This window comes from Peromyscus eremicus, chromosome 22 (genome assembly GCF_949786415.1).
Source record: "Peromyscus eremicus chromosome 22, PerEre_H2_v1, whole genome shotgun sequence".
Classification (NCBI taxonomy): Eukaryota; Metazoa; Chordata; class Mammalia; order Rodentia; family Cricetidae; genus Peromyscus; species Peromyscus eremicus.
The window spans coordinates 20,086,117-20,374,474 of record NC_081437.1 but is presented as its reverse complement, the minus strand read 5'-3'; the positions used below and the strand labels follow the sequence as shown (position 1 = coordinate 20,374,474).

Here is a 288,358-nt window from a genome sequence, read left to right as displayed (position 1 = left end):
TTAACCTTCTGGTAGACTAATGATCAATTGTTTCAGCTTTATGTGTCTGAAAAATATTTACTTCTCCTTCGCTTTTCACACACACACACACACACACACACACACACACACACACACACTTTGGAACCTGTCAGCTGATCAGTTATTTTTCTATTATGGGCTCTGTCTCTCCTTGACAAAGGAAGCAACTGGACATGACCAGCATATTTCTCATTCGTATTTTTTCTGTTTTGTTTTCATTTCTCCAGCCCTCCTCTGCTCTAAAACCCTCTTCTGCTTAGTTCATTGGCATTCTTATCCTATTTTATGGCCTGAGATGTGTGATTCTAGAATTGAAAATAAAGCTGATTAAGATCTTTAAACTAAATTGTGATCCTTGTCCTTTGATGGCCTCCAATTTTAAGGCCCCGAGCATACACCATGATTTTTCCTGCCCGTGACATCACAGACTTTTGTCTGTTGAAAGAGGAATTTCCTCCATGTAAGTGTACCATCTGGTGTCTCTAAGAGCTTGGCAAATTAGAGTCTTCATGGCACTGTGTTTTTATAATGCGACACAAGCTTCAAACCCGCATCCATAGCTCCAGTTGGTGCAATTATATTAGTCTAGGATCAAGTCCGGCTCTTCCTAATGAAAAATGTGAGCAAAGAATTTCATTCATAAAATGTAGAAATGACGTCCTCAGTCCTCCCTGAGCTTCTCAGAGAAATGTCCTCAAGGCACAGACAGGGTCTGTTTAGTCCTGGTCTGTAGCCATCCTGTACCTCCATTTTCAAAGATGGCCGTCCCCAAACCACATACTATATAATTTACCCCTTTACCCACTACAACAACATGTTTTCTGGCGGGAGACATGAGTCAAGTATTCAGTGGGAGCTGTGGTTAAAATGCACGTTGTCCACACCACTGTGGAAAAAAGGGTTAAAATTTTAAAAGTAGAACGTTCAGCATCTGTGATTCACTTCCCTCTTATTTCCCTTAGCTATGAATTTAACAGAGATAATTAAATGTTTCTAATTAGCTTGAACAAATTTCAAAAAAAAGAAAAAAAAGTCCCTATCCCAGGGACTCGGGAAAGTCATGAACATGGGCAGCCTGTAGGAACAGTGGCTTCCCTGGGACGTCTGGAGCTGAGATGTGACAGCTGATCAAAGGGAATGATTCGAGGAAGTATCACAATTCAAACACTTTGCAAACTGGTGGGGCCTTCTCTCTCGTTTCCTCTATTTTCTGTATGTGTTTCACACATACGTGCACACCCAAATAAGCCAGCCTAAATATATTGACAAAGTCACACTTGGGGCTGTTGTAGTTCTTCATTTAAAAAAAAAAAAAGTTAAAAACAAAAGCATTAACTGATGGCAACAGACCTCCACTTTAACCTGAAATTCTATTTTAAAATGAAAAAAAAAAGTGCTAAATTATCCACATGATTAACATCATACCAAGTATCTGAAAAGATGCAGGTCCCCAGACTGCCTTCCAAAGCTAGGAAAATGCCAACTCTGGTCTCTGTCTCCTGGCACTGACTAGGCAGCCCTTAAGTGATCTTAAATACCAAAGCATGCCCGGGCTGTATTTCTTAAGTACCGGAGCTGAAATTTCCAACATAACAAACCTCAAAACATTTGGTTTCCAGCAGGGCCTGGATATGTTGGAGCCTGATTTTGCCCAAGTCTGGGGTAAAAGAACATAAGAATCTAAGAGGTACTTTAATAGGAGGGAGGTGAGGGCTAAGATCAGAGCCAATGATGTACAACAAAACTCAGGGGGTGGCCTGAAAATAGAAACAATCTTCTGAAAGGTTTGGAGGAGAGACTATGCTATTAAGGATAATTTTCAGAAAGAGATAAAAATCACAGCTCGTCTACAAAAATAAAGATACCCACATTAAAGAACTTATTTACTACCAGGAAGCCAGGCAGATGTTCAAACGAGAAGTCGACACACACATATTTCTGTAGGGTGAAGGAATGTTGAGATGTATTGCAAATGGAAACAAAACTGGTTTTTCCCCAAAGGAGTAGGAAGTTAATTATATCAGACAGAACATAATTTATGTATCTATTACTTATAGTTTATGGAACGTTGCAAAACAGCTCAAAGACAATGAACAGTAGAATCTGATCCTCTGGAAAGCTGGGCCAGAGAGGGTGCATAGTTTTCTGCTGAGACACCCTTTTTTCCTAGAATATGCATAAAAGTTATCAAGGGGGTGTAGGAGTCTTTGGAAGGACTGCCCCTTCCTAGAAAAGACAATGTCTTTTTTTAAGTTTAAGTCCTGAAGAGGCAGAGGAGGGACATTGTTGGAATTTCTGTGCCAAGGGTTGGGAGACAAACGGTGGGCAAAGCTCAATGATTGTATTATTTATTAAATTATGTCACGTGCATAGAAGAGCTGACATAAAATTAGAATGTGAAAGCCAGGGGATATGGTCTTGATGGATCCTCTAGTGGAAGATTTCCATTCCACAGAGAAACCTGAAGACTCTGGCCTTGTATCTGATCAAGGTCACACAGCCGTGATCAAAGTTTTGGATCCTGGGGGGGCGTCATTAGATAGACTTAAGAGGACCGAAGACTTGCCCCTAGTCATGGATGGAAAATATGCATACCTGATCAAGATGCATTGCTTGGGAGCTGGGTCTAGAATGTTCATCACACAGATGACCTGCCTCTGCATTATATCTCACAGCATACAAAATGCACCTCAATTTAGTTATAAGAAACCTAACAAAAATGGCTACCTCCTTAGAATTCTTAACGCCCCCTCTTTGTGGGAAAACATTTTAATAGCCCACAACACTCAAAAGGGGAAAAGGAGTCTAAAATATATTTGAACAATGCATTCCTTTTCCCTGAATGAATTTATCCTGCAACATGTGGAGGCATTCCAGGTCATTCCATTGTTGCTTCTGTAGTTAACTGTTTCAGCATCTATGAATTGAAAGGCTAACAGAAGTATTTGGTTTTGTAAATGTGAAGAGTAGGCACACAGTTTCATGCCCCAGGATAGAGCTCTCTTTCTCTCTTGTCTTCTTCCTTCCCTTTATCCACTCCCATGGCTAGGATACAGACTGTTCCAAGACCTCTGAAAGGGGGAGGAAACGAGGAAACAAACTAGCAGAGGTTGTCAGTGAGACGATGTGGAGGTCAGAAGAAAAGGAAGATGTCCCAAGTCACTGCCTCCCCACCTAGGACTGGTGGTGGAGACCCTGCCTTAGAAACCAGGTCTATAGATGGGTTCAACTGACCAGCACAGAGCCTTGAGTATAAGTTGCAGATACTGTGATCAAGAGGATGGACTTCTAGTGCAGGTAGCACATGTATTCTACAGCAAAGATCACTAGATCATCTGGAGGCAGTTCCATGAGCTGTCACCTAAAACAAGAGTTAGTTGCTGGGTGGTGGTGGCCCACACCTTTAATCCCAGAGACAGGTAGATCTCTGTGTTCAAGGCCAGCCTGGTCTACAGAGCAAGTTCTAAGACAAAGAAACCTTGTGTCAAAAAGCCAAATAAATTAATAAAAAGAAAGGTAAGAGTTCATCTAAAAACCCCAGGCTCTCCCATCTGACTGAGGCAGGTCAGGGCCAGCAACGACCAGAAACCAGCTAAGACTGGGCATTCCTGAGGTAGAACGGCAAGGACTCCAAGGTGCTACCAGTCACATCCTGATGCTCTTCTTAGGAGGGGTTCTCTATGTGGACCTCACTCCCAAACCACTATCTGCTTAAGAATTGAGCTTTCTATTATAATGTGTGTCTTGCTGTCACAGTCCCCTATTAGAATAAGAATACCATACACAAACCCATTGTTAAAACTTACAAAATATTTAACACAGAGAGTAAGGCTTTCTGTTAACTCGGACTTCAGTAAATGATGTATCAGTATCGGTTCATCCATCTAACAAATTTCAGTGCACCATCTCATGGAAGATATTAGTTTTAGGAAGAACTATTAGGAAAGGGGAAATCTGGCAACTATTTTTTCTTTCTTCTCTTTAAAAAAATAAAATCAATTAATTAAACATTTAAAAACATATGTTGGGTCTACTCTGGACCTCTGGCTTGGCTGTTTAGTAATGTTACCACCCACTGAGACAGTGGGGGATAGAAGAAAGGGAAAAGTCTGAGAGTAAGGGGTACAGAATAGGTATGGACATAGTGAAGCCAGGGAGTGTGAGGGATACCAGGTAGCTCTACTTCTTCCAGACCAGGGGAAATTCAGACTGAAATTCAGGCTACCAAAACCGCAATGGCAGTTGTCAGTTTACAAAGCCTCCAGATGCTAAATATGGATGAGAGTTTTCTGTCTAGCAGCTGTAAGAAATCGGGATGACCAAACACATGGTCTCCACCCTCGTTCATGAGCGTGTAATGCAGGGCAAGTAACTGCAGTTAGGACATAGACTACAAAGACTCCCCTCCTACTGCACATGGGCTTTCTACAATGGAATCCTTCCTGCTGCTGGGACATTGTGGTCCGCGTGGGAGAGTGGGCTTCTCTGATTCATCACCCACAAGTTGCGGTGTCTGTTCATGCTGGAGCACAATGGCTAGATTTGGTGTCCATATTAGGGAGAAGGGAGGGGTGTCCTTCAGGGCTGTGTAATCCATCAGTGGGTGAGCTGTTTGCACCTGCCACATCACCACTGATGACTTCAATCAGCCAAGACAGCCAAGAGAAAAGTGGGAATGTGTGGGCAAAACACATGAGTCATTGTGCATATCTGTTCTCTGAACACACAAAAATGCCCACCGTGTGAGTCCTGGGCAACTTCTGAGCCCAGTTCCCACACAAACATCCTCTCCCACTCCATCCTCCTCCTTGCTACTCCTGTTCTCTGAGCTCCCAGCATTCTTGAAAGCCTAAGGCTTTATTCATCCTCGAGGGACCACCCATTTTCTGGGTTTAGAGTTTAAAGCAAGAGGGTCGAGAAGGAAGCAGTGAAACCCAACTTGAAACAGCCCCAGTTATGGAACCCGAAGCCCCAGGGTTGGTCAACCTCATCTTTCATTTCCCGATGAAATGATGATAATAGTCATTTTGAATGGCCCCTTGTCGACCCAGACGACATGTTTTAGAAAGAACCCATAGTATGTACTAAGAGCTAGCATTTTAGTGTGTATGAGTTGTAATAACATCAGATGCTCTTTGAAGGCTTTCCCACAGTTAATCCTTACAATGACCCCACGGAACCACTGCCTTTATTTTAGAGGTGAAGAAACTAAGACGCAATAAAGAAAGTTGTTCAGGTCCCACCCAGAGCTAAAGAGCAGTGGAAACAGAATCTTCCCCCCATTCCAAAGGACTGGCTAGAAAACACATATTCCAGTACTTCTCAAGGGTGGGGGGTCTTTCGGCCAGCAGAAGGAGCATGCAAGAAGATACAGAAAACACACGGTCTGAACCCAACAAAGAGCTACAGGCTCAGAAACACCCTCTGAGGATGAGCAGAAGCACAATGGTTTGATGAGACCCTTTGGGATGCTCAGATAAGCCTGAGATGTACCTTGGCGGATGATGCTCAGATGTATTAGATCCCTTATGTTCACTTATCTGCTACATATCAGGCACTCTGTGTATTGCTTACACTTAAGTCTGGTTTTCCTAGCTCACTCTAAGAGAAATGTGGTCCCTTGCACAGTTAGTGAGGTCATGCTTCCCACTGTACCCACAAGTGGCTTTGTCATGGCAGACCATGACATGCACCCCAATTCTCTCACCCCATCCATCATCCAGCCCCCCATCAGGGCTTTTGATCTCAAGCTGGTAGGCCCAATAACATTGACCTTGTATGTGATGACAGTCCTGGTTCTAGTCTCCATGTTAGCCTCTGCTTGGAAGCCAGACCCAAGTCAACCTATTCAAAGTTGCTTTTGATCCCCCTTTTTAGGGCAAGTATGAGAGATGCTCCCCAAGTCCCATGGATGAGTCCTGGCCTCATACCACACTCTTAATACTGAGCACCCCATCTAGTGTCCCGATGGTTTAGATCATTTAATGGGCTCCCAACCTCCATTGTCTGAGCTTCTCTTTTGGGGTAAGTTTCTTCTAGTTATAAATAACTGTCCTTGAACTCCAGATCCTGACAGAGTATCCAGACCACCTTCTGGAACTCACATTCCCTGCCAGGCTCAGACTGCTGGGTCACCAGGCTCTATCACTTTTCATGGTAAACACACAAAGTCTACCCCCGATTCTGACTCTCCATCACTTTTTGTGCCTCTTAGTGTCTGGTATAGCCATGTTAATCCCAAACCCTATTCTTTTTCCTCTGGGCCCAGAATAGGCTGCTTCCCTGTCTTAGTTAGGGTTTCTATTGCTGTGAAGAGACACCATGACCACAGCAACTCTTATAAAGAAAAGCATTTAATTGGGGCTGGCTTACAGTTTCAGAGGCTTAGTCTATTATCATCATGGCAGGAAACATGGCAGCATGCAGGCAGACATGGTGCTGGAGAGGAAGCTGAGAGTTTTACATGTGGATTAGCAGGCAGCAGGAAGAGAGAGAGAGAGAGTTTGGGCTTGGCTTGAGCATTTGAAACCTCAAAACCTGCCCACAGTGACACAATCCCTCCAACAAAGCCATACCTACTCATCTCTCTCAAGTAGAGCTACTCCCTAAATGACCACACATTCAAATAGATGAGCCTATGGGAGCTATTCATATTCAAACCACTACATGCACCGTAACAAGTTTCGTAGACTAGAAACAGAAGGCCCTCCTACTCCTGCACCTCCCATCCCACCCTGCAGAGTCTAGAGGAATCTTAGACCCAGGCCCTTCCCCTTTATCTACCACATGACTGGCCCTGACCCTCCTTCACAGGTAGCTCACCTGCAGCTACTCTCTTAGGAGCCCATGACATGATTCACACACTTGCACGGACCCAGAGTCAAGGCTGAGTCAGCCTGCATGGAAGTCAAGACGATGTGTGCCGAGCAGCTCAGCCAGGTGGCCTGATAGCCAACTCTAAATGGAATGTATTGGGTTCATTTTGCAGTTTGTAGCAGATATTTCGATCATTGCATATTACCTGATGGAAGACACTCTTAAATGTTCCCTTGATATATTCTTGGACTCCAAGTCAGGGAAGCAATGAGCTCTTTGCCTGAACCAAGCCAAGTTAGAACTGAGAATAAGGGTGGGACTCTTCTGCTTGGTCTCAATGGCCCAGGTGAGGCAAGGGCACTGCTTTGGAAAGAACTTAGCTATTTGTCAATGGAACCAGCTGTAAGCCTGAGACAGAGTGGGTGGGGAAGGGCGTGGGTTCCTGAATCCAAAGGAACTTGAGTTAAAGGTGGGATCTTGTCCTTTCCTATCTACAGGAATTAGGCAAGTCACCTAAACAGCTGTCATCAAGACTCAAACTGTATTGTCTCTTTACTGGGAGAAACTTGTTTTATTAGATTGTTAGGGGCATTCACTAATCCTATGTGTCTGGTGACGAGGGTGGCACCTGGCATAAATGACTGATGCTACCCACTCATCCCTCTTTTCTATTCTACTGTACATTTGGGTTGATGTTAATCCCTAGAGGAAAAAGGGGAACTCACAGAAGAGATGGTCTGAAATCCAGGAAGAGAACTGGAGCTATACCATAGTGACCCCTTTTGCTTGTCAATAATGTCAGACCAAACACTACTGTAAGGAGGCTGAGCTGGGCAGACTGGGCACCGGATGCCTGGAAAAGCTGCTGTGGCCAGACTCATCTGCTTGGCACAGCACTGAAGAGCCCAAGGAAGGACTTTCATAGAAACTGTAGCTTAGTTTCTTGGATGAACAGAAGCTGTGGGACAGGTTGAAAAGCAAGTTACGAGCTCACATAGAGCACGGCTTAGCCTTCAGGATTAGAGCTCTCTTAGGTCAAGACTTTGCCTTCCCTGGTTGGTTCCTGTACCAGCACTTGTGGTAAAGATCCACACACATTTCTAAAATTTATAAATGAAGGAGCAATCAGTTCCTGCTTCCAAGTACCCAATGGACTCTGTAGTGGGTAGTCAGGAAACTCAAAGTGTTTAACAATCCAAAACTGTACCAACAATTTGTGTTTTAAACTATATCTAATAGAAGTCATCTTTTTACATGTACAGTCCTGAGTTTTATTTAATACAAAACAGGTTCTTAAAGTACTACTACTAGCAAAGCAATGAAGAATGGCAACACCACCGAGATGTCTTTCTACTACTCCTTGGCATTCAGACCGCCCCTTCATTCCCAACCTCTGGCAACCAAGGATCTGTTCTGTGTCCTCTAATCTATTAAGGACTATAAGTAGAATTACATAGCATTACCTCATGGCTTATTTCACCTAAAATCATGCTTTTGAGATTCATTCACTCACAGAGATTTAGTCACTCATCAAGATCCACTTTATGCGAAATAACCAAGCTAGTTTTCATAATTGCCATACTACTTTTCACTCCCATCGTTGAAGTATAAGAGTTCCAGTGTATATCAAAAGTTTGTTACTCTTTATTAAAAATGAGTATCCCACAGAAAGAACGTGTCAGGGAATATTTATGAAGGGACATTTGGCTTGCATCCAGATTTTGGCTATCACTAATAATATTGCTATACACATTACTCTATGGGTTATGTGAATATACGTTTTTATTTCTTTGGCATGAATGTTTTGAAATGAGACTGGTTGTACTGTGCAGCCAGTATACATTGAACTTTGTGAAAATGACTAATCTGTTTTCTATAATAGATATGCTATTTTGTTTTCCCACTGTTCGTATGTGAGCATTCCTGTTGCTTTACATCCTTGCCAGCACTTTGGAGTCAGTGCGTTTAGCCCTCTGAGGAGTTATGTGATGGTATCTCCTTCCAGTTTTAATAGGCATTTCCTTAGTGACTTATAATGCTGAGCTTCTCTGCTGTTTTGTTTGGTAATGCATGTTTTCAACGCTTTTACCAGTTTAAAAACTGTGGTCACTTCTGCACTCCATGTTTTTTTTTTTTAAACAAATATTTACTCTCTGAAATATAAGTCTATTATCTGATGTGATCTGAAAACATTTCCCCAAGTCTGTGGGGCTTCCCCCTCATTATCTCTGACACTTCTGTAACAGAAATAAAAGTGTCTAGGTTGGATAGAATCCAATTTTTTTTCCATATGGAGCATGAATTGGTCGCCATGTTTAAGAACTTGTTCACTAACTTAGGATCACAAAGATCTTCTCCTCTGATATTTTTGGAAAGTTTTATAGTTCCAAATTCCACATTTAGTCTACGATTGACTATTGGTTCACTTTTGAATAGAGTATAGGGCATATGTCATATAGGGTATACGTTTTGATGTATATGTATCCCATATATTATAATCATATAATATATATTATATGGAATATGAATACCCTATATATTATATGGGATATATATTTTATGGTATATATACTATATATAATGCATTTATATATTTATATATAATAGGGGTATATTATATAGAGTATTATATATATGTAGAATAGGGTATAGGGTGTATATTAAGGTAATATATAATTGTTCTGCATAGGATGCCTAGTTGTTAAACCATTTATTGAAAGGACTACTACTTCATCATGAAGTCACCACTGGATATGTCAAAAATGACTGACAATATCTATGGAATTCTACTTCTTTACATGTATACATTACATACATCTCTTTCATCAATACCCCTCCGTCTTGATTGCTGCAGCTTTTACCGTGAATAGTGAGTCTCCAAGGCCCTCTACATATATGTGACAGTTGTGTAGCTTGGTCTATTTATGGGACTCCTGGCAGTGGGATCAGGGCCTGTCCCTAACGCTTGAGCTGGCTTTTGAGAATCTAGTCCCCATTTTGGGTTGCCTTGCCCAGCCCTAACACAAAGGGAGGCGCTTAGTCCTGCCTCAACTCGATATGCCATGCTTTGTTGACACCCATGGGAGGCCTGTCCCTTTCTGAACAAAAACAAGAGGAGTGGATGAGGGGGCCAGAGGGAGGGAACAGGAGGAGAGGAGGGAGGCGAAACTGCAGTCGGGATGTAAAATTAATGAAAAAATTTAATTAATAGAAAAAAATAGTTTTGCTTCAAAGTTAGTCCAGCCCTGCATTCCCACACAATGTAGTATATCTGCGCATATCTGCCAAGAACCCTTCTGTGATTTTGATTGGAACTGTGTTAAATTGTGTCAATTAATAGAGAATTGGCCTCTTGTCTGGGGTGAATATTCTAACTTGCAAACATCATGTTCCCTTGGGGAGGTAGGAAACCTAGCCTGGCCCAGAGAGATCATCATGCCCCCTGTCCCAGATCTGCCGCTAACAGGCTAAGTGGTCTTAGGAAAGCTACTTCGACTCTCTGGTGTAAATGGAAACGTTGGGGGTTCAACCGAAACCTCCCCTTTCCGCTCAGATGGTCTGTTTCCCAGTGTAACCTTGAAATGACCTGCCAGGAACAAGAAGCCGTGTTATCCAGTCCACCTCAGGGCCCATCTGATGAAATGTTCCAACAGAAAAGCCATGCTTCAGAAGCCAGATTGAGAGACAACAGCTAAAAGAGTCCTGGCAGGTCTGGATTTAGAGGCTTCAGCCAGCCAGGGCCCCCTCCCGCTTTGCTGGGTCTCTAAGAGCTTGATAAGAAGCCCCTGAACAACAGTATGAGATACTGGCCTGCCTCTGACAGGGTAGCAGGCATTAGCCTCTGCTACCTCCAGTCGAGGGAAGCTTGTATGAATAGACATTTCCAGGTGAAGGGGAGAAAAGCCAGGTGGCCCCACGGTGATATTTATAGTGCTCAAATACTGGAGGCAACCCAAATAACCCAACAATCAGGGAATGCTTAAACAAAGCATGGGACATTGGAACCCTGGAATGCAGTGTAGCTATTATTAATAACGATGACAAGTATGTAGACTATGCGTTATAGTGTGTAATAGATAAAATAATGTCAAATGAAGAATTTAGAGAATCATTTGCATACCATTACAGTGAGCTAACATCTTGAGAAGCCACACTGACGGGGTTTGCAAAGAAAACAGAGGCCGTGCAAACAGTCTGTAATTGATAATGTGGGCTTGATCAAGCAGTTGCTCTTAGGAGGTCCTACGATAAGGGACTTGGGGGTTCAGAGGTGACTAGGACTTTAGGCTTGCCCTGAGAGGACATCACAGCAGAGTGGGCGGGTCTATCCCTACATAAGCAACTATGAGGCCAAGTCTGATGAAGGCTGCTTCCACAACTGTTCTGCCTCCGGATTCCAAGGCAGGGTACCAAACGTCTAGAGTAGATGAGCTCTGACACAGTCTCCCTGCCAGACATCTCTGAACATGGGACACAGCTCCTAAGGCACATGTTAAACCAAAACAGGAGCCAGCTGGCACCCCTTGGCTGTGGCTGCCCAGGTCACAGTCCAGGATGAATGTCCTTGGGCCTCTAAGGCTCAGCGTAGGGGCTCATAGACTGAGCATCCCCCAGTCCCGCCTTTAGAAACTTTCCAACCTCTATGTCTCTCCTCCCTGCAGTTCTTAGGCCTCCACCTACAGAAGCCAGGACAGATGGAGTAGAGACTCACTGGGTCGTCTGTCTGGAGAAGCACCAGCAGAAACAGGGTACCACATCCTTAGCGAACTGTGGAGGACAAGGTTGTCTGGGCTTCGATGTGCTAGATGCTGACCCCAGCTCCAGGGACCTGCTGGTCGTTCCAATCAAATGCCATAACACCCTTAGCCTCAGTTTATACACATGGACATGAAAGGGGTGTCCGAACTTCACAGAGGATTCTGCAGTCACCGATAGAACAGCACTGGAGAAATCTGTTTACTGACGAGCAAACAGAGGTTCCAAGAGCCCTCAAGATTGAGCCCAATCCTCAACCACAGCACTAGTCCCATGGTTAGGTCACAGAATAGTCAGCCACTAAGTAGGTTTCTTGCAGAGCCTAGAGTTCACATTCAGAACCAACTGGGTCCCAGATTGGCCTCTGGGACATAGGAAGGGTGTGGGACAAAGGCCTGAAATCATTGAATGACCATCTTGATTCCCAGGGAATCTTGTTTGACACAGGCTGGACTCTCCCTATTCTAAGAACTCAGGGGGTTCCTTGGTGGGAGGATAAGGAGCCTGGCTTGCTATATCATAATTGCATCATTCCTTCGTTGGTAGTTAATTAGTTAATTACCGTGGGAGAGGCGGAATCGAGCAGAAATGCCAACTCCAGGCTGGAAACAGCATTTAAACTATGAGTAACTCTCATTAACTCTGATAACAGGCCTCCTCTGCTGGGAGCAGGGTTCAGGAAGCTGAACCCTCCCAGAACACCCTAATTCCCAGAGTAGGCCCTGTTCCACAAGAGTCAGTGTGGGGAAGAGATTGAGAGCCCCTAACGAAGTGAGTTTAGTCACCCACCCATGCATGACCTGAGCTAAAGGAAGATCAGCTTGCTTCGGGCTTGTGTGAAAAGCAGGTGTCTTTCGACTTCTGCCCTGGGTCATTTATAACTGGCCCTGAAACATCTAGTAGGTTCCATCTGAGGTATTCAACCCTGAATAGTCAGTCTATTTTAAACTTCTTCAGGTGACTGGCAGAGAAGCTACTGGTCATAAGGAATCTGTGAGGCCATGAAGGGAACCATTTCTTTTGGCTTTGAAGTCATAGTTACTGTGAAGGCAGTTCATATCTTGAAACGTCTGTTCACATGCACCCACATCCTCCAATGGGGCTGGAGTTCTCCCCTCACACCTTCACAGCCCCTGCCTTGCTCAGCTGCCTCGCCCAGAAGCCTTAATGATCAGTGACCAAATAATTTATCATCCAACCCAGGAGGCTTTGAAGGGTGAAAGGAGACAGAGCTATTAATCATGATACTGAGGCAAGAGACACAAACCATGACTCTCCTTGGCAAACTGGGTTGTGGGGTCACCTTTCTAAAGAGAAAGTCCAAACCACTCAAGGGTCCTTTCTGCCTGGATATTGCAGATGCTGAAGTCTCAGTTCTGGAGAGATTACCTCTGCCCTCTGCTTTCCAGGCCTCAGATTTCCTTCACGTTCGGCCCATCACTCACCTCAGCACTTTTCTGTATACTGTTCCCTCTGACTGGAACCTCTGCTGACCGCTTGTCCACCCCAACTCTACAACTAACTTCAAGCTACCTCACTTCAGCTTCCAACTTCTTCCAGCACTTCTTCCTGGAGGCATTTCCCAACCCCCACTCCTGCTCCCAAATCTGAGTGGGGTGCCCCTCTTACTGCATCCATGCTCCATCACCAGTCCTTACCTTGGCACATACTCCCCCTTTGGGGGTTGCCAGCTTGAGGGTTCCGTGAGCACAGCCACTGTGTTGGCCTTGACCACCTCGTCTTCCCAGAGTCTGGAGCCAGGCAGATGCATGCCAAATGAATGAGTCACCTGTTCAGACTTGCGCTCAACTCCATCCGCTCATTCTCATTGGCTGTATTTTCCTTGCACAGGTGGTGAGCTTCGTATAACTTAAGAACTCATCCCATTCTCATTACAGATTTCAACATCAGGAACCAGCTGGGATATCAGCATCCACTCCAGGTAAGTAATGGTAAATTCCACTTAAATTGATCCAGGTCTGAATGAAGATTATGGTAGGAAAACTGGCCCGGTAACTTTGATACAGAAACACTTAACTATGCTTGTCACTGAATGAATTCTTTAATTGCTTGAGAATGCAAAGAGAACGATCATGACACTCAAAACACTTCATGTTTTGAAATACCTTTGTCTTAAGAACAGTAGCAACATCTTGGTGATATTCGTAGTTTGGCGGCTGATTTCATGTATATTAACGTATCTACTCTCACACTGGATGAAGGAAGTAAGGCAGACCCTCTTGCAAATGAAGAATAGAGAAGGTTAGGTAAGGGACTTTGCTGTGGGATGGTCTGTATGTCAACTGTGTTGCTGATTGGTCAATAAATAAATCACTGATTGGCCAGTGGCCAGGCAGGAAGTATAGGCGGGACAAGGAGGAGAATAAAGCTGGGAAGTGGAAGGCTGAGTCAGAGAGACACTGCCAGCTGCCACCATGACAAACAGCATGTGAAGATGCCGGTAAGCCACGAGCCACGTGGCAAGGTATAGATTTATAGAAATGGATTAATTTAAGCTGTAAGAACAGTTAGCAAGAAGCCTGCCACGGCCATACAGTTTGTAAGCAATATAAGTCTCTGTGTTTACTTGGTTGGGTCTGAGAGGCTGTGGGACTAGCAGGTGAGAGAGATTTGTCCTGACTGTGGGCCAGGCAGGAAAACTCTAGCTACAGGACTTGCTCAAGCCTTAGGCCAGCATCTAGCAGAGCCTAAAATTACATATACAAGGTGCGACTGAGGTCTCTGGTGCCAAGGCCTTCTCTACAACAACCTTTATCTACACAGAAGAGGGAACCAGTAGAGGGCTGGCTGCCTGAAATCATTGGCCATGGATTTCAAATGAAATATTGTTCATCACTCAGATGACTAATTTTCACTGGGTTAAGGGATAAGACCATATGTTAAAACAGTGTTTCTGGGTGTGTCCATGAAGGTGTTTCTAGAAAAGATCAGCATTTGAATCAGTAGATTGAGTGAAGAAGCCCTCACCAGTGTGGATGGGCATCATCCAAGCCATTGGAGGTGTGACTATAATCATCCAAGCCACTGGAGGTGTGACTACAATCACCCAAGACACTGGAGGTGTGACTACAATCACCCAAGACACTGGAGGTGTGACTACAATCACCCAAGATACTGGAGGTGTGACTACAATCATCTAAGTCATTGGAGGTGTGACTACACTCATCCAAACCACTGGAGGTGTAACTAGAACAAGAAGGCAGAACAAAGGAGACTTCTCTTTGCTTCAGTTGAGATGCTATCATCTCCTCCCTTCAGGCTTAAAGCTCCTCAAACAGAATCACAGCACTAGCATCTCTGGATCTGCATCTCACACTCGGTAAGCAATGACTCAGCTTCCACACTCCCATAAGACACCCCCCCTACCTCCATCTCAGCTGGGGTGTAAGATTGTAAGAGCCAGAGAACCAGAGAGTATGCTGCGAGACTGTCTGAGGCATATCAGAAGCTACATCCATGAAGTCTCACCTACGTGACTTTCTAAACATGAGCTGAACAATAGACATGCCAAAATGGATGAAGGGTTGGGGGTTCAACCCTACACAAAGCGCTACAGGTAACTAAGGAATGCAAAGAGTGGAGAAGCACCCAGGGAGGAGCACAGCAATTGTTCATCCAATACCAAATGGTCAGCCCTGAAAATCTACGTCTAATAACACAGTACAGAGTGAGCTGGTTATATTTATGTATTTAGGAATATACATATATTCCCACGTACATAATATATATTTAGAAATATACATATACTCCTAAATATATGTATTCCAATATATATTTATAAGTGTATATATAGTATATATATATATATAGGATATATATTTTAGGAGTATATCTCTATATATTTCTAAATACACACATTGTGCATAAATTAATTAATTAATGAAAAAAGACATGATAAATTTGAAAGAGGGCAAGGAGGGGTATATGGGCAGAAGGAAAGGGAAAGGGAAAATGATGCAATTATACTATAATCTCAAAAAGTCAAATAATTAAAAAAGAACCTCCCTTTTCCCTCTCTCATATGTGTTCATGTGGGTAAGTGAATTTATGAAAGTGGGTGCATGTGCGTGAGTTTGCACGCACACGGGGAGGCTGGTGGACGATGTTGCGTGCCCTCCCCAATTGCCCTCCAATTTTATTTTTGGAGACAGGGTCTCTCCCTGAACCCAGAGTTCTTTGATTTGGTCAAGATGGCTGATTAATGAGCTCCAGGGATCTTTCAGCCTCTTCTTAGCCCAGCCCCAATGCTGGGGTTATAGATGCACACCACGTTTCCTGGCTTTTTATGTAGGAGCTGGGAATCTAAACCCAAGGCCTCATGCTTGCATGGCAAGTGTTTTTACCAAGCAAGCTATCTTCTCAATACTCCCATTTCTTTACATATATAATGTAAATACTACATATATAAAGTAGTTCTGACATATATGTATGCATATGCACACACAACATCATATATGTGCACATATACATTATATCGGTGCTATCTCTTGGGAGAGACAGTAGGCTTCTTTACTTTGCCTCCTTGATTGTAACTCCTTCAGGATTAGGAGTTTAGGACTTTCATGCATGCATATTCTCTCTCCCTTATCATTCCTTACACACTGTGTTGGAACATAAGCTCTCAGAGGCCAGGGACTTGCTTTTCACAACCACATTCCCAGCATGCTATAAGTACATTGTGAGTACTGAGAGAAATTGTTTTTATGTTTCTGGGGCCATTACCAAGCTGTGGACACAGTCAACACATAGTAAATGCCTAAGATTCAGTCAGAGGCCAGCATTGGTTCCTTCTCCTGGGAAGAAGGTTGCCCATAGGATTGCCGGGGGGCGGGGGGGGGGGGGGTGAGTATCTGGCAGACAGCTTTGCTTGATACCTATGCTCCCCTTCCATGGAGAGAAACAGCAACAACAAACGAAAACAGAATGAGATCAAAGCCTAGGGCCCGAGCAGAAAGCACTTAGGACACCATCTTTCAGAGTATGGCAAGTGGTGTCACCCTGAGATCTCAGCTCCAGCCCCTCTCTGCTGTGGGGTCTTCTAGGGAGGGGAAGGCAGTGCTCTATGGGTGCTCTTTATGTTAGGTGTGGGGGGACACTCGGAAGCTGTGACTTGAGTCTACAGGAATGTCAACTGTCTCAGATTGTGGGGGTCTAAATGGCACCAGACCTGCTGATAGCTCAGCTACCTAAGACATGTCCCTTCCCCCTCATCAGTTCTGTGTGCTGAGGTCCCATGATCTTGGCTCCCTCGGGTGAAGGTGTTGGGCTGGCAGCACACAAACCAGCTCTGGTTTGCAACCTGAGGTTGATTTGGAAAAAGAGAAAAGCATGTCACCAACCTGAGCCGTGAACATACCTGAGCGTCCACTGCCCTTATTTTTTCAATGCTGGGACTCACGAAGGGTAAACCTGCATCTGGCAGGCAGCCACGTCCAGCAACAAGACAAAGCCATTAGAAGGGGACCACAGGAAATCAGCATGCAGATGTCAATAGCTTAGAGGATGGCAAAGGATTGTGGGATAAGGCAGATGGAACACAGAAGGGTGGACTCACGGAGCTGACAGATCAAGGGCTATGTGGATAACTTGTTGGGGTGACTGCTGTTGAGGTACTAACGCTGATAGAGCAGGGCTCTCTGCTTATATAGTGTTTCTCTCACTAGCCTGTGAGTCTTTGGGGGCAGCTTCTATGAGTACTCATCTTTAGATCTATGTCTTGATCCCCGAGCTGGTAAGTGCCCGGTAAAGAAATGAATGAGTGAATCAATCAATAAATCAATGAACAAATGAATGTCAGAAGTGCCCATGGGACAGCAGCTCTAGAGCTCCATAGAGCCCCTTACCAGCTAGGAACTCAGGGCAAGGAGCTGAAATCTGGGGGTAATGACAGTACTTACTTCATAAAGCCTTGTCAGAGTTAAACAAGATCAGGCATCTAAAGTGTGCAATAAATACTCGCTATTTCTAGGACGGCTATTTTAACAATGCAGAACCAAGGGGGAGTTCAATTAGATGAACCTGAAGAATGGCTCACAGTGTAGCGCAGCGTTTAGGCTGTGGTACATTGTATCTATGTCCTTTTTCACCCGGCTTTCTTCTCCCTTCCTGACATAATGTCTTCAATGCACCAATCCTCTTCATTCAAGGCCCATCTCTAGACTCTCCTATCCTGTAAATCCTGATTTAGAGATCACTTAGGCAGTACACATGCCTATCTATTCTTTTCCCTTCTGTTGATAGGTGTAGTTCAGACTTCATGGCGTCTAGGGTGAGCAGATCACCTGGAGCCGTACAGGGATAGTGGCAGCTTGGACAAGGCAAGAGGAGGAGGCATCAAAGCAGGTAGGCAGGCAGTGAATGCCTGATTCATAGCTGGTGTCAGGCTTCCCAAGAAAGGTGAGCTCTACATGGGGAAGGCTGGATATTTACTAGACACCTATCACACATGCCATGTGACAAGGACTAACTAGCTTGACATTTGGGGTAAAGCGGGGCTAAGAAGTGACCCGATGTTTGTGGCCCTCCTTTGACATTTTCCCTGCCCTGTCCTTCCACTTACTTGGAAAGCTACGATTCTTCCCAGATTGTCCTTCCCTCCTTATAGGAGCCAAGTTGTTGGGTCAGTGGCGGCCTCAGGGGACCTGGGCACATGTGGTCCAGGCAGTGTCCCTCAGGACTATTTTTCTCACGTGACATGGAAGAGCATCCATGACCTCCCGAAGCCCTTACAACACACAGTGTACCTGTGGCTATGGTCACTCTCCTACCTTCTCTGTTTAGTCACTGCCTGGTTGTTGGTTTTTGTTTTTTTCTTTTTTCTTCAGGTTTCCCTGGTTCTCAGACCTATGGCTGGTTGAGGACCCAGCCTTGACCTGTACCCTCAGACTTCCTGGTCTCAGGAGGACAACACCAGGACTCTAAGTCCTTGCTTGCTGGAGTTTCCTTACTAAACATTTTCTCTTCTACCTCCTGATCCTCTAAGGGTGATTTCAGCTCCCCCGCAGGGGACCCCATCTCCATGTCAAGCTCTTATCCCTACCTGATTCCTGGGAGAGCCAACTACAATCTGAAAATGCTACCTCAGCATATCTGATGGCCGTATATCTTCCCTGATGACCTGGAGATGTCATGTTAAAAGAAGCCCTGGGCTGTGTGAATCAGTACAGAGACTATATGGCAAAGTTTTGTGGTGATTTGAAAGATCTCCATGGGCCATGGCTTATACTCAAATTCATATCCTTGTGGAACAGCTCAAGGTTGCCTGTGGTTGTCTGTGATGCTGGCCTGCAGGGCATCTCAGCTCTGTGTCCTCTGTATCACTTTGCTCATTATTATATGATAAAGTAACCGGACAACTTAAGGAAATAAGGATTTATTTTGGCTCCCAGTGTGAGAGTACAGTCCATCATGGCTGGGCAGGTACCATAGTAAACTTGGCTCTAGCTCTGGCAGCAGGAGTGTAAGATGGGTGATCACATTGCATCCACAGTCAGGGAGCAGAGAAACGCGCAACAGTGCTTAGCTGACTTTCTCCATTGTATTCACACTAGGACCCCATCCCATAGGTTGGTGCTACCCACGTTCAGGATGGGCCTCCTCTCCTCAGGAACACCCTCACAGACATACCCAGAGCTGTGTCTCCTAGGTTTCTAAATCCTGTCAAGTTAGTAAGGAAGATTAGCCATCATGTCCGATAAGCAATGAGTGAGAACTTGTGTTCAGAGAATCAAATGGGCCCTTCAGGAAAACAACAGTACCATAAGACATAGACATCTACAGGCTTTGCAACGGTTCTCAACCTGTAGGTTGTGATCCCTTTGGGGGGGGGGGTCACATGTCAGATATTTACATTGTGATTCATAATAGTAGCAAAATTACAATTATGCAATAGTAACAAGGTAATTGTATGGTTGGGGGTCATCACAACATGAAGAACTGTATTAAAGGGTCACAGCATTAGGAAGGGTGGGAACCACTGGGCTAGGACTGAAGTACATATGAATTTGAATACATGATCACATAGAAAATGCCTAAGCAGACAGACCTTAACAATGAGGCAAGGCCAAAGTGAGAGGGGAGCTGTTGCTCCTAGGAGTTAGACAAAAATGAAGCAAGAGAGAGCCTGAGCATTTGCTAGGACTGTTGAGGATGATGATAGGTATGGATATTCTTATTTGAAGACAGAGGATCTTCCAATATTATGCTCATCTTCAAGGTTTAAAAATATTTGGGGAGCAGAGGTTGGGCAGATGGTTCAGTGGGTAAGAGCATTTGTTCTGCAAGGAGGAGAACCTGAGTTTGAAGCCTTGGCACCATGTAAAAGGCCAGGCATGGCTAACTCCAGCACTGTGGGGTGGAGACAGGTGGATCCTGAGAGCTCATTGGACAATCAGTCTAGCCAAACATTGACAAGTGTGTGGTTCAGTGAGAGACCTTGACTCAAGGCAATTAGACATAGAGTAAGAAAGGAAGATGCCCAATGTCCTGTTCTGTCCTCCTCATGGGTGTTTATGCATGTATGCATGCACAATAGCACCACCATACACACACACACACACACACACACACACACACACACACACACACACACATGATTTTCTATCAACTACACTTTTAAGGAAGGTCAGGAAAATTAATCCTGTTTTCGAACATGAAACTAAAAGAAGTTAAAAAATAATATCCTTTATAAATAGTATGTTCATGGCTGAATGAGTCCATGTAACTATATACATACACACACACACACACACACACACACACACACACACACACACACACACATATATATATATATATATATATATATATATATATATATAAATTAATGAAACACTTAAATAGATACACGGTTTAAAATATAAGTTAAGTTCTGGCTGGGGTTATGGCTCAGTTGGTAGAATGCTTTCCTAACATGCGCAGAGCGCTAGATTCAACCCAAAAACCACATAAAACTGGGTGTGGTAGGGCACATCTATAGTCTTGGCACTCAGGAGAAAGATCAGAAGTTCAAGGTCATCCTCATCTACTTGGGTAGTTTGAGGTCAGCCTGGGTTCATAAGACTTCTGTTTTTTTGTTTTGTTTTGTTTTGTTTTTATAGAAAATTCTGTCACAACAAAATTGGTTTAAGAGGGAAAGGAAATGTATATTGTTGTAGAATTTTATTTTAAGATGTGTCACATTTGTTTATGCCATGGAACATTTGTTTAATGATGTAAAGATGTTTAATGATGCAAATATGTGTTGCATTCTTTTATGTTGCACTTGTTTAACTCTGTGAAGCTGTGTTACTGTGCCTGTCTAAAACACCTGATGGTCTAATAAAGAGCTGAATGGCCAGTAGCGAGGCAGGAGAAAGGATAGGCAGGGCTGGCAGGCAGAGAGAATAAATAGAAGGAGAAATCTGGGAGGAAAAGAAGAAAGAGCAAGAGAACAAGGAGAGGAAGATGTCAGGGGCCAGCCACCCAGCCAGTCACAGAGTAAGAGTGAAAGTAAGATTACAGAAGTAAGCAAAGGAAAAAGCCCTGGGGATCCCCATCTGGGGATAATTTAAGAAAAGCTGGCAAGAAACAAGCCAAGCTAAGGTCGGGATTTATAATTAAGAATAAGCCTCCATTTGTGAGTTATTTGGGAGCTGAGTGGCGGGGCCCCCTAAAGAGCAAAAACAACAGCAGTATGTGACTTACAGTTACCCATCTAGTGAGTGAAGGAGCCATGACTAGACTCCTATCTGATGATGCTCTGAGTTGGAGCTCTGAAGTGAGGCCCATGAGGAAGCAGAAGCCAATACTCATGCACTTTGGTAGCCTGGCAAGAGTGAGCAAAGGGGGAGATGGAGCCAGTAGGAGCAAGGACCTCAAGGGAGCAAAATTCCAATCTGCTGCATGCCAGATGGCCTTGGGCTGAGGGAGGAGGAAGGGTACTGCCAGGGCTGGGGTATGTAGCCTCCGGGTGAGGGGCTCCTTAGAGGGAACTGGACTTCACAAGTCACCACGAACACAGACAGGAGCTTCTCCTTCAGGATGCTGCATCTATGCTGCTGTCTGGTTTCCTTTCGGGGGGGATCAACAAGGTGTCTGAGCAGATTAGGGCGAAAAGGACAGAGACCGTGGGAAACGTGGGCTGTTTCCTCAAGGGAGATGAGGCAACCATGCAGACTTGCTTTCTTTCTTTGGGTTCCTGGAAGCCATTACCGAGCCAAGAGTCAAGGATAGCCCGGGAATGGTAGGATGCTTTGTGAGAGCAGACGGCATTGGGGTGTCTTCATTTGTCTCTCCATCACAAAAGATGCCAGGCGTCATCCAATAGCTAAGGTAGTCAGTTCACCTTTTCAAAGCAGAACCAGGGCAGTGGTACACTCCTTTGTGTTGCGTGGCTCCCTAATTGATATAGAGGGATACGTGTGCCCTTCTGTAGTTAGTGTAGACATCGATTTTCTTTTGCAGTGGAGTTTAATAATCCCAGCCTTATTAACATTGGTGCCAGGGGTCTGCTTCTCCAGGGTAAAGTGAACTGCCAGTAGCAGCCTCGTGACACAATTACTTCAAATTCCTTCCTTCGCTTATACTTGGTGGCAAGTTACTTCCCTGAATCTCCGTTTCTTTTCTTCCTTTTTTTTTTTTTAAATATCTATTTCTATAATAAGAGGGCACTGGGTTAAATCAAATCCCAGATGCTCTGCCTACAATCTCTATTCCCGTTTTTGACATTCAGTGCGATAAACACAGTATCAAAAGGCTGGTGACCCAGTGATCTTACTAGATGGTGGCCATAAACTCATTGGGCACAAATAGTGTATACTCCAGCATATTAAAGACTTTTTTATTTTATTTTTTATGAATGTGCTCATGGAGGCCAGAGGATGACCTCAATTATAATTCTTCCATCTATCTTGCTGGTGGCTTGTTTTTGTTTTTTAGACAAGGTCTTTCACTGTTCTGGAATTCGCCAAGTAGGTTAGGCTGGCCAACTAGCAGGCCTCAGGAATCTGCCTGTCCCTGGTTTCCTCAGCCCAGGGGTTACAAGTGTGTACCACCTCACCCAGCTTTTAAAATGTGTGTTCTGGGGATCAAACTCAGGTCCTCAGGCTTGCAAAGCATTGTCCAGCCCCATATTTTACAGACCTTTTGAATACATCAAAAGTATAGTCCCCTCCCTGGGGCTTTTATGGTCTATTTAAGAAAGGGCATTGTTGTACAAATACTTGAGGATAGTTTTAAATGAGAAAAATGTGGATTAATCAATATATTTTGGAGCTCTTTGGCAACAAAGGTCTTTGCTACCTTACATGAATACAAGGGATAAAGTTATTAGTAAATAGATGTGAATGGTGACATTAGACAACTATGTAATTAACTATAGATGGATTTCAGCACTTAAGTATATTAGTTTACTTTGCACATAATATAGAAACTCTGGGCCCAGAGGGTGCTTAGCACTCTTAGTGCTTAGCAAGAAACATTATTTTTCTATCTTTAAAGCAAATTTTAGGCAACTTCTTTATTAACACATTGCCTATGGTAACATTAAAAGCCACGATTTAGGGACTCAGTGGGGAAAGTGCTTATACCAGCATGGGGACCTGAGTTCAGATCCCGTGTAATAGCTGAGCACAGCCACACTTGTCTAAAATCAAACCCAACACTGAGATAAGTAGGGAGAGACAAATGGATTCCAGAAATCTGCCAGCCAGCCAGACTAACTGATGTGGTGAGGTCCAGATTCAGTGAGAGACTGTCTCAAAAAAAATAAAATGAATAGTGACAGAGGAGGAATTATGATGTTAGTCTCTGGCTCCCACATGCACACATGGATGCATGCGTCTGTGCAAGCATATGCATGTGAGCACACACACACACACACACACACACACACACAGAGACAGAGACAGAGACAGAGACAGAGAGACAGAGAGACAGAGAGAGAGAGAGAGATCTTGATTTAGAGAAATAAGTAGCAGCTAAAGCTGTCATGGTCACCAACACATAGATGTCATGAATCTGACCAAAGGCTAAAAGCTCAGTTACAGCTGCCCCTGGGAATAAATCACCCACTTCTCTCAGAAGCCTCAGGCTCAGGACTTTGCCAATGCTGCCTGGAGTCAGCACCTCAGGGTCTGTCTGCCTCTGCATCCTGGAACTGCCAGCCCTCAGCCAAGAAAGCCATTTCTGAGCCCACCCTCGGTGAATGGGCAGAAGAACGCCTTTGGCTAACTCTTGCCAATGGCCTGGTCTCAGCAGCTGCTCCACGGACAGGGAAGGGGCCGCAGGAGCAGGACTCCCTGGAAGTGTGTTTTCAGACTTGCTTCTTTACCCCTTTATGCTTCTATATTCGTCCCTGGGCAACCTCAGTCGAGGCACCTACTACTTTTACAACCACATCTGGTACAAAACATGCAGTTATGAAATCTCAGCTTCCACCAGAAGCAGCTATCATCTGGGGCGGTGCAGAAATAACACACCTATTTAAAGATGGGCACATGGCAAGGATACATGCTGAGGCTCCCCAGAAACTATGTTCAGCTGGCATGCCACTCACTTCAAATGTCTTTTCCATACTTTCTTCCTCATTTAAATAAGTGAAATATAAATTATGTCTATTTCAAGTTATCTTACTAACATTCTAAAAGGTTTCTTTCTTGGTCTCCCATTGGGTTTAAGACTAAAAATGTGAGCTTTCTCCATATATACAAGTTCACATTTAATTTTTTTAAAAAAAGATCTTTTTTTAATAGAAAGAATCAAGTGAAAATGGACTTTGCTTCTTTCCAAAATGAGTACTACTTTATTTTCTTTTGATGTTTTCAAAACAAAGTGTATGCTTGGTGGAGGAAATATATACACGTACACAGAACACACACATTTGTTTCTCAGTTTTAGTGTCACATTAGAACCAATTGGGAATTTGGTTTTTGAAACCTAAAACCTGAGTTCCAGCTGGAGAGGTTGACTTGAGCTGGGACCTAGGAAGCAATCCTGACTTAAAAACTCCCAGAGTAGCCTACAGCTAGTCTCAGGAAGCATTGACTTATAGAAAGGCATGAGAAGGGTCTGAACGTCACCCACACACTGTTCCTCGGATATAACTCCTCTTAGTTTTTAGTGACACTAATATGAGAAGTCATCAGTGTGAGTCATGGGAACCTGGTAAAAGAGAGGAGACCATGGAACCCACATGTGTCAAGAAGCACCAGTTTAGATCGTCCAGGTTCTAGTTGTCTGAGTTAGGGTTTCTATTGCTGTGAAGAGACACCATGACCATGGCAACTCTTAAAAAGGAAACATGTAATTGGGGCTGGCTTACAGTTCAGAGGTTCAGGCCATTATCATCATGGCAGGACATGGCAGCCTGAAGGTGGACATGGTGTTGGAGAAGGAGCTGAGACTCCTACATCTTTGATCTGCAGGCAACAGGAAGGGAACTGAGACACTGGGTGTGGCTTGAGCACCACATGAGATCCCAAAGCTTGCCTCCACAGTGACACATTTCCTCCAAGGCCATACCTACTCCAACAAAGCCACACCTCCTAATAGTGCCACTCCCTGTGAGCTTATGGGGGCCAATTACATTCAAACTACCTTATCAGTCCCAGAAGAGAACACCATCTCACTGTCCTCTTTCAGGAACAAGGAACAATGATAGTGTGGTACTACCTGTCGCTGCTTCCTATAGCCCCAGAGAGGCCATGAAAGCAAACATCCAGGCAGCAGGTAGACTCTGTAAGTCAAGATTCCAGAGTAACCAAAATGGAGTGTGTGGTGATGGATACAGAAATGTGGGAAATTCTGAGGATGCTACAGACCACCTGTTCATCTTCCTCAGCTCTCCCACACACCAAACCTAGATTCTCTTCTGCTGTGAGAATACTGACCATCTCAAGGCAAGGACAGTGATTGGAAGGTCCAGAAAAGCATAGACAAGAGCTTAAGCATCAGAGGGTAAGGGAGGGGATTGAAAATGAGCTGGGAAAAGGAATAAGGCAAATTATTCCTCTTACCTTTATATTCCCCAGGCTGCCAGGAGCCGGCCACCTGCCTATCAAGATTAATCCCTTCAGCTTTTTCACCATTCAGTGGTCTATGTTCACTGGAGTAGAGTGCTAATGGCCGAGACCCACAGGCTTCATCTCATTGGAGTGCCACACAAGAGGGGGGATATGTATTAAGTCATTTAACATAGTCACTCACTACATAGCCTGACTTGTTAAAAAATATCCTTTAAATGTCTCTTTACTAATCCCAGATCCTTTGCTAATTTCTGTTTTTGTCCGCAGAAACTCAGTTCTGGCTGTCAACTTAAACACTCAGTTCTGCCATGTAGTTACCGGCCATGGCCACCTTTGAAAGCAGGTCAGTGGTCCTGCACACTTTTGAAGTCACAGACAGACACTGTTTTCATCCTGCAGAGCATGGTTATTCCCAGGTAGGGTGTGGCAGACAAAGTTAGTCCTTATTTGTCCATCATTCTCTTGCCTGCCAGACCAAAAGAAATGTCCCCAGGAAGCAGCAAGGAATCATGACTGGGGTAAGGTCCTTCACCTGAAGGAGCCTTTTAGACATTTTGTTTCTAATTTTCATAAAAGTATAACACTTCCAGTGCATTTGTGTGTGTGTGTGTGTGTGTGTGTGTGTGTGTGTGTGTGTCTTTCTATGCCCACCCCCCAAGAACCAATTTCCACCTCTGTAGAATATCACTCCCAATGAGGATGAATGTTTTAAATTATCAAAGAGATGTTTGACTTTGCTAGTGATTGGCCTGCAGTTGACATCTGATCCTGCTCTGGCCTATGAAACATGAAGAAATCCTGTTTGAAAAAAGACTTTCTTAATAAGACATAGCAATGAAAACTACAGCGAGGGATAGCATTAATTGCCAAACTGACAGTATCTAGAATCACCTAGCAGACATATCTGGAGAGAATCCTCTAGAGTAGATGAACAGAGGTGAGAAGACCCACTTTAAGGCTGGACTGCATTGTTCCATGTCCCGAGACTCGTGAAAAAGGAGATGGGTTCCAGCATCTGCCACTCTCTGTTCCTTGAATGTAGATACAGGTTGACCAGATGCCTCAAGCTCTTTCCATTATGGCTTTCCCACCACAATGCACTATACACTCAATGAGCCAACATCAGCATACCATTCTTCAATGTCAGTCACTTATAACAGCAATGAGACAAGTAACGAATATAATGACCTTTGGCACTTACCCATTTCCACTTTGGGGTTCTTCTGTGAGGACTTGCTTCTCGGAATTATGGTGGCCGTCTGTGACCATGCAATGACCAACAGGATGAACAGGGGACGCCTGTGCCCGGCTGAAATCATTGAGTCACTAAACAATTGTAACTACTGTCTGCTTCCACTAAGCATGAGAGTATTTATTTGTGCTTTAATTCATTCCTGATAGGGTATTTTCGGACTTACAACCCAAAAGCCTCCTCACTGGTAAATGGGGTTTCTGTTGCTAAGAAAGGATCTTTCTCCTTCAGTAGAGCATTTATGGAGGCAGGCTTGAGCCTGAAGGGCAACGGGATGGCTGGCTTGGTAGGGTTGCCAGCATTCGGGTATTAATAGGAGAGGGTGGTTCAGGAACCTCAAGAGAGCAGCAGCCAGGGAGGCTGTGTGCAAGTCGCCACCACTGCTGTATACAGGCTCTCCTTTATGTCAGGGCTCCACGGTAAAGTGCAAGAATTTGTTTGAGCCCTTGTATCGTACAAAATAAATGAGCAAGGATGACAGGAATTTTCGAGCTCAGAGTATTTTTCTGGGAACGCTTCCCTCCAGATAAAAGTGCTCTTGTTCTCATGCCTGACCCAGTGGATCAGGGACTTGGGCTGTGCACTCTCTCAGCAAAGAGTGTGTCCTAATCACTCCTCCCACCTCCACTGCGCCACAGGCACACTCCATTGTCCTCTCCCAGCACCCTTTATTTTCTCTACCCTCACTGTGAAAGCCTTCACCATGGGGAGGGTAAGACCCCAGGCCCAGCCACATTGAGTGTTCCCCTTCCAATCTGTAGTCAGGTCTTTCACGAGAAACCTGGTCCTAGCTGTCACCTTGAGTGTGGTTGAACAAAGACATGGGACATGGAAGTTGAAGCAGATCTTTTGGGTAAGGGGTTCACAGAGGTAAACATGGGCTGACTAGTCACTTCACAGAGATTGGCCAAGGACCTCCCGGATAACAGGGAGATATGGGTGATCCTGGGACCCCCCAGCTCAGTGACCCTGTCACTGCAGCCTAGGCTACAATTCATACGTGTTCTGCTGGGATGTCCTGAGCTATCACTTATAGCTGCTGCCATTTGCATGTTCAGCTAAATTTCAAGCCTCTCAAAAGCTGAGATCTTGACACAACCGTCAGGAATGCCTTGTGGCACACATAACCTCCTCAGCACCAACAATTAGTCAGCTGATTTCTAAATAGCTGATGCGATGAAAAGCCCAGAGGCAATGTCATGGGTCACTGAGATATTTGGGGAACATTCTGGACCTCAGTTTTGTAAAAGATGACTCCTGAACTGCTCCAGCTCAACTGTTCACAGCATCCTCAGAACTTGGGTCCCTGCTTATATATATGTAAATCAGAGTCATATGAACCCAAGGCTAGAAAAATGCTCTATATTTCAGACTTATCTTCAATTACTTGTAAGTGTTTCTTTCATTATTGTTGTTTGTTTGTTTGTTGTTTTAAGACAGGGTCTTCCTATGACTCCCTATGTATGTAGCCCAGGCTGGCCTCTAACTCCAGACCCTTCTGCCTCATTCTCCAGAGTGCTAGGATGACAAACATTTGCCACCCACCAGGCCTAACTACTTCCTTTGAAACAATTCCTTCATTTAGCCAAGGGAGAAGTTGATAAATGAGGAGACTCTGCCTTAAATCAGAGGTGAAGGTCTTGCCTCGCTGCCTTTGCCTGTCCTGTGCTGTCTCAGCTTCAGGACCTCTCCTCTAGACAGCTCTCCAGGCTTCTGCCTGCTGTGCCGCACAACGGGGAAGACGATTTACTTGTGTGTTTTTGATTCTCTAGACATTAGCAGGGGAGAAGTGGCTATGATGATGGTAGGACATCGAGGGACACAATTTCTTCAGCAAAACAATATTAAATACTAAATACTTCAATATAAGCATTTGGTAGACTGTGAAGAGAGGAGAGAGCTAAGAGGTACTCCCATGGCCACCAGGTTGACTCTGCCCACTACCCTACCTGGTCAGTTTTAGAAGAGTCTCTTCCATTTTATTTTTTTCACTTGTTATATCAAATTATTATACGATTACATTAATTACAGGATTGAATGAGGGAGTCTAAAGGTCTATCTTCTAGTTCTCTGTTAAAACTCTAAATGTGGCGAACAGAATGGAGGGCAGTAAGACCCTAGCATATCGTAGAAGCTGGGTTTTTTTGTTTTTGTTGTTTGTTTGTTTGTTTTGTTTTGTTTTTTTGAGACAAGGTTTCTTTGTGTAACAGCTCTGATTGTCCTGGAACTGGCTTTGTAGACCAGGGTGGCCTTAAACTCACAGAGATCTGCCTTTCTCCAGAGTGCTGGGATTAAAGGCATTCCCTACCATCACCCAGCACAGAAATAGTTTCAATGGCAAACATGAGTCCACGCTCTGCTGGTGCCTGACACACTCTGTTTATTTCCATTCACGGAGCCAGGAAGATGCAGGGGATGCCAGTTCTCACTCTACACAAGAAGAAGCTGGGATCCAGAGCAATAAAACACTCAGAGTGATACACCTAGAAAATGATGCAGCCAGGATTTGAGCTGCTTAGGCAGTCTAAACACACCACAGAGCATGCAGTAGACATCCCAGCCTCCAGGCAGATAGGGCTGCTGTTCCCTTTAGCAACCTCTCCTGGGAGTGGAAATCATGCTACTGGGTCCCTGAGGCTGGGGAATAGATTAAGTATAAGCAACAGAAGAAGGGAGGGTGGGGGTGAGGGCGGGGCTGGAGGATGAAGAAGAGGAAGAGCAAAGGAGGACTACTCTTCTGTTTGGGGCACATACAACTTGCCGATTAGCAACGGTGGGAAAGGAAACACACAGTGTGGGCCCTTGACAGCTTAATGGGGTTTTAGAAAAATACACATCTATATTTTTAAACTTTTTTTTCCATTTGAACATTTTTAACTTCAAGTTCTGGACTGAAATAGCAACGGTTTTTAGATAACTCTCCATCCTTAGGCTCCCACGTCTGGAAAAGGTCTCAGCTGGGTCTGGGGAAAAGAGAGAGAGAGAAACAAGCCTAGCACATGAGTAATACAGCGGGCACATGGGTTCTTAACTGTTTACTGAGCAGCTGATTCGACAGATGCATGATGAACAGATTGAAGGATGATGAACAGATGGGCAGATGGATGGGTAGATGCATAGACAGACTGACAGATGGATAGGTAAGTGGATAGCTAGATGGATGGTGGGTGAATGTGAGGCAGGTGGATATACAGACACACCATTGGGTGGATGGATGGATGGATGGATGGATGGATGGATGGATGGATGAGTGTGAGTAGTGGGTGGGTGGGTAGATGGGATGAATGGATGGGTGAATGTTGGTAATGGGTGGGTGGATGGATGGGTGAGTGTTAGTAGTGGGTGTGTGGGTGGGTGTATGAATAGATGGATGAATGAAGGATGGGTAAGTATGGATAGTGGGTGAGTGGGTGGGTGTGGGGATGGATGGATGGATGGATGGGTGAGTGTGGGTAGTGACTGGGTGGGTGGATGAACAGATAGATGGATAAATAAGCAATTAAATAGAAAGAAAGGCTAAAAGAAATCAAGAAAACATGTTTACTCATACTATCCTCCTGAAATGTAAGAGTAGCTCCTTCTGGAGAAATACAATCAACCTTTTTTGCCAGTGACCACACTCAGGGTTGCTGAAAGGACAAACAGCTTTCCATGGCTACCATGATTTGGCTTCATGAAATTAGTTTATGCCAACCCTACACGTAAAATGCCACAGGCAGTTCAGTTCTCATCAAGTCCCATCTACTAATGCCTTACAACAAAATAGACCACTCACACCTTTTGTAGACACACTATAAACAGTAATAAACAAACTATAACAACTTGTTTGATAAGCATTAATTTCAATTCACTTATGTCTTTCCTGCCGCTACTACAGAAAAGGAAAAGAAAAAGACTCAAGTGTTCATCCTCCCGTAGGTAAGGAACCAGGAGACACCCTCCTGGCTGTTTCAAAGCAGACTGAATCCGAAGGGAAACTTTGCCACCAAAATAAACGGGCAACACTTTGCTCATCATTTCCTCCTTTCTGCTTGGAGCTCTGAGGCAGTGGTTGGAGGTAGAGCAAGCAACTTACGACAAAGAAGACAAACGCCCCGATGTAAGGATGCTAGAGAAAGGAGATATAAAGACGGGTCCCCGATGGCGTCATTAAACTGCCATGTTAGCCCTCTCATTCTCTGAGAGAGATGAGCTAGAGAGACACATTAGAGCCCTCTGTTACCCTCTGCCGAACACAACCCTGAGATCCGATGTACACAGTTTCACATTTTAGACTTCCAAACCCTTGTGCGCACGACCCCTCTGCCTACAGTGGTCACCTGTTTTCCCCCTTAACAGACAGGTACTACATAAATATTTTAAATGTAGACCTAAATGGGAGTTCCTGTAAGGTCGGACCCATTCTCTAAAATGCCACTTCCTGTCTCTATCCTAGCTAATTTTTTTTTCTTTCCTTCTTGAGGTTCCATCTGCTTTTTGCAATGAAATGCTGAGGTTAAGCTCTGGTGTGCGTTACTTCCCCCTTCAGCCACCACGGACTATCTGTGTCTTTGGGCATCCCACTCTGAACTGCTGGGCTTGCGTCTACGACACAAGAATGGTCACCTTCACATCCAGACTTTGGAGGGGGACATTCGGATGTGGAGGCATCAAGTGTGTCTATTCTTTAGCTTTTGTCCTCCTCTTCCTGATGGCCCTTTGTCCCTTTCCTCCCCAGCCTTTGTGAAGCACATCCTGGGCACTGAGCTAGCTTTACACCGGCTTCCAAGATACAAACTTCAGAAGACTCTTACTCCTCTCCTCTCATCCTTACCGACTTTTTCCTCTTCGTTTCTCAAGCCTCTCACATACATTCACCGGGTCAACGCATCGTGTCTCTGTCACCACCACGCCCCTTTCCAAATCTAAGGCTGAACTTTCTCCTAAATGCCACATTGGGTTCCAACTCTCCAGGACCCCGCCCGCTCTGAGGTCCGGCAGCCAGCCACACTCCTCTACCTTCCACAGCAAGAAGACATTTGGTGGAGTTTTCTCTGCCTCCTGGCCCTGAAGAGGATCGTTGCTCTCCTTACATCACCGCGGCTAGGAAGCGGCAGGATGCTACCAGATTGTTCAGGGGTAGGGGTGATGCAGCCAGTGCGGTGGCATCACCTTTCAGGACTGCACCCCTCTGTCCCAGCAAGAACGAGGTGAGAAGCTAGACAGAGCTAAGCCCGCGTTTATAGCCTGAGCAGTTCACTTGGGGGAATTCTGGGTTGCCGCTTCGGCGCGAGCCTTCCCCGTGCACAGAGGGAATCCATTAGTCCTTTGGTGGGCAGCTGTCTCTCAGGGCACCTCCCCCACATCCCGACTTGTAGGCTTCCTGGATACCTGGTTTGTTGCAATCAGCCCTCCCACCCCCCAACCCCCACCCCAACCCCCACCCCCACCCCGCTCTTGATGGAGCTCTTTCTCTGGAGCGCAACATGGAGGCCGAGGAAGGCCCTGCCCACGCTCAGAAAGAACCCTTCCCGATTCTGTGACCACTAAGCATGCCATCAGGCCGTCCCCACCCCCCACCCAGCTGACCTACCGCAAAGGGAATGAGGGCAGAGGGCAGAAATAACTCATGAGAACCAGAAACAAAGCTCGGATGGAGCCTCACATGGAAACAGCTCAGGGAAAAAGGGTCCCAGGGAGTTTGGTCTATTAATAACACCATGTGTGCTTTAGCCCTTGCTTCTCCCAGGAGCAACCGAGGCCTGCTCCTGGTCAGGCATGTTGACTCTTGGGAAGGCCCAGATGGCCAGGTAAAATGTGCCTCTTACCCTAGTCATTAGGTAAACACATCATATCTCCCTTCCTCCCTATTCCCCTGTCCATCAAACCTTCCAGGTCCTGCCTGCCTTTAACCCCTTGCTGGCCCCTGCAAGGAGAGAACACACTGCCCAAACAGGAGGAATGTGAGGCCTACAAGTTACTGCCTTTAAGGGTTTGGAAACCTAAGGACTGAGTCTTGGCCTCAATTGGTTGGCGGTACTATATGTACCTTGGTATTTACCATCGTGGACTCTGGGAACGTGGAACTACTGACATTGGTCCTATAAACTGATAAGAGACAGTCAGACAGACAGACAGAAAGACAGACAGAGACAGAGACACAGAGACAGAGAGAGACAGAGACAGAGAGAAGCAGAGACAGAGAGAAACAGGCCTAGGGTGGTCCAAGTTATTTCGGACCTTGATACCAAGCTGTTTTCTGTAGCTGCAAAGGGGCTCACAGGTTCACACTTTGCAGCCGTTCTCCTGCCCTTTGCAGGGTGGCCCAAGTTGCTCTCATTCTGGCCAAGAGATACCTTCTATACCTCTCAAGGAACAGCAACCCCAGTTGGGCTCAGGTAACCTGGAACTTTCAGGCCCAAGTCGTCTTGACCAGAGGGTGGAGCAAGCAGCGTTTGGATTATCTGCTAAATGAAGCAGCCCATGCTGGAGAAATCTTTTGAGCAAGGAGTTATTCTAGAAAATGCAGTCTAGAAAGTCGGCCTCCTGCTTTGAAAGCATTAAGTGGGCACCAGGGGAGGTGAGTAGAGTTTGGCCGCCCTTGCTCACATTACTTTATGGCTCAGACCTGGCTTTTTGAATTACACATGTGCGATGGTGTTGGAGGGGCTATAAATCCCTCAGTATCTAAGAAAAAATATCCAGTAGTTAACAGCCCAATCTGTGGAACCAGATGGGCTGCCTCTCACTGATGACCTTGGAGCAAGTTACCACTTGTTTATGATTCAGTTTTCCCGTCTGTAAAATGGGCTGATAACTCCAGTACTTACTTCATAAGATCCTTAAAGAGATTAAGGAGTTCATATACAGAAGTCATATGAGCAGTGACAAGCATTTCTGAGTGCTTAGCACATAGTTTCTTTTGTTATTAGTTTGGGTATCATTGTTATTGTTGAGAAAGTTCTTGTTCAGATGCTAGACCTGCCTGGGAGACAATTGGCTCCAGAACCGTCAATTTTGTTAGAAGTGGGAGAAGAGAAAATGAGAATCTTCTAGTGAGTAGTTTAAGAACACTGGTTTATACCATTGCTTCTCCTCCTCCAAGGCTCTGATTTTAGACTCCAAGCATATAGGATGGGTTTGTAGACCAAGAATCATGAGTACAGGCATCGTACTCCTGGGATAGGTCAGATGTGGCTAGAGGTCATTGTACATGCACATGCTGCTAGATACTATGTTGAGCTGCTGGAGGCAGGCATCTTGTCTGTGTGTGTCTGTGTGTCCATGTGATTGTGCATGCATATATGTACCTATGCATGTGTATATGTGTGTGCCTGTATGGGCTTGTGAAAGGGTCTGGAGTGATACATCCTAGCAAGAGGGCTACCAAACACTCTAACATTTGTTTTTGAGGAAGGTGGAAGGAAGGAACCAACTCCCATGAGGGCTTTGCTCTTCCCACGTCCCGGACCCGAGTCAGGAATTTCCTGGAGGATTACTTGTTTTCTATTACTTACGTAGCAAGTCAGGAGTAGTAAACACGGTGCAGCCGCCATCCAGGAGAACCAAGATAGCCATGTTTACTGAGATTACACTCTGTGCTATGTCCCATTCTGAGCACACTCTAACTCATTTAATCATTGCAGTTGATGGCATGATAGTACACCACACCTCTAATCCCAGCCACTCAAGAAGCCGGTATAAGAAGATTGCAAGTTCAAGACATGGCTGGGCTTTAGAATGAGTTCACGGTCAGCCCATACCACTTAGACCCTGCCTCAAAATCAAATTTCAAAAAATAGGGCAAGGAATACTTTTGGTCATCCACTAGAACTGGATGATAAGACCTTATGGACATAAGCACCACACAATTGGATTGCAGGATGCAGATAAATTCAGCTTGAACGGAGATGAAAGCTTTGTGCTTGCTGACTAGCTTTCATCGTTCCAGGAGGTGCTATGGAGGCTGATGGGGAGAAGTCAACTCCTAATCTTGCCTTGTGGGGAGTGCTCTGAGTTACAATACTAACCTACCAGGCAAAGTATGCCCATGGATGCAATAGTGGTACAACGGACTGCTTATAGGGGTAACCAACCACTTTCAGCTTCAGTTTGAGGCCTATAGATAGAAAGGATTCATGCATGGCGCTATAAACCTGCTTAAAAATCAATAGCTAGGGAGGTAATAGGGCCAAGAGGGGAGCCTTCTACTGCCATTTTGCCGACCCTACTACTTCTTGTTTTCCATGGTGTCAAACTGCCTTCTAAATATTCACACTAGTGCTGCTCTCCGCCTTGGTCAGAGAAGCTTCTCTTTGCAGTGGGCAGTAGTTAATGGAGAGGTTCATAACTGGTCCAAGTGTTGAGGAGAAGGTCTCCGAGATGGCCCAGTTAGGAAAGACCCTCGCCACCAAGCCTGAGAATCTGAGTTCGACTCCTGGGACACACATGCTCTAACTCTGACTGGTTGTCCTCCGACTTCCACATGTGCACCATGGAAAACACACACACACACACACACACACACACACACACACACACACAGAATCAATCAATCAATCAATCAATCGATAAATGCTAAGAATAAGTAACTGCCGAGTCTCAGCCCTAAACAGGACATCTCTAGAATTTCTTCCAAGGCTCATGCACATAATGGAAGAGAAGGCAGAAAGAATGTAAGAGGTGGAAGATGGGAAAGAGCACTGTGAAACTGTTTCCTGGGTATAACACTGCCGTACCCATGACCTCACAGCCGCAGTACCTAGCTGCATAAGATTAGGCCTATCCACATTCCATCATGCATTCAGGTAGTACTCATACTCTATAAACTGTCAATGGTTGCTAGGGGAGAGGGAGTCATAGTCCTCAGTAATATAGTCATTGACAAGTTACCCTTGGTCCTGTAATAACCCCTTCTGCCCATGCTCATGCAAGTGACCCCAGTTAAATGCAGGAGGCATGCATACAGACAAAAGACATGAAAGTAGGGGAGGGCCTTCTTGGGGAGAAGAAAGTGTTCAGCAAAAGGGGAAGTGGATAAGAGAGGGTCATGGGGGAACACAATAAAAGCACTATATATGTATGTGTGTTCATAAAAGAATGAATAAATTAAAAACAAAAGAAAGAAAGAAAAATAGGGTTACGTCTATAGATCAATGGTAGAGAACTTACCTAGGATGTATGAGGCCCTGGGCTCAATCTCCAGTACTAAAAACAAATAGATAAGTCTCCTGGAAGTCTTATAAAATAGGTATCATCAGAGGACATTGAAACATGGTGATTTAATAACTTGCCCCAATAGACTCAGCTGGGATTTCGAGCCAGGTCATCTCAATCCCGAGTCTATATTTCATGGCCTTGACCTCACAGTTCTAACCCTCCTAGCACGTGTGTGGTGGGGTGAGGGAGGTGAACAGTGGCCTTGAATGACTCAAAGAAAAGCCTCAGCCTCGACCAAAGAATGCTGAGCTGTAGAGGGAGCTAAAGGAAAACAACCAGTTTCACATCGCCATTTCTGCTCATTTCTTCTGGATTCTGGCCCCCATTTAGGCTGTTTCCTGGTGAAGGAAGAAATGATATTTTAATCACCTCTCCTGTAGAGAACTCTTCCCGCCCACAGGATCCATGGCCCAAACCAGATCCTTTATAAACCATGTCTTAAGACAGCGGCTCTCTACCTGTGGGTTATGGCCCCTCTGTGGGATCCAATGAGCCTTTCACGGGGTCGCCTATCAGATATCCTGCATATCAGGCATTCACATTACAGTTCAAAATGACAGTTAGGAAGTAGCAATGAGAATAGTTTTATGGTTGGGGGGTCAGCACAGCATGAGGAACTGTATTAAAGGGTCGCAGCATTAGGAAGGTTGAGAACCACTGCCTTAAGTGATCAGAGAGGAGGGAAAGACCCCAGGTACTTAGAAGGTTGTCTTTGTTTCAAGCTCAGTGACTTTGCATTGTTTTCTAGAACAGACAATAGCAAGTGTGGGGCCGTCTTCCATAGTAGCCTTCCCCAGCAAAGAAAAAGCCTTCGTGAATGGTAAGTAAAGGTAGACCCATCCCATTTGCCCTTGGAACCTGAGCTTAGCAAAGACAGAACTCCTGGAAGGGGTGCCGGGAACCAACCTCAGACAATAAGTCTTCCATGGTAGTGAGACTGCCCCACGCAGAGGAATGAGGCCTTCTACAAGGCCACCACTGTCATCACTGTGTTGGTTCCTTGTCTTGTTGCCACAATGAAATACCTGACAATAGCAACTTAGGAAAGGAAGGGTGTGGGGCTGGAGAGAGGATGGCTCAGTGGTTAAGGGCACTGGCTGTTCTCCCAGGTTCAAATCCCAGCACCCACAAGCAGCAGCTAATAACTGTCTGGAACTCCAAGATCTGGCATACAGTCTCACACAGACTGACCTGCAGGCAAAACACCAATGCACATAAAATAAAAGTAAATAAATTAAAAAAAGAAAAAGAAAAAAAGGTTTGTTTGGTTTTGGGTTTTGTTTCTTTGTTTGTTTGTTTTGTTTTGTTTTTGGCTCACAGTTTGGGAATATAGTCCACGATGGTGAGGGGGATTGTGTGGCTTGATCTCAAGACAGCAGGTCACATTGATTCTGAAGTCTAGAAGCAGAGGGTAGCAAATGTTTTCATACAGCTTGCTTTCTCTTTTTTATTCTCAGTCCCGGACCCCAATCTGTGAAAAGAGTACCACCCACGTTTCGGATGAGTCTTTCCACCTCAATCTCATCTAGATAATCTCTCACAGGTGTGTCCAGGGACTTGTCTCCATGGTGACTCTAAATACCATCAAGTTGACACACAAGTCAATAATAATCACCATCACCATGGTAGGGAAGGTTCTTGGTAGCCTTTGGGGGTTCTGATGGCTTCTGATCCCAGGCCTCCTGAGACTATGGAGCAGCCCATTTGTCCTCTAGACTTGCATCCTGCCCAGACACAGCTCCATCTGGATTAGTGAAAATCTGGGCATCAAGCAACAGGAACCGACTCGGGTTCATTTAGTAGAGAAAATGGCTGTATGGAAAGGGACCAGACTACTTTCAGAAGCAATGAAAGGCTGAAAACAGCCCTGTGCAGAAACTGAAGCTGCTGGAGGCCAGTCTAGCTCCTACCAGAAGGAATCTGCAGATGTTCCCATAGCTCCCATGGCCTGCTGCCACTGTGGGCCCTTCACTGGGGGGTCCTTGCTACTTCTTCTGCCTCTCATTCTCAAGACTGCCCCCATGAGCAAGCCTCTGATGGACCCTTGAGCCTTTGTGTGACGTCTCTAGATCCTAAGTCCCAGACAGGCACAACAGTGGGCCATACTTCAGCCTCCACTAATCTATCAGAACTGAAGAGGAGGACTGTACCCATTCACTTTGGTAGGTCCTAGGAAGGGTTTCAACACTCCTCTTACCATTTCTCACAAGACAGACAAGGGATCGCAAATGCAGAGCATACAGGAAAAGCTTCCCTACTGTAGATCCCACTGAAGAGGAGGTATAATGGCTTTGCTGAATGGAGAAAGACAGCTCAGGTCTCTCCTGTGGCTTCCCTATAGCATGGGAATACATTTCGTTTTCAGCCAAGCCACGTCAAGGATAGTCTTTGTCACTTGCTGTCAAAATAATTGTCTTACTTCCATCTTCCTGCCTATGGTTGTCAACTACTGGTGACATCGTCCTCCCTGGGGATATTTGTGAGTATGTAGAGTTTAGCTGTCTCTCTTGTCTAGGGTTTTGTCTTCTGAGGTCTCAGTTACCTGAGATTAACCGTGGTCTTAAAATACTCAATGAAAAAAAAAAACAGCTCATAGGTTTACATTCTGTACTCTTCAAAATCGTATGACAATTAAGCTTCTTCTGTCCTTCTTGTCTTGATTAAAATAAGAATTGTCCCTTTGTCCAGAGTATTCACTCTATATATACAACTCATCTATCCATCACATGTTATGAGTCTAGGTTATTAGATCTACTGTTACAGTACCATGGTGCTTGTGTTAAGTAACCCTTACGTTACTTAATAATGACCTGGAAGGGCAACAGTAACAGTCCTGGCAATCTTTTCATGGTATATTACTACAGCTGTTCTTTTTATTGTTAGTTGTTGTGGTTCGTCTCTTGTTCTTCTAATTTATAAATTAAATTTGATCGTGAGAATGCATGTACATATGGAGAAAACACAGTATAGATAGGATTCAATTAAACTTGATCATTAGAATATATGTACACACATGGAGAGAACACAGTATAGATAGAGTTCAATATTATCCTCAGTCGCAAGAAGCCAATGAGAGACTTGAGATTTCTCTTCCACAGCCAAGGGGAATGAATGTCTATGTGTCACCATTTAGTGAATGCCATCTAAAGACGCTACACACCCAAGAAGCTGAACTGCAAAGCATAGCAAGAACTACCTGTACAAAATGCCAACCATGCCACCGGCAGGCCAAGCTGCAGCCACATCAATAATACTGAGGTTGGTCACGGTCAAACCTCTTCAGCTTCCTGTTATAACTCGGATCACTGGTTCACTGGACAGGAGGCTGAGATGAATTGCCCTTCCGGGGCTTTCTCAGGCAAGTTATAGCTTCAGCAACACAGTGAGGCCCTCAAATGGGAGAACAAGGTTTCAGGTCTGAAGGAGTACTTCATGAAGACAGAGGGCCGTCAGAGACAGCATGATGAGGGCCCTGAAGGGACAGGGCCTTTGATTCTAGAGAACAAAGGGGCAACTTATTCGTATAGATTTCTGGGGCTTATGAGGGGAAGTTTCATACCATGTACGTCTCAAGGCAGGAAGCACTAGATAAAAGTAAATTTACAATTCAAAGTTATTCTGGGGATGGGTGTGGGGGCAGGGAGGTCTCTGGGTTACTGGAAGCTGTAAGGGAGGAAGACTAGAAGGCCACAGCAGCTTTGCTTATCAACTCTCTGCCCGGGGAGAGAGAATGAAGGAGTATCCTGATTTCTGGGATAGTGGGGTCTGTAACCTAACACTTTCTCCAGAGATGGGTCACGGCTTCACTACCCACCACAAAGTAGAAAGCGGTGGCCAAGTCATCAGAGCCATCCAGACCACACACTTGCTATCCCTGAGAGTGGACCAGCCCTTGCTTTATTTACAGTTAAGTAAACTGAGGCTTGGAGTCAAGGCATCTATCCAAGGTCACCTAGCTCAGCTGGTGGCGGAACTCAGTGTTGAGTCCATCCTCTGGCCCCCACTGAGGGCTGACTGAGAAATCTCAGCTTGCTGAGCAGCTCTGATTCCAGGAGACTCCTAGAAGCTTCCAGGTGACTGGCTGGAAGGCTCAAGACAGGGCCTCTATCGGATGCCACCTGCAGAGGCTGATGGTAAGGGGGGATGTTGTGGGAGGGGCTGAACTTTTGGGCAGACCTGGCACCCAGCAAAAAGAACAAAGAGTCAGAGAGCCTGAGACTTGCCCCCAAGGAGGATGAAGGCTCCACATGGATTTGCAGAGACTTGGTCCTGTTACTTTCCCCAGATAATCACACAGGAACTAATTAGCACCTTCCTTCTGAGCACAGCCCTCTGGGGCTGGAGGATGCTCAGAGGAGAAGAGAAGCCCATTAATTACCTTATCAGGAAGCACTGATAAGAACCTGTGAAAGGTATTGCTTTAAGGCTCTGAGCTAATTAAAGAGGGCTGTAGGTGAAGGAATTTGTCACCCTACCACAGAACATAGCGTAGGCTTTGATCTTGAACCCTAAAGCCTTGCATCCCCGACTGTCCAACTGTCCGAGGAAACTTCACCTTTGCGGTTCATGCCTCTAACGTGGGATGTTCAGGAATGAGCCTGCTGCCTGTGACACCCACCGGCGCATCCCGACTGAGGACTGAGGTTATGGGAGCTTGTTGAGCTGTCTCCCATGACCCTACAGCAGGGTTCTTCTAGAGTTTCTGTCCCCTGTCTCCCCTCACTGATGTTACTAGCAGGCCTATGTGGCTAGGGAAGAAACTGAGTCCAAGGGTGTGACAACCAAGCCAAGGAACATTCAGGTAGGAAGAGCTCGGAGCTAGACTTGAACCCAGCTCCTCACTCCTCTGTGGAATTGTTCTGTGGGTCCAAGGATGCTGGCTGGAGCCATGCCTGGCCTCCAGGCCTGGGATCCTCCTCTTCTTACTTCTTAGAGCCAATTCCTTTTTTTTTTTCCTGAACCCTGGTCTCTTTGTCCTTGATGTGGGACTAGTCATGCCTACTCAAAGGGGTCTGAAGAGAGATGTGAAATGAGATGATGCGTGTAGGTGACCTAGGACAGAGATCAGCGGTCATAACTTTGTCTTTCATGGGCCATTTTACAAACTTCTTTTTAGGTATAGAATTCCAATTCAGCTGTACAGGAACCATCTGTGTAGGTCACCAACAGGAAGCCATCTCTGAAGGGAAGGTGGTGGATAGTTGGGCCCCTCCCCACTCAGGCTTGCTTCCCAACTGGCAAAGACTCTGTTGACCACCCGAAATTCCTCAGGGTACACTTGGATCGCTTCCATTTGAGGAAAGCAAGGTGATCTGAGGTTTCAAGAGACTGTGGCTAAGTGTCCCAGTTAAGAGTAACATTTTGTGTAAGCATACCCATATGCGAGGAGTGTTAAATATGTACGTCATAGTACTGGTGGCATTATTTTGCTGGGTATTTATAAAATATCCTAAAGACAGTGGAATGTCTTCCCTAAAGCCATCCCAAGTCAAGAGCTTGGGATGCAGAACTCTGTATCCTAGATTGCAAGAGGCTCAGAGAGCTGATTCCTCAGGAGTAGTCATGGTCTTGGTAGCATCCAAGAGTGGAGCATTACACCAGCCCGGAACACGTGCTTAACTGTTTTTTCCCTCTCACCAAAAGAGACCCAGAACACTGTCTGTATCTGCACTGCGGGAGCTCAGGATCATTTGTAATGATTATGGAAGCCCTGTGGTGTAGGATCTCCCACCTCTGCCCTCTGCTTTGCCAGTCTGTTCAAAACTCAATATTGACTAAACAGCGGCACAGTTACCGTGTCCCTCAGAGTTGCTAGGCATGTGCAGGGATTGCCTCAAAACTGCCCAGGAGTGCGTGGCATACCAAATTATGATTGTGACTTGGAGGGGGAAGAATCTGGGGCCCTGGTCTTGCCTTGCAACTCTTAGGCCATTGAGATTCAAACCAAGGCTGTCAAAGTCAAGAGGGCTCCTTCCTTGCTGCCTTCAGGATTGTTTCCCAGAGAAATCTGATCTATGTCCAGCCGCTCTCCGTACTTCCTAGGTAACCTGAGAGTCAAAGATAGGCTGGTATCTTAGGACATAAAGGGAGAATGGGCAGACTGAGTTCTAGCTGGTTCTGGTTTTAACCAGACAAGTTCCTTTATTTTCTGGTCTGTAAACCAGAGGAAGTGGCTCTCAAAGCTACTTCCTGCTTTGCCTCTCCACTGGTGACTGCCTGTGAGTCTCTGGAGGGCTCTGGGTCTCCATCTCATGTGTTTGTACTTTCATCTGTTCCTTCGGCTTGAGCGCAGCTTGATGCCCAAGGATGGGCACTTCTCTGCTTTCCCAGTTTCCCAAAGAGCGCTTTGTGAAGTTAAAGAGCAATCAGGCCTCTGTTTGGTGCACCGCCCCCTGGTGACCGGAGGAGGAAACTGCAAGCCCTTCCTCTGGATTCAGGGCTCCCGACACAAAGTGACTCATAGCCCACCTCCTGGAAAAGGTGAATGCCAGCAGGCTGCCTTGTGCTCACTGTGCATTTTCTGGTCCATGGGGAAGAGAGAGGGGATTGTTTGAATGATTGTGGAAAACAAAACTCGAACAGGATGAGGCGGGTCTAAAGCTCACTAATGGCTGAGAAATTTTGTCACATTCAGGCAGGACATTAAATTCTGCTCTGAACATGTTACCTGCCCCTACTCCTGCCCCAACTTCCCAGCAGAGCGGAATGGCCGGCTGATTTTCAGACCAAAGTGTGATGAGAGACCTTCTCCAAAGGGGCCAAGTTCAAATGGCAGAAATTCCAGGAGTTGATTAGAAGAAGGCTCTTGGGGATGCGGGGAGCACCCTCCCCCCTTTCAATATCCTCTTCAAGCTGAGAGTTGTAAGGAGAGGTCACTGAGAGTACGCCGGGAGAATAATGAACGAATATGTAACCTCACATTGAGAAGGTGCTCCATAGAAGCCGGGCAGGGTGACAGGAAATAAGAGTGTGTTGGGGGAAGGGCAGAGACTTCTGTTACAATAATGGCGTCAGGAGACCCTATTTGAGGAGGGACCATGGTAACTGTGTGTCTAAGGAAAGAGAAAGCAGATGCCTGTAAACTGCTGGAGAGAGAGCTGGAAACCTGGTGAAAGCCACCCAAAACGAGAGACAAATGGTAACTTTTAGACCTCCTGCTCCATAAATCTGTCATGCTTGTACCTCAATAAACCTTTATATATAAAAAACAGCAGCAGGCAGTGTCCTGCCGTCTCTTGCACTGAAAACAATAAGGCATGTTTTAGGACAGGAGGAGGCTGGTGAACAGGCGGAGAGGAGAGGAAGGGGAGAAGAGAGTGGCCAGGGAATTATCCAGGGCAGAGCAGGGTAAGGACTTTCTGGTTTTGTGCTAGAAACCCCTTTAGAGGCTTGAAACCAACAAGAGACAGGGTTTGATGTACGCTTTGTCCTCAACCTTCCTAAGGCGGCTGCTACCCTTTAATACAGTTCCTCCTGTTGTGCTGACCCCCCCAACCTTAAAATTATGTTCGTTGCTACTTCATAACTGTCATTTTGCTACTGTTATGCATCGTAATGTAAATCTCTGTGTTTTCCGATGGTCTTAGGTGACCCCTGTGAAAGGGTCATTCGACACCTCCAGCGTCGTACAGGTCTCGAACCCCTGCTTTAGATGCCACTGTGATTACTGGAGAAAAGAAAGCAGGAAGCAGGAAGGTCATTTTGGAATCTACTACCACCATCTCAGGAGAGATGCTGGAGAGGTGACTAGGTGACCAGGGGATTTCCGACACATTTTGGAGGTAGACTTGGTGGGGCTTTCTGAGGCCGTGGACTGAGGGAGAGAGCTCCCTCATGTATGGCATTCAGGTTTCTGCCTTGAGCAAGGTGCTGAAGGTAGTGCATGGTCTAAGACGGGGCATTGGGGGACTGGGTCAGGGGAGAAAATCTGGGATGGGCACCAAAAGTACAGACTGCACAGGTTCAAGCTAAGCTTTGGAGATGTCAAAACAAACCAAATGAACATCTAGCAAATAAACACGAGTCAGAGTCTCGGGCTTGGATGGACAGTGTCAAGATGATGCCCAACTCATTCCTTCAGCCTCTCTGTGTCGTCTCTGCTCCTGCATTTAGCCATTTGCCATGATTCCTCGCTGGACCAACCCCAGCATAGTGTAATGACCTTTGTGCAATCATAAAGCCCTGCTCACAGTGCTGTGGCTTTACCTCTCTAACATCATAGGGATGGATGCTCCAGGGATGATTCCTTAAGGCTTCCATGGCTCCTGTCACATCAGGAGACTCCGTGTCCTGCCAGTGGACTTTGGACCCCTTAGTTTCTCAGGGAGTCTCCAGAAAGGCCTGGTGACATAATCAGAACATGTAAAAACCTTAGCATTGCTGGGGCAAACGTCATCCAATGAGAAGCAGGAGCCAGGAAGGAATCGGTGAGCACCTCTTCCACACCGCATCCTCTCCCCCACATGGTTTATCCCATCAAACACCAGCTACGATTTGTGTAGGGCAGCTGTGGCCAGCTCCTCATCACACAACCATTATAATGCTCCCCTCATTCCCTGCCCCATTATGTTTCTCCTCAGTTCTGTCTCCCTGAGGTTCTTCCATCATCAAAACTTTCTCCATAAGTTTTGTCTCATTTCTGCTTTGTAGAGAACCTGGGCTAAAATTCCCATGTTAATGTTGCTATGCACCACTTCTTTATTCCACAAACATTTAGAAAGTACATATTATATGTCAGGTGTATCTTAAGTGCCCCAGAAATACTAACACATTTGTCCTTACCATAACCAGTGAAGGAAGAGATTTGTTTTCTGACTTTCATTCTACAAAGGAGGAAACCATGACAGACATGCTCAGTGGCCCCAGGGCCTTGCTGTCCAATGAAAGCATGACATGAGCTATGTACAGTGTCCTAAACCTTCTGATAGCCATATTGAAAAAGCAAAAGAAACAGATGAAATTAACTTTGATGATTTTTTTTTATTTAACTAAATAAATCCAAACTGTTATTTCATTTTGAACATGAAGTCATCACACAAATTTCAGAGAGATATTTCACATTGTTTCTTACTAACTCTTTAGTCCAGTATGTGTGTTACATTTATGCTACATTTCAACTCAGACAAGCCATATTTTCAATGTTCGATACCCACAAGTGACTGGACAGCGCAGAAGTAGATGGCATGTTGTTTTGTGAGCAACTGGCTATGGCAAAAAGAAGAATATTGCTTCTAAAACATGACTACCTTTCCTTGAGCCAGATATTATTGTGAGGGATGACCGCCTTTCCTTAATAAGAAGGAAGAACTGTTAGTGGATGAAACTGTGGTTGCTGTTCTCAGTTCTCCAATGATAGCTGTGGCATAGTTATCTGCAAACGACGAGAAAAAGACAATGAGCACATTGCCAGCAAACGTGGTGAAAAACATCCTGGGAATAGATGTTTAGAGTTTGTGCTTTGCCAAGACATGGGAATGCTTGAGATTTTTTTTTATATTGTACACAGTCAAAGCTTTGGGTGTTTTCTGCTCGCGGAACTGTCCCTAGTTTATGTGGCTGAAGTAAACTTTCATCTGAATTCGGTTTCCGTTTCCATGATGATTTGCCAAACCCTGGCTGTGGGCCAGGCCTGTGGCAGGGTCCAGACTACAGGAGTAAACAAGAGGATGGAGTCTCCACTCTTGGGACTTTTTGGTCTCCTAGATGAGGAGGACCAGGAACTGTGACAAAGCTGTTCGATGACCACTGTGACAGGAACGATGGGGTACTGGAGGGGAGACGAGAGGGACAGCTGACCCACAATCAAGGTCAGAGAAGGCTAGAGGGAGGGATGTCAGCTAAGCCAGGAGCCCAAAGGTGAACAGGAGAGAAATAAGGGAAGAGGGATACAGGGTACCATAAAGCCTGCTCCAGGCAGAAGCGAATACCAGACAAAGAGAGCAGGGAACATTTGAAAAACCAAAATAAAGTCCCTGCAACTAAATCACAGCATAAGAAAGCACTTTAAAAGGGGAGGCTGAAGAGTTAAACACAGATGAGGAAAGAAACTAGAGTTTTGAGAGACATGCATAGACAAGGGAACTTCTGGGGCCTCTCTGTACATCCAAGTGGAATTTGGGAATCTTCATTTTAACAAGCTTCCTGGGTGAGTCCTTGACACAGAAAAACACTGATAAAATATTTTAAAGGTACCCTGACAAGTTTTTCAACCCAAAGAAATAATTTGAAAATGCCTTTCCAAGCCATAAAACAATAATGAGAAAATTGGACAAATTTGAACACGTTGACTATATCAAAGAATTGCTCGGCTTTTGGTGTATCAAGGTATTGTGTTTAAGTCTTTTTTTAAGGGCCCTTATGTCTTAGAAATGCAGGCCAAGATACTTATGGATAAAATATGTGATAGCAACATGGTCTGGACGAGAGAAGGGGTGGATGCGAGCTAAGACGTGAAATACAACTGGTTTGAAATTGGAGCAAAGGCCTCAGTACATATGTTTCATTATCCCATTTGTTTCCCTCTGTGTTGGAAGTCTTCCTAATAAAACTGTTTCTAAGACCAGGTTTCCATAGCATTCACACATCATACCCACTGTTCAATATCAGCCAAACCCCCTTTACATGACCAGAAAGGATGCTTCGTGCTGGAGTGGAATCTTCCAGTCACCAAAGACAGACAGGAACAGTAGCTCCTTTGGAGGTAGCCTAAGGTCATCTCTCCAAGGGGCTGATGATGCTGAGCTCTCGTGTGTGTGTGTGTGTGTGTGTGTGTGTGTGTGTGTGTGTGTGTGTGTGTTCATGTCATGGCACACATGTAGAACTCAAGGGACAGCCTTGGGTGTCAGTCCTTACCTCCCACGCTAAGCAGCTTCTCCGTCCTTTTTTTCTCTTCGTACTCTGGGCTAGGTCAAAATTCTCCCATCTCCCCTCCCATCCTCTCAGAGGACCACTGGGATTCTAAACACCTGTGCTAAGATCTGAGGTTTTTTTTTTTTTGTTTTTTGTTTTTTTTTTTGTTTTGTTTTGTTTTTAATGAGACTCCAGAGCCTCGAACCTAGGTCCTTAGGCTTGCCTAGCAGCTGTTTTGCCCACTGAGCCCTGGGATCCCCCTGTTAGCTGGCTTCTTTTTCTTTTTCTTTTTTTTTTTTTTTTTTTCAGTGAAAAGAAGGACACAGTGAAACCGCCACATCCAAGGACGTTAACAGCGCTTCTGGACGTGAGCTGTCAGAGAGATCAAGGAAAATTGCAGGAAGTGTTCAGAAAGCGGTGGAGGGAGAGTAAACACCACACACAGCTCAGCTTGCCCACGTCTACAGAGAAAGCTCTCACGAGGCAGAAACCGGTGAGCCAGGATTGCGTAGTTACAGCCCAGGAAGGGGGATCCAAGGGGCGGTACATAGATACAATAGACATAGATCCCAAAGCCAATGAGGCTAGCCCGGAGTGCCACCATGTACATAATAACATCTGTCTGTAATCTACACACTGAAAATATAGTGTGTGCCGTCATAACATGCCCCAGGCACTGAGAAAGGACATTGTTGTTAACCTCTAATCCTGGGGCAGGGGGCAGAGGTCAGTGGGCTTGGTTAAATCTCTCCCCTCCCCCTGTCTCTCCCTTCCAGGCTCCAAGGTAAACCTGTCCCACACTCCCATGCCTCTGAGCCTGAATGATCGGAGGGAAGAAAGAAAACAATGGCTAGCCAGAGGCCCTCAGACTGCTGCTGCTGCGGAATGGGGATTTTGGTCGGATGTTGAGTTTACCTGGAATCCCCCGGTGTTATTTTGGGAAGGCAGACATCCTATGGAAACAATGATGATGTGGAAAAGAAAACAGATAAAGCAAATGCTAGAGCCTTTTTTTTTTTTTTTTTTTTTTTTTTTTTTTTGCTTGCCAAAAGAGTACCATGTGACCAGGGTAGGCCCAAGAAGCTCAGGTCAGACAGAACTTGAGGGGATCTAGCTTGAACTTGAGGGGATCTAGGTCATCAGCAGGAAGCATGCAGGAAGGAGATGGCAAGGAAGGGTGTCCATGAAGTGCCCAACAAGTCACGACGGGATAGAAAGATCGTGAGAACATGCATCTTGCCATTTGGGAGAGCAGGAAAAAAAAATAAAAGAAATACAGCCTGGCCTGAGTCTGAGCCTGGGCTTCCCCTGTTTGCTGGGTGATCTCAGGCGAGACACTTAACCTTTAAGACAGAATTTCTAAGATGGAGGCAGATGGGAACACAGAAGCCGTCACGGAAGTGGGTTTCCTAAAGAAAACAGATGAGATGCTATAAACACAGCCTGTACATTAGTAATAAAATCTGATAAATTCCTGCATAGACTTGCCGGGTAGCCCAGGCTGGCCCTAACTTGTGACCTTCTTGCCTCTATCCTCTGAGGGCTGGGACACAGGTGTGCTCCACTGTACTCAGCACGCTGCCTTTCAGTCTCATATTTCTCAAAGGAACACGACACCCATACCTTCCCTGCGTGCGGCTTCTCAGGGAGACGAGAAAGAGGCGTTTCCTAGGTTCTCTGTTCACTGTAGGCTGGAGCATCTTTTGCAGGGGAGGGGTCCAGGGAGGTCTTAGTCTGCACGTGGTTAAGGTCATCGGGAATAGCCGCCATCTGTAAATGTGGAGTTTAGACATGTAGGTGTTTATTTCAGCTGGAGGAAAAAAAAAATCAGCCACTGGACAAAGGAAAAAGGGAAAGTGAGTTTCAAAGGTAATTCGGAGCGAAAATGGAAACGTGAGAGAACAAAGGGGAAAAGCCATCGCCCTCCCACAATTCAGGTGGGACTCTGTATAACGTGCCACAGCCACTTCTGAAGACACTTGGCAGCTCCTTAAAATTCCGAACATGAAATGCAAAACGCAGAATTACCACGAGAGCAATTCCACTCTGAAGTATCTATCTGAGAGCAGGGAGCGAGTGCCATCACACACAGCAAGCATGTGCAGGCTGCTGGGATGGAGTGGGGGACATTATAAATCAGAAACTCAGGACCTTTCGGGGGTGTTTCCAAGGCATGCTCCTAGGCAGACTCGTAGAACTGAATATGTTTCAACTCTTAAGGATGGAAGGAGAAAGCCATGGCTAAAGGGAGCCTTTGGGTCAGGGGACCTGTGTTCCAGTTTCAGCACCATCTGCTAGCCACTGTATGACCTATGACCTAGGATGGAGGGGCCTAACCTCGTAGAGCCTTGGTCCCCGTGTCTGTACGTGGAAGCCCAGCAATGTACCCGCTTCGTGCAGTCACAAAGTGCGACTGAGGAGATGCGTGTGAACACAGCGCCTGCCAAGAGTAGATATCCCGTGACTATGACCTGCTACAATTAGAGAGGAAAAAATCACCATGATGCTGTTACAAACAACATAAGACCTAGCTAGAGAGGCACTCCCAGAAGCAAAGTTCAAAAAGGTGAAAATTTTAAGTCCCCGTCATTCTGGCTGTAGCCACGGGGACTGTAGGAAGGTATCAAGCTCTCTTTCTTTCCAGTTGACGATGGAGGGCTCCTCTCATCTGAGGAGAGGGATAAATAGAATGGACTCCGAGATGTCCATTGTCCTCCGACAGGCCTGGCTCCAGCCCAGCTGGGGTGAGCACTCCCTTCCCAGCCTTCCAGAGGTGACAGTGTTGAAAGATAATTACCACTCAGTAAGCAGTGGTGGTTGAAGAAAAGTTGCTGAGCCCTTCCCAGTGAGGAAGAGAGGGAGCATCCTGGGTTATTAACTAAGGACGCTCACGTTCGCACGGTGTGAGGACGACCGCCAAGCCCTAGCTGTCTTCTTTGAACGGCGTTTGAATATCTGGCCGAGTTGCTGGCAGAGGGGTCAAAGAAGCTCTCCACAGTCATTTTTGGGGGGAGTCTGAAGGAACGACTGACAAACACCTCACACGTCACCTCATTTTCTCTGCGTCCCGGTGGAGATGCCGGAGTGCCTTGGCCTGAAGGGTCTGTTTTGTAGACTTGGAGCATGTGTGGGTCATAGCTCACACCTCTGATTCATCACTGGAAAAATAATGGGGCAAAGAAATGAGGTATGTGACTTAAGGTGGTGGGGAGATTAGGGCCAGATGCAAACATCTGGGAGTCAGGCCAACACACCCCATGACACATCACTCTCTGAGACCAGATGAGGGGTGACTTCCATCTAGCCTGGAGGTAAGGAATGAGTATATGGTTGGCTTCCATCTCCAGGACAAGGCAGCCAGTGAAGGCAAAGGTCACTGCAAGCTGGGCTGACTTGCACCAGGGTCAGAAGGCAGACAGGAAGGGAGGTGCCAGGCTGGGTTCATGATGAAACTCTCAATCCCATCCGCCTCCTCCATGCCTTCCTAATCAGTTACCTCCCTAAGAATCTGTATGCCACAGGCCAGCTGGTGGTGTATCTGACTGACAACCTGTTCTGAGTATCCAGTGAGCCTTTCTCCTCTCCACCCATCCCACATCGGGTACAGAAGCTACACATGCTTGCACAATGTGGCATTGTCTGTACAGACACATTAGTTAGATGTGCAACTTGATACATGACTTGGATAATGGGTCTCCCTGGGTGACTCAGTAGCAGGCACCATGGAAGCTTAAGGCGGTTATCTTCTGCCATGCAGGTTGGGGGGCAGAGAAGACTGGTAGCAAAGATAAAAATCATTCTGAACACCAACCCCAGGCCCACAACTGACTACCTACGTGTCTTAGGGCAAATTCCTTAATCGTTTTGAGCTTGATGCAGGGAATATGTCTACCTACCACAGGGAGTTGCTAAGAGGCTTAAATGAGATCACAGATACCAGAGACCAAAGTAGAGGTTATCAACAAGTAGTGATTTCTTTTCTATCTTCTGTCTCTATTTCCTAAGACCAGGCTAGATTGATGCAGACTGAGTGATGAGGCCCTAGGACACTGTCTATAAATATAATTGCAATTAAGCAGGGCATTTAATTGAGCCCAAATATAGCTCTTGCTGGCTTGCAAAGGATTTTTTTAAAACCATGTGAGCGTATTTATATAAAAACCTTAATAAGATTAGGTTGCAAAAACATTTATTGAAGGAAATAGAGATGAGTAACATCAGTCGGTCTCACAGTAGTTGCATGAAACACATGGCTTTAACAGCAGCTGGCAGGACTCATACTCAGGACCGTATGATGGGATAATATCAGCTCTCATGCCTCATCTGTCAATGAGAATCTACTTCAGAGTGGGTCAGGAGCAGTGCTTAAGTGGACTGTGCTAGTCCCAGTGGGCTGTGAATATCCTCTGTCAATGATCTTCAGAGAAGTCATGAACTCTCAGCACTTCTGATACCCTTAAAACAAGAGAAATGACTAGGATATGAGAGCACTCATGTAAATTTACATTAACGGAGACAGCAGGAGAGGAAGGGAATTTGGGGAGAGTCCACAACAGAAATAAAGGTGAGGTCTGGCATGGGTGGTGCCAGCCCACAGATGGAAAAAGATCTGAAGAGTAGATTCTTATTGGTAGTGACCAGGATATAGTAAGTAGGGTCTTCGGAGATGCTAGATCTGAAATATGTGTTTTATTTGCATGGTCTTATGTAATCCTCCATCAATCCTATGGAGCAGGTATGATTGACATCTGAACTTTGCAGATGAGACAACCACGGCCCGGATAAAACATTAATTCAAGGTCATGCTGGAAAATAGTGGAATGAGGGCATTACCAAAGGGCTCTGTGATCACAGAGTCCCCGAGCTCCCACGTCTACACTGCTTCCAATAGAGAAGCCTTACAAGTCAGTTGTTTGTGGTTCTACCTAAAGTGTGTAGACCAGTCTACCAGACATTATTTGAGAGCAAAGCCTTGGACCAGTCAACTATGGGAGTTAATGATAATAGTGGGCCACAGCCTAACTCTTGGGTGAAAAACAAGATAACATTTCTTGAGAGAGCATTTCTGAGCCATCTAGAAGGAACAGGGACAGAGCACATGCCTGGGGACTCTAAGGACTCCTTGAGATCTCAGAGCCAACTTGTCTAGCATCTGTCTAAAGTTGACCAATAGGATAGAAGGAGCCCATCTTCCTGCTACCCAGATCTACATCTACTTGGGGAAAGGCAGCAAGGTCATCAAGGCAAGCAAGCCTCTAGTCAACCTTCAAGAGCCTATCTACTTGATGGCCCCAGTTTGTCTTCCTAGACACTCTACTGGCTACTCTATAGTTGGCCTTAGTTAGGATTTCTATTGCTATGAAGAGACACCGTGACCATGGCAGCTCTTATAAAGGAAAGTATTTCATTGGGGCTGGCTTACAGTTCAGAGATTTAGTCCATTATCTTCATGGTGGGGAGCATGGTGGTACACAGACAGACAAGGTGCTGCATCATAAATGACAGACAGCAGAAAGAGAGCGACATACTGGCCCTAGCTTGATCTGAAACCCCAAATCTTACCCCACAAGTGACACACTTCCTCCAACAAGTTCATACCTACTGCAATGAGGCCACATCTACTCCAATGAGGGTACACCTCAAATTAATGTGACTCCCTATGAGTGTATGGGAGTAATTTTTATTCAGACCACCACAAGTATCAAGGCCATGACCCTAGTATCCAGACCAGAGTGGGTAGACAAGATGCTCTGAGCCACAGCTAGTGACTAGAGTTCCCTAGAGCAGAGCTTCTTAATCTTTTTCTACTGTGGGTTTTGGCCAAGAAATTTTGTGCATAACTCTAGATAGACAGTAATATAAACTGAGTATATAGAGCTAGGGATATAGTTCAGTAGGGAGAGAACATACCTTCAAACATTAATGTAAGTACCCAGGACCACATAAACCAGATGGGTGGAAACATGCCAGTAATTCCAGCACTCAGAAAGTAGGGGCAAGAGGATTAAAAGTTCAAGGTCATCTGCTGCATAAGGAGTTTTTGAGTCTGAGTCTCAAAAAATATACATATGAATAAACAAAAATAAAATAGGTATATAAATCAAATACTTACTGTTAGTAAATCGTAAAGAAATTAACTTTAAAATGAGTCATGGGGATACATATAATTTTATTGTTTACCGAACATGAAAGCAAACTTGCAAACTAATGAGGTGGATGAGTTTGTTCTTTTTATATAAAGAATCAAATCTAGACTGAATTCTGCAGGACATAGAGCATCTTCAACATTTCTCACGGTTGGTCAATATTTTGATTTTATAATTGTCAGCATTGAGATTCACATAAACAGTACAAAATGGCAAAAGTATGTTCAGAGCCATTTCAGAAGGTATTGAAAGTTCTACCAGAGCAAGGTAAAACTCCATCTAATGATATTTTATGAATCTCAAGTCAGTAACTGAAACAGTTGTTTTTAAAATCAAACATTCTAACATAATATAGTACAATGATATGCTAATTTGATACTTATACGCTGAGGGATGATAGCAGGAAAATATTAAAAATTATTTATTTTCTGTAATTAACTCATTGTGTTTCTATAAGAACAGGGACCAGTTCATCTAAGCTCCAGAAAATCTAGAGTACAGCCAAGACTGAGTCATCTTGCTCTACAGAGACAGCAAGTTGAGAGGCCTAGAGTCCAGCAGTGTCTTCCAACTTTTTCATTGGTCAAACATGGCCTTCAGAACAGCTCTCCTGTCCAGCTGTGGAACCTTGAGTGAGTCGCACAACTTTCCCATGAAAGACTTCAGTGTGTTTAAAATCTCTGGACAGTCCCTGCCATCAGCCTCCTCCTTAACCTCTGCTAAACAATGCCGAAGAATTCGAGTGAGGACGGGCTTTAGAATTCTATCATGCTGGAGCCTAAAGACAAGGCAATGCTTGGGAGGCCCTTGGGTGCCGCTTGCTGTGAACAATCCTGGGAAGTGACCCATGTGAGATGGAAGCCCAAATGTGTTTCCTGATGTCACTCGACTCAACAATATGCTAACACTAAATACGTAGGTGCCACGTCCCCATTGCACCAGGTAAGTATTCTCCAGTAAATTTCAACTAAATGTCCTGTCATTTGGTTCAATTCTGTCACTGTCTGCATGGAGGTAGTGCTAGGCCACCCGGTTTAAAGTGCCACAAGACTGTCCTCCAATTCCAATATCCAAGTCAGTCTCCTCTACCTCTGTTGAACTAGGTGTAATTAAGTACCCCTAAACATCTTCATTTGGCTCCAATGAACATACCAGAGAGGCTCACAGAACTTATAGAAATGTTTTCATTGTGATTAGTCACTTATAGAAAAGGTTGCAGATGAATAGTACAATGGAAGAGATGTATAGAGCTAGGGCAAGGCATGTGGGAAGAGTACATGTTTCCATGTCCCTTCTGGGTTGACCACCTCGAGAGATTCCCCACATGTTCAACTGTCTGGAGGCTCTCCAAACACAGTTCTTTGGGAGGGGTATTTATGGATGCTTCGTACAAAAGCATGATTCATTAAATCTGTGACCACTGATGATTGATTCAGCCTTCAATGCCTTCTTTCCAGAGGTGGGGATGGGGAGAGGGGGAGATGTGTGCTAGAAGTTCTAACCATCTAATTACATGACTGGTTCCTCTGGCAACCTGTGGTGATATATAGCGTACCCTAATAAAATTTACCTGAAGATCAGAGGACAGAACAAGCCACTAGATTAAACACAGAGGTCAGGCAGTGGTGACACACACCTTTAACCTAGCACTCAGGAGGCAGAGATCTGTCTGGATCTCTGTGAGTTCAAAGCCACCCTGGACTACATGAGATTGATTCAATCTAGGAGAGAAACAGAGCCAGGCAGTGGTGGCACACAGCTTTAATCCCAGTACTTGGGAAGCACACATGCCTTTAACGGCTAGATGAAGAAAGGTATGTAAGGCATGAGGAGAGAGGAACTAAAGACTTCAGGCTGAGGAGTCCTAGTGGTAAGATGTGGCAGTGGCTTGTTCCCTTGTCTCTCTGATCTTTCAGCATTTACCCCAATACCAGGATATCCAGGTGGGGTTTTTATTATTATTATTATTATTATTATTATTATTATAAAACCGTTTTGAATTCATACAACTGCAGCCAGCACCCATCCTGAGGCCCTTTAGGAGCTCACTAAGAATTCCGTCATCAAAACCCAAGATGCTCCTATCCAGGAAATTCCAGTGGATTTAGGAGATCTATCTGTATCACATGTTCCTATCACTCAGTATGTCACAGTATATCACAAAGCACTGCTGTGTCATAAGGCATGGTTCATTTGAAAACAGCCGGATGAGAGGCTTTGAGATTCTCACCACAAAGAAATGATAAGCGCAGATGGTCGATAGGCAGCGACTTGGATTTGATCAATATACAATGCATGCATGTATTGAAACATCAACTCATACCCCATATATATTCTAATTATAAACTCTAATAAACAATAGTAAATGTCAGAATAAAATTTTTTCCTAGAATAGGGAGGGGTTGGGTTACAAGGGCTTTGGGAGCTCAAGTAAGAAACCAGGAGGCAGGAACAGAAACTAAACGTGTGTTTCTGGCTGTATCACAATATTCCCATACCCACAATGCCTTGTTTCAGATGCCGCAGTGACCCCATGTGAGAAGTACCTAGGTGACAGGCAGGGGACCCCATGCCTAGGGCGAGATTGCTGTTACTGAACTGGAAAGACAGCCATAGGCTGGGGGAACCCCATCCTACCAGGAGATGAGAAAGACAAGTTCAAACACACTCTTTCCTTGCTGTGTGTGTCTTTACTGTATGAGCAGATGATTGGCTAACGCCCAAGTATAAATATGCTAAACTGTTACCCATGTTTATTTCCAGCATGGTGGAATTAGGTGAGCCTTTCACTTTTTGGGGTGTCTGTTATTTTGACATTTGCCTTTTTTATAACATTCAGCATGCTACTTTTGTCTCTAAAGAGGAATGAATTTTAAAATGCTGCTACAAATATTTGCAGAGCACCGGCTGCCTCTGCTTCCAAGGACACTTAAGGGAAATGTTCGGCTGTTTGGAGAATGATGTGGAGGTTATTGTAACTTGGGTTCTTTTTTTTCCCTTCATTGTAGTGGTAGCCTCCTTAGTTCTGATGAGGTTACCCCTCACCTTCCCTCCCAGAAGCCACTGGGGCCTCTAGGCCCTTCTATGCTCTGCCATCTTGTGCCCCTGCCTTTATCCCAGCCCTGCCCCCCCCCAATGGCCAGATGTGCTGGCAGCTGGAGTGATATGGGAAGGCTCCGCTGTCGAACCCTTGTCTACACCAGGAAGATGGCAGTTGCCAGTCTGTAACAAGGGATTCCTTTACGTGCAGGATTGGGTGGCAGATTCAAATTATGATTGTGCTAGTGTATCCTTGTTGTTTGGTACCAGAAAGTGGTCCCAGCCTAGGCTCTCCTCACTCCAAAAACGCCACATTAAAAAGACTAGGCTTTCGGCAAAAGAAAACAAAGTGGCCTAAGAGCACAGAGCCCGAGTCCACGGGGCAGGCCCTTGGCTTCTTTATATTATTTACGATGACCCTGCTACTTCACTCAGTCTGGCATCCAGACATGCAGATGTCATGTGTCAACACTGCGGAGTCACATCACGTAACCATCATGTGGGCATCTAGGTTACCAAACTACCTAGTGAGCATCTACCTCAGAAGCCAGAAAACGTGCACCTGTCTGAGTCAGGTCCACCTCCTGCAGTGTTACCACGTGTCTACAGTGCTAAAAGGTACACATTTGTCACACAACACAGTCACTCAATGTGAAGTGATTCCATCTGTCGGTTAGCCTTAATAGGTGACCATTCCCAGTGTCTCCAATCTCCTTCCTTCTTCTGAAAAAAGGGGTGAGGATGATCTTGCACCCCACAGCATCTTTTCTTATGTATTGTTTTTAGCAAGGCAATGATTAATCTTGGTTATTAACTTGAGATTTAGAATCACCATGGAAACGACCCTCTGGCCATATCTGTGAAAGGCTTTCTACATTGTGTCAGTTGAGGTAGGAAGTCCCGCCCACCCGCCCACCCCTACATTAAACGTGGGTGGAGTCATCCCCTGCGCTGAGGTCTTGGGCTGAAGAAGCAGCAGAAAAGGAGTTGGGTACCAGCATTCACCTCCCTCCGCCTCCTTACTGCTGGTACAATGTGACCTGCTGTCTCAAGCTCCTGCGTCCTAACTTCCTCACCCTGGAAGTGTGAACCCAAAGGATCCCTTTTTCTTTAAATTGCTTTTCTCAGGTATTTTGCCACAGCAAGGAAAGAAAGGAACTAATACAAGAAAATTACTCTGTATGAGACTTCCCGGGTGTATAGACTATAGACACCCCAAGATCTACTGGGATCGGTTTCCCAGGTCCTGCTTCATTATTCTAACATTCACTGTTTTTTTTTTTTTTTTTCATCTAGCTCCAAACTCCAAAACCCATATTTTTTGGCCTCTCTCAACCTTTCACCTGGAATGGGAAATCAACTGCTTCCTCGTGGGAGTGATCTGCTGGAGTATTACAGACTAGAGGCTGCCAGAATGTGGGGCAAGTCTACCTCTTTACAAGCCAGAAGGACTTGTAGGCCTGGTGCTGAATTGCAAATGTATCACCTTCCCTGTGGGGCTCAGCTAGAAGGTCTGGTGCTCATGGGCACCAAGCCCATTTTGGTCATGGGAATCTGACCTATGGAGACACTGGCCAGAGGACAAGGCCCTGGGCTCAAAATGAGTTGGCGTGTTGCTCTAGGAGGCCTGGCCCCTTGTAGTCCTAGGAAGTGTGAGGGCTTAGCTCCTAAATGAGATTGTTGGTGTTGACAGCTGGAGGCCAGGGATCTGGGGCCACTTGCTATATGGGAGCCAGTGGTCCTGGTGTATAAGAGGCACCCTCTCCAAGATGGGGGCTCTGGATTCTGTAGATACCCACATTTAGCCCCCCAGAGGGCTCCTGCAATGTCAGACCCATCTCATGGCACCTACACGCTTATCAGGTTGAGTTGAGTGCTTCTGGAGTGTGGACAGGGGCAGAGGAAGACCAGCAGCTCCAGGCTTCCTGCCAGGCAGCTCATGGCCCAGAAGAGCCTAGGAGTCATGAGACACTTGCTCTCATCCTGCAACCAGCTCCAGCCTGCTGGGTCAGGGTGCACACTTGGAGCCAGGCAGGCTGAGTGCCCAGCTAGGTGAGTACTGTGGGCAAGGGGCTGGATTCCTTGAACTTCAGCAGGATAACGAAGCTACTTCCTTCCTTCTTGCTGCAAGGCTGCCTTAGAAAAGTCCCAAAGGATACACCATCATTTCACGGGAGAGGAGAGAAGAAAGGAAAGAGAGGCCAAGTTGTTTTTCATTGGCAGAGCTTCCTGATCTAGCCAGATATCACAATTAAATACTATTGACACAGCACAGCCAAACTGGCTGGCTCCGACTTGAATTTCTGTTCTGGTTTAAAATCCCAAATTGAAGAACATATCTCCTTGAACACCGTGTCTTTTAGCCCAGTCCTCTTGGCCTGTGAGGTTCAAGCTTGGATCTAGCCCAGGATTGCCAAGGTCAAGTGACGATTTCCTTGACTCCAGAAGAGAACACTTGAGGAGAGGAAGCAGAAGGCTGCAAAGGGCCAGGTGTGGTGGAAAGGGAAAGCCTCCCGGATAGCGCTTCCTGTTCTTCAGCTAGCTCGTGCTCTCTCTGCACTCTTCTGTGTGTGTGCACAATCATCTCTGCATCATATGCCTAGGTGCTGCCTGCGGTAGTTCACACAGCCTCAGTGGGGGAGCATTTCTGCATCTGGCCACAGCGAAAACTAAATGGAGAGGTGAGGCAATTATTCCAGCTCTTTGGGTTTGAAGCTACTTCCACCTAAAATAACCAGATATAATTGAGGTCAGAGTGGGTGGTCCATTCTGCTCGAATTACCCACGTAATTACCTCAATTTTCCCCTTGCCTTTGTGTATGAGCCAAAACATTAATGTCATCCAGGTCAAAGAACACAGATAGAAATAAGTCACATAAATAAAGACAGAACTTCCCAGCCCAGTCTCCCTATGGGTGGTAAGTCTCATCTTGTATTTTATGACAGTATTTCTCAAGCAACAGGTATGTGGTGGCCCAATGCATGTGTTGGGGATACCATGAGGATAAAGAAAGCATGGTTTTGTCCAGCTGGAGCATAGATTTTAGTCAAGAAAAAGACAAAAGTCAGTAAACCAACATTTACAGTGATTATAAATTATAGTGAGCTATGCGTGCCCGCATTTCCTGGTTCTTTTCAGTTGTGTGTGTTACTCTACACCTACGAATCCTGTGTGTAAAGGTCTCTGGGCCACTATCAATAGCCTTAAATGCCACTGGACTAGGGAATAAGCACAAGGGAGGAAGACCTCAGGGGAGTGACAGGAAGTTTGGGCAAAATCCAACATTTGCTCCTTAATGCTAGCAAAACAGTTTTGAAATAACCACTGGACCTATTTTTAGTGCTACCAAAATTACCTCCTACTTTGATCTTTAGCGTTGACCAGGATGGCTCCTCCACAGGCTGGACGCTCCTCACTAGCACATGCTATTCCCATGGGCCAGACAGAGGCCCAGGGAAGCTATCACACCGGAAAGAGGCAAAAGCCAGGTATTTCTCTCAACCCCATAGCTATTTCCCGTGTCCAACTTCCTTCCCTGCCTGGGAATGAGAGCAGGCTCATGGAAATAGAGACCAGCATCCTTCATAACAGGATGTAGCAAGGGACCACACACAGCTCTCTGAATCAGGACTCATTCAGAGCAGGACTGGCTGTCTCTGGGGCCATTTCACCATTGCAGGACACCTTAACCCTTCAGAGAGCAGGAGACACTTCAAGGGCTCACTTTGGCATGCGTGTGCATAGGTGCACACTCGTGTGTGAGAGATGAGCAAGAGAACGTGTGAGGAAGAAATCATAATCTTGTAATAAAGCACCCGAAACACCCTGTCTGAGTCATGGTAAGAATGGCAAGGGTCCCCACTAGTGGTTAGCAGAAGCATGAACTTCCATCTTTCCATATGTAGGGGGACAGTAGATATGAAGGTTGGGAAGACAGTGAGAATAAACTATTTCAGCAGAAGTCATACAAAATATAATTTTAACAAATTATAATCGAGAAACTCGGTAAGAATAGAAGAATGATTTGGCCGTGTTGTGTAAAAGTACTCATACAGTTCCTTTAAGAAACGGTTCATCACGGCGGTCTAATTTCTGTCGGCTCAGTACTGACATGTACCTCGTGGAGTTTTAGCTTGGCTTTGTTGGATTACATTAGGCTCTGCTCACACATGATCAGCCTTGACTGAGTGCTGCTCCCAGTGGAGGGCTGCTGTACTCACAGCTTAAAGCAGTGGTTCTCAACCGTCCTAATGCCGCGCGAGACCCTTTAATACAGTTCCTCATGTTGTGCTGACTCCCAACCTTAAAATCATTTCATTGCTGCTTCATAACTGTAATTTTGCTACTGTTATGAATCATAGTGTGAATATCTGCTATGCAAAGTGAGGAGTCCGTGACCCCCAGGTTGAGAACCACAGATAGAACATCACTAAGAGAGTGTGGATGCTTTATTAAATGTGTGTGGCTCTTCAAAGTCCATGTGTTGAACCAAAAATGATGACACATTCTTATAATCTCAGCCCTTCGGAGACTGAGGAAGGAGGATTAGGTGTTCAAAACTAGCCTGGGCTGCATAGCGATAACCCCCTCAAAAACAAAACAAAACGAAACAAAAAAAAAAAAAAAAAAAACACAATAAACCAAAAAACCACACACAGATCATGTACTGAAAACTCAAACTGTAAGTGTCTTATATTGATTCTGGTTGGATGAAAACATTTGTGAGGTAGTTGGCCTGAATGAAGTCTTATTAGAAACTATTCCCCACCCCCATGGTGGCAATAGTAATTATATAAGAACAGCGTTATCACACTTTTTCTTTCTTGCTATCTGATGGCCTCTGCCCAGTTATGATGAAGTCAGAAGGGGGTTTCATGCTGGCACCTGGTGGACGGTGTGGCCTCTAGAATGTGGGAACTCAGCCTCTGTTCTTCATAGTTACACAGCTTGGAAACTTTGTTGCAGCAGCAGAAATGGGTGAAAATAACAGCGGATCCAGAGATCTAGTTCCGGTTACCGCTTAGAGGACAGCCTACTTAAGGAAAGAAGTGAGTGGTCAGACAATGGGGCCAGCCAGAGATGAAACAAATGTTCAAGCAGCTTGACTCTGAGACAGTTCATGCTGTGCACAATTCCCCCCCCCCACACACACACACACCCTCTGTGTCAGATTTTCATGAGAAGGAAGTCTCAGAAAGAAATTCCCCAGAGAGATTCCAGGAAGCTATGAAGCACTGCCCTCAGCTCCCTCCCAGATGAAGACACATCAGAACCATCTGGAAAGCCCAGGGATCCAATGAGTGAGACATACCTGCGTTCTAATCCCAGGTATTCTCTTTAAAACTGTGTATTGGATAGTTTCATGTCAACTTGACACAAGCTAAAGTCATCTGAGAGGAGGGAACCTCAATTCAGAAAAAGCCTCTATAAGATGGGGCTGAAGCAAGCCTGGAGGGCATTTTCTTAATTAGTGATTGATAGGGGAGGGCCCAGTCCATTGTGAGTGGTGCCATCCCTGGGCTGGTGGTCCTGGGTTCTATAAGAAAGCAGACTGAGCAAGTTGTGAGGAACAAGCCAGTAAGCAATGTTCCTCCATAGCCTCTGCATCAGCTCCTGCCTCCAAGTTCCTGCCCTGTTTGAGTTCCTGTCCTGACTTCCTTCAACAATGAACAGTGTAAGACAAATAAACCCTTTCCTCCTCAAGTTGCTTTTGATTGTGGTATTTTATCACAGCAATAGTAACCCGGACTAAGACGCTTAGCCTTTTCAACTTCATTTTCTCATCTCTGCAAAGTAGGTATAGACTCCTGCCTTCTAGAGAATTAGAGGAACTGTGAGCCAAAGCTGCTGGCCCAGAGCTGGGAGTATCAACTCAGAAGAGAGTTGCCCTCATTGCAAGGGTACTTGTTGATTTAGAGTTGACCATTAGGGCGGAGACTCCTCACCATTTGTTCTCTTGGGCTTTCTGTGTTTGGGGTAGTCTCTTGGCTGCCAGTGCTCCTACCCCAGTGAGACCCAAGACCTCTTTTCCTCATAACACGGCCTGAGGGTGCTCTCCGACCCTGGCAGGCACAGACTTGCTGCCATAGCTCCAAAGTTATTGTGGCTTGGAAAGAATCTCTGGCATGTGTCATGTCGTCTCCCGCAAGCTACGATCCATGGTGTGTTGGAGAAGTGCTTTGTTCTGGGGCCAAGAGGTCACTTTATAGGAGAGTCACCCATAAGTCTCCCCATTGAGCTTCTCTCCTTAGCCCTCTCTCCTCTACTCCCTGTTCTGACACCATCTGCTACATGTCACAGATACAGCCTGGGAGACCCAGCAGCTGCCTTCTTGCTGGAGACCCAGACTTGTGCCTGAGTTTGGAGATAGCTGGTAACTGCCTGTGGCTATGAGTGAGACCAAGGCTGGGAGGAAAGTCCGTGGAAAAGTGACCAAGAGGGACTAGAGCTGCCCTGAGGAAGGGCTGGTGGGGGGACAGGGACAGCCCCCAATCCAGGTTGTGTGGATTCAGTCGCTCAATTGTTTTGGGACTCTGAGCAAAGTGTCTCCCTCTCTGGGGTTCGGATTCTTCACTGGTGAAATAAAGGTATCAGGTCTTTCTAAACTTCCTCTGGCTTTGTTATTTCTAGGCTACACATTCCTGGGATTTCTATTAGGCCCACATTTCTATAAACTAGAGCACAGTTCAGCAGGTTTGAGTAGATGAGATGGGCGGCGGGCTGGGGAAAGAAGCAGAGGAGGTAAGAAATAAATGCAGGAGTAGGACTTTCCCAGCCCGGAAATCTCTGGCTTTATACTGCCATCGCCTTTATTCACCTTTAATTGGATTGATTTTCTATCTCAAGCCCTCATTGTAGCAAGTGCAGAAACACTAGCATAGTCATTTCCTGGTAAAATCCAGCACTAGAGACCTTCTCAATCCTTTCAGTATTCAGCTGTGTTAAATTCAGGCTCGCCACCGCCCCCCACCACACACACACACACACCCGTTCCCGGACACTGAGGCTAAGGAAAACTATATCCTTGCTCAGTCTGCCCTGAATTCCCTTTGTCAAACAGTGACATGTCCCTGTTTAGGCCTCAAATATGACCCCTTTCCAAGTTGATACAGATGCCATTCTCATCCAGCCCCTAACTGACCGGTCAATGCCAGAGCATCCTGTCTGCTCCACGGCCTGGCTCCTGCTGATGCCTCTTTGCAGACTGATAACTTCATTACCATGTGCGAGGCTCACATACACTTCTGTATCTGTCCCTCTTCTCACTGCTGTGACAGAATACTCAATGAAAGCAAGTTAAAGAAGGAAGGGAGGGTTTTGTTTGCTCACAGTTTAAGGGCACGGTCCATCACAGTAGGGAAATCATAGTGGCATGGGCATGAGGCATCAGGTGACCCCTACAGTCAGGAAGCAGAGAGAGACGAAGGCTGGTGTTCACCTTGCTTGCACTTTTGTCTGGGACACTCACATTTAGGATGGCTCTTCCCATCTCAATTAACCTCATTTAGAAAATTCTTCCCAGATGTGCCCAGAGGTTCGTTTCCATGGTAATTCTAAATGCTGTTGACAGTCTACTATCGCATGGCCCCCAGGTGAGCCCTGGGAAACCCTACCTGCATGAGGATAGGGAAGGACAGAAAGATGGAGGCTGGGTGTCCTGTGCCTAGGCATACCACACTGCTTCTTCTACACTGTAGCTACTACACCAGGAACTAACTCTATAATGCTTTCCCAGGGAAACAACACAATTTTCCTCTTGCCTGAACCATATCCTTGTAGGAGTCTATCTGCCTTCGCTATCTCCCTCTACCTCCAAGACGCTCTAGATCAGTGGTTCTCAACCTTCCTAATGCTAGCACCCTTTGATACAGTTCCTCATGTTGTAGTGACCCCAACCATAAAATTATTTTCGTTGCTACTTCATAATTCATAACTGTAATGCTGCTACTGTTATGAATTGTAACGTAAATATCTGAGTTTTCAGATCGTCTTAGGTCATCCCTGTGTAAGGACTATTCCAAAGGGTCATGACCCACAGGTTGAGAAGCACATCTCTAGATGCTCTGACGCTCTGAATTTGATCCCTCTTCTGCAGATGACAGAATATTGATCTGAGTCGAGGAGGTCATGGGGAGGACAGATTAAAGGTGAAATGCCTTTGATAATGGCATAGAATTGCTAATAGCCTTATTTTTTAATCAAATAATCAAAGTCTTCTACAGTTAAGTTCAATGTACAAACCCTTCCCCTAAACTTTAAAAACCTTCCTCTTCCTCCTTATGGCCCATTTCAACGCTCTACTTGGGACCCCTCCCCTACCTGTAACTTCCTTCATTCAGCTGAACCTCTGCATGTTTAGTTGCTTGGTTGGTTTTTGTGTATGTTCCATGGGCATGCATGCATGAAGATGCATGTACGTGTGGAAGCCAGATACCACCTCACATGTCATATTTTAGGCATTGCTTTGTCTTGTTGGGTTTTCGTTGTGTTTGTTTTGTGCGGTTTGCTGTTGTTATTGTTGTTGTTTTTGTTCTGGCTGTCCTGGAACTCACTCTGTAGACCAGGCTGGCCTCGAACTCACAGAGATCTGCCCACCTCTGCCTCCCAAATGCTGAGATTAAAGGCGTGTGACCCATCACTGCCTGGCTTATTTTGTGTTTTGAGACAGGGTCTCTCGTTGTCCCTAGAATTCAGCCAACAAGGGAGTCTAGCTGGCCAGGTAGCCCCAAGGATCCTCCTCTCTGTTTCTCTGGCACTGTGATTACAATCATCACCATCACCCAGATTTTTTTTTTTTTAATGTGGATTCTATGGTTCCAGGGAGTGAGTCAGGTCCTCATGTTTACAAGACAAGAACTTCACTGTTTGATCCATATCTCCAGTCCCCTGAGGCTCTGGATCCATCTCTCCAATCCCTTGAGGCTCCTCACAGTGTGAAGATGGGATTCCTAATCGCCATACACAAATCTCCTTTAATGCATGCTCCCAAGGATGTGAATGCTCTCTGACACATTAGAACAACAGGCCTCAGTTTGTTCCCTCCCTCCCCCAGCCCCAGCCAACTGGAGCACAGGCAGGCTTGTGTGGATAGCCTTACTCCACTGAATGCCCTGCCCACTCCAGCCCCAGTCCCCATCAATCACATTAACCCTTGTCACTGGGCTCCCCTGCCACTTCCAGACAGCCAGCCTAAACCAGAAACCCCACACACACACTTCTCACAGAATAACTGTATCCCTCACCCCCGAGAAGTTACAAGCTACCCATTGAAACCAGCCTGAGCTACTCATAGATGTCCCTTTTCCTGGCTCAGCAGCTATGACTTGGCAACTTAGGCAGCTGCCAGGATGCCCCTCACTTGATCCCAACTCTCTCCTGCCTTGATCCTACCCTCCCCGACTCCTGTCTTAGAGGGCTATGCTTTGTATGTTGGCTTTGTCAGTCCTCAGAGTGAGGATTACCTGTGCTCTCCAGCTTGGTTCAATCCTTTGCCTCTTAGCTCAGTGGTTCTCAACCTTCCTAATGCTGCGACCCTTTAGTACAGCTCCTCATGGTGTGGTGACCGCCCCCCCCCAGCCATAAAATGATTTTAGTTACTACTTCATAACTGTCATTTTGCTACTGTTATGAATTGTAGATGTAGGATACCTGACCCTTGCCCTGGTCACATAGCTCTATCATCTAAGTCTTTATAACCAGTACCATAAATGGCCATTCACAGCTCTATAAGCGTGTGCATGTGTGTCTATGCGTGTGTGTTTGCAAATTCCAAAGGGGCCAAGATAATCCCCAAGTAACCATGGCAGAGAAATGAGGATCAATGGGAGCTAGCACTTCTGGGCTTGCAGATAAATGGAGAGTACACACTCACCGGGAGAGGGGGAAAAGCAGGAGGCTTCCACACTGCACACTGGCTGAGCAAGGATGCTTGCCTAAACTGGGGGACAGCAGAGGCCACTAGAATCCTATGGTCTGAGGTTTTTCACATCACTGTCTATGAAACTTCTCACGGAATATTTGATCGCTTGGTATCTGAGACAGTGTCTGGTCAAAGGCCTATGAGAGCCCCTAGTCATGTTCATCCCAGACCTAGCAAAAGCCTCTCTGGGACTCCTCCAGGCCAGGCGTGAGCAGGCGCAAGTGTGGTACCACTACCCTGAAACAGAAGCAGGTAAAATGAATGAAGGGGTCCTAAAACAGGTGAACCACAAAAGCCCAGACACTACAGACCCTCTGGGGGAGATAGCACCTCTATCTTCCTGCCCCACGCTCCCACTGAGCTTCTCCATGAGAGCCAGACCCTGTACTGGGCACAGGTGAAGCAATCGCTGCTGATGAGAAGGCAAAAGGAGTGGTGGGTGGGAGCAAGGGTGATGGACACCGTGGGTGATGGACACTGTGGGTGATGGACTCTGAGAACACACGGGAGTCCCGGGACACTTAAGGAACCAGGCTGTGAAAGACAGAGTTATAATTAGTCAGGGAAGATTTCCCAAGAAAGTAAACATGTGTGATTTAAACTTAGGTGTGTGTGTGAGTGAGTGTGTGTGTGTGTGTGTGTGTGTGTGTGACATGAAAGCAAAAAAAGGAACTATGTGGAGGAGGAGGAGGAGACGAAGAAGAAGAAGAAGAAGAAGAAGAAGAAGAAGAAGAAGAAGAAGAAGAAGAAGAAGAAGTCGTCTAAAGTGAGGCAGGCGATTAGAACATGAGACAATAATAGAAAATACTAACAAGAAAGCAGAAGCAGGAAAGCAGGGGACCAGGGAAGATGAGAGGACAAGGGAGAGCTGGGGGTGGTGCAAACCAAGACAAAGTACAATAATGTATACGTATTAAGACGTCACAGTGATGCCCTTTGTTTTGTACGCTAACTGAAAACAATCTTTAAGAGGAGATATTTAAGGAGACACTTGAGTTTTAAGCCAAGGAAACAGCGCTTGGGTGGCCAATGACCAGAGAAAGGTCATCATCAGCCGGAAGTGGGGAAGTTCTTGCTTGTGGGAGCACAGAGAGCCATGGGGTAGAAGCACATGAGGTCACAGGGGGCAGAGGGTGTCAGCCGTCGGGCATGGATTTGAGGGGTTCAGTGGGTACTCTTATTCTCCCCTGTCTTGAGAGGAGAATCCGGTCTTGATCACGTCTCCCACAGTATCCAGCGTGGAGCTTTGCATACAGTAAGTGCTTACTTCTTGTGGAGCCCTTGACTAAGGACGGGGGTTAATAAAAGGTCAGAATGCTGGGTTCTGCATAAAGACCCTCAGAAAAATTAAAGCACGGAGTTCCAGTCACGTGGTCTGTGAGTTTACAGCCCCGCCGTTGCTATTTTATAACTAGAATAAATACTCGTTAAAAAAAAAAAAAAAAATGAATCGGAATGTGTAAAATCAGCATCGGCAATTGGCAGGCAGTAAAACCTGGCTCCTGGGAACCAGCTTGAGTCCAAGGTCAAAATATGGCGCGGGCAGAGATGCAGAGGTAAAAAGTCACTTGCTCCTGGGAGCAGGACCTGACTCAAACCCAGAAGAGTGCGTTGGGGCTGTCCGGGGCAAACGACACTGAGTGGCTCAGCGGGCTGTGTTCTGCCCAGCTTTGATTATCTCATAAACACACTTATTGCAGTGAGAGGCTAGAGACGCAGCCAGACCCAACAGGGGTCATTAGACCAAAGGTGGAGGGCACCAGCCTCGTGCCAACATTGAGCCTCCATCAGGTCAGGGGAGATTAAGGCTGCCCAGCACCTCCAGGGTGCTTTTCAGAAGCCTGCTGGTCTCTGGGTACTTCCTCCAGTGTGAGCATTGTCTTCTAGCCCACCATACCTCCTCAGTACATTTCCTGTTCCCTCTTCTCTCTCTCTCTCTCTCTCTCTCTCTCTCTCTCTCTCTCTCTCTCTCTCTCTCTCTCTCTCTCTCTCTCACACACACACACACACACACACACACACACACACACACACAGAGAGAGAGAGAGAGAGAGAGAGAGAGAGAGAGAGAGAGAGGCAGTCTGACCCAAACCCTTTCTCCTGCACCCCATATCCATTCATTTCTCAGAAAATTGGAAATGATAATTGCAGAAAATCTTGTCTTTTGATTCCCCGATATCCTCAGATCTTTTCTGTCCTTACCACTCCCCTCCTCTCTTCTCCCTTTGTGGTTTTATTTGGGAGTCAATTGCATCTTTTAGATGCATACCACAGAAATAAATTCCTCCAAGGCAATGCAATAAGTCATGTGAGTTATGCATGAGTGATGGAGCCTTTGGGTCGGAGATATGAAGACTGCTGATCATAGGAAAAAAAAAACAAAATCCAGGAGACCAAGTTTTACAGGGAGAAATTAGTATTAAATAAGAACGTGTCACAGATTGTGAGGTGCTAGAATCCGGCTGCCCCACCCTCCTTTTGGGTAAGTTGAGTTTACTAAATGAAACATAATGATACGTAACTGAAATACTGGAGGATCATGGCTTTACTAAGGGGCCACAGCCAACAAACACAGTGGAAAAACATGGGCACCATACCTCTCACTCTGGGAGTGTATTTAATTTTTTCATTTTAAAATCTCCCTGGGTGTAAGAGAACAGACCACAGAGACTTGGAAAGTCCTAGAAGCCCAGAGATCCAGTGGGAAACATCTGACTCTCTTGAGCTGGATGCAGATTTAAAAAAAAAAAAGTCACTCCGCAGTTAAATATTTGTATTTGTGAATGTTTGCCCCATGTTGGACAAGGAATTTTGTAACAATAAAAATGTACACTTTCATTTAAATGATTGGTTGGTGCTGAACTCTTGCTGGGAGGCTAGAGGGAAAACTATTCGGGGTGACAAAATGGGGAAAATTAGTCACCAGTGATTCATAGAGACTATAAATATGTGGCTATACTGTTCTTTTATTTATGATCCAGCTGGGAAGTGTTGTCTGGGAGGGAGAAGCAGGAAGAATCACAAACAAGGGCAAAGGGCAATCAAGGCTCTCATGCAGGTTTTGCAGAGTGTGTCTGTCTGTGCCCCCACAACTCCCAGCCCCACCTGTCTGTCACAGGCTTCCATGAGTACTTCTGCTGTGCCAAAGAGAATGATGGTGTCTGCCACAATACGGTCTGTGATGCCACGGGGTGGCCACGAAGTTAATGTTCTGCATCCTGGGGGACATCATTGGGATGAGCTCACTGCTGGCTTTAGCATGTCCCCAGCTGGGGAGAAGAGTATAAGCCAGGGTCCGGGGACTGTAAGTTGGCAGAGTTCTGCTTATTTCTCAGAATTCCAGACACACCCTAACCCCACCCCACCCCCACCCTCCTCCACACACCATAATTAGTAACTACATCATTCATGCCTGCATGAATTCATGCATCAAAGTATCCCAAGCCTCTTAGACCGACCAGCCTGGGCTGCCCTGGTTGAGCCTTAAGTCTTGAGGGGAAGACAGGACTTCTTTAGGAAGACAGTGGGGATTAAGGAAGGTGGAGACCAGAAGCCCTGCCCACATGGGGACATAACCGGGGAGCCTCCAGCCTTCTTGGTGGTCAAGAGCAAGGAATGTTCTAAACGTAACCGTAACCGTGTGAATGCAAGCTGAGGCCCAACAAGGCAAGCACAAGAGAGCACAGGAAATGGGTTGGGCTACAGAGGAGACATAGGCAGATCATATTGTTACCTTGAAGCAGTAGGGCACCAAGCAGTGGAGACTTGCTTCAGCCATGGAGGAATGGAAGCTGTGTGGAGGGAACTTTCCCAGGACCTCATTGCTGTCATACAAAAGAACTTGAGAGCAAGAGATCAATATTTGGGTTTGTGTGTTTCTAGGTCTGCTTTTTCTAGGTCTTTTCACCTACCAACATGTCTGTAGACTTAAAATGGTCCTAACTGATGTGGAGAAATCAGAATGGAGCAGAGAAAGGGAATCTAGATGGGTCCAGATGGTGGCACATGGGGAGGACATAGGTCCTTAGAGTCGGACTAAGACTAAGGATCAACTCAAGAGTATCTTTCTAGTGACCATTCTTAGGACTCCAATCTCCTCCCTACAGAGGGTGGCACCTACCTCCCAAGTTCTGGGATGAAAAGCATGCACCACCACTGCTCAGCAGCCCTCTGTAATCTTAAACCAAAATAAACTCTTTCTTCTATAATTCACTTTTGGTCATAGTATTTTATCACAGCCACAAAAAGTAGCTTATGCACCAGTTTCACAGAGCAGGGGTCTGTGAGCCCAGGAATAAGCATGTCACCCTACCTGGTACCCAGTTTACAGCTCTCCTCTTCACTTTGGCTCCTGTCTCTATCCCAGATGATTCTGCATCTATATAGGTGACCTTCTGCATTCCCTGGTCTCCTCGTCTAGACAATTCCACTGCACTTCAAGACCCTCACTTTCCTGAAGAATATTAAGAGTATGCACGTAGGAGCCACTTTGCTGGGATTGGATTTCTGCTAGTGACCAAGTTATCTGACCTTAACCAAGCTAAGTGACCTCTTGGAAGTCTCCCAATGGGACCCTGGAAGAACCTCTACCATTGGATACTGTGGAACTAAAGACTTCCCAGCACATGTCATATAGGATCTATGAACAGTGTCATAAAGAGGATGAAACATTAACTCAGCAAAACAACAATGCACCCCCACAGAACCTACAGCAGAGAATGTACTCCAGGTTTAGTGAATGGCTGAATCATGTCTTCATTGTGAGTTGGTTTCATTCTTACAGTTAAAACAGGCACCTCTCCAGCCACAGCCTTTACTCTTCCCAAACATGACTGTCTTTAGTCTCCCCTAATTTATTCTTTCTGTATCCAGCCAGGACACCCTCCAGCCCACGTCAGTAACTTTTCTATTGCTGCAATAAACACCATGACCAAAGCAACTTATAGAAGGACATATTTTTTTGAGGTTTTACAGTTCCAGAGGGATAAGAGTTCATCACCATTATGGAAGGAATATAGAGCAGCAGGTACTCAGACAGCCATGGCCCTGGAGCAGTGGGTGAGAGCTCATATCCTGATCCACAAGCAGGAAGCAGACAGCACATTAGGAAAGACTGGAAGCTTTGGAAGCCTCCATGACACACATGACACACTTCCCTCAACAAAACCACATCTCTGTCTTTCCCAAACAGTTCCCACCAACTGGGGACCAAGTATTTAAACATCTGGGTCTATGGAGACCGTTCTCATTCAAACCACTGTACACACACACACACACACACACACACACACACACACACACTCCCTAAATTTAAAAATATTTTTTTTCCAAACTCATGCTCACAAGCTCATCTGGTCACAGTCCTCTGCAGTGTCCTGGCTTACATAATTATTGTCCCCTGACTTCTTCATGCTTTATCTTTCTACTTATATTTAGACCCCCTTCCACTTCCCCCTCCCCCTTTGATCCCAATGGACAATCACTTCTCCTTTTCTGAGAGAAGAGACATCACTAATGCTCTTGTTTTTAATCTAGAGTGTCTCCAAAGATCCAGGTAAGGGATTGTCTACAAAGATCCAGGTAAGGGCTTGTCTACAAAGATCCAGGTAAGGGCTTAGACTCCCCAGAGGTATACAGTGGAACCTTTAGAAAATGGAGCCTGGTTGGAGGGCTTTGGATTTGGGAGATGCATCCTTGCTAAGAATAATGGAAGTTAGCCTTTTTCTCTTCCCGCTCTTTGAGGTGACCTGAACATTCCCGCTCTCACACACCTGCTGCAGTAAGGTATTCCTTCATAAGAGGCCTAAGAGTGGGTCTACCCATTGTAGAAGAATCCTTCAAAATTCTGAGCCCAAAGAAACCTTTTTCTCATGTGATTTATACATACAATGGAATGCATTAAGCCATAGAACAGAGTGAAGTTAAGTCATTTGCAAGAAGGTGGATGTAACTGGATGTCATGTCTGATTAAACAAGACACACCATGTCTTCTCTTCCTTGTGGTTCATGGGTGTTATAGATACGTAAGGTCATATGTGAACTAGTGATGTGAAGGCAGAAACAGAACTGTTTGGGGGAGCAGAGGGAACAGTGGGAGGAGGTGAAGGGTGATGGTGACAGAGGATGGGAAGGTTTACTCAAGTCCATTATGTACTTGCATGACAATGGCCTTGTACAACCTCGTAGAGTAAAAATATAAAACTTGTTCAAAAAGGAAACCCTTGTTTTTGTAAGTCGGCATCAGTGACAGTGGAGTCAGGCTGACTGATGCACCAAACACAACATTCCACTTACAGTCTTTCTCCACCTACGAATCTCCCACATCTGCTGCTGTCCTTTCTTTTACAGAACACTTCCTTCCTCGTTAACCCTTCGCTCAACTGTGGCTCTCATTCAACTTTTCCCCTCAACACATAGACCAATTTATGACATGCCTATTGCCCTTGGGGATCAACACTGGGGGACCTGGAATGAGGAGGAAGTGACAGTCCTCTGGGGAGACTTTTGTCCAATGCTGATTCCCTGGAGGTGATGCTCTCCAGAGTACACACATAAATCTAGAAAGAACCAAGCATGGTATACAAACACTGTAGACAGAACCTCAAATGATATATAAACTGTAATAAAGGCGCTCAGTGCTGTTACATGCGAATATATAACCATACTTAAAAGAACAGAGAGGACAAGAATTAATCTAAATATATTTGAAGTCTCAATGTGACAACTCTCCGGTTAGAGACAAAAAGAACTATGCGCACAGAGTGGTGGCTGCTATTTTATCTCTCATGAAAGTATGTGTCAATAATCAGTATATATGTTATAATTAAATATATTTAAGGAAAGCTAGATTCCTCAGTGTCACTGAAAGAGTTAAAAACCAGGAAAAGGGAAAACTAAAAATAGCATTAAGTGATAATTTAAGGTCTGAGCATTCACATAGGATGGGGAGAGGGGGCGGTTGAATGTGGCAAATGTTATTTCCTAACTCAGTCAAGAGAGCCAAAGAGTAATGATACCCCAGGGAAATGAGAACCCAGGCGCAGTTGTCTCCACATCTGGAGCAATAAAGCGTCTCAGGTTCAACTAGCAAAGAAGCAGTGCAAATGATCAGGGCGCGTCCATGTGGCCGGCTCCAAAGGAGTTCCCAGGAGCCAAATGGAGGCACGTGGAGCAACAAGATGAGCGACTCAGATAGTCACACGTTTGTAGTGATATTACCAAATCCTTGAATGAATAAGTTAGTGCCAAAGAAGAAAAACGTTTCCATATAGTGGAATCGAAACGAGTAAATGCAGAAAGAACAATGAAAACAGAAAGTCACCATCGGACAAATGCCATCGAAATAACTATTCACAAAAGAACCGAAGCCTAGCTTCATAGTGGGGAGACTAGCAGGCATCGCTTTAACCATGTAATTAGGGTTTGCACAATGCACAATGCTCCAGCACTGTGTGTGCCCACGTCGCTGGGACAAAATACCCAGCAAAAGCCACTTGAGGAAGAGAGAGTTTAGTCTCGTTCACCGTTCAAGGGTACCATCCACCCTGGTGGGGAAGACATGGTGGTATTTGAGGTGCTGGTCATATAGCTTATACAGTCAGAAAGCAAAGAGAGCTGCGTGCTAGTGCTCAGCTGCTTTTCTTCTTTTTGTGCAGTCCAGGAGTCTAACCCATGGGTAGTATGGCCACATTTAAGGGGAGTTTTCCTACTTCAGTTAACTTACCCTACTCTCACAGACATACTTAGAGGCTTGTCTTCTAGCTGATTCTAGAACACATGAAGTTAACAGGATTAGCCGACACATGCCTCCCGATATGATGCTGTGAGGAGGATGTCACGTCAGTGATGTTACCACAATCACAAGGAAACCGCAGACAACCCAAACTGGAAACACTGTGTGGAGTAAATAGCCAGTACTCTTCGAAAGGGCTAAAGCCATGAAAGACAGAAACTATGTCAGATGAAGGAAACCGGGAGACACCTGTCTTCATCTCTTACTTCTGTCGTACTGATGTTTCCTTGTTAATGTCCAAATTCTGGTCCTTTCCTCTTCCCAGGATGCAGGTACTTCTTGGAAATTCTCAGATATTCCCATAGTTTTTAGCTTTTCCTGGGGCCTAGAGATAAGTGTTCAATTGTAGCATCTCTGCTTAGAATATACAAGCCCCTGAGTTCAATCCCCAACATCACCAAAACCCAATACTCTTCCATCAACGCTTAATAGTCCGTGATCTATATTTCTGATTACAACTACTCTCACAGTCCAGTATATTTAAATTGTGATTACTAATGTGTATTAGTTGTACATATTACTGAATCTTACTGAATCATTCCCACACATGAATAGGTCAAGAATTGATCATGGGCACTTCCCAGTTATTTTTTTTCTTGTCTTTCCTTCTCCCCTCTGCCCCATCCCTTATTCTCTTCTACAAGTTTCCCTACTACTTTCAAGTCTTTTGCTTTCTTTCTTTTTCGTTTGTTCTACATATGAGAGAAAGCACATTCAGTATTTTCTGTTATCTTGCTTACCTTACTAAACATAATGACCTCTAGTTCAATCCGTTTTCTTGTGAATGATGTGATTTCATTCTTCTTTATGATCACATAATCCAGTACATACAACACATTTCCTTTATCCATTCTTGTGTTACAGGAACCTAAGCTGATTCCACATCTTGGCTATTATGATGAGCAATGCTATAAACATGGCTGTATGCCTATCTCTATCCCATGCTGGTTGAGATCCCTTCGAGTATATGCCCAGGAGTGGCACAGCTGGGTCACGTGCCACTTTTACTTTTTTGAGGAACTTTCATACGGATTTCCATAGTGAGTGGACTAATTTACATTCATAGCAACAACATATAAGGTTCCTTCCCCCACACCCTCAACAGCACTTGCTGTTTACTTATTTGATAACAGCCATTCTGACTAGGATCAGGTAGAATCTCAATATAGTTTCGCTTTTTATTTCCCTGGTGGCTGAAGGTGTTGAGTAGTTTGTAATATATATATATTACATATTATGCATTTATACATCTTCTGAGATGTGGGCAGATCATTAGCCCATTTGCTAATTGGCTTACTGTTCTTTTGTCATTAAGTTTTTAATTGTAATGTAGTCCTGATATTTATCTTCTGTCAGGTGAATGGCTGGCAAGGATTTTCTTCCATTCTGTTGCTTGTCTCTTCACAGAGCTACCTACTGATGGGTTCCCTGAGCCTTCCAAAAATTGCATGTTCATTCATGGTCTTTTTTCCCCAGCTACGATCCCTGCGTTAACTATGGTACCACCATCCACCTGAGGCCCCAAGCAGGAGACCTGGTCTCCCTTCCTCCCTGACTTCTCACCTTTAACCAGTCCCTGGGACTTGCCAACTCCACATCTGGAATACTTGCCCACCATCCAATCTGACGCCTTCTTCCTCCCTGAGCAGAAGAGGGATAAATATCCTCTTGTACCGTGTTCTCATCTGGTCAGCCACGGGTGTTCCCTGTGCGCTGGCCAAAGCTAACCACGGCCTGTCTTTAAACCCTGCACTGGCTCTCGGGGTAGAGCCAAAAGCTCTTAATGCAATACTCACGTAACTCCATGATCTATATGCTCCGTCATGTAACCGGTGACCCTCCTCTCTCAAGTTCTTCTCTCACTCTTCCTCCTCTACAGGTACCACACGGCTATTGGGAGCACACGTTGAATCTCCCCAAATAACGCCTCCTCGCTCCTCCTCCTTCTCTGTTTTCTTCCTTCATTGAGCTTACCGTCATGTGATGGTCTAATCAGATCTCAGCTTATTGACTGTCTCCTCACAAAAGCTCTACAAAAATAGGAATTTCTAAAGTTGCGCCAATTATGCATGGCAGAAACTTTACTATTTTAGTCATCTTAAATGTATAAAATTCAGTCGTATCAAGCGCATTTACGCAACCATTACTATATTCATCTCCAGAACTTTTTCCTCTTCTCTAACGGGGACTCTGTACTCTTTAAATAGTCACTTCCCACCACCCCTCCCTCCAGGCTCTGATAGCCACTATTCATTTCTTCTCTATGTAAATGAGCCCGCTCTGAGTTCCTCATGCAAATAGAATCATATGTATTTGTTGCTTCTTGCCTAGCATATTTCACTTAGCAGAATGGTTTTAGGGTTCATTTGCTAATAGCATACATCAGAATTTCATCCCTTTTAATGGTCATTTAATATTTTATTTTATGCATATGCCACATTTTATTTATCCATTCATCCATTCACATACGTGTGGGCTGTTTCCACATTTTGGCTTTCATTAGCACTTGTACTCCTCGTGTGGAAATATCCGGAAATAGAAGTCTGGTCATCAATAGTAGCCAGCAGCCTGGAATAATGTTAGTTCACAGGCACCCAACCAAGCGCTCCTCTTATGCAGCCTTCCCTAAATGTAGACTGTGTCTTCCATCTAGAAATTCTTCCCCTTCTTGTCCTTGAAGAAATGTTTTTGTCCCCTTCAGCACACATTACAGCCAAGACCCTGAGCCAGGAGTTCACAGCCTTCCTAGTGCTGGGACCCTTTAATACAGTCCCTCATGTGTGGCAACCCCCAACCATAAAATTATTATTATTATTATTATTATTATTATTATTATTATTATTATTATTTGGTTTTTCGAGACAAGGTTTCTCTGTGTAGTTTTGGCACCTGTCCTGGATCTCGCTCTACAGACCAGGCTGGCCTCAAACTCACAGAAATTCACCTGGCTCTGCCTCCCAAGTGCTGGGATTAAAGGCATGCGCCACCACCTCCTGGCCCCATGAAATTATTTTTGTTGCTACTTCATAACGGTCCTTTTGCTATTATTATGAATTGTAAGGTAGATATCTGAAATGTAGGATATCTGACAGTCAACCCAGAGGGTCGTGACCCACAGATTGAGAACCACGGCACTGAGCTCTTTTTTTTTTTTTTTTTTTTTTTCTTTTCTCAGGGTCTAGGGGATCTCATTGTTATTAATCTCCCTTCTTTTCTTTTCTTGTGTACTCCATTCTCAGCCAACCCTGTCTTACAAGCCTCTGCCATCCACCTGCTGCATGCTCCTGGCAGAATCTGATTCTTCTGAGCAGAGGCCCACCAGGTTAAGTCTTCAGAAGCTTACAGTGGAATGCAGAATGTCCCTCACAGGCTTGCCTTTTGATCATTCAATCCCCATCTGGTGGTACAGTTTGGAGAAGTTACAGACCCTCTGTGATATAGAGCTTCGATGGCTGTAGGCCACCATGGTGGGTCTTCGATGTCACACTCATCTGCCTTTAGTTCCATCTAGCTCTCTGCTTGTTGTACCATAAACACGCTCTGGTCATTTTGAGACCCTCTTTCTTGGCTGCCATGATAGATTATATCCCCCCAAAACCATGAGTTAAAATAAAACCTTTCCCTGCTAAGTTGTTCTGTCAAAGTATCCTGTCACAGTGAAAGAAAAGCCACGAACCGGGATCCAGGTAGCTGAGGCATGAACCAGGCCATGCCTGGCTTAGAGCTGGCCACCCACATTTCAGATCTTTGTGTCTCTGCAGGCTTGGCTCAGATTCTGCAGAGAAGTCAAACACCAGCAGCAGATCCAAAGCACCCACTGATTTACTCCTGGATCCATTTGCAATAGTCCCCTCTGTCTATGCAGACAGGACCTGAAACCCCAGTGCTGGTCAAGCCCATCCAGGGAAAGGACCGACCACTTCTGAGAGTCTGATGAAGACATCTCAGGTCCTGTGAGAGTCTGGCTTTACAACCTGCTGAGAGCAAGTAGGATTTTTGTTAGTTTTTAGAATGAAATATTTGATCCACAAAGAGAAAGGAATGATCATCACAGAAAAGTATGGGGCAGGGGGTTGTCTAATAATTCTCCTCTCTAGAAACCATCTGGAAGTTGCAGTTTTCTCCCAGATCCTCTCTTCGTGTGGTTCTCACTGAAGTCCCTCTAGCTTCTTTTCCGGTCAGCAAGCATTTCTTCCCTGTTCTTCACATTTGCGGAGATCATTACTTCTGTGAACATTTTCTGTGGGGGAGACAGAACATCCCAAACTTCTGAGTGTAAAATACTCTAAAAGCAGCATTTGTGTGTGTTCATGTGAGCACATGCGCATGTGTGTGAGCATGTGTGTAGAAGCCAGAGGTCAACCTCAGAGGAGTTGCTCCCCAGGCACTATCTATGTTACTTTCGAGACAGTGTCTCACCGGCCCAGAGCTTACCAAATAGGCTAGGCCTGCTGACCACTGATCCTCAGGCACCCTCCTTCTCCCACTCCTGGGCACTGGGATTTCAAGTGTGTAACACCACACACACTTGCAATCTCAGCTTTTTTCCTGTGGTTCTGAGGATCCAGCTCAGGTCCTCATGTTCAAACCACTTTACCGACGGAGACATCATGTTGGCCCCAGAAGAACATTTTAGTGTTGTTTTAGATGCATTAAAGAAAATGCAAAAAAAAATAGGAGCTAGATATTTATAAAGAGAATAAAAGAAAGAAAGAAAGCTAAATATTCAGCTAAAGGAGTTGAAGACAGTTGTCTCTGGAGAGGTGTGGCTGGCAAACTCTTCATTTTTCCTAAGGAGGCTGGGGCACTTGCTGCATCTTTAAGCCATATACAACTGTGATAAAATGAAACATTAGCTTCCAAGAGGGAGAGAAGGCATGTTGTATTGATCAAACAGTAAACCCAGTTTATGTTTTGTACTTGGTAAATGTCATTTTTAATGGCTATATATGGCCCCATCATGTAGAGATATCACACTTCTTTTTTTTTTTTTATTTCCCTGTTATGGGAGCATATCATTTTCTACTAACTTCTATTATTCAGGCAGCATTTTGATGAGCAGCCATGTACATGAGCCTCTTCCTTATCTGAGATTCACCTTATAAGAATGTAGAAATACTACTAGCTAGGTGTGCTGGCACTGACCTTCAATCCCAGTTCAGAAAGATGATGAGGTTGAGGCTATCCTGGGCTATCAAGCCCAGCAAGACTCTGTTTCAAAATAATAGAAGAGAAAGGGAGAGAAAGAAAAAGAATGTGTGAGTGCTCATTTCCCCATATTCTAACCCGCTTTGATTAAACCCCTTTGTCTACAGCCTTGAGAGACATAGCAGTTTTGAAGATTAAAAGCATGGAGTCAAGCAGCCTCCTCGGCTTGCACCTCACTAATATGTACTTGATGGAGCCCGCTCTTAAGCCTGATCTATCTGAAAGCCAAGTACTAGTCACAGCACATCTGATCTGGAAGAACTCATTGCCAGAGCTAGGTTCTCATCCAACCCTTTCCACTAGATAGTACTCTTTGATTCTCAATGTCCTTATCCATAAAACACAAGTGCCCATTACCATCCACCTACACGGAGCTGTGGGAACAAGTGAGATCATAAATGCGAAGGTGGAATATTCTGGAAAGTTTCTTCTGGCTCTAGGCTTTAAAATACATAGGTCCAATCGTCTATAAGATGACATTTACACACGGCGGTTGTTCTGCAATAATGCTTTCTATGGATTATCTCTTTTAATTCAGACAACCACTTTCTGGGATAGATTTTGTTGTAGTTGTTGTATTTTGAGGTTAAAAAAAAAAACTATAGCTATGACTCAGTGAGTAATTGATGAGAATTTGAAGATAAGAGTTCTGCCTCCAGGGTTTGAGCTCATGTTTCAAAACAGAAATTTTTATTATTATTGTTTTCCTTTTGTTTTGTTTTCATTTCATTTTTGTTTGTTTGTTTTTGCTGAGTCCAATAGATTAGGTAACTATTGCCAATGCAGTTTCCAAGAGGAAAGGGCCACCAGAACCTGCAGGACCACACGGGAGGCAACAGGGTTGGCCAGGGTTGAGGAAAGCATGGATTCCTTATGGATGTTTGAAGGAATGATGGTGATACAGGGTAGGGAGACCAATCAGATGCTTCCCTGGCTGCTTTCCATGATTTTTTCTGAGCTCTTAAGGGCATGTGGACTGCTCCTTGGCCTACTTGCTGCCTTGCCCCAGAGTGATTTAGACTGCGGAAAGGTAGTTCAATCTGGAAGCTCTAAAGGGGACATATTGGGCCCTTCTGGGCCCTGAGTTGGTTGGTTTTCATGGAAAAGGTGTACTCTCCTTTGTTATGTCTAGAAATTGGCCTAGAGAGGCCATCTCTCCTTCCCTAGAAAATCTCTTTGTGCCAATACTTTAAGAAGAAAGAATGGAAGGAAACAGAGTTGATACACTTAATCAACTGATCCAGATTACTGGTTCTGGGTGGTTCCCGCCATCGTGAACCATCCTAACAATTAGGATTCCCATTCTTACCCAAATGCAAGGTGCATGAAGACAGGGATCATGAAGCACCCAGCACAATGCATGGCACACAGTAACTCTTGGGATGGCTCCTTAGAATCAGTGAATGAATGAATGAGTGAATGAAGTCTATTGAGCCTAGGGCTTCCTATACTCTAAAGGGCACACAGATGTGCATGCTTGGTAAATACATTCTTTTCTTTATCAGATAAGCAAGGGGGCTGAAAGGACCATGCTGGCAAACAGTTTCTGCATAACCATAACGGCCAGGATCTAGAACTCTGTAATCATGAAGAGCTCTTCTTTGCGGGTTCAGGGCATTCAGATATTGCCTAGTAGAGAGGTCTGAATGCCACAGTGACTCCTGGCTTTGTCTTCAGAAAAGTCAATCCTGACCCCTCACCTAACCGTTATCCTGATTTTAGTGTTCTCTGTGGGGACCAAATGTCTTCCTAATTTAGCTGTCTTGAGAACACACTGATCAGAATCTGGTTTTTCATCCTCATGTGCCTGCCCTTGGCTCCAAGGCCATCTCGAGGATCTTTAGTCGCCTACATTTTTTTCATATATTGAATAGCATACCCTGATTGCTATGATTGATGCTGACACCTTCATAATTTGCAACTGTCTTCAAAGTGGGACAGTGTCAGAGAACCCTGCTCAACACCTTCCAAGCAATGGTCAAAACTGGAGGTGCTAAGAGTTGGCTGGAGGGGTAAGGACTAAGAACACCTTTTCTGTAGTCTTTCAGAGAAGTCTAGGCTGCTACACCTCCCAAGGCAACTCTGTGAGGTTGGAGAGTTACATAACTATGGAGGGATTCAACAGAGGTCTTCCTGTCCTCAAGGTATTTGCAAGGAATTATGAAGCATGGAAACTAAAGGACACATGCATGGGACCCAGTACTGTCAACATGAGGTGACAAGTAACATCATTTTAAGGTGCTAGGGAGATGGTTTAGTTTGTAAAGTGCTTGCCACATAATCATGAGGACCCAAGTTCAATCCCCGGAGCTCACATAAAAAGCCAGGCACAGCGTTGTGTGTGTGTGCTTATAATCCCAGTGCTGGGAGGTAGAGAGGATCTCTGGGGTTTATTGGTCAGCCAGTCTAGCCTAACTGACAAGTCCCAGGCCAGTGAGAACCCCTATCTCAGAAACAAAAAACGAAAGTGGATGGCTATGAAGGAATAAATGAGAAGTTATCCTCTGGACTCCATGAACACACATGTGCATACACACACATACACACAGTCACCAAAACACACACGAAATGTGTTTTAAGAACATCTATGACAAGCAAAACATAGACAACAAAATGTCACAGAACACAGTGGATTAGAACCATGCCCCTCCTCCAGAAGTCCCAAGGTCCCCGAGCAGCCTAGCCTAGTCTTTGCAGTACCAGTGGGCTACCCAGCCCTTTCCTTTCCCCGCACAGCCCACCGGAAAGGCACTGACTGGCTCTACAAGCTTCTTCACCTACAGAGAAAATCAAAACAAATGACTAGGAAATTAGAGTTCTGTGGAACAGGAGGGACAGATGTGACTTCAAACCCCGGGAGGAGCAGGGAAGCTCACCCTTCACCCAGAGACTGTCACGTCCACTTCCTTTTCCAGCCCTATTCCAAAAACATCTCTCCACATTTGCTCAGGGATGGCTGTTGCCATGGTTACCAGTGACAGATGCTTTTTGAATCTGGCATGCGAAAAGCCTTTCCAATTTGGGACCCAACCTGAAACAGGTGGCTATTTTTAGTCACACGCTACTGTATGCCTTGGAAAAATCAGATATTTGCTTTTGTATTTAAACATCACCTTTATCACCACCCCCAGCCTCATTTCGTTGCTCTAGTAGCTTAAAGCATTTGCAGGAATTTTTTTTTATTAGAATCACAATACCCTAATGCCTGCAAAGACTCCACGATGCAGAACATAAATGTCTTATTTCAGATTCAGGACACTCTCCAGGGATTCAAGAGAAAGCCCTAGGCAGCATGTGGCATCTTCCTCTTGGAAACAGGAGGAGGATCTCTCTAGTCAACAACAACATCAGTAACAACAGCAACACACACACACACACACACAATTCAGAACTGCTGCCAGCACCTTGTTAAGGGTTCTTGCTTTGGCCTTGACCTCCAGTTTTGGCACGTTCATCCATGTGCCTGAACTGGTACTAACATTTACAAAATTCTGCTTCAGTTCTGTGTGTATCACGTGCAATGTGAGACAAGCATAAGAGGTTAGGTCTCACTCACCTCTAAACTAGCTAGACACTAAAGAACTTACTTCACGTGGCCCTAGCTCACCTCTCTAAAGCTGCTCCCTTCAGTCTCTCACCCCCAAGTCAGAAACGCTCCAAATGTGCAGTAAGTTCCTACTTCAAGTTTGACATGGTTTTCCATGCTTATTTCAAGTTCCTCTGTCCAATCAGTTACTTGTGCCAATTCCTCCTACTCTAGAGTTTAAATAATTCAGCATTTCCTTTTTCGTGAGTCTTACATTTCACCAGTTAAGCTACTGAACACAGAGCCTCGGAGCTGTGTGACTGGGGCATTTCTTGACTTCCTGGTGACCCCTGGAAGCTTTAGGAAACAACGGAGGATCCTCTTTTTTCCTGTGTGATGTCCTCTCTGGTACTCGATTCAGTGCTTTGCACATAGAAGAGATTCCAGAAGTATCTGTGGAACTGAATCACTGCATGGATGTCTCCAGACAAGATTTCTGCCGCAGCTCCTCCCCGCATGCTGACTTTGTTTTCTAGCTCAGTTTTCAGATGAGTAAGACAAGCTCATTCACAAATGTTATCACTAGAGTTACACTGGCTTTGATTCATACACAGCCAATTCTGATAGGAAAACACGTGTTTCCTCAGAAATCAGGGAAGAGGATAGAAGAAGGGCAGAAATGCTGGTATTGGTCAAATTGGAACTATGGGAATGCTAGAAGCAATTCAGACAAGCTATCCAGAGAAGGAACAAAGGAAACATGGGCCTGAAGTGGAGGACACAGAGGAAGAGGAGGAGGAAAGGATAAGAGGGGGGCGTGGATGCAAGAGTGCCATGTGATCTTGGACCACACACAGTTCATCGGAGATAAGACACCAATAAGCACGGTGATGGTGGAGTCCTGGGATGACACAAGCTTTCTCACATGCTAGCTAGCCAGGGTTGTATGAAAGCCATAAGTCTCTAAGTCCTTAGGGAGGAAGATCAGATGGTGAAAGGCCCCCATGCAAGACAGAAGAAATAGAGATAGAACTGGGAAATCAAAATGTCACAAGAGAGTTTGGGTTCCTCTCTCGAGAAATACTGAGCTAAATCAACCAAGGCAAAGAAAAACTAAGACTTGTATTTGTTCCTGGAACCCAAAACCCAGTAGGAGGAAAGTAACAACAGAGGTAAGACATTGCAGAAAGCCTGAGAAGCAAGGAAGAGATGAGAAGGCAATTCTAAAAAGAAAGAAAAGAAAAGAAAGGCCAGAAGAGAAAAACACAGATGGTGGAGCAGAAGATGAATGCATGGGATAAATGCTCCGAAAGTTAAGAATAACAACTAGACATTGGCTGATTTTTTTTTTTCAAAATTGAAGATGAACAGAGTAATTCATTATTTATCAAGGCTAGGTTTACCCCATAAGTTCAAGAACGGCAATCCTGCCGGAAAAAAAAATGTATGCATTGTATACCGACAGACTTGTTTCCTGACACTTGTTTAAAGGACAGCAAGCAAGAGAAACAGAGGGGACACGAGACAGAATGATGACCGAGACTCAAAAGAGTAAGTGGTGTGGTAACAGGACCATGAAAAGCAGGTCGGATAGGCTCTAGAGAGCCCAGTGGTCAGTGTGGGCTCACTCAGGGGATCTCAGGACCATGGATAGCTCTGACCTGCTCTCTGGCTGGGGTCAAGGGGCCCCTTCCCGGTTTTTTGGTTTGGTTTGGTTTTGGCAATGTTTTTCATTATATTGGTTATTTTATGTGTGTAAGTGTTTTGCTTGCATGTACACTGCATGTGTGTGGTACCCAAAGAGGCCAGTAGAGAACACTAGATCTCTTGGAACTGATGTTAAAAATGGTTTTGAGGCATTGTGTGGGTGCTGGGAAAGGAACCCCGATCCTCTGGAAGAGCATCCAGTGTCCTTAACCACTGAGCCATCTCTCAGGCCTACAGTTGCCCTTTGAACATAATGTTACCTTGGTTTTTCTTCCTTCCTGGGTACCATTTGGGTGTTAGGTGGACTTGGCTTTTATTCTGGACTATGGTAATCACCTATCTGATAACTGCTCCTGAGTAGTGTGGAAGAGCAGAAAGGAAACCATTGAGTTTGAAAATGGGTTTTGCTCCTGTCGTGGCCACTTGCTCACTGTGTGGTCCTCTGAGGGCAAACACGGGAAAGCTTAGCTTTGTCCCTTGTCAACTAAGGTTAATAAGGTTTTATCCACTCCCTGAAAAGACCAACTGGGAAAAATTAAATAATGTTATGCATGTGAAAGCATTTTAGGACTATAACGCCCCAGTTAATCTTGTGTACTTACTAGAATTAGCTCCCTACAAAATGAGTACGAGACTTGCATAGCAACTCCACAGGGCCAGGAGACATGGGCAGGAGGACAAAGGTACAGCAATGTTACCAGTGTTTTTAGCATAAAGCCCGGCTCTGGCTTGGGCCTTTTATCCATTCATCTATGTTTGCCAATTAAAGAGACTGTGACGGTGAAAAACCAGAGAAAGGAGTCTTATTCAATATGTCTGCTTAGGGAAGGTCAGTGACCCCAAGCCCATCTTTGGGGTGCTGAGTTCACATGTAAGTAGAGGGCAAGAGGTATGCATAATTAAAGAGTCTGCTCGAGAGCGCTACTACTCATCAGAACTCATCATTATCTCACTAGGGTCTTTTATGGTGAGCCATTAAGACGTTAGAGTGTCAGTCTGTTTGTTGCTGAGGTTGCACTTTCTTTATCCGGGGAGAGATGGGGTCTGTTCGGCAAGGTTTTGCTCCTCCTGAAGTTCAAGGTGACTCAGGCGAGGATATGTACTTATCTCTCTGTGCCTGGAGCCGAAGTGTGGCCGTAAATGTAGGCAGAGCTGCCAGGCTTCCAACTTCCAACTGCTTTTAGTTGCCTCGTGGGCCCAAGTCCAGCCAATGCTTTTTAGCCTAAGGAGCTTCTAAGTGCCTGTTCCAACCCTGTGTCTCCACAGGCGGAAGTAAGACCCTGGGAGGAATGTGGGTTTTGAAAGCCATGGGGTCTGGGTGGAATGCTGAACACATGCGAAGGAGAAATAGAAGTGAAAGGAAAGATTTGCAAATAGTCACGACTTCACCAAAACAGGGGAGGAAAAAGTTGATTAGTCTACGTAAATTTAGGGGTAAAGCTTGAGAGAAGCTAAGTATCAAGTGGGCTTAAATCATTTCAATAGTAGCAATCTTCTCTCTCAAGTTGTATAAAAGGCCTTTCTGATCAATGTGGATTTCCTTTTATATATCTCTTAAAAATTGAGTTTTAACTTTGTTGTTAAAAATATGTGATCATTATAGAAAAAAATTAGACAATACTAAAATATGTTCTCATCCTACAAAGCCAGAGACAATTACCGAAATATTCTTGTCAACTTTCAATGCCTATGAAAAGAAGCAGCTTCATTCAGTTTTTTTTAAAGCAGGTATGGGATCGTGACTCCCATGATCATCTTCTCAAATAGCCAACAGCTCAGGAATATCAAGAATAGGAATAAATCTAGGAAAAAGATTTTAGTAGTTATATGTAAGATTTATTGTGTAAATATATCGTAATTATTTGTCCATTTTCCTATTGTTGGACAATGACCTAAGGGTCATCATAACTAACATTTCTTTGTTGTGAACTTTGATACAGGAGTTAGCCGAATGGGTTAAACCTGTGAATTATGCTGAGGAATGAGAAACTCTATTCACTACTAATGGGAAAATAGGCTGGTGCAGCAACTATGGAAGTCTGTGTGGGGAGTCCTCAAAATCTGGAAGCAGAACTATTGTGTTACCCAGCTATACCACTACTAGGTCTATGAACATCATGATAGCTAAGGAATGGAACCATCCTAGAAGTGTATCAATAGATGAACGGAGAAAGAGCAGTGGTATACATCCACTGTGGACTTCTAGTCAGTCTTAGAAGAAAATGGAACCATGACTTTACAAGAAAAATATGAATGCAACTGGAGATCATTGCGTTAGTCAAAAGAAGCCAGACTTACAAAAGACTAATTCTGCATGCTTTCTTTCATATGTAGGCTGTAGATTTAAATTTCTCTCCTCTCCTCTCCATTCCTCTCCTCTCCTCTCCTCTCCATTCCTCTCCTCTTCTCTCCTCTCCTCGCCTCTCCTCTCTCTTTCTCTCTGTCTCTCTGTCTCTGTCTCTCTGTGTGTCTCTGTCTGTCTCTGTGTGTGTGTGTCTGTGTGTGTGTGTGTGTCTGTGTGTGTGTGTGTGTCTGTGTCTGTATGGTGGTAGAAAGGGATCATAGAAGGGTGGAAGAGATCTAAAGGAAAGGGAAGGAGAGACGAAAGCTAGAGTAATGAAATAACATAGGACTGAAACTGGGGGGGTGGCTGTAGGGGATCAACAAAAGGTAGAGAAGAAGGGTTAAGGGGAAGGATGGCAACGAAGAATGACTAATAACCAACAGTGACATTTATATACAAAATGCCGTAATGAAACACATTACTCCATATACTAAATTTAAAAAATATTAAATGTAAGAAAACTTGAAAAGGGAAAAAATTAAGCTAAATATAGAAACTTTTCAATGAGCTCCTGCTAAAAATATTACATGGGATAATGTAAGGATCTACCAGAGGTACCGCATGATTTTACTGCACATGTGAATTTTTAAAGATGCTGGAGTCGAGGTTGTTTAGTTAGGTGCACCAGCGATGGAGCCAACTCACATAAAGCGTGTGAAAGTATTTAAAACGGAACAATGAAACACAGATGGTTTTTGTCCCAATAATCCAGCGTAAAATTTGCAAAAGGTGATGCAGAAATATGCTAGTAAAAAGGACCGGCTATTCATGAACTAGAGGTGGTTACAAACGTATCCTTCTGATCAGGAGATCCAGGTGACAGAGCACCAAAGACACTGGAAATTCCCACACCCAGCACTCAGCCTCTGAGTAAAGCATGTTTGTCTTTGTGTGGAAATGGGTAGCCCAGGGCGCACAGAGCTCAGTGACTGACAGGGTGCCTCACGGTTCCCTAGAATAGAGTGATGACCAAGATGTTTTTCTCCTGATCAAAAGGGGAACGTTCTCATAGTCTTGGAAACTTGGCAAGATCAAATAGAGACTTTGCAAATTCCTAAGCAGCCGGAAGAAATTAAGATTATTAAAGGAATCATTAGAGGTAGCTCGGCCTCTCCTCCAAGATAACATGAAGAAGTGGGGCAGGCTGAATGAGCTCAAAGGGAGGCATTGAGCCAAGGACTTTAAATAACAGAATAGCTCTTCCCTGCCACAGAAGTGATCAATGCACTTTTCCCCCATGTGAAGGTGGAGGAAATGGAACAGAAATAGCAAAACTCAAAGGACAAGTGAGGGAAGTCTCTACAAACAGGGTTGGGGAGAGGAGAAAAGACAAAAACGGCTAACAAGAAAAAATGGCTATATAGATACTTCAGAACATAACTCTATCTTTAAAAAAAAAACTTTATTTCTATCTTTTATTTGTATGAATATTTTGCCTGTATGTATGTATGTGTACAATGGGTGTGCATGGTGCTTGAAGAGACCAGAAGAGTGAATTGGATCTCCTGCTGGACTTAAGGATGGTTGTGAACTGTCATGTGGGAGCTGAGAACCAAACCCAGATCCCCTGGAAGAGCAGCAAGTGCTCTTAACCACCACGCCATCTCTCCAGGGCTCCTCTCTTAAAATTGTATGTCTTTTATTTCTTCTCTGACAATTGCCCACATGTAAACAATGCATCTCGATCAGATGCATCCCCAGTGCCCCAGCCATTCCTCCAGGCACACCAACATATCTCTCTCTCTCTCTCTCTCTCTCTCTCTCTCTCTCTCTCTCTCTCTCTCTCTCTCTCTCCATGCCACATCTTCTCCTTTTTTGTATATAACCCACTGAGTCTAAGTAATGAATGCTGCCTGTTGGAATGTTGACCAGATCTTGCTAACTTGATAGTTGTATCAGGCAACTACAACTAAAGTGAGTGCATGAGCACAATGGCCATGTCATGTCCAGAAGACAGCATTTCTCCCTTCCCCATTCTCCAACTCTTACATTCTTTCTGGCCCCTTCTCACTGATGTTCCTGTGCCTGGGACAGAAAGTTGATATAAGATGTCCTATTTTCAGCACTTTGACCAGTCAAGAGTCTCTTAGATACGCTCTATCCTCAAGGACACATGCACTGGGAACTTGGTTCCCCATCATGATGGCTTTAAGAGGTAGTGGGATCCTTAAGAGGCAGGATGTGGTGGGAGGTCTAACCAAAGGCTAAAGGTGTTGCCCCTAGCAGTGATTTAGGTAGTTCTTGGATCAGCCTGAGGTCTCACAGGAGCAAAACTGGTCCCTGAATCATTCCCTGCTTTCCCCATCTGACCACCTGACTCCTGTGTGGCTTTTCCTGGGGAGACATGAACAAATGTCAACTTATCCCAGATTAGGTACCAATGACAGGCCCAAGAGATGATGGCACCCAAGTCTAGCTTAGTGAACAAGTGAATTTCTTAGGTTTACTAACAGGAATATGGGTGAGAGGTTACTTCCAGGAGCATGGGTGAAGACAACAGTTCACCAAAAAATGTCCACCCTACCGTGGGTGACAGCTCAAAAAAGTTGTGGAACTGGAGCTTTCTGAAGGACTTGTAGGCAGCTTGGCTGACTATTGCTTTCTCTTCAGCCTGTTTTTGTAACAGCAGTAGGGGTTTTGTGGATCTTGTCTTGGGAACTTCCTGAGACAATTGAGGTTACTTCCTGATTCTTAGGCCTTCCTCCGGAAGTGAGTGTTTCCCTCGGGAGGAGGACATAACTACACACCACTCCTCACAAAAACTCTATGATACTCTGACCCAGTGTAATGGAGCCATGGGGGGCCCTTGTCAGGCTTGACACTACGTTGTTCAGGCTTTCCACTTCCAAAACTGTGAGCTAAGTAGGCCTCTTTCCTTTACGGGTGTTCAGCGTCATTCATTTCATCAGCACGAGGGAAAACAAATCAGCACAGAAGCAAACCAGGGGTTCAAGAAGTTGTGGCTCCTCTAGGTGAGCATAGCATCTCTGTGGCCTTTCTGCCCCTTGAGGCATAAACAATTTTCACCACTCTGGGGTTGTAAGGGTTTGGGGGTTTTTTTTGTTTTTTGTTTTTTTGTTTTGGTTTTTCAATAACAAAAAGGCAAAGTAGTTAACTAGAAGCTAAATGATAATTCTGCTGTTGCAACGGTGTTGGGAAGGGGGAGTTTTCCTGTGGAGAAAATACGGCATAGAGGAAACTCATGGGGCCATCACTGGGTAACTCTAAAGCAGCCCTCTGCTGGATATGCCAGCTCAATGACCCGCCTCAGCCCTAGGAGGCTGAAGAGTGGGATCTCAGAGGGTAACACAGCTTACGCCTTGGATGCTGGTTCTGTACAGATCAAGCGCATTTAATAATCCTCTTCAGTTTTACAAGATAGAAATTTTCTGCTGATTGGTTCTACAGTAACGTAATAATGTAAATACTTAACATTACTAAGCTGTACACCGAAAATGTTTAGGATGACAACTTTTATATGTGTATTCTACTGCTTTCAAAATATCTTCAAGAGCCTGGTGGTGGTGACGCATGATTTAATCCCAGGACTTGGGAGGCAGAGGCAGGCGGATCTCTATGCGTTCAAGGTCAACCTGGTCTAGAGTCCCAGGATAACCAGGGCTACACAGAGAAACCTTGTCTCAAAAAAAAAAAAGCAAATATTAATAATAAATGTCTTTAAGAATGTACAGGAAGTTTTACCAAGACGTAGGACAACCGCCCTGCCCAGAGAATGCGTAATGCCTAGGAGTTGCATTGGTAGAGCTCCTGCTACTCAAGAAGGTACTTGATCCTGACAGCCACATTGACTGTTGAGTGCCGAAGACGTTCATCCTTCCAGTTTTTGTATGTACCAAATGAGACAAAAATGAGTATCTAGTCCAAGGGGGCGAAGGCTGGGATGACTCACAGGGCTTGTCAATCCACAGCCCAATGTTCTTCTTACCATTCTAAAAGAGGTGAAAGTGCAAAAGGAGAGACTGGGAGATGCATACATGAGTGCTCACGCCAAGTCAGATACAAGGCTCTATGGTACTTATGCATCATTACCTTCTCGCATTTTTTTTTAAACAAGGTTTCATGCAGCCTGGGATATCTTCAAACTCCCTATGTATCTGAGGATGGATGACCTTGAGTTTCTGATCCTCCTGCCTCTGCCTCGTGAGTGCTGGGATTACAGGCAAGGACCATCATTCCTGGTTTATGTGGTGCTGAGGACGGTCGGACAGCTTTGATGCCCACAAGGCAAGCACTCTGACAACTGAGCTACATCTCACACCCCCTCTTTAACTTTTAATCACAAGCCTATAAAGTTACCTGGACTCTACTCTGGTATTACAGGGGTGGGAACCTCTGCTCAGAGGGGTTCACTGACTTTGAATGTTGCCCAGGTAGGTAGAGCGAGAGCTGGCCCCAAGACAATAGAAGGCGGAGCCGAGAAGGGCAGCTGTGGGCAGAGGGCCGTGTTGGGAAGTCAACTAGGTAACGATTGTTGTGCCTCTCATTGTCCTTTGGTGCTGGAGAACTTGGTGACACTCAGCTGCGCTGACATTGGAGGAAGTAAAAGGGGCAAGCCACAGGTGCAAGGAACAAAAACGTTTTTTCTCAAAGGGAGGTGGGGAAGGGAAGGAAGGATTGCCAGCTCTGAGACACACACAGGAAAACAAAGTTGCAAAAACCTGTAATTACGGTGTCAAGAGAAGTGGCCAGAGAAGAGAAGAGATGCAAAGACTTTTTTTTTTCTTCCTTTGCTACATTTATAAGAAAGCAACAGACATTGTGCAAACTATGTAGGTCAAGTGGGGGGAGAGTATAAATATATTTGACATTTAGCTAATTTTAAAACAATTTTAAATGCAAAGGGATCAAATGAAAACAATGCATGGGAAATGTGTAAATTATAAAGTGTTTTTGCAAAAGAAGAGTGGTACTTATTTTTATGAGTATATTTATAATAAAACTGCAAAGACAAAGAAAACTCAGGCCAAGAGCCCGGGCTGCAGCTCTGCAGGCCTCAGCTCTTGCTGTGAGTCCCTGGCCTCTGAGGTTTCTCTTTATCTTGTTGAATTACAGCTCCGCTCCCACCTCTGTCGCTGAGGGCTGATGTGGGACAGCTGTTCAACAGCTGGCCTGCATTTACCCCAGGTGGTGGTATCTTAAGAATCAGTTGAGCAATTGCTTTGCTATGTGTTGTTTGGGATTTGCAAAAGCCCATCGTGATCCTGGAAGGCTTGTGTCAGCCCTGAATTAGGTGGTGGAAACTGGCATCAGGCATTGGAACAATGGATGCAGGTTCCACAGGAATGCCATGCTGGTGCTGGAGAAGGAGTGGGGGACAACCTGGACCATGGAGGGACCTTCATCACACTGGGAGGAAAAGCATTATGTTCTCTTCATGGGGGGTTCTAAAATAATTCACGTTGCTGTGTCTGTATCATGGCCCCCTCTGTTCTGGTCTCATGAGTCTTCGTCTCCCTTTTCTGTTCTAGTTCACTCTTCCTTTTTCATTGACTTCCTCCCTATACTTGTCTTCTTTTTCTTTCCTTATCACTCTTTACCTTCTCTCTTACTCTCTCTGCCCTCCCTTTCTTCACTTACTCTCCTCTTCTGGCCAATGAATATTCATAGGCATATAATATGGGGCTAAGGTATGTGTGGGTGTGGGGGGGGTTAAAATAATAAATTGCCTTTAAGCCAAGTGTCATATAGACAGCTTCTCCTTCCAACTGGAAGGTCAGGCTGATGAGCTCACAGGCTTGCAAAAGCAATTGGACAGGCAACATTCAAGTATCACTTCCTTACAACCAAAGCCATCCACTCAGTCCCAGACGGCCCTCTAGAGCCCAGGCCCTAGTCAACTAGCAGGAAGCAGGGCAGCTGCCTTATGTGGAGTCTTCTATTCCCTCCTACCTGTTGTCCTCAGAGTCCTTGTCTCTTGGCTCTGGGATCCAAGTGATGAGAAGATTCACCAGGACAGAGAAATTGAAAGGATTTCCAGGGGCCTCACTGCCAAAGGTTCCTATTGAAACACCTGCTTTTCAAAGGTTTGAGGTTCAAGCAGTAAAATGATTTATAAATAAATAAAACACAAAAAAATTAAAATAATCTTGTTTCTCCGTGACCTGATTAATCATAAATGGATATGTCTGTCAGGCATCTGATGGCACGAGGGCCCAATGTCCCCTCCCACCTGAGATGGTACCTTGCAGACTGCTCACAGCCAATTGACATTTCAAATGACCTTTAAGGTCTGCTGGGTAAATATGCTTCTTCCCTGAGCTCTCTCAAGTATTTGAACACCCCAGGAAGCCCACGACATTCCTCCTCCCCTCCTGGGGAGCAGTGCTTTGAAGCACAGATGAAAACCACTAAGGAGAGAGATGGCCTGCCTGGGATAGGGACATAAGAAGTTCTCGGACCAAGAATGGCTGTACTGGTTTTGTGAAGTTGGAACATTACATCATCTTTTTTTTGTTTTTCGTTTTTTGTCTTTGTTTTTTGTTGTTGTTGTGTTGGGTTTTTGTTTTTGTTTTTGTTTTTGTTTTGAAGAGGAGGAGGATAGACTTAGCAAAAAGGTAAGGAAACTACAAGAGCAAAATTCACATGGAACTTCATTGGGCTCCTGTAGTTATTTCCTCTGGAATGGAAACAGTCCCTTGGAGAGGAGGGGAGTTCTTAGAAGCAGGAAGTACATGAAACTTACAAGGCTCAGGAAGTAGAGAAACCTCACGAATCTCAAGCTCCTGAAACCAGATATAGAAAGCCCTTGTGCGAGGTTATGAGAACAGGAACAATTGCTGGAGTGAAGTGACTCTCCCGCCGGCTGAGTTGCCTGCAAACCATGCAGGAAGCTCCAGAGATTTAGCTTTTATTGGGTTCCTCCGTGATGCTGATGGTGTGCACTCATCCAGGCTGCTGTAAGAAACCGCAGGAAATGCACCAGCTCACTAAGCTAGGAGCCCTTTCTTTGATCCAATGTTGCATCCTCTCTGAAGTAAGTATTTGTTAACATCTCCCCCCCCCCGCCCCCCCTCCCCCCGCGAAAAGTCACAGCAATCGGTCCTGAAGCCTTTCCCCATGAACTTGTCCCAGCCCTGTGCAAGACTCCTCTGGGGCTCAGAACTGCTCAGGCCATCCTAAAGAGTAGCTGAGATGAGCTCCCTGCTCCAGCCAACAGGTCCTTTCCACAGAACAGCAACAGCACTCAGCACAGGGCTGGGCATCTTGATTCTGAACTTGAACCCTGGAGCCCTTGTCTCTCCTGCACAAAACTTCCTTATGGTTTCAACCAATGCTCTGTGACCACCTCTCTATGATAGGCTCTGTAGTCATGCCCCAGTGCCCGTGCATATGCTTACCAGACGCTTAGTCATTTCCGGGCCATATGTTCTACGTAACACGTGTGCTACGTGGTCATGTAATTTGCGCACTGCGTGATCACGTAATCTACGCGCATGCGTGGCATAGCTATGTAAGCCCATATGCGCATGCGCGGGGAGCCATAAAAGGCGGGTTCCACGTACCTTCCCCCCTCTTTCTGCACATGTCTTCCAGATAGGTCTAAGCACGTTCTTCCTTGTCCCTCCCTTCTCCTGATAAACTCTTATAGTGGGTTTTGTTGTGCCTCCTGACTTTCTTGAAGGGTAAACAGTGCCGCATAAAACTTACACTCTATCTGGTGACAGGCATGAGAATTGTAAAACGGAATTTCAGTACTTAGCCTATGAGGAATTTTTAAAATAATAGAGGTATCGAGCAAACATATGGAGATTAGAATTGAGTATGTTGGTCATTGACAAAGAGCTTGAGAGACACCCCATAAAAGATGACAAACTCCTTCTGGAATGGAAGAAAGAAAAGCACACTCCCAAGGATCTTGGAAGGATAAAGAGCAATTGCTGACCTGTCTCATACATATGTTTTCCTTATCTTCCTGATAGACACACTATTATAAAGCTAGACATGGTGGTGATATACACTCGTAATCTTGGCACTTAGGAGCTGGAAGCAGGGAAGATCATAAGTTCAAGGCCCGCTGGGGCTGCCCAGTAAAAGAAAGCCTACCTCAAAATAAATGAACCAGAAGTGGCTACACTGGAAAGCTGAGATGTGAGCCAGATCTCAGTTGCCATCTTGGTGTGGTTGCTTATTAGGTGTGTGGCATGTGGGTGAGGTCTGTAAATTTTGTTTAAAGTCTAGTCTGAAAGTAGAGATCATTATAACAGGTGCATGATTGCTTTGAGAATTAAATAAGACAATGAACCGAAGCACACGTGTCTGGCACAGAGTAAATGGCTAATGATTATTGACCATTACTGTATACTGCTTTCAAGCAGTTACATACACATCATCTCTACGAAAATATAGAGAATTCCTGTTTCAATGACTACCAATTATCTTCGTGTGGCTGGACTGGTGTTTATTACCAGTTCACACTAACAGATGTGTCTAATATTTCCAAGCATTCTAACAAACAACATTGCATATCTTTGCGCCCTCATGTATGTCCATAATTAGTCATTTCAGGAGCTTAAATTGCTCAGTCCATGCCCTTACCTATTTAAGTTTTTCACGAATATTGCCTATTGCTTTCCATAGGGAGCATTCCATTTTAAATTCCACCTATAAATGAGGCTGTTTCTGATTTAGTACTGTCAGTCTTCAAAACCTATACATGATGGCTTTATTCAAACAGAGAAGAAAGGGAACCATCCCCAAGAAGGTGGGAAGGTAAAAGATGTTTTAAAGGGGGCTGAGGAGACAACTCCATTAGAAAAGTGCCTGCTTTGTAAACATGAGGACCTGCAGTTTGCTTGGTATCCCATTGAGGCAGAGACTGAAGGACTCCTGGGGCTCGCTGGCTAGCATCCTAACTGCCTACCTGGTGATCTCTGAGCCGATAAGAGATCCCATCTCAAAATAAAGCAACTGGTGTTTCTGGGGTCCGCTACCCAAGGTTTTCCTTTGACTTCCATGTGCACATGGATACATGTGTGCACAAACACCTAAGCACGCCGATGTCTGTGCAAACACACATACACACACACAAGTGAAACAAGATGTAAATAAATGGAAAGATACACAAAAGGGGTCATGAAGTCCAAGGAAGGAAGGGGAAGCTGAGGGCAGAAGTTTAACTGGCTCCTGAGCAGACAGCTTCATGTCTAGGGCCAAACCCCCACAGTCTGCCACCTTGGTTATTGGGTCTTTAAGACTAAGACAGGAGCAGGAAGGTTCTAGAGGCATTCGCTGTCCATGACCTGAGAGGATGGGAAGATTCATGAAATTAGGACATGTCGCTGCTCCTTTGGTAGAAGGCCTGTGACTAGAGTCTTCACCAAACCTCTAGACTTTGACTTTGCGGCTGGCTGGCTGGGCAATCCAGGGATTCAGAGCGACACTTTGGAGATATAAGCCTGGCAATGCTTCCCTCTGGGTGGCCCTCAAGATGATAGAGAAGTCCAGTCTCCGACTTCTCCCTTTCATAGGGGGAACCATTCTAGAGCAGGCCTCTGGCCATCTTCTGTCCTCTGAAGCAGTCTAGGGTAGGAGAAGAGGCTTTATGAAAGTGGCCATGAATTCAAACCAACCTGCTTTAAGATCTGTGACCCTGCCACTTAGCAGCTGGATAGTTTGAACCTTCCGCTTCGTCATCTGAGAAATGGAGACGGTAGTCTCCCTTACAGGGAGACCTTTCTTGAGATGATTGTGTGAGAAAAACTACGGAAAGGGCTGGAGTCAGCAAGGAATGGATGGTCCCTTTCCCATAAGCCACAGGGAAAATGTTTCCTGGTTTCTTACACACAGTTGTGAGCTAGATTTTACTTCAGGCAGGTCAGCATATCTAAAATAGAATTTCTATAGAATTAAATATTCATGCACGTGTAGACACACACCCCATTACCCCCCATTGTCTGTTCTCTGAACATGTTGCTTACATAAGCCAGGTTCTGGAGGTCTGTAATCCTCCTTATTCAGGAGATTAAGGCAAGAGGATTGTAGATTCAAAGTCTGCTCAAATTTTAGAGTGAGTTCAAGACCTGCCTGAATATAGATTCAGCTCAAGGTTATCCTGGACAACTTAGTAAGACCCCGTCTCAAAATTAAAAAAATAATAATAATAAAATGAAAACAGGGTTGGGAATATGGAGCAGTGGTAGAGTGTTTGGCATGTGTCAAGTCCTAGGTTCAAACTCCAGAGAAAATAAATAAATAAATAATAAGCAAACTGCTTGTGCTGGAAAATTGTGATAGCGCTGAATCCAGTTTTTAAAAGCACTGAATCATACACTTCAAATAGGTGACATGCAGTGTATGAAAGTATATCTGAATAGAATCATTATGCAAACAAAGAAATACTGTTTGTGGGGGTCAGTCTTCTACCACTGAATTATTTGGCTACAAAGCAAGAATGAAATTATAGAAAAAAATACATGTAATTACCCATTGAAAATTGATCTTTATACTTCCCTTTTTCTAGTTCTTGGTCTTAATTCTCTCAAGATATCTGTCATTTGGGGAGGTGGAATCTGGGATTATTCAAACAGGACTGCAATAGGAGAGAAAGCCAATTTGTTTTGAATCCTTTGCCAACTAAAATCCTTTACTCAGATTGTCTTAGTTTTCAACAAAGACTTCTTTTCTTTTCTGGAATCCCATGTAAGACACATCTCACTTAGATACTGTGCCTCCATGCACTCCTCTGGGCTGGAATAACGTTTATACCTTTTCAATCCCCAAATTTGAAAAAACAGTTTTGAAGCTAACCAATTTTTATATGGCAGGCACAGAGGACAGCCTCAAAGCAAACAAGACCACAGGGACTGGGAAGAGCGTAGGGGAGACTGACTGAAGCATCCACTTCCGCGCCAACCCCAGGAGAGCCAGAGAAGGTCCTACTGGATCTGGAAGAGGGTGAAAGCAGGAGAAGGGTCCTGGCGAGGGTCTACTAATGGGTGGAGTAAGATCGGAGTGCAGAAAAGGTCTTGGGGAATTTCTAAGAAAAATCATGGCTCAGCTGTGATCCCGGGAGTCTTCCCTATGGACAGAGGCTGAAGCTAGGAGACTGTGCCAGGAGGCGCCTGCCTCACGGGACCACACACAGCCTGTTGAACATGCTGAACAACTTGTATGGAGTGTGTCACTGTCCCATGAGAGACCTCCTCTCCACCCCCACCCCAACCCCGCCCCGCTGCCTGCTTGTCACCTCTAGATGAGATAAATGACATTTCTCCAACCCCAGAGACTTTGCTGAGCCTGTCCCAGATGCCCTAATTACCCAGCACCATTACTCTTATTTCAATGGAATAGGCCCCAGGAACAGAGAAAGGATCCAGTAAACACTGACTGCACACACACACACACACACACACACACACACACACACACACACACACACACTGTGTGAGCAGAACCCAGCTCCACCCAGCCCCCAACAGCAAGCCAAGCCCTGTAGTCACACACAGCTCCATTGCGCATGTCTGAATCTTCTTTTTGGGGAGACCTGAGCTCAACTCCTGCTCTGTCCAACTCTTGCATCTGTTGCTGCTCTGCCCCCTGGCACCCCACATAGGAAGCATGAAGAACCATTCAGCTCAGTTTCTGAATCATTTGATGTTTTCCAGACTCCCTTAGCCTAGGGGTAGCCAAGAGGGGGAGACACAGGAATGTGACCCCTACAAGATTTGTCACCTCTGTCAGGAAAGTTTCCAGCTCTGAGAGTAGAAGAATTGAGGTGGGGAGCGGGGGTGGGGGTGGGGGTTATGGGGAGTGGGGGGGTGGAGAAGGAAGGGCAGATTCTAATGTCACCAGTGTGGGGAGTGAAGTGACTTGGATGATTCCCCATTCAGCCCCTTGCTTGGAAGAGTGCCCCTCTTCTCCAAAAGCCTTTGGAAAGAAGGAAGGAACCCCACGATTAAGATCAGGGGGTGCTGAACAACTCAGCAGTCTGTCTTCTAGGACTGAGTAATTCTATGCTGGCATTTATGCCCAAGCCTGGCCTGGCCTCACCCAGCCGAAAGCCAAGCTTTGCATTTTATTTTATTTTATTTTATTTTTAAATTTATTTATTTATTATATATATAGTATTCTGTCTGCATATATACCTGCAGGATAGAAGAGGGTGCCAGATCTTATTACAGATGGTTGTGAGCCACCATGCGGTTGCTGGGATTGAACTCAGCACCTCTGGAAGAACAGTCATTGTTCTTAACCGTTGAGCCATCTCTCCAGCCCCCAAGCTTTGCATTTTAAAAGCAGGATGAAGTATTGTTGTGATTATTGCCAGAAGAAGAAGATGAGCAGAATAAGGCCGTTTTACATGTTCTTTCTTCACTCTGCAAAATATCCCCTGATGTTGGAGAGAGAATGAACTCAAATACTGCAGCTGTGAAAAGATGGGGACTGTCTTAAAGAGGGTCCCCGAACAGAAGACCTGGGGTGGGGGTACTGTCTGCATGCCTGACAGGTGTGATGAGGCCACAGGATACCTGCATCCCAGGAATGGGCATTCCTTAATGGACAAGGCCTGAACTATAGCAATGGAGTTCCTTTGTCTGTGTTGCATGTTGGCTCATGTCTGAAGTGTTGGGCTGAGCTTTGACAAAGAGGAGGTCTTCCAGCTGGCAGACACTCTCCATTCTTCATCATTGGCAGCTCTTGCCTCTCAGGCCTGGTGCCCCCAGCTCCAGAGCTCATCTGCCATGGGGCAGAGTGTAGACATCTGCCATGTGTGCTTTACCAGGACCCACCCATTTCCCTCAGGGAACCTATCCTCCCTCATTCCAGAGCTAGACCTCTACTTCTAAACTCCACAGATGTCTACCTGCCCCAATTCTGCAACTTTTTTTTTCTGTTTTAAGAATTCTCAGGAAACAAGGACTCATGTTCAGTTAAATGTGAAACTAGGAGGAAGTGAACCAAAACTTCTAGAAGCTAACACCTGGAAACATCGACCTGAAAAGAACATCAACTAGGAACTAAGAGATAGACAATCACCTGAGTCTAACAGTTCCTGGAGGACGTGTCTTAGGGTTTATATTGCTGTAAAGGGACACCATGACCATGGCAACTCTTATAAAGGAAAGCATTTGACTGGGTGGCTTACAGTTCAGTCCATTGTCATCATGGTGGGACACGGTATGTGCAGGCAGACATGGTGCTAGAGAGGTAGCTGAGAGTTTTACATCCTGCGCAGGCAACAGGAAGTGGTCTGAGATCCTGGGTGTGGCTTGAGCACATAGGAGACCTCAAAGCCCACCTCCACAGTGACACACTTCCTCCAACAAGGCTGTCTTAGTTAGGGTTTCTATTGCTGTGAAGAGACATCATGACCATGGCAACTCTTATAAAGGAATAACATTTCATTGGGGTGGCTTGCTTACAGTCTCAGAGGTTCAGTCCATTATCATCACGGCAGGAGCATGGCAACATGCAGGCAGATGGCAGCTGAGAGTCCTACTTCTTACAGGCAACAAGAAGTCAACTGAGCATAGGAAACCTCAAAGCCCACCCCCACCGTGACACACTTCCTTCAACAAGGCCATACCCACTCCAACAAAGCCACACCTCCTAATAGCGCCACTGTCTATGAGATTATGGGGGCCGATCACAAACAAACTACTACAAAGCCCATACCTACTCCAACAAAGCCACACCTCCTAGTAATGCAATTCCCGATGAGATTATGGGGGCCAATTACATTCAAACTACCGCACTCAGTATCCCCCATGCATCAAGCCAAGGCACTTTAGCTCTATCTAACTAAAGAACCTCCCTTCCTCTTTCCACCTCATCCCAGAACATCTCTCTATCATTTCCTTGATTCTCATTCTAAAGCATCAGCTGCTAGAGTAGCATTCTCTAATCAAGGGGCTTTATCTGCATTTGATCTTGCCTCACCTGGCCTTTGCTGAACTGACTATGTACTTATGGTACTCTCTGGTTATCCCTGAAGTGTCTCTGTATAGCCAGGTCCATCATCTTAGGAACAGAATGTGGTGTTTCCGACTGAGCTTCACCCCCTACACACCCTACTTGATGTCACCGTGACTCAGACGCACACCTGAAGGGAGGGACTCTCTTTGCGATGACATCTGTAGGACCATCATATAACACCAAACCAGGTAGATGACTGCTCCAGAGAGATGAGTTTTCGTACATTAGGATTGCTTTTATGCACTTGAGAGTTGCCCTTAACTTTAGGAAGAGCATTGTCTTAGTCAGGGTTACTATTGCTGTGAAGAGGCACCATCACCACAGCAACTCTTATAAAGGAAAACATTTAATTGGGGCTGGCTTACAAGTTCAGAAGCTTAGCCCATTATCATCATGGCAGGAAATATGGCAAGGCACAGACACAGGGCTGGAGAAGGAGCCGAGAGTTCTACATCTGGATCAGCAGGCAACAGGAAGAGAGAGTCACCCTGGGTCTGGCTTGAGGTGCTGAAACCTCAAAGCCCACCCCCAGTGATGCACTTCCTCCAACAAAGCCACACCTACTCCAATAAGGTCACCCCTCCTAATAGGGCCACTTCCTGTGACCAAGCATTCAGATCTATGACCCTGTGGGGTCATTCCTATTCAGCTACCACAAGCATCTTTAATATCCCTCTCAAGTCTCCAGTACTTCTGACTATGCAGGTCAGCATACATCCATGAATAGATTCCAGAGAATGACAGCTGGGAGGAGTCTGATCAGCTGGAGTAAGCTTGGGGTGAACTTTATGGAGTATACCCATTGCCCAGAGCTGGAGTAAACTCTTGAACCTCAGGAACCTGAGAACAAAAATCTTTGCTAACTACCTAAGCTCAGTTTCAAGGAGTTGAGATATTTCCTCACCGAGGCGGTGGGGGGGGGGGAGGAAGGGGGGGGAGAATAAAGGAGATTGCCTACTCTGTCCAATCAGGAGGAGGCCATCTTCACAAGGCTGGTAGGAAATGGGAAAGCATGTTTAATAATGGCAAACCTATCAAAACCAAACGGACATAGCTCACATCCTGTGGGCAATAAACTTCCACAGGTGAAATGTTACGAGGTTTTAGGGGAACTTTATGAGCTTTGAGGGAGCCCTAGTATAAACTGAAGCCAGCCATGGAAAAACAATGTAATGTGGACTGTGGAAGGCAACCTCTGAAAGTTCCTGCCACCGCTACCCAAGCGAAGAAACTGCTGGAGCAGAGGAGAGACGCTCTAGGCTTTCTACATTGCTTGTGATTTCTGGGACAGAGGCCACTCTCGCCAGCCACATTTTTGTCTCCCTGAGAATAAAGATTTTCAAAAGTCTCCTGTTTCTCTCACTGTACCTAGTACAATACATATGTGCCTGTAATTACCCATGAAATTTTTTTGAAGATACAGGATATATTTTGTAGGTACCCAGGCATGTATTTCCATGGGAATTCATTCTTTGGGAGACTTTTTAATACCACAGATAGGATACGGGCTCTGGGTGGGAAGAAGTGTTCCAAGGTCACATAACTAATAAACAAACTCAGATTTAAGACCATGTTTCTCTGTCCCAGGAGCCTAAGTCCTTTCAACTACATTTACGACTGCCAGCCTTGGGGATTTCATCATCCAGCACCATTTCAAAAGACTCCAGAGGACCCTGAGTGAGATGCCAACATTTTATTGCGAGGATAATATTAAATCTTAGGAGTTGTGTTAGTAACAGCCTCAAATAGATAGGAAATGACGGCATGATGCCTTCAGGTAGCCCATTCCTTGACATGTATACACTTGGTGCGCACCTGTAAAAATACCCCCATTCTAGCCACCTGATTGGCGCTTGGATTGGCCACTCTGCCCTGCTCTGTCCTGTTTACTCCCTATAACAACAGCACGCTAGCAGGATGCCCTACAGGTGCTTTGGACTTGCTGTTGAGTGAGCAACATGATCTGCTCTTTCACTGGGTCCTTCGAAAAGATTTCACAGTCACAGGTGTGACACATTTCACCTGTGTCCCAGACTGCGGTGACTCATCTCATCTTGTTGAACTTTGTGTTTGTGGCTTAGTAAAATTTGGACTCAGGCCAACACCTCTTCTTCATTTCTCCCTCTTGGACAGCAAGATCTCATGTACTGGCCAAGCCTATGGAGACAGCTTTGGTTCTTTCAACTGTTGAGATTTCATCCACCACTGCCCCCTGACCTAGACACTTACCCTCAGGGGTTCTTTAAGAGTGGGGATAAAAAGGCTTTGCAACTTTTAGAGGTGAGTGGGCACCTTGGCCTAGGGTGTGAAAGTCACTCATATCCATCCTGTTCTTCCACTTTGAGAGATTCTCTGTTCTTGAATCTTGGGTTTTTCATGCATAAAATGAATAACATTGAACCAAAACCTTTAGAAGGTTCTTGCAGCTTTGGCAGCTGACACTCTTTCTTCCATCTGGTGATCCCAGCTCCTCCCACATCAGGGCTTCTTTTGTTTGAGAAAAACCGGGATTCGGGAATGGATTCAATGACAAGCTGGTTCTGGAGGAAGATGCTGTAATGTGATCACACAGCTGTTTAGTGATTCTATGTGAGTACAAGGCCATGTCAGGGTGGAATGTCAGAGTTTACCAGACATTATCTTGGACCAAGTCTCTTTTTTCCATGAGACCATATCATTCTCCTCAAAAGCATTACTAATTGTGCGCATCCACCAGATGCTGGATGGCCTTGGCGGGAAAGCAGAGGACCCATGCTGGGGGTCATCCACCTCACTGGGGCTTTTCCTTAGCTCAGCTTACATTGGAGGGCCTGGCTGGAAGCCAGGCTATGCCCTGGAATAAATGGCTTGTCAAGTCATCAGCTATAGCCCCGGGAGGTGCTCACAGTTCCACTTACCCTTTCATTTATCTTTACAGCAGTGAAACCAGCTTGTCTAGAAGCCTACCTCACTGGGGAGAAGGTTAACTTACAAGGTCCAAGTTTAAAAAGAAATGAAAAAGATCTCCGCGCCCTCTAATTTTAGAAGAGTTACTCTCTGGCACCCATCAGAACAGGGCTGTTCAGATGTCGTCTAGAGACAGAGAGGGAAAGGTGAGAGGCAGCAGGCTGCTTGCTGCAGGAGTGACTTCGGTTGCTTTTTCAACGTATAGATCAAAAACTTGCTGAGCAGTTAACCCTCAGCAAGGAAGTGACATGTTTAGCAAGCGGGAGACTTTTGCAAATGGAGAGGACTTGCTGCTCAACTGTGCATAGCATTGATCGGTGTTGGAAGCGTCTGTCATCATATAAATATCCTGGGATGGGCTTTGGCTCCACTCTGGAAACCTCCGAGATAATTCCCTGGGACCTACTGCCATCTTAGCTTGTACTGGGTAAGGTGTCCCCAGACTCTTGGAGGCCTTCTCAGTACAGAAACCTCAGGAGGCATACCTGGGTGGAGAGATGGGATCTCTGCCTGATATTTCTTTCTGGATATGCCTCTCCCATTTATCCTTGCTCTTTAGTCGACGAGCTCTAGTAACTACAGAGGATGAGAGTCTTGGAGAGGGGCAAGATCACAAAGTTAGAGATATGTGTGCAAGCAAGAACCATCAGGAAATACAAAGCGATATGAGTTGATTCAGGCCGGGCCTTCAGGAAGTAAGTGGCCACCAAAATAGTTTGGAGAGCAGCCAAGGGCATCAATGTCTTCAGAGAAGCTGATTTAGAAACAAGGATATTCCTTTAAGTAGGGCATGCCTCTTGGCTTAATGCTTTTCTTTGTCTGCTGCTGTAACAAAACACCTGACACTGGGACATGGATGAGGAAATTTAATTTAATTCTTATTCTTCTAGGAGCCAAAGAGTCCAATATTAAGATACTGTCATCTGGTGAAGACCCTCTTGCCATGTCATAACACAGAGGAGGGCCATGCCATCATACGAAAGAAGGAGCATGCCAATTCAGATTTCTTGTCCCCTTACAAAGGCACTAATGACATCCTAGGGACCTCATCTTCATGATCTCATGTAAACCTTCTCAAAGGTTCCACCTCCAAAATACCACTGACCTATGAAGTTGGAGATGGTGCGTCAAACACATCAACTTGTAGGGGACATATTGAAACCACAGAACTCTAAGGAAATGTCTGTGAGAAAGAGACCAAGGATGAACGCCACTCAGGTGGCCCAGGGACCTTCTAAAGGCACCAGAGAACTCAAGCAGAATGGTCCTTGCTTGCTTAGTAAGCAGGTGTCAAGAGGATTAAAGCTATGTCTTCCAACTGGGAGAGGAAAGGAAGAAGGGCAAGATGGAGAGACGATAAAGAACATTGAATGGGACATAAGGGGAGAAGACCTCACCACAAATGTGAAGTCCAGGCTCTCTGAGAAAGCTGTCTTCTGACCTGCTTGCTACAAGGAGTCACAGAGCAGAGCGGAGACACCTAAAGTGCAGAAGGAAGCCGCCTTGAAGGATCTACTTGGTCCTTCCCCAGATGGATCTGGAGAGCCACAGAGGTGGCCCTTCTGCTCCTGTTGGCTGATGCATCCAAATTTGAATACAGAAGTACCTGCATCTAGGAACTAGGCCCTAACCCTGCTTCCTTATCAGCCCAGTGAAGACGCCTGGGTTCAGAACAAGAGTTAATACTGGAACTCTACTAGAGCCAAGATCTCCTTAAGTCCGACTTCTCCCCGTTCCCCATCAATCGCCAAAGGTGAGACTCTTTGGGCAATGCAACCCTATGCCCCATGTTTGGACCTGGATCTCCTCTTATGTCCACCTGCCCTTCTGTCCAACAGCATCTGACTGGTTTTTTGTTATTTGTTTACTGGAAGGGTCTTATGTAGTCCAGGTTGGCCTCAAACTCTCTGTACAGGTGAGAATGACCTAAAACTCCTGGTCCTTCTCCCTACACTTCCCGAGTACTAGGATTATGAGTGTAGACCACCATGCCTGGGTTAGGTGCTGCTGAGGCCCATACCCAGCACATCCTTAGCATCCTCTGGGGATGTACAAGATGCTTCTCTTCTTCCTCTTTGTCTAGAGGTATCCTTGGTATCACTGGATAGGGAGAGAAGCCACCGGAAGAGGCTTTGAAAATTGAAAGCCAGTCCCAGCCAGGGCCCTCACCGGATGGTGAGTGAGCACAGGAGGAAACAAAAGTGCTTGTGTTAACAGAATGTCATTTCCCAACATGAGTCAGGCTCAGTGCTGAGGCGGGGAAAGGAGAGCAAATGCCTTCCCATTCATCACTGCGGACACGGTTATTTTTAGAGCAACACCAGCTCGGCGCTGGGCTCCAAAGACCCTGCCCGGGGAAGGAAACGAGGCTCAGCCGATGATAGAGTTGGTCAGGAGTAGAAAGCAGGAGAGCACGCTTGTGTTTGGGTAGGCACGTAGAAAAGGGGGCAGGCAAGCCTTCCCCCCTAAACTTTGGGCCCTAAACCTAACCCTTTCTGTGAGCACAAGGAGAGAAATGGAGCAGAGAGGTGATTGTTGAGGAGAAAGGGCAATGAACTCATCTTTGCCTGGAGCTGGAAGAGATATTTGGCTTAGAAAGGGCCCTCTGGTAGCCCATAATCTGACTTGTGCTTACTTGCTTTGCTTGCTTTCTCTCTCTCTCTCTCTCTCTCTCTCTCTCTCTCTCTCTCTCTTCCTGTTTCTTTCCTTTTTTCCCCAAGACAGTTTCTCTGTGTAGCCCTGGAACTCACTCTGTAATCCAGGCTGGCCTCAAACTCAGAGATTTGCCCACCTCTGGTTCCTGAGTGCTGGGATTAAAGGCATGCACCACCACCTCCCAGGTCTCTCTTGTGCTTTCTTAGAAACATCAGTTCAGTCTATCTAAGTGAAGGCTAAGCAGCCTCCTCCCAGATGTGGTAGTTGGGATTCAGGCCTCTGAGCTGCCTAGCCAACATCAAGACTCTAGGCTTGGGTGTCAGTGGTAGACAGCTTCTGGAAGCACGTTTGCCTCAGTCAGCTCCCACAGGCCCAGACTCCGAAACGCAAACCTTGCCTGGAATTAAGAGAATCCCTGTTTGCAAGTGTCTGGCCCTCTTTTCTACCAGCTATAGGAAAAGGAAATCCTGAGGTTGAACTTGGCCCTGACATGGTTGGGCTAACGGTGTGCTCCCATTCTTTCTAGGTCTCATTCGAAATATCCTCCGGTCCTGCCTCTGCCTGTGCAGACTCACCCATGTTAAAGATGCATATCTACTCAGCATACCAACACAGAACGCAGCCCAGCTTGGGAGGAGGCTGCCTCTTCTAGGAAGCCACAAGGCTTCCTAGATGTCCAGCAGGGTTTATGGGAATGTGGTTTACACTATACAAGTAGTATAAACTTTCAAGGGCTTCAGAGTTGACTCACTTTCCATTAATAGCTCAACTGCCCCCGAGGTCCTGGCCAGTTTTAAGCTACTTACGGGCAAGGAAGGCTGAGGTGACTTTCGGCGTGGTCATTGGATGGATTCTTAAAATCCAGAGCAAGTGGATAGAGCATTCCACAGCAGGGTGTCATGATGCCTCCCTCCCTCCAGGGAAGCAGAAAAAGGGCTCCTGTGGAAAAGATAGCCATGAACCCAGTGATCAATGAAAGTCTCAGCTGCCCACCGCCCCACCCCCCACCAATAGCACCCAAGAGATGATGGCTTAATTACTTTGACCCTCACTCAGATAAGGGACGAACAAAAGGGTAGACCTCTTGTTCATTCGTTTTCATCTCCATCTTTTCTTCTTCAGGTTATCACAGACAAGGACTGTGAGTTAGCATTGTGATGAGGCAAGGCATGCGACTAACACTGAGAACCATCTAGATCACCTGTACAGACAGACGACAGACAAGGTGTGGAGGAAGGAATACTGTCTAAGAAGCCAGGTGCTTCAACCCCAGCTCTGTGCCTGGTTTATGGTCTTGAATCAACCACCCACCTGTACAGGCCAGAAAAGGAACACCTTGGACTCCACACTCCTGGAGCTCCACTTCAGAATAGCACAAAAGAAGTAGAAGGAGAGAGGTGGAAATGTCTAACAAAAATTCTCCCTAGGAAAATTGGTTCTTGGGCTGAGGTGGGACTCGGCAGAAAGGGTGTTGCTAGCTAACAGATATCCATCTCTCACATGCCAAGTCCTGTACACCAGGCTTCATAAGAACTCTGCGCCACAGGTATCATGTTCCCATCGCGCAGATGTGGATGTCAACACGGAGATTCAAAGACACCAAGGATGCTGTGTGGCACAGGTAGGCTTAAGCTTTTATCTTCCTCAGGAGGAAGCTCAAGTGCTGTTCGGCACACCATACCCTCCCAATGGACCACCAGGAACAATGTCTGTTTTCCTTGCTGCAAATGTCCTTTTTAAAAGTCTGTCCCTCCATGTACTCCACTTTTTTCCCTTCTATGACTTTGTTTATTATTGTAAGAGAGCTGCAGTTCTGCATACCTTGAGCAGTACTAGGGAAAATACAGAACAGTGTGGCCAAGTGCCTGGCCCTGAGTGCCCCCAAATCTTCTTGTACAAGTCACCACCGGATGATGTCCTCAGCAGGTTCCTACACTGTGCTAGTGTTTCTAGAAGAAGGGATGAATCAGATGCTAGCCCACTTCTTTCCATGCACCTGAAACCAGCCAGCTCCCTGTTCCCTGTTCCTTTGAGTTGCTTTGTGCTGGAAGATCCTGGCAGGGCTGGTCAGATTGCTTGTCTAGGTCTCTCATGGGGCTGAGGGGTATGGCAAGTGCTGGAGCCATTGTAGGATCCACTCACTGCTAAAATGCCTCTGCTCCTTTTCTCCCTGGCTTGCCCTGCCCTGTTATATCAAGGCCGTTGACTACCTTGCTATTACCATTTTTTTCCAGTTCTTTTCTCATCTCTCTAGTCCCCCCAACCCCCGTCTCTTTGTTATCTCCCTCTGACCTTTGTGCCTTCCTCCCCACTCATTCTCCTCTTTGATGACCAGGTCTAAAACTGGTGAGACACACAGCGTCGCACACACAACCGATTGAAGTCATTTTCCCACACGCTACCCCATAATACCAGGTATGAGAGCTGGGAAACAAGACTTTCTACTCGATCCCTTGCATGGCCCGATGTTGCAATCTGTGCCATTAGGAAACTGACTCCCACACTACAGGCTCTAGACACGGTCATCAACGAGAGTGATCCGAGGAGGTTGGCTGTGGTGGGTGATTGTGTGAGTTCACACTTCTACCTTCTTTACCCCCTCCCTGCTCCCTGAGACAGCTAGGAGGCTGTTTGTTCATAAGGGCAAAGAAGGTGTCTCAGAGACACGGGGCATTGTCAGCATTCTAGAACCATCGGGCACCCTTCTCTTGCCTCCATTGGTAACAAGGTCTCCTTTAGAGGAAGCTTGCAAATAAGCTCCACACATGTGCCCCTCTCAAAGGCTCAGACCAGTTTCCTGGAGGCCTGAGACGTTCCAAATTGAAAAGCAGAGCTGGCATATCTCCTGCATGCTCAAAACGAATAACCTCTATCTCTTGGTAGGTGGATGAATGACAATTGAAATGAATGACTGGAATAAACATAGGTAGGATCTAGATACATTCATTTCTGGGCTAGTGACTGCCTACATCATTCTGAACACTGTTTTCCTTCTGTGTCTTTGTTCCCATGTTTATAAGATAGGTTTGTAACAAGACGAAACCAATGCATAATTGGAGGGAGAGAATGCTATGTAAATAATATGTGAAGTCCTCCTGCTGTTCACTTGACAGCAGTTCACTTGGAAGGTTCAAGATCCTTTTGATCTCAGATGAGAGGGACCAGCTGCTGAGAGATGAGTCTGATTTAGTCCAGAGTTAACCTTCCAGAAGATCTCTGTAGATAATTTGTGATGCTTCTTTGTAGCCTGGGACAAAGGTGGAGAATGATTTGTGGAACTGGTGACAACCATATGCCGTAAGTCCGACGGAGCCATTTTCTCTCTTGATCCTTCGTCTCCCATGTGTGGTGTTCTATCAGGTCAAGGAGCCACGCTTCTGACCTCACCAGGGCCTTTGATTTTGAGTGTTGAAGGCAAAAGAAGGAAGACTTGCTCACTCTGGTGCTAAGCGGCACTCAGAGTGGAAAGTGTTGCCTGCATTTCTGACTCTCCTCATCTTCAAGGGACGTTAAGATATCGTGGTCCCGTAGGGTCAGCACAGGGAAGGGATCGTGGAGGATGGGGTCTCCAAACGAACACACCGGACCACGTGCCACTCTCTCCTCAATCCTCCCTCACGTCTCCACAGCCAGATTGGAGCAGCCTGTGGAAAAAATTCCTGTCTATTTTCAGAAACAGATAAAAGCATCCAGATTATGCAGAGCAAATCTCAGCCTGAAAGCAGCTGGAAAAATCTGTTTCTTGCCACTGTCACTGACCCTGTGACCCTTCCAAGTAATGACATTCAAGCTCATTCTCTCCCTCCCTCCCTCCTCTCTTCTTCCTAGTACTGACCGACCCATCCACGGCACATCTGGTCCTTGTCGACACTGTCAGGCCATTATCCCCCGACAGTGAGAGACAGGCCGTGGAATAAGAGGCGAGCTTGCTTGGATTTTAAAAACAAATTATCTGCTGGTTCAAGGACAGGTCAGTGTTAAATCATGTCTCATTTGGTCTAGAGTAAAGGAGAGCATATTTACTACGCTATGGGTCTTTTACCCTCCACCCACTGCCCCAGGGTAGGAGATCCAGTCTCAGGTAGGCACAAGTATATCATGCTTAGATCCTCTCCTGGATAGACAGTAGACTAGACAGATGTTGGATCTCCTGTAAGCACATGGGGCTTGAAACACTGACCAGTTGATCACACTGGAGTTCTGGTCTTTAGAGAAAGTCTGCCAGGGGCCAGCTCTGTCGTCCAGGGTGCTCGTGTTTGCAATGCATCCGTTATGTTTCCCCCATACGCAATGGCAAACACAATAAAACAGGCTTATGCCCCGTGCATGTGGGAGCAAATGTCAGCAAGCAAGCACACCCTTGGAGGTCTATGGCTAGCTGCTCATCTGGGAGGCATTAGGGGGCCTGTGGCTCCAGATTGAGACCCTGCCTTGCCTTCTGCAGCGCACTCTTTCCTGAACAATTCATTAGGCCCCACAATCCTCCCCAAATCTTCTCCCCCTCTCCCCCCCAGCACGCTCTCCACCTCCAGGCAGTGGATTTGTTATCCAAATAGGAGCCAAATACATCTACCTTCCAAAGGAGCCAGATGGGACAGCTCCAGCTCTTCCCAGGAGAATGGGGTGGGTCTCCTTTTGTCCCTGGCTTCCTCATCCATGGATCAAAAGCCTCTGTAAGAGGGAAGGAGGACATCTGTCCAGCAGGTGGATGGATCTAGTCACGGCAGCCAAGGGAGGGTCAAGGGAGGAGATACAGAGTGGTGGACCAGACTTGGGCTCTGGGTCTGTCCCAGGTGCCCAGACAACTGCAAGTGGGGTTTGATGAAGTAAGGGGAGTTAGGGGACCCTGCCAAGCCCCACCAGGGCTCAATTTTCACATAGAAGGCATCTTCTTTGCAATAAGAGCCAAGGATCAAAATGGAGAGTGGTTCTGATGTTTAATAAAGAGCAATGGCGGAGAGCTAAAGTCATAATCCAGGCGTGACACGGCTCCTTGTGAATGCTTTACACGTCTCTAGCCTTTGTTTAAGTCAGTTCCATTGCCTACAATGCTTCAACACCTCAAGTGTGTATGCCTTTTTAACCTTTAAGGCCCGCCCATATTACACACACACACACACACACACACACACACACACACACACACCTGTATATAGTAACAGGTTCTCATGTAGCTCAGGCCGGCCTCTAATCTGTTATGTAGCTGAGGATCCTTGAACTCTCCATCTTCCTGCCTCTACCCCCTGAGGGCTGTGACTACAGGCATGTACCAGTTTTAATGGGTGCTGGACATCGAACTCAGGCCTTATGCATGCTAAGCTTAGAGAGCAAGAAGTGCTTGACCAACTGAGTCACATCTTCACCCTCTCTTATGTTTCTTCCGTCAGAAGGTGGGACTCCCCGTGGGCTTCAGGAGAACCAGCCCTCTCCATTTGTGATCTTCGGGCTGTTGCTCTAGTTAGTGAAGAGTAGGTCTGAGTCCTCCAAAGGGGCATGAGCACCTTGATGGCAGAGCCGACATCCTATTGGTGTTTTGCCTCCACTCATTTCTGTCTCTGAACACCGCGGAAAATGTACCTCTGAACCACATCATCTCGTGGTCACGGCGAGTCCTGAAGGCTAGCACAGTGAAACATAGGTGGCCAGTTTTTCTTTCTTTTGAGATTAAATTCACATAGCATACAATTTACCATTTTAATTCAGTGGTCTTCGCTATAGCTGAAAGAGCAGGACAGCCATCATTCCTACCGAATTCCAGAACATTTTCATGTTCCCAAAAGCACCTCTGCCTGTTTAGCTTTTATCTGTGTCCCCTGGCTCCTGGCCCTAGGGAACCACTAGGCTATTTTCTGTCTCCATGGACTTGCCTATTCTGGATACCTCACATAAATGGAGTTATACAACACTCAGCCCTTTGTATCTGCTTCATATACCTAGCATCATGTTTTTAAGGTTCATCCATGTGGTAACGTGGATGGGTACCTCATTTCTTTTCGTGGTTAAATACTATTCTGTTGTGCAAGACAGTACGTTTTGCTTACCTAGTCAGCAGTTGATGGACATTTGGGTTGCTTCCATTTCTGGACGGGCATGAATAATGCTTCTGTGAATGTTCATGTACGAGGTTTTGTGTAGACATATGTTTTCAATTCTCTCGTGTATATATTTACGAGTGGAAATGCAGGGTTATGGGTAATTCTATGTTTAACTTTTTGAGAAACTGCCAAGCTGTTTTCCAGAGCAGCTGTGCCATTTTGCCATCCCACCAGCAATGTACGAGGACTCTAATTTCTTCACATCCTCACCATTTCTTGTGATTTCTCTGTTTCTTCTTATTATAGCTATACTAATGGGTGTGAAAACCAATGTAAATTCATTTCAGTTCTGAATTGCATTTTCCCCTAAGGACTAATGATGTTGAGATGGTTTTACTGTGCTTGTTGGCCATTTTCTTTGGAGAAGTGCCTATTGAAGTCCTCTGTCTACTCTTAAATTGCGTCATACATCTTGTTGTTGACTTCTAAGAGTTATTTATATATTCTGGATATTAGACCTTAGACAGATACATTAGTTACAAATGTTTCCTCGTCGTTTGTGGTTCAAATTCTTTTCACCTTCGTGGTAGTAACCTTTGATGCACAAGTCTTTAATTATAATGAAGTCTTTATCTATTTTCTCTCTCTTTTTTTTTGCATGCATTTTGGTGTCAAATCTAAGAAACTGTTGCCTAGTCCAAGGTCGTGGAGATTTATAACTGTTTCCCTTTCAAAGGGAAGAGCTTTGACTCCTATATTTAGGTTTCAAAATGCTATTTTGAGTGTGTTTGTGTATACGGGATGAGGTGGGAGTGTAAATTCATTCTTTTGCACGTGGGTGTCCACTTGTTGAAAAGTCTGTTCTTTCCCTAGTGGGTGATTTTAGCACCGTGGCTAAAAATGAACTCCTTATACCTTTGTTAAATGATTAATACTTGGTTTCATCACTTAACAAAAGGTCATTCATCCTGAGACAGATATGGAAGGAACCCTGACAATGCCGAGAGTTTTAAAATACACAATTGTCTCAGCCTGTCTTCTCCCACACATCAAAATCCATCTAAAAAAAAAACAACAACAACAACCACGGAGCTTGAACATCTTTCACAAATGTCCCAAGTGATCCAAAGCCCTTGGAATTTTAAGCTAGTATCAATAGTGTAGACCTTTATACTATTTTGTTTTTAATAAAAGTATACTGCTGTGGGATGGTCTGTATGTCAAGTGTGTTGCTGATTGGTCAGTAAATAAATCTCTGATTGGCCAGTGGCCAGGCAGGAAGTATAGGCGGGACAAGGAGGAGAATAAAGCTGGGAAGTGGAAGGCTGAGTCAGAGAGACACTGCCAGCTGCCACCATGACAAACAGCATGTGAAGATGCCGGTAAGCCACGAGCCACGTGGCAAGGTATAAATTTATAGAAATGGATTAATTTAAGCTGTAAGAACAGTTAGCAAGAAGCCTGCCACGGCCATACAGTTTGTAAGCAATAAAAGTCTTTGTGTTTACTTGGTTGGGTCTGAGAGGCTGTGGGACTGGCGGGTGAGAGAGATTTGTCCTGACTGTGGGCCAGGCAGGAAAACTCTAGCTACAGTATACACCTAGAATAATTGTAAGGTATGTTTTGTGGACAGAGCATGTGAACGGGTGAGAAAAAGAGAGCTGACTTTTCATCACCCTTCAAAAATGGACTCATCTTGTTGGGATCTTGTATAAGTAAAGTACAAATGAGAGCCCCTCCTTAGCTGTGAGTAGTTGGGTGAAAATCCTTTCTCCTCTCTGCCCTTTCGAATCCAGCTCTTTCAATCCAACGGATGATGTATGTATAGAGGAGTGAGGATGGGTGGTAGAGCCATGGTAAGTGGCAGATTGGTGTCCGAGGTGTAGAAAGGGCAAACACTCCAAACAGAAGAAGAGAGAACAAAGGCAGATCTGAGGAGTGAAAAGTGAGCCTAGAACTGAGGAGGGGGCCAATGCGCCATCTACAAGAGGGCTTCCTCTGGCAAAAATGGATCATTTAAAGAGACGGGAAGGAGTAGACTCTGGTCTCAGATGCTAAAATCACTTCCTTTTCCAAAACTACCAGGATGCTCAATGTAATCCCCCTTAAGTCCACTGTGCTTATGGCTGGTCTTGGCTAAGAGAAATAAAGTCGACCTCCTACCATTCACAGATGGACACATCCTGCTGGGGGCTGGTATAAGTGAAAATAAATGGCAGTCACTCCTTGATTGTGAGTGTCGCTGTGTCAAGCACACTCCATGTCATCCCATCCCACATCACTCATCACTCTACTTGACCCTTCTTGCTCTCTTTTCCTTCTTTTTAAAAAAAAAAAAAAAAAAAAAAAAAAAAAAAAAAAAAAAACTTGTGGGTATGTGTATGGTATGTGTGTGCACAGGTATCTTGTGTGTGCAAGTATGTGTCTTGGTACACATGGGTGTGGGTGTGTGCACCAAGAGTGTGTATGTGGTGGGGGGAGCAGAGGTGGGCATTAGGTATTTTCTTCAACTGCTTCTATACATTATTTTTGGAAATAGGACAAACTTTATTTATTAACATACAAATAAAATATCACATTTCAGCACAAATCAAATATCACCACAATCCTTCCTTAAGTTGCTTTGTCGGCGTGTTTTATCCCAGCAACAGAAAAGTAACTAAGGCAGAGTTTAATGTATATTTCCCCACTAGGTAATACGCTCCATGAGACAGAGGCTGCATCTTCTTCATCTTTGGAAGCCGTGTGCTTTGCGTGGTGTGTGGTTCTAATGGACTGCTGATCTGGTCGCAGGTGCAGTGTCAGTGAACTTGTAGTTGAACAAGGACTCAAAGGTTGGCCCCCTAGGCAACGAGGAAGTCAAAAGGAAGAGGAATGAGAAAAAGCATGTAATTCCTTCTGGTATTTTCTTTCTGCTTCCAAGCTCATTGCAAATGGTATACCCAAAGATTTAAACAGCTAGTCTGAGCTCTCCTGTCACTATAACGAAGCAGAGGAGCATACAGCAAGGGCAAGACGCATGTGTTGTTTTGGAGTGGGCACTGTGGGATGCTTTTATAGAATGCAAAAGATGAAATCTGGGAGTTTTGAAGTTGCCATGGTTGGAAAGGAACATTTGATACAGAAAGTTACATCAGAAAGCCAACAGGCAGCCAAATCATTGGGAGTTTGCGCTACAGGGATAAGTTGGGGCAGGGTGATGAGAGAATGCATCCACAAGCAGCAGGTCAAAGGGTAGCAGCTAGGGTGGAGACAGCGCAGTCATAGAGTGCTTGCTTAGCACATGTGAGACCCTGAGTTCAATCCCCAGTACCCCCAAAATCAAAATCAAATACAATAGACAGAGAAGGAGCAAGCCCTAAAATAGCAAGATGCTTGGAATTTAAGTTCAACAGAACACGGAGAGGGCTTTGCTACTCTGTCTTTTCTTCCTATCTATAAATATATAAGGAAGGAATTCAAAACAACTCAATACTGAGAAAATAAACAACCCAATTAAGAAGAGCAAAGGGCCCAGGGGCACAGCCCAATGGTAGAGTGCTTGCCTGACACGTACAGTCCACTGCAATGTGCAAAGAAGAAAAGACACTCAAGTGACTTGAGTAGGCACTTCATAAGGGAAGACACACAAACAGCTACCAGCTGTATGAAACACTGGTCATCAGTAATCAGTAATCATTGTTGGGGGGGGGGAATGAAAGTCCCGGTGAGAGATCACGTCACACCTGATTCCTAGGCGCCACCTACATCAAAGAGCCACATGTGGTGGCACACATCTGTAATCTTAGCACTCCTAAGGTGAGATGGGAGACAGAGGAACGATTTGGAAGCTCACAGGCTAGTTAGCCTGGAGTACACTGTGTGGCCAAGGGTAAGAAAGACCCCGCCTTAACAGAGAGGAAGGTGAGAATCAACTCCCAAATGTTGCTCTCTAATTCCTGGAGTGCACCATGGCATGTATGCACCTACACACACACACACACACACACACACACACACACACACACACACCCCTCAGATACACAAATAAAATTTTTAAAATAGTATTGTATGTAGACTTGAAAGTTGCTAAGGGGAGATGTTAAATGTTCTCATCACAAAGAGAGCTGTGAAGCAAAGTACATGTTAGCTTGATTTAGTCTCTTGTACAATGTGTACATATGTCAAATTTTATGTTCTTCATAAATATGCATTGTGTTTACTTGCCAATCAAAAACATAAAAGCTGGGTATGATGATATGCAACTGTAATTCCAGTGCTGGGGATGTCGAAACAGAGAGATCTGTGGGGTTTGCTGGCCAGCCAGCCTAGGAATGAGGTGGAAAGCGATAAAATAAGACACCTGACATCATCTTCTGGTTTCCATATTTTAGTATTTAGGCACATGCATCACACACACACACACACACACACACACACACACACACACACACACACACAAATGCATGTACCCACAATTCATTTGTGCCCACTCTGGGTTGAATATGGAAGTTCCCCCACAGTCCTTTTCTTGGGTTCTTGTTCATCAACTGGTGATCTTTTGAGGAGAGGTTGGCTCACGAGAGTTCTTCCTTTATGAATGGATTCATCCTTTCTGTGACAGGTCCTGAATCTGGATAGACTATAGGAAGATGGTGGGACTGTGGGAGCTAGAAGCTGATTGGAGGAAATGGGTCATTTGGGGCACGTCCTTTTGGGGTGCATTCTACCCTGGCTCCTTCCTGTTCCTCTCCAGCTTCTGTCCCCCATTAGATGACCAAGCTCTTCCACATGTTGCCACCACCGTGGTGTTTGGCTTCATGAACAGAGACAGAACTATAGACAGAAGCCCGTCAAGCCATGAGTCGTGAAAAAGACTCTCTCCCATTAAGTCGTTTTCCTCAGGTATGTTTGCGACAGTGACAGAGAAAGGAGCGAGCATAGTCCCTGTCCCTCTTTATGATTCCTCTACTGTTTCAAAATTTAGACGCTATCACTCCACTGGTTGGGTAAAGTCTCTACGCTGTTTTTTTTTTTTTTAATGTGTACAATTTTGTCCTGTAATTAGATTATTTACATATGTCATTTTAGCCAAATTGCCATTTCTTTTGTTATACAAAAGATTTAATTAAATGAAATCATTTCCTAAATGAATGCCCAGTGATACCTACATCATAATTAGATAATTTCTCCTTACGCTCTTATTTATTACATTTCAAATTTATATAGTGAGGTTGAGTTCTGGATTCTCTATTTTTAGCTATATTGATCTATCTTCCTTTTTGTGATAAGAATCATTCATTTTATTTGTTTATTCTCCTCAATATCTCTGGTGTTTACTGTAGTGACTAATTTATAATGTGCTCAATTAATCTTTATTGACTTACATTATATGTAAAGTATTTGTAAATACCTGCCAAGTTTGAACCTCTAGTATTTTTAATTAAAAAATCAATTATTGATTGGATGTTGAATCACTCCTTAAGATGTTATTCTCTGTCATCTAAGAAGTAGCTCTTGGCCTGTGGGCTGTGACCCCTTTGTGGGTCTACCGACCTTTTCACAGGGATCGCTTAAGACTATCAGGGAAACGGGGATTTACATTATGATTCCTAACAGTAGCAAAATGACCTATGTAGCAATGGAAATAATTTTACGGTTGGGGGTCCCCATAATATGAGGTACTGTATTAGAGGGTCACGGCATTAGGAAGGTTGAGAACCACTGCTCTAGAACATCTCTATGCCTTGCCACCTTCTTGCAACACTCTCATGGGAAGTACAAGAATTAAGGCTAATATCTGGAAATGAGGAAGTTTCTGGACTACTTTAGCGAGTGCATGATTTCATTTTTATCCTCACGGTATCCCCAGGAGACAAAGCGCACTCTATACAGGCAGAGGAAGCTCATTGGCTTGGGCAGGGTCACTTATCTTAGAATTATGGTTCACACCTAGATCTCTACCTCTAAGTCCACCAATCTCATTGCTCCCTCATTGTACAGAACAGACCTCAAGGTTTATGTCTTAGTTGTCTAGGCAGTATAGCTAGACAGACAGTGAATGTTTTCTGGCCAAGGGCAGATGTGGTGACCTGGGTTTGGAAAGGGCACATAGGTATATCACCAAAAATAAGATTTCTTTTCCTTCTTTGAAACAAGGTCTCATGTGTCTTAGGCTGTCTTTTTCTGATCCTCCTGCCTCCATCCAAGTGTTGAGACTACAGCCATGTGCCACCATACCTGATTTATGTGGTGCTAGGGATGAAACCCAGGGTCTTGTGCATGCTAGACAAGCCCACTCCCAACTGAGCCACATCCTCAGTCCACCCAGAACAAGATCTGAAGAACACAGCCCAACTCCATCCTAGGGAGGGAAAAAACCCTCATCACAGCCCAGGCTACAGTATAGACCCATGCCAAGGTTGTAAGACTCCAGGTCCACTCTCAGGTGCGTAGATGTATGGTGTGCCAGAAGGTGAAAAGGACTCCTAGGGAGTTCTTGTGCCTGAGATTCAGAGTGAAGATTGCTTAAGAAAAAGGAATGGTCTAAACTTGAGCATAGAACAGCTCTTTTTAAATATAGGCATTGAGCTGACCACGGGTGGTATGGGCAGGATAGCAAAAGGACAGAACTATAAATAGCAGCCGCATCTGGAGAACAAAAGACAGGCCTGACCTGTGCACAGGATAGAAAGGACCTCTGAGTGAGCATCAATCTCTGTCTTCCTTCCTTCCCCTGCAGAGCACACCTCCCTCCAGCCTCAACTCCAGCAGAGAGGGGGCCTGTGCAACTGTCACTGGAGAGGTTCTGAGCTTATAGAGGTTTCTCAGCCCCCAATCTAAGCAGTTAAAGTGGAACAGAGCAAATCAGCCTCAAAATGGGGACCAGGGCTCCTCTGGGTCCCTCCCAAAGGGCTATAAGCCGATCCTTTATTTATGCTGGGTCGCCTGTTTTTGTTCAGTTCTGTCTGCTTAGCCACATTGGAAATGGTTTGCTGGAAAAAATAATGGTGTTGTCTAACATGATGTAACAAGATGTCATCTTCTGACTCCAACGCATAAAATGGATTTACAGGAAGGAGAGGAAGTAAAAAAAACACAAAGCCCCGGGGAGCACTTGACTCAGATAAAAACCACGCGGCTTTGTGTTATTTGTGTGTTGCGGCTTTGTGTGTTATTTTACTGAGACGAATATGAGAAGAGACGTGTGTGTGTGTGTCTGTGTTGGTGGGGAAATGGATGTACAGAGGAGCCTGGAGACAAAGTGTGCAGGAAAACTGAAACGAATTTCATTTCACATTGCACACCTATATAAACATGCCCCAGAGCCTACACACAATCACACAGACATGTGGCCAGCGTGTGCCACAAACAACATATACATGTCACATGTACATACAAACACCATACTACCTAAACCTCACTAGAACATGCCACAGGCTCACCACCATGCACGACATTGCAAAAATTCTAGCACCATCCCAGGACACTGCTCAGGTACTCTATGTGCATGTACATAAACACACGTGTGCGCGCACACACGCGCGCGCGCACACACACACACACACACACAATGTTTGTAATCAAGAACCGTTTCATTTCCATCTCACTGGACTGATAGTCAAGTCTGAGCTTTTCTGATGAACGTGTGCAAGATTCTCATGTGCTTTCCAGGGTCCTCTTTTAGTCAGCTTGTACCAGAAAGACAAAGTTGAAAGAGGGTCAAGTTGTTTTGGGGGGTTTTTTTTGTTTGTTTTTTTTGGTTGCTTCCAACAGACAGTGCTTCCAGTAGGCACGCTCAAACCCAGTCCTAACATAACACAGGAAAGTACCACAAGTCAGGAATGATGGATGGATGAAGCTCCTCAGTCATGCATGATTCTCATATACTGTATTCTCTCTGCCTTGAAAGCAAATTCTTGTGTAGCCTCTGAGGATTTTCAGGGCTTCAGTGGATCTCTCTCTCTCTCTCTCTCTCTCTCTCTCTCTCTCTCTCTCTCTCTCACACACACACACACACACACACACACACACACAACCACACACACACACGAAAGAAGGAGCAACCCATAGTTCTTTCCATTTCAGACCTTTCTCACTCATCAGTAAAGCAAAGCTAAGGAGTATAGGTAGAGTACTGTATGTCAATGACCAAAATATAAACAACTGAACTAACCATATGCAGTTTCTACTGCTCTGGCAAAAATTAAGTCCATATGCACGTATGAGCTATGAAATATGAACTGTGTAATTTCATTAAGTGGCTCTTATTTTACGTTTGAAACTGGCATTGTGTGTTACAAGGATGATCAAAATCATGGAGATCATGGTAAAATGATGATTCTTCTTAGGACATTTTATAGTGACAACTTGCAAGGGAGGCTGCAGGCGGGGAAGGAAAGTAAGCCGGGCTGTGGTGGCACCTGCCTTTAATCCCAGTGTTCAGGAAAGCAAAGGCAGGTGGATCTCTATGAGTTCGAGGCCAGCCTGGCCTACAGTTCGAGTTCCAGGACAACCAGAGCTACACAGAGAAACCCTGTATCAAAAAGACAAAAACAAAAAAGTAAGAAAGGGAGAAAGAAAGAAGGAAGGAAGGAAGGAAGGAAGGAAGGAAGGAAGGAAGGAAGGAAGGAAGAAAGAAAGAAAGAAAGAAAGAAAGGGAGGAAGAAAGAAAGAAAGAAAGAAAGAAAGAAAGAAAGAAAGAAAGAAAGAAAGAAAAAGAAAGAAAGGGAGAAAGAAAGAAAGAAAGAAAGAAAGAAAGAAAGAAAGAAAGAAAGAAAGAAAGAAAGGGAGAAAGAAAGAAAGAAAGAGAAAGAGAGAAAGAAAGAAAGAAAGAAAGAAAAAAAGAAAGAAAGGTGTGTGTATGCTGAGAGTTGACCCAAGGTTTAAAGCATGCTAAGTATGCTGAGAATATGCAGTCTTAGACTTTAGTAACTTTAATAGCACCCATTTCCCTGCTGTTTAAACAGAGCCACTTTTTCCCATGGTGCACTAGCCTCTCCAAGTTATATAGCAGACCAGGCTGTCTCCCCCACTCAAAACATCTGCTTTACCTTGGTAGGACTTGGCTGTTTTTACCACAGTCATATCCTAAGCCTCTATAACAGTGTCAGGAACATTATGGGCTTTCAATAACTCTCTATGGAATACATGGATGCTTTAAAAATAAACCTATATAATCCCAGGATGCCATACCGCGTCCTCTGAATGCATTAGTATGCCTGGCACACACATCACAGAGCCAGCTTGTTCATTCATACAGTCTCCCCTTCAGGAATAGCTCCATCCGTTACTTTCACTCAACAACATCCTTAAGCATGTGTGCTGGACCCGGTGGTGGCGACAAATAAACCAGAGTCCAGAGCTTTAAGGATGTTCCTGTTTAGAAAGAAGTACTAAAGACAAAGGGACAGAGCTATCACAGGTCAATAGAGGCTTGGATGAGCTCTGTGCAAGGAACAGTTAGAGCTCTGTGGGCCCTGGAAAATACTTAGAGAGGAGACCCCTGGGTCCCCTAGCATGATCCCTGCCAGGAAAGCAGACTACCATTGCTCTCTTACTGTCCAGAGCTGACCGTGACTTTCCTAAGCAAACCTGCTCCCTCCCTGCCTAAATACCTTGCTGCTCCCAGGTCCTCCATTCCCTTACATTTCTTTTATCCTTCAGAGGCCTAGACTGAGCTCTCCACTCTCTTGATGACTATAGAGCAATTTAGACCTTGAACACACCTTGTTTTAAACTTTCCTGTCACACTACTTCATGCTTAAACGTTATCTCTACCCTGACCTCACCCCCCCTCTCTCTTACACACACACACACACACACACACACACACACACACACACACACACCCCTGGGCCATAAGCTCCTGAAGAGCAAAGAGTTTCAGATTGTAACTTATGTCCCATAATGTGTGGTGATACCAAGTAAACTACGGTGAGAGGCACCTGTGGGCGTCACTCCTCCAAATGTAGGCTACAATGCTTCCAGGGCTAACGTACACTCCTTTGAGGAAAAGCAAGCCATCAGTGAGAGTTAATCTTGATTGTCATTTTAATTGGATTGAAATCATAAGTTATTAGCAAAGCACGACTCAGGGTGTGTCAGTGGTGATGGCATTTCTACAGATAATCAGATATGGGCCTTCTAGCCTAATGAATAGATCAATCTCTTGATAGATTAGCAATGTTACTAATATTGTTGGGTGGTGAGGAAGAGTAGGAAGCGTGCTACTAGGGACATGTCTTTGGAGGCTGTATTTTGTCTACACTCACTTCTTGTACCTTCTGTTTCAGCCCCCCAGATGGTTCAGACAGGTGTTAGCTCCTCTTCTTCAAGGGCCTATCCAAATAGATGCAACACGATCTGGGAGGTGTTTGGACCTACTGGTCCTACTAAGGAAATACTAAAAGAATGAGTCAGGTTCCCGGGCCCCTGCCTTCAGACCACCGCACTAAAATGGAGTCATCTGCAGCAGATGATAAATCAAGTGATTAGCTGAGCAAGTCTGTTTCCTCTCTGACTGGCCTGGGCAGATGTTCATACTGGCTTCAGCTTTTCCCAGACAGTCGTCAAGAGTGCCAAGACACCAAGTCACACTGGCAGCCACTCACACATCTGAGTTTTGCCATGTCCCTTCCCATTGCAGACAAGATACTAAGTAGCTAATAATGAGAACCCTTGTACTTCCTCTCCCACCAGGTCACAGTGGCCCAGGCCTTGAGGCCTGAAAAGTGTTACTTCATCCAAGGCTGGCCAGCTGCTGAAAGACGCAGAGTAAAACCATCCAATTAGCATCCCGGCCAGAGAATTCATAATAGCATTGTGTGTGCCAATGAAATATTTCCACTGCATGGAGCAATGATTTAGTAACATCTCCTGTGTGTCTAGTTCAGACTCGTAGAGGAAAACAGCTTTTTTAAGCTAGGAAAAATAAGATGAATGAGGGTAAATAGAATATTCTTAAATGTGAAGGTAGCCTCACCTGTATAATGGGGATGACAACAGAGCATTGTATGTAACACTGAAAGAATGGCTATTTGTGTATTACCATAAAGCTGTTGCCTAGGTGACCAGAAATTGTTCTGTATCCATCATCATCATCATCATGATGGTGATGATGAGAAGAAAAGAAGATTCTTGTGTTTTGCGGGGGTGGGGTAGGATGGAGGGGAGGGGAGGTGGAGGAGGGAGGGGAGGAGCTGAAAGGATCTGTTTGCAAATGTCTTCTTAGCCCAATCTTAAATCCCTTCCCTTCTCCCTCAGCATGTAAATGGAAGGTACTATACTTTGTGGTCGTCCCGTAAATATTCACCGGTGATGGAGACATTGAATTGGTCATTCTGGGGTAGTAAAGCAATGGGTCAGCTGAGAGTCAGCTCTAGAAGGTAGGGCTAGAAGCATCAGGTTCAAGGCCTCTGCTGGGGAGCCAGGGCCCGGAGTCTACCCTGGCCTCTAGTAAAGATCTGGGTGAAGAAGAGGTGATGGTTCCAATCAGTCATGTGTATAGGATTAAAAAAGCCAACTGCAAATCTGACCCTGTTGGGGTTCAACAAACGATTCCTATGCCTCTTCACATGTGAATTACAGACTTGTGAGTATCCAAAGCGAAGGTTCTCTGAGGCAGTTTGTGGGGCTTTTATGTGGTTCTCCAGGTTATCCTTTGCATTAGGGGTCTCCACATGTCTACATCCTTGGCACTAAGGGTCCCCACATGTCTACATCCTTGGCACTAAGGGTCCCCACATGTCTACATCCTTGACATTAGGGGTCCCCATATGTCTACATCCTTGGCATTAGGGGCCTCCATATATCTACATCCTTAGCATTAAGGGTCCCCACATGATTATATCCTTGGTGTTTGTGGTCCCCACATGTCCACATCCTTTGATTGGATATAGTGTTAAAGGACCATAGAGTTCTTTTGCTTCTAGTTTGTGTGTCTCTCCCACAGATGGCCCCCCCTAAGTTCCTTTTTGTCTTCTTTCCTCTTTGGTGCTCACACTTTCTCCTTCCCTCCAGCCACACGGGTCTCCACCACGTATTTACACCATTTGGATTGTGTCTTTGCCAGTCGTAGTAACTAAATAAAACAAACCTTTTTTTATTTTATTGCTTTGTCCTTTCTTATTGCTTTGCCTCTATTATCACACTATAAGGGGACCTGGGTATGATACATTGGCTGCCAACACAGAAAAGCAATAAAAGGTCATTCTCCATAATCTCTTTTCCAGGCAGTTTGTCAGCATTCTCTTTCTACTTTGGAAGGCTTGGTTTTATTACCCCCTCCCCTTTTCCCTGACCTTTGGCCAAACCATGACTTGCTGTTACTAGATTTCCTCTTGCCCCGAAGACCCTAACTGAGAGGCCCCTTTCAAGTCAGGACCCACTATGTGACAGTCACATGGCTGATGCTTTTCAGAGCTCCTGCCTGCCTGCTCTTAGACAGAAACCTTTGATGAGCTGACTTCTTTTTTTTTTTTTTTTTTTTTTTTTGTTCTTGCAATTTCACAGCATACCCACTAGCTTTTATCTCCGTGGCTGAGCCCAGGCAATAACTATTCTGTCTTTGTTATCTAGATCCCGCGCTGTCTGTCTCATGCAGAGAACACTCCTGTGCCCGCTATCTGAGTCCTCCATCTTTTCATCTCGGGTAGAAATGCTTTTGTTGATGTTCAGTTCTCTGTCTCGTGTTCAGATGCCGTCCGATAGGATTTCCAGGTTTTGTTTTTGTGTGCTTCAAAATATGATGACCCAGGAGGGAACTGTTTGCTTATTTTCCTTATCAACAGAGAGGACATGAAGTGATGGAGACAGTCCATAGCTTGCTCTCCGATTCTCCTTTGATTTGATTATCAGAAGCAGTACTGGCTACTCACTTGAAATTGGCTGTAACTCCAACTGGTGGGCTAATTCCTATCTGAACACATCTCTTGGGGCCTGAGGGCCAAATATCAGACAGTACCTCGATTCAGAACTCAAAGTCCAATACAGCTTCCATTGTCTCCATGGGCAATGTTCCTATGCAGACAAGAACTTTCCGTCTCGTGACTCAAAATTGGAAGTGACGGCAAATGTTTTAAAAGATCGTTTATTTATTCATTTGTATTGATGTTTGCCTGTTATGTGTGTCTGTGTACCACACAAGTCCTTGATGCCTACAGAGACCAGAAGAGGATGTCCCAACTCCTAGGACTGGAATTATAGAAAATTTGTGAGCTGCCATGTCGGTTCTGGGAATCGAACTTGGGTCTCTGAAAAACCAGCCAGTGCTCTTAACCACTGAGCCATCTGTCCTGCCCAAGTGACAGTCAATTATGATAGCTGCCCCCTATTCATCCTTCTTCCTTAATCTCTGGAGATGGGGACACAGGATGTACTTCCTCTGTACCAGTATCTTTAAGGAACAAATATTTAATGTTTGTATCTGACCCACTTCATAGACAATCCCATTTCACCATGAAAAGTTTCTGTTTCTGTGACTCTCTGCTGACCATTATAATCCATAGTGGTCATAGTTTGGTGCACACAAATGAGAGATTATGGAGACACAAAAAGATGCTGGCTAATAAGCCTGGTTATGAGTGGATGGCATGGGGAGTGAGTCATAAGAGGAAGATAGAAGAGCATTATGTATCTGAGTTTGGGGACGTGAGCAGGGTTTCATAAAGGAATGTGGGAGAAGGCACTTCAGAAATAGATAACCTGGAGGTTGATGGTGCGTGGAGAGCTAACTGGACAGGTAGATCATACAGCACACTTGGCAGCAATAGGAGATAATTAACCTGTTAGTTGCTGAGTATCTTCTCATTTGGATGGAACTCAAAGACTCCTTCAGACACATAGAAGGGCTCCACAAGGCTTTCAATAGTGTTTACCACTCAACCCTAACTATGTACAGATGACCAAGAATCATATGACATTTGAGGAAATCTCTGGGGTTTAAAAAGGAGTTCAAAGAATAGAGATGGAAATTCTGAAGAAAAATAGTATGACACTAGATGTCTAAATAAGAATAGGGTGTAATGAAATGAGAACAGACATCTTTAAAAAATTAAAGCAGATAGAAAAAGATTCAGAAAAGATCATCAGAGTCACGTTAATAAAACATAGGGCTTGGGGTATAGCTCATTTACTGGAGTGCTTGCCTAGCATGCAAAAAACCCTGGGTTCAATCCCCAGCATGACCTAAACTAAGTATGGTGGCACAAGCCTGTAACCTCAGCACGTGAGATGTAGAGACAGGAGGATTAGGAGTTAGAGGTCATCTTCAGCTAAATAGAAATCTTGAGGCTAGCCTGGGCTGCATGAAATGCTTATCGGAAAACAAACAAACAAACAATAATAAAACCAAGTTCATTAAGCTCTTCAAGGAAATTGAACAAATAGTTTAGAAGACAATGAAATGCAAACAAAAGTGATAGCTTCAACCTTACAGACTAACACTCAATAATAAGAATTACAGTAAAAAGATTGCTCAGATACAGTTAATAAAATATAGCATGCTTGGTTCAGTTTGAATTCCTGACAATGAATAGTTTCTTAGGATAAGTATCACATTTGCAGTAAAAAAAAAAAAAAAAAAATGTTGCAAGGTTCATATCCCTGCTAAAAAGTTATTTGCTTGGTGGCACGTACTTATAATCCCAGCACTTGGGAGAATTGCCAGTTCAAGGATAACATGGTTTATATAGAAATTTCCAGGCTGGCCTATGCTGTAGAGCAAGAGTTTACCTTTTAAAGTTACTTATTAGCCAGGCAGTGATGGGGCACGCCTTTAATCCCAGCACTTGGGAGGAAGAGGCAGGCGGATCTCTGTGAGTTCAAGGACAGCCTGCTCTACAGAGTGAGTTCCAGCCAGAGCTGTTACATAGAGAAATCATGTCTTGAAAAATCAAAACAAACAAATAACAAAAACAATTACTTATTGATTATCTGAAATTCACATGGAACTGAGCACCCTGTGTTTTATCTAACAGCCTGCCAGAAAGGAGAGAACAGACACATTAAAGGGAAGGAAATTATTAACCAAAATACCAATAAAATTTCCCAAAACTAAAAGATCTAAGTACCCAGATTAAAAAGGTTCCATTAATAGGCAAAGAAGTTCATTTTTAAGGGCCCAAAGGATAGCCCTGGATTTCTTTTTTCTTTTTTCTTTTTTCTTTTTTTTTTTTTTTTTGAGACAGGGTTTCTCTGTGTAGCTTTGGTATCTCACTCTGTAGATCAGACTGGCCTCGAACTCACAGAGATCCGCCTGACTCTGCCTCCCGAGTACTGGGATTAAAGGCGTGCGCCACCACCGCCGCTGGCGCCTGGATTTCTTAACAGCTGATAAATTTTATGAATTCTGACAACAAAAATGCAAAATTCAGAAAGCCCATCTTTCAAATACTGTTTGTTGGGAACTGGACTCTATCAACTTCAGAATTAAATGGATGCAGTTTGGTAGGTAGACTACTTAGTTAGCATGAGAGAAGTTGTAGGTTAGATCTCTAGTGGTAAATAAAACCAGGAGTGGGATGCATGCCTCCAATCCCAGCACTCAGGAGGCTAAGGCAGGAGGATCAGAGCTCAAGGTCATCCTCGGTGACATAGTGGGTTCAAGGCCAGCCTGAACTACATGAGAACTTGTCTCAACATAACAACAACAACAACAAAATGGAGCCAAAGAACAGTGGATCTGCATCAGGAAACTAGCCAAAAAAAGATTCAGGAGGAGGGTGAAAAGACCAAGCAGACGCCATAACAGGCTGCTCAGTCTTCTCTCAGAGATGAGGCCTCAATTTCAGTTTCCTGAGACTTGAGCAAGCAGTTTCTGGGAGGGCCATAAACAAAAGACACAGTCCTTGCAGTAGCTCCCTTTCTGCGCATACTCGGACTGCTCAAGGTTCAGTCAATTGTTTTACTGCTTGGGACCCCTCGCCAACTTAGAGCTACATGCATGGGTCAATGTGAACATTCGAGGCCAGCCAGCCCCCATGGCAGCTCAAGGACAGAGCCTGGGACTTGTCCAGTCCTGCCCCAAAATGATAACTGTAACCCCCAACCAGTAAATTCAAAGGTTACATACCCTCACCCAATCATAAGACACAAAGGCTTATACCACCCTGCTTGCGGTTTTTCCCTTTAAAAACCCTCACCCTGAAAGCTCAGGGCCGTCCTCCTCCACCCGCTGTGTCGGAGTGTTGGACACAGACCACGCCCGAGCTTGCTTGTTATCAATAAATCCCTGTGTATTTTGCATCGGATATTGGCTCTGTGGTGGTCTTGCTCAGGGGTCTTGCGACACGGGCACAACAAGGGTTATGAGACAAGTGTACTCTGAAGCTGGGAAATGGAAGATATGCAGAAAAGATAACCAGCACAAAAGTATAACTGCAGGAGTAGCTAGTAAGTTAGAGAATGTTTCAAAGTATACAAAGAGAACCAGAAATTTGTTTATGGAAAACCATAGAACCATAAAATGAGGCAATCATAAACTCAAGGAAAACCATAAAACTATCCAAAAACTTTGTTTAGCATACTTGTTGGTGCTCTATTAATTGTGTGTATGTCTCTGATATGCTGAGGATTAAGCCCAGAAATTATGTAATAGAATTGGTAATTAAAATTTTTAGTTGGCTATGGTGGCACATGCCTACAATCCCAGGGAGGCAGGAAGATCACTAAGAATTGAAGGCCAGTCTGGGCTTCCTAACGAGACCCTATCTCAAAAGAAAAACAATCAAACAAAAACAAAATTGAAAATCAACGGGGTAGTGATTTTGTTGAATGGACTGTAAAGAAATGCATCAGGAGACAGGTGGGTCCAGCTTCTGCCATTAATAGGGTGTGAAGGAAGGCGGGGAGAAGCTAGAGAAATGGACCCTCTCCTTATGTGACATTTTGTTCCTTATGTCTCAGTCTGAATGTCACGCCTCTTTCTTCAAGCTTCTCCCACCTCCCTTCCAGCAGGATCCCTTTTACTGAGGCTTAGCATCTGTAGGAATCACCAGGTGGTCCTAGGCTAAGTGTCTTGACAGTATCCAGGCAGGCCCAAAGCCAAGCTGGGGGATTTTCTGGGATGCTGTTAGCTAGATTCATTGCTGCTAACACTCGCAACCTCTACAATCCTTCCTGAGACCAACATGTGTTTTATGTCTGCCGACTCAGCCACTCACTCCAGGGCAGGCAAAAGTCTTTTCCAATTTCTAGCTGTCAATGCTGGGAGCCCTTGTCTTCTGGTCTTGTTCATGGCATTCTTGCTAGTTATCCCTAGTCTGTTAATCAAATTCTTTCCTCCTTTCGAGTTCCTTCATTCCTTCTTGCCTGTGCTGTTGACATTGGCTGTCGCAATGGAATTTTCCAGTTTCCTAGAAACTTGTAGCCGTTTTAAGGGTATGGCTGCCCCATAAACTCTTTGTTTCTGTGACAGCCTGGGCTCTGGAGCTCTGCAGGAAACAAACATGTCATGAGATAGAGGGTGGGTTTGTGTCTGAGCAGCCACCATCGGCCGAAGCACAGGTTAGCTAGGAGAGCCCTTCATGTTGTCAAGGGGTTTAGCTTGTTCTAATTGATAGGGCTTGTTTTGTAAATAGCTGGAGGGAATTGATGGCTGCAGAAGGGGACGCATGGGAGCGGGGATACATAATAGTGCAAGAGGACCATGTAAGGCAGTGAGACATGGTTAAACGAAAAAGCGGGTTACAAATCACTAAACACAGGATGACCCCATTTCTCAAAATATGTGTGTGTGTGTGTGTGTGTGTGTGTGTGTGTGTGTGTGTGTGTGTGTGCGCGCGTACACAAAGCCAGAAACATTAAACAGTGATTTTCTTAGACTGAGGGATTTATGAGAGATTTGTACTTAATTTTTGCTTGCCTAGTTTTTCCAAACAGACATGTGCTGTTTTGTAACAATAAGAAAAACAAGTTATTTAAAACATAAATAAAAACTGTAAGATTCTGGGCAAACACCGTATGTTTTTGTCTAAATTCCACATACCCCTTTATGAGGGGCCGAGGACAGGCCTCATTAGTAGAGGATTGGGAACAAGGGGCGGGCGCATTCAGAGGTGACAGCAGGGGCCATCCAGCCTCAAGAGCTGGCAGGGCTATGGGCCTTATAAGAAACTATTCCCAAATAACCAAGTAGGCGATCCAGAGAGTTGCTAAAACCTGACAGATAGATGTTGAAATTGTACCTGGAAACTGGAACCCCAAATCCAGCAACATTTGAGCATGTGTCCACTGAATACATATGGCAGTCAGTGTTGTGTGAAGCAGCAGGTAGATGGGATGAGGACATTCAGGGTGGGGGGACCCCTGGTAGCAGCTGCTATTCAAGGCTTGTTGGTTGGGGGTGCTGTTTAGTCAGCAAGGATCCATGTCCTAGTCCATTGGAACTACTGGAGAACACGGGATCCTAAAACCAAAGCTTGCTCAGCTGCACAGATCTATTGCTCCAGGTGCTGGCGGCTGGGAAGCCCAAGGCTAAGTTACTGGTGGATGTGGTCTCTAGCAAGGGTGCTCTTCCTGGCTTTTCTTTTCTTTTATGAAACAAGATCTCACATCTCCCAGCCTGGCCTCAAACTCACTAAGGGTGGCCTTGAACTTCTGATCCTCCTGCCTTCAGCTCTCAAGTGCCAGGAATTGTAATCAGTCCTCATGAGTGTTGGGCAAGCACTCTCATGAGCCCTTAGCCCTTCATTTAAAAAAAATCAATTTTGCAGTTAGTATATAAAATAATGGTTTTCATTATGACATCTTCAACTTGGAAGTTATTGTACCTGGCGTATGTTCCCTCTCCACTACCTCACCATTTCTTGCTGGTTCCCATCCTTCCCATAAATAGTCTCTCTTCTGCTTTCCTATCACACATGCACACATGCTTGTATACACACACACACACACACACACACACACACACAGACACACACACACACACAGAGTCACACAAATCTAGATTCTATTTCAGATGGAAAATATGCAGTATTTTGTTTATCTTTATCATTCCTCTCCTCTCACCTCATAGTTTCCCTTCTACATGCATGGTGTGTGTGTGTGTGTGTGTGTGTGTGTGTGTGTGTGTGTGTGTAGTTACATGTAAACATAGATTCTGCCTATGAGAGAAGACATGCAATATTTGTCTCTCTGAGTCAGGTTTATTTCACTTAAGGCATTGATCTCCAGTTCCATCCTTCTTCTGGCACATGACATCATTTCATCCTTCTGTACAATTGAATAAAGCTCTGCTGTGTATCTATCCCATTATCCATTTGTCTGTTGATAGGCTAGATGGTTGGGTGACTTCTCCTGTGACCTCGCATTAGGGAAGAGAAGCAGAAGTTCTCTGGAGTGACCTTTGGAAACACACTGATCCCATTCACATGGTTTCCACCCTCCTTGTCAAGTTACTCCCCCAAAGACCCACCTTTAAATACCATTGTATCGGGGATTATTGGGGATCACATTTCATCACAGGAACTTTGAGAGGACATAAGCACTCTGTCTATACCAATCCTAAGCAAGAGTAGGGATACTGAGGCAGAGACAGGAGAACGAGAAAGCTGCTGCTGCAGAGGAGGCTCTGTTTCCCTCCCAGAGCCCTACATCAGCCCTCACCAATCTACCTCAGTCATATTTCTAGCTTGGCTAAGAACCCGTCAGCTAGAATAACTGCTATGCTGTATTTTAGACAATTTCACAAGGTTATAGAATGAACAAATATGCAAAGCCCTTTATCATACTCTGTGTTCACAGTGATTTAGATAAGGCAAGTGCTATTATCTCCTTTTCACAAGAGAATGAACGGAAACTTGGGGGAAATAATTGCTACTATTTAGTAGAGTAATTGGGCCAAGGCTGGGTGTAAGGTTTTCTGACCTTTAATCTCAAACTCTTTCTCTTAGACTGTCTCATACTTATTAGTTCATTCTTTCACTTACTCTTCCGACATCGGTCATACTTAAAGGCTTATCACATTACAGGTAGGTGTGTGCAGGCAATCAGGTATAGGTCCCAGTAATTACACCTAGGATCCGGCCTAGATCAATGATTCTCCATATTGAATGTACTTAGAATTGCCTGGGGAGCGTCCCAGATCCCATCCCCAACTGACGCCATGATGCTGTCTGCTGTTTTAAAAGCTCGGCAAGTGAGTCTCGTGTGCAGCTAAAGCTTGAAACCATAGTTCCTGTGAGCAGAAAGTATGGGCTACCTCAGTTCTTTTATGAGGAAAATAGCCCTGACTGCCATGACTCAGAACCAACTGCTTCTAGCAGGGCTCTTCTGGTCTTCCAGCTCCCTGAGCTGAGACACTCCTCTTTTTCCATCAGATATCCTCTGAATGGTGAGCGCTTTGTTGACTCTCATGAGTGACGACTTGGTAATTGGGTGATCTAAGATATTGAACATTGTGGGCAGCGGCTAGAGGCTCTCTGATCCCTATGTAGATCTCACGTTAGAGCGAAGAACTTGGTCTGCTTAAGAGCTATGCTCAGCCCTCCATGGCAGTCATCATAGCCTGAGTTTCCATTATGCAAATAGAGAGATATACGTAGAAGTGAGAACCGGGAATGAGAGTAAGATGAAAGAATCCCATCCAAGCGCAAGCTGTAACCAGCTAGGAAACCGAATCTCAGAGAGGGGAAATGACTCGAAACAGTAGACAACAATGCAGAACAGGACGTGATTCAGCACCATAGTATGGCTGCAGGCTACAACTACCTACCCTCCTGGTGTTTTTGGGGCTAATGTTTCTCCACGGGTCACAGGGTAGGAGCGCTATCTTTCCAGATTGATTGATACTCGCATTTTCCTTTCCCCTGAGACACAGCCGGAACACTCATAAGCCCAATTAGGAAGACTAGCAAGCGACTCTTGTCTCCTAGGCAGATTCACCCTACAGCAGCTCCACGAGGTTGGAACTATTTATTCTTTTCATTGCACAAGAGAGCAAAACCAATCCACCTCACTGACAGAGCTGGGAAGCAGCCGTGGGACTCAACGGTATCTGGGTCACTGTGTTATGCTTACCGTTTACCAAACCATGACTAAAACTCCTGTTCACTTTCGATCCACAGCTTGCCTTCAGACCTATGCGCTGCATTGTTTTAGAACACTGAACTGAGTATTGCTGTATCTGCCATTTTCTTCTCTTTTTTTAAAAAAAAAATTCTGATCGTCCCCTCAAGTTATTTATTCTCTTTAAAATTCTTAACTATATTGGTATGAGGAAAATAAGCTGTATGTGATTCCTTAGGTGATGAGACAGAAAGATCTAGAAATAGCAAATGGCTAAAGTGTGGTTGTTCATGCCTGTTATTCCAAACTTGGGAGACTGAAGCAGGAGGAAGATTGTAAGTTTGGCGCCAGCCTGGGCTACACAGTCAGTCAGACCCAGCCTAAAAAACCCACACAAACAACAAATAACTCCAAAGTGAACTCTACAACCATGCATTCTGGATCAGAAAGCCAAGGCAGCCCCTGTAAAGATGGAGCAGCCACAGTAACCAGTATCCATACTGGCTACCTTTTATCGTCAACTTGATATGACCTAGAGTCACCGTGGAAAACTTCAACTGAAGAACTGCCTCAATCAGACTGCCCTGTGGCCATGTCTGAAAGATTGCCTTGATGGATGGGGTTGGGGGGGGGGGGCACAGCTCACTATGGGTGGTACCATCCCGGGGCACTTGAGGGAGGATTGTATAAGAAACTAGCTGAACACAAGCCAGAGGGAGCTGGTGAGCCTTGTTCCTCAATGATTTCCCCTCTAGTGCCTGCTTGAATTCCTGCCCCGATTTCCTCTAGTGATGGACTGTTACTGGAAATGTAAGTTGACATAAACCCTTTCCTTCCCCAGCTGCTTGGGGTCAGAGTGGTTTTTTGTTTTGTTTGGGTTTTTGGTTTTTCTGTTTTTTTTTTTTTAATCACATCAACAGAAAGCAATCTAGAATTCCAGGGGCACTTGACGTGAAGAACCCTTTTCAAGACATTTCCAACTGGTCTTGGACTAACACATGAATACATACATGACAAATGGTGAAGACACATAATTGACATTTTCTTGCTTTAGAATGTAGCCTTGGCAACAGACTTGGGTTACCTGAGCAGCTTTAAAATACCGTTGCACTACATTTCACCACTATGGGGCCACACATGGGACATCAGTCAATGGGGCTAGTGTCCTTGGGCACAACAGTCATTGCACATCCCCCCTGCTTGTAACTAGTGGCAGCTTCCACATGCTTGCCTCCTCTTCTTCATTCATGGGCACTGTCTCTAGTCACTAGGTAGCAAAATGAACCAAACCAGATTTCTGAGATTATGTTTTTATACATCATCAATAATTCCTCAAGGAAAAGTCTTTTGGCTCCTCTCTCTCTCTCTCTCTCTCTCTCTCTCTCTCTCTCTCTCTCTCTCTCTCTCAGAAAATAGCCACTCACAGCTTCTTTAAGCTCCTGGGATTCTCAGAAATTCTGGCTGATCAATAATCTCAAAGGTTTTGAAAAGGAAGGAAATGGCCATTTGTTGAACATCTATCAGGTACCGAGTTTGGCATCAAACACAAGAATAAGCGTGCATCCTGGCTGCACTGCTTCTGGGTGTCCAGGTCTCAGCCTTCTTTTCTTATGAAGTTTTAGAAGTCAGATTAATGAGATATAAAAGACATGCAGCGTTTTGCACATGTTTAAAGCATACAATTTAGGTGTTGATATACGCCAGAATTTGAAACCCATGAAGCTCATCCAATTAGATAATCATAACCGTCAATCCCCAAAGTTTTCTCCAGCTTATTTTGTAATCCCTCCCGTCTGCTTCTGCCACCTTTGTATCCAACAACCTCCAAGCTGCCTTCTATATGTGGTAGCCGAGATAATGTAGTACTCCCCTGACTCCCCAAATGCCCAAAGCATCATTTTCCAAAGCTGTAAAAATGTGACGTTATATGGCAAACGTGACTTTTTACATTAGGCTTTTCCTTGATGAGAGGAGAGCAGAGGGGCCACCAGAGATAGACAGTGAACTGTGGTAATGGACGTGGGGGACTGGAGTTCACTTGAGAGATCTGACGATGCTATGAAGCTTTGAAGGTGGAGAAGGGAGTCTCAGTGCAAGAAGTGCCGATGGATTCTAGAAGGTGAAAAGGGCAAGGTCGTGGAATTGTCTCTGTACTGGAAGGAACGCAGCCCAGCAGGCACCTGGATTGGCCTTTAAACCCCAGGCACTAGAGCTGTGACCTATGAATACTGCCTTCCATGGTAAAAGAAACTTGGAAATTGCAATTAAATGAAGGATTTCGAGATGAGGGGATTATCCTGGATTATCCAGTGGGCCTTAATGTAATCACAGTGTCCTTATTAGAGTAGGACGGAGGGAGATTTGACTATGGCTGAGGAGAAGTGATTTGGAAGCAGGGATTGGAGCCCCGTACCTGAAAGATAAAGGGAAGGGCCGTAAAACAAAGAGTAGACCTCACCACCAGAAACTGAAAAGAGGAAAGAGACGACATCTTTTTCAGTGCCTCCAGAAGGCAGCAGTGGTCCCAACTCTTAGATGCTAGCTCAGTGTTCTGGTTTGAATCTGAGATGTCCCCAATAGGCTCATGTTTTGAATCCCTATTCCTCATCCAGTAGCTAATTCAGACATCCATACAAACTTTTGGAGATAGGATCTGGCTGAAAATAACTCACTGGGCTTTGAAGGTTGCAGCCTGGCCCCTAGTCTCTGCCACTCTGGGCCTTCTGGTCTACCGTCATGTGCATGGCCTCCAGTACACACACACCCCTGCTGCTGAGAACTCCACCATGGCTTCCCTGACAGAGTAGACTGAAACTGTTACCCAAATGAAAACTGTCTCCTTCAAGTCATCTCTGTCAAGGGTTCTGTCCCATTGACACAAAGTAATTCACACACCTAGGCCCTTTGCTTTGGATGCCTGAGCTGCAAGGTGCTATATTTCTCTTGTTTTAAGCCACTCAGGTTATGTCAGATTTGTTACGGCATCAACAGGAAACTAATACACTAACTCTAGTATGATAATTGTAAAATGAAGATAATACATTATTTCTGGGGTTGTGATAACATTAAATCATTGATACATTTATAGCAGATGGGCTTCATTTCTTTTAATGTTCCCTTGTGTAGTTCTCAGCCCCAAAAGCTTCTTTATGAAAATACGTATTTTTAAAAATTATTGGCTCCCTTTGTTTTCTGAGACTGGGCCTGTGTTAGTTTGCTTTCCTAATGCTGTGATAAAATGGCTAAAAGCAACATGAGGAAGAAAAGGTTTATTTCCCCATAAAGTTGGAGTCTATCGTTGAGGGAAGCCAGAGCAGGAGCTCAAGGCAGGAACCTGGAGGCAGGAACAGAAGCTGAGCCCACGGAGGAGGGCTGCTTCCTGGCTTGCTCTGAGTCTCATATTCATCTATCTTTCTTATACCTCCCTGTTGTGGAATATTAGTTTAAGATGTGCTACATTTGTTTGTGCCTGTGGAACACTTGTTTAATGATGCAAAGGTGTGTTGCATTCTTTTAGGCTGCATTTTTTTAAAACTCTGTGAAGCTGTGTTACTTTGCTGCCTAAAACACTGATTGGTCTAATCAAGAGCTGGATGGCTAACAGCTAGACAGGAGAGAGAAATAGCAGGGCTGGTGGGCAGAGAGAAGAAATCTAGGGAAGAGAGCAAGGAGCAAGAAAAGGAAGAGAAGAAGATGCCACGGACCAGCCACCCAGCCACACAGCCAGCCACGGAGTAAGAAGGAAAGAAAGATATATAGAATAAAGAAAGGCAAAAAGCCCAGAGGCAAAATGTAGTTAAAGAGAAATGGGACAATTTAAGTTAGAAAAGCTGGCTAGAAACAAGTCAAGCTAAGGTGGGGCATTCATAGGTAAGAAGAAGTCTCCCTGTGTTTATTTGGCAGCTGGGTGGCACACCTCCAAAGAGTAAAAGAAAAAACCAACTACACCTTCCAGGACCATCTATCAGGGATGGTGCCATCTACAGTAGACCAGACCCTAACACACCAGTTATCAATTAAGAAAATGTTACTCAGATATGCCCACAGACTAGTCTGTTGGAGGCGTTTCCTCAACTAACCAGCACAGGCTCTCACTGTGTAGTACAAGATGGCCTTGAACTCCTTGTGCAGCCTAGTCTTGCCTCATCAACCCCTTGCCCCAGGCTCCTACGTGCTATAATCAACAGGGATGTGCCATGACATCTAGCTAAGCTACACTTCTGGAGGTGGCCAACATAAGCATGGAAAGACATGTCTGGTAGCAAGTTTGATGGGCAGATGGTGAGTGGTTCAGGTTTGTTCTGGGGAAGGATGCAGAAAGTGACACATTGTAGGGAAGGAACAATAATCTCACAGAGCTGGCCTCTAGAGAAAGAGAGCAAATGCAGAGAAACTCACTTGGGTTTACTTTAAAACATAGGTCATGGGGCTGGAGAAATGGCTCATCAGCAGTTAAGAATACTTATCACTCTTACCGAGGTCTCAGGTTCAATTCCCAGCATCATTGGTTGCTTACAACCATCCATAACTCAGTTCCAGGAGATCCAACACCCTCTTCTGGCTTTTTTATTATGTATGTATGTATGTATGTATGTATGTATGTATTTATTTATTATGTGCACAGAAGAGGGTGCCAGATCTCATTACAGATGGTTGAGAGCCACCATGTGGGTGCTGGGAATTGAACTCAGGACCTCTGGAAGAGCAGTCGGTGTTCTTAACCTCTGAACCATCTCTCCAGCCCACAGTTTTATTTTTTTTTACTTTTTTTTTTTTTTTTTTTTTTGCGAGAGGGTTTCTCTGTGAAACAGCCCTGGGCTGTTCTGGAACTCTCTCTATAGAACAGGCCAGCCTTGAACTCACAGAGATCCACCTGCCTCTGCCTCCAGAGTGCTGGAATTAAAGGTGTGTGCCACTATACCTGGTGCTCCTCTTCTGGCTTTCACGGGGTACTGGGCAAACAAGTGGTACACATGTATACATGCAGACAAAGCATTCATACGCATAAGATAAATCTGAACAAGTTTAAAAGGAGTATATTATTACTCAGGTATGGTGAAGCTAACAGATCAGGAGGTTCCCAAGAGAAGTGATTGGCATGCCATCTGGGGCTTCAGTGGGAAGCAACAGGGTAAGTTAGGAGGCAAAAGTAGCAAGAGATGGGGAGGCCAAAAGCCCCTGTGGCTTCCATGAAAAGAGTGGGTGAGGCAGGGCGAGCAGACTTAGGAGTGGGCTGATTCTGGAGTACAGGGCTGACCTATTAGAAGATACTGTCAGGTCCAAATTCTGACAAAAGCCAGCATCCCTCAGAAACTTGTAAAGCCAGTTCCCGTCTACCAAAGGATCCATTTCCTCATCACTGGCAGAAGGGACACATGGCTATCTGTGGTGCCTATCAGCACAAGGAAGCAAGTACTAGACTCCAGGCTCCCTCAGAACACAAGTACCTGTTACACATTTCAGAGCCCATGCTGACATCCTAGCTCTTCTCCTCACCTTCCCCCCACCCCACCCCAACTCCCTCCGGCTCATGGGCTTCCCTCCCCCCAGCTTCTCATTGTCCTTATAACCCTGCTATTTTGGCTATGCTCTGTCTTTTGCCCTCCTCGGTCCTCTCTGCGTGTCTCTGTCACTTGATCTCCTCCTGTCTCTCTCCTCTCATGGTCAAGTCCAGTAGGCTGGCCATGTTCATTCTACTGCTTGCAACCTCTCCCTGTTCTGGACTCTTTCAGATGTCTCTGGCTGTACTCTCCCTCACGTCTATAATAAAAACCTTTCCCTTCAACCATACCTTGAAGTAGTCATCCTGTTGGCTTATACATCTGGTGCTGAAACCCTTAGTTTACACAGGTACCTAGCTCTGGGGCAGGGGGCGGGGGGGGGGGGGGGGGGGGGGGGGAGAGGTGATTGTAACAGGCAGATATTGGCTTGGAGTATAAAACCTAGGGAATGGGGTGCTCCAGACTGGTTGGTTTGCTTAGGAAAGGCTCCTATCCCGGAAGGTTGGTTGCTGTCTCTGGGAATTAGCTAACCTGGGACAAACAGCCCCTTCCCAATCTTGAGGCTCCAGATGCATCCAGAAAACAAAAATAAAATATGTGGTCAATATGGATTTGTGGTTGACCATCCTAGACAGATTGTGTGGCTATCAGAGGTCATGCTGTTAGCGTCTGCGAGAAGTCCCCAAAAGACCTCCTGTCATGATACAATCAACAAGAGCGTTGGTTATACCACATATATGTGGAGTCACTCACCTGTACAAAATGGCAGTGACCTTGAGAGAGATGTGTAAGCTCTTTTTTAAGCACAGCTAATGGGAGTTCCTAGGGCAGTTAGGTCATTGGGTCATTTTACCTACAATCAACATAAGCAAGTGGCAATTATGTTAGTATATTCCTAATTGGCTAAGGCTAGCAGGGGTGGGCTTAAGGCTATAGCTTTTCCATTTTAGGTCAAGTCTGGACAAGTCCCCGGCTTTGTCCTTATTTGGTTGTTACCTGTGTGGGGAGAGGGGTTTGGCCCAGGCCTAATACATGTAGGAACTGAGGCCTAGTTCTTAACTGAGTTATTAGGGGCCTGCCATGATGTTTGCCTGGCCCCCTCAAAGCCATGCACTCACAAATAGAGGTTCAAGAGGTTGCCATCGGGTCTTAAAGGTTATTACTGTTAGGAGAAATAATATGGGAAAGATAATACATAATTCTATTGGCAGATGGGGTAAGAATGCCTCAGAGAGAGGCCAGTGGCTCAGGCTAAAAGATGCCAAGCCTAACTACCGGAATTCGATTCTGCAGGACTCACACAGGGCAGAAAAAGAAAGAAATGACTCTGACAAGTTGTCCTCCGCCTTCCACACGCCACATGCATACTGTAGCAGTGTGCCCTCCAAAAACAAATCAACAAAGAAATGTAATAAGTATAGTAACAGTGTTATGCCCAGATCGCAGGGCACCACCAAAAGACAACCACGGAGACCAAGTCTTGCATGTAAAAGCAAAGAACCTTTATTATCTTCAAGCTCCGAGCTTGGTCTCTGTTCAACACAGTGGTGAGAGCCCAGAGCCCGGGCAGGGTGGGGTTTTTATCATAGCAGAGGTTGGGGTGAAGGAATTGCCAGGGCTCAGGACCCTGATTGACAGACATTTGTCTAGGGGTATAGGTAATGTTTGGAATGTCAGGTATTTCCTCTTAGATGCAGGCCCCATTAGGTGGGGTCAGCTTATGGCTCTTCCTGGGTCTAGGTGTTGCCTGCTAGAAGCTGTGTCTGGGCATCATCAGGTATTTCCTTTTAGACACAGGCCCTATTGGGTGGGATCTGCCAGAAAGCTGTGTCTGGGCCTCTGAGCCTGTCATGGCAGCTGTGTGGTCAAGCTGTTTTGGGGCCCCCACAACAGTGTTAGGATTCTGCTGCACTCCAGCTGCATGACTGCACATGCGCGGTTCAGGAGCTAGACAAGGGGTCTTGCATCTTATGTCATCAGTGTGTGCTGGTGATTATGTATGTGCGGCATAGCTCTTTCTGTTCTGTTCTCTCTTCCCCCACACCATCTTTCTCTCTCTGCATGGGCTCTTTCCCCAGGCCTGGTGCTCTTGTTGTTCCCCTCCACTCCTCTTACTCTTAATAAAGCTCTGATACTGATACTGGGTTCTGTTGTGACTGTGACCTTTCCGCTTGGTAACCAGCGCCACTCATCATTCTTACAAACAGTAGAAGAATTTCTCAGGGAGGGACAATCGGTCTGAGGGTCAATTCATTTGAGGCATAGGTTGACTGTGCCATTATTACCCCAACCTTTCTCTCTTTAGCCATTTTCCACTACAGAGTTTAGAAGGTTAGATACATGCTTTCCACCTCCTTACTGATAAAGGTGGCCAGTGTTTTAGATAACTGAGCAAAAACGGACATGAGCTGGGGAGGTTCTGGTTAGACCCCCACCCCCAAGTAAAACTACAAACCCTTGGGCAAGTGGTGATCTGAACCAGTCATCTCAGAAGAGGGAGGTGGCAGCAGGAGTTCAGATTCAAGGTCAGCCTTGCTTAACAAAAGACTGTCTCCAGAAAACAAGACAAAACCAGGAACCAAACAAAAGCCTCCCACCGAGAACACCTCTTCCCTGTTTCCTGTTTCCGGTGTTAACTGCGAGCCTTGGAGCCGTGGGAAGCAGAGCAGCGGGATGAAGGAATCTGGACTCAGGTGGCATCCTTGAGTTACACAACCAATTCTGTATTGGCTGGTTCTATACTTGGAACAATAATAAATGTCCTTGTAGTTTAAGCCACGGTTAGCTGGATTTGTTACTTATCGCTGAGGAATTCCTTTCGGACACAGAGGGTCTGCACTGTGTCTGCAAGAGAAATGGTCGTGTCTATGTTGCATGAATGGCCTCCCCTCCACACCCCGCCCCATTTAGCCCAAGTGAAAGGGAGGTTTATCGATGTATCTATCAGCCAAAGTTCTGTCAAGAAAACAACTAGTCTATTTGACTAAGGAGGGATAAATGAAGAGGAAAGGGAGGTTTATCGATGTATCTATCAGCCAGAGTTCTGTCAAGAAGCAACTAGTCTATTTGACTGAGGGATAAAGGAAGAGAGTAGAAGGGATTTAGGTACAGTTGGATTCCTGGGGGGGAAAAGAGTAAGGGCAGGGAGGAGGGGAGAGAGATGAAGGAAGAGAAAGAGGAGGAGGGGAGGAGAGAGAAAAGGAAAGACTGAGAAAGGCAGGGAAGAAGGAAGGGAAGAGGGAACAATTAACATGAAAGGAAATTAACAAAAGATATTGACGCACCTCAAGACTAAAGAGAAGAGGCAAAGCCAGTCCTGCATTTGGGTCTTGTCTCAAGGGAGAAGGGGAAGGAGAGGCTTCTGAAACGCTGGAGAGAAAAGCCTTAGATATAGAACTATGGCCTTAGGCACATGCCATACCACTGTTTCCCCCCTTTACCTCCCCTCCCCCAAGGAGGGAGCAGGGCCATGCACACCTTGAGGTACCTGTGTGCCCATCATGAGACAATGGACAAGACATTCTGGAGATGTCAGCTGGGTAGATTAGCATAAAGCAAGATCTGGGGGCCAGTGAAGTAGTGAAAAAAGAATCATCTTTTCACTCCGTGTGTGTGTGTGTGTGTGTGTGTGTGTGTGTGTTAGCATGAACTTCTCCCATTCATCGTAGCACTCAAACTCCTGAACTATCAGTGACAACAATTGCCTCTCGGGAAGTCAACACATCCTATTTCAAATGTCGTTTGGACCAGGGATGCTGTGGGCTACAGAAGGGATGGATGGCTTGAGGGCTTCAGTTAAGTGTCCGCGGCCTCTGGCAGCTCTGTGTGTTCCTTCTCCTCATTACCCCTGGAGAGAGTAGTTCCAGTTTTGCTGGCAGCAACTCACTTGGCCCTTCTCTGAAGTCTATTACTGAGCACATAGTCTACCTTATTACTATGACGTTTGGAAGAAGCAGCAGAAGCAATTGCATGGCCATATAGGTATTTCACAGTAACACATGCACAATAAGAACTAGGCCATGAGTTTTGCTGCTTGTGATCCTGTTTCCCTGAGCATAGCAGACAGAGCCCTATTAAATGTGCCTATTAAATCAACGGCTCATGAGGTTGAGCCATTCATCAGCTGCATGTTGTATTGTAGGAATCAAGATTCAGAAAGTAGGGGAGACATTACCCGTCTGGGCAGTCGAGGAGATTCATACCATCCTATAAATTTATGGGTACATAAAGAGGGGGTTCCATTTGTTTGCTTTCCACTTCAAAATTGAAAAGACATACACCTGTATAAAATTCTAAGTGTGGATTAGGGAATACGGACATGCCAGTTTGCTGGTATCAATTCCTCCACCCAGAAGCAACTATTGCAAGAGTTTCTCTTGTGTCTTCCCAGAGACTCCCCGGCACGTACACTCAAGAAGCGCATGTTGACTTAGTGGTCCTTATGTATCTGCTGTGGATCTGTCAGAGTCCTTCCAATGTGGGGCTGGACTCCTGCTGCCATGAGCTTTGATCATTAATGGCTCCCAGTTGCCCCTCTTCTCCAGAGGATAACCATTGGAAGAGTGTGGGTGCCTTGCTACGCTGGTTCTGTAACCACATCCTCAGGTCACTTGTACTTAGTAAATGACCAACACTGGAACATAACACAAGAGAATCAACTCCTGTATCTCAAAGCTGAGTGAGCACATGGAGTAATTTCTGCTCCAGAGTTCCCATGGGTTCTAGCTAAAGCTTGTCTCTTGCAGAGACCACACTGTTACTTTCCTTTCTCTTCTCCATATTCTGTTTCTTTCACCCCACCTTCTCTTGAGAGGAAGAGTCTTGGAAGCAGATTTCTACTTCATCCCCCCCCCATTTCCAGGAAGCCACCAGCAGGAGGTGTTCCTAGGAAGCAGACTATAAGATGGGATTCTCAAGAGGACAGGGTGGTAACCAGGACGCGTCCCATTGCTAGGCAACAGCAACCGAGCTAGTTACTGGAGTATTAATAGTACCTGGGATACTGTGGCAGATGACTTTGCTGAACAAGAGAAGGGTGCAGGAGAAGAAGGTGCACTAGCTGATGTGGTCTCTGGTGTCTGACAGGTTTGAGTACTTTCTGTAAGGACTTGGAGATGGATGGCAAACAATATGTTGGAGTTGGAAGACATGTTCAGCAGAATTTTATAAAAGATTTTTGTCACCTGCATCCAAACTGAAAACTAGTCATAGCCCTGGAACTTTAGAGCTGGCTAGATTCTCGTCTTGGGCATATTTCCAGTGTCAAAGCTGACACAGAAACAGCAGAACTTTGAGCCTTGGGGTGAGGCTCTCTTGAGAACCTTGAACTCTCAGATTCAAGCAGGCCTCTTTGAGTTGATGGAAGATACAGGTTCTACTTGGGTCTGTGGGTCAAAGCTTATCTTGATGCCGCGTGAGGGAAAAGGGACTGTAAGGTTTTTCTCACAGTGGGAGGGTTATGCCTAGGTTTAGGGAGAAACAGAATATAAAAGTGTGGATAGGATAATTTAACTAGCCAGAGGAACATCTTCCACGGCAAAATGTTTCTTACTATGGTCAGAGTTCTGGGAGCCAATGCTAACATACTACGGGGATGGTTCTTTAAATCTGGCAAATGCCAATGGCCACATTAACAGAGATACCAGAACCCTCATGGTGCAACATGGATGTAGGAATGAAAAACCTTATAGAAGCTTCAAAAAACATCAGCCAACGGACTAGAAAGCTTTCCGGCTCACTGTGTCCCTCAGAAAGGGCCTGGATGACGCTGCTTATTAAGGTGATGAGAGACGCTCCGCCTGGGGGTAACAACATCGTGGAGAAGCTCTGAGGCATTCGTCTTCCGAAAGCAGGACCGAGCTAATGGGAAAGATGTTATAAACTAGGAACCTTTAGTAGCGTTGGGGAATGACAGATGCCGGAATAGCAGAGACATCTGTGAGAAGCAGTGGCAATCTAATTACCATAATGGATAGCAAGGTCTAAGTGGCAGCCAGGGGTCTTGACCTGACCTTATGAAGATGGCTGATGGAACATAACATTTTTTTTTTTTTTTTTTTTTAGGAAGGAGCTATGTGGGCAGACAATAAGGGTACTGTATAATATATAGTCTCAATTGATCAGGAATAAGTAGAAGGGTGGAGTCAGACATCACTCCAATGGAGAATTATAATCTGTTGCCCAGTTTCAAGACCTGAGCCTATTCTTAGATAGACTGCAAGGACTGAAGGAGAAACTGCTATACATGTGGACCCAGCACACACGTTTCTTAGGTCTTTCTCCAAAGTGTCTTACAAACATCATTTTTTTTTTTTTTGTCTTTGTTTTTGTTTTAAATAACCACAGACTGGGGGAAGAGAAGTCCTCTGATTTTTTTTTGGGGGGGGAAAAGTTCATTAATGGATCTAAGTTGGGACTATCTAGGAGTCTAGATTTCTCATTTCAATACCCTCCCTTATCCGCCATTAGAATGGGACACTACTGAATTTTGATAATAAAGAGAGTCCTCACCCAGGTCTGTCTTAGTGGGTCTCCTGGATCCTGCCACCACCCTAGAGGCCACTTCTCCACTTCCTGAGTATGTCATTGGTGTGGATATACTGAGACGTTGACCAGTGTCTCACACTGGTGCTCAGCCTGAAGAGTAACATCTACTGAAGCAGAAAAGGCTAAGCAAGCACCCTCAGAACTCCCTCTGACTCTCCCCTAGCAACAAAGACAGTAAACAAAACCAGTTTTACGTCCAGGGGAAGATAACATTCCAATGGGACAGACTTGTGCAGTTTTGCTCCAAGGCTGGGCTCGTTTTCCTGTTTTCTGTATGATGGTTTTTAGAGGGGAAAAAAAAAGCACAAAACACGACAGAATCCACTAACAAGAGTTTTATTCAGGAAGGGAGAAAGGACAGGTGTGATCAGGTCTGCTGAAAGGACACATGAGGGAAGAAGGGGGAGGCACATGAGGTCTGCTTTTTAAGGACCACCCTGAGCATGCGCACACAGGCCCACGTGGCTACTCCCCACATACGCATAGATCACATGGTCACACAGCTCTCGACTTATGTGACAACGCAGCGCATGGGTTATGTAGGACATAGGACATATGACCCAGAAATGACTAGGTGGAAATGACTAAGTGTCCCGCCAGGGCATGTGCGATCATGGGGGTGTGGCTGGAATTCCTGTCACTGTCCTAATATATTCCCAAAGGACCCAGACCACCTGGCATCAAATTGGTCTACCATATTGAAACATCATGCCAGTCAGGTCTGATGCACCTAAAACTCAAGTACTTTTGATGCCCTGATGAGACACATGCATGCTAGAGGTTGGATAAAGCTCACAGAAATTCAAGTATTGGTTACATGGATGAAATTTTTAAATAGCAATTATTATTCTTTAAATAGATAATTTTAGACTTCAGAGAGATGGAAAAAGAGGATAGAGATTTTCCTCGTGTCCTTCCTCTGTTAACATCTTGTGTAAGCCTAAAACAGGTAGCAGAACAAAGACAATGGTGTGGTGTGGTGATACGCACCTTAGTTATTCAGGAATCTGAAGAAGGAGGGCTGTGTGTTCAAGGTCAACCTGTTACTTGGTGAGCTGAAGGCCAGCTTGGGTTACTTAGTGAGAGCCTGTCTCTCAATAAAAAATTCAAACCATAAACAATGGTCTGTGGATGTATAATTCAGCTTCCTTAGAATATCCAAGGTCAAGCTGGACACACTTGGGAGACAAAGGCAGACAGAGCTATGTAAGTTCAAGTCTAGCCTGGCCTACAGATTGAGTTCCAAGACAGACAGAAGTGCACAGAGAAGCCTTGTCTTGAAAAAAACAACAACAAAAACAACCCCCCCCCCCAAACAACAACAACAACAACAAAAGACTATGCAAGGTCCTGGACTCAATCTTGAGCACCGGGCAAACAATAAAACAAAGAAAACAATCTTCACACTGTGCTATTATCTAGCTCATAGACCTCATTTGGGTGGTGAAGAGGTCCAATGGTCTTGGTCCTGTTAAGACATTTTCTCCCAAACGAAGAATGAGTTACTGCAGCTTGCACCTTTTACTGCCAAGAAAAGAAGCATAAGACTTGGATGATGTTTTCATGTTTAAGAATCAGCATGCTTTGAGCTCTCCATTAGCAGTTCATGTGGAGAGCAGCTACTTCTGAATAGGAGTCAGAAGAAGAAAGGGCTCAACTGGATGTCTTGACTGGTACATCAGTTCTGTCTCTCCAGCCACATTACCCTTGTAACGCACAAGAGGACTCTCCAGTAGAGGAAGGGCCATGTCCAGCCTCCTCAAGTCCTCAAAGAAGTCACAGTACATCCCTGAGGGTTCTGGGGGATCACCACGTTCACTCTAAAATAATGACAAGCCCTAAAAAACTAAGAATTTCCACAACTCCAATTTTAGAGAAAAAAAATGAGGTCCACCCAACCTCATAGGGATAACTGTATTTTTGTGTTTTCCTTTGTTGTATTTTTCTTTTTCAAATATAATTTTGGCACATCTCAAATACTTAAATACTGAACAAAAGTAAAGGAGATGTAATGCTGATTCTGTGCAGGAAAGTACCTAGCACTCTTTTTTAAGAACTGAGAATTTTGTGGGGAGATGGTAGCCATACCTTTAATCCTAGCACTAGGAAGGCAGAGGCAGGCGAATCTGAGTTTGAGGCCAGCCTGGTCTACAGAGCGAGTTCTAGGACAGCCAGGGCTACACGAAGAGACCTTGTCTAGAAAAAACAAACAGGGTTTCTCTGTGTAGCTTTGCGTCTTTCCTGGAGCTCTCTCCGTAGACCAGGCTGGCCTCGAACTCACAAAGATGCGCCTGCCTCTGCCTCCCCGAGTGCTGGGATTAACGGCGTGCGTACAGGGAAACCCTGTCTTGAAAAACCAAAAAAAAAAAAAAAACAAAAAACAAAAAAAACAACCAAAACAAAACAAAAAACCAAACAAACAGAACCAAAACAACAACAACAATCAGAGTCTTGTTGAGGCAATCCCCCTGGCTCTGCTACAGGGAGTGCTGAGGTTACACGCATGCACTGCCACACAAGGCTACCCTGTACTAAAAAAATTCGTTTCTCTCTGTTCCATGTTAAATAAACAAATTAAAGTATAAACATACGAAAGTGGCTGTGGAGGGGTTCTGTAGACTATGCGTGGATGTTTATTATTTTTAAAGATTTTGCCAGCAGAAAGGCATTGTTCAGGGGAAGTGCAGAGAGGTTAAATTAACCACAATCGCTACCATCCATCTAGTAGGTTCCACGGCAGGCACGGAAGACCTTTCAAGAAGAGTATGCTACAAAAAAAAAAAAAAAAAAAAAAAAAAAAAGTGTGTGTGTGTGTGTGTGTGTAAATTGAGAGCTGAGCAAACAAGGTTGAATTAGCAACAGCTGAAGACCTTCCAAGAAGAATATGCTCCAAAAAAAGGTGGACTGTCGGGGGTGGGGGGTGTAAATTGAGAGCTGAGCAAACACGGTTGAATTAGCAACAGTTGTGCACCAGGAACTGTGGATTTGTTCTTTGATTTGGGGCAAGAAACAAGGCTTGCAAATTAGTGCCTCGAATGTGTTCTCCATTAGGCAACCTCAGAGGTCGAAGGTGCCTTTAGTTTTACGCCATCAGGACCCGGGGCTCTAGAACTGGCTGGATTATAATTTGCTCTTTGACTTGGGGCGTAAAAATCAGGCTTGCAAATGAGTGCTCTAGATTTGATATGCCGTATGCAGCAACTGGGTTCCCCGGAACAGAGAGAGATCTTCACTGAGTTCCGATCCTGGTTTCCCGCCGCCCTTAGCCCACTTGCTTCCTCAGCCAGTCACCAGCAGCAGGCCAGACCAAGATCTGGGCACGGCCCCTTTAAAGGAGCCTAGACGACGTCGGGATCTCACCGGGCTGCGGAGCAGGGGCGGGGCGCTCCGCACAAGGGCTTTTACGTAGCCGGGGACGCCGCTGCGTCACAGCGCCCGCAGCCAATCAGGGTGGAGCCTGGCGGGACGCATTACTAAGGCGACGGGCTGGACGCCTCCCCGCTCCGGGATGAATTAGCGGCGGGTTCTGCTAGCAGGTTGTGACCCCCCCGTGGAGTCGCAGTCTCTCTCCAGTGTCCCCGCAACGTCGCGCGGTTCCCCCCGGCGTGGCCCAGGTGCGCGGCCCGCGGTGTCAGGTGCGGGTTTCGGCGCGGGGGAACATGGCGGCGGCCCGGGGATATCCCCGAGTGGGCGGAGGGGGAGCTGCGGCGTGGGCCACTTTTTCCCCCCAACGCACGCTTCCTCCGGTGGGCCCTGGGGGACGGTCACTCGTGGGAGTTGGGCGGAGGGTTAGGGCGAGCGACTCCAGACAGGCGGAGGCCTCTGGAGCCGAGCGGGCTGCTGGACGAGGGGCGCCCGGTGCCCCGTCTGGGCTCGCGGACAGGCACCTTTCTGTCCACATCACACCTTGGCGGCCCCCGGGAGCTGCTGGGTCCCCCGACACCACCTAAGGTGTGCCAGGGGCCAGGCCCCGGATGCACAAGGCTCCTCTGGGGTCGCCACGTGGGAAACACACAACAAAGCTATCCAGGGCTCAGGCTGTCTCTTTGCTGCGAGTGCCAGAGGTGTGCACTAGGTTTAGGTGGCAGTTCCACAGAAGGAATGGTAGGCTGACGTCGAGTCTGTTTTTTTCTGTCCGCTTTTTGAGGCATGCTCTTGCTAAGGGCTAGTCTTCCCACTCACGGTCCTTCTTCCCTCTGCCCTTGTATTGGTGCGATAATAGGCGTGCTTTACCACGCCCACCTGCCAGGTTTAGTCTTTCCGGTTGTATCTCAACATCTAAGATTATATTTGGCCAGAAGCAATAAAGAAATACGGTGCTTGCTTGTGGTTGTGGAGCTGTTTAGTTTTCTTGTCCTTTCCTGAAGGGTTAGTTGCCTTTAAAGTTAACTTACTGTATTCAGTGTGCTTTGAATGGATGTAGTTTTGCAGTTCAGTTTAAGTCCAAGAAAAGTATTGAAGACATGTTGGTGAAGGGATTACCAAAGATAAATGCTTCCCATTCACGTCCTTCACGTATTTCGGCAGAGAAACATCTCATCATAAAAAGTTTAAATAGTTAGGATACTTACTTAAGCCGGGCGGTGGTGGCTCACGCCTTTAATCCCAGCACTCAGGAGGCGGAGGCAGGTGGATCTCTGCGTTCAAGGCCAGCCTGGTCTACAGAGTGAGATCCAGGACAGGTTCCAAAGCTACACAGAGAAAACCTGTCTCGAAAACAAACAAACAAATAGTTGGGCTACTTAAAAAACTACTGTTTTAATGAAAGACTTTGCAAAATTTGTGTATTTAAAAATATTATTTTTGTCTATTTGAGGCTGCATGAGTTTATATGCATCATGCAATGTGGAAACCTCCTGAAGCTGGATTACGGATGTTTTTGAGTCACCTAATGTGGGTGTTGGGAACCCAACCCTGGTCCCCTAAAAGAACAATAAGTGCTCTTAACCGCTGAGCTGTAGCTTCAGCCCTTAAACTTGTGTATTTTGGGATTAGTAAAAAAATTGAAAACTCTTGCTTAGCTTCAGTCATCAATAGCTACTGTCTCAGGAGTGCCCAGTGTACATCTGGCACTGTGATTTTCACATGGCTTCTACCTTTAAGATGAACAAATGTTGGGGATCCCTCTTTTCCCACCGAGTCGAAAGGCTAGTTACTGCAGATGTCAGGAGGGGGACTCTTCGAAACTGAATCTGGGGACTTAGGGTCAGTTTGGCCTATGGTTGAGGTTATATTGATAACTAGGTTGCTTCTTAAGATATGGTGGTTCGGTAACTTCTGTGGGTGTTTTGTCTCTGAAGGGAGAAGACAGTTATTGGCCAAACACCCTTCCTTGAGGTTTTGTAAGGGGAGGGGGGCCAGTGCATATAAAAGACTTAAAAGCAGTGGTGAGAATTGACGTTTATTAGTAGACGCTACTCAGCCTGGCAGTGTGTCCAGGGCCTTCTAAGTGTCAATTCAGTCACTCAACACCAGTGTAAAAGTGGTTACTTTAACAGGTGAGGGAACTGGAGCACATTGAAGTTTAAGTCATTTGTCCTTAACCATTCAGCTAGCATTGTGAGTCCAGTGTGTGCCCCACCCCCACCCCACCCTGTCTGCCCCTTTCCTTTTTATTTTGAGACTGAGTCTCACTGAATTGCCGAGATTAGTTTTGAACTCATTCTGTAGCCCAGGGTGGTCTTGAACTTGTGATCTTCTTCCTGCCTCAGCCCTCTGAATAGCTGAAATTACAGCCCTGTACCACAAGGCCTGGCCCCTGTGTTCTTCCATCCCTTCACTGTATGCATACGGTGTATCATGTGCTAAGGGGATATGTGAGCTGAGTTTTCAAGGTCTTTTGGTTGTATAAACAATTATGATTCATTCTTTTGATATCCTTTGTAATTTATGTGGCAGTGGCTATAATTACGTTGGTTAAGTAGTATATTCATTTTACTTTGTTTTGTTTACTCGTGGGTTTTTTGTTTTTTTGTTTTTTTTTTTTTGAGACAAGGTTTCTTTGTGTAATAGCCCTGACTGTCCTGGAACTGGCTTTGGAGACCAGGTTGGCCTCAAACTCACAGAGATCTGCCTGCCTCTGCTTCCCAAGTGCGGGTGTTGGCAATAAAGGCATGTGCGCCACCCCCTCACCCCCTCACCCCCCCAACCCCCCCACCCCGCTACCCCCATTTACTTTGTTTTTAAGAAGACATCAATGGCATCTGTAAGACGGGCTGGTCGGGAACTTGGATCTGTAATTCTTGCTGGCTTTGAACCCAGGCAGTCCTAGACACTCAGCCTCCTGAGAGTTAGGACTCTAAGAATGAGCTATCCTGGCCAGCTTTGAATTCCAATATTCTTAAAAACTTTTAAAACAGAATTGTAACTAATACCTACCAGGAAACACAAATCAGTAATTTTAGTTTTTATTCAAGTCTTTTGTATTTGTGTGTGGTGTATGCATGTGTGTGTGGGGGGCATGCACATGTACATGTAAAGACTTTGAGGAAAGGGTCTCTCACTGAACCTGACAAGATTGGCCTTTTTTTTTTTTTTTTCTCCATCAAGCCCCTGGCGTCATCCTATTTCTGCCTCCTGGTGCTTGGATTACATACATACACGTGCTGCTAAACCTGGGGTTTTACTTGGGTGCTGGGGCTCTGAACTCAGGTCCTCATGCCTGTGTGGCAAGTACTTTACCCCCTGAGCCATCTGCCCAACCCCGGTTAAATTCTTTGAGAGAATAATTTGATGGATGAATTTAAAAACAAACTGGTTTTAGTACAGTTAATTGCCAAGCTATGCTAATAAGTTTCCTAGACTTTTTTTTCTTTTTTTTTCTTTTTTCTTTTTTGAGACAGGGTTTTTCTGTGTAGCCCTGGCTGTCTTGGAACACTCTCTGTAGACCAGGCTGGCCTCGAACTCACAGCGATCTGCCTGCCTCTGCCTCCTGAGTCTTTTATTTTCTCAGTCTTTATAGAAAAAAAATGACATAAATAGGAGTGGCCGTGACTTTCATTGTTTCCTCAACTCTTTCTTGAGTCTTTCTACCTGCTTGGAATGTAAAATTAATTGCTCATCTAATCCTTGAGTTCAAGGAGGGGCCCAAGTCCAATCTGAAGACGAGGGGAAGATAGATGATTAACTTACAGTGTGCTAAGCACTCAGCTGTAACAGCGTGGGTACAGAGAACTGTGGGAACATGGGCTGGCACGGACCTAGCCAAGCAGACGTGAGGGAGATCGGCTTCTGGGTGGGAGGAACTCAGTCAGGGCAGAGAGAGTGTATCCCTTCAGGGAGAGGAACAGGGAAAGTTAGGTCCAGGCTGTGAATTCGCAGCTAGGATTGACCTTATGCTGCTGGCAGTAAGGATTTCCTAAGGACAGTAAGTTTAGAGCTAAACTAGGGTTATTCTTTTCTGTCAGCTGGCCAACTGGAGTTTCCTGGGAAGAGGAACCTCAGTTGAGAAAATCCCTCCATCAGATGGCCTGTAGGCAAGTCTGTAGGTCACACTCTTAATTAATGATTGATATGGAAGGGCCCAGCCTACTTGGGGGTGGTGTTGTCCCTGGGCAGCTGGTCCTGAGTTGGATAAGAACGTGGGCTGAGCAAGTCATGGGAAGCAAGCCAGTAAGCAGCATTTCTCCTTGGCCTCTGCTTCAGGTCTCGCCTCTAGATTCCTGCCTTGATTTCCTGCCCTGACTTTCCTCAGTGACGTCCTGTGGCGGAGAGTTGTAAGTTGAAGTGACCCTTTCTTCCCTGATTGGTTTTGGTCATGGTGTTTTATGGCAGCCCTAGAAATCCTACCTAAGACATGGAGTAATATGATCAACTTTCTGTTCTGCTGATTTGCTTATTTATTGGGCTTTATTTTTCTGTAGCCCAGGCTGGCCTGGAACTTGCTATGTAGCTGGCTTCAAACACAAGGTTATCCTCCTGCCTCAGCACTTAATAAATGCTGAGGTTACAGGCTAATACACAGTACGGCACCTAGTTATGTTCTGGAGAGGTGTCTAGTAACAGAATATAAAGAAGAGACCAGTTAAGGACCATTTCATAATCCAGGTTTGGGGTATAGGCTGGACGTGAGCCGAGGCAGAGCTGAGTTTAGATTCCTTATGTTTCCAATCAGAATAGAATGTAAGATGGATTGGGTGTGAAGAGCAGTCAGGTGTGAGAGTCAGAGGTGGGACTCCTCTACAGAACAAAAGTTGTGTATTTTATAACTAATGCTTGGAGATTGGAGGTACTGTTGACTGATGATAAAGAGAAGCTAACTGAATTCTTTGTGAGGGTTCCAAGGGAGTGAGTGGGAAGAATCTAAGGTAAGTTTTGGGAAAATTGAATACTGCTAGGAGGATGGGTATTAGGTTGTTTTCACTCCCTCCTCCTTCCCTCCCCCTCCCTTCCTCTCTTCCTTCCTCCCTCCACCTTCTTTTTTTTTTTTTTTTTTTGAGACAGGGTTTCTCTGTTTAGCCTGTAATGTCCTAGAACTAGCTCTGTAGACCAGCTGACCTTGAACTCAGAGATCTGCCTGCCTCTGCCTCCTGAGTGCTGGGATTAAAGGCGGTTTTTTTTGTTCTGTTTTTTTTTTTAATATTAGACTTTTGTTGTTATTTTGAGACCAGGTCTCATGTAGCCCAGGCTGGTTCTGAAGTCTCTATGTAGCTGAAGCTGGCCTTGAACCCCTGATCCTTTGCCTCTAGCTTTCAAATGATGGGATTATAGACACATGCTTCCACCCCCAGCTTATTTTGAGTACTTACCTATTTGCACAGAAGTGATTTTAATGTGGAAGCAGTCACTGATGACATGGGCTGGTTGTAAACGGATCGTGCAGATGGGTATAGCACGACAGTTCCTCAGCGCCGACACCACCACAATGCAGGGCAGTCACCTCAGGGTGGGAGTGCAAACCTGCCCCAGGTGCAGCCGTTGATTTCTTTAGAACATGCCGCAGAGCCATTCCAGTCATAACAGAAATCAGCACTGTGGGTAGATGAGACAGATTTACTCGAGTGATTCAGAAAGCAGTAACCTTATAAAAGCTGATCCCTACCAGTGTGGTTGTGCAGACCAGCGGGAACTCCTGTTGATAGGAGTGTAAAATGGTAGGCACAGTCACTTTGACGACATGCCGTGGCTTTGGTCATAGTGTTTCATGTTTCTCTGCAGCAGTAGTAACCTTAATTAGGACAGGGAGAAAAGATGGACAGTAGGAGAAGCTAAAACACTTTTTTTTTGAAAGCTTGCCTTGGAGTCAGGGTCCTGCTACAAAGCCCAGCCTGACCTTGAACTGTGCCAAGTGGAGCAGGCTGGACTTGAGTTCCCGATCCTCCTCACTGCACTTCCTTGGTGCTGATTGCAGGCATGTGCCACTTTGTCCGGCCTGTGTTCTTCTGTGCCGCATGCATGCCTGTTTTAGCTCAGTGTAAACTCAAAATATATGCTACTCTTGTGCCTTTATTTTCAAGGGATTGCTTGAACAAAAATCGTTCCTGTATTACAAATTATGCCCAAGGTTTCTGAATATCCATGTGGAGTATGCCTTCCTGTGACAGCTGAGGGCCATTCTTTCTGTGATGGGGGATTTTTACATGAAATCTGCCTTTTGCCTTTCATGTGCTCTTGCGATTATTGAACAGTCTTAATGCTTCATTATATAATCTTGAAATTTAGTAAGAATGTATTATTTCTTCTTCTTCCCTACTCCCCTCTTCCGAATAGGGTCTTTATGTGACTAGGCTGGCCTTTGAACTGAGGTGCCACATCCTCACCAGTGCTGAAAGTACATTGTGAGCCACCACACCTCCCTAAACCTTAAGTTGTTCATTAAAGCCGGTTGATTAAGGAAAAAGTGTGTGTTTTGTTCTCTTGTGGGGCAGGGCACAGCTGAAGTACAGTAGGCCAGGCCTTACTCATTAGCTTTCCTTACGGTAGTAATAAAATCGGCAACCAGCTCCTGGTTCCTTCTGAGGCTAGATGGTGGAAGTTAGAGTTCCCCTTGGCTACAGTGATGGAAAGTTCTATTGAGGGACTGATCTTCCTTGGAATTGAGTCTTCATTGGATTCAATTGTTCCCAAAGCTATATTTATTTATTCCTTTTTGAATTATTATATTTCCTCTTTGCTACTGTGATGAAGAATTCTTGTCTGTTGAAGGTACTGATCTTCATTGGAACTGAGTCCTCATTGGATTCAATTGTTCCCAAAGCTATATTTCTTTCTTTCTTTTTGATTTAGAATTTTGTTAAGTCTCAGAAAAAAGGGAGTCTTATATTTGAACTCTTAAATGTCTGATTCTGACTTTTGGGATTATTCTTAAGACTTCTCAAGTGATGTGTTTAGGCCTTCCCTAATAATTCACATAACCCTCCCGTTGTAAAGTGCTCCATATAACCACATTTCTAGTCTTTTTTCTTTCTATGTAATATTTATAGTTTTCAGATATTAGGATGTGCTTCTGTGTTCATGTCTGTTCAGTTAGCACATGTTAATTGTATCAAAGAATGAGTTTAATTTTGATGTTTTCAGACATACTGTGTTATTTACTTTATGTTGTGAGGAAGTAGCTGACTGGAGCAGCTTAGGGTAGGATGAGGTGATTTCAGCTCACAGTTACAGGATACAGTTCATCTTGGTATGGAAAGAGGGGACAGGAGCATGAGGCACCTGGTCACATTGTCTCACAGTTACAGGATACAGTTCATCTTGGTATGGAAAGAGGGGACAGGAGCATGAGGCACCTGGTCACATTGTCTCACAGTTACAGGATACAGTTCATCTTGGTATGGAAAGGGGGGACAGGAGCATGAGGCACCTGGTCACATTGTCTCACAGTTACAGGATGCAGTTCATCATGGTATGGAAAGAGGGGACAGGAGCATGAGGCACCTGGTCACATTGTCTCACAGTTACAGGATACAGTTCATCATGGTATGGAAAGAGGGGACATGAACAGGAGGCACCTGGTCACATTGTCTCACAGTCCAGATGGAGACAGTGATGCACACTGGAGTTCTCAAACCCTGCTTCAGCCCTTCTGTTCAGTCCAGCATCCCTGCCCACGGGCTGGTGCCATCTGCAGTGAGGTGGGGCTTCCCGTTTCAATGAACCCAATCTAGGGAATCCCTCAGAGCCATGTCCACAGGCTGGTTTCCACACCATTCTAGATCCTGTCAGGTTAACAGTATTAACCATCACACAGCTGTTTCACAGTAGAAATTCTGCCACTCTATGAACAGTGTTTCCTTTCTTGTGTTTCTTCAGTATATTTCTTTAGTGTTTTATATTTTATGTTTTTGGGTAGGTTTATGCTTAAGATTTTTTCCCTAAGACTATTGTGAGTAAAATTATTTTCCTGATTACTTTCTCAGTGAGATTTTTGTTTTGTTTTTTGAGGCAGGGTTTCTCTGTGTAGCCCTGGCTGTTCTGGAACCTATTCTGTAGCCCAGGCTGGTCTCAAACTTAGATCTGCATGCCTCTACCTCCTGAGTGCTGAGATTAAAGGCATTACTCCTGGATTTTTTTCTTGGTGTATGAAAAGCTACCGATTGTTGTGTGATTTTGTATCTTACTGGGAAGGGTTATTATATTACTTGTCTTATGGAGTTTTAGGGTTCCTCAATTATAAGATGACAGCTTCAAGTAGAGATAGTTCAGCTTCTTTTTTATGTGTGTCCCCTTTGTTTCTTTCTCTTGTCTTATTTCTCTGGCTATGATCTCAAACACTATGTTGAATCAAAGTGTTGAGAATGGGTACTCCTAGAATGTGAATATATTTTGACAGTCCAACCATAGTGATATTTGTTAATTTGTGTTTCTAAGTGAAGAAGCAAGATGAATTGTCTAAAGTCACAAAGTTTGGAGATGCCTGTTACTCTTCCTCTCTCTCTCTCTCTCCCCCCTCCTTCCTGTCAGAAACTAGGACTATGCAGGGCCAGGTGCAGTGATATGTGCCGGTGGTCCTAACACTTCGGAGGCTGAGGCAGGAGGATTGGTAGTTTGAAGCTACTCTGGGTCACATAGTGAATTCCAGCTCACTCTAGGGTACATAATGAGACTTGTCTCAAACCCCCAAAACATATACACAACCAGGATACAGAACAGTTCTGCCCTGAGGCCTCATTCTTTTGCCCCTGATGGACACGTTCCCTCCCTTCCTGACTTCTGACAAGTACCAGTCTGTTTTCTGTTTTCACAGTTTTGTCACTGAAGGAATGCCATACTAGTGGATTTAAACAACTTTCAGTCCGTGGGCTTTGGCTTTTGTCCACCCCCATTTGGTATGATTCTCTCGGGATTCATTGTAGTATGCACGAGCTTGTTCTTTTCCCACCCTTGCATTCCAGTCTCCTTAGCACTTCCTCCATAGCGATGTGCACACTGAAGGGCATCTGGCTTGTTTTCAGGGTTTGGCTCTTAGGAACATTTGTGTGTGTGTTTATGTTTTTATGTGAATGTAAATTTGGACTTCCTGGGAGTCAGTACCCAGCAGTGTAATTGCCGGGCCATATGGAGGTTGTGTAGATCTGCAGGTTATTTCTGAACCCTCAGCTCCTTTCCCTGGGTCTGTCTGTGTTTTCATGGCTGCACCACACTATCTTCTTTGCTGTTGCTTTGTGCGGAGATTTGAAAACAGAAACACGAATCCTATTTCGTTCTTTGGAAATAATTTCTTACTCCATTTTTATTATTAATTTTCCGTGTGTGTGTGTGTGTGTGTGTGTGTGTGTGTGTGTGTGTGTGGTATGTGGAGGTCAGAGGATAACTTCCAGGGATTGGTTCTCACATGGGTCCCAGCAGTCAAACTCAGGTCACTAGGTTGGCAGTAAGGATCCTTACTAGCCATGCCATCTGGCCTGATGTATTTTATTCTTTTTTTTTTTTTTTTTTGAGACAGGTTTTCTCTGTTTAGCTTTTGGAGCCTGTCCTGGAACTCCCTGTGTAGACCAGGCTGGCCTCGAACTCACAGAGATCCGCCTGCCTCTGCCTCCCAAGTGCTGGGATTAAAGGCGTGTGCCACCACCGCCTGGCTCATGTTTTATTCTTCATTAAGATTATTTTTAACTTGTTTTTGTTTTCTTAGAAGTCTGTATAATTTTTTGTTTGTTTTGTTTCTCACTCTGTAGCCCAAGCTATCTCAGAACTCACTGGGTAATCCAGGCTAACCTTGGATGTCTACTTCCTGTGTGCTAAGATTGGTTGCAGGATTGTGTCACTGTGCCAGGAAGTTTCTGTGAATTTTAGAATTACTTTGCCAGTTTCTATGGTGTAGGCTGCTGGGGGATCTGACAGGCAGTGCCTTTTATTCGTTAAGTTGTACAGCCTTCACCACGATCAATTTTAAAACATTTTCATTATCCTAAAGAATCCCTGTGTGCATTAGCAGTGACACTTCTGCCCTCTTCTAAACTCTCCTTTTCTCGAAGCAGCTATGGTCTGCTTTCTCCTAGATTTGTTTATTCCAGCCATTTTATATAAATGGACCGATGAGATACTGTTTAGCCCTCTCGTACTTCCTCCCTCTATAACCTCCCTCCCCTTTTTGGTACAGGTCTATGTTTATAGCCCAGGCTAGCCTAGAACTCACTATGTAACCCAGGCTGGCCTTGAGTTCACGGTTATCCTCTTGTCTCAGGTCCCCAAATGCTGGGATTACACATAATCATGCCCAGCTTTATCTGGTCATTTTTGAATGGCTTTTTTCACTTAGCACAATGTTTTCAGGGTTCCTGTGCACAGTGTCTTGGTTACTCTTCTGTTGCTGTGACAAGCCAACATGACCAAAGTAAGTTATAAACAAAGTTTTTAATGGGGCTTATAGTTTCAGGAGGCTAAGAGCCCATGATGGTAGGCAAAGGAAGGGCAACAGGAACAGCTAAGAGCTCACATCTTAATCTGCAGGCAGGAGGCAAAGAGAGAGAGCACACTGGGAATAGTACATTCTTTTGAAACTTCAAAAACCCACCCCCAGTGAAACATCTTCTCCAGCAAGGCCACACTTCCTTACTCCTTCCCTTACAGTTCTGTCAACTGGAGAACAAGTATTCAAATACACGAGCCTTTGGAGGATATTCTCACACCACCACACATGGTATGATACAACAGTTCTTAGTTTTTTTCTATTGCCAAACCATCTTTTGTATGGATAGTGCCACATTTATTATTGTTGTTGTTGTTTATTTTGGCGTTTGAGAGAGTCTCACTATGTAGCCTTGACTGGCCTAGAAATCTCATTATGTACCAGGCTGGCCTCATTCTCAAGATCTGCCTGTCTCTGCCTCCTGAATGCTGGTATTAAAGGTGTGCACCACCACACCCAGCCTGCCACATTTATCCATTCATCAGCTGGTTGACTCTTGAGTTGTTTTGCTTAGTGGCTATTTGGAATAATGCTGTTGTGAACATTCATGTATAAGCTTTGTATAGGGTAATGGTGTTTAACTTTTTGAATAACTACTAGACTGTTTTCCAAACTGGTTGTATGAGTTTACTATCTCACCAATGGTTGTGACCAGGTTTCCATTTCTCAGCATCAATACTTGTTACTATTTGTTTTTTGGTATAGTCAGTTCTTCTGTAACTGTCCTTGTGGACATGACTAGAGGCGTGGTACAAATCTTCTAGTTGCTTCTTTCAGGCTGACAGTCAAAATACATGATCACAGCAAGTAATAGGTTGTTTTCAAAAGCCATTTTTGCAGCACTCAGGAGGCAGAGCCAGGTGGATCCCTGTGAGTTCAAGGCCAGCCTGGTCTACAGAGCGAGATCCAGGACAGGCACCAAAACTACATAGAGAAACCCTGTCTTGAAAAACCAAAACCAAAAAGCCATTTGTGTGTGTGTGTGTGTGTGTGTGTGTGTGTGTGTGTGTGTGTCTCGGTTTGTATGACCGTGTGCTTATTTTTCTTGGACCTATTAGTATTGTGTATTGTATTGATTGCTGACTATTGAACAGCTTTACATCCTGGATTCAAACAGTTTTTAATATCATTGAATTCCTTTTCAAATGCTTTCTGAAGGTTTATATCTCTGTGGTACTTTTATACTGTTTTTCTAGTTTCTGCTTTGAGGTGATACTAGTTTCATAAAATTGAGAAGTGCTTCCAATTCATCATCTGTTTCCTAGGAGACATTATAAAGAGTTAGTTTTAATTCTTTTTTCCTTTGATAGAATTCTCTGATGAAACAGTCTGGGCTAGGAGAGTTTTTTTCAGAAGCCTTTTAGATCTGAGTTCATTTCCCATGATCATTATGGGGTATTCAGATTTATCGTTTCATTTTGGGTGACTCATGTTGCTCAGTGCTTTTGAGGAATTGGCCATTGGCACAGCAGGGTTCCTCACTCCTGCTAGACAGCTGTAGAAAGGCAGTGTCACCAGGCTGTTGAGTTCTGTTGATGTGATCATGTCTCACTACTGTCCCCCAAATGGTCTTAGCTGACACCTTGGGTCAGGGCGATGGCCTTCTTGCCTACTCCTGGCATCAGTGACAGCTTTGACAGTCTAGAAGCCTCTTCTGGTACCATCATAATGGAGAAGAATAGGGGTGAAAGATCTCTTACAGGCTCAGGCATTTATTTGGACGCGTGGTCTGCAGTTGATCACACAACTGGAGATAATCATGGGACCTTTATGAAGTGGTCAGGAAGGGTATCACAATCTGAGGGCAGAGTTGGAGGATTTATAGCCTGGCCCTATGTCTTAGAGTTTCTATTGCTGTGATAAAACACCACCAGAAGTAGGGTGAAAGAAAATGCTGATTTTGCTTACACTTCTATATCACAGTCTGCCATTGAAGGAAGTCAGGGTAGGAACTCAAGACAGGAGGTAGAATCTGAAGGAGAGACTATGGAGGAATGCTACTTACTGGCTTGCTCCTCATGGCTTTCTCAGACTGCTTTTTTATACTTATCCAGGACCTCCTGCCCAGGAGTGGCACCATTCACAATGGACTAGGCCCTACACGTCATTAGTCTATCAAGAAAATGTCTGCTGGACAACCTGATGGAGGCATTTCTTAATTGGGGTTCCTTTTCTTAGACAACTTTAGCTTGTGTCAAGTTGACACTAATCAGGACATTCTGTGTCCTGTTCTTTCTCTGTTTCTTCTGTGTGGGGTTGAGATGTGCTCTCAGCTTCCTGCTCTTGCTGCCATGCCCTGTCTTCCTTGCCCTGATAGACAGCCATCTGGAACCACTAGCCATTTCTGCCTTAATATGTGTAGTGGGATGGGACTGATGAATTCCAGGGCTGGGCTAACTTCAGTGGTAGTGTTTGCTTAGCGTATGCAAAGCTCAGGGTTTGGTTTCCATCACTAGCAGAGGAGAAAAACAAAGTTGAATTAGAAGAGGGAGTCCTCGGAGGCTGAGGAATTGGCTTGATTGTTAGGTAACATATATATATATAACTATATATAATATATATATATTAATACACATATATGTATGTATGTATATATATGTATATTTGGAAAGCAAGTGTCTAAAAGTAGTCTAGGCTGGTCTCGAACTTGTAGCCCTTTTGCTGTAGCCTTCCCAGCAGCTCGAGTTACAGGCCTGTGCCACTTGATTGGCCCAACTTATGTGACTCTTGGAGGGCACACACTGGCTTAAATGACATCGTTGGCTAGTACCATCAGTGCTTGAAGCAGTGGGGACTTGTGGGAGGGCCTTACCTGTGTGGATAGCTGAGAGTCTGGCCTTGTCCGCACAGCTCTAGGTCCTACCTGTTTAGTGTCCCTCTGAAATCCTTAGTCACCACTTTCTGCCTCACTTAGCTGAGCTAAAGCTATTCTCAGTCCAGTATCCCATTTCCTGGCAGGGTTTGTCTGTTTTTGTCCATTTAATTGTCCTGTCTTGAACTTTTGTATACAATTTTGCACGTCTCCCTACTTTCTCTGTTGTTGCCACTTTTGTAAGGTTTGGGCTCCCCCTCTTCTTTATGCTTGCATTATTTCAGTAGTCTGCTGGTTGGTTTTAAAAATAGCAACTTCTATTTATTGCATATTTGATAAACTGTATCTGATCTTTCTCTGGTTCTTGACATTGGGCTTAAAAAAAAACCTTGGAATTTTCTGAATGGTAAGAATAGCTTCTGTTATCTCCAGTGTCTCTTGATTACACTGGGAGTTTGTGCTAATGGTCCAAAATTAGAAGTTTGGAACGTTCAGCACCCCCCCATCCCCCCCCATCTCCCCCCCCCCCATGCTCGCCCAAGTCTCTGAGAAGGGAGAGGAAACTAGATACTGAGTTTATTTAGGGGGTCTCTGATTTCACTAGTCCTATTTAGGTAATGCAAGCCTGGAACAGTGGAGAACGTGTTAAGGTAGAGGGCAGTTGACACCTGGATTTCCTGAGAGGCGTGGACGCTTTGTGTCCACTCTCCCTCTCCCAGACCTTTCTCAGTGCACCTCTTCCTTCCACTTAGCTGTTTCTGAGTTGAGCCTGTTACAGTGTAATAAACTGTGATTGTTTAATCAAGTATTGTGCTTTCCCTGTTTCACGAGCATGATTGTAGTGAATTACTGAACCAGAAAAAGAATTTAGAGAAACTTAGCCCTTGTGGTTAGGTGGGCATTTATGTAGCAAGCAGAGATCTCTGAAGTAAGAGCGCTTTGGGTCTTGGTCTTCACTTGTTGGATCGGATTTTACCTCCAGGCAGTGAGTGTCAGAATCCAGTAGACATTGGAGGACATGTGGCTGGTGCCAGCACAGTGTGTGCCCCCTTCCAGTATTGTGGCTGTGTGCTGTGTGCATCATTTCATGTGGCACCTTAGGAAGGTGACTTTTGTCTCCCTTGGCCTTTTGGTAGGGAAGGTGGAGTCATAGTAGTCCAGGGCCACAGAACTAGGGGTTGTTGGGAGAATTCCATGCTTTCTGACCACAGACCTCATTTCTTAACCCTTTGTGCTGAGCCAACTACCGTTCTTGCTTTGGAGATTAAAACCCTCCTGTGACCTGGCAGGTATGATCTTTGCATTTCTTTCGTTTTTTGTTTTGAGACAGGGTCTGTGTTGAAGCCCAGGGTCATGCCTACACTCTGAAGTGCTGGGATTACATGAATGGGCCGTAGAGCTTGGCCATCATTTTTGAGCTCAGGACCTATTCAGTTGCTCCCTCTATCGCAGTACTCCTTCAACCATTCTGGGCCAAAGTGGCAATACTGCCCAAATGTCATAGGGAACAAAATAAACACTGTTGTGTTTTTGGGTAGGCTGCTCCATTCTGTGTCTCCAGGGGATGTGTTAGGGATGGAATATATGGGTTCTGGCCCCTGGTAAAATATAATGGGAGATCAGAATATCGGAAAAGGATGTTGGAATGGAAATAGCACATGCTGACCATGTAAATAATTCCAGAGGTCAAAAGACAAGCAGCTTCATGGAGCAGGGCTGTTTGAGCTTGTACTGAAGGGAATGTAGGGTTTTGAGACCTGTGACCGGGCAGGCGATGTGCCTAGGCAGGAAGAATGTGAGTCAAAGGGAATGCAGGAGATTTTGGATTAAAACTGAAGGCAGAGGCTTCCTTACCTTATCTGGAGGAACCTTCTCTTGAGCCAGGGTCTGTTTCCTGCCCCAAATGAGTCTTGAAAAGCTGTGCTATGGTTTTGTAGCGAACATTGGCCAGATCTCAGTTTGTGCCCCCCTTTTAAACACACTGAAAGCTGTTTTAGGGTCAGCCAGCGATAAGGTAGGATAAGTGTGTTAATCAGTCACAGTTTTGCTAAACACAAGGTGTGACTATTGTCGAGGTTTACTTTATATGTTACTCGAGCTCACCAAAGGAAGCTTTAAATTAGAATAGTTCAAAACTACTTTTAGTAGTGAAGCATTGCCGTGAGCATCACAACAGCCAGTCTGAAGAAGGCGGGTTAATTCTCACAAGTAGTTTAAAGGCTTTTGTGTGAACGCACATTGTTAACCATGTATGATTCTCTTGGCATTCGGAAGGGCAGGTTTGTGACATCTTTCCTGACTGTTGAGAGCATAAGAATTGGCTGCTGGTCATTTGTCTTCCTGCTTTGAAGACACAAGAATCTAGTTGATATTTGTTTGAAGATTAGCTGTGCTATGTAATATTTATACACATTGGGAAAAATAATATATAAAGAACAGTGAAAATCACATTATTCAGGTAGTTGATATCCTTATGTTGTATAATTTTTAGATATAGTTATACAACTCTGTAACCACTTTTTTCACTAATTTATATTACCAGTATCTTTCCTGTATCATGTTTTTTTCCCCCATGACTTCTATTAACATATAAACATCATATATAGAGTTTGGGAGGATTTCTTTCCTTTGACTAACAACAGAATCATTTATTTCCAGTTTTATAAGTTGCTCATTTTACTTCATTGATGGCCTTTTAACTGTGGTTTCACTGCTTAAAACTGTCCCCACAGTACTCCCTTACATAGCTGTTGGTCATAACTTAGCCATTTCTCTGTTTTCTGTAGATATGGTTTTAAGTGTGTGTGTGTGTGTGTGTGTGTGTGTGTGTGTGTGTGTGTGTGTGTGCGCGCGCGCGCGTGTTAATATGCACATAAGTCCAGGTGCTGGGAGAGGCCAGAAAAAGGCATTGGATCTCTTGGGGCTGGAGTGACAGGTGATTGTGAGCCACACGACTTGGGAGCTGGGAACTGAACTCTGAGGAGCTCTAAGCACTCAGGACTGTGGAGCCGTCTCTCCAGCCCCCACTTCTCTATTGATGGACGTTAAACTCTTCTGATTTTCATATACACATAATACTACTCCAGCAAGTTATTTATTCATTCCCTAGTTATTGTGTTGAGAATGAATCCATGGCCTCTCTTCCCTTGAGCTACAGCCGCAGCCATCAGTGAAGATCTTTACAATATAGTTTCTTATTTTTTTTTAATTTTTTTTTTTTTTTTTTTTTTGGTTTTTCCAGACAAGGTTTCTCTGTGTAGCTTTGCGCCTTTCCTGGAACTCACTTGGTAGCCCAGGCTGGCCTCGAACTCACAGAGATCCGCCTGGCTCTGCCTCCTGAGTGCTGGGATTAAAGGCGTGCGCCATCACCGCCCGACAGTTTCTTATTTTTATGAGTGTTTTGCGAAGATAGAAAATTTGAATGATATTTTTGGGTATAAATATATATATCCACTTAAGTACCAGCTTTACTGTGTTGTCTTTTAAAGGATCCCTGTTTGTTAACCCCCGTAGTAACAGTGTCCTTGTCCCCTCCCCTCTGTGCTCACTTTTGCTACATATTATCCCTGACAAATAGGGAAAAAACTAGTAATTGAAAACATGTCTCACGCTGCCTTAATTTGATCTTTTTTTTGTATTTTCTCATATGTGACTATTTTGATCCTTTGCCCATTTTTTTTTCTTATTGTTATATTTTATTCTAATTCTTTAGTGCTTTCATAGTTTACATGTAACTCTTTAATTCATCTGGAATTTATTTTGATTTCATGGAATGAAAACTGCTTGATTCTGGAGGAGATTCAAGGGCTAGTGGGCCTTGAAATTGTCTGGAAAAATTTAGAGGGTAAAAATAAACTTGTTGCCTTTGGAGAGTAGTTTGCTTCAGATTTATTTAAAGCCTTAGTTAGTATTAGGCAGCTCTGTAAATCCTGCTTGTAACAGGAAGACCTTCCTGTACTGGTGCAGCAGAAAGAAAGCTGGATTCTTACTGAGTGGGCATGTCAGATGCGTGCTTACAGGTAGTTCAGGACAGACTCCATTTGAGCAGAATTGCACTCTCTTTATACAGAAGAGGTGAAACCCTTGTATTCAAAGTACAGTTGTGTGCTGTGTGATAACTTTTCATACACCTGATGAGATGCTTGCGTTTCAGTGGGAAAAAGGCCTGTGACCTTGTAATCTGAAATCTGGAGGCTCAGATGCATTATTTTTATGGCAAAGGGAGTTCTTAATGATTTGGAGCTCTGGAGTAGGATAACAGTCTTGAGTTATATGGATGGGTCATACAAGAGGTCACTTAATCCTTGATACAAGGGGAGGTAGAGGGACATAATGCACAGAAGAGCAGGGACAGTGACCGCAGGGCAGAGGCAGAGGTTGAAAGGCGATGGTCTCAGTCAAGGAACTGTGGCAGCTGTATGAGGCAAGCGGTGTAATCCCCAGTGTGGAGGAAGAATGGCATATACCTGAACTTTGGTCCAGTGACACTGTTTCAGACATTTGGATCCCTCGCTTAGAGCAGAGGCTTGTTTTAGGCCACTGAGAATTTATTACTACCGGTGCAGGAAACTGGTGTACCCTAAGGTGAGGGCCAGCTGTCTTCTGTTAGTAACAAACCCTAATTTCTCTTCTGCCGTTACCTGTCAGCACTTCACTCACTGCTGGCTAGTTTCTGCTGCCGATCAGTGCTGGTTCTCTGTGCCCACGGTGTCCTGTTTGGATTGCTGTACCTTTGTTACAAGTGCTGGTCTTCAGCGTTGTTCTTTCACAGTGCTCTGGCTGCTGGGAACGCCTTTCCATTTCATACGGATGGGATGGGAGAGTTCTTTCTTTAACGTGCCTGGAAAAAAGCATTGGCATTTTGATAGAAATTATATTGCCTCTATAAATGACTTTGTGTTTTGTTGCCGTATTCATAAATGTGGGATTCTTTCTAAATATTTAAATTGCCTTTAATTTCTTTTGGCAGCGCTTTGGAGTTTTAATTTGTAACAGTTTTTAAGTCTTTTTCCTCTTTGGTTGAATTTATTCTTAGATATCTTAATGTTTTGAGTGTCCTTATAAAAATGGATTGTTTTCTTAAGTTCTTTCTCGGTTTACTCTCACCTCCCTCTCTCCCTCCCTTCCTTTCTTTCTTTTTTTTTTTTTTTTTTTTTTTTTTTTTCCTGTGTAGGATTTTACTGTAATCCCCACACTGGCCTGAAACTCTCTAGGTAGACAAGGATGGCCTTGAACATATGGTAATCTTTGTGTCTCAGCCTCTCACGTGTGGAGATTATGGGCACAGACCTCCATGCTTGACTCACAGTTGGCTTTTGTGTTTTGATTTTTGTGTTGATTTTTGTTCCCTGCAACCCTGCTGAATCTATTAGCCCCTCTGTCTGGTAGTTTTGTAATTTCTTTCTGAGATTTCCAGACTTAAGATCATGTCTTGTAGAAATCACGTTTTCCTTTCTGATTGGAAGAGTTTTCTTTCCTTATTTGACTCGCCCTGGCTAGAACTCCTCCCCACAGGCCTGAACAGCAGTGGTGAGAGTGATTTCCTTGATTTCCTGACTTTACATATTCAGTCTTTCCTCCTGGACTGCGTTAGCTTTTAAATTTGTAAAATGGTTAGAAATCGGGTTAATCGATAACCTTTAAAAAGGCAATTTATTAGTTTTTGCTAGTCCCAAATTTTAGAGTAGAAGACATTTTCACATGGTTGTAATTTCTGTAGTTGGCAGTTTCATGGTCTGGAGTACACAAAAAGCATCAATGAGAAGCAGTCAAAAGAGATGGCAGCCCAAGGCTTCATGGAATGGAGGATTCCACCTGCCTTCACTCTGGATTTTGGCATTTGCTTCTAATGCTTCACTTTTTATCACTGCTCACAGAAATGGACAATTTGCCTAGGTTAACCCTTTGGAGCTTTAAACACTTTTGTGTGTGTGTCTCTTGCTTGATTTGATCTCTCTTAAGCGTTAGCCAGTTTCTTTTATTGATGCTTTTGCTTACAGTGGAAAGAAGGACTGTGGCTGTTATGAAATGTCTCATGTCCTAGGAAAACGAATGCCCTAGAGTCAGAACACACAAAGTTATTGCATTTGATAAACTGTCTTATTATTTGTCTTTGTGGGCATTTTGATAACATTTAAATAGGTTCTACACAAATATTTCTGATGGACCAGGTCTTATGTATGTCTGAGAATTATGTATGTTATAGATGTCTATATATTAAAATATATTTGAAAGATGTTTGTGTATCTGTACCATGTAATATGTTTAATATATATGTATTTTATATATATATATATATATATATATATATATATATAAACAGTTTTGAACAAAGAAAATAGGCCAAGTACCTCTTGTAAGTAAAAAGAGTTTAAATTTATTATAGGGGGTAGCAAGAGGGCGCATCAGATAAAGGCACTTGCTGCCAAGCCTGATAGCCTGAGTTCAATTCCTGGAATGTACTTGGTGGAAGGAGAAAACCAACTCCCACCAGCTGTATTCTGACTTCCACATGTGCACTGTGTCATGGATGTGCCCACATGTAAACACACACTCATACACACAATAAATAAAAGAATTTAAATAAAAAGAACTCTATTATGATTTAAAGTGACTAGTATCATTATTAGTATGTTTGTGTGTGTGTATAGAGTGCAGGCCCATGCACACCATGATGCACATATGGAGGTCAGAGGACCACTTTGGGGTTGGTTCTCTCTTCTCTGTCTTGGCTCTGGGGATCAGATTCAGGGAATGAGGTTTACAGCGAGCACCTTTACAAGCTAAGCCCTCCTGCCAGCCCAGTTTCTTTCTTTCTTTTTTTAAGTTAATTTTGGGGGTACTGAAAGCAGGGGAGGACTTGATGACTTCAATACAACTCGATTGTTCTGGCTTGGGTCACCTGCATCCATTGTTATCCACACCTTTTCATGCCTTCACTTGCCTTATAATTCTCCATAATTATAGTCTTAGAACTTCATGAAGCTAAACAGACTCTTCCATTTACTTCTTCCTTCATGGAATAAAATAGCTACTGTGACAGATGACTTGATGAACGTGGATGCATTTAAAGGACTGGGGCAGTTTGAGAACCATTTTACAGCGCACGGAAGTCTACCATACTTCTTTGTAAAGGGGATTGTTCTACCGGATTGAGTATCATTTTCCTCAGTTGGTGCAACTGTTTCCAAGGACTCCTAAGTGCTCAGTAAATATGAGTGGGCGGCAACGGGATGCTGGGGATGGATGCTGAAACCATCTTCATGTTGCACTCTGCAGATGGGTTTTACAGATTGTGAAACCAAGTTTCCTGTCTTCATCCAGTGCTCAGTACTTCCACCCAACCAAATTCACAAAGGGTCGATGCTTTTCAAAATCCAAAGGCCCGTGTATTAATATGCCTTGGGAGGTGGACCTTTCCATTGTAATTTGCTTTCACTGTTAGGAGTTTCTAATTGTGAGGATGGATATCTCAGTCCCGAGTAGTGGCTTCCTAGTAACAAAGTTGTCCAGAGCATGAGGGACTCAGGCAGACATGAAAATAAACATGTGTTAAGGATTTCATGTAACTCACAGTCAGTGTGGGATGAGGCACATGGTTTAACTGGTTCAAAGGAAAAGTAAAACAACCCACAAGTTTATGTGGGGTGAAGGAATGTTGAAATGGATTGCACATGGAGCTGTTTGGTGGGGGAGGAGGGACTTGGAGGCTGAAGTCAGTTGACTGTTTTACCTGACGGTGGAACCTTTGCCTCTCTCAGGAACCCCTGGTGTGCAGGGTTGTGGAGTGAGGTGGAGGAATGCTGGGCATGGCTCCAGGTTTTCCTTGCTTGTTACTGTCAATTGTGGAGGGCGGAGCTTTGGGGTATTTGCCTGTTACTGTAGTGGTGGGCGGAGCTTTGGGGTATTTGCCTGTTACTGTAGTGGTGGGCGGAGCTTTGGGGTATTTGCCTGTTACTGTAGTGGTGGGCGGAGCTTTGGGGTATTTGCCTGTTACTGTAGTGGTGGGCGGAGCTTTGGGGTATTTGCCTGTTACTGTAGTGGTGGGCGGAGCTTTGGAGTATTTGCCTGTTACTGTAGTGGTGGGCGGAGCTTTGGGGTATTTGTTACTGTGAGCTGTGGTGGGCAGAGCTGTGAGGTATTTGAGTTCATTTCTCTGGATACTCTTGGAACTCCATGACTTTTTATAGCCGTATCATTATGTTGTTAATGAAAAAAACATTTTAAAATAATTTGGCTTTAAATACTTGATTATATACAGACCTAGGTTTAAATTTTCTTTGCTGGTCTTATAGAAACTTGCTAATTTTCCCTTTGGATTTGTGGCTTTTTTTTGAGGGGGAGAGGGAACAGCTGGTGGTTACAGCAAGGAAAAAGAGGTAGTGCTGTGCTGTTTGTGTGACTTCAGAGCAAGCAGGAACTGTGCGTGAAGTTACGGAGGCTGTGTATGGGGTTGGAAAGAACCCAGGCTTCCCAATAATTCCGCTGGCCTGTCACAACACAGGAACGCCACCTTGTTGGCTCCATTTCCTCCCTTGTCGAAAGTTTCCTTTAATCCCTCCTGAACATTTTAATGTATATGCTAAAGTGAACAGCTTTATGTTAACATGTGTGTTTTGTACAGTTGGGTGCAAAACTTCTCTGTTTGAGTAAATGTTGAGTAAGTCTTTCCTTTACATGTTTTTCTCTGATGTGATTTCTTCTGATATATGATGCCCTCTAGTGAAGTTAGCCTTTCAGAAACATGACTGAGAGGCTGTAACCAGTACAATGAAATCTTGACAAGGAGCATTCCAGCAATCCCCACATGCTGTGTTAACATGGTAAGTTTCTGACCCCCACATATTCAAGCAAAGATTGCCTGTCTCTGATGCATCTTACTGACTTGAGTGACTCTTGCAGGTGGCATTTCAAATCTCTTGAGCTCAGAGGCTCCAGTTAGACCCTGCATCCTGAGCATCTCTGGCGTGCCTTACTTAGGGGCCGTGTGAGTTTGAAAAGTCCTACATGTCAGCTATGGGCTTGAGAGTGCTACCTGTGTATGGAGGATGGTTCCCGGAGTTGCCCACATCCATTTGCCCTGTCATTTAACCTGCACAGGTTTAGTCCTGTACCCCTAGTGTAGAAATTGAGAGCCAGGTATTATGGTCATTCTTGTGGTCTCAGCACTTGAGAGGTGGGAGCAGGAGGACCAGAAGATCAAGGCCAGCCTGGGCCACTTGAGATCCTGGTTAAAAAAAACACAGGCAAGTTGAGATTCAGAAAGGATAACTAATTTGCACCAGGTTGTATGGAAAGTAGGAGACCTGTGACCAGCTCATGTAAGTTAACCGTGGGGTGAGTAGCAGGCTAGTGGCTCCCGCTGCTTTACAATTGACAGCTCTCTCACTAGTACCCAGTGTCAGGTGAACTCAAGTCTCTTTGTTTGTTGAGTCAGGCTTTCAAGTAGCCCTGGCGGGCCTAGAACTTGGTATGTAGCCAAGGCTGTCCTTGAACTGATTCTCTAGCACCATCTCCCAAGTACCGGGACAGACTGCTGCCTGCCGTCACCCCTCACTTTCAACTGCTTTTTGATACATCATCTTTACACTTGTGCACTTAATTGTGTGGTTTCTTGTGAGTCTCAATGGTAGAAGTGGTGGTTTAAGCTGGACACAATTCTAGCACTTAGGAGCGTGAGATAGGAAGATTGCCAGTTCAAAGCCAGCCTGAGCTACACAGTGAGACCCTGCCACAAATAAATAAATAGAAGTGGCAGATTCCTAAGCCTGTCTGAATATTAGTTTGGTTTTAGTTTTCATCCCGTAAGGCTCTTTATAAAGACTTCCTTGCCAGCCTGATGCAGTCTTTTCTAATTATGCTTTGGTTAACATTTTTGAGATCTGGAGAAGTGACCGCTTGTACAGGTGTCAGATTCCTTCAAGGTGTTCATAACTTTTTGTTTGTTTGTTTGTTTGTTTGTTTTTCAAAACAAGATTTCTCTGTGTTGTTTTGGTGCCTGTCCTGGATCTTGCTCTGTAGACCAGGCTGGCCTCGAACTCACAGAGATCTACCTGGCTCTGCCTCCCGAGTGCCGGGATTAAAGGCATGCGCCATCACCGCCCAGCCCTGGTGTTCATAAATTTAAGGACTCTTTTGGCCTCGAGCCATTTAATCCCCTCTGCATTGGTCGTGTCCTTTTAGTTTTTATAGTTGACTAAATAGAAATTGATTTCTCCATCTGGAGATAAATTAATCTCAGGTTAGAACTAGCTGTTTAATATGCCAGGATGTAGGTGGTTGTGTATACTCAGGCCAGGTTTTGTTATGTGGACACAATTTAGGATATATCTCATTACTGGAATAATAAGATAAGCCTCCAGAAAACCAGAGCAGTTATATATTATGTATAGGAGAGATGTTTCTCATTTCTGGAAAGTTGTGTATTTTTTTAAATGAAGCTCTTATTTGCTCTAGTGCATTTTTATAGTCCCTAACTTGTACTTAATTAGGTTAAGTACAAGCCCTTAGCCTCCTCACACTTCCATTTTCTGTGTCCCTACAGACTAGCTGTCCACATGTCTCCCCACTTTCTAGTTAGAGTCAAAAGGAGAAATGAGAGGCATTCTGATAAGGAACAGAACTGGAAGCTTTTCTAGTAGAAGGACAGAAGCTCAGCAGTGCCCAGCCTGGGATTTAAAGTCTGGAAGAGGAGGGGTCTAGAAAACATTTCCATGACAGGAGAAGCAGAGAAAAATCCCACCTGAGCCCATCTGTCTTTTGATGAAAACAGAACATTTTCTTTTAAAGAGTTCTTATTTTTCTAGTTCAGTTCTTCGTTCCCCAAGGTTTTTCTAGCTGTGAAAAATGTCAAAAGGAACTTAGAGTGTACAAATGAAGAAATAAATTGTGGTCTGAATCCTGTGGCCTGCAGTCTGGGAATGTAAAGTAAAGAGTGTTGGGGACAGGTAAAAAATAGGCACAAGGCAGTCACAGAGGTGTTCAACAGAATAGACGGGGCAATAGGAAGGGTCTCCCACAGTTGGGGAGAGTTAACACGTAGGTTGAAGTGGTAGGAGGCAAGGTTATAGCCCACAGTTCCACGCTAGGCCCTGTCTCGCTGTCACCAGTGCTGTTTGAAGGGACATTGGAGTCATCTGACTCTTGTAGGTTGATGTGAAAATTTGATCACTGGGTGTCTTACAGTTCTAGTGAGGAAATGCTGACTCAGAAATGTGATACTTTGAAATGTCCTTGCTCATGAGCCAAGACCCGTCTTTCCAGATTTAATTTTTCATTTGGGAGTCACATTTTTGTTTGACAGTAAATTAGGCAAGTATCTATAGAGTAGACCTGTCATGAAAATATTCCCACCCCAAGTCTCATTGGCTTCTGCAAGTTAGGTTAAGGTTGAATTTTATCTTAAAAGCTTTTAATTAAGTAATTATAGTAGCCACAAACTACAGTTGTATTTTACATAGTATTTGTGCTTAAGATTTGGTTTTGTATCACATAAAAATTAAAACCTTTATGTTAAGATTCAGATAGATTTCCCGACTTGAATACATGGCAAAGGAGAAATGCTTTGTGGAATCTAGTTGGGTTGCCTAATTACTTCTTTGATGAAGTCCTTGTTCCATTTCTGAATCTGTCTTTCTTCTACACAAAAAAGAATGCTCATAATCTCACCATTCATATAGTTAAATCCAGAAAGATACAGGGGCTAGAAAGGCGCTTTGCTGTGTTTGTCCAGTGGAATACTCTACTCCAGTGCAAGAGACCATACTTCTCTGTTTTCTTAATGGTTGAGTCACATAGGCATGAGGAGTAAAAGAAGTCACATTCAGAAGAATAGGTATTTTGTAACGTCATCTAAATAAAGGCAAACAATACTTAAGACGTATTCTGGTTGTAGAAGTTAGAATCTTGGCTGCCATTTAGAATGGTTATTCATTGTGAGGGACATGCTGGAACCAGGAGGCTCCAGGGTTGCAGGCAGTGCTCTGTCTTAATCTTGTACTTCATAAAAACTCATCACATTCTATATGTAGGGCTTGTATATTTTCAGTAGATAGTTTAGCTTTTCATATTTTTATGAGCATATATTAATTATGCATAATGGTTTTGTAACAATATTTTTTAAAAAGATTTATTTATTGATAATGTATACGGTGTTCTGCCTACATGTATGCCTGTATGCTTAAGAGGGCACCAGATCTCATTACAGATGGTTGTGAGCCACCATGTGGTTGCTGGGAATTGAACTCGGGACCTCTGGAAGAGCAGCCAGGGTTCTTAACCTCCGAGCCATTTCCCCAGCCTCTCATGACAACATTTTATGCTTGTATGTATGCTGATCATATTTACCCCCATTACTCCCTCTTGCTCCTTCCCACACCTGCTGATTAGTCTTCTCTTCCTAACTGGTCTTCGGTTTCAGGTCTTGTCTTGTCTTCCCAGTGAAGTTCATGCATGGGTTGTTTACAGGAGTCTGGGTGAGAGGGTATGTATAGGAGAGTGTGGGCACCTTACCAGTGGCTACACCCTGAAGAAAGTGTCTCTCCTTCTCCCAGTAGCCCTTAACTACCTAGAAATCCTCAGAGGGCTGTGGGCCCTTGTGAGCCACCACCCCCATGACAGGATGTTGACAGGCCCAGTCTTGTACAGACCTTGTGCAGGTGATCAGGCTGCTGGGAGTTCAAGAGTGCCATGGTTGTCCTGTGTGAAAACAGCATTGCACAGCACTACCCCATCCTCCAGCCCTTAGATTCTTTCTACCCTCTTTCCCACGACGTTCTGAGTCTTGGAGGGGATGACGTTGATGGCCTGTTTATGGTTAAACATTCAACAATCATTTACTCTCAGCACTTTGATCATTTATGCATCTCCGTAGTTAGTACTGCCAACCTCAAAAAGAAACCTCTCTGACCAAAGCTGACAGCCAGTACTAAAATGACTGCAGATTGTGTCTGGGGTCTCTTGGCATTCCTTCTCCAGCTCCTAGACGTCTGCCTTGCTGCTGGGAGTGCCTTTATCTTCCGTTTTAAAGGCTGAAAATGTGTACCAAGCCCCCCCTACACCCCCTCCCACACACACATACACACACATACACGCACACACACACACAGAGTAAAAGAAAAAGAAAAGGTGATGGGGATGTTGGAAGAACTAGGTTTAAATCTCAGCTACCTCACTAAAAATCTGTCATCTCCCTCTCTGGGCCTTAGTGGTCATATCTGTAAGGTGGAGACAACACTTGCTTCCTCCATCAGTATCAATTCAGGCAAAACATGAAGGCACATTGGCAGCTAGAGGAAATACTCTCTGGATATAAAGTGACATTATGTTTCTGTTGTGCTTTTGTATTTGTTATAATGTGACTTTTAGCTGGGAAGTTATAAATTCCGAAGTGTTATTGAATGACATTTTGATCCACTGAACCATATTTGTTTGACTCTTTCATTAAAAAAGCGGTAGCGTCTTATCTGACTGCCTCCCCACTCCCCTTTAAAACAGCCTTTCAGCAAGCAGAGAGGAAGCTTTCCATGTGTGCTGGCTACAGTGAGGGGACACAACAGTGAACAGTATTGAGAGCCCTTGTAAGGGAAAAGGAAAACTACTCTGAGAGCACATTGAATGAGCTTCTCAAAATGGCGTTAAGAGGCCCCTGGAAAGTAGGAATGCAGGTTTGTACCTGGTGCCTCAACTGGGAACTCTGGTCATCTTGACATGGGAAGAACCAGAGAGTTTCTTGTACCCAGACATACAAAACAATATCAAATGGTTATTATCTTTATCCTCTGTTGGCCATGTAGCCCCTCTATCTTCCCTACCCCATAGGAAAGCTCTCACTTCCTTTCCTCTTTTTTTTTTTTTTTTTTTTTTTTTGGTTTTTTGAGACAGGGTTTCTCTGTGTAGCTTTGGTGCCTGTCCTGGAACTCCCTCTGTAGACCAGGCTGGCCTCGAACTCATAGAGATCCACCTGCCTCTGCCTCCTGAGTGCTGGGATTAAAGGCATGCGCCACCACTGCCTGGCCTTTCCTCCCTTCTTTAGCATAACTGTTTGGAGAGTTTTGAACCTGTGTCTCTTAGATTACAATCCCCAAGACTCTAAAGTCCTATTGAGTTTTGTACAGTCTGCATTTGGATTGATTGTCACACACAACCATAAAACCAAAGGAAAAGCCATTGAAATCCTTAGAACTGAGAAATGGTACGATCAGATTTACATTTGTCTAGAGTGTGAAGAAAGAACTAGACATGTTGCCATTTGACCAGGAATGAAAGAAAGGATGTCAACAGTGGTGTGAGCACAAGATGAGTGTTTTGACCTGGATGGTGCCAATGGAAGAATGATGATTTAGGATTGGAGATAAAGTTACCAGGCCCCTTGATGACTTTAGTGAGTTTGGAGAATGAGGGAAAAGGAAGAATAAACTTGTACGTTTCTTGGTCAGGCATCTGGGTGGGTGGATGCTGTGATTTTGTTTACTGAAATGGAGAGAACTGGGAGCAGTGGGACATGTGAGAGAAGGATGATTAGTTAGGGTGCTGATTTTGAGTGGCTGGGGTGCATAGAACTGTTAGACACTCACGCTAACTGTCCAAGTGTCCAGTAAGCAAGAGTGCAGCGCTCAGGAGAGGACTGTGTTGGGTAACCTTAGTGAAAGATCACCATGAAGTTACCGTGGAGAAAAGGAGCAGAGAGAGGTAGAGGGAGGACAAGCCAGTGCCCAAGGAGTAGAATGCCAGAACTTAGAGGCCTTATGGTAGAGGAAGAGCCACCCCAGCCGGTAGAACCATTGAGGTAGTGCTGTCAGAAAAGGTGAGCGAGGCCAGCACTTCAAAGAGGGAGTAAATGTGTGTAGAATGCTCCTAACGAGAGAGAAGTGGCCATTGGATGCAGCAGCATGGGAGTGCCCTAGTTAGGTCAGGGTAGTTATGATGTGATGGCAGGGACAAAAGAGCTGAGTGTGACTGGCCGAGGAGGAAGTGGTATCAGGGAAGCAGAGACCGCGTGTAGCCACCTTAACACTCCTCTGGATAGTCAGTTTAGAGAGTACACTGACTTACCTGCAGAGTCTTAGCAACCCATGCAGTAGGGTTTGCATCGTCCAGAAAGCGCTGTAGGAACTTAGCATTGGCCTTTGACCCCCAGTAGTTTTTCCCTGGTTAGGAGTTAAGAGATTCTGAATGTCAGAGGCATCTTCCATTTAAGAATAAAATTGAATATTCAATCTGGGTTAACTTCTAGAGTTAGTATTTTGATAAATTAAAAAATGAATTACCTTTTCAGGAAAATAATTATAAGCCTTGAAAATTATGCAGAGTCTGTCTCATCTTGAAACACTTAGAAATCCACTTTAAAAAATGGCAGTGTTGCAGTGAGACCAGCACGTAACTAGGGATTGCATTTGGCAGTTACACACATGTCTTAAAGTCAGCACTGTTTCCGTGGTTTTGATTTTGCCTTTATAAAGAGATTTGTAATCGGTGTAGGTCAGAGTTTTTCCTCAAGCCTGTTATAATTAGCACTGTTCACAGCTTAACCCTAAATAGTGTGTGTAATGAATCTAATAACACTTACCAAGCACTCCTACCATTCAATGGGAGCAAATAGAATTTGAATTTTAAAAAATTCCATAACATAGCAGGAAGGGCACCTAGCAGTTCAAAGATAAGTTAAGAAATCGGAACCATTTGTACTTATGGTTAGAAGTCATGTATTTCAGAATCATATGCTCTTACACACTACTGCAGCCCATTCACATATTGAATATACTGTAGAATAAGATAGTCACTGGAAGAGAGCATTGCCATAGGGACAACTTCCAAAGCAGGTCTGTCTGCCATGTCAGGCTCACTACATTGACCAACATGTACACCTTTTTACAGTGTAAAGACAAGCCATTAATTTAGGACGTTACCCTGTCTGGGGTAAAATACCAGCTTTTTGGCTTTGTAAGACATTAGAAACAAGAATGGTCTGAGAAGTAGTCATGGCCAAGAAAAGCCTAGGAGACATAACAACTAAAGGTACTGTGGTGTCCTGATGGTCTCTAGCACAGAACAACCACCTTGAGTAAAAACTAAGGTACTGTAAATGATGTATGCATTGTAATTAATACAGAGTATTAATATTGATTCATAATAACGGTCGCCACCTATATGAGACTAATGTTAAGATGCTATACTAGGGGAATATGGATACATGGTATACGAGGATTCTGTTCTGACCATTACATTTTTTCTAGCAATCTAAACTATCAAAAGAAATGTTTGTCTAAAAAAAAGAACATAGGAGCTATTTTTTATAGCTATCTTTGGAAAATACAACCTGCCACACCTGTGACTCGCTTTCAGTTATATGAACTTACTGGAAACACTGTGTCATGTGCCATCTTACTGGTTGTTGAGAGGAGTAAAGGAGGTAAGGGAAGTAAGTATCCAGCAGAGTGCCTGTCTCCTCATGTGCGCCGGCAGAATATCTAAGCAAAGCAACAAGGAAGGACTGGCTTCGGCTCACAGCTCCAGAGCACAGTCCATCACGGCGGAGAAGTCAAGGCAGCGGGAGCGCTCTTACAGCAGCTGGTCTCTGTGTCACAGTCAGGGGGAGGAGAGCTGTGCCAGCTGTGCCAGCTAACTCCTCCTCCCTTTCAAAGGGCACCCCCACCGCAATGAGAGGATGTAGCTGTGGACACTTGCGTGAGAATGTAACAGTAACAATGTGTTTTCTAGACTTTCTTTTTAAGTAACTTCACTTTAAAATTTGAGCTATTTATTAAATGCAATTTCGGTTTTCCAAATGTGCAGGTAAATTAAATTTTAAGTGTCCGGAAATTTCTTTCTCTTTGTGAAAATAACTTTTTAGATATTTTACTATACCAATGATACCGTTTGTTAAGTTTAAAAAACCACCTCTCACTTATGCAGACTCTTTTCAGAACCTAATTAAATTATCTAAACATTAACAGACCGATAGTAGTAGTGGATTTTGATGGTCCTTCCATTTAACACAGTGTGATCTTTCACCAGCAAATAAATACTTGAACCTTCTCCATCATTGTAATACAAGATAGGCAGGACCAACCGCTGGAAGCCACTCGCTGTGGAGATCCTCAGCAGGCTTTCGCCATGCCTGGTTGGCTCCATTTGGTCTGTTTCTCCCGTGGCCAACTAATTCTAACTGCCTGGAAAGATGCGACAGTTACGGGAACATTAGCAACTTGTTGCAGCCGATCTCTAGGTTGGCAGTCCATGGAGTTAGTGCCGCTTTCCCTTGGAGTCTGAGCCGCCTTTGCACTCAGGGTGGGCCGTGCAGTGCCCTGGTTCCCAGCTCTCGCCATTCCTGGTACGTGGCGGGGAGATGGGAGAAGTGACATTTTATTTATTTATTTATTTATTTATTTATTTATTTATTTATTTATTTATTTATTTATTGGTTTTTTTTCCGAGACAGAGTTTCTCTGTGTAGTTTTGCACCTTTCCTGGAAAGAAAAGACCAGGCTGGCCTCGAACTCACAGAGATCCACCTGCCTCTGCCTCCCAAGTGCTGGGATTAAAGGCGTGCGTCACCATCGCTGAGAAGTGACATTTTAAAGAGCCATGGTTTTAATTAGAGGCTATGAATTGGCCTGTTTTTTTAGCCCGTATTTTTAATCAGCACGTATTCCCATTAGTTATAAATACTTGCTAACGTTTACTTTTTTTTTTTTTTTGGTTTTTCGAGACAGGGTTTCTCTGTGTAGCTTTGCGCCTTTCCTGGAACTCACTTGGTAGCCCAGGCTGGCCTCGAACTCACAGAGATCCGCCTGGCTCTGCCTCCCGAGTGCTGGGATTAAAGGCGTGCGCCACCACCGCCAGGCTTAACGTTTACTTTCTTAACCACTGAGCCATCTCTCCAGCCCCCTAGCGTTTACTTTCTTTAGTGTTCAAATTTAATACTCTTAGATTTCAAATAAAATTCTTATATTTATTGTTGAGTAACGCTTGAATTTTTCTAGCAAAAAGATCATTTCACTTTTTTTATTGCCTTGCTCCCCGCTCCCTGCTCTCTTTTTTGAGGGTTTCAACATTGCAGTCAGGGCTGGCCTTGGACTTAATCCGCCCAGACTGGCCTCAAACTTGAGGCCGTCTTCCTATCCTAGCTTCTCAAATGCTGGGATTACAGAGTGAGCTAACATGTTCAATCTTTTGGCTGTTTGTAATGGTAACTGAATACTCCCTTCTAATCTATAATGCAGTAGTTCTCAACCTGTGGGTTGTGACCCCTTTGGGGTTGAATGACCCTTTCACAGGGATCACATATCAGATATCCTGCATATCAGATATTTATGTTATGATTCACAGCAGTAGCAAATTTACAGTTATGAAGTAGCAATGAAAGTAATTTTATGGTTGGGGGGGGATCACCACAACACGAGGAACTGTGTTAAAGGATGGTAGCGTTAGGTCGGTTGAGAACCACTGCCCTAATGAGTAGAGTAGAAACACAGTATGTATATATTATGCCATTTTTTAAACTTTAGTATTTTTTATTTATTATTTGTTTTACATCCTGACCACAGCCTCCCCTCCCTCCTGTCCTCCTACTTCTTTCTCCCCTCCTCCCTCTGCCTTCCCCCTCCCCACTCACCCTCTGTAGTAGCTCAGAACGGACAGGCCTCCCATGGGCTTCAGCAAAGGCTGGCATATCAAGCAGCCATAAGGCCAAGCACCTCCCCCTGTATTCGTTTTGGGTAAGGAATCCAGCATGAGGAATAGGTCTCCAAGAGCCACTCAAAGCATCGGGGACAGCCCTGCTCCCATTGCCAGGAGTCCCACATACAGACCAAGCCACACAACTCTCAAGTATGTGCAGAGGGCCGAGGTTGGTGCCATGCAGGCTCCCTGGTTGTTGGTTCAGACTGTGAGTTCCCATGAGCCAGCCTAGTGGTTGCTGTGGGTTTTCCTGTGATGTTCCTGACCCCCCTGTTTCCAACAATCCCTCCTCCCTCTCCTCAGCAGGACTCCTGAGCTGGGCCCAGTGTTGGGCCTTGGGTCTCTGAATCTGCCTCCATCAGTCACTGGATAAAGGCTCTCCAATGACAACCGGGGTAGTCACCAGTCAGATCACAGGGGAGGGCCAGTTCAGGCTATGCATCCACTGCTGCATCAGTCTTCTACCTGACTCTGAAGCTCCCCTTTCCAGTCATCTGTCCCAGCACTGTCTCCCTCCACCCACCCCCCTCCCCGATCCCCCAAGTTCCCATGCCTACCAGCCTCCATTCCAACCAGGAGATCTCTGTTTCCCCTTCCCAGAGAGATCCATGAATCCCCCTTGGGCCCTTGCTTTAGTATTTGTACTTTAGAAAAGGAGGTTTGTGTTAATGCTTTGTAGCAGAGTATTTTAGCTTGCTAATTTTTTTCCTTCTCTCTCTCTCTCTCTCTCTCTCTCTCTCTCTCTCTCTCTCTCTCTCTCTCTCTCTCTCTCGACCAGCATTCATCCCGCTTGTAGCTCAGGTTGGCTTGAACTTAGCTGTTGATTATAGTTTATACTGGCTGGTAAGCTGTTCTGCTCGCTTCTGGTAACTCATGCTCATGTTTGAACTCTGTGACTGGTTAGAATCAAGCCTAATAGAGAGCAGTATAAGCTTGTTAGCAGACACCGAAGCACTGATGTGTGGATAAACTGGAAGATGAAATTAAGTGCCTCTTGCTTATGGGATAAAGACTGAATTGCCTTGTAGTCAGGAAAGGGCATTAACTGAGAAAAACTCCAGTCACAGCCTTAAATGACATATTTTTAAAATATTTTTAGTATAAAGTTAGGACATGAAATTTTTATTTCACAGTGTCATAATATCACACATGTAAGTAATAGAAAATTGAATAATAGTTTAGCATTTTTAACAAGTTATGAGCTGGTGTTTTTTCACTTTGTTGTAGACAGATAGAAACTTTGACACATTTTGGAAAACCATATCCCTAAGCAGCCTCATCATCCCTGTTCTGCAGGCTTCATCCAGGCACGCCCTGGTTCTCGTGGATTACTGTTGCTTCACTTTGGCTTGTTTCTGTTCACGAGGCTCCCTCTTCCCAGCTCCCTTTGATCCTTCCTGTACGGTTCGTTTTTGAATTTTCTTTGTGAGGATACTGCCAGCTGTCCACTAGAGTTTGGTTTTTCCTTCTTTCTGAGAGTGGAACTTGCTTCCCTTGTGACTGAGTTCTAGACAGTGGGGTGTGATTAGAAAGACTTTGTTCCCTCACATCCTTAAGTTATGTGTAGGATGAACATGAACTGGGCACGAAGAGCCTCAGTGCAAGTAACCTATACCCCTGAATGTCTCTGTGGGAAGAGAAAGCTGCCTACCAACCCAAGGACTCCTGTAACTGTTACATATCATGGTGGATAGTTTTGTCAACTTGACACAATCTGGAATCATCCTCCAAGAGAGTCTTAGTGAGGAATTGTCTGGATTGGGTTATCTGTGAGCATGTTGGTGAGGGATTTTTCAAAAGTAGGTTGAGGTGGCAGTACCAGTCATAGACTGGGCCCTGGACCAAATACAAAGGAAAGAGCAAAGTGACTGTTAACATGTGTGCATGCATTCTGCCCCAGCCCTTGACGGTGGATGTCATGTGACCAGCGGCTTCCGGTTCCTGCTGCCTTGACTTCCCTGCAGTGATGGACCATCACCTGGGATTGTGAGCCGAAGTAAACTCCATCTCTTTCAGATTAATTTTTGTCAGTGTTTATCACAGCAACTAGAAAGGACGAAGGCACATGTCAAGAAGCAAATGCTATGTTAGCTATTACTTATTCCTTTTCTGTGAGTGTCCATCCTGCAGTCCAGGATAGCTAGGAATATGGCTCAACACAAAGCCATAAACTTAATTAGAACATTATAGGCTTTTTTGTGATTTTTTTTGGGGGGGGAGGGGTGTAATTCAGTTGTGCAATTTTTGAGTGTGAACTTTGTAGGACAGCACATCATCCTGCACTGTTAAGGAAACTGAATGTATGGATGCTCTCTTAGTCTCTACAGTTTGGACAACTCTGGATATATGTCCCAATATAATTCTTCATCTGTGGCTAGAGCCAAAGGGTTGGAGTGTGTTGTAGGACATAGTTTTTGACTACTCTTGTTTACTTGGATTATTTTTTTTCTTCCCAAATTGTAAGATAGGTATTTGCTATTCACTGAAAAAAAAAAATCCTATCCAAGTCGTCTTAACAGTACAAATATTTGCTTGGAAAGAGTAAGGGTGGGCTATAATTAATTAATCAAAAATAAGTGAATTCAACCAGTGGTCTAGCTCCATATGTACAAGTCTCAATGCAAAAATGCAAATAACATGAGAACCCAAGACAGTGTAACTGCTAATCTTGCAGTAAGGGTAGTCCCTATTGCTACCCGCTCAACCCCCAATGATCATAAGAAGAAACAAAATACACAAAATTTATGCAAAACTTTTATTTTCGCTCCATTTTTATGCATTAGCCAAATGATACCTTCCATGAGAATTCTGTAGTCTTGTGTCTGGAGGCTAAAGCATTATCTGCAGTATATAGTAGTAAGTTGTTGGTCACCGAGTGAAGTGGCCTGTGTGCATCCTCTGTGTTGGCACTCACCAGTGTTGTGGTGTTTTCCGTCCTGTGAGAATGAATACAAGTCCAGGACTCCAGCACCAGCCGGCATTCCTCTGCTCTTCACCCACTTCCTTAACTTGTTTCCTGTAACTTCTAGACTGTTGCCTGTCAGTTCTGTGGGGTTTGAAAGTAGTTTAACTTTACGTTAGTATGTGCATTGAATTCCACTTTGTCAAGATCCTAGGAAATTAAAGATACAGATCTTAGAGAAAAACTGAGATGTTTATTTAAATGGTAGACTTTGCATTAGTCATTTCTGTTAACTATCCGAAGAATAGTTTACTTTTTTGCAAACACTTCTTGTTTTAAGTAAAGTATAATGTGTGTATTTGTGGTGGTCTTGGACTTAGTAACATACCTTTCTTTCTGTTTTTTCCTTTTTTTATTTTTTTGAGACAAGGTTTATCTGTGTAGCTTTGGAGCCTGTCCTGGAATTCGCTCTATAGACCAGGCTAGCCTCAAACTCAGAGATCCACCTGCCTCTGCCTCCTGAGTGCTGGGATTAAAGGCATGCGCCACTACCTCCCAGTTTAGGATTTAGTAACTTTGCTAGACATCATAGTTTCACTTAAGTATATTGATTTCACTTGGTTTTGTTGATGTTAGAGTATGTGTGTTGTTTTGTTTGATGTAGGGTTTCCCTTCATAACCCAGGCTGGACCTGTACTATAATTCCTCTTGTCTCTGTCTCCTAAGTGCTGGGATTACAGGCGTTGTTCCCACATCCGTCCCTAGCTGTGTCTTTATCAAACAATCCTTAATCCAGCTGGTAAACCTTCATCTAAACTGGGCTTTGCTTTATTGGTCTACAGTTCCTTTTTTTCTTTTTTTTTTTTTTTTTTTTTGTTTTTTTTGTTTTTCGAGACAGGGTTTCTCTGTGTAGCTTTGCGCCTTTCCTGGAACTCACTTGGTAGTCCAGGCTGGCCTCGAACTCACAGAGATCCGCCTGGCTCTGCCTCCCGAGTGCTGGGATTAAAGGCGTGCGCCACCACTGCCCGGCCTTTTTTTCTTTTTTGTATGGGTTGTCAGCATCATCTTTACAACCTCATTTCTTTTAATTTTAAAAAAGGTTTTAGGTTTTTAATTTTGTGTGTCTCTGTGTGGGGGGAGATATGTACATGTGAGAGCAGAGGCCAGAAGAAGACAAGGATCTCCTGAAGCTGGTGTTAGAAGTGGCTGTACACTGTTCCACATGGCTGCCAGGAACTGAACTCCACTCTTCTGCAAGAGAAGTCATACACTTGCTCACTGAACCGTCCTTCCAGCCCCTGCCCTCTCCCTGGCCTCCTTTGTAATTGATGAAGTAGAGACTGTGCCTTTCTCGTCTGCACCGTCGATTCCTCATTCATAATCTGGAATTCTTGCTACACAGATGTGAAGTTCTGTATTGGAAAGGGTACAAGCTTTGGAGTTAAATGTGTGTGGATTTAAATCTGACTGCTACCGCTGGTTATGCCGTCTAGGCATTTAAGTGCTCTTTGAGGTCATGTTCAACAGCAAAGGGGGTACTTTATCCATCTTGCAGAGTTTCGAGAATTGGGGTGTAAAATGTAAACTACTTTATATGCCAGCTTTCTCTTGTCTTCTGATGATTTCTGAAAAGACTCATTTTCAGAGCACTCCATTTAAATAGAGCCAGGTAGTTGAGAAGGAGAGCAGATGGAGGAGGGCTTGCTCCACTCCAAGGCCTTTTCTATCGCCAACATTTTGTGTCTGTGACTTTAAGTAAGAAAATCTCATAGCTGTACGAAGAGAGAAGGAAACTATCAAAACTGAGTCTGTGTCCCTGATGCCTGAAGTGTGATGTAAAGGGCTTGCCCTGCAGTTCAGGTGATGCTCTCTAATACCCTGGAGGGGAGAGGCCCATGCATGGAAGAGTTGGGTATAGGGAAGGGCAACTCCAGTCAGAGCTGCTAGCTTTTGGTTCACACATGAGTTTTCATGGGCTTTTTAAATGAAGGGTTCCATGGCCATTATCTGAGTGCCTCTCTGAAGAGATGAGTTTCCATGGTGAATTTATAGGCCGCATGACTTTTAAATTGACTAAATTTTCAGAGATGTGTCTAATAATATCTTAATGATTGCACTGTACTGCTCTGAAACCTACTGCTTCTGCTCACCAAGTAGAAGAGTTACACTTACTACAAATACTTTAAATAATATTATGACTATTAGTTAGTTTTCTTCAGGCCTCTGAGCTTTTGTTATATTTTTATAGGCCTTCACATTAATTTCTTCATTTATGTTTTTATTTGTTAATGATAAGAACATGTTACATGAAACACTTGAAAATATATGGATAGAGTTCCGGTCATTCTCCATCTGCTCCTTATTTTCATTTTTGCTAGTCTAAGGAAAAAAAGGGTCACAGATGTAATACTTTAATAGCAAAGCAGACGTTCCAGATATTAACCCTGTTATTATTTGTACAAAATATAGTTTGTACATGAACTGAAACCCAGTCATTGTTTTTTTAGAATAAGCCATAAAAAAGTGTTTTGTAACAGTTGCAGAGAATTTCATGGTTGATAGAATTCAATCTGACATGCTTTGGATAAAAATGGATAACTTCATTTAAATTACAAGTACTATATGATTATCATGGCATCCCAAATGGTTTTAAAAGAAAGCCTAATACAAGGATATAAAGAATACAGTGGCATGATCTTTTCGTGAGCAGATCTCCTGTTTCTATTTTTTCTTTTATACTTTGTCAGTTGTTTTTTTTTTTTTAATTTTCCAGTTTAGAATTATTTTCTAGAAAGGAAAATGCATGTGATGTATCTCTGGTTCCACCTTCTTGCTCCGTCCGGCATGGTGCCCACATGGTGCCCACGTGGTGCCCACATGGCATGGTTCCTCGAGTCCTAAGGCAGCTCTAGACCTGTTCCCAGCAGCAGGCCTTAGAGGCCGCTGGTGAGTGTTTCTCTAAGGACTAGTTCTTTGTGTCTTTCTAGTTATGAAGTCCCTGCCTGATACATGTTAGGGATATTTTTTTTTGTTTTTTTGTTTTTCGAGACAGGGTTTCTCTGTGTAGCTTTGCGCCTCTCCTGGAACTCACTTGGTAGCCCAGGCTGGCCTCGAACTCACAGAGATCCGCCTGGCTCTGCTTCCCGAGTGCTGGGATTAAAGGCATGCGCCACCACCGCCCGGCTTAGGGATTTTTTTTTTAAGATTTATTTATTTTATGTATATGAGTGCTCTGTCTTTATGCATACTAGAAGAGGGAATCAGATACCACTACAGATGGTTATGAGCCACCACGTGGGTGCTGGGAATTGAACTCAGGACCTCTGGAAGAGAGCAGCCAGTTCTCTTAATCACTGAGCCATCTCTCCAGTACCCGAGATTTTTTCTCTTCAAGAAAAAAATACACATATATGGCTTAGCAGTCAGTTCTAGATGTCAAATCCTTGAGCGTATCTAGGCCAAGTTACTCTGCCTTGAGAGTGGATTAAAAGAGAGGCACTGATTTGACTACTTCATTTTGCTTGTGTCTATTGACATGAATGATTGCTGTCTTTGTTTTACTTGAAATATTGTTTGTTTAGTTATCATAACCTGTAACTTAAAAATCTTTTATTAAAGGCAGCGGCATGACCATGAGCCATAGAAGCAATATGATCAGGATGTTGTTTGAAGAAGTGTAATTTCACGAGGGAAGCAATTTATTCTTTGTCCTCTGAGTTGTTAGGTATCCTGCTGACCCAGTGAAATCAGTAGTTCTGCATCTGGAATAAAGAAAAAGAGTCTGAAGCCTGAATATCAGCTCTCGAATATCTAAAACGTTGGAACAATGTCTTCTAATACCATGTGATTCAAATTTCATACTTTCCATTAGTGATTAATTCTACTTTGTTTGTTTGTTTGTTTTGAAGACAAGGTTTCCCTGTGTAGCCCTGGCTGTCCTGGAATTTACTCTGTAGACCAGGTTGGGATTAAACTCAGAGATCCACCGATCTCTGCCTCCCGAGTGCTGGGATTAAAGGTGTGCACCACCACAGCCTGGCTTGCTCAATACTACTCTTAAGATATGTATCAGTGATAGGCTCTATTCAGACCCCCAATAAAAGAAATGCTAACTTCTGAGTATCCTTTTAAAATATTGTTGGGGATTTTGTTGTTATTATATAAAAATCACTGGGGGTTGATGATGAATGCCTTTAATCCCAACACTTAGGAGGCAGAGGCAGGTGGATCTCTGTGAGTTTAAGGCCAGTCTGAACTATAGAATGAGTTCTAGGACAGCTAAGGCTACACGGAGAAACCCTGTCTTGAAAAAATAAAAAATAAAATAAAAAATAAAAATAATGCTCTTTGCACCGTTTAGAAAATAAGCAATCGTGGTCACTACACAGGGACAGCTATTAGTAGTGTTTTGAGTGACTGATCTTTCTTACTTTCAGTGACGTTACTTTATCTACTTTTTGGTCCCCCTTTGTTCTCTGACTTTATTTTGCATATTTTAACATTTTTGGTACTAAGTACTAATTATACAAAATGATGCAGTGCATTTTTGTACATGTATAAAATGCACTCTGTTGATATCAATGCCCCACTTTGCTCATAAGTTCCCTTTCTCTGACTCTTCTCTTCCCTGGTGAATGAAAAAACAAAGGCATGTCTTCAAAAGAAGACATGACTGCTCCTAGGTATGGTGGAGGAGAAGGTTTATTGTAGATAAAAGGGAGAGCATAGTCAGAGGCAGAGACACTTGGGAGAGTCCCGAGTGGACATGACACTGAGCCATGTGGGGACAAAGGACAAGGTACAGCAGCCAGGAGGCCCAAAGAGTAGATGAAAGGACCAGGTAGCCAAATTGGATTACATAGGGAAGAACAGCTAGGGAAGGGCCGCCTAGCCCCAGGGCTGTAGAATTCAGGGTAGGGACCATGTGCCAGCCTGGAGGGCCCTGTAACAGGTAGGGAAGGGATGCAGGAAGAACCTGGCTGCCGGGTCTGCTTTGTTATGTTAAGTAGGCACCTCAGCATTGTACCAGGATTGAAACCTAACTCCTGATAGCCCCTCCTCTGCCTCAACCCTCCCCACCCCACATAGGAAACAGACTTACAGGTGTCTTTATAGTTTCCAAGGTAGTAGTTCTTTCTTACAACATCTCATAATTTCTCGTTTCCATCAGCATTTGTGATCTGCAGAGTAGATTTGGCTAGCGTTATTCCTGTGTTGGTAATCCCCATTTGGCTTTCTTGTTTTCAGATATAATTACGTACCACACAGTTAAAGTGGTGTGTGCTTATCAAGTTTACTAGTCACCGGCTTGTAGATTGGAGTTGTGCAGCCGCTGTCTAAGTGTGGAACCTTTCTTTTAAGTTCCCCAGATAAAGTTTGAACTCACAGTCACTTTCCATTTCCTGAAACCTCTGCCTTAGGGGACCACCCACCTGTTGTCCTCTGTCTCTGTAGCTTTGGGTATCTGGACATTTCCTGGAAACAAAATCGGAGTGTCCATGAACCTCTGGGTACGTCTTTCCCTTTAGCACAGTGTTTGGAGGCAGTCTATCTAGCATGGAGCAGTACTTTCTTCCCTCAGGGGTTCTGAGGTATTCACTGGTAGATCTATCTGATCTATTGCTTACCCGTTCAGTAAGTGATGAACATTTGTGTAACTTCACTTTAAGACTGTTATTAACTGTGTGCCTATGAATTGTAATTGATCTTGTGTGGCTGTGTGCTTTCATTTCACTTGGTGTCCACTGAGGAGTAGAGTTCCTGGGCCATGATAGAACTCTATGGTTAACATTTTGAGGGCTGTAATAAGTAATTGGAAAAGGAAGGTAGTCTTTTAAATACTGGTTGGATGGCATCTTGGCTACCCTAATCATCCTTTCTGAGATGGTTTCACATTGGTTGTGTTCCGCTCAGTGTGGGTGTATGTGGTTTTAACTTTTAGGTCTTAGAAATCTTTTGTAATAACAGGAAATTGTTGAAGTACAGTGTTTTTGCCATTTACACAGGAAAATGTTGGTGACATTTCATTAAAAACCTCGCATATATTGTTTGAAATAATTTGGAAGCAACAGAATCCAACAGAGATCCAAAGAGTTGAGTGAAGCTTCTTCAGGACTTGCCAGTCACCCCCCCTTCCCCATGGTGTGGACCATAAGGACAGCAGCACCAGGCCACTCCTGTCTGTTGTGGTCCCAGTTCACTGTGACTGTCCCTCCCCCAGGCCCAGGCCCTGCTCGTGTATTAATTCCTTTTCAGTGGCTCCCTTTCTGTGGTGTCCTCAGTGGTCACCCTGTCACAGCTGGCTGTGTCCTGTTAGGTACAAGTCGGACCTACCTTCCTACCCCTCACTTTCTTCATTGTGTGTCAGCTGAGACACTGGGCTGCCAGACCACATGTTTATAAAGCCCAGTGGCTTTAATTCCAGCTCCAGACAGACAGACAGACAGACAGACAGGCTGCTGAGTTTCTGTGAACTTTGAACACTGTGTTCTCAGTGTTCCTCAGTCCTTGCTGAATGCACTCCACCATACACAGTGGGAGGGCTGGCCCTCGTGCTGCTGCCCCTCTTAGTACCCTGCCTGAGGATGGTTAGCTTTCGAGAGTGACCGGTGCTTGTTTTCTACAAATGCTTGAAATACCTGGGCAAATTTAGGCAGATCTTCCGGGTTTTCCTTTTTCTCAATTAACACATGAATACTTGAGAGTAAACAGGGGTGCAGTTATGTGCTGATTTTGATTTTCCTCACATTTTAACAGTTGTTTCCTGTTAGAACCTTACCTGTAAGAACTCACCTTTTCCTCTCCCCACACTCCCTTCTCTGCTTCCTCAATCCTCCATTCCATATCTTTCTCTTATCTCACTCTGTCTGGTTTTCATGACCTCAGACTCTGTAAATACGATTTTACCAGAGCCTGTGCTTACTTTGACAGTCGCTGGTACTTCTGTTAGTCACTCAGTAGCTTGAACTTTGGATCTTTTTGCCTCTTCTGTCTCTGGAGTGCTTGGGATACTGGTGTGCACCCCATCCCTGGTTTATGTGGTGCTGGGAATGGACAGGGCTCTGTGCATTCCAGGTAGCACTCTCTCCAGCTTACATCCCTGGGCCTCCTTTGCACGTGTTGACCAGCTAGTTCTGTCTCATGAAGGGAGAAACTGAACATGGGTTTAAACATCAAGTTTAAATGGGGCTAAGTGCCGTGAAGTCAGTTGGATGAGTTTTGTTTTCTTTTGAAGGTGGGTGTCCTTATATAGCCTAGGTTGGTCTAGAACTCATGATCATCACTCTTCGGCCTCTCCAATGCCATAGTTACAAGAGTGCCACAAAGCCTGGTTCAATGATGGCCTGGTTCAATGAGTTGCTTTGGTCAGGCTCAGGATCCTTGGTGGTGTCGCTATAGTTTTAGGTCAATGAGAAGATTTTTTTTTTTTTTTTTTTTTTTTTTTTTTATCATTCCTGCCTTAATGTATTTTGAAATTGTTTTTAAATTTGAGTGTAAAATTTTACGTTGAGCTTATGGTATAGCAAACAGTCATTTGGCTAAGCCTTTGGGTTATTTCTGCTTTATCACTTGATATCTGGTTGTACTTTGATACTGGGGTAAAATAGAAACCCACGGGCCTTGCTGAGATTAGATCTTTGGCTACGCTTCCTTTTAGTGTGAAGTAACAGGTGAAAATGCTTTCCTTATAAAACATTATGGGAAACCTCGACTCCCTTTGACTGTCCCAGTTGTGGACTATCCCATCCTATGGAGGAGACTGTCCGTTGCCCTGGCGGCCATCCTCGTGGACAGATTTCTGTGCGTTTCATTTAATATTGTTTGGTTTCTAGAGACTGGTTTTTGATATTGTCCAGGCTAGCTATGAACTCGTGGACTCAAGTAATCCTCCTGCCCCAGCCTCAGAAGCGCTAGAACTATACACTGATGCCTCTGTGTCTGTCTGCGTTATCTATATTAGCCACAGGGCATCGGGAGCTTAAGAGAGGGAAGTTCACACCCCCAAAAGGGAATCGTATTCTTTTTCTGTGAACAGTGTATCTTGGAGCCAGGCGTGCTGGGATCATGCTTATAATCTCAGCACTTGGGATGGATCTCAAGTCTGAGGTTTCAAAAGAAATCCTCTTCAAGAGCTCTTGAGTGCAGTGTAGGAAGCATGCCAGCCCATTTCTTCCAGCAGCTGCATGGGGTCTGCAACGTGGGATGCTGTGCCTTCATCTGGCCTGCCCCATCAGTGGACTGTTTGACTTCTCCTTTTCTCTGTGGTGTGACAGTGGACCATGCTTGTACACGCAGCTGAGGATTTCTCTGAGGTAAACACTAAGAGCTGTTTCATGATGCTAGACATACTCAGTGCCATAAGAGCTACTTAACCAGTTTGCCCTGTGAAGGGCTTGTTCCACTTTATACCCCTTCAATTGGGAAGGGAAGGACGCTGGCAGTTTCAGAATATAGAAGGCAAAGCAGACACTTCTTCTCCTGACTGCATGTATGTGATTGGGCTGTTTATAAAGTATCTAAGTTATTACGTGTAACATTTTTATAAACAGTGTGGAGAGGCACAAATAAAGCACATGTATCTCAAGGGCACAGTTCTGTGAAACTTCAGTTATTCCATTCCTAAGTGTAGCCAGCACCAAATCAAGAAACAGCATTTCGGGTGTCCCCCCCTCCCAAGACTGCGTATCTGTTTTGGAATTTCAGTAAAAAGAGTCACATTATGACATCTACTTTCTTCTTTCTGCATACTGACTTGTGAGTACATTTGAAGTAAAAGATTGCATCGGAAGTTAGAGAACTGAATATTTGTATGAAGTGTTTACTTAGACTATGTAGGTAAGTCTCATGCAGACACATAATTCTTCTCTGTCCAAACATCAAAGGTAGATAATGAAATAAGCACTTTCATTTGGACACCACCCTTGCTGCTCTTGCCTAGTTCGAGGAACTGCCAGGGTGGACTTCCCCGAAAGGAGCTGTTAGAGCAGGCTTGTTGACTGTGTCTGCTGGGTGTTGAAACTTCTCACTTTCTTCTAGGAGATGGAACTGAAGCTTGACCCAATTCTCCTTCATAGTCCTGCTGTGTTTGTCAGAATGGGGAAATATGGTTTGGTTTCTTGTAAGACCTTTCCAACTATGATGCCTGTTTACCTGTATGTTTTGTACCTGAGAAAAATCCTATTTTCTCCTGCTACTGTAGGAAGAAAGAATTGACATGGTTTGTCTCTTCCTGGTTATAGTGTCTCTGTCTTTTTTCCAAACAGTTAAAATGGTCCAGAGTAAATTCTATGTTATTTTTGTAGCTTCTTCTGAGTACTCAATTGATACAGAAAATATTTTAAGTTTTTGACTTATTTGTCTAAAGAAGCCTTTGTCCTGATGCTTTGTGTATTTATCTTCAGAATATTTTGAATGGGATTTTTAAATAAAGTTGTTTCCTGATACTATGCTTTAATAAAGACTCATTTGCATGACCAGGAAGTAAAGACGAATAACATTGGTGACATTAGATTTTAATTTATTTTAAATGAGTAGTCTGTTTCCTGAAAGAATTTAAAGTTGGGTATAATAAAAGACATGTGTGACAATGCCATTGAGAATAAAAATGAAGGACTGCAGACAAGAAAGAGGTAATAACCATCAGCTTTGTTTCTAGAAAGATCTTTCTGTCCCTTGACATTGGAAAGGAAAACAAGTACCACTCCCCTGGGGGATAAAGAGACATTCTAGTTTACTGGGCAAGGCAGATGTATTTATGTTACCAGGTTCTGGAAAAAAAAAAAAAAAAAAGATTCGGGTCCTTGTTTTGTGCAGAGAAGCTTACGTAAACAGTGGTCACAAGGACAATGCAGATGTGTCCATGAGAATGGGGCTGTGCAAATTAGTATGCATACATAGATTTAAAAGAAATTAGTATATTTGATTTTATCATGTGAGTCAAGATTTACATGTTTCTTACTTACTAGTTTAGAGAGATTATTAACTTCTCTGAAATATTTGTCTCAGTTAACTCTTAAGGATTTTTTTTTTTTGTAAAGTAATTAGGGGTTGTAACGAATATTCTTAACCATGGATTAATTAGTGTGTTCTTGAAATTATTATAATTAAAATATTTTAAATTGTAAAATGCATGTTTATTCTTAAAAACTTAGATGCAAAAGGAAATGAATCAAGGATTGACCTCTCCATGTTTCATTCAAGAGTGCGGAAGACCTATAAAATAAATATTTATGTTGTTGCTAATGTAACATGTATATGAAATATGTGAAGAATGGGTATTGATAATCTAAAAACACACGGTGAACATACATGTTAGTCACAGTCCTTAAGAAATAGAACCTTACTAGTACCTTAGAAGCTTCCTATGTGCTTCCACAGCTATTAGCCATTTATGAGTCATTTCCATTTTTTTCTTTAAAAATTTACTGCCTACCTACGTATCTGCCTATCTGTATACCTACCTCCCCACCCACCCACCCACCCACCCAGCTACCCATCTACCTACCCACCTACCCACTCACCTACCTACTCACCCACACACCCACCCACCTACCTACTCACCTACGCACCCACCTACCTACCTACCTACCTACCTAGGTGTTCTTGTTTGTCTGCTTGTTTTGTTTTAATTGAGAGGTAAGCATACTCTGCTACTGCCATCATTAGCTGAAGACTCTGAGACTCTCAAAGGTGCTGGGGCAGCTGGGAATGATCATAAAACCAGTTTCTAGAGAGTTGATCAGATCCTCTTCTGGGGGAAGCAGTGGGCAAGTGTTGGGTGATTTCTGGTAAACAGACTCAGCAGTCGGCATCTGGTGGGACCCTTTGGGTGTTGGCTGTCCAATGGGAGTGAATGTGTGTTCATTCTGCTTCTTAGTTCATGGTGACTGCCTTCCACCTCACAAGAGTATGTCAGAACAGATGCCCAAGACAGATAAAATATGAGTGTCATCTGCTGATACGGAAACCAGGTATGGAAAGGACAGCAACGCTTGTATTATCCTGTGGTCAAGAAGCCAAGTTCAAACTAGAATTGGTGCCAGACTCACTTGGGCCTTCCATTCGGGGCTCAGAGAGATGTTTTGTTTAGCAGCGCGGAGCAGAGTCTTCCATTGTCTCTCTTAAGTTGTGTGTGTCTTGTCTCGGTCACCATCTACTGCAATAAGAAACTCCTCTGGTGAGAGTTGAAGTGTACACTGACCTATAGGGATAAAGATAAGGATCTACAGGAGGTACTTCCTTTCCTGACACATTGAGTTTTAATCAAAATTAACAGGAGTGTAGTTCAGTGGTAGAGTGCTTATGTAGCATGTGAGAGGCCCTAGATTTGATCCTCACCACCTTAAAACAAAACAGTAAGATAACTTGTTTATCAAAAAGGATATAGGTAACAGGAATAGAGAGAAAGATTTACTGCATATACCCCAAGAAACAAAAGTATATACAAATCAACTATCATTAGAAAATGGTAATCATGTAGTTTACAACCTGATTTTCACCAGCTCTGTGTTGTTCTGCCCTAGAATCTGCTCTTTTCTCCTCAAAAGCCTGACCTACGAGGCAGCACGGGGCTCTTCATTCTTGTTGGGTTGGTCAAGAGGGGTCTTTGAAGGAGCTGAAGGGACAGGAGACTGGCATGAGGATTTGTCTCCATTTCTAGTCAGCCTCTTTGTGGAGTAATCTTGGGTTTATTATGCCATATGTCTCCCCATCAGACTTTTAAAAATTCACCTAATAATATTTGTATCCACCTGTAGAAATTGTGCACACACACACACACACACACACACACACACACTCAATCAATCCACATTTGAGGCTTTTGTTTGGATTGGATGGAAATGTTAAGTGTTTATTTTAGGACACATGGCATTGTCAGGAGATACAGGAAAGTCCTTTTATTTAATCCTCAGATTTACAAATCCACTGTAGCATAGTACATACCCAGAAGAGAATGTGAAGTAGAGTAGAATAAAGGTCCTTTGAGTGGGTGCTAGCCAGTTGGCTAGAGTCATTGTTACTAAAATGCCTTTTGTTATTTTTCATTTTTTAAAGTTAGTATACAAAGTAATGGTTTCAGTATGATGTTTTCATATCATGAGTTGCTTTTGCAGACTCAGTGTAGTATTTAAAATTCAACTTTGAATTTGAGCAAGATTACAGATTTCTTCCATGCGATAGATGTTTGGGTTGTATATACAATGTGAAGTCTGTGGACTTCGTTTGAAGTGCTGGGGACTAGACCTACTACCTTGCAAGTGTTCTACCACTGAGCAGGGTCCATGAAAGTTACTCGGGTGCTGGTACATTCACTGTAGCCAGGCAGGCCTTGAACCTGGATTTCCCTGGTTCTGTGAGTGGTAGCTGGGACGACACATCTGTGCTGGCAAGCAAGGCAAACCTTTAGATGATAAGTAGGTAAATACCACCAGCCCTGCATAAAGTGTCAGATAAAGAAAAGGAAGCCTATATTCAGACTAGCAGAGTTCTTAGAGGGGATCTGCCCTAAGCCTCCTCATGTTACAGGTGAGGTGTCCAGGTAAGGAAGTGTGCTCATGATCAGGTGGTTGTCAAATGGTGTGGTTTGTGTCTGTCCTGCCTTGAAGACCTCTTTGATAGCGGCATTTGTCAGTCCTGCAATTTTTGCCAGTAAGTCTTATGAATTATCTATTGCAAAGTCCAGAGAAGGCTCTTTTTTTTGTTATTGTTGTTGTTTGTTTGTTTATTTGTTTCTCTGTGCAGCTTTGAAGCCTGTCCTGGAACTCGCTCTGTGTAGTCCAGGCTGGCCTCAAACTCACAGAGATCCCCCTAATTCTGTTTCCCGAGTGCTGAGATTAAAGGCGTGCGCCACCACCACCCGGCCAGAGAAGACTCTTAACAAAGCCAGGGTGTCCATGTTTGTGTCACTTGTAACACTTATCTCAAAAGATGAGTCCTAAGCCTTAGGTTGTTGTTTCCCACTCTGTGTGCCAAGATGCAGTGCTGTTTTCCCCATCCTGACGCGGGTGCGGCTTTCTCCCTAGGGCAGTGCTCTTAGGATTTCTTGCATACCAGCATTCTGAACCTTGTTTTCTACGTCAGCAGTTTCTAAGTCTCTACAGCTTGCTGTTTCTGATTTCTAAGAATCCGTATGTTGTTTGTCTGCCTGAATTCTCTCTCTGCTCCCTCCACCAGTTCCTCCAGGAGGATGCCTTCTTCAGTACCTTAGTGAAGCAACCATTATCCCTGCCCCATTCATGATTTTTTCATGATAATTGCTATAACCGGAATCACAAGTTAACCTATATCGCTTGTGTGTGTGAACTAAAGGATATTAAGTTAAGAGAGACTTAATGAGCCTTTCTCATTTAGCTTCTGTGAATTCAGAATACTTTTTTTTATAAAGTATTAAAATTTGGTTTCCAGTTATGTCTTTATAGTGTAATTCTTTTAAAGTATGTGTGTTTAATTACAAAAATAATACAGTCTTGAAAAAAAATGTATAACACAGCAGATTGAGTATAGACACCAACACCAAAATCCCCAGAGCCAGTTCTCAGCTTTGCTATTTAGTAGCTGTTTAACCTTGAGCACGTTACTTTAACATTTTTGTGCCACAGAATCCTGATGTCTAGAACAGAGGTAATAAAAATACCCACGCCATGAGATTATTGTGACTGTTCAAGTCTATTCAAACCAAATACATGAAACAATATCTGGTGTATTAAAAAAGCTTAGAAAAATATTTTAGGTCATTGTTACTGAAATAATTTGAAGTATAGGATTTCACAAGCACACAGCTTTTATCTCAGTCATTTTACGAGTTTGTATTTGTGAAACAAAGTATCACTATGTAGCTCAGGCTGGCTTCACATTCACTCTGGAGCTTTACACTCATGATCCCTGCCTCCCAAGGGCTAGATGACAGGCAGGATCCCAGTTTACAATACTCAGGCGAGCTGGGCATGTTGCTCAGTGGCAGAGCTGTACTAGGTATGCAGGAAGCCTGGGTTCAGCGCTGAGCTCCACAGGAGGAAAGGAAGGAAACCAGCGGACATGTTTCCACCATCGTGCACTGTGCAGTCAGGAAGCAGCAGTTTGCTCATCTAGCAGGCTTCCCTGTGCTCTCCTTCAGTACTCAGACCATCTCTTCGCCCTAACCTTTGCCAACCACTGATCTGTTTCCCCTCCTGTGGGTTGGCCTCACCCAGAATGTCCCCTAAAAGAAATGTCATTTGAGTCTGGCATCTTTCCTGTAGCACAGTGCATTTGAGAATAGCTCAAGAGACCTGCATTAGGCATATATATCTTCATTGATGAGTACTAATTCAATATCTACTCACCCTCGACTGATAGGGTAGTTCTAGTTTTGGGCAATTATGAGAAATGGTGCTTATAAAGGATTGTATAGAACCCTTTGTATGAAGATAATATTTATTTGTACTGGACAGTCAGTGGATTTACTAGTATATATGGTGAACATTAATGTAGTAGTTTATAAAACTGCCAAGCTGTTTCCCAGAGTTCTGTATAATTTTGAGTTTCCACCGGCAATGAGTGTTAGTTCAGATTGCTGCACATCTGTGTCAGTTCTTGACATTGTCCTTTTTATTCAATATTTAACTATTCCAAATAAGTATGTAGCTATTCTTAACCTAGTTGACCCCTAAATTAGGACTTGAATGAAGACAGAGAAAAAGGCTTTGAAATACAGCCAGAGAGGAGCACACAAGTTAGAAATGAGATCACCAGGAGGAGGGTAGGGCTTGTGCTTTGTATGCAAGAGGCCCTGAGTTCCACTCCTAGATTTGTGAGACCTTTGGTAATGGTCTGGGTAATGGTAATGGTAGGGACCATGGCTGGCACACAGTAGGGATTTCTTTATATGTTTATTGTTTCATATAAATAAATATTAAAGAATTTTAGCTTAGATTGGAGCTATAGAATCCCATTGCAGTCATGTGATAGATCCCTTTATATACGTTTGTCTTTATTTAAGTACACGATTAAAGGTTGATGTTGGTCTAATTCTCAGCTGAATGGCAGGAGGGAGGTGGCATGAAGCAGTGGCAGGTGCTCTAGGCAGGACTGGATGCTTTATGTTGAATTAGGAAAGCCCTTTTAGCCTCCATATGGCTCAGATTCATTGCTATACAGTGGAAAGATTTCATCTGATGATAGCTAGGCCATTTAATTATATATTTTTCCTTAGAATCACATCAAATCAGAAATTGGTAAGGAAGAAGCATGCAGGAGTTTTTGATGAGGATACTGTCTGAGTGTATATCAGTGTAAAATGTGGCTCCACCAGGGAGGTTAGGAGCAAGTGTCTAGAGTTAGCTGGTGGCTGGCTGACAGAAAATATCAGATAGGAAAGGTAGATGGAGGGTTTTCAGATAGAGAGGAGCATTATAGGTGGTGGTGGGAGTGTGTGTCTAAGAAACAGGTCTGAAATAGTGAATTTAAAGCCTGTGTGCCTTTTTTTCTGTTGAAGAGATTTAAGTTGAAGATTGGGGAGAAGCTGCTGCTGCTGCTATTTTTAATGCAGAGAGGCTCACAGACGGTGATGTGGAGGTCGTGGGACACATGCCTCTAGCCCTGTGTGGGCTGGAGTTCATTTCACTGCTTCCTAGTTGTCTTTTTCCCCATGATTCCCTCATCCTTCTCCCTAAAGGTCCAGATCTAGAAGTTCGTAGTAAATATTTGTAGGATTTTGTGTATATAGCATCACACATTGGTAGAAATTGAAAACATACACTTGGTAGCAAGTTAAACTTCATTCTGGGTCAGTTTGTTCTGTTTAGTTTAGGTTATAAAATCAAATGTTGGAGATTTCATTTTCAGCTATGTTTCCAGGCATTTGTTTAAAAATATCCATGTTAGGTTTTGGTTTCAAGTCCCGTTAAGGTAGTACTTTGGCAGATGTCTGGATAAAGTAAAGGGTCAGCTGGCTTACCCAGCAAGCTTATAAAGAGGCAGTATAAGACCAGGTGCCCAGAGATGGGATTTTTGGGTCCCTGTGAAGAGTGACCCCTTCCAGAGTCCTTTCTCTCAGCTTTAGTGTACCCTGTTGAGACCACTGTTGCTCTTAGGTGTGCTCCCCTTGGGAGCTCTTCTGCACATCTTCATGCATTATTTTGGCTTCTAGGTAGAAAACAACTTTGGAGTAGTAACCCAGGAAAGAAAGTGATCCCTCCTGTGGTAAAGGCAGTTGAGTTTTAAAAAGGCGTCTTACACACCAGATAGCATGTGTTTCTGGAGAGCGGACATTTATGTACTCCTTTGAGAGGATCAGTTTCTAGTGTACTGGCAACTTGTTAGGCTTGTAGAAGCGGGGACTTCAGTCTTCTCTAACCTTCCTCAGAGTTATTCAGTAGCCTCATTAAAGATTATTGGGACAGCTAAATGCATAGTAATAAAACATAATCTTTGTTTTTGTTTTATGTTTCAGAATCATGGTGTCATGGAAGGGGATTTATTTTATACTCTTCCTGTTTGCGGGAAGCTTTTTTGGAAGTATTTTTATGCTGGGTCCCACTATTCCTTTGATGTTTATAAGCCTGTCGTGGTATCGCTGGATCAGCAGCCGCCTTGTGGCTACGTGGCTCACGCTTCCTGTGGTAAGTTCCACACCAGGGAAGGATCTGTCTGCTTGTATTGGGGGGGCCCATCTCTTGTACTTTTCTAGCCCCAGAGATTGGGTTTTCAGGGAAACAGAAGTCCCTGGTGTTCTGTAGTAGTCATATCTGACTTAAAAAAGAAGTGGGAAAATAGGAAAACTAGAAATACAAACATTCATGTCTTTAAAGCAAACCCTTATATAAAAAAACCTTCCAGAAAATTAAGGGCTTCTTTCTAAATTCTTCATGAATTTTCTTTTATAGTTTATATAATGTAAGGTATAATTTTTATCTAGAAAATAATATGTAAATTTTGAAGAGCTTTCTGAATTCTTCTTGAATTTTCTTTTATAGTTTATATAATGTAAGGTATAATTTTTATCTAGAAAAATAGGTAAATTTTAAAGACTGAAGAATGTTTACATCACTGAATTTTATTCTCCGTTTCCATTTTGTGTTTTACAAAGCAGTGACACATACGAAGATTCTATGGGGAAGAGGAAAGAATGTCAGATTCTATTGCATGAAAAAATTTTAAGTAAAAATATGAATAAGAAACATCTTTTTAAACTTCTGACAGCGCCGTGATTGATTCACTTCTTTCCAGTAATGACAAAAATTAGGAACATAAAAATCAAGGAAAGGTGATTTCTATCTGCAGATGGAGTTAATAGCATGAGTAAGATTAAAGTCCATACAGTGTTCAGTAGAGTCTTGGGGACCAGGGCGCTATAACTACTCTGAGCGCATCTCCTTCTGATCTTGAGATGATGACTGTTGGTGTCCAGTCCAGGTTCTCCCTCCTCTGGGACTGTGCATCAGTGGACACTGTGCCCTTGTCTTCCCCTTGGATGGCTTCTTGGGGGCTCTTCCGGTCCTTTTTCTCATAGCAACAGCTATTCCTCTTTTCTCCTCAGGTTACTGGGTGTACCAGTCTGTTTTGGTAGAGAGACGATGAGTGTAGTACCTGACAAAGAAAACAAGAAGGGAACTGCTCTCCCCACCCCCACCCCCATTTCATTGAGCTGCGTGTTCCCGTCAGGCAGTAGGCAGTCTGCCTGCCCACAGGATGGAAGTGCCACGCAGTTGCTGTGGATCCTTCAGATGAAGGTTGACTCAGTAGTTACTGAAATGGTGCTTGGGGCAGGATAGATTCTTCGTGCAGGTTTCCTGATAATTGACTGTTAAACCATTTACGGTATACTTTCCATATTTAAAAGTGAGTCCTAGGGTGAGTGATTTTTAAACTTTCACTCATCACTTGCTAAAAGCTATTCTTCCCTTTTTAAAGTTGTTTGTATTCTAAGATTTCTGTACAGATGTATCTGTTTTATGAAGTGCAGTACTGCCAGCCTGGACCTCCTCTCTTCTGACCTCCTTTCTCCCCTCACACTTAAACTGGTCTGTTCTGCAGGCACAAGGAGAAGGCTGCTAGTGGCCTGGGACACGAGTAACCATGGTGTGCTTGTGTATTTAGCTCAGGTACAAAAAGAATTCGAAGGCTCTGTTAGAAAGAAAAACAGTGTAAGAATCCAGATGCAATGATGATAATACCAGTTGACCACTTATGTGACCCCGTAAAGTGCTTAAGGAGGATGGCTTTGTTTCCGGTGTTGCCATTGTTAGCATTTTACAGAGAAGGAAGTGGAAGCTTTTAGGGATTCAGTCATTTGCCAATCACTTGTTGAACCAGGTGCTTTTCTCATTCTGTGATGAAATACTCTGACAAAAACCACTTAAGGGAGAAAGGATCCTGACATCTTCAATATCCTGGGTCTCCGTAGAAACTTAGGCTCACCTTCACAGCCTCATATGTGTCCTCTGAGCAATTTCTTGCAGAGAGTCTGCCCCTGCCACACATTCAGCTGCTCTCTGAAGGGGACTCCCTGACCTCTTCAATCTTGGATCTCTCATGCCTGCAAAGCTAGTAACGTGGCAGTGTGGTCACATTTTTCTACCAGTGTGAGCTGTAGCCTGGTCCCCTTGAAGCACAGCTGGCAGCTCCTGTGGGCTGACACTGGGCAGCACTTTCCCAGACCGTTGCTTTCAAGGCATGGGGAACACCTTCAGCTACATTTCCAGTCAGGATCTCTCTTTTCAAGTAAGTTTTCATCTTCTCAAGTTGGAACCCTTATTGGGTAGTCTTTCTCTTCAGAGACATTTCCAGTTGTCCCAGTGCAGAGCCACGTGGTTGTTCTTTGCTGTAAAGTTTACACCCCCCCCATCCCCTTTGTTTTTTTGTTTGTTTTGTTTTTAGAGACAGGGTTTCTCTGTGTAGCCCTGGCTGTTCTGGAACTAGCTCTGTACACCAGGCTGGCCTCAAACTCACAGAGATCCTCCTGTCTCTACCTCCTGAGTGCTGGGATTAAAGGTGGGTGCCACCACTGCCCAGCTCTTTTTCTCTTTTTAACTATACACCTGGGTAAATATAGTAAAAAGTAGCCATGCCACAGAGTAAATGCTCCCTTGTCTTAAAATTTCTTCTGCCAAACAAATTAGTCCATTATCTTTAAATTCCCCTTCCCTAACGTTCTTAGGACACAGGCAAATGGAGCCAGATTCTTGGATGTAATGATGAACAGGACAGATAAGGATATCCACCTTGTGGAGGTGACAGTCCTTTAACCTTGTCTTTTCTACTTTTCTCTTTAATGAAAAACTTCTTTCCTTTCTTATGGAATAGAAGTAGATTGTTACTATTATTATATCACAGAAACAGGGATCCACTTACCTCTGCCTCACAAGTACTGGGATTAAAGGCATGTGCCACCATGCTCAGCCCATAAAGCTTTTAATTTTCAAATAGAAAAAAACATCAAAAGGTTAATAAATACAAACGCACATGTTAATGAATAATATGTGTGTGTTTGTGTGTGTGCGCGCACACGCGTGCACGCGCGCACGCATAAGTAGGTTAGAAGAGTGAGTGTGTCCTGTATTTTGCTTCATCACTGTTCACTTATTCCCTTGAGGTGTGGGGTTTTATCCCTGAACCTGGGGCTCACATTTTCTCAGACTAGCAGCCAGCAAGCCCCAGCAACCCTCCTGTCTCCATGGTCCTCAGAGTAACTGTCACTGACAAGCAGGTCAAGAAGTCGCGTGGCCAGCTCTAGTGGTAGCTCTACTCAGCCATCCAACCCAGATGTCCTCCTTTTGGGATGAAGTAGCCATGACTACAACTTGTTAAATAGTTGTTTCTTCCCTGTATTAATTTCCCTCTAAACTGACCTACTCTTGCAGAAAGCCTCCATGTGGATGTTTAAATATATGATTGTTTTGTTTCTTCACTGTTATGTTTGTGCTCCGTGCTACCTTAGATACTCAGAGCTCTTTGCTGTCGATGTTGAATGACTTCAAGGTGTTTGAGAGGTTTGGTTTTCTTAGCTTTTAACCTCTCTGTCAACCCTTTCTTGATTAGTTATGAAGTAAAGTAGGATGTTACGTACAATAGCTTGAAATTGAGACTGATGTTGGGAATATAATGCACCCTGTAGTCTTGGCTTCTTGGGAAACTAGTAGAGGGAGCTTGAAGGCAGATTCTGGACAGTCTAAACAAGGAAAATGAAAAGGAGGAGGTGGTAGCTCACTTCTTACGAACTCTAGATGTAATACACACTTTTCTTCTGAATATTTAGTCTAGATTATACCCACAGGCCTTAGGAATGTTAGTTTAACAAACTCAGCAAGCATTGGAGCATTCACATGTGCCAGACATTTGCCGTAGGTGGTAGGCTGAAAGATTGTAGTAGACACAGTTATTTTAGTCTTTATGTATTCTTTTTGAGTAACAAAAGATCATCTTACAGAAAAAATGAAGTTTAGTTTCTTCAGTGCTACAGTGTTATATTTTTGATTATTCTTTTGAGAAAAACTATGTAATAATCTTATCTTTATATCCTTAAAAGTACTAGTAGAATCTTATTTTGTCTTTCTTTTAACTTAATAATATATAATTGAAGATTTGAAATGTAGTTCATGTTTTTCTATTATGAAACTTCCAGAAATTAAAATTAGTGGAAGAATGTATATGGTACTTAATTCTCTTATACTTGATCAACACCTACCCACATTTATAACAGAAGCAAGAATGTGGAAAACTATGTTTTATATGTTAGAAATCATAGGATATAACATGATAAAATTTATTTATGGAAAATTGCAGTAATTTTAAAAAAATAATTAAATCATTTAGTTTGGATTCAGATTTGCTTTTCCAAAGACAATTTTTTTCATTTATTTAGTTTATAAGTGTCATCTTTTTTTTGTATTATAAAAGCAATATAGCATGACAGGGTTAGCAGGAATGAAAAAGATCCGTAACTTTAAATATTTTCTTCATTCTTTTGGCTATTGTAAATATCTAATAAATTCATAAACATATCTCATAATCTCATATCTGGCTTCTTAAACCTGGAGATCCTAAGTTGCTCTATGTGTGTATTTTTCATTTTTGGTAGGCGTTGTTGGAGACCATGTTTGGTGTAAAAGTGGTTATCACAGGTGATGCGTTTGTACCTGGAGAAAGGAGTGTCATCATCATGAACCATCGGACAAGAGTAGACTGGATGTTCTTGTGGAATTGTCTAATGAGATACAGCTACCTCAGATTGGAGAAAATTTGCCTCAAATCCAGTCTCAAAAGTGTTCCTGGATTTGGTATGTTATTCATACGTTATTTTAAGTGATTAACTCATTTTTGTATATAATGTGCCTGCTCTAAGACTAAAATGAGGTAAGTTGAACTGTATGTTATCCTCAGCTTTTCTCATAAGCTAAAAATATTTCCAGTTTCTTTTTATCTTAATGGCTTTCTTATGGTGATTTTATCTTAATTTCTGTTTTAAAACTATTTTGACTCTAGAGGAGAAAATAAACTATCATCAAGGAAGTAGATCATTTCTTAGGACTACCACATTGAAGGACATGAATCTAAAAAATTGGTTACTTTCTTGTAAAACTTCATTCACAAATTAAAATGACACAAACGCATTCTCAGGCAGTCAGGAATCCAAAATTAGCCACTCTCTCCTTAGCTTGCCTGCTTCTAGACCAGTCCCACGGAGGTTCTCCTACAATGGCAGGCCTGATCTCAGCATCCTCTCTATTCTTCATACTTGTTATAACCGTGTCCTGTATTACTTAGTTGTTTGTTTGAGTCTGATCTTTTTGTTGGATTTTCTTGGGTTTGTTTTTATGAGACAACCTCAGGCTGGCCCCGAACTTGAGTCCTCCTGCCTCAGCCTTGTAGGTGCTAGGATTGCAGTGCACCACCAGGCTGGTTGAGGCTTTTGACAATGGACTTCTTTTCTGAAGGCAAGACCACATGCTTTCTGCTTCTTTCACTTTTGGAAAATATTTTATTAGCATATCATTATGACATTTTTATACATGCACATACGTTTTTTTGATCAGGTTCACTCCATTTTATTTTGTCTCACCCCACTCTCATTAATCCTTTTTCGTTTTCTGAGTTGGCCACCTCGTACTTTGGTGTCTCTTTCTATTTTGATGTGACCGAATATAAAACTTGTTTACAGGAGCACAGGTGAGAGCTTGCTCACAGGAGTGTAGATACCTTCCCAGTGCCTGTACCACTGGAAAATGCCTGTTCCTCCACCTGTTATGAGTGCATAGACATCCTCATGGGGTTGAGGTCCCAGAGGCTCGCCCTTTCCACCACAGGGCCCAGTCTTCTGCAGGTAATCGTAGCTGCTGTCAGGACAGCAGTCATGCCGTTCCAGAAGGCCGTGGTCCACACTGCTCAGTCCCTTCTTGTTGCTCTTAAATTTTTTCTGCTCCTTCCATGGTATTTCCAGAGCCTTGGAGAGATAGTATAGATGTTTCATTTATAACTGGAGATTTGAGAGACATTACCAATTAGGAGTTCCTGCAACCACCATAGCTTCCTGGAAAAAAGAAGCTTCTCTGAGTAGCACTGACGGCTGCATGGATGTAGTTATATTAGAAGACACTTTGAAGGCACATCATACCCATTTAGTAAAACAGCAGCAGTAACTTTCTCACTACAGCCTATGACCTCCCAGCCACGGGCTTTTGACAAGTTTACCGTATCAGATGGGCATTCCTTCCTGTGAATTAGGCATCACATCAAAGCAGAAAAGCAGTTATGATTTGCCACTATTGAGCTAATTGGCACATCTTACATTTGATATTGGTGTGTGTGTGCGCGCGCGCACACACACACACACACACACACACACACACACACACACACACGCTCTGTAAGACTGTTGATGACAATCCTCCCCCAGCAATCTCTGTGGCACCATGCAGTGTTATGAAAGCTAGCTAGCAGGGGGGTTGCATTAGCCCATTTCCAGCTTCATTTCTCTATGTCCTGCGATCAATGTATGTGGCATTTTTCAGCAATAGGGTCTTGCTCTGATTTTGGAGAAGAACCAATTGGATGACATTTGCCTGTATTATTTGGGGCTTTAGGGCCCTCACTGACTGACTGAAGATCTCAGAGAGAGAGAATTCCTTGCACTGGGATTTTTGTTTAACAACATGTGGCTTCTGGGAACTGATTTATCTACCCACACAGGGCATTTTCATTTCAAACACTTAAAGGAAAACGTTTAGATTAGTTTATTGAGTATCAGAAGTCCTCCTCCTCTTTTCCAGACATCATTAGTGTTGGTTGACCCTTCCTCCCCACCTCCTCTTCCCCACTCTTCCTTCCTCCCACCCACTTAAATCTTTCTCCCTCCTGCTGTTTCTACCCCTGCTTTCACATCACATGTGGTCCGATGCACAACTAGCTCTCTTTAAAGAATCTATAGTTTCCTTACTTCTTCATAAATGCACATATACATAAAATAAAAGCTGAATTTGCCTGTGTGACCCTAAGTTAGCTCACATAATACATTATTTCCCTCCTCCATCCATTTTCATGCTGTTTTATAATTTCAGTTTTCTTTGTGGCTGCATAGAGTTCTGTGGTGTGTATGACCACACTTTCTCTGCCCATTCATCACTTGATGGACATCTGGGCTGTTTCCATCTCCTTGCTCTTGTGAATAAAGCAGCAGTGAACATGGATGCGTAAGGCTCTCGGTGGGATATGGAGTCCTGTAGACATGGCCTAGGTCTTTGGAAGCCCTGTTTTGAGGTTTTGTAGAAACCTTCGCACCGACTTATCCAGTGACTACCCCAGATTACATTCCTACAGATGCTGACTGAGGTTCTCCCTTTTCCTCTGTCCTCACTAGCGTCTCTTGTCTCTTGTCTCCTTGATAACAAACACTCGCTGGAGTGAGACAGATCCTCAAAGTAGTTTTAGTTTTCATTTATTTGATGGGTAAGGATATTGAACACGTTTTCAGACGTTTCTTAGCCACTTGTATTGCTGTTTATAAGAACCGTGTGTTCAACAGGCTGGAGAGATGGCTCAGAGGTTAAGAACACTGGCTGTTCTTCCAGAGGTCCTGAGTTCAATTCCCAGCACCCATATGGTGGCTCACAACCATCTGTAATGAGATCTGACTCCCTCTTCTGGCCTGCAGGGATACATGCAAAAAGAAAAAGAAAAAAAAAACAAACAAAAAAAACCAAACTGTGTTCAACTTCTTAGCTTATTTAAAAAATTGAATTATCTGCTTTCTCGTTTTGTTAATAAGGCCCTTTGTGTATTTTGTACATTCTCCCCACAAGAGAAGAGCTCATGAGGATTTCTTCACTCCTCAACTGTGTCCTTGTGACACAGAACTTTTTCATTTCATGATTGCCCCCCGTTTGTGGATTGTCACTTACTTTGTGAGGGGCTGGAGTCCTGTTGAGAAAGAGCTTACCTGTGCTGTACCTTTGAGTGTTTCCTTTGCTTTTCCTCTAACAGTTTCTGAGTTCTGGCTCTGACATTGAGGTTTTTCCATTTGGAGCTGATGTTTGTGCAGGTGGAAGATAAAGATCTGGGTTCATTCTTCTACTTGTAGATGTACAGTTTGCCCAGCAGCGTTTGTTGAAGAGGCTGTGTGTTCTCCAGTGTGTATTTTGGCGTATTTGTCAAAAATTAAGTGGCTGTAGCTGTGTGAGGTCATCTCTGGGTCCTCTGTTCTATCCTACTGACATCCATGTCTGTCTCTGTACCAGTGCCATGCTGCTTTTATTACTATGACTCAGTAGTATAGCTTAAAGTCAGAGGCTCCCCTCTGTATCATTGTTTTTGCTCAGGATTGCTTTGGGTATCAGGTGTTTCATCTTCCATATGAATTTAAAGATCCACTCCCGTTATTTCTGTGAAAAATAGTGCTGCAATGTAGATGAGAGTGCATTTAATCTGTAGATTGCTTTCGGCAAGACATCTGTTTTCACAGTATTAATTATTCTGATCCATGAGCATGGGGAGGCTTTTCAGTCTGCTAGTGTTTTCTTCTGTGTTTTCTACTTTACATTTAGAGGTGTTTTGTTTTGTTGTGTTTTGTTTCATTTCCTTAGTTAGCTTTAGTCCAAGATTTCTTAATTTTTTTTTTTGAGTTCATTGTGAATGGGGTTATTTCTTTTTTAGTATGTTTGTCATTGGTACGTTACGAAAGCTATTGATTTTTATATGTTGATATCGTATCCTGTCACTGTGCTGAGAGTGTTTATGAGCTCTGTTTTCTGGTGGAATTTTTAGAGGCTCTTACATATAGAATTAATATCTGCAAATAGAGATGCCTCAACTTTCTTAGTTGGAAGAGTGTTTTTAGCTATTTTTTACAATTGGGATATTTTAAATTCGTTTCAGTCTTATTTGTAGTAGATATGTAGAACAGAAGCAGAAAAAAAAACCTAACACTATAAAATGAATCAAATACTATGGTGCAGGCATTTGAATAAAACCCTTTGAATGAGAAATACAAAGAATGATAGTTGACAGGAAAATAAAATCAAATGTGAGAGTCCACTGAATTAAAGAAGAACATAGAGGAAAAAGAAAATCATATCAGGAAGCATAGTAACAAGAAATTTCATAGTGCTTTACAAGGAAGGCAAAGAGAACCAAAATTAGGAAGCAGTGGCGCCAGGGGACGTGATGGAGTAGAGGGTTGGTGGAGGTGCTCTCACCCCTGCGTCAGCCTGAGCACCTTCATAGATGATCTGAAATCGGAAATGCTCAGAAGTCTGAGTTTTTAAATACTAACATGATACAGCAAGCCAAACATTCTATCCCTGACCTCATGTGGCTTTCAGAATGCACAAAATTAATAAAACTCTTGTTTAAAATCATTCAGGCTCTGATTATAAGATTTATATGAGAGTAAAGTGAATTTTGTATTTAGACTTGGTTTGAATTATGTGTATGAAAATGCTTTTTAAAAATACATAAAATAAACCATCTGTGGCACCAAGCATTTAGGACAAAGCACACTCAACTAATACTTGAAGTCATTCCGGGGAAAAAACCAGTGTGACTTTAAACATTTCAAAGGTAATACTTAAAAGATAACTGAAGATGTAATAGACGAGCTGGGAGGGACTTAACAGCTTATAGTATCCACTAGAGATATGTTCCCCAGAAGACACGGTGAAGCTGGGCGGTGGTGGCACACACCTTTAATCCCAGCACTTGCGAGGCAGAGGCAGGCGGATTTCTGTGAGTTTGAGGCTAGCCTGGTCTACAGAGCGAGATCCAGGAAAGGCACCAAGCTACAGAGAGTAACCCTGCCTAAAAAAAAAAAAAAAAAAAAAAAAAAAAGACATGGTGAAAATTCTGAACTACCTTATGTCTCTGGCAATAGTTCCAAGAGTCCCCAGCAAATGCAGAAACATTCTCATCCCAAGGCTTTCTTTCCATTCTCTGCCTTCTCAAAGACCCCACTCCAGACCAAGACAGCCAAGAACAGAAGGTCCTGCACATTCTCACACCTCAAACCCCTGTTCCTGTGGAGCTTGGGTTACAGTGTCCGCCATGCCCAGCTGACAAAGTCTGAATTCATAACTTAAATGTAGACCAGCCAAGCCTGTTAAAACAGTATACAGGACATGAAAAGACTTGGCTGCGTGTGTTGGGGAACAGAAAGGCCAACCACAAAACAAGTTGTGGTGAGGTACACACACGCAGGAGGGCATGGCAGCTAGGAAGTGACATCCTGGGCTCTGAGCCAGCCTTGGGGCCAGATTTCTTTTATGTGGGAGACTTAAGCCTAGCTTGTTTAGGTCTAGACTGGTAGCTGGCTCTCCTGTTCCTGACAGCCATAAACATTGTGGATAATGTGCTTCCCACCATTTCTGCATGCTGTGAAATGCTCATTGGTGGGTTAACTGCTTGGCATGAGTTAAGGGTTTTATAAAAACTGAGTGGAAGTTGACAGGTTTCCTTGGTCCAGAGAAATGGCTTTAGGGTTTACCCCGTCAAGCCCTTACTGAACTTACTGCGGTCCATTCCTTAACTTGGGTATCGTTGTTGGATAGTGTTGTGTGTGCTGCAGCTGGTTCCTCAGTCGGGTGTGCGTCGCTGCAGGTGGGGCATGGGAAAGCAACAAGCGTAGTTCGCATCCTTAGGTCGGCTGAAAATCAAAGAATTCCTTTCCTTGAATTTGTAATTGCATTCTAAAATGATCTAGAAGGTGTGCTTTTGTTAATAGTCATTTTAGGAGAGCAGTAAAGGAATTATCTGGGTGAACTTAAAGGCTTTTAGTTTGCTTTGTATTTATTGGTGAGGCATAAACAATGCAATGACCAACTTTTCAATAATAGTAAAAAGACACAAAGATGGACTCAGTGTACCTGACAGTTGTTTGTTAGCCTGAGTTTCAGTGGATTATTCGACCAATGGTTTTCATTATCCCTTTTCTTGTGACTAAGTACATAAACTGTGATTGCATTTTTGGTGCTGTTATGGATTAGCTGTTACGTTTATTATAAGCATGTGGCATTTTTAAAGTTTGGCGCTGCCATCTTCTTTATTTCTTGTAGTAAATCTTATAGAAAATAGTTTCCTTATGTTTAAAATCAGGTATTTCAGCTGGGTGGTGTTGGCGCACGCCTTTAATCCTAGCATTGGGAGGCAGAGGCAGGAGGATCTCTGAGTTCCAGGCCAGCCTGGTCTACAGAGTGAGTTCCACAGGGCAACCAGGGCTGTACAGAGAAACCCTGTCTCAAAAAGATAAAAAACAAACAAACAAATAAAAACCCCACAAAACATTGGGGCTGGAGAGATGATTCAGTGGTTAAGAGCACTGGCTGCTCTTCCAGAGGACCAGGTTCAATTCTCATCACCTAGCATGGCGGTTCACGACTGTCTGTAACCCCAGTTCCAGGGGATCTGATGCCCACACACAGACAAAACACCAGTGCACATAAAATTAAATAAATTTTAAAAATCTTTTAAAAAATATTGTTACTTGATAACTCTCTAACTATTGAAATCAATTAATATAGCTCCTATGACTTCTAGTAAAATATTTAGGCTTTGATAGTAGATGGAAAATGGTCACTACTAAAATATTTTTAATCAAGCAGAATTTTGCATCAGCAAGTAAGTGTTCTGAAATAAGCACTTTTATATGGAATAATTTTAGATTTATTGGAAATAGAAAGGTAGTAAAGGATGTCCCCATTTACCCAGTCTCCCATGCTGTTAGCTTTTTTCATAGCAGCAGTTCATTCAAATGAAAGGTTAGATTAGCACTGTAGAAGTCATAAACAGTCAACCGGTCTGTCTCTCCATGTCATTTTTCTGTCCTCGCATCCCTCTGAGGAACCACTTTTCTTTTAGTCGTTCTTGTTCCACTTCTATTGCTGCCTGGGGGACCAGCCTCCAGCAGCCCAGGGCTCAAAGGGAATCCACAGAGTCTGCGCTTTCTGTAACTTTTCTATCTGAGTGGGTAAAGGGAAAAGACACTACACAGTCTTTTGACGGTTTCCTTCAGATCTTTTCTTTATTATTCTTTTGCATTCTCTATTCTTTTCTTGGTGATTTCCTTCTCTCATTCTTGATGTTTTCCTTCTAACTCTGTCTTTATTTTTCCTTATTCTCTCATTCTTGATGTTTTCCATCTAATTCCTTCTAACTCTCTTGTTCTTGATGGTTTCCTTCTAACTCATTTTAACTCTATCTTTATTCTTTCCCTTATAGCTTTTATACCCCAGCAAAATCTTTCAGCCAATATAAAAATTACAATATGGTTACATTCTGTTTTTCAAGTGAATGATTACAGTAAATACAAGTAAAAAACAGCATGTTTTCTATATCCTTTACATGATTAAACATTTTACATATTACAGGTGAAAAACAAATTATTCTAAGAACCCATGTACATTCATTCCCAAGCAACTTGTTATAGGTTACCCATGTGTAAGCAAGCAAGATATTCTTTTACTGGCAGGCTGCATTTTGCAGTTACAAAGAAAGGACCAGTCACTTTATTACTTATCTTGAAAGGTAATCTTTTAAAGAATCTTAAAGGAGTTACAAATCTAAATTTTTACGTATGAAAAAGAATCAGTCAGCTCTACTTTAAATCTTTGGGGTGCATACCCACTCATCCATAGTTTCTTTATATCAGGAGATCGAGGGCAGACATGGGTACAAGGAATTAATTGTCACCTTTGATCACCAACCAATCCTAGCAAGAAAGGCATGTCAGCTAATGATAATTGGGCTGCTTTGTTCTTGTTCCCTGACCTTAATGAGTTCCTCACTTAGGTATGTGCCTTTCTAAAACTTTTGATTGTCTTCTTGGGTTTTTCACCTCAAAGCTATTTAATAAAAATATCTTAGTCTAACCTTAAGTTATTTTCAAAGCTTTGATTCAGCTATGATGCACTTTGAAACCTGTGAACACATCTCCCAACATTAAGATTAAAAGAATTTAAACTAGCTGGGCTACTGGGACTCAATTGTTTTTCTTAATCATTAATCTAAGCCACAGTCTATACAGCTCCTCAATAGAAACTCATGTGTTCAGGCTGTGTGACATTTACTTGTTTGTATTTTTATCATCAAAACTCTATTTAAACTAACTATTATTATCAATTAGACAGTACATCTTAGGAAGAAATCAGCTTCATCATAATCTACAGGTAAAAATGCCTAATAGAACAGGATGTTTCCATGAGATAAACACACTACATTACAGGCAGTGGGGATCTCTCGGCATCTATTCATACCATACTGGATACCAGAGCAAGATGTCAGCAGCAAACATGTAAAGGCACAGCAGAAACAAAAGACATTCTGGAGATTCACCCGTCAGTGATCGCCTCCTGGTGGCTGACACCTGCACTTCAGTTGACACCTGCTGCTCCTCTGACATGGCTGCTGCTGGCACACTTCATGTCATTATGCACTTGCTTTACATAGTGCTTCTGAGTAGGATCTTCTTCATTTTAAGTTGAGTTTTTTCTTGTTTCTACATTAGATGGTGGTCAAGCATCTGGGGGATAAATACCACAGAGGTGAAGTGCCAGTCTCCTCTCAGAGAGGTTCATGATGTCAAGTGTCTGTCATTGGTGACATTTATCTTAATCACTTGAGTGATGTGGTGTGGTGTCAGCCAGGTTTCTCTACTGCCTTGGTACTACATTCATTATACTATATTCTGTATATTCACCAGTAACCATATTAAATTCATCACTAAAAATCCATGCTCATCATATTTGTTTTATTGTTTGGCTTATTGTCTAATGCTATGATTATTTTATTTATTACTGAAAACTTTTTAGCTTTGGGTGTTGGAAATTCTTGCAGGCTGATACATCTGTCTTTTTTTTAATATACCCATCTTGTTTCTTTTACCTGCTTATATTCTGATGTTCTAAGACTCCCCCTCCCTCCTTTTCTGACAAGGTCTCACTATGTAGACCAGGTTGGCTTCAAACTCAGAGAGATCCATTTGCCTCCTGAGTCTGCAGTTAAAACTGTGCACCACCCTGCCTGGGTCTACTTCCTTTTGGCCATGCTCTCTGTAGGAGCTGTTTGCTTGCCTTGCCCAGTATTTAGTAGATACATACATTCTTTGGCTTGTAGCCTCTTCTTCCATCTTAAAAGATGGCAGTGGCAAGTTGAGTCTTTATTTACCCTTTCATTTTGATACTGAAGTCCCCCTTCCGCACCTCAATCTCTTCTGCTTTTAAGGGATTTATTACTACTTTTGGCTCACTAAATTAATCTAGATTAATCTTCTAGTGTTAAAATTAGCTATGTAGCAACCTCTGCTGCCCGTTGTCTGTAATGTGACATATGCAGTAGTTCAAGAGTTGGCATGTGGCTATGCTGAGGGATTTGTCATGGTTCTGTCTCCCACATTGGAGGTGCTGTTATAGTCTGGATCTTACAGAGCTAGTGATATACTTAGTTTGAGAATTCTATGAAGTTATGGATAGATGATAAAGTATCTAGAAATTGATCAATGACAAATCTAAAGGATGAAAAAAACTATTGGCCTGTGTTAGAATGGAACCCTTAAATTGCACCACAAATGAGAATCCTTGTCTTGCCAACAAATGCCATCAGTGGATGTTTATTTCCTCAATGTCAAACAAGGGTACAGAGTCTGCCAGGAGATGGGGTAGTTTCTAGTGTAATCTCTACTTTTGTCGAATATAACAGGAGGTGCCATGCATGCTTTTTTTGTTGTTTCGGTTTGTTTCCTTCTCAGTTTTGTGGTTTTTCAAGTTTGGAGTTGTGTTTTAAAATGTTTGCTTTAGAAGATCGTTTACTTGCTTACTTGCGTTTTATGCCTTGCCTTTGTTTGAGCACAGGCATCTGTGAAGCCTCATCACAGGCATACTGCAATAGAATTCTTGAAGGGAAAGGTCATAAATTAATGGTCTGCCTCCAGTCAAGATATTTTGAAAAGCCAGAGGCTTTGTGGAAATTGATCCTCTCGGAAGAGGAGTGGAGAGCATTACTCCATTTGTTACATAAGTCCCAGGAAGATGGTGTTTCCCTGACTTTGTCTAAGTGACAGTAGTGTCGTGACTGAGGTTGGCATTCTGGGAACTGTGACTGCTGGTTAGTTAGTTTCTGGATTTATTTGTATAGCTCCTGTTGCACACAAGCACCCACTCAGTCATAATGTTTCTCGGGAACTTTGTGGTAGTGTTTTCACTTACAGTCTGCATCTGCTCATATTATTCACTCTCAATTAATTAGAGGCCTTTGGGTAGCATTTTTTGGTTTCTTCCTTATCCTCTATTCAGAATCGAAAATACCATGGAAGGGAACAATTGTCTAGCTACTCTGGTTTCTGATGTCTTCTTCGTAGTGCTACGGAAGATGCCTTATTGCATGCATTAGTGGATATACAGACAGCAGTGATAATGCCCAAGCTATCACCAAGGTTCAGTTCTGAGAGTAGTAGATGAGTAATGCAGATGTTTTTATGATTCCTTAACTGTATGCTGTCTGTACTAAAATGAATGAAAGAAAAAAAAATGCCATAGAAGTATACTTATTAAGAAACAATGTATTGGGACTGGAGAGATGGCTCAGGTTACCAGCACTGGCTGCTCTTCTAGAGGTTGTGAGTTCAATTCCTGGCAACCACGTGGTGGCTCACAGCCCTGTATAATGAGATCTGGTGTCTCTCTTTGGTGCCCTCTTCTGGCACACAGGCATGCATGCAGGCAGAAAATGGTATGCATAATAAATAAATATATATTTTTTTTTAAAGGAAAGGATGTATTAAGTTAAAAATATATTCAATTGACCCAGCTGGTGGTGGTGCATGCCTTTAATCCCAGCACTTGAGAGACAGAAGCAGGTGGGTCTCTGAGTTGGAGGCCCTACAGAGGGAGTTCCAGGATAGCCAGGGCTACACAGAGAAGTGAAAAACAAAACAAAACAAAAATATATTCAAATGAATAGTTTCTTCTAGCAAGTTCTACATCTTAATAAAAAGAAATGTAAGGAAGAATTAATAGTAAGCTAAATTATAGATTATGACTGTGGTAGGACACAGAGTACCCAGGGGTTTCTCCCCTCTCCTTGAGAGGTGTGATTGATGCTGACGCTGTGACTGGGTTTATAACGAAGATGGTATTAGTGGGGCTAGCTGACACCACACATTCTTTCTGTAGAAATCCAGGTGAAGACAATACATGGGAAAGTGTGAAAATTTGAGATGTAGACTGATTTGTAATTTTAAATTGCACTGCCATTAACTAACTCTGAAAGTTTAAGTAAATGTTATGAAAATATAGGTTTTGAAAATTTCATTAAGGTTAAGTAAAATCCAAGTATTTTTAAACACGGATAAAATATGCACTGGTGACAGTAAAATGAGGAAACAATTCCTTGCAAGATGTTCTTGTTATTTTTTGTTTTTATGAAAACAACAACAACAAAAAAATTGTGTGAGAGAAAGATTTGAAAACACTGGTGCCCGGCGTTTAAGTGGAAAGGAAAATGGTAGAGGCTCCAGGGAAGGAGTGTTTTCTTTTCCTTACGTCTATGTGTGTGGGTTCATGTGGATGCCATGGTGCACATGTGCAGGTCAGAGGACTACTTCTGTTCTGCCACATGAGGCCTTGGGACTGAACTCAGGACATCAGGCTTGGCCGTGAGGGCCTTTAGTTTCTGAGCTGTATACAATTGGACTTGTAATATGAGTAATAATTCTCTGAGCATATACACTATACTTAGTATACTTAGAGAAATTCAAGTACATATTGGAGGCAAGCTGTTTAGAGTATACCTTGCACTGATTTTATAAAGGTTTATTAATATTTAAGTTATGTGTGTGTGTGTCCTCGTGTGTATGTGCTCAGGAGTGCAGGTGCCTGTGGATACCTAGAGGTGTCAGGTCTTTGGGAGCTGAAGTGATGAGTGGTCACAAACTACCCAACATGGGTGCTGAGAACCAAAGTTGGGTCCTATGAAGGAGCAGTGTATACTCTTAACCACTGAGCCATCTCTTCAGCCCCTTCACACTGATTTATTTACAAAGTAAGGATAAATAGCATACTAGGAGACAGTTATGAGAATCAGATTATTGTGAGTTCAAGGCCAGCCTGGGCTACAAAGTGAATCTGAGGCTAGCTCAGGCTTGGGCTACATAGTGAAGGCATTTCAGAGTGCCTCATCTATGCAGTAGATAAGATAGTAACTGTTACTGATTCATAGTTGTCTTAAAAATTAATGAAATGAAATGCTCAGAATAATAAATACCAAGCACGTTGTTAGCATTCACCAAACATTATTTTTATAATTACACTCTTTTTTCATAAAATAGCTGGTGTGGGAAAGAACCATTGGCAAATATTAAAAACAAAAATATGATTGTTGGAATTAGCTCAGTTATTGGGACAGAAGAGAAAAATCATAAAAGCTGAGGGAGTGGTTGGTAGGCTGTCGCATGGATGAGCTTGGGTTTGGCTTCTTCCTGGATGCTAGCCGCACTGGCTGCACTGAGGGCTAGAGGGCTGTGGGAAATGTTCTGAAATTCTGAGGAAACAGTGATTTGGAACCTCAGATTCTATTTTTAGCCAAACCAGCTTCCAAAGTTAAGAACCAAAAATCCATTTCAGGAATGTGAGGACAGAAACAATTTTCAAAAGAAAGGACTAACAGAAGGGTACAAACAAAGAGGTCGGCAGACTTGGGGTCAGATCTGAATATCGAAAACATTTCCGTCTAGTTTAGGAATGTAATGGAGAAGTAAACAGTCTTCGGAGCGATTGAGTGCTTCCTACAAGTCCTGTAAGAAGGGTGGTGGTAAGCAGCATACATTTTTGGCATTATTTACTTTAAAAAAAATTAAACTTAAATTTAAACTGGAGTCTTCCTGTTTACACAGTGGTAGAATTAAGAGCTGCTTTGGTTGGTGGACATTAATAATTGAACTCAGTGTTGATGGGGTTGTGTGGTTCAGCAGGCTTACCAAATATAGAAGGGTGAAAAAGCCAAGGAATGAAATGGGGTGTTCTGTTTCCAAGCCAATCGAGCTGAGGTTAGCACACTGTCTGCCATGGGGTAGGAAGTTCATGTTTCATATTCTGGGCAATACTGTCCTGTGGCAGCCATATTGTCCCTGTGGCACCCAATGCTCCCTGACATTGTTAGACAGAAAGAGCTGTTGATAGTATACATGAACAAATGGGACGGCTGAGTTCTAGGAAAGCCTGGATTTTAGAGAACAAGAGAAGGGGCAAAAAATCCTTCATTTCAACCAAAGACGGGAAACAATGGGAGAGGAGGACATCAAGAAGTGTAACAGGAAAACATGAAAAATGTCAGGAAAACTTACCCCTAATAAATATGACCAGAATAAAGATTTCTAGTAGCGAAAAGAGAGTCTCAGATTCGGTTTAGCCTAAATTAGGAGCGAACGGGATAGATAAACTGTAGCATATCTGTATTCCAGAACAGCACTGCATGCTTGCAAGGCATTACCCCTCATCCCTCGCTGCTGAGATGAGTGTTGTAGTCATTGTGTGTGAGTTAGAGAGGAAGACTCTCATGGGCATTGTGGAGCTGGACCCCATACATAGGCTGCCAAGAATGGAGACCAAAGAATCAGAATCAGCTCTGTTTGGCTCAGCAGCAAGAGGCTTTGGCCTTCACTACACATGCTGTCTTTACTGCCTGACTGCCTTTGCTTCACACTCTCTACTTTCCCATGGTCCCAGGTATAATTTTAAGACAGGGTGGACATTTAGTTGGCCTACAGAGTTACTCTGTGTGGCCCAAGCTTATCATGCTGTGTGAGCTCTTCAGAGACTGCATAGGCTGTCCTGAGTCAGGCATCTCCCACAGAAGCCTGGGAAGAATGGATAGGGAAGGGTGGGCAGGCATGGAGAACAGATGGGCTTATCAAGGCTACCTTTTCAGTAATAAGGTGGGTCTGCCTCTGAGATAGGCAGTGTGACCACATACACCCACCAAGGAGTGTGCTTAGTAACATTCCAGAATGCCCCTTTCCATTTAAGTAAAATCTGGTGATGACTGTTGAAATTAGCACTTGCGTTTAGTTTAAGAGTATAGAAAATGAAATGTTAGAGAATTCTTCTGTGACATGAGAAAGTTCTTTTTTTACTGCTTGGTAAATAGTAGTGCCTTGAGATTATAATGACAAGCTATGGCTTAAAGGAGATTTTTAAGAATTTTGCGAACCTCAGGATCACCAAACTCCTTTAAAAAATACTGTGGCTTATGTGTTACCAGTTTAATCCAAGATTAGTGCTAAATTTATGGTATGTCATAGGATGCTTATGATAGTAAACATAGTCAAAACTTAAAGATCTGAAAATTATGATTAGTAGGATGTGGATATCATTGTTGAAGTTCATGCAAATGCTTGTTAATTTTTCCCTAGGCTGGGCCATGCAAGCTGCTGCCTTCATCTTCATCCATAGGAAGTGGAAGGACGATAAGAACCATTTTGAAGACATGATTGATTATTTTTGTGACATCCGTGAACCACTACAACTTCTCATCTTTCCAGAAGGAACTGACCTCACAGGTAAGGCAGCCTGGGTTTGGATCATAGAATTTAAAAACTTAGAAACCACTAGTCAAATCTTCTTTTCCTAACATGAGGTATGTGAATATCAACAAAATTAATGGATGACCCCCCAACGTCACTCAGTTAATTAATGGTACCCAAGCTTATCATGTTGTGATCTTTCACATCGTTTGTCCTTTGAAAGACTGTGGTTTTAGGTTTTATATTGTGTGTGGGGTCTCTAAAGAAAGCTCTGTTAAGAAATGCTTGAGCCAAGATTAAGGTTTGTTTGCCCTAAGGGAGTGGTTGGCCTGGCAAGTTCAGAGCTCGGAGAAGAGGAGCAGCTGTAGGAGGCAGTCCACAGTGGAAGTCTCCTTCCTTGTAGGGCAGGTAAGGGTACCCCCGTCTCTAAGACAGTTGATTTACAGGAGTAAGTAATCTGCCGGGCTGCTCTACTGGTTGAGCTGTTGATCCTATCTGAAAACACCCTCCCCAAAGCCTCTGGAACCGATGTTTGTACGGTCCTCGCTTCCTTTCCGTTGTAAAGAGCAATACCCTAACTGAAAGCAGCCTAGTGGAGAAAGGTCCCATAGCTTACAGTTGCCGCTCACAGTCTCTCACTGGGTGGAAGTCAGGGCAGGAACCCCCAACGGCCACTCACACCCACAGTCAGAGCAGGGAGGGGATAATGCACCCTTGCTGGCTGTGAGCTCGTTTTCTTCTCGTATTGGTGAAGAACCCTCTCCAGGAGGTGATGCCACCCAAAGTGGGGACAGTCCCCCCTCGACATGCCCACTGATCTAGATAATTCCTCATTAAGACTCTCTCCAGGTTCTTCTAGGTTGTGACAAATTGACAGTTAAAAAAGCAACACATGCTGCCTCGTCAGGTTTACACAAAGTTAGGCATCACAGTTGTTAGGGTATAATTTTTAGTTCCATTTTCCTGAGTTGGAAAAAAAAAAGCTATTTCTGGTTTTAACAGTGATATTACATGTAATTTGACACTCTTGTATATAAAGTTTCTTTATGTAGTAAATATCCTAGTGTCTGAAACTTTATATATAAAATTAATTCCCTTCTTTGGAACTTATGTTAGATGAGGAATAAGCTAATAATCTGTACAGATGTTGTAAGAGTTTGTATAGAAAAATAAAGCAGGATGGGTAGATAGAGAGTAAAGGATGCTAGTCTGTAAAGTGATCAGGGCAAGCCTCTCTATTAAGTTTCTCTTAAAAAGTAGGGACCATATGTAGAAGGCAGAAGACTGCATCAGCAGCAGGAGGCCTTCTGGGTAATTGGACACCAGCTGCACAGGCCTGAGGTCGGAACATGCCAGGTTGGCTTGAGAAGATGAGTGGCCGGCAGTGCTGTGGGTGTGGGTGGAGGCGGTGCTGGAGTGGGAACGTTGCAGGCAGTGAGCTGGCAAGAGGCTGCGGTTGGAAAATGGGATGCTAGTGCAGTTACTAATAATGACGGCCTGGGAACGGGAAGATGAAGGAGGGGGAGAACATCGCCACACTCATTGGTCTGATCATTTCCAACTTCCCACAGTGTGACTGTACGTTTTAGAGCTGTGTGTGTTTGTATTCACATCTGCAACAGAATTCAGTTATATCTGAGAACCCCAAGTCACCAACAACTGGAAAACAGACTGCTCACCTCTCTGGTGCCTCTGGGACTGCTAATCCCATTTAAGGTCTGCCAGCTGGTGAACCAGAGTACTGTTTTATCGCCCCGTGCCCAGGATAGTCACAGACTAGTGGAGAAGAGCTGACCGATTTTCATGTCCAAGGCCTTTCCCTTTACTAGCTGGGGAAGCTGTGGACACTGGACTGACTCAGTGCCTCTGTCAGAAATGAACAAGGCCTCTAAGAGTATCTGCTGGCTGTTGTGTGGGGGAGGCATCTGTGGTTGCTGGAGGGCTGCAGAACTCCCAATCTTAAATTTACTCCCAGGAAAGCTGTGTTTGTGTAGATATGTTTCTTATACTAGCCTGTAGGTTTCCAAATAGAGCTGGTTACAGGCCCTAATGTCTGCTGTCATCAGAAGGTGTTTCATGATCTCTAGTCAAGGCCAAATTTTTGAACACTTTATTTTCCAATTGTATTTGCTGAATAATGAGTTTGGTTCTTCTTGGAATTTGTAAAGTGACCTCATGGAATGGAAAAAGAAGTTATTGCCAACAATTGGAACATATACTTGTCTCTGTAACTATATTCGGCCAAACCATGTTCAGATGTTTGTACATGATGTGCTAATCATGTGCTTATTTTGTTGTGCAGTGGTTTTGGTTAGTAATATTAGCCCCTCTGTGCTTGAGCAAGGCAGATATTTCACTCTGCTTTGAAAGCCTAAATTATTGGGTTAAAGAAAACATTGATCTGATGTATTTGATTGCTGGCCTTTTCTTCTGGATGTCACTAAATCCTTGACTTTTGTTAATTTTCAGTTTTATTAGCATTTTATATTATATTTGAACTTTTATTATTTTAAGGATTTTTTTTATTATTACTGGTGGTGGTGGGCATTGAACCTAGGGCCTTGCACATGGTAGACAACTGCTTTAACACTGAATTACATCCTCACTTCACGTAAAGGTTAATGAACATTTGAGCTTAGTAGTTTTTTGTGTTTTACATCTTAATTTTTGTTACATACTGGCTTTTAAATAATTTTAAATTTTGCGATATAAATTTAAGGGAACTTATGAAGGCCTTGTTCCTAACATATATTTACATATATCCACACACATACCAATAGATTGAGTTCTTTGTAAGGGTTTATCACAAATGTTTGCATTTTGGGTCTGGAGAAGAGGCTCAGTGGTTAAGAGCATTTGATACTCTTGTAGAGGATCTACTTTGGTTTCTAGCACCCACATGCCGTCTGAAACTCCCGTTCCAGGAAATCTGACATCCTCTTCTAGCCTCCTTGGGCATCACACACACTGGTACACAGATATGCAAGCAAAGCATTCATACACATATGCAAAATGTTTACATCATCTTCATATACTGTCTGTAACAATGGACTATGTAAATATCTTTTGGGGGCAGGCAAGGTCTCATTATTAGTCCTGGCTGTCCTGGAATTTATGTAGACTAAGCTGGTCTTGAACTCCTGAAGATCTGCCTGCCTCTGCCTCCTGAGTCCAAGGATTGAAGGTGTGCCCACCATGCCTGGTCATAAGTGGTATTTTTACCTAAGAAATTCTTACTGTTTTTCATTACCCACTACCATCTTTTACTTTACTAACAGTCTGTTATTTTGTTTAGAAAATAACAAGGCTCGGAGTAATGATTTTGCTGAGAAGAATGGACTTCAAAAATACGAATATGTCTTACATCCAAGAACTACTGGATTTACTTTTGTGGTGGACCGTCTAAGAGAAGGTAAGTACTTACCTTAAAATGTGTTTTAAGGCCGGGCGGTGGTGGCGCACGCCTTTAATCCCAGCACTCGGGAGGCAGAGGCAGGCGGATCTTTGTGAGTTCGAGGCCAGCCTGGTCTCCAAAGCGAGTTCCAGGAAAGGCGCAAAGCTACACAGAGAAACCCTGTCTCGAAAAGAAAAGAAAAAAAAAATGTGTTTTAAAATAAATGTGGCACATTCTTCTGAGATTTATATGTAGCTAGCTCTCTGACATCTAGTGAGCCCTATTAGGACAGTGCTCACCTGTGACTAATAATAATCACCCTCCTCTTCTAAATGGTACATGCCATAAGATTGCCTGTGCCCAACATGAAAGGCCTTGAACCATGTAAGAGAAGGTCTGCTTCTTTCCCTAAATGGCATCATTGTTCTTTTAGAGTCTGAAGTGCTTTAGGATACCCAGTATAATCTGCTAAAAGAAAGCTTCTTTACATCTAAGTACCATGATTTTGAAGAAATGTTTGGTACTGGTCCAAAATCACATTGGGATGGTAAAACTGTCTATGGGCAGTCTGGGTTATTTTGAGACTCTGTGATGATAACTAATATGATGTAGACTTGTGGTGTTGACTTCCACTCTGCCAGTGGACACAGCCTGCCTTGCCTGTCTGCATCAGAAGCTCGTGAAGGGTGGGCTGCTTTGTAGCTGTGGAAAGTGGTGCAAAGGCATTCAGGTGGTTTGCTCACACCTGTGTGTTCACTCTTGTCTCTCTCTCTCCTCTCCTCTCTCTGATGTAGTACCACTTTAGTATCTAACGTAGACTCCACAATGTGGTTTCTAGTGTATGTGTTTAGTAATTTCTTTAAAGGTATATGTGACATCAGGAAACACATTTCTCAGTTAATAGAGGTTGACTTTGGGACATATCTTTTACTTACAAAGATCATCCTTAATACAGAAAGATAATGGTGAGATCGTTTTATAGTTGATCAGAGTATATTTGTTGTGTTCTGAAATCTAGCAACCTGATAACTTTGCTGCACCCTTGAGAAATGTATAGTGCTTAGTTGTCACTCAGAGCACTGGTCAGTAACCACATTCAGTCATTTTTTCCTGCCAGAACTGGTGACTGATTCCCCTCCCCTCACCCTGTATATCATTAAAAAATGAGAGAGAAATTCATGATGATCTCATTTGCCTTGGCTAGAAAACCAGACTATAATTTTTTTTAAATTTCATTTAGAATTGTGGACTAGAAACCTGTACTGAAAAAGAAGAAACATGTTGCTTGTTAAAATAGTAATAGCACTAACATTGAGTATTTATAAGTATCAGGCGTTGTGCTGAGTATTTTTAATGTCTTCAGTTCCCTTCCTCCTCACAAGCTTCCAGAGCAGTTTTCAGTATCACACAAAACAGGGGCAGACAGCAAGGGGAAGGGAGTGACCAGTTAGTCTCCAAACCACAAACACACTGTCAGAGCAAGAGGGAGCTGCATGGTTGAAGAGAGGATGTAAGAGAGAGAAAGGCACAAGGAGGCTAGCGGCCAGATGATGGAAGGCTAGTGGCCACAGGTGGGGGTTGGGATGCTGTGTGAGGTGACAGGAGGAGCAGACTCAGTTTGCAGTGGTGGGGACAGATTTGCTTTCTTGGGAGGTGACAGGATTTGAACAGAGAGGAAGATCTGCACCCGGTTGGGCAGTGAAGAGTGAGTCTTAGAGGCCATTGAGTCCAGAGTGCTCCTTCAGAAAAGGAGGCCCAGCGTGGCTTCCTGATCTTCAGGCTGTGGAGATCTGCTTTTGACAGTACATTGTGAAAAGCAAGCTTGTTGTCATAACAAATGACCTTATAATTAGTATTCCAATAGAACCCCAGAGACTGCACATTAAAACAAATCACCATAGAGTGCCATCTTCATGATTCTCAATTGGAGCCGAGCTTAGTGCTGCAGCTGTCTACTCACAGACAGCAAAGGCCGGCAAACATGGGTTCGGAACATCAGGAGGTAAGGATAAAGCCAGAGCAGCATTGTTGAGCAGGAGGGTGGTGGGGAGCAAGGCAGGGGAGGCCAGGTCTCTCCTTAGAGTCCGTTTGACCAGGACGGAGAACACTTGGAAAACTCACTTACGAATGGAACACTAATTACGTAATGTTTTACAAGTAGGTTGTTTCTGTGGTAGTCATTGAGTTTTCTTTGAATCACTTCATTGTTACCATCTGTGTGCTGTGTGCTTGTTTTACCGTCTTGCTGGATTCTTTCTTGGGGAAATGGAATTGCCCTGCAAATGAAGAGAGTCAGTATTAGTTGCACTGAATCTTTAAAAAAGTCCCCAAAAGTAATACAAAGTAGTGTCCTAGCATGCTTTTCAGAACATTATATGTTATACTAGTAGGTATTCGGTGTGGGTGATTCATACAGACTCCTAATCACAGAATCTTTCAGTATATGATCATTGTTGTTTCTTTTTTAAATACTGGAATAATCCAAACTCAAAAATAGTTACTAATTTAGAGGAAAGAAGCTTCACTTTTTTGTTTTAATTGTCACTTATAATAAAATGTATAATGTAATCTTAAACCTTGAAATGATTGCCCTCAAACACTCTATTCATTATAATCTCTGATGATTTGTAATTTTTCTTTGATTTCAACAAGTAATGATTTGGTCCAGCCATTCTAATTTTGTCATAGATGGTGCAGTTGTAATGGTCATAGTCACCAGTAGGAGGCGCAGCTGTGCTCATTTGAAAGCCCTGAGTCCTGTTGAAATGACCTGGAACTAAGGCTCTCCTGACTATGCAGAGGAAGGAGATAGGAGCATTTGTTTTAAAGCATGGCCCAGTTTGAGGCAGGGTTTTGTCTTCAAGAAGTTTATAGTCCTAATGGATAGAGATACAAATGACACACAGTGAAAAATGTCTAAATTAACATGTATGTTAAGTGCTAAGTTTTATGCAGATATTATGCTAAATAGTATGAAGAGTACTCATTTAAGAGGGTCCTATGGTACTGAATTGGTGACTCTTGTAAGCAGCTGAATTCCTCTTGAACAGTGGAGACTATGTGAGCTGGATAGGCAGAAAGAGCATTCATGAATGAGGGGAGTACAAGAAAGGGCAGTAAGGGCCGGTGTGGACCGAGCAGTCACCTTGTAGACATCAGCCTGCGGGACCTGAAGACCGCTTGCGAAGTGACAGTCAGTACTTTAAATGTTGTTTGGAGCCCGACTGTTTAACAACGTAATTCCTCAGGTAGTCATAACTTCAGTCTATTAACAGGTTGAGTCACCAAGCAAATTGGCTTATCTATTAAGGCTCCAAATGAGCATGTAGATATATTTAAGTTTTAGGTTTGAAATCAGTCATTTCTATTTAAAAATTAAAACACGTCCGCATTTCTGTTTGTGCTTAGCTTGTATGCATACAATCTACATAGGAGGAAATGGAGGATATAGCCTTTCTAGGAACCTGGCTGGCACGGAGTTACACACTAAAGATAAAGGAAATTCCCACCAAGTAATTTGGATCAGCACACTTGAACAGAGCCCTTCAGTTTGTTCAGGAAAAGAGAACTGCCCACTTTTAATGCTGGATTTTATGCTGGATATTTGAGATCTGTGGACCTGTCCCTGGCTCTCTTGTGTTGGTTATTGTAGCCCTCCTTTGCTGTGAGAAAACTTCAGGCAACAGCTGTACATTTACAGGCAGCTCAGGCTTCAGCAGCATTGTGGGGCTTTACCTGCCTCACCTTGAGGCTTGGTTCGCGCCTACCTGCTGACGGTCTGTTGCTGCAGTGCCTTGGTATAGGGAAGAAGTAAAGGCAGCATAGGTCACCACCCTGTGCAGCAAACACTCCATTTGTTAGTCAGTCAGCCTCTCCTAGGATGGAATTTCAGCCAACCTTCTTAGCAGCATGTGAAAGATGGTAAGGAAGACAGGCAGGCATACAAACAATTGAAATATTGGGGGCATCAAATACCATGCACCCTGGCCTTTCATGGCACTTTTCTTAATTGCTGAGAGCCATTTATAAATATGCCAAGACCTTTCCTTTATGTTAAATGTGATCGTACAATAGACCTTTGACATTTGCAAGAATATTTTCTGAGACCTATTCTGCTTCCCCACACTTGCAGATATCTTTGTAGATTAGCAGTTGGCTTTCTTTTGAGGTCATGTCATAAGGAGCAAATCCTGTCTGTTGATTGTGATACGTAAGTGCAGCAACACCTAAGAGGAGATTTATGTCCTGATCAGTGGGGTGAGCATACAGGCCACTTAAGTGACTTGGTGATTTACACACTGTAAATGGCACTTCTGTTGACTCTTCCTTTTAACTCCCGTCTATAGCAAAACCAAAACCAAACACAAATGAAGAAAAAAACCTGAGCTTTTCATTGTGGACAGATTCTGTCTTTACCCTTTTATTTATTTATTTTTTTTATTTATTTTTTTTTATTTTTTTTCTTTTTTCGAGACAGGGTTTCTCTGTGTAGCTTTGCGCCTTTCCTGGAACTCGCTTTGGAGACCAGGCTGGCCTCGAACTCACAGAGATCCGCCTGGCTCTGCCTCCCGAGTGCTGGAATTAAAGGCGTGCGCCACCACCGCCCGGCTGTCTTTACCCTTTTAATGAACCAGTTTATGACAACCTTTGTGGAAAATGATGGAAGACATCTAGTTTATATGCAGCAGCCACCTAACATTAACAGATGCCCATCATGTTCCAGGCATAGAGTCACACATGGTTTCCCTTCCCTTACCTATGTAGTAGAATCAGTTGTTCTGCATTCTTCAGTGCAGACCTGCTGACTCCGTCTGGTGGTGCCATCCTAGGTTCATAGTCCCCAACCTCCCAACCCACTGTCACACACGCTGCTTAATTCTCCCAACGGAGCCATGTGCCATCCCTTTACAGACAGGCTTCCTTCAGCAGCTTGTCTGGGGTCATGTGGGTGAGTAGAAAGATTGTAATTTGAAGTTAGGTTTGTTTCATGCTAAAGCTCATGCGCTTCTCAGTATAAGTTCACAGTTTTTCAATTTTGTTTAAGTGTGTGTGTGGTTTATTATAGTAACTTTTTTGTTTGGTCTAATTCTTTTATTTACCGAGTCCATTTCCATTTCTCTAAGGATCAGCGAACATTTGGAATGGAATATTTTTACCTTAAAATATAACACCAGTTATGTCTAGTACACCGTACAAATAGGTTCTTTTTAGAATTATTGCATTATTTATTCCAAGTACCTTGATTGTCTTTGTGTATTTGTTTGTATTTCTTCTAGAGTATAAACAATTGCAACCAATCCCAAAATCATATTTGAAGTGCCCATTCTTTCAAATCAGGGCTCCATTTTCCCCTTGTTTTAGCCACTAAATCTCAGATATGCCTCATAACTTGATATTTACAATATAGGGTCTCTTTCTATTAAAAATTAAGGTGTCTATTTTTATTTTAAAAAGAACATGTATTACAAGTAGGAAAATGAGGTAGAAGGAAAGTCAGCCAAAGCCTTAAGTAGTCGCCTCTGAGAGACTCTCTCTCTCCTGGCTCTGTCTGCTTCAATGTGCACAGAGCGAACTAGACTGCGTCCAGTCATGCACCTGTTTTAGAATTGTTTTCAAAGTTGTAATAAATAATTTACGACATGACTTTCATTTGTTAATATGCATTCTGCTCTATCAGAATACTGTTCAACTAGATTCCAACTTTCCTATCCTTACCAGTAATAATACCTCATGAATAGCTTCTTAGGGGGAAATTTCCTCAGCCTAATTACCAAAATGTGTAACTTTTCTCCAAGTTTTGGAAAAACCTTTTGCTTTCTTGATTTGACCCTCAGTTCCCTTGAAGGCCTTGGGGCCATCTCTTCCGGACACAGCCTCCTCTTCCATGGCCTTCGTGTCCTGTTGGTGTGGGCACCATCGCCTATTGCCTCTCCCTTTCTGTGTTCCTCCCGCTCTCACTGCCTGCTCCTTTGCTAACCCACTCCAGACTCTGCTGCCGGCTGCCTTGAGTAAAGTACCACTCTCGACCATCACGTATGTGTTGATCTGTTCAGAACATGTTCTTACACACTCATTTTCCTGAGGACTGTAGAGTTGAGAAAACAAAGACAGTGCATTGTCGTCAGAAGTAAAAATAAAAGTATCCTAGGGACATAGAGACATGCAGCCTCTGAAGTGAGAGTTAGAGAGTGAGGCGTTGTTCAGAGAGGCATTTGAAGATTGATGGCACTTTCATAGTCTTTGACCAAGTCTTAGCATGGTTCCATTCTGCTTTTGTTTTAATGATCGAAAGAAAGTCCGTTTTAATTCTTTTTTAATGTGTGGGTATTTTGCTTGTGCATATGTTTGTGCACTCCCTGAAGTGTGCAGTGCCCGTGGAGTCAAGAAGGCGGCATTGGTCTCCTAGAACTGGAGTTGCTGATGGTTGTGAGCCACTGTGTGGGTGCTGGGAACCAGGTCCTCTGAAAACGCGGCCAGTGCTCTTAACTGCTGAGCCACCCGTGGGACACAGAGGACATGGAAGAAGGTGGACATGTCTGTAAGAGATGGCGCTCCATTCTACTTTTAAAAATTCACTATCTGAATGCCTCTTCATGCACTGTGAGCCGGACGTTGAATCACTTGGCCATTCCCAGTTACACCTTTTGCGTTTGAATTTTTCCTCTGGTTACTTTGTCCTCATTAAATCCTACAGTTCTTCGCTCTCTTCTAAGGCCCTTCCCTAGTCTGTTCTCTGTTTGTGCTTTCTGTCTAGTGGAGCATTCCGTGTAGTTGATCTTTACTGAATAGCGGCTTTAGTACCGTCTCATCCAACCTTTCTAAAAGGACAGCAAAGGCTGTGCCACCCAGGTCACCAGAGCAAAGAGTTGTTGTCTGCTACTTAACGATAGTACCCTGCCACTTTCGTTCTGGAACTTGAACACCAGGCAGCAGGTACTTGCACAGCAGGACTGCTCTGTTGTGAAGTGAGATGTAGGGCAGTCTGGAAGGCCACTTGAGGTGGCTACAGCTAATAACCACTATTTCAGACAAAAGAGTGAATCCCCCGCCCCCTGTGTATACTTTTAGAAGAGAAATGTAGAAACATATTTCCTGTAACTGTAATTGAATTTGGTTGTATAAAAATCGATATAGAAACATGCCTTTTAAAATATCTTCATTGTTTATTTTCATCATACTTGGTACTTTATTACACAAGACTATTTTCAAACAAGCCTGTGTTATACATTGGGAATGTGGTTCTTAATGTTTCCATTTTTAGAATTTTCTGTTAGCAAGTTTTAGTTCTGAGGTGTTACCACAGGGACAGTAGGACAGCTTTGGGTCACTGTGTCCCACTAGCCTTCAGTAGGAGAGATTTTGTCCTTGGTCAGATACTGGATACTATTTTCCTAATACCAGACAGATGTAAAGGAGTGGGTGGGTATAATGGAAGAAGGGAGGTCCAGATGTGGATATAATGGGAGGAGGGCCTGGATATGGCTATAATGGGAGGAGGGCACAGATACGGATATAAGGGAGGAGGGCCTGGATATGGCTATAATGGGAGGAGGGCCTGGATATGGCTATAATGGGAGGAGGGCACAGATACGGATATAAGGGAGGAGGGCCTGGATATAAGGTCTGCTTGCTTTATAGCGTTACTGACAAAGATTCCTGGAATGTGTTCTGTTGTTACAGAGTTACCATTGTTATAAACAGTGAACATTTTATACTTGATGCATTTGACTCATTTCAAACTCTTGTCTATCCCCACATATTGGGGTCCTGTTGGGATGTATATATTAAGGGTAGCACCCTAGAAATTGCTTATTACTGACATTTGTGAAATGTTTATTTTAAACTTCAGAACTGTGGAAGAAGAAGTGTCTGTAAGTACAACTTGTGGAATTGGCTCTGTGTGATGACGTGTTGTACTGTGTGCTGACCGTGAAAGCATTGTTACATACACTGCCATGTCCTCCCACTCTTCCCTCTGGAGGCAGAAGTGAGAAAAGGAGGCACAGGAGAGGCTGTGCTGGACTGTCACACTGGCAGCCGAGTGATGGCAGCGGCATGCAAAATGCCTTGAAACGGCTTCAGACGTGACTTAGAGGAGAGTGCAGGGGAGGATCTGAAGTGTATGGAACAATGCTCTCGAGCTTCCTGTTCACATGAAAATTGGTTCTCAGCAAGGTCCGATTTTGACCTGAGTATTATAAACTCACTGAAGTCTCCAATCAAGGAATTCATTTTAACAGGAGCATATGGTGGCCTTTTGGTTTTGTACATAACTTCATTGTGAACATGCTGTGTTTCTTTTTTGGGTTTGTCCAAAAAAGTTTATCTTGTTTGTTGTTAATCTGGACATGTGTCAGTTTCTTTTTTTTTTTATGAAGGTTGCAGTTTTTCTCTTTTGGTTTGTAGATTTTATTCCTTTCTTATTCAAAATATTCTTTCTGCATTTTTTTCTAGATAGTACTTTCTTGCATTAAAAAGGCATAACTTATTTGGAATATTATAAAGTAATACTGTAGCACTTTCAAATCTTGATGGTGTGTGTGTGTGCGCGCGCAAAAGAAGTACACTTTACTTTTCAAGTAAATCATAACAGCTCCACAAAACACAACACCAAATGCATAACTTGTTCACTTGCATTCTGCTTAGGCTATCATATGTATTAAACAATGTGAATTTATTAGGTTTCTATATTGCCATTCTGATATAGGAAACTCTTATCTGTGCTAGTCCTTTTTGTCTTTGCCCATGAACATTGTCTCTGCTGCTCAGGGTAATTTCTTGTGGGTACTGAAATACTTTTTTTTCATAAATACATAAATATTTGCCTGTAATTTATGATTCATTTATCATATTTAAAATAATCTGTATTATGTGGTTATTTATGTACTTTTAAACAACATGCCTTTGACAGTGTGATAGTGCTACAGAATTCCTTAGTTGTTAAGTCTGAGGCATTTGTATTGTGTTGTCTTATCTGTAGATTAAAAGCCACTTTGATTGAAATAATTTAGTTTCCCCACACTCACAGTTCTTTGGGTTAATTTTGTGATATTATCAGTAATATGGGATCCCATGGAGAAACTCAAAGAACTTTTGAGAACAGAAGCTTAAAAATCCCTCATTCATAGTTATTTATAACATATTATCCTTCTTTTCTCATAGAATTTTAAATGGCCTTTACCAGAAGATAAAATAAGTGAAATGTGGTCCAAAGTGCCAAAGTCAAGTAATAAAGTATGTGTGCATAGGGCTTGAAGGGAAGGCATGGCATTATCCAAGCTGAGGAAAGATGAGTTAGTCAAACACAAGCCTTAGCACTGACCTTCTTAGAATTGAGTGCATCAAGGTCTTCCTGTTTCCTCATTGCATCAAGGCGTCATGGTTTACAGTGGCAGTGAACTTTGTCCTAGTTCCTAGTCTCCTGTGGTTGAACTCCTCTGTCGACCAGCATTCTTCAAAGCTGGCCACTAAAGTATTCCTGCTTTTGCCGATTGTTCTCAGATGTCATTATGGAAGATCCAACAATCCACCCATGCTACACAGCCGCACAGGAATGTCTGGTTATTCCTGTTGTGAGTGCCTGGGAATTACCCTGAATGTATAATCCATGTGCCTAAAAAGAATGACATTGTTTTCAGAGTTACAAGATGCATGTTTTCATAGAACAGTGTCTTAAGGTCCACAATAGGCTTTATAATGTTAAATTTAAGGAACTTTCCCACTTAATTTTGGTTATAGAAATTAAAAATATGTTAGAGATGACTCAGAAGTTAGGATCCCTGAGTTCAGTTCCTAGCAATCATGTCAGGTAACTTGTAACAGCTCCAAGGGATCTGACTCTCTGTTCTCCATGAGCACATGCACATACATATATACCTTTATACATACATACATACATACAACACGCAATTAAAAAAATCTAAAACCTTTCTTATCTGTAAAAAGCATCTTTACTGTGTTGGCCATTATTAGTTTCTTTAGCAATTCAGGTGTATTATAGCAACTCCTATGTTAGTATTTTTAATGAAAGATGATTTGAATATTTCAGGGATGGATACTGACAAGATCTGAAATAATCAGGAAACACTGGGACTGTGGCTTCACTTTGAAAGATGAGTAGAGTTCAAAGAAAGATAAACCTGTTACAGAAAGCTTATCAGGATCGAAGATGTATATGTGTAACTATTCTAACAAACATGTCTTTTTAAATACATAAATTTGTATTTAATTTTAATGAATAATACTATGCCTTCCCTTCAAGGCCTTTGTCTTGTAGTCAGTATCATGTGATCAAAGTATGTTGGTGACAGCATCAGCATAAAAATTTATGATGAGCACATTTAGAAAGTGTATGATCCAATAATACAGAAGTACTATTGTATGATCAGTATATAAAGTATAGTGTATGATCCAATAGTCAGAACCATGTGCAAATTGTCAAGTAGGGGGGCTGGGAAAATGCTTGCTGTGCATGAGGACCTGAGTTTGGTTCCCAGCACCCACATAAAAGGCTGAACACTGGCACAAGCTTGTGACCCCAGCACTCAGGAAGCAGAGACAGGGATCCCTGAGCCTGGCTGACTAGCCAGTTAACAAACGTTCAGTGAGAGACCCTGTCTTTAAAGAATAATGTAAAAAGTGGGGAGAACACAGGACATCCATCAGGAATTCTGGCCTTGACAGTACAGGTGCTTATGTGCATGTGTGCCCATGTATGCACACATCTCAACACACAGACACACAAAATTGCTGAGTAGAGAAGGACCATTAGGACAGGCAGGGTGAGAGAGAAAATTTAGGGAGTTAGAAGTTGAATTAGTTCTTGACTGTTTGAATAGAAAATGTAATATGATACATTATGTGGAGACTGGTCTGGCTGGAGCCCAGGATTGGTCTTCGTAAAGAGGCAGAGCAGCTAAGGTAGTAAAGTTGTCTATACTGTCATGAAGTCTACTTCCAGCAAAGCAGAAAATAAAAGGAATCAGAAATCGTGTCCTCTGGAAAGGTAGCAGCATTGACTGTAGCTATCCAGAACTGGGGAGTAGATCGTCGCTTCTTACTCTTCTAGGCACTTACTACTTGTTTCTGGCTTTATCATTATCCCAAAATAGTTCCTCTTTTTCAGAGTTTTGCAGTAATTGAGTTCCATTTAAAGGAGACTCAGTAAAAGTAATTATACCTCATGATTTTTAAATCTGCCTTGAACCACAAGTGAGATATTTACAGAGCATGTGATGACATATAGTAGGAATAGAGTATGATTCATCTTGATTCCAAAGATGCTAGAAAAGTCACCGAAGAAATGTCTTATTTATGTTTTTACAAAGTAGATGGGGATTAAAAAACAACCCACCTTGTCTCCTGTATGGTGATAAATGGTCATATTTGTATCTGTAAGCATTGATTTGATCTGAATCAATCTTTTCAACAGTAATAGGTCTGACTGCACGGCTGGGTACATACAGACAATGGATATGCCTTCTGTGGGATGTCTTTCAGATAACCGGTTTCTTAACTGGTGCTCTTAACCGCTGAGCCATCTCTCCAGCCCTAAGCATAGTGTTTTTGAAGCTGAGATTCACCAAACAAAAGCTGAAAGTAAAGGATTAATGATAGAGCCTTTTTCTGAGAAATCGGAGGGGAATGGGAATAGCAGTAAGTTTTCCAAGGCCAGAAGTGGGGTTGCGCCTCGACATAATTTTTGGTTTGGGTGGTGGAGAAGAGGGACGCTTTGCTGTGGGTCTGCTCTGTTCTCTCCAGCAGATCAGGTTAGGTGATCTGATGGTGGCAAGTGGGTAGGGTGAAGCAGCTCTTATGGGAAACGGGCAAAAGCAGCTCACCAAGAGCTCTCTAGTCTCAGCAAGCTCGGCAGTCCTCTTCTCTCTGCCCTGCAGTCCTGGGGTTGTAGGCACTGGTGCCACCATGACTGGCTTTGTATGTGGATCCTGGGGGTTTGAACTCAGGTCCTGACGATTGTACAGCAAGCACTGTTTTCCACTGAGCAATCTCTCTAGCATTCCTGTGTCATCCTGTTGCCCTCTCCTGTCCCTCTCCTACAACTTCTCTCTCTCTCTCTCTCTCTCTCTCTCTCTCTCTCTCTCTCTCTCTCTCACACACACACACACATACACACATATACACACACACACACACACACACACACACACACACACACACGTGAGAGAAACCCATCATATGATATTTATCTTTTTGGGTCTGGTTTATTTTGCTTAATATAGTAATCTTCGGTTTCATCCATTTTTTTGTAGATGACGTAATTCATTCTTTTTGGAGGTTGTGATAAAACTTGATTGTGTATATAGCATTTTCTTTACATATTCACTTGTTGATAGATACCTAGATAGATCCCATAACTTGATTGTTGTGAATAGTGCCGCCATAAACATGAACACAAAGGTGACTCTTACTGTACTGACTTAGAGTCATTCCAGTACATTCCCAGGAGTGACATTTCTTGACTGAATGTTAGTTCTGCTTACTTTTCTTTAAAAATGTGTGTGTGTGTGTGTGTGCGTGTGCGTGTGTGTGTGCGTGTGCGTGTGCGTGTGTGTGCGTGTGCGTGCGTGCGTGTGCGTGTGTGTGCGTGTGTGTGTGTGTGCGTGCGTGCGTGCGTGTGTGTGTGTGTGTGTGTGTGTGCTTTTGTTCATATGCAGCAGTTGCTTTGGCTTCTCTAACAGGATGTGGATGCTATAATTTAGCACGAACCAGAGATTGCTATTTATTTATTTTTTATTTTGGTTACTGTTTTACTGCTGTGAAGAGATGATGTGTGCAAGAGAGAGTGGGTGGGTGGGAGGGAGGGGAGAGAGAGAGAGAGAGACAGAGACAGACAGACAGACAGAGGAGAGAGACTAGACTGGGCCTGGTGTGGGCTTTTAAAACCTCCAGTAGCATACCTATTCCAACAAGGCTGCACCTCCTAATCCTTCCTAAGTAGTCCATCAACTAGGAACCAAACATTCAAATATGTGAGCCTGTGGGGGCCATTCTCTTTCAAACTACCACAGTTACCATGTTACGATGTTTTTTACCCTACCTCTGGTTTATGCACTTGAATCTTTAAAAAAAAATTTTTTTCTTCACTCTTGTTTCCCATCTCATTTGTATCCTGTATTCCATCCTTTCAACTATACCCTTGCCAGTATCCTCGTCACCTTGGCCACATTGCCCCGACGTTACACACCTGGTGGAGACAGAACCCTGAGCCCTGCCAGCAGCCTTCCTCCTCTAGACATACCTTGGCTTTGAACTCTGGAGTCTCCCGAAACATCCAGATTACTGCCAAAGTAAATTCGTCGTTAATCGTATTGGATTTCAGGGTTGCTGTAACAAATTCTTTGTCGATCGAAACAACAGAAATTTACTCTTAAAATCTGATGTTAAGTGCCTGAACTAAAGTATTTAAGGACGTGGGAAGGGGATCTGTAGTACACTGGGTTTCTTTTTCTAAAGTAGGTAAAACAACAAGAAATGCATGTCCAGACAGGATGGTTTCATTCATGATTGCGTCTGCTTTATCTCTGTGAATCAAAGCATAGGAAGTACTTAGGTACAGAGCGCAAGCTTGTGTTATTTTGAGGTAGACTTTGTGGGCCAGGCTGGAGCTCAGGGTCCCTCACCTGGCCTGCCAAGTGCTTATTGCAAGTGTATGCTAGCTACTGTGTCCAGCGAGGGTGAACAGTGTCTTTGGCAGATACTTAAGTAAGGGTCCAGGATTCTATTTTGTCCTTCACCCCATGTGTAAAAGGTCCCTGGTAATAAAACCTGGGATCCAAGATGTGATTCCTCCTGTTTCTACCTTCCAGATGACTACTCTAAGTTTTACTTGGTGTAATTACTTTGCTTTGGAAGAAGATGGTAGTTAGGACTTCTCAAGAGCCAGAGGGCACAGGGACACGAGCCTTCAAAAGGCTTTGCTGGTACACTGGGGTCACCTGACAGGAGTTTTGGAACCTGCTTTGTCTATGGGTTTCTGGATTCAGTTTTTAAAATAGAGGTGTGGTTTTTTTTTTTTTTTTTTATGTGTATGTATTTGCTCCTACATGAGTGTATGTCATGTGCAGGAGCCTGTGGAGTCCAGAAGAGGGCATTGGCCCACCGGGAACTAGAGTCACAGATGGTTGTGAGCAGCCACGTGGGTGCTGGGAACCAAACCCAGACCTTCTGCAAGAGCATCAAGTGCTCTTAATCGCTGAGCCAGCTCCCCAACTCCACGAATCGGGGCTCTTGTGCATTCTAGAACATTTGTGGGGAAGAAGATGTGACTTGAAACTGTCACTTAAATTTCTTTGTAAGCTATTTGTTTTGTTTTAAACTTCTATCATTGACCTTAAAAATACTCGTAACTTGCATTTTTTGATGGGTTTCTTTTGATGTCAGAGTAAAAATAGCTGCTTCATTATTCTCTGACTGAAAGCACTTAGGTGGGTGGCACAGAGAACGCACTTCATTTTTAAAAAGCATCTAGTGGATTAGCATAGAAGGTTAGACTTGTCCCACCAAGAGGCAGTGACCTAATTATACCCACTACTGTGTGAAACTAGGCCTAATCATATTCCGGGAGAGATGAGCAGGCACGCTTGCCTGGAGGAGTGGGATACAGAAGCAGAATATATTTACTTTGGGATGGAAACTTGACACAGCATCTGATATCTCGCACATGTGCAAAGCTAAGTAAAGGTTTCAGTACATGAAAATATATGCAGCACACAGAAAACGGAGGCAGTGGATCATGTATGCAGAACATTAGACAGTTAATGGTACCACATAGCATATGTTTAAAAGGTGAGTGCTAATAAACCAGCATGTCACCACCAGCCAAGGCTAATATGCTTCCTATTGGTTGTCAAGAAAGTCACTTGGGATTCGTGACATCAAAGCTGCAATGATGTTTAACGTCCTAAATATTTCCCTGCTTTTCAGTCTTCCGTCTTACAAGCAGACTGGATAAGGGACATGTAATTTGTTTTGCATGTGTGAGTGCTACTCTCACAGTAGGGCTTGGTAAAAACAGTTCAATCAGCTGATGAGGTGGCTCAGCAGGCCTCTGAGTGTGAGAACCCCAGTTCCATCCCTGGAATTCATACAGTGGAAGGAACAGAATCAGCCCCTGCAAGTTGTTCTCTGATTTCTATACTTGTGTTATGGTACATCCTCTGCCAAACAAAAGAAAAATAAATTAATTACATGTTTTTTTTTTTTTAAAAAAAACAATTTAAGGACCAGTTCCTGTAACTCAACTTGGATATGTAAATATTATAGCTATTGAAAAAATGGTGATTAGCTTACTAAATAATGCCTATTGAATCTGTAAAATGAAGATGTTTGCCTCACAGGATTGTCAGGGGTGTGACTTCTACATGAAGACTTTAGCTCAATGCTGGACCATTTAAATTGTCCCTGAACACATCACTCAGCACAGTTGCTCCTGGTTATCTGTTTCAGAACAGTTTGCAGCTTCTGAACGCTGAGGGTTTTTTTTTTGTTTTTGCTTTTTTTTTTTTTGGCTTTGCTTTTTGAAACAGGGTTTCTCTTTGTGACCCTGACTGTCCTGGAACTGGCTCTGTAGACCAGGCTGGCCTCTAACTCAGAGATCTGCCTGCCTCCCAAGTGCTGAGATTAAGGGTGAGCACCACCACCACTAGAAGTGAATCTTCGTATTGTATATCTCAATGCAAACAAATGAGAGGACTTTGGAACTGCTTTTGCCACATTAAATAGGATAGCATGTTTCTCTAATTCTTGACTCACCACTCTCTATAGATGTTGTAAACAACTGTTTTATATTTATGTGGTATATTTAGAATGTTCTGATAACTGGTAAAGGACATATTTTGTTGTTGTTCAATGTCCAAGTTTAAGTACCAGCATCACATATACGTACACATGAAAGTACCCAGATTTAGAAAGAAAAGAAAAGAATCATAGACTTGCCTCACTGCTTAGCATAGAGCTCACAGACTATGACAGGCAGACACGAACAATTAAAAATGGACCACACTATCTTTGTCTAAAATGCCCCAAGTAGTCTATGGATATCTATCTATACTCCTTGAAAACTGGGTTTGACTCATGCTTTTCTTAGATGGTTTCTTTCAGTGGGGTCTGACAGTACCAGTCTGTAATCTCAACTGGGGCTGAACCAAGGGGACCACAAGTTCAAGACTTGTCTGGGCTACAAGTGATCTCTCCTTCCAGACCATTCATGGTGTGAGGGTTGTTTCTCTTGTCGCTGGGATTGGAGTGGATACTGTCCACTCTGGTTTCTACTCCAGTCCCCATATCCCAGCACGTGCCTTACAAAGACGGATGTAACAGTAAGGACAGAATGGAATCCTAAAAAGTAATTGATAAGAGAGCATTTCTTTTCCCTAACTTAGTTATATTACTGTATTATAAAGTTCTATTAATGTGATTTTCTCAATTCAAAATGAATTACATTGTTTCTAGAACTGAGCTGAAATGTATCATTTCATTTGTGAAGGGAGGAGTTACCCAGCATAGTAATAGATTGAATAAAACTTAGAAAAGATTGTTTACTTCCTTCCATACATTTTAGTAGCATTTGTTACAGGTAAGAAGAGTCATCTCTTCATTAACAGAATCTCCTGTGACTGCCCAGCCTACTACTAGCACTCTCCTTCAGTGAACTATACTTTGAGGAGTGTGATGTGGATAGTAGCTCCTCCTCTTCTCAGTTAGCCAAGTTATGAGCTCCTTACCCGTGGTGTTGAGTGTTATAGGTAAAAGGATTTTCATAATTTAAAACCAGATGAAACAGTATATTCTGGTTTAGGGAGCATGGGTTCATAGAGCCCTTCAAAACTCAAAATTTATAGATAAAAGTCAACCAATGTTTTATTATAAAAAACCCTGGTAAATTTATCTCATGGTTATTTCTAAAATCAACATTTGAAAATCTAGTTTATACGTGATGAAACTAAAGAACAAGCTAGTGTGTCTTCTTTAGGGATAAGATTCATTGTTCATGCTACTTCCTGTTTCTGTTACTTTGGTTTGGTATTACTATGGCTGTGGTAACATTTGTTGGTTTTTAACATCTTCTTGAACAGTATCATACATATATATAATGTATCTTAATCATATTCATCTCAACTCTCAACCCCTACTTTTTATAAACCACCTAGTCCATTTAGTACTACCCACGTGCACATGGCAACCTGGCACTGCCACACTTCCTAAGACAACACAGCCATTAGATGCCAGTAGCTCCCCAGCTTGGGGTGGAGCCTCATGAGCCTCTCCTCTCCATGCTGCAATGTGGACTGGCTTGATTTTGTGTAGGTAAGTGCCAAGCACTAAACTTGAGTCTTAGTATCATTGTGCTCAGCTTGGGTTCTCATCTTCCTAGCTAGAACATTTCCCTTGGTTTCCAAAGCCACATGCACTCTTTCTCCCTATTTCTTACCAGTATCCTTCAGTACACAGCTCCTTTTACTGAACTTAATAGATACAGTAGTCTCCCGCCCCCCCACCCCATACACACACATTAGGTTTATTTATGTCAAGGTGATATTTATACCAAGGGCTTCAAACAATAGATCTGTATTCTTTCCCAAAAGAGAACCTACAGGTTTGGATGCCAACTCTGAATGTTGCATGCTGTCACTTTCCAACTATTTTCTACATGCTGAGAGCTGTTGTCATATTTCAACCCCAGGTTGCTCTGCATGCTCATAATTGTTGAGGTGCTGAGACAACCCAAGCAAAGCCCTGACTTTTCCTCAGTTTAGTGTTTCCTGTGGTCAGTGAACATTAAGATCAAGACTGGAGATTTCGGTCCACCCGGGGGAGCTAAGTGCACTAACAGAAATGTTGTTGTTATAGAACGTGACTAGTTCAGCACCAATTCTTTATCCCAGTTAAGCTGTATAAGCGTCACACTTCAAGGTTAACAGATGCAGGAAATAATGCATATTAACAAAGGCATTCAAGTTATTTGGAAAAGTTTCTTTCTGTTTTTAAAACAGTGCCAGAGACATACCAACAGAATGATATAAATGCTGGATTCAAGTGTTTATAGTCATGCAGTTGGCATATAATATAAAATGATTGTTAAACTATATATGCTTCAAAACTGAAACAAAACACAGTTGAGACTTAGGTCAGATTGGGGGATAACGCCAAAATGGGTCTCTTAGGATTAATGTCGATGGTAAAGGATGGAATGAGTCACTTAAGGAACCTCCTGGGTTCTGCAGAGATGCCTCACCAGTCAGAGTACTTTTTCCTCTCAGGGAGGACCTGGTTCACTTGGGAGCACTGGTGGCTCACCAAAGCCAGTACGTCTGGCTCCAGTAGATCCAAAGCCCTCCTCTGGCCTTCTAGGCTACCCACACACATGGCACACCTCGACACAAACACATGCACACAAATAAAATGTAAAAAATAATCTCTAAACAAATGGAAGAAACTTCGTTTCAGAACGAAACAAAACAAAAGCCACGTTACCTGGCCTTTCCCTGCCTTCCCCATGTACCTGTTGGTTCAGAGGAATTTAGGTGGTCGGCTGTAGCTGGTGGATCTCATCCGGTGACCTGATGGAACCCGCAAGATCTTTTCACAGTGAGCAACAGGCAAGGAGGCAGCTTTAAGGAAGGTCATGTTGGCGGCCGAGCTGTTCAAGCACTTAGTGCTGCGCGTGACTAGTATGTGTCCGGTGCTGGGTGCAAAGAATTGCAACTGAAAAGACAGGGTTTCAAGAAGTTCCCTTGTGACTCTGTCTTTTAGTAAAGCAGCTTGGAGCTGAGGCTCTGGTCACCTCACACCTCTCCCTGGACACAGCTGGGACTGTGCACCTGCTGACCTTTTCCGAAGCCATGGCCTCTGCCTCCGTTCATTCAGAGTGTTTCACAGAGTCGAAGCCCTTGATTCTCCTCAGTGTCTGCTTTCATACACATTTGGTGTGGGCTTTGCCTCTGCAGCTCTAAACGGAGTGAGTCTGGTACTGGAGCGTGTAAACATCATGCTCTCTACCTGGGCCACTCTTCTGAAGCAGCACTTTGGTCTGCAAGTGCTGATTCCTAATCACAAGGTCAATACTGCTTTCCCGACCTTCGTGAATGGTTTCCCTACCCCAATATTAAGTCTTTCTGCTGACTCAAGCCGAATTAAAAATAAAAGATCAAGTTTATTGGGCAAAAACATACCCAGGTGTAACGTAGGGCGGGGGCAGAGATGTGACCGCCCCCAGGGATGTGATTAGCAGAGGAGACCAGGAAAAACCAGGTGGCCTGGTCTTGAGGAGCTACAGCATGGTGTGCTTTCTGAAGGTGGGGTCTACAAGGGGGGTGGGGGTGGCCTGGAGCGGAATTCCCAGCTAAACATCTTACCCTTTTTGGGTATATGGGTACTTTCTGCTGGCATGGGATGACGTGGGAGGGGGGAGTTGGGAGTCAGTGGGCTCACGCTCAGTGAGAGGTGTGGATGAAGAAGCATTAGGTTAACCGCCACCCTGGAGACCTCAGGGATCGATCTGTTTCTTGAGGAAGTTGGGAAGGCAGGTTGTCAGGAGAAGAATAGGAGGCCCTGTGTATGGGTCTAGCCCCGGGAGAGTGGAGACTGTCAGGAGGAAGGAAACAGAGCCGTGCGCATGTGCAGAGCGAATCAGAGCTGAGCTGCTGCCGGAGGACTTCCTGTCCTGGCGTGCTCCTCTATCCACATTCAGAGACTCTTCTCCTCCACACTCCACAGCGAGGCACAGGCTGCCGTCACTGCCTTCAGGAAGGCACGAGACCCTGTGGTGTTTGGATGATACACACTTCGATAATGATCATTACATAAAGGATTGATCTTTTTCATGGCCCAAGGAGAACGAGACAGCCCCCGTGGAGATCTTTTCATTAGGTAAATGTTGGCCCTGGTCCCGAAGCCATCATCTGCATTAATGGAGAGGCAGGTATATTTACACACGGAGTGGAACATAATACAGATCATCCTTCAGATAGTTTGTTTGGTGTCTTGAAATGACTGATTCCTTATTGGAGGAGTGTGCTAGGTCCAGGGTCAAAGGTAGAAAGATTCTGAGCCAAGGCTTGGCCAAAGAAATGAAGGCTGTCTCAGAAACCCTAAGGGAGTACAGTCCATGTAAGCTGCTTGGAGGTCCGTTTCAGAGTCCTCCAGGTGAGGGCAAAGAGCAGTTATGAGTCGGGGTGCAGGGGGACAGTTAAAACGAAAAGCATCTTTTAGGTCCAGGACAGTCAAGTGGGAAGTTGTGTGTGTGTGTGTGTGTGTGTGTGTGTGTGTGTGTGTGTGTGTGTGTGGTGTTAGAAAGGAGGTTGTATGAGTTGTTAACCACCGGTGTGTTGGAATAACTGCCTCATTAATGATGCGGAAGTCTTGTACTAAACAGTAAGCACCAGAAGGTTTATGCACAGGAAGAATGGGGGTGTTGCAGGGCAAATGGATAGGAATTAAAGTCCCTGAAATAAAAGGCAAGTGATAATGGGCTTGAGGCCTCAGCGATGGGTTTCAGAAATAGGAAACTGGGATCTGGGAAGGAAGAGGGCTCCTTAAGGCGTAGGACTGGCTGATTGTGAGTAACAGCCACCAGGGTGGAGATACTTATACTTGGGGGTCCACTGGATAAGGAAGGGTAGGGACAGGACAGTCTGGGGTAGGAACTGTAAGACTATTAAGGGGAGAAGAAGGTGGGAATCAGGAGAGGTTGTGGGGGCCAAGGTGAGTGTGGCCCCAAAGTGGCTGAGACTATCACAACCAAGTAGAGGTACAGGGCAAGCAGGTATGGCTAGAAGAGTGTGAGAAGAATCCCCCTGCAAGAATGCAGGGAAGTAACAGGGTCTTAAGTGGAAAGTAAGGGGGTCCTGTCCATCCCCATGACAGAAATTGGCGAGGGAATTTGGGGACCCGAGTGAGAGGTTAAAACAAAATAGGTAGCTCCCGTGTGCACCAGAGAGGTGATGGACTTACCCGCTACCTAGAGCTTTACCCTAGGCTCAGCGAGGGCGATGGGAGTCACCAAGTCTAGGCTGCATCAGGCAGACGATCTGATTTTCAGACAGAGCATGTCCCGCCTCATCTGGATGGCAGATTTTTACCATTTTATCTATAAAGGAGAATCAAGACCTTCCATTCCGTGAAACAAATACACAAGAAGGTTAGCATTAATATACAATGCAAAATACTGAGGAAACTTATGTAGGAAACAGTCCTGGTCCAGAGTAAATACTTAAAACAGGCTCTGAGTACTGCAGTCTTTGCACTTTGCCACAGGTAATAAAGTATCAAAGAAACTGTTCGAGAATTAAGGGTAAAAGTTTCTAGGTAGAGGCACGATCCAAGGAAGGATGTTGATAAGAAAGTGCAGTGTCCATCCAGTACTAGAGCTCTAACAGCAAAACTCAAAGCTTCTTCATGCAAAGGAGAAGAAAGAAGCTCTAGAAAAACACACATTGGGGTGGCATTACATTGCTCAAGCTAATACTGGCAAAAAAAAAAAAAGTGAAAATCCTTCCATTTCTAAGAAAAGTGGGATCAGCTAAGAATTCTGAACATAGTGAACAGAGCCCAAGTCTCAAGCAAGTTGAGAGGAACAGCATTTAAGCATTCATAATACTCTAGGTTTACATCCCTCACTTTTTTTTTTTTTTTTTTTTTTTTGGTTTTTCGAGACAGGGTTTCTCTGTGTAGCTTTGCGCCTTTCCTGGGACTCACTTGGTAGCCCAGGCTGGCCTCAAACTCACAGAGATCCGCCTGGCTCTGCCTCCGAGTGCTGGGATTAAAGGCGTGCGCCACCACCGCCCGGCCTACATAATCTTAACAATATCAAGGACGCTTACAGGGAGGCATCCTCAGGGTGAGGGACAAGAAAAAGAGCCCAGACACCAGATGTCAGATCTGGTCCCAGTTCAGTAGAGCAGAGAAGGGTCCAAGGAGGATGACCCCACGAAGGGGAGACTGATGAGTTAGCTGATGTTTGAGTACCTAGAAAGAGATTTGGACCTTTAGCAGATGGTTTGGGGATGAGCACGTGACAGGTCTCCAGAAAATTCGGCAGAGAGAAAAGTGAGGTAATTATAATTTCTGGAAAAAGATTAGTGAGACAGAAGAGAAATGCAATTGCTATTCCCGTTCTACCGTGAGTATTTACCTAGCTATACAGTGTGAATGCTAAAAAGTGACCTTACAAAGAATTGATCTGTAGCTCTGCTGGAGCTCTGTATCCTAGTCCATGACGGAATGTGGGTCCTTTCTCCTCCCTGGGGAGGCATCTGTGCCCAGGAGGGTCATTTCTTGAAAGGGACAGGGTCAGACTGGAATCCTTCAAGTAATCTGTAAATCTTTTCTGTGCTCTGTGGAGCTGTGACTTCACAGAGGACCGGCTAGGAGAAATCATGCTGGCAAGCTTTTCCTGTGAAGGACCAGTTAGTAAATATTTTAGGCTGTGCAGGCACGTGCTTAGCTTTCCAGCTGTGTTAACTGGCTAATGAGAACACATGAGCGGGTCTTTATGAAACTCTATTTGTTGAAGTTGAAACTTGAACTTGATGCTTCATAATATTCTGAGAATTTCATCATCTGAAAGGAAAAGTGAAAAGTTATTCTTAGTGCACAAGCTCCTCAGCAGACACAGGAAGAAGTGACCCACGGGTTTCACCTTACTGACCGACCCCTGCCTCACACCACTTGAAGAATGTCATACTCTTCTTTTTAGGACAAACTAAAGAGTGAGAGCCTGGAGATGGGGACAGATTGCAGCCTTCGGTTTCCTTGGGTACTAAGAACATTTCTTCCCCTTAGTTCTGGCTGCAGTGGAGAAGCTGCTCCTGTGTCCTTGCAGTGTCCATGCAGGTGGAAAGTTGCCCAGGTAACTTCCCTTTTTAGTTCTTACCCGACCTGGACCTCTACGAAATTAGGAGGAGTTATGCAGATAAAGCCTATAATGTTTTCAAAGTGCACTGACTTCCCTGGGTTTGAAGACAGTGCTTTAGAAAAAAATTCGGTGGGTGTGTGTGTTTAGTTTTTTAAATTAAGCATTAATAGTGCCAAGGTTTGCAAAGACTACTTACTAGCCTACCCTGTTTGCACACAGCAGTATTTTCTAATTTAAATTCAGTGATAATCTCCAAATTGCCCTAGCTTAGACTAGCTGAAGGTATAAACTCCCTTTTCATCTTATTAGGCCACCTGGAAGCAGCAGTCAGTGAGTAGTCCTGACGTCAATAGTCTGTCTGCTTCATTAAAATGTTAATTTCATGGCTTTAATTCCCTTTGTAAAATATACCACTGCAGGACACTATGCAGATGTATTCTAAAGCAGACTAATTCGCATGCTGTGTTTTTAGTTCATTTCTCCAGATTTTTTCCCTCTTACTACTATTCTTAGAAATTGCTTTAGTGCTTAAAATGTGTTCAAATATATAAAATAAATATGTAAGTCAATTTCAGGCTTGCAGAATTAATTTAAAAGAATTCCGAAAGCTATTTTCCTCATCAGTAACACAAGTACCCATTCTGAGAGTGAAGTATATCTCCTCCCCCCTACAGCCCTAAAGCTGCTCTTGGAAAGAAAGATTTGGTAGCAGTGTCCGTGAACTGAGGGCCTTGAGTGAATCCAGTGCCTGGTAAAAGCCGAAGGAGCCCAGCCCCTGTGGTCCTGTGAGGGCCCCACTGACCTTCCTTTGGTTTTGAAAAGTAACCAGTAGCAACTTTCTATTTTCACTCTCCCACATCCTGAATTCTGACTGATTGTCCACAAAGGAAAGTTCATTGAAAACACTAAGCAAGGGACTTTTGCTGCTCTGGTGGATGCTAAGGCTGCCCCAGTCCATCCCCACAGTAATTCAGTTAAACCTGGAAAGGACAGACAGAGCCACCTAACAAGGCTTTGGCCTAGAGGCCTTACACTTTCCACATGATTGTCAGTGTCTTCGTCACTGATGTTCCTCAAGATGGTACTCTGATGTTAGCCTTCTGGCTGCATGGTTTCCCTTCCTTTTCTGGTTTTCTGTGTGAAAACCATTCCTCACAGCTGTGACCGTCACCCCAGCTGGTCTCCTTAGTGGCTCCTTGAGAGTATACCTCTAACCATGACACACTGGCTTCTTCTTGCTAATGATTTTCAGATGCTTGCTTCTGGCCAGTCAGTCTCCTCACGTCTGACCTTTCTGTGTTTCTAATAAGTGTGTTGATTAATTTTTTAGACACTGCTTTACCACCTCAAATATAACATGTCTAACAGGAACTTCTTTCTTCCTGCCTTCTGTGTTTCACTGAAGAAGTACCACCATTTTTATATACTCACATACTGGAAATGTCCCAGGAAGTGGTACACAGAAGTTCAAGGCAGATCACCAAAATAATTCATCTTAGTTTGATGAGTGCCAAAAATGTGTCTTGTTCTAAGCCAAACCTGTAGATTTTAGTGGTTCTTATCCTCAGGATATCCATAGGAGGCTGTTCCCATTGATAAGGACACAGTGAGATTAGAATTAGCCCTCAGACTTTAACAAACACCACAGCAACCATATAGACTGATCTTGTCTGTCTTCCAGTTTGGGGATTAATTTGATAAAGAATTATTTAAATTATTTAAATCCCCCGAAATTACCAAATTCACATAATTCCAGAGGGCCCTGAAATTATTCTGTTCTTAAGATGATGGGTATCCTCTTCTTATAGCCAATAAGTAGATCTACGCTAGTTACTTTTTAAAATATGACTTTAGCCAATAGCATCTCATTCAGAATTCCCTAACTCTTAGTGAAGTTTCCAAGGACTAGAGGCTTATATTATAGTTAGATACAAAAAGAAAAGGACTGTCTTAGCTCTCTAGGTAGTCTTGAGACAGGGGAATTGGGGTCCTCCCCTCTTGGCATTCTTGGTTTCATTAATAAAAGGATTTAAGAATGGACTCAAGGACAATGGTTTATTAGTGTTTGTTTTGTTTTCAGGACAGTTGTAATCTCAACAGCTGCTAGAGAATGGAAGAAGGGAAAAAAATAGCTTGCAGTTTCAGCTGGCATGGAGGCATGTTGGCATGGCCAACAAAAGCCATCTGGCTGGGAGAAAGACTTTAAGGAAAGAGTAAGGAGACCCGAAATGTTGGGGAAACACAAAATTTTAAGAAAGCATGCTTAGAAAAGAGAAATGGAAAAAAAAAGACACATTTTTCTCAACAATTCAGAAAAGTGGGCAGATTTAGAAAAAGCTATATGGCTGTAGTCCAGCAGGCTACTTCATTGGGTAGGGAATCTGGGAAGGAAAAGAACAAAATCTCATGAAATGACTGATTATTCCACCTGTCTCTTCAGCTTGTCTAGAGGCGAGTCCACATTCCTAGAGGTGACCCCTTGTGTAGGTGATTGACCAGGCCCAACTGGAATGGAATGTTAAGAGTCTCCACCCAGGCCAGAGTATTTCCTTTCCTTCTTCTTTTTAGACAGGGTTTCTCTGTGTAGCCCTATCTGTCCTGGAACTCACTCTGTAGACCAGGCTGGCCTGTAACTCAAAGATCCACCTGCTTCTGTCTCCTGGGATTAAAGGTGTGCACCACCACACCCAGCTAGAGTATTTTCTTGACCAGGAATTTTTCTACTCTTAACTATCTGAAAATACTGCCCCTGATTGTCTCAGGTGACTAGGACATAAAAGCTGTGAGTACATCAGATTAAAGTCACTATTTCAAAACCTAGTTTATTTCAGTGAAAATGATAGTCACCAAGGTTGAGAAATCTTCATTAAGCCACACAGTCAAGTTAGCCACCTGTCCAGCAATATTGAATAATTACAAGTCAGCACTGGATGACATGATGTAGAAACACACAGTAAACACACAGTTAAAATACTCAGACATTGCCCTTGGGGGACCAGTGTCATCTGGTAAAATTTCTGAATGAGTTGTAAATTTTAAAAAGCAATTAAAAGTATGTTACTTCCTCATGATTCAGAAATGGATCCTGTAAGAAAGATCTGTGACATTTTGGGCAGTTTCAGGTATTCCTTCTCATTTAGGTGTGTTCTTACATGTCAGGTTCTGTGATGACTTCAAGACCATTCCAAACACTAATCAGGTCAAGAATGACATCTTCTCGGAGACCCCTTAGAGCAACGGGTTCCAACCTGTGGGTTACAGCCTCTTTGGGGGTCACAGATCAGATATCTTGCAGATACTTACATTACGATTCATAATAGTAGCAAAATGATAGTTATGAAGTGAAAATATGCAGTGAAAATAATTTTATGGTTGGGGGTTAGCACAACCTGAGGAGCTATATTAAAGGGTCACAGCATTAGGAAGGGTGAGAACCACTGCTCTAGAGTAAAGACAGATTAGTGTGAAACTGGGGCTTTGGACTTTAGGTGAGGATCACCAGTCACCCCAACAAAGGGAGGAGCCTCCATCTATGTGTGCTCACCCCAGTATACTGAAACAGATAGCCCTAGAATGACTAGACTGTTCTCGTCTAGCTTTCTTTGTAAATGTGTAATTCAGTTCTGAGTCTTAATGGATGGCCTTGTGTTATCAAGCTGTCTTTTCTAATTTTGCCAGTGAGCAACACAAATCATTCTGTCTCTGTCTGTCTGTCTCTCCAAACACACACACACACACACACCTCTAAGCAAGAAAATTGGAAGCTATAACTAAAAGGAGATGTGAAAAGTGTCAAGTCAGAGGGACTCGAATTCATCCCGGGACCAAGTTGAACCGACTGTTAGAACACTGCCCACAGTGTTTGTTTTCTGAAGAGAGAAAGACAGTACTCCCGAGAGTGACTGGTGGGTTTCCTGAGGTGGTAAGTGGAGCACTACACAGACCCCAGTGCGGAGAGACAACAGACCACAGGTGCTGTGGCTCTTCTACTCCTTGATGAGGCTGTAGTCTTTCCTGTGGGCCTGCCTGTACAATCTAGTAGAGAGCAGGTCTATGCATTTAAATAGGAAAATGGGGGCGGGGGCGGGTCTGGAGAGATAGCTCCGGGGGTAAAGAGCTTGCTGTAGAAGCACAAGAACCCAAGTCAGATCTGCAGCACCCCCGTAAAGATGTCCATCATTGTCTCTTGCCTGTAATCCCAGTGCTTGTGGAGGAGGGACACAGGCTGAATAGAGAGCCCCAGAGATCCTGCCTCAAAATATGACCATTGGTCCTCAGACTCTGAGTAACTGAAGCTTGTATTTCAGAAATGGAAAGAATTTCAGTTAGATTATTGGTGTAATAAAATTGAGATAACTGTAGTGTGTCTAAAGACTTTTGCTATCAACCTTATAAATAATATAAAGGCCAATTGTATCCTTAAGATTTTAGCATTCGGAAGTTGTGTTTATCAGGAATATCAAAGTACAATCCAGGAGTCCTTACTCAGTCCCTTGGCATCATAAAAAGAGCCAGCAGAACTGGGAGGCGGGACCTGGTTTCCTGTGTAGTCCTTCCATTAACCAACTCCAGACCCTTGAAAACCACTTGAGCCCCCTTTCTTCCATTTCCAATCAAAAGGGAGAGATTCTGGTTGTTGGGTTTTTTGTTTGTTTGTTTTGTTTTTGTTTTTGGTTTTTTTTTGTTTTGTTTTGTTTTTCAAGACAGGATTTCTCTGTTGTTTTGGTGCTCTATAGACCAGGTTGGCCTCAAACTCACAGAGAGCCACCTGGCTCTGACTCCCAAGTGCTAGGATTAAAGGCGTGCACCACCTGTCTCCCAGTGTTAAATTCTTGGCCTTCTCCCAGGGCCTTTACAGTCACGCAGGCTGGAATCTGCACCTTGACGGTATTGCAGCAGATCAGCCAAGCTGAGTGTCAGGGCTCAAGCTCACTCCTGGGGATCCTGCGGATATCGTAAAATAGTGAGGAAACAGCAGGTCTGTGACTTTCACTGTTACTTTCTTTGCCCTTAGAACTCCATATACAGAAAGATCCTTCCGTTACAGGTATTTGTATGAAGAGTATGTTCTAAGATGTCAAGGGTGAGAAGGCCAGGCAGCCTGACCTGGGGGTCCATAATCCAATCTAAGAAATACTGTTTAGAGTAACACTGTCTCCACCAGAAAAAAATGGTGAGTTCTGTAGGAGAGGCACAGATTTGTAGAAGGGAAACAATGTCATGTTCTTCCCAAACCCCGGAGTCTTGGTGACTCCATCATAAAAGAGTCGTATGTTAGAATTGAAGGGAGAGGAGAGGTCGCAGTGCAGGCATTCCTATGTGTCACAGTATTTGACCACAAACCCCAAATCCAATGGTTCACATAAAACCAAAGAATTCTGAATCATCTTCTGTTTGCACCTGACATTAGTCCAGCTTAGACTAGGTTCGACTGGCCACAAGGAGCCAGTCCCTTCTTCCCTCATTCCGTGGTATGTTCTAAAACTGTAGTGTTCAGCCAGGGACTCACCTAGCCCGGGTGTTAAAGGCCAGCTTGGGCAGCATGGCAAACTCCTGTCTCAAAAGCAGAAACAAACAAAAATAAAGCATAATGTTCCATGGCTGAGATAGGAAAAGTGACCTTTAAATGCTGCCTCTGAATGAAGAAGCTAAAGATTGGAGGAGGAGTACTGTGAAGGACCTGATTTTGTTCCTAGTTGTCGGTCATTTAAGAATAGTACTCCAGTTTCGGGGGACGAAGGTCACCATAGTCCTTGGTTTCTGGGGCTTCGCCATTACTAGTTATAAGTGTGACCACTTCTCCAGTTTTCCTGATACACCTTTTCTTTCATCTTCCATAAGCCAACTGTTGTACTGCGTGAGTATTTTTCTTGCTTGTGTTCCTGTGAACTTCACGTTTGGCTCTATGTTCCTATATTTTTTCACTTACCCAAGTAGGATTGTTAGCCCATTCTTTATCTTGCTTTTGAAATGGCATTCTGTTTTTAGCCCACACATGTTCATGTCCTTGACTTCTGGTAAGTGCTTTCCCTGGTGTGTCCCTTCCACACATCCCGTTTCCTGAAGCTTCTAAAGACAGATGTGCAGGTAGCCTCTATCCTGCACCCTGTCCGTCATCACATGAATACCCTTATCAGTTCCTTGTAGTGCTGAGACTTCCTGTGGATGCTGCCGTCCAAGAGTGGAACTGTCTGGAGGTACTGGCTGGCGGTGTGTGACTTGCTCAGTACTTCCTCTAACTTGACTGTCCTCTCTCGACTTCTCACTGATATGTCTGAGGTACCTCTGCACCCTCCTGCCAGCCTTTGGTATTACCTTGCTGTGTGGTCCTTGCCACTTGAACAGATTTTAAATGGTAACTTGTGGCTTAAGTTTCTTGTTAAATGATAGGGTTTTTGCATGTCTGCCCCTTTCCAGATTTCTTCTCATTGAACTGCCTCTTTATATCTTTGGAGGTGACTGTGTGGCCTGTTCATTTGTACTAACTAGTAATTTCTGTGTGTTTTTTTTTAAATCAGTTTTAGATACTACACACATGGTTGTATTATGTAGCTACTGAACAGTTTGTGTATTTAAAGACAGGGTGCCATTAGCTCAGGCTGGCCTTGAGTTCCTACCCTTCTGAAGCCAATCCCTGCCTGCTGCTGAGGTTATAGGCCTGTGCCAGCATGCCCACTTGAACAGAAATTCTTAATATAATCATAGTGACAATTTTGCCTTACGGTTTGTTTATGTTCTTAAATTTTTGATTTTAAAGAAAGTCTTCCAAGTGCTCCTTGGTCTTCAGTTTCTTTTGTTAATGTTAACTATATTTTTATTCATCTTGAGTCCTTTAAATGCCTTGTTTGGTGTGCATCTTATTTTATTTTCCCCCAGTACTACGTACTAAACAGTTTTATTCCCTTGCTTTGGGATCATCTTTACGTAAACTGAGTTCCCGTATGCCTGTGAGACTGGCTGTGCACTTTACTCTCCTCTACTGCTATCTCTTCTTCGCTTGTCCCTTACATCCTGACGCTTGTTTCTTTGCAGCCATTGAAGACCTAGTGTCCTCTGGTCACAAGAACTTGTCCTGCATGTGTTATCTGGAACAGGTCGGATATTTCCACTGTCCTCCTCGAACTCAGAGCACTTACTTCTATGACATTCGCTTCACGTCTCTTGAGATCTTTTTTTATTCATTTCCTGTGTTATTACATAGCTCTTCCCGTGTTTATATCTTGTATTTCAACTGGATTATAAACTTTGAACAGGCACAGATTGCGCATATGTCTTTGACTCTGTCTTGGCCATTTCAGCTAACAGGGCACCTAAGGTTATCAACATAACCATGATTTAGTGAGCATTTAATAGGCTCTTCATTGTACTTGGAATTGATAAGCACATGCCTTTTTAACATAATGGATTGTAAACATATGAGAATAACATGCAGTTTAGGAAGGAGACACAAACATAATTTCGATATGCATCGTTTGAACATACTTTTTCCAGTAGGATTTTTTCCTCTTATCTTTAAATTTCCTGTTACACTTGACTTTCTCCATATTTTAAAAAAGAAAACTTAAATTTACCAATCCTCTTTATCTTTCTTCCCTTAGTTTTAGTAATTGCATTTTATTTAGGTTTCCTTAATGAACTGTGTGAAAAGCTATGTGCTCCATCAGTCATGTGCAGGGAAAAGCAATACATTATAATTAGTATCCATTATCATTTAATTAGGCATTCCATTATTGAATTAGTGCCTCTAGCTTCTCCTGGCCTCTGACTAATCCTGAAACAAATTCCTTTTCTGTGGACAAATATTAGCTTGTAATAATTAGAGTATTCGACAAAGTAAAGCTTTTCATTAAATCTCTTTCTGATAGTTCCTCAAGTACAGGTTGATTTAATTCAGTATGATCTGTCCACTTATGTGTCAAAGTGGGGAAAATTGTTAACACCAGAGGACTGGACATAGTGAGATTATCTTTATATCCACAGGTCTCTGGGATATTTAAGATCTTGTTGTAGTAGTTAGCAAGTCTAGGTGTAATGTCACACTGCTAATTCGAGCGTTCAATTGAATTCAACGTGCTGATCCTGTTCTAAAATGTGTTGGAGCCTAAAGTCATTACATTGCTGCGTTCCTTGGGTTTTGAGAATCAGTTTTCATTCCATCTAGGTGGTTGTACACATTTAATGTGCCTCTTTAGTTTTTACCACAAATTCAGTGTAGCTCTAGCTACACACCCCGAGGAGTTAAGGGTCTCTGTGGATGTGAATGTATCTTGGTGTGGGGGTTGGTTAAGCACTCTACCTCTAAGCAGTGACCCAGCCTTTCCTTTAAGCTACTGAACTTAATCATTGTTGCTTCCTTGCTCTGTCCACACTTCTCTTCTGCTTTTCTTCCCTCTGTGCTGACTGTTAAGGAGATGTTAAATTTAATTGGTGGGATCCTTAACTTCTCTCTTCATTGTCTCCCCCCGTTTGTGTAATTCTGGTCTCATCACCTGCTCTTGAACTTCAGCCTTTTCCTCTGACCTCTTGTCCAGCCTTTTTTTTGTTCTTGGTTCGTTTAGTTCTAACTCTTTCCGCTCATGTGTAAATGAAAGTTTGCATTGCTGCCTGTGTGTAAATAGAGATAAACTTAAGTAAACTAATAACATGAAGCCAAAACATATGTACTGATTTGCTGCTGGGGGAGAAATCCAGGAAGTGTTGTACCAAGCTCCTGCTTCAGGAAGCCTTGGATAGAATGAGAGTAGGCAGTGTGTGTGAGGGAGAGCAGAGCACCTGTGCTCATCCCATCAATGGAGGGAGGGAGGGGGGGATGCCAGGAGAGGCACCGGGCATCCTTATACCTTCTCAGGCCCCATTTCTAGCTGCACCCCTTAGTCCACAGGTTCCCAGGAGCCCCGAGAGATGCCGACACTTCCTCCCCTCTCTCTGCCTGTAGGAGCTGTTCCCTGAATACTGCCATGTCAGGAAACCAAATGAAAAGAACAAAGACCAGACCAAGAAGAAGGGCCTTGCATGAGTCCAGGAAGCTGAGGGCGCACAGGCCAAGTTAGGATTCCTCGCAGGCCTGGTGAGGTTTTAGGAGCTGGAAGCCGCCCAACAGCAGAGTCTACCTTGGCTGGGTCAGCAAAGGAGGTAGTTGTCAAGCCACACAGCGGCCACCTGAAGTGATAGGAGGGTCTCTAACACCGGAGAAGGGACAGAGTCTGAACAAGAATGTCACGTGTAAGGCAGCAATGACAGCACTCAGGGAGGTGTCTGCCCCGATTCAAGTGCTCTGTGAGACTGTTTCTCTACCTGGCGGCGGCCCATGTGTCTTATGGATAGAGGGAAAAAAATAGCACAGCAGAGAATGAAAAACGCTGTAAGGAGGTTAATGATTCTATTTAAAGACATCCTTGGGAATTAATTAGGAAACAAATGCTCCTATGATAATATCTGAATAGAGAGGCTGCTTTCCTGAATCTTTAATAGGTTCCTTTTGTTATCAAAGAGAACTGATACACAAAGCACAGGGGATTGTATTCTAGAATTTCAGAAAATAATTCCATCTTAAAATAGCATTATATACTTAGCATTGTCAAACATACCATGGCTAAGAAGGTCCTCATCCAGGGGATAGAGAAGACAGAGGGCCCTACCAAACTCACTGAGCTCTTTAGACTTGTGGGCCTTCTGGGACCCTGTGCACATCCTGATACTTTCAGTTAGCTCCCATGACTGGCTGCTAATACCACACTTGTGACCTTGACTTCCCACTGTAGTGTGTGAAATCTTATCAGTGCACGTCAGCAGACAGCCGGGAAGAACACCAGAGCCTGCAGAGAGCCATGTTGCAATGGTTGCCCAGACGGGGACAGGAGACACACAGACCCTTAGTGGCTTCTCTCTTCTGGTCTGGAGGATTGTTAGTCACAGTCACTCTCCGGCTCCTCTCATCTGTGTCTCTTCCCACTGCAGGCTGTCAGAGAAGATGCTCTTAGACTGTCTCTCAAGCACAAGTATCCCAGAGAGGCTCAGCTCGGTTTACCCTTATCTGCCTACTGGAATGTTAATCCATAAATATATTTACTGAAGTCACTGGGAAACTTCTGTCATTGTTATGCTTCTATTTAGCAGAAGAAAAAGGGACAATAAGTAAGTAAAATCTATAGTATATCAGACAACTCTATGTGCCAAGGATGTAGGAAGCCTGCTATTTTCAGTAAAACAGGGCCAGGGCTTCCCTGGTAAAGGAACAGGCAGCAGGACAAAGAACACAGCACTCACTGTGGTTGGAGCAGAGCAGGGCATTGGGAAGTAGGAACTGGATACAAACGGTAAAAGCTCACACACAGCACAGGGCTTCAGAGGCCTGCGGGCCTTTGAGTGAGATGGGTGGTCACTGGACAGAAGAGTCGGGGGGGGGAAGATAATTTGGCCTCAGCTGAGACAAAGACTGAGGAAAGCATAGGTTTTAGCAGAAAGACTAGGTTGAAGTTCAGTTTAGGTCACATTGATTGGAGATACTTATTAGCCATCCAAGATGATGTAAAGATTAGTGGTCAAATATATGAGTCTAAAAATGAAAGACCAGCTGGAGTTAGGAATTTGGGAGTCAGCAGCACATATTTGGTATTGAGGTCACCCAGGGATGGAGAAGAGTAGAAGCCAAGCCCTAGACCATCTGCTCCTCAGCAGTCATGTAAGCCAATAGTCCACAGAGGTCAGAGTGGCCTGAAGAGAGCTGTGTGGCTAAGCATAAAGCACAAGAAGCCAAAGGGAGTCAATACTGTCTGGGGTCCCAACCCGTGGGATGTGCCACCCACACTTAGGGTGGGTTTTCCCACCTCGGTGACTCTAATCTAGAAAATCCCTTACAGCCATGTCCAGTGGTTTGCTCCTGTGGTGATGATAAGATCCGTCAAGTTGACAAGGTTGTAACAGGTCATAACAGGGAATTGTGCAGGGATGGCCAGTATTACTGAGTTAACAAAAGAAATGAGATAGAACGTGTGAGTGGAGGGTTTGGTCCAACTATTAAACAGCTTTAAAACATTGTCATTTTAATATGTGCTGAGTTTCATGGGAAGTTTTGCATGTGGATGTGTGTGTTTACCTTTTTGGCAAACAGGAAGCCCCATGTCCACTGTGATAACCTAATAAATGAGAGTTGTCTGCCTCTAAAACATCTGTCTCCAGACACATTGGCCATTGCTTTTCTCAATTTTATTCTTGAGTTTTTTTGTTTTTGTCACTTCTAATTGAATTATCGACAATTGCTTCAAAATTGTGTGATGTTATTCCTTCTACATAGTATCAAGAAAACATATTTATGACCCTGAAAAACTTAGGGCAGTCAAAGTTTTAAACTGTTCGATTACATATAGCACAACTAGGGAACTGCGTTGTGCACTGGACAGGAAATGGAAATATGAGGCACAGCCTGTGGGTATGCTAGTGTCTGTTTTCATGAGTGGGCAAGTACTGTTTCCAGTATAAGCCTAGCATCAAGAAACTCTTAAACATAGTACATGGGAATGAATTCTAGACTTGTTTCAAACTTTGTTTTCTAACATTTTGATTGGGTAAGTATCCAAAGTAGCTTTTTATAAAGCTTTTTAGCTTATTGCACATATAACACATTTGTTAAATTACTTGAAATGTTTTCAGGGCAAATATTTGAGAAGCCACCCACTCCCCAGTTCACCCCCCAGTTTCATGTGTCTCCATGCACCCGTGCCATGGTGCTGTCAGAGGGACAGTTCTTCAGTTGGCTCTCTTCTGCCACCTTGTGAGACTTGGGGATGGAGCTCAAGTCATCAGGCCTGGGTGCAAATGCCTCTACCTGCCCAGCTACCTCGGTGGCCCAAGCTTTAAAACCTAACACTTTTAGAGTTAGAATTCACTGTTATAAATTCTATTCATTTAAAGTATACGATTGTATGTTTTGATAAATATGTAGCATCACATAACACCTTAGTCAAAATACACAACATTTCATCACTCCCAGTCAAAATACAGAACATTTAATCACTCCCAAAAGTTCTTTTCTATGCCCCTCTACACAGCTCCTCCCCCTGGACCCTGGTCATGACTGATCTGCTTTCTGTTACTATGTCTTTATCTTGTCTAGAGTTTTGTGTAGATAGAATTATGTAATATATAACCTTTTGCTTCTGGCTTCTACTTAGCAGAAGTACTTTTAACTTCCGTCCATATTGCTGCATATTTTCTTCCTTTTTATTACTGAATGACATTCCATTGTATGGAATATATCACATTTTGTTTACCTGTTTACAGACTGATACACATGTGATTTGTGCATAATATATGAAATTACTAAGAATATTTTCACACAGGGATCTATGTGAGATTGAGTTTGTTGGTGGTTTTGTTTTTGTTTTTGTTTGTTTGGGGTTTTTTTTGGTTGTGTGTGGGCTACATGCCCAAGTAAGCTTTTGACTGCTGGGCCACTGCCAGACCGGTGTTTCAAGGTAGCTGAGTTCTCTGACACTGCCTCTAGTAATGGGAGAATAGTTAGCAGGAATGTGGTTTCTATTTCTATCAAGTGGAGGTGTTAATTTGAAAATCTGTACCTGGAGTACGATTTGCAAAGTATGAAACTGCCTCTTAAGCTCAGCTTCCCAGAGCCATCTCCCAAGCCTCATTCTACTCTTCTGTTTAGATGTAGCAGTTACGTCACAACAGTTGGGCTGTAGCACCATCCCAGGCTTTAGTCTTCTGTTGATATCTCAGTAGTTAACTGGAAAATAAGCTTTTTATTTCAGCTGTCAGTCCCTTCTCATTCCACTGATGCTTTGCTGAGAAGTTGCTTTGAAAAGGGTCAATACTGAGAGATTTCTCATTGGTAGGTTTAGGAAACCTTACTAGAGACTCTAACACAGTTGTTCTCAACCTGTGGGTCGAGACCCCCTTCACATATGTTGCCTAAGACCATCAGTAAACACATGTTTACATCATGATTCATAATAGTAGCAAAATTATAGTTATGAAGTAGCAACAAAATAATTTTATGGTTGTGGGGGTCACCACAACATGAGGAACTGTATTGTATTATAAATTATTATAAATGGTCATAGCATTAGAATGGTTGAGGACCACTGCTCTGACACCTCCAGAAGGCCACTTCATTCACAGACCTGCTGTCTGTGTGTGTGTGTGTGTGTGTGTGTGTGTGTGTGTGTGTGTTTCTCCTTTCTGTAGAAGAATCTTTCTTATCTAAGGAATAAACTCAAACACAGAAAGAGCATCAGTATGTAAAATGTTCACAAAGTCATAGTCTTAGAACAGCATAGAACAGCAGCCAGCTGGGTTGATTTTGTGATGTAATATTAGCCTCTGCTTTTGAAATAAGAAATGAAGGAAAGGAAAAGGAAGACAGAGACAGGAAAGTGAAACTCTTGGTCGAGGGTGTCAAGATGTCTTATGATGGTGTCAGCATCATTTCTGCTCTGTTTGAAATTTACCTTTTTAAATACGTAAGGCCCGTTTTCTTTCCTAACTTCAAAAGTTACTCCATACACTGCATAAAAAGAGGGCCTGTTGCTTTGGGAAGAACCAGAGACTTTTGTCCTACAGTTGGGCCACAAATACCCTGATTCTTCATCCTCTCAGGAGAAAAGTAGTAAAAGTTCCAGAGCTTCACTCTGCTCATAGCAGTGGCAGCCTTTGCACACGAGAACTGGGCATTCAGGAGGCCCAAGAAAGAAATCTATTTTGAGTAAGCTCACCAGTCTTCCATCAGGCTGAGGCTTCACATACTGAATGGGAGTTCTGGTTGCTGAGTGAGTGAGGACAAAGCAACTCAGAACACAAACCGAAGGCAGTTTGGCGGCTGCCTTGAGACCAGAATGGCTCTTAGTGCAGAGCCAGAGTTGAGGAAAGGACCAAACTCAGTAGATACTTTCCCTTGCTTTCTTACAGAGACAATACCTTGTTCCCAGCCAAACTTACTTTTCCTTTCAAAGGAGAAGAGAATGAATTAAGAGAGCTGGCTTTCATTATATGAAAATTCATGCTAAGAGAGTAACCTTAGAAAAAAGGATACTAAGAGAGTAACATTAGAAATAAGGATGCTTGGAGAGTAATCTTAGAAAAAAAGATACTAAGAGAGTAACATTAGGAATAAGGATATTAAGAGAGTAACATTAGGAATAAGAATGCTAACAGAGTAGCCTTAGAACTAAGGATACTAAAAGAGTAGCATTAGACTTTGCTTTGGGGCCCCTTATTTGTATTAAAAGCATCTTATTGCTACCATATATTTGGTAGTTTGGACTTCTGCTCTAGTTCAGATGACTACTACACAGTGGAGGATAGGACCTATCTTATGGTTTGATAAACTGATGGGTTAGGCATTGCTGAGAAGTGTACATAAGCCCTAGTGGTTTAATACTTCCAATACAGCTTTATCAAAACTGTTAGAGCAGGTGCACAGTGTACTTTAAAAGATGATGATAATGCAGTCCGAGTCTAAAACTTGAAATAAAAATGGCCTTTCATGTAGACAGAATTAACTTTTGACATGTAGGAACTGCCTTTACATGCTGGCTGACAGACTCCTTAGTCCCACTCAGCAGATGAGGCACCTGGGGCCAGGGGAAGTTACTTCATTTGCAGAAGCTTCAGAACTATGTCAATCTTGACTGTAGCTCCTGTTCTTAATACACAGCTCTGAGAAAGTAGAATTAAGAGGCGGAAAGACTCTGAGTCACAGGGAACTGCTAGGCCACCCTGCCACATCGTTAGCACCTATGCACTATGCTAATTTAGTGGTATGACATGACTTCTTAATGGAACACAAATGTTCATCAGTCAGATTTCTAGTGTCACATGCAGTATATATACATGTCATGATCAGCTGTGGTTTGTGTGTGTGAGGCTTGCAAATCCTCTGCAGTTCTGCCACGTGGGTAGGTTTGGATTCTCATCACCCCTTTCTTCTTCTCACGCTTGGCTTCCTTCACTGCCTTCATGTCACTCAGGTTCATTACTACTCAGACCCACGGGATGTATTGATCTCATCTTGTCATTTGTTTATTCTGTTATTTTTAGCTTTGCTAATTACAGCTCTTTACTTTTAATAATGTTCTTTGCCTCTTTCCTTTTGTATTTTTCTTCTAGTTTCCAAGATAAGTATTTTCTTCTTTTTTTCTTTCCAGTATTCAGGCTTATAAAGTCATATAGTTTTCCTTCGAGTACAGTCTTCACAGTAGCTCTTAGATTCTCCTTTTCATTCCATTTTCACTCATAATTTTCCTTTCAATTTCTTCCTTTACCCAAAGATTATCAAAAAGATTTCTAAAGGGAAATATATTATAATTGTTGCTATTGTGGAATTTTGATATGAGGATGTTATATTATAAATTCTCAAAAGTATTTAAAGCTTCTTTCTACATGTAATTTTATATAAGCCACATATGGGAGAATATATGGGTCCATATAAGTATGTTAATTCAAATTTGTCAGTACTAAGTTCCTTCATTTAATTTCTATCTAGTGGAGTTCACTTAGGGAAGACATTTTAAAGCTTACAATTTAGTTTTCAATTACTCTTTGCCTTTCTATTTTTTAAATATTTGACTAGTAAGACTTAATTTAATTCTGTGGGTATTTGATAAACTTTTTGACTCTATCATGCATAAATTCTGAAGATTTCATTGGTTGATTTTTCCTTGCTGTTGTTAAGTCAGGACAGGAGAGAGTGCTCAGTGATTAAGAACATATACTTGCAGAGGACCAAAGTTCAGTTCCCAGCACCCACATCAGACCTATCACTCCAGCTCTAGGGGATCTGGCAAATCAAGCCATTTATAATTAAACCTAAGAATAATAAAATAGAAATTAACTACTTAAATACAATCATATCTAACTAGAGCTCTATAATAACAGGTTGAAATGAGTATTTAAAATGTTGAAGCACTAAACCCCACATTTTAAGTAAATGTTAATAATGAAAGCAATAAAAAAACTACCAAAGACTTGAAAACTAAACATAAGACAAGAAAGACATTATATACCCCTTTTCTTGAATAAATAGACTTAAATGGCAGTTATTCCAAAATTATAATGCAAATATAATATAAAATTTCCAGGTAGGTTTTCTTTTTGTTTTGTTTTTGGAGGTATGTCTTGTGTGATATTTTGTTTGTGTTCTGACAAATAAAGCTTCATTGGAGTCAGAGGGTGGAGCTAACCATAGAGGTTTGGAGGATTGTAGAGAGAGGGACAGAAGTGGTAAGGCAGGGCTGAGGCAGGATCTTGGCCCTTTTGGTCAGAGGAATGGAAAAGGTAGGAAGTCACTGGTGGCTGCTCCCCTGCATTTCTGATCTTTCAGGTTTTACCCCGATATCTGACTCCTGGTTTTATAAATAAGATAAGATTAATTAGATTTATGCATCATCTGGTGTCCAACTTTTGGGGCACGAATTCACGAAATAGCTCTTGCCTGTGGTGTTGCAGCCACCAGCACCTGCCAGAGCTGCACGCAGAAACTGCATCCAGCGGAGTCACTTTACCCCTGGCTGGCTTTCCCTTTTCTTCCCCAAGCCCTCTGAGCAAGTCTGGGATTTTCCTGTTGCAGCCTCTCTACAGCAGTCTCCACAGTCACCTGGATTGCAAACGCCTCTGGCTTTGGTTTCAAATACCACCAGAGTCAGCCCCTCACCACCGGCGAGCTCTGCCTTCAGGCAGCTCTGTGCATTCACTTTCCATGGGCCACACGTGCTGCTTTTGCACACTCCCCCATGCAGACAGCTGGCTCCTTGGCTCCTCTTCCCCCTTGGGTTATGGACTTTCCCTGGACCCCCTCCTCAGGCTGCTGACACCCAGTCATCGGCAGCGGTCCTCAGCCAGGCCGTGTACCACCTGTGTTCTCAGCCTCACACTTCACTGTCATCATCAGTGGATCTGGTGAGACAACTGTGAATTCTTTTTTTGGTTTTTCAAGACAAGGTTTCTCTGTGTATCTTTGCGCCTTTCCTGGAACTCATTTGGTAGCCCAGGCTGGCCTTGAACTCACAGAGATCTGCCTGGCTCTGTCTCCCGAGTGCTGGGATTAAAGGTGTGTGCCACCACCACCCAGCCAATTGTGAATTCTTAAAGGGAGGAAATTAGTTAAAATAAAAAAATTTCTTTTTCTCACATTAAAAAAAATGGGAAACACTATTATGATGGAGGGAGTTAGGTCTCTGTATGATTCCACAATTGATGGTTTAAAAATGGAATAATTAAATGAGGGGATAGTAACTTAGCTGTGATTTACATAATGTTAATTATAATCATTATTGGTTTGATAATTCTTGTTTTATCCCTAAAACAGCTGGTTGATATGAGTGCCAAGAGACAGGTCTTAGAAAAAGTTACTAGAGAAAATATTGCCATTTTGACTGTAAGTTACAAGCCTTAGAAAAACGTACTAAAACAGATATTAGAAATATTCAGACAAAGATAGAGGAGTTTAAAGGAGAACCAACATCACCATTACATTATAAAATTAGAGAGGAGTAGCTCAAGGTTATAAAACAACCAACCTTAATTTGTCCAGTTGCCTTACAGGAACAACTGCCAAATGACAGGTATCCCCAAGGTTATATAAGAGCTAGATTTGAGGAGATTTAAGGAAGAGATAGTCTCATGATATGCATTCACCTTTTGTGATTCAGATGTTAAACTCATGTTCAACTAGTAACAGAATTTTCCCACAAGACTGGAAAGACTTGGTTACTGCAGTATTGGAACCTGATCTTCAATTACAGTGGAGGACCTGGTGGAAAGACTAGGCTAGGACCATTGAACAATGAAGTAGGGATAGAAGTATTGAAATTTCCCAAGGTGAACTTCTTGGAGAGGGTGATCATGCTGATGTACAAAGAAAGTCTCTATATGATGACCACACGCTGGCTCTATGCCATGCAGCCGCAGAAATGCTTGGGACAGAATTGAAGAAGTCAGAAAGAGAACTGAGTCATTTACTAAAGTTATACAGGGCCTAAAAGAAACCTTCACTGATTTTTTTTCCCTCACAAAGATTGACTTCAGCTTTAAATAGAATGATACCAAATTCAGAAGCTAGACAAATAATTGAATCTTTGGTTTTTGAAAATGCTACTTCACAATACAAATGGATAATTTTAATTAGGCCTTTAAAGGCAAAATTAGCACCCATAGAGGAATGGATCCAAGATACAGTCAATATTGAATCTCATAACCATGATGATGCTATCGGAGAGGTGATTTCCAGAAGCTTGAAGAAAAATCAAAATGTCAGGTGTTTTAATTGAAGCAAACAAGGTCACCTAAAAGGGGATAGTAGACAGGGCCTTCCTAGAAACAATGTTTTTTTTCTAGGAATAATCCAAGCAGAAGGTCCCTGCTTTCTGGAGTATGCAGAAGGTGTGGCAAAGGCCGACATTGGACCAATGAGTGCAGATCAACCCTTTGCCACTGGGAAACACCTTTTGGTGGGTGGGCTCTGGCAGGCCATGTCAAATTTGGTTCAGTCATTCTCTACCACAGTGGGGGAGGGAAACTCCTTCCTAGAGCAATTAAAGGACTTAGTGCCTATTGGAAAAAAAACTGCTCTGGAGGATATGACAGCTTTAGAAGATAAAACAAAAATTTCAGGAAAAACCATAAAGCAAATATTTGGGCAAACTTCTATAAATGATCAAAGACCAAAGCTAAAAATACAAATAAATGACATTGTAATTGAAGGTCTTGTAGACACATGGGCAGATATAACAATAATTGCACCAGAATCTTGGCATCCAAACTGGCCTCTTCAGGAGGTAAATGTTCAGCGTTTAGGGACTGGAACTTTATCTCAGGTAAAACAAAGAGTGAGATGTGTCAAATGTATAGGGCCAGAAGGACAGAGAGGAAAAATCAATGCCATATGTGGCTAATACAGCAATGAATTTACGGGAACATGATTTGTTACAGCGATGGAATATCCAAATTAACATTCCTCTGGTCTCAGAAACAAACCATAAACTAACATATATTTTTGGGAAACACATTAAAAGATATTATAAAGAACAGTTCCTGACCATTCAGGTTGTAAAAAAACAGGGCACAACAGCTGCTGATCTGTCAAAGGTACCAACAGCCCTACCTTTAAAATGGTCAACTGACAAACCTATCTGGGTAGAGCAATGGCCTTTGACCTCAGGAAAATTACAGGCCTTAGAACAGCTGGCACAGGAGCAGCTACATGTTCAACATATTGAAGAATCGACTAGTCCTTGGAATTCTCCTGTGTTTGTTATTAAAAAGAAATCTGGAAAATGGAGAATGGTAACAGATCTAAGAGCCAATGGTTCTTGACAGCCAAGAATTCCCCTGCCTTCTCTATTATCTAAAGGATGGTGTATTATACTTATTGATTTAAAAGACTGTTTCTTCACCTTTTCAAGAAAAGGATAGAGAAAAATAGGCTTTCACAGTGCCTACATATAATAATTCTAAGCCTGTTAAGAGATATCAATGGAAGGTTTTCCCACAAGGGATGTTAAACAGCGCCACACTGTGCTAGTATTTTGTACAACAGCCATTGGAAATGATTTGTGTACAGTTTCCTCAATCTATAATTTACCATTATATGGATGATATCTTACTAGCTGATTCAAATATAAATACTTTAGAGAAAATTCAAATATAAATACTTTAGAGAAAATTTTTGAATAAGTAAAGAAAATTTTTCCTTGTTAGGGATTACAAATTGTTCCTGAAAAAAAAAAAAACACAAAGAGGAGATTCTATTAATTGCTTAGGATATAAAATAGGTTTACAAAGAATTCAACCCCTAAAGATACAAATCAGGAGAGATCAATTGCAGACTCTTAATGACTTTCAAAAGTTGATAGGAGACATTTACTGACTATGACCTACATTGGATTAACAACTCAAGAACTGAGTAATTTGTTTCAAACCTTACAAGGTGACAAGGACTTAAATAGTTCAAGAAAATAATCAGCTGGGCTTTTTGACGCACTTTTCCTATGGTGGGATGCCTTGCTCAGCTTTGATACAGGGGTGAGGGGCTTGGTCCTGCCTCAACTGAATGTATCAGGCTTTGTGGACTCCCCATGGGAGGCCTTACCTTTTCAGAGGAGGTGATGGGGTCAGGGAGGGAAGGCTAGGGGGAGCAGGAGGAAGGATGAGAGGGTGGTCTGTGGTTGGTATATAAAATAAATAAATTTCTTAAAAGAAAAAAAGAATGGGGGCTATCTGAGACTAAGAAGGGCATCAGTGGGAGTGTGAGAACAAGATAGTCTAATCCATGGTAAATAAAATTTAAAACATAATAAAAATGCATTATGTATGCATATAAAAAAGAAAATTATCAGCTGAAGCTGAGAAAGAATTGGCTCTGGTAGGAAAGAAGTTAGAGGATACATATGTGGATCATCTGGATCCAGAGCTTGATTGCATTCTGGTTATTTTACTTTCTGTGCATTCTGTGCAGAGAGAAGATAATGTCTTAGAATGGATATTTTTAACCACACAAACAGTGAAAACTTAAAAACCTATATAGAAAAGATTTCTGAGTTGATTCAAAAGGAAAATAGAGACTTCATCAATTATCAGGAATAGACCCAGCAGAAATTGTAGTATCTCTTATTAATGCCAAAATTTCCTCTTTGTGCACAGAAAATGAACATTGGCAAAGAGCTTGCAGTAATTTTTTTGGGAAAGATTAGCAACAAATATCCCAAAAGCAAGAGATTTCAGTTTATAAAGAGAACTAACTGGATCCTTCCTCACATTGTACAGGGAACACCAATTTCTGGAACCCCTACATTCTATACTGATGCAAACAAATCAGGAAAGGCAGGTTATAAATCATGAAATTTGAACAAAGTGCCTCAAAGCCCTTATGATTCTGTTCAAAAGTCAGAATTCTATGCCATTCTCATGGTATTATTAGATTTTCCAGAACCTGTTAATACAGTTACTGACCTTTAATATGCAGAAAGTATTGAGGGCAAAGGCATGAGATCCTAAGTGCTGGGATTAAAGGTGTGTGCCACCACTGCCTGGCCTGTATGGCTAACTAGTGGCTTAGCTCCACACTCTGATCTTCAAGCAAAGTTTGTTAGATCACAAACAAAATGGCCATCATGGGGATACCTGTTTAAATTAAGACTAACAATGCTCCAATATATATCTCTAGTAAAATGAAACATTTTTTGTATATTATAGCATAGAGCATATTACAGGTATAACACACAATCCTACAGGGCAAGCAGTTATAGAAAGATCTAATTGAACTCTAAAAGATATACTTAATAAACAGAAAGGGTTAATAAAGACCCCCAGAGATAGGTTACATAATGCTTTATTAACTTTAAAATTTCCAAATGCTAATGAAAAAGAATGACAGCTGTGGAGAGACATTGGATAATAGAAAAAGCTACTGAATTAAATCAGCCTGTGTACTTTAAAGATGTGTTGACCTCAGAATGGAAACCAGGATTTGTGTTACATTGGGGAAGAGATTTGCTTTTATTCCACAAGAGAAGAAAAGCTATGGATACCATCAAAATTAATAAAGATTAGATTTGAACAACAGAGACTTCTTGATTAGAAGCCAGCCTGACCATTGAATCTAAATCAATTTATAAAACTAACAAATACTTTTCATTTGATCAGATATAACTTGCCAGAAGGAAAACTCTCTAAAGTTAGGGTTGAGGCAGGGTTTTGTTTTTGTCTTGCAGGAGAATGAAAGCTTAGGAATCTGAAGACCACTGGACAAATGAGACATCCAAAGAAAAAGGATGAATCACCCAGAGAAAATGTCCCAAGAAAAGAAGTAAATTGGCCTGTTGGGATATCACATTTCCAACAGGATAAAATTTTATAAATCTTCCCGAATGTTTGTTTCTGCTCTTCTCTTCAGACACATAATGCAAATGGTCTTTTTGTAGTCCCAGGTCAATTAAAAATTAAAGCTAGCTTTGGAGTTGAGCATGGCTCTCTCCTTTAAACCCAAGCATGCTTGTTAAAAGAAAAATCTAAAATCTCTGTCTCATGTCAGAAGAGACACCTGATATGGGAAAGAAGAAAAACGAAAATAAGGGACTATTCTATTGCCACTAATCTCATAACATAATCTTTTGGTTTTATTTTGATTCTTTAAAACTCTTCTAAAGGTATAAATATCTCAAAATTTATAGGATTAATATATTTTAAGCTTTTTGTCATGATTTTATGGGTCATATAGAGTACTAACTAATTCTAGAAAAAGGCTTCATCTAGCATTCTGTACATGATTTCAGGCTTGAGTCTCCATCAGGTAACTAGGAATTAACTTTTTGTATTCAGGATGTAAATAACAAATTATGGTCCTTTAACATCTTTGAGATCTGCTTCATATGACATTTAAAATGTTTAAGATGCCTAACAGCGACTTTTGAAGTCTCCAAAAGGAGACACAAAAGCACTCCTACTTTACCAGCCATGCGTCAGTAGAAGAAAGTGGTGTGGTCTTGCAGCAGGAATAGGCTTGTGGACAATGGAGGAAAAGGACACCAGCTAGCAAGGGTTTGAGCCGTGGCCTCGTTAATGTAGCAGTGTAATAGAGGAGGGAAGCTGTTTAATACAAGAAGTGAAAAAACTTGTTTTCATCTTGCAAAGAAATGTAAAGATCCATACATTGTAGACACAAGAGAGACAGAAGTACTGAAAACCTCTAACATGAGAAAATTTCTTGATAAAATACAGTTATATTGGAGAAGATGCTATCAATAAAAGATAATAAATATTTGTAAAGATATTTGCAACACAATGTTCAGAGAAATACTGATTTATGATAAGGAGCTTTGCAAATGGAATAAAAGGAATAAATAAAGGACCTGCAGGAAATGAACTTGGAAATGAAGCTGCATTCACAGAGGAATAAACCCCACAGTTACTCTCCCTAAATCATGAACTCCACAGTTTAGATCTCAGCCTCTGCCAAATAAGCCACAAGTTCCCCGCAAATGTCTGTTTGTAGCCCCAGCTCTGAAGGGAGATTTCTGGAGTCTGCCAGCTTCTAGCTGAGACATGAGCCCCAGGTTCAGAGAGAGACCCTGCCTTAGAGGAGGAGGTAGAGAGTAACGCAAGAGGACAGCTGGCGGCGCCCTCTCCTGGTCTCCATTCATAGCCACCCCACCTTCCCACACACAGATAAATGAACTAATTAAAAAGAAAACACTCTTTGGTGGTCAGGTGTCAAAATACTAACAGGTGTCATAAAATGTAATGCCTTTGCTTCAAAAAGCTTGTACATGCTTAAGAAATGACACATAACTGAATTTTGAAAACATGCAGAAGTATTAGAAGTACATAAATCCCATAAATGTGTAATGTATAATCAAAGACATAAAAATCAAATCTAAATTGTGTTTCAGAAACTTTCTAAAAATACAGTACAAGCGTTAGTAAAATCACACAAAAAAGTAAGTTTCTTGTGTGTATTCAAACATTTTGCGGGGTCAGTTGCTCATATGTCTGTAGCAAAAATCTCTCTCTCTCTTTTTTTTTTTTTTTTGGTTTTTCAAGACAGGGTTTCTCTGTGTAGCTTTGTGCCTCTCCTGGAACTCACTTGGTAGCCCAGGCTGGCCTCGAACTCACAGAGATCTGCCTGGCTCTGCCTCCCGAGTGCTGGGATTAAAGGCGTGCGCCACCACCGCTCGGCTGCAAAAATCTCTTAGCATATTTATTTACATTCTTTGATCTAACATCTCAACATTATCTAGAAAATCATTATCATTGATTACAAAAACATCTACTTAATGCCATGTGAATGGGAATAATGTATCCGGAAACAAGGGACTTTTGTTCTCCCAAACATTCATCCATAAAATATTTTAGGAAATCTGAAATGACATAGATGGGCAGTATAAAATAGTGCTTCAGTATGGTATGGGTTGGTTGCTGTATGTCTCTATCTTTTGTCCCATACATTTTCAACTTGGGCTGAAAAAAAAAAAAACAGTGAATAATGTTCCAAGTAGGACACTATAGAATTTTCTCTAGTTATGAACATGGTGCTGTTGGAATCTTCATGCCAGTTAGTTTTAAGTGGCTCATGCATGCTCTTATTTATTGCTATTTTTAGTCTGTGTACTCTGACTCTGTCCATTCAAGACGCTCTTCCACGTGGGTTGACTAGTGCCAGCGTGTCATGGTTTATTAGTATAGTTATGTGTCAGTGCTAGTTCAAGGCAATGGTTGCTTAGTTATGAAACCCAACTTCTGTCCCTGGGGGATGATGAGTTTTCTGTTTGTTTTTTTTTTTTTTTAAATATGAAAACAAAAAAATCAGTGGCCTTCGGCTTTTTATTTTAACATAAAACACATCATGGGTGAAAAGTTCCTTTAATAGTTGTCGTTATTTGTAGTTAAATTTATGGATTCAGATCTGGCTAGATTTTATTTAATCAAGATTTCAAAATGAAATGGGAAGTTATATTTTGCGTATTTTATACATACTTGGTTATGAAATGGGGAAAGAAAGGGAAATTTGCAGTCTTTGCTAGTTCTCTTTAAGATCCCTGTTGGGAATGTGTATTATTCTGTCATCAAGCTGTACAATTGGGTTATGTGCTTTAGTAGGCATGAGCACAATAGCATCCCTTCCGTTTGATACGATTTTAGAGTTCATGAAAGCTTCTTGCAGGTCTTTCTTTTAAGCATACAAATGTGTAAAGATTTGCCAATCTCCTATTCCTGGTGAGCATCTGACACTAGACAGAACTCTTTTAAAGACCATGACTTCAACTTGAGATGATTAGAGACATCCCCTTATGGATATTACATTTGGAAAAATCAATCCTAGTTTTCAACTTCTGTTGGTTATTTAAACATGACTAGAGTATTCAGAATCCCTTAGTGTCTGCCAGAGTCTTGGAAGGAAGATTTGGAAGAGTAAGCGACTGCTTTGTTCCTCCCACTAAAAGAAACAGTTGAGGTCCCAGTGAGCATGACTGTTGTAACGGAGTGCTAGCTTTATACAATAATTCCATTAGGTACAGTATCCAAAACAGAACAGATCTCCGTTCTGAACCCAGTGCAGGATGAAGATAAGTAGATGGCATCCATGTCTGTAATTTAACTCATTGGAAAAGCAGTGAGGTCTTTTAAAAATGCTTTCTATTGATGGCAGCTGGGCGTGAGGACGATATAAAACCTTGCTGATAGCAGAAACATGTTTCCTGATCTCTTCATTGGTGAGTGGAAGCACGTCTCAGCTTTGGACTCTCCCTTTCTTTCTTGTCTTGTATGTGAGCCCAGCCCCTGCAGCCATGCTGCCCCTTTCCCTGTTCCTTATCTCGTAGTCCTGGCTCCCTTGGTGGCACTGGCTCTTGGGCTCAAGGGCACAGACCAAGGGGTCTAAATGAAACGTGATACAAAAGTAAGCTCTTCTGCCTGCAGGAAATTGGGCTCTCCCACTCTGCAAAACAGTAACTTGTAGCTTTTGTGTTGTCTAGAGACCTTTACTTAATGTAAAGGTTAAAACATATCAGGACTGTTGACTCTCCTTCCAAAGGCCTTTCTCTTGCCAACGTGTTTACCCACGTCCGAGTCTGGGCTTAAGGAAGCCCTTAAGCTACCTGTGAAGCTCGGGATGTGAATGTCAAGAAGTGTCTTCTTGCCAGCTCCCCTTCCCTTTAATTTATCTTTTTATTCTAAACACTATAATGCTGTTCTGCACTTGCTTGCCATGTAAAAGGGTAGTACTTTAATGGTTCTGAATTATAATAATAGCCTTCCAAAGTGCTAAATCTCACACAATTTCTAAGAGACTTTTAGACTATTGCCCTTTCAGGACCAACAATTCGTGGAATTCAAGTTAGAAAAAACAAAATATCGAGAGGCCAAATCAGTCTTAGTAAAGGAAATAGAAGTGTTGTAGTAGATCCTAACATTTATGAACTTTCTGGGTCCAAGAACTCACTCTGCAGTCACCCACTGAATTATTATAACTTTCCAACAAAGAAGGCATAATTAGCTCCCATACTTTCAGATGAGAAGATAAATCACACACATACTGATCACATGCAAATTTCTAGACCCTCTTGAAAACTAGGTACTAAAGAGGCAAACACATGGCTCTTGTTTGAGCATACAGTGGCAGCCGGGTCTCACAGCAGGCGGGGCTACCTGGGCCTTAGCCTTTAATAAAGGCTCTTCATTAGAGCTGGACACATTGAAATCAGGTATCAATCAAGAGAAATTATATATTTGAAACGGAAGGAATTCAGGAGAAAGCCTTGTAAAACAGCACTTGGAACATTTGTCTTGAGTATGGAAGGTCCCGATTGGCAGGCATCCTCAGGGTCTAGATAAACAGTACAGTAGTGGCGGAGAGGGGATGTGAATGCAGTTCTCCGACAGACACCATGATGGTGGGAACTGTTCTGAGAGAGAGAGGCTGTGGCTTTACCTGCGGCCTGTGATAGTGACAGCTGGCATTCACTGACACTTACTGAGCCATGATCGAGAGTGTTTTCCTGGGTGTCTTATGTAACTCCCAGAACCGTTCAGTGATGTACTTTGTAGGCACAAGACCAAGTAAGCCTCAGAGAGACTGTAACTTGCTCAGGAGGCTTAGCCAGAATTTTGACCCAAGCTGTCACTTCTACAGCGCCCCACCCTCACCCCATGCTCTGTGTGGCATTGAGGCTAGGAGGTCTCTGTCTGAGGTACTGTCACTGTGTCAAAATGTACAACTTATTTACCAAGCATCAGCACCTCATAAACATGAAGGGACACCACACATTGTGTGGGAAAGTACTTCAGTTTCTCACTGGAGCAAGGAAGCTACTTTTCTTACAGTTCTGATCATTTCTGACAATCTGTGACTATTTCGTATTAATATTAAGAACCATTTATAAGAGCTGAGGAGCTAGCTTGATGAGTAAAGATGCCCTTACTATGTAAGTATGAGAGCCTGAGTTCAGATCCCTAGCACCTACTAAAGGCTGGGCATGCTCCTGGGTACCTATAACCCCACAGCTGGGAAGCAGGGACATACTGATCCTGGGAACTCAGTGGCTGGCCAGTCTAGCCAGTATGGCAAGCTTCAGGTTCATTAAGTGTCTATGTCAAGAGACAAGCAGAGAGATAGGGAGATACCCAGCACCCTACTCTGGCCTCCATGTGCATCCTCATACTTACTTGTATACATCAGACACATAGATGAACACTTACGGGAGAAAGGCTAAGACATTAAGAATAGGTAGATCCAAAGGTTAAATGTGAAACCAGTGCAGAATGAGTAGCTACAGAGAGCTGCAGTCTGGTCAGGATCAGAGCAGTACTGTGGAGATGCCAGTTCTATCTCTGAGAAGGCTTGGCTGGAAGGAGGGAGCCCCAGGAGTTTTAAAGAGAAATGAAATGTCAACATAACTTTGACTCGGGCTAACTGACATGGTGACCATCTTTTCCTCACTGTGAGAGAAAGTAGAGAGTTGAGGGCAGAGTTTCGGTCCAGCAGCCAGCAAGCACACTGGCTGTGGCGAGTGGCAGAAGCGAACAGAGCCCGGTCTATGTGGAGATAGCGCTAGTACATTGACTTTCTAGTCAAGGAGAAGGGTCCTGTAAAGACAGCAAAGAAACCAAGTCGAAACCTGGTTGTTACCCTAAAGCAAACCAGAGTGTAGCCGAGACTGACAGGTATAGAAGACTTGAAGAACCATTTTTAAGAGTGACGGGTTCAGTTGAAGGAGTGTGGGGGCAAATGGCTTCACTTCTTTGCCAATGCTGCTATCGAAGTAAAACTTCAACAGAGTAAAATGTTCTCAGTTAGATGCCGTTTGATTCTGATAGAGGCAAACGCTGTGCTGTCACACCCCAGTCTAGAATATTCTTGGTGTTCCCCAGATTTCCTCAGGTGCCTTCTCGGTACTTCCTACCCATGTAAGAACTGCTATTCTGACTGCTGTCGCCACACGTGAGTCCTGCCCGCGTCATCTGTTTCTATAAGAAACTCATGTCCTCATCCAGTCTGTTCACTGGAAGGGGAGAGGAGACTAGAGGATGGGTACTGTCACAGTACATTATGTACCTGTGTGAAACTGTTTAACAAAGCCCATTATTTTATACAACTAATAAAAACCACTTAAGTTTGTTCACTGAAAATAATGACAACATCCAGAGATAGCACCAACAGTGCTGTGCCCTTGGGCAAAATACTAAGCTTCCCTGGGTCTGTGTGTACTGGGAGCTGTATCAGTTGTCTTCTGCAGATCATACAATGCACCAGCTCTCTGACCTCAAAGGCCCCACCATTAGTTCAGTGCTGAGACAAAAAAATAAACCCGACTCCCTCCTGTGTAGTCCCCCCCCCCTCCAGTGGAGCACAAAGGAAGGAGTCCCTTCCTTTGGCCCCGCCTCTCCTCTGGCCTGTGTAACAGCCACATTGTTTTGCCCTTGGTCTCCACATTGTTTTGCCCTTGGTCTCCACACTGCTGGTGCTCCACTGCCCCCAAGATGCTCCTCTGCCACATACAGTGTACAGGAGGGCCTATACCATTCCCATGGTGTCCAGTCCACTCCCTCTGCAGAACCTGCTCCTCCCCCACCGCATCTGCCATGGCCCCATGGCCTGTTTGGGATCTTGTGCATTCTTGTTCCCCTGATGCTGTTGGGAACATTTTGAAGGACACCAGGGACCATGTTTACCGTGTCTTCGTTGCCAGCATCTGGTGTGTGACTTCAAAAATAACCCTATTAAATACTTATGCACATTGGTGTTTCAGGTCAGGATCAAAGTTGTTTTGCTTGTTGCTTAGAAATGTTCATGTGACTGACAATTTCTTCAAGTTTGTCTCTGAGGTTCCTTTGCAGTAATTATCATGGTCATTTTAAGGTAAAGACGAACACATTTCTATTGTCTTTAATGAGATGAGTGTGTTAATAGTGTCAGTGTAACAAATCTTGTGGCTGAAGGGCTAGCCTATACCCTTTAATCCTATCTCAGCTCCAGCTCACTGTGTGTATCCCTGTAGTTCTAGAATGCAGATTACCATTTCTGGGAATGAACATAATTTCTTTCTAAAGGTCTTTGTGGTAATTAGCAGACAGGAAAAAAGGCTAAAAATGGCTGGTAAATATTGACCTAAGTACCCAGAAACCCTGGTATTTTTAGCTCTTGTTTGTTCACTCTGTCCTGATTCTTCGTGCTCAGGCTTCTGCCTGGCAGAGGGAATCAGCATTACCACCGCACTGACTGTTGCTAAAGCAAAGATGTTTTCATCTTTCCAAATCCTAGGTAAGAACCTCGATGCTGTCCATGACATCACTGTGGCATATCCTTACAACATTCCTCAGACTGAGAAACACCTCCTGCTTGGAGACTTTCCCAAGGAGATCCACTTCCATGTCCAGAGGTATCCAATCGACACCCTTCCCACATCCAAGGAGGACCTTCAGCTCTGGTGCCACAAAAGGTGGGAAGAGAAGGAAGAGAGACTGCGGTCCTTCTACCAAGGAGAAAAAACCTTTCACTTTACTGGGCAGAGCACAGTTCCACCTTGCAAGTCTGAGCTCAGAGTCCTTGTGGTCAAGCTGCTCTCCATACTGTACTGGACCGTGTTCTGCTCTGCAGTGTGCCTGCTCGTATATTTGTACAGTCTTGTTTGGTGGTATTTCATAACCAGCATCGTGTTTTTCATGCTGCAGGAGAGAATATTTGGTGGACTGGAAATCATTGAACTTGCATGTTACCGCTTCTTCCACAAGGGCACACATTTAAATTCAAAGAGAAACAAGTAAGCCCGTCACATTTACATGTGAAACCCTAGGGGCGTTATGGAAATGCCACAGCCTTTGTAAAGCGAGATGAGTTCTGCATGACTATGTCAAATGTTTCTTACTATCATCATTCTTTGTTAAAGATATTTTGCACTTAATTTTGTGGGGGAAATATTGCTACAGTTTCTTTAAAACCTCTGAATGTAATTCCAATGCTGCATATGTAGCAGGGTCAATTGCTGTGAATAACTCGGGCCAGAATATTAGCAACAATCTGCAAGCTGTTGAGACAAGATGGCAAGCTTTTCTGAAAGGGTCAACCGGCTTCTGACAGGCTGCCAGCCCAGAGACAGGCCTGGCACCGTGAACACGGGCTCCAGCACATGGAGGCAGGTGGTAGCCTGGCTTCCCCATGGGCACGGTCTTTATCCTTTTCCAGCAGTCAAACTGAAATTGTCTTGTCCTAAACTGATCACCATTTCATAGGGAGCCCTCCATGGCTCATGGTCTCCTGTGCTGAATGAGACAGCAGGAGACCCCTCCTCCTCCCTGGGAAGTCACACCTGCACTCTGGTTAGGAGCACCTTCAGGCTCTCCATGTGGGTTTTCAAGGACAGAAACTGGTTCAGCTTGCACTTAGCAGGTGTAACTTCATCTTCAGTGTGAACGACACATGTCAAGATGTGCTAGAAGAACATTCTGGTATTTCAGACACAAACTGTCTTATGAAATACTTTTTTAGAACCTACACACAATGGAAGGCAGGTATGTCCTGTGCATGTAGGGTGTCCACCTTTCGCCATTAGAGCTACAACAAAAGTGCCCGCAGACAGGATGGCATAGCCAAAGCCCCCAAGCCTTGATCAACTTTACTCTTAAAACCAAAAATGCTAACCCAGAATGAGCCCTTTCAGTGATAGCAAGGACTTCCTCTCTAATTCTCAACAGTAACATTTAAAGCCACACTGACCAACTGTTTGCTTCCAGATGACAGGATGATGTGACAGAGAAGACCCAGCAGACCCATAGCACCAGTGCCCTGGGTGAGAGAAGCATGTGGCCATTGTTTCCACTGAGCTGCATGGTCCTGGCTTTTGTGACGGGGGGACACAGGCACATAAAATTGTTCAGCTGTTAGCAAACCTGTCTGTCACCCCACCCCGGGCAGTCTGAACAGCTGTCACTGCCCTGTGTCCTCAGACAGGAATTCACCTTCCTGCTCAGCTCACCAAGCACATTCTCTAGGAAGCCCTGGTGGGGACAGAACACTGTCAGCATATCATGTTTGTTTGGTTCTTTTGGAGTTTGTGTGTATGTTTCAGTGGGAGTGTTAAGTGGTGCCTCTAGTGAAACACACCAGCCCGCAGTTAACCGCTCCTCCGGAGCTCACTAATTAGTTCCTGTACACATCTGCTCTCAGCACAGCTGTGTGACTTTATCGTTTCTAAGGGTAAAAACACACAAAAAAGAACTTTTTTTTCTTTCTCTTAATGAGAAAGACTTCTAATTTTAAGTTTTTCCGTGACTTCCATGGATCCCATTTAAACATGGAAATAGCTAACAATCAAAATTACATTTGTTCCCCAGGTAAAAGAGCAGAGCTGTTCTCTGTGCCCACAGTACCTGGGATCAGGCAGCAGTGATGTCCATCTCATTGTGTGCCCTCAAACTCTTTACCTCTTGTTCTCCCTTAAACAAGAAGATCTTCCTCCTCGTTTGATCATAGAAAACATGCTTAAGGTAGAAAATACCTTAACTTTATCATCTACCCCAAATTCATAATTCTGAGTATGACATTAAAACTAGAGAGATTACTTTAAGAGATTTTTCTCTAACAAGAAATCCCCTTTTAAATAAAAGTTTTTAAATTATAATTATTTGTTCTTACCTATTTAGCTATGTTAAAACCTTTTATTTAACTTAAAAATATATATACACATATATACATATATGTGTATGTATATGTATATGTGTGTATATATACATATATAATGATTTTGAGCTTAGAACTGCTTTAAATCAATCCTTGATGGTTGTCAGCCAGAGTTTCTAGCAGCTGGCAGCCCTGCTCCCTGTGATAGTGAGCCCTAAGGGACCGAAATGTTCACCTCACTAGTTGGCTAGTTGACCCCATTCTGAGAGATTTTAAGTACAGTAGTTGAGGGTTATTTACGATGTAAACCATTTCACTTTAAAATATAAACCAATAAAAAGGGGAGCTGGCTAGGTGATGAGTTCCCACACTAGGGATCTTTGAAATAAGCCCAAGGAATCCTGACCCTTAATCAGGTAATAATAGGGAAGGCTGAAAACGAAATGAGTAAACACCCGAAAGAACTCATCACTTAAGACTCACTACCATCCTGCCTCTGTGTGCTCTCAGAACGCACACGAGGAAGAATTAGCATCTCCCACTCATGTGCTCTAATGGTGGTCACTCCACATGAAGATCAGATATTGGTAGCCAAGCCTGAGTTCTGCAGACAGACAGATTCCCATTTCACCGGCTCTCAAGCTCTGGCCCAACAGAGATGCTCCAGTACAGTCACAATAAAGACTAGTGGCGGGGGAGCCTGTTGGCGTTAAATTGTTTACATTTCTTTATATAAAATAATGTGCTTTCGGTGCCTTAGTTACAGGTCCCTTTCTTTTCCTGTTCCAAGAATTCTATAACGTGTTCTTAGATAAAGTCTCTCCTTGTTACTCACTAGGAGGACAAATGGTATCTCCATCCTGGTCCCTGGTTGCCAGAAACAAAACACTATATTGTAACTTGGAGAAGAGCGCTGGGTGCTGATCTAACGGCTGCCTTGGAGTTCTTAACTCTAAGATGAACATGGCTTGGCCGAGCGATGAACTTCTGACTAGATAAGGCTCTGAAGGTGTCTTGTACCTACCTTAAATTTTTGTTTCAGAGTCTTGGTTTTGGTACCTCGTTTTTTAAAAAGATGATTATCTGGAGAACACCAGGTTTGAAAAACAACTCACAGAATGGCCTTAGCGTTCAGTGTCCACTGGAATGCTTGTGAGGTGTTGTCTGTAAAATGCATCCAGAATAAAGTGGGGTGAACGACACTGTGCAGAGCTGTTGTGATTCTGTTTTGACAGGAATGACGGACATGAGAGGTCCTAGTGCTGTTGTTTCCCAGATTGTCCTGGGCTTAAGGAGGAACTGAGGATTAGGACTCCCACGGGTGTTAAAGAATGGTCTAAAACAGAATGCATTATTCCCTGATTGAGAGAGCTGGGGGTGGGATACACTTGAACTCCTGCCCCAGTGTCAAGATGACCTGTTTTCCTCAGGACAGTTACCCATCACACAAGTGTGGGACACAGGTTCTTCAAGGAAAAGGGCACGAGGACTCTGTCCCTCCCTCGCCTCTGCCTGGGAGGAGAACTCTGAACTCCAGTCTCAAACCCCAGTGTGACGACAGGTGCACAAAGAACATCCTTAGCAAAGAGCACACAGCACCAGGGAAACCGTCTTTGGCCCTCCAGGGAGCGCTTTGTGTGCCAGCCATGATGTTCCCTGGGAAAAAGGCACATGGGCCAAAGAGTGTCAACCTAGCCCTAAGAGCATTGGTCCTAAGGAGTGGGACTTAAGAACATGGACTAAGGCCCCACTCACACTCAATTCGCCCATTTTACTGAAAATGGATTTCTGATGTAGGGACCTCAGATGCCAACTATGGACATAGAAACTGCCTCTGCAGTGCGTTCTAAATACAAAGTTACTAAAGAGACCATTTGTGTTCTCCTGCCTGGTGGACCTCACACAGGATCCCCATGGCAACATGATACATGCATCCTCTGGGCTTAAGTCTAGTAAGAAAGAACGAGAGAGCTTGTCTTCTCGTGGGCCACATAACTCTAAATCCGGGACTCATTCCTGGATCCATCACCGTGTGGGTCACATCCCCGAGTTACTAGACATCCTCTGAATCTGGGGATAGGACACATTCTCCTGGATTACAAGTACTGGGGGCTGGCGGGAGATGCATTTTAAGGAAATCAAAGAGAATTTTATTGAGAATAGCATATTTGTGATGGGTGGCAAACTGACCACAAATTCCACCTATGACACTCAAATCCGCCAGAGTAGGTGGGCATGCAGTACTCTCAGGCCCCGCATAGGGGGGAGTCACTGAGAAGGCTGACAGCATTTTGTATCAACAGTGGCTATATATGTGGGAAGTCAAAGACTCCGTAGAGCTGTATGTGGAGAGTCTCATCAATAATTGGTCAGCCTGGGTTGAGCATGGAGGCTCATGCTTGTAATCCCAGCACTTGGGAGACTGAGGCAGGAGGATCACAAGGTTAAGACTAGTCTGAGCTACATAATGAGTCAGCTTGGGTTACATAGCAGGGCCCTATCTCAAAAAGGGATATGAGTGGGGGAGGGGATCTGGGGAGAGAAGACGGCTCAGGCAGTGAAGTGCTTGATTTGCAAGCACAAGTACCTGAGTTCAATCCCCAGAACCCACATTAAAAAAACAAACAAACAAACAAACAAACCAATACGGGACACCCACTTGTAACTCAAGTGCTGGGGAGGCCAAGACTAGGTTCCCTGTGGTTTGCTAGCCAGACAGCCCTAACCTACTGAATGAGCTCTCAGCCAATGAGAGACCCGAGCCATCTCAAGAAAGGGAGACGGCACCTGAGGAGCTACACGTTTCTCTTTTGCCTTCCACACATGAACTTATATGCGCATGCACACACACTCACATACACAGAAGGAATTAAATAATGAGTCCACCTGCATAGTTCACCGATTGCCTCCCTGAAGACCACCCAGATTCAAGTATCACAGCACTGAGCAGTTTCCTTCCTGCAGTGGTAAGTTTGCTGAGATGGAAATACTGCAGCATTGCAGGGCAGGGGTGGCGCACGCCTTTAGTCCCAGCACTTGGGAGGCCGAGCCATGTGGATCTCTGTGAGTTTGAGGCCAGCCTGGTCTACAGAGTGAGATCCAGGACAGGCACCAACACTACACAGAGAAACCCTGTCTCAACCCCCGCCCCCACAAAAAAAGAAAAAGAAATACTGCAGTGTCAGTGACCCTCGCTGTTGCCTGGTGTGCCGACTCAGAATCTTATAGAATTGCTCATTCCTTCCGCTCGAGCCTAGACACACAAGCTTTCAACATGCCTGTCTTTCAGAATAGCCTTTCCTTGTGTTTATCATTCTACACCTGTATGACACTCGACCTGAGCAAGCCTGGCCAGGTTCTTCCCACATTGATCTCAACTCGCAGGACCCACTGACCTCAGCACCACACCATTTGAATCACAGAAGTCCCCTTCTTAGTCCCCAGGGCTTTTTAATGGCTACTGCACAGACCCACGCTCTTCCACCTAGCCCAGGGTCCTTCCAACTGGCACTCGTTATTCTCAGGCTTACTCTGCCCTGGGAAGCCTTTCAATCAGCATGGGTGCTCAAAGCCTTACTGAACTCCCAGACCTCATCACATCCACTTGACTTTTCCAGTACCTAGGAAACTGTTTCCCTAACCCTGAGACCTAGCAAATCTCAACTGACTCCCAGAAACCTCCCCAATCAGTCTAGCTGGACAATCCTTCCCCGAAGCACTGTCCTCCTGTGTCACACACTATCTTAGGTCACAGTTACTTTTTAGTCTTACCCACCTCCACTGTAGAACAAGCTTCTGGAAAGCCTAGATAAGGGCACCTCATATTTTTCTTAAGGCAAACCATTGGGCCCAGCCACGCTCATGTGCACAATACATTCTTCATGGTAACGTTTTTTTTGGAAGTCATTCACAAAGCCTCTGTACCAAACAGGCTGAGTACAGAGGTTTATAGGTCCAAAATGAAAAACAACAACTGAGGCTTGGAAGTTCATTGATTTCTGCCAATATTTTAGGTAGAAAGCCAGACATGGTGGCGCACGTCTTTAATCCCAGCACTTGGGAGGCAGAGGCAGGAAGAGTTAATTCTAGGCCAGCCTGGTCTACATAGTGAGTTCCAGGACAGCCAGAGCTACAGAGTGGCACTGTTTCAAAAAACCACATGTAAATTTTTTCTAACACACACACATATACACACACACACACACACACACACAGAGACTAATAAAATATATACATATATTCTAACAAATATATACATATATATTCCAACATATATACATATATATTTTAGCAAATATATACATATACACACATTTGTTTTAGATATATGTATATTGGAAAATCATTTTTGATTGACAGTATGTGTTACCAAAACATATTAGGATCTGAATTATTAAAAGTAGAAAAGCCAGCTCAAAATGTATGCCTGTGAGAAATACTTCTAATTTATCTCCCCATCTTCCATCCTCACCCCTGAAGGAAAATTCACCACTATCTAATTAATATCTGCATTGACTCCAGTCCCACAGTCTTCCTTCTAGAAACCTGTTCCTCAAACACACTGCCCCAAACAGCATGAAATGTTGCACACTGCTCTTCACTCTGGCTCTGAGGATGTAAAACTTCAGTGTCTGGGGGATTGATGAAATCATCCCTGGTTCCTGTAATTACACCACCAGGTTCTGTGCAGGAGCCCGAAGCTGGGAGTTATCTCCAGGACATCACGTTAAGTGAAACAAGAAAGGAGATGGACGCACACAGCTATGCTACCCTTTATCGGAAAAGACCATCCAGATATAGTAAGGGACTGAGCTGGGTGGGACATGCCTGTGTTCTCAGTCCCACAGAGCCAGAGGCAAGAAGATCAAGAGTTCAAGGTCAGGCTTGACTACATAAGGAGACCCTGTTAAAACATCATACCAAAACAAAAGGTGAAGCTGGAAGGTGCCTCAGAGGTTAAAAGCCCTCAAAATGCAAGCATGGCATCCTGAGTTTGCTACCCAGGACCTACAAGCTTGAAGAAGAGAACTGACTCCTGAAAGCTGTCCTCTGATCTCCATACATACACGGTGGCTTACATATGTGTGAAAGTACACACACGATTTTTTTATTCAAAAAAAGTGATACAATAAGCTTATATCAAAAATTAGAAATAATATAAATCAAGGTAAAATGGCTACTGTCTCGGTCTGCTTATTGTCATATCAAAATACCACAAACTGCGAGGAGCCGGTATTTCTCAAAGGTCCCACTTTGGGAAGTCTTAAGTTGAGGCACCTGCAAAGGCATAGTCTAGTGAGGGGAGCCTGGTTTCCTAGACGACTATTGCCGTGTTTTCACATGTCATGTCTTCACATGTCCCCTTCAGAAGACACCTCTTTTATATGATGGTAGTTAATACTAATCCTGCTCATTAGTCCATTTAGGCAACCTAACAACCTTCAGGAGGTCCGACCTCCTGATATCATCGCCCTGGGGCTGTGCACATGAACATTCAGACCCCAGTGGCTATGCTTGATGAGGGGTGGAAAGCCCCAACAGTAAACAGTAAATGTGATAAAGACAGAAGAACTACCAGAAGATTTAAAAAAAAAAAAAGCAAACCACTGAAACTGTTTTATCTTTATATTGTTAGTAATGATATATAGGCTTATTCTCTTAAAGTGTCACATTTGTTATAGTTGGGATGTTACCAGGAACCAAAATTTTCAATATAAAAGATACAAAAACATAAAGCAATTATGTAAAACCCCTATAATCCTAAATGTTTCTTTAACAACAACAAGAAAAAACTAAAATAAAAACCCAACCAACCCAACAGAAACAACAAACCATTTGTGAGTGCTAACGCTCTCCATTGGAAAGCCTCAGAATTAATAACCATCCAGTAGCAATGGCCCCCAGCATCCTCGTGCCCAATTCTGGAAAGCTATTTTTCCAGTAAAAGAGAGCAGGGTTCCAAGACACATGGCTGCACCTAGCTTAGACACACAGGTGAGCGGTGGGGTCGTTTTGAAATACCGAAAGCCAAGGAAGTTCTCAAAGACCACCAAGGCCAAGTCACAAGAACTGGGGGATCAAACGCAAGAGGCTCCTATCGCCACAGAGAAACAGCTAGAACAATGGTACAGTAACAGAGAAGTGGATATATAGGAGATGGAGTCAAAACCAGGAAGGTATGACACTCCACATTAGTTACGCTCATTTGGACAGTCTGGGTGACCCATTCATTATTGTGAAAACTGCCCTACCATGGCAGATAAAATGGCAGATAACTCAGCATGCTGGTTCTCTTTTCTATATGAACTATGCCTCAAGCCGAACCATCAGGGCAGCAAATATTCTTTCTGTAAAGATGTACTCCATAGAAATAAACCCACATATCTAAGGTCAGAAGCAATGAGAATGCTTAGTGAGGAAAAGGACATTATCTTCAACAAATGATACTGGGAAAACTGCATATCCCCCTGCCAACCACACACACACACACAACCAAAAAACAAACAAACAAAAAACCCACAATAAAACCAGACCCACACCTGACACCTGATTAAAGACTTCTACATAAAACATCTGAAACTGTCAACTAGAAGCAGAGGTTATGGCATTGATCTTGGCAATGGTTTCTCAGACATGACATGCTCAGGCAACGGCGTCCGAGACGGTCAGTCAATCAACAGAACGAAAAGGCAGCCTGCAGAGTACGGGAAAATATTCACAAGCCACATATTTGGTAGGGGACGAGTTTTCAAAATATTTAAAGAATTTCTACAACTCAATAGTGAAATGCTTTGTGACCCAATTTAAACTCAGAAACGGTCCTTGAGCAGACGTTTTTCCAGTCACAACAGATGACAGGCCAGCAGCATATGAAATGATACCCAATGTCGCGTCAGGAAAGCACAAATCAAAAGTATAGTAACTGTCACCTCACAGTTGCAAAGATGGAGGAATTTCAACTCATGAACTCAGTGGGGATAAAAATTACAACCATCATTGAAAGCAACATGGAAGAAATTCCTTTTAAAAAATTAAAAACAAGACTCCTATAATCAATCTCCCAACCTCCCTCTGCAAATATATTCAAATAACTGAAATAAAAAAAGATATTGAGAATAGCATTGTCTACTGTGGCCAAAACAGGGAAGTCAGCCCAATCAAGATAACCCTGAATGCAGATAATACGTAGCTATTCTGGAATTTTAGCCATTTATGGCAACATGAGTAAACTTGAAAGACATTATGCTAAGTGAAATAAACAGGTCAGAAAATGTAAATGGAATTTCCTCCATCTAGTAAGTCTCATAAATGCTACGTAAGTTTTAAAAGTTTTGTAACTTACCGTGAGTGGTTTTGAGTAGGCCTTGGAAGCAATCGGGGGTTGAGTTTGAACAGTTGCAGCAGGACTGGCCAGTGTGTGGAGTAAGTCCTTCCTGCCTCGGTTATCTGCTCAGAGGACACCACAGAGAGGCTTGGCGATCTTCTCCGGTGAGCTGCTGGACCCCAGATTATCAGGAACCTTCCAGCCAAAACACCAGCCCTTCAAAAGGAACAGGCAGAGGGAGGCCCGTGGAACACATGTTAAACCCGAGGGCCCTAACCCCACCAACGGAACCCCTGAAAGGCTTCCCCCAGGAAGCTCTCCGGGGACACTCCTCTTCTGCCTCAACAAGGGATGAGATTTGTAGAAGTGGACAGGGGCGGGATCAGTGGTGGGGCAAGAGTGCTTGCACTCCATTCTGGCCCCAAGCCCTGTCTCTACTTCCTTCCCCCAAGACCAGTGCTCACAAAATCTGCTGCACCTGTCCCATGGTAACACTATAAACACCCCCCAGCCATGCTCCACCCCCCAGTAGTTTTTAAAGGGTCAGGTGGGCAGCCTGGACCCCAGGGCTTTTTCAAGCTTTTCAGCTGACTCCGATTAAGAGCGGACTCTGCTGTTCTCAGCTGTCAGAAATGAGGCTTCCACTCTCGGGCCTCGGGCCCCTTGTGTATAAAATGAGCATGGGGCCTTAGATGTTCTAGGAGCAACGTGTGATGTGCAGGTTGACTTCATTTGTAAATATTTTAAGCGTTACTAGCTGTGGGGTGTTGGCTTGGAACCAGGAGGAAGCAAAGATGGACATGCTGAGTTCTTGGCCCCTCACACCCCTTACGTTCACTCCTTCCTTCAAAACCAGAAACCAACAAGCCAAACCAAAAAGAAAAGAAAAGAAAAGAAAAGAAAAAAAAAAAACACTGTTTATGAAGTGCCACCTTCCAGGGCATATAAAGCCAGCTGGACAGAGATGAAGAGAGTAAATCAGAGATGGCGCTCTATGCCAAGGCTTAGTGGACTCTGGTGCCAAAGTTTGTGTGCAGGCCGGGCTGAAGGCCCTGTGTCCCCAGCTGGTGAGCAGAGGCCATCAACACAGACACCACAAGGCTACCTCTCCACTGCCCAGAGTGTCATAGACAGAACGGTTTCCAGAAACCATCATCAACTGTCAGATGAACACAGTCTGTTTCCCTGTGGCCACTTATGTCCCTGTTTATTGAAACCAGGGCATTTTTGTCTCGTTACAGACATTTTGTCCCAGGGGTTGGCTGGAGAGAGAACATCCCTCTCCTCTTCTACTCCTTTATTCTGGAAGACTGAAAGTCCCACTGGAAATGCCCTTTACTGAGCAGCCAGTGTCTGGGACTGGAGGGCAGACTCCGTCCCCCTGCCCCGCCTCTATTGGGTTCAAGCAGTAGGCCAGAGAGAGCAGTGGGCTATTGACCATGGTGAACAGGGGCTCAGGAGAGTTTGGGTCTGCAGTCCCGAGACAGCAGACTCTAACCACCAGCCAGGCCTTGAGGGAGATAGAGCTCGTTGTGTAAAGGAGAGGAGCTTGCGAAGAGCTGAGAAGGCCTTCCCTCTGGTCCTTGCCCTGCCTGGAGATGACTTTATTCCTCTCCAGGGTTGCCCTAAACCACTGTATCAGCTGCCTGGGGAAGCAACAGAGCCACCATGTTGAGGAGGTTGCTGTGGGAACAGTGGCCAGAGACCAAGGAGCTAACCTGGGCAATCACCAGGGTCTGCCTGTACACCTGGTTCAAAGTGCAGTCATCACCGTCTCAAAAGCTCTAATAGTACTTCAGCAAAGGCCGTCCAATTCCATTTTCCACTGAGCCCCAATTCCCTTTTCCACTGAGCCCCATGATTCATATCATCAAGTCTATGCTGGCTGCTATTGGAGAATTGGGAAAGTCTGGTCGGGAATTGAGATCCTGCTGTTCATGGCCATCACCTGGGATGTTTGGGAAGCACAGACATCTACCCTCAGAAGAAGCCATGCACCTCCCCACATGATTCTCACACACATCAGATTGGAGAACGGGGGTTCCAAGCAATGCCTCTCCAACTCGGGGTGGGTAGCCTTTGAGAAGTCCTGCTGGGTTGTGGCACCGCAGCTCCAGGGATGCCCTAGGGGTAGCCCCGTAGACAGTACAGTGCCCATCTACTGCCCACGAGACCTGAGGACAGAGGCTGGATCTGATTTCTCTGTGAGACATGTTAGTGCTCTAGATACACTCTGTCCTCTCTAACTCATTCAAACTAAAAAACAAAGGCACAAACAAAACCCCACAGAAGGTCTTGTTTTACTACTGACTCTTTAAGCCAGAGGCTAAGATACCTTTGGACTGACCAACGCAAACCACTTCTTTTCCCTCCAACCATAGTGGGATGCAAGAGAACATCAGTGTCTCCTGGGTGGAATGAATCTGCTGTCCCTGAACTCTAAAGACAGCTTCACAATGACACTTTTATCACAGCCCCATTCAAGGTGGATTTATTAGTCATTTTAAATGTCCTAAGCTTTAAAAAAAAATGTATAAACAAGTCAGATTTATTTTCAATATACTCATTATTTTTTTCTAATGTGTGAAGTACACTGCCCGCCCGTGTGTGTTCCAGGAAGTCCTTCTGTGTTTATTTGTGTGGAATTCATCAGGGATGATGAGCCCGCTTTCCCAGCACTGAGCTGAGCCTGAGCTGGGAACAGGCTCTTGAAGGCCACAGCAGGCTTTACTGAGAGGCAAGGTGATTGATGGAGGCTTCCCACTCGAGCAGTGTCCAAAGGCTTTGGGAGGGGTAGAGTGCAGTTCTCTGATTTTTTTTTTCAATTGTTATAAACCACTAGTAAAAAAATTCTATAAAAGAGAAGAAAAAAAAAAAACCAACCCAGAATGTTCTAGATTTTCTTTTTGCTTGAGACCTGTTTATACTACTGAAAAACTGCTCAGGACCTCAAATAGTTTTATATATAGATTATATGTGATCACTACCTACTGTGACAAATATTTTAAGTACTTATAATAATATCTATTATGTGTTAACATAAATAATCCATTTTTATGAAAATAACTATTTTCCAGTGCAAACAAAATCGGAGTGAGAAACACAGCACAATTTTATACTTTGTGTTTCTGTTACCAGGAGATCAAGGCCCCCTATCTGTTGATTATCACATGTAATACAGCTTCTAGAAAACTCTTTCAGACAATTGTGAGAGAACAGGAACAAGCATTGTCTTCCTGTTTTCCAAGACACCACCTGACCAGATGGCAGGACACCCATGGAGACCACTGTGGACCTGAGAGCCTCCCTGATGGGGACCGAAAGCAGTCTCTAGATGTAAAATCCACCGTCTAGACTGTCTGCTTTCACTGGTATGAAAGGGTATGGCAGATGGGGTATGAAAGGGCACACACACAGGCGGGCAGTGTACTTCACACATTAGAAAAATAACGAGTATATTGAAAATAAAATTTGACTTGTTGATACATTTTTTTAAAGCATAGGAGAGAGAGCCAGACCCACAAAGTAGATAACTGAGTGATGGCCCCAGATTCTCCAGCTCAGCTGTGGTAATGATAAGCCACCCCCCCACTCCCCACCCCCTGCCTCAGCCTTAGAATCCTCCTGTGTGAACTGCTAAGCTTGAGCTGTATCAGTGAGTCTCAACCCAGGCTACACATGGAAACCTCCCAAAGAGCTGCAATATGCCTCAAGCCAGAACCCTGTTAGTGTACACTC

At 43.7% G+C, this 288,358-nt stretch overlaps 1 protein-coding gene and 2 long non-coding RNA genes across 5 annotated transcripts; 2 read left to right on the top strand and 1 right to left on the bottom strand.

Annotated features, from left to right (window-relative positions):
• The first annotated feature begins 42,912 nt into the window (after nucleotides 1–42,912).
• LOC131897495 (uncharacterized) lies at nucleotides 42,913–47,924 on the top strand. Its single transcript, XR_009375709.1, has 4 exons — nucleotides 42,913–43,204; nucleotides 43,653–44,492; nucleotides 47,224–47,407; nucleotides 47,691–47,924. It is a non-coding gene; the product is annotated as an uncharacterized LOC131897495 (long non-coding RNA).
• A 93,431-nt stretch (nucleotides 47,925–141,355) lies between these two features.
• On the bottom strand, nucleotides 141,356–142,235 carry LOC131897614 (uncharacterized). The gene is made up of 2 exons (XR_009375741.1): nucleotides 141,938–142,235; nucleotides 141,356–141,497 (listed from the first exon to the last, which is right to left on the bottom strand). It is a non-coding gene; the product is annotated as an uncharacterized LOC131897614 (long non-coding RNA).
• A 6,422-nt stretch (nucleotides 142,236–148,657) lies between these two features.
• Lclat1 (lysocardiolipin acyltransferase 1) lies at nucleotides 148,658–275,581 on the top strand. 3 transcript variants are annotated; one of them, XM_059248408.1, is made up of 6 exons: nucleotides 148,658–148,813; nucleotides 199,867–200,035; nucleotides 204,493–204,691; nucleotides 219,298–219,444; nucleotides 222,704–222,820; nucleotides 274,942–275,581. In XM_059248408.1, the coding sequence occupies exons 2-6, from the start codon at nucleotides 199,871–199,873 to the stop codon at nucleotides 275,442–275,444; spliced, it is 1,131 nt and encodes a 376-aa protein (XP_059104391.1). In that variant the 5' UTR covers nucleotides 148,658–148,813; nucleotides 199,867–199,870; the 3' UTR covers nucleotides 275,445–275,581. The 3 variants fall into 3 exon arrangements, with proteins under 3 accessions (XP_059104391.1, XP_059104389.1, XP_059104390.1); XM_059248406.1 differs by having other exon boundaries at nucleotides 148,658–148,834; XM_059248407.1 differs by lacking the exon at nucleotides 148,658–148,813 and adding an exon at nucleotides 152,767–152,914.
• Nucleotides 275,582–288,358: the final 12,777 nt, after the last annotated feature.

Coding starts and splice junctions, on each gene's coding strand:
- Lclat1 (XM_059248408.1), top strand. CDS start 199,871: ATGGTGTCATGGAAGGGGATTTATTTTATACTCTTCCTGTTTGCGGGA. Junction 219,445..222,703: donor AGAAGGAACTGACCTCACAG/GTAAGGCAGCCT, acceptor TATTTTGTTTAG/AAAATAACAAGGCTCGGAGT. Junction 222,821..274,941: donor GGTGGACCGTCTAAGAGAAG/GTAAGTACTTAC, acceptor TCCAAATCCTAG/GTAAGAACCTCGATGCTGTC.